The sequence below is a fragment of the Esox lucius genome, chromosome 17 (assembly GCF_011004845.1).
Source record: "Esox lucius isolate fEsoLuc1 chromosome 17, fEsoLuc1.pri, whole genome shotgun sequence".
Taxonomy (NCBI): domain Eukaryota; kingdom Metazoa; phylum Chordata; class Actinopteri; order Esociformes; family Esocidae; genus Esox; species Esox lucius.
In genome coordinates this window covers 42224732-42513089 of record NC_047585.1, presented here as the reverse complement: position 1 = coordinate 42513089, position 288358 = coordinate 42224732, and the positions used below count along the sequence as shown (strand labels likewise).

General features: G+C 43.4%; 10 protein-coding genes across 21 annotated transcripts; 4 read left to right on the top strand and 6 right to left on the bottom strand.

Annotated features, from left to right (window-relative positions):
- Positions 1-9992: 9992 nt before the first annotated feature.
- LOC105016680 (proto-oncogene tyrosine-protein kinase Src) lies at positions 9993-29351 on the bottom strand. 2 transcript variants are annotated; one of them, XM_029113957.2, is made up of 13 exons: positions 28596-29351; positions 22000-22278; positions 19529-19628; positions 18864-18881; positions 17801-17899; positions 17104-17207; positions 15947-16096; positions 15224-15379; positions 14748-14927; positions 14186-14262; positions 13889-14042; positions 13185-13316; positions 9993-11760 (listed from the first exon to the last, which is right to left on the bottom strand). In XM_029113957.2, exons 2-13 carry the CDS (start codon positions 22268-22270, stop codon positions 11552-11554), a joined length of 1650 nt encoding a protein of 549 aa, XP_028969790.2. In that variant the 5' UTR covers positions 22271-22278; positions 28596-29351; the 3' UTR covers positions 9993-11551. The 2 variants fall into 2 exon arrangements, with proteins under 2 accessions (XP_028969790.2, XP_028969791.2); XM_029113958.2 differs by lacking the exon at positions 18864-18881 and having other exon boundaries at positions 28596-29350.
- An 843-nt stretch (positions 29352-30194) lies between these two features.
- Positions 30195-32421, bottom strand: manbal (mannosidase beta like). 3 transcript variants are annotated; one of them, XM_010880687.3, is made up of 4 exons: positions 32250-32421; positions 31408-31464; positions 30962-31136; positions 30195-30622 (listed from the first exon to the last, which is right to left on the bottom strand). In XM_010880687.3, the coding sequence occupies exons 3-4, from the start codon at positions 31109-31111 to the stop codon at positions 30512-30514; spliced, it is 261 nt and encodes an 86-aa protein (XP_010878989.1). In that variant the 5' UTR covers positions 31112-31136; positions 31408-31464; positions 32250-32421; the 3' UTR covers positions 30195-30511. The 3 variants fall into 3 exon arrangements, with proteins under 3 accessions (XP_010878989.1, XP_010878988.1, XP_012993510.1); XM_010880686.4 differs by lacking the exon at positions 32250-32421 and adding an exon at positions 32126-32209; XM_013138056.3 differs by lacking the exon at positions 32250-32421 and having other exon boundaries at positions 30962-31131; positions 31408-32089.
- A 3775-nt stretch (positions 32422-36196) lies between these two features.
- On the bottom strand, positions 36197-53909 carry LOC105016678 (nuclear factor of activated T-cells, cytoplasmic 2). Its single transcript, XM_029114201.2, has 10 exons — positions 53588-53909; positions 49729-50641; positions 48775-48946; positions 45162-45364; positions 44789-44961; positions 44394-44534; positions 42597-42652; positions 40868-41000; positions 38663-39301; positions 36197-36919 (listed from the first exon to the last, which is right to left on the bottom strand). The coding sequence occupies exons 1-10, from the start codon at positions 53715-53717 to the stop codon at positions 36795-36797; spliced, it is 2685 nt and encodes an 894-aa protein (XP_028970034.2). The 5' UTR covers positions 53718-53909; the 3' UTR covers positions 36197-36794.
- A 16924-nt stretch (positions 53910-70833) lies between these two features.
- On the top strand, positions 70834-76880 carry LOC105016677 (1,25-dihydroxyvitamin D(3) 24-hydroxylase, mitochondrial). The gene is made up of 12 exons (XM_010880682.4): positions 70834-71209; positions 71357-71547; positions 71657-71750; positions 71844-71937; positions 72177-72268; positions 72753-72864; positions 73672-73823; positions 74634-74800; positions 75429-75507; positions 75621-75818; positions 76093-76204; positions 76390-76880. Exons 1-11 carry the CDS (start codon positions 70949-70951, stop codon positions 76201-76203), a joined length of 1551 nt encoding a protein of 516 aa, XP_010878984.1. The 5' UTR covers positions 70834-70948; the 3' UTR covers position 76204; positions 76390-76880.
- A 7423-nt stretch (positions 76881-84303) lies between these two features.
- On the top strand, positions 84304-87024 carry LOC105016700 (docking protein 5). Its single transcript, XM_010880715.1, has 4 exons — positions 84304-84384; positions 84694-84801; positions 85107-85221; positions 86831-87024. The coding sequence occupies exons 1-4, from the start codon at positions 84304-84306 to the stop codon at positions 87022-87024; spliced, it is 498 nt and encodes a 165-aa protein (XP_010879017.1).
- Positions 87025-89368: 2344 nt separating this feature from the next.
- nat8l2 (N-acetyltransferase 8-like 2) lies at positions 89369-91347 on the bottom strand. The gene is made up of 2 exons (XM_010880681.3): positions 90956-91347; positions 89369-90440 (listed from the first exon to the last, which is right to left on the bottom strand). Coding segments are annotated over exons 1-2 (690 nt in total). The 5' UTR covers positions 90957-91347; the 3' UTR covers positions 89369-89751.
- A 3403-nt stretch (positions 91348-94750) lies between these two features.
- On the top strand, positions 94751-237365 carry slc12a5a (solute carrier family 12 member 5a). 3 transcript variants are annotated; one of them, XM_029114087.2, is made up of 26 exons: positions 94751-95171; positions 189275-189372; positions 190547-190687; positions 199250-199396; positions 208730-208784; positions 209272-209402; positions 215341-215588; positions 215999-216210; positions 216404-216571; positions 217044-217142; positions 219098-219155; positions 219413-219587; positions 221892-222010; positions 223025-223123; positions 223257-223376; positions 223867-223971; positions 224583-224751; positions 225411-225606; positions 225989-226158; positions 226808-226939; positions 227633-227740; positions 228010-228141; positions 229045-229274; positions 229652-229666; positions 230394-230527; positions 232489-237365. In XM_029114087.2, the coding sequence occupies exons 1-26, from the start codon at positions 95009-95011 to the stop codon at positions 232578-232580; spliced, it is 3516 nt and encodes a 1171-aa protein (XP_028969920.2). In that variant the 5' UTR covers positions 94751-95008; the 3' UTR covers positions 232581-237365. The 3 variants fall into 3 exon arrangements, with proteins under 3 accessions (XP_028969920.2, XP_028969921.2, XP_028969922.2); XM_029114088.2 differs by having other exon boundaries at positions 94752-95171; positions 229072-229274; XM_029114089.2 differs by lacking the exon at positions 94751-95171 and adding an exon at positions 151504-151962.
- Positions 237366-244015: 6650 nt separating this feature from the next.
- Positions 244016-258644, bottom strand: ncoa5 (nuclear receptor coactivator 5). 6 transcript variants are annotated; one of them, XM_010880721.5, is made up of 11 exons: positions 258513-258642; positions 253453-253738; positions 251246-251353; positions 250063-250129; positions 248535-248780; positions 248301-248422; positions 247867-247996; positions 247387-247586; positions 245735-245939; positions 245495-245580; positions 244016-245397 (listed from the first exon to the last, which is right to left on the bottom strand). In XM_010880721.5, the coding sequence occupies exons 2-11, from the start codon at positions 253619-253621 to the stop codon at positions 244715-244717; spliced, it is 2016 nt and encodes a 671-aa protein (XP_010879023.3). In that variant the 5' UTR covers positions 253622-253738; positions 258513-258642; the 3' UTR covers positions 244016-244714. The 6 variants fall into 6 exon arrangements, with proteins under 6 accessions (XP_010879023.3, XP_010879022.3, XP_010879025.3 ...); XM_010880720.5 differs by having other exon boundaries at positions 247387-247589; positions 258513-258641; XM_010880723.5 differs by having other exon boundaries at positions 248307-248422; positions 258513-258640.
- A 2605-nt stretch (positions 258645-261249) lies between these two features.
- ctsa (cathepsin A) lies at positions 261250-267872 on the top strand. The gene is made up of 15 exons (XM_010880724.4): positions 261250-261386; positions 261543-261703; positions 262330-262441; positions 262834-262884; positions 263108-263194; positions 263345-263500; positions 264090-264181; positions 264302-264386; positions 264842-264933; positions 265277-265355; positions 265549-265697; positions 266221-266296; positions 266450-266539; positions 266794-266895; positions 267081-267872. Exons 1-15 carry the CDS (start codon positions 261384-261386, stop codon positions 267162-267164), a joined length of 1419 nt encoding a protein of 472 aa, XP_010879026.2. The 5' UTR covers positions 261250-261383; the 3' UTR covers positions 267165-267872.
- Positions 267873-267922: 50 nt separating this feature from the next.
- pltp (phospholipid transfer protein) lies at positions 267923-286988 on the bottom strand. 2 transcript variants are annotated; one of them, XM_010880725.4, is made up of 16 exons: positions 286864-286988; positions 282945-283074; positions 281304-281403; positions 280944-281072; positions 280370-280525; positions 279963-280026; positions 279222-279285; positions 279020-279111; positions 278139-278315; positions 277156-277215; positions 276874-277038; positions 276420-276487; positions 276280-276322; positions 275255-275318; positions 274752-274828; positions 267923-268631 (listed from the first exon to the last, which is right to left on the bottom strand). In XM_010880725.4, the coding sequence occupies exons 2-16, from the start codon at positions 283054-283056 to the stop codon at positions 268536-268538; spliced, it is 1467 nt and encodes a 488-aa protein (XP_010879027.1). In that variant the 5' UTR covers positions 283057-283074; positions 286864-286988; the 3' UTR covers positions 267923-268535. The 2 variants fall into 2 exon arrangements, with proteins under 2 accessions (XP_010879027.1, XP_010879028.1); XM_010880726.4 differs by lacking the exon at positions 286864-286988 and adding an exon at positions 286684-286778.
- Positions 286989-288358: the final 1370 nt, after the last annotated feature.

The window sequence follows — 288358 nt, the reverse complement described above, 5'->3', positions numbered from 1 at the left end:
TTACAGATTAATTAAATTAGACCCTGCTGGTTACTCTCGGTCACATCTGTTGTTCCCTGTTACATTCCAGATTGGGATGAGTCTGACTGCTTCCCTCCCTAACGCCCCTTTCCTCTCCCTCTCTCCCTCCCTAATGCCTCTCCCCCCTCCCACCCTAACGCCCCTCTCCTTTCCCTCCCTCCCTAACGCCCCCCCCCCTCCCTACATTGTGTTTAATGTTATAATTGTCTCTGTACATTGTGTTTAATGTTATAATTGTCTCTGTACATTGGGTTTAATGTTATAATTGTCTTTGTACATTGTGTTTAATGTTATAATTGTCTCCGTACATTGGGTTTAATGTTATAATTGTCTTTGTACATTGTGTTTAATGTCATAATTGTCTCCGTACATTGGGTTTAATGTTATAATTGTCTCCGTACATTGTGTTTAATGTTATAATTGTCTCCGTACATTGTGTTTAATGTTATAATTGTCTCCGTACATTGTGTTTAATGTTATAATTGTCTCCGTACATTGTGTTTAATGTTATAATTGTCTCCGTATATTGTGTTTAATGTTATAACTGTCTCCGTACATTGTGTTTAATGTTATAATTGTCTCCGTACATTGTGTTTAATGTTATAATTGTCTCCGTACATTGTGTTTAATGTTATAATTGTCTCCGTACATTGGGTTTAATGTTATAATTGTCTCTGTACATTGTGTTTAATGTTATAATTGTCTCTGTACATTGGGTTTGATGTTATAATTGTCTCTGTACATTGGGTTTGATGGTGTAACTGTCAGCAGAGCAGATCTGTAGGAGTCACTAGATAGGAATGGCTGGCTGTATGTCCACTTCACGCTCTTCATGGTAAATACACCTGTGCCTTCAGGCCTTCTCCAGAATGTTTCCCTCAGCACCTCACAAACTCAAGTGTGGCACCGGGGTCAAGCTCTTTAAGATCAAAGGTCACTCCCTCCGCCTTTCTCTTAGAAGTGAACTGAAAACTAAAGATAACTGAAGCAACTGTGTGAGTGTTGCTCAAGTGTGCAGATGTGTGTGTGTGTTGCTCAGGTGTGCAGGTGTGTGTGTGTTGCTCAGGTGTTCAGGTGTGTGTGTGTTGCTCAGGTGTGCAGGTGTATGTGTTGCTCAGACTTGCAGGTGTGTGTGTGTGTTATTCTGGTGTGCAGGTGTGTGTGTGTTGCTCAGGTGTTCAGGTGTGTGTGTGAGTTTTGCTCAGGTGTTCAGGTGTGTGTGAGTGTTTCTCAGGTGTTCAGGTGTGTGTGTTTGTTGCTCAGGTGTTCAGGTGTGTGTGGGTGAGTGTTGCTCAGGTGTGTGTGTGTTGCTCAGATGTTCAGGTGTGTGTGTTTGTTGCTCAGGTGTTCAGGTGTGTGTGTGTTGCTCAGGTGTTCAGGAGTGTGTGGGTGTTGCTCAGGTGTTCAGGAGTGTGTGTGTTGCTCAGGTGTTCAGGTGTGTGTGTTTTTTGCTCAGGTGTTCAGGTGTGTGTGTGTTGCTCAGGTGTTTAGGTGTTTGTGTGTGTGGCTAGGGGCCAGTGTCTTGTTTTGCACTGATTTCCCATGGCCAGTATCGATGGCAGTTACTTGCAGTGCAGGAGAGAGTTAGTGTGTTTACTGTTTTCACAGATGGAGCTCTGACACTGTCAGGGTAACTGAGATGAATGACCAGTGCTTAAGAAAAGCAGATGGGGAAAAACAACCAACCATACAGGCGGAATGGAGTGATCGCGCCGCACACACACACACACACACAGGAAAACATTTTAATAAAGTTTATGTGCTCTCACGACCCACAAAAGTGCACTCATGATCACACAACACTAAACGTTAAAAGCGTAATGGCACACTTTTAAACCCTCTCATTAAAATTCTGTCTAATAATGCACACTGGTTCAACCTTTCCTGTAACGTGTCTTAAGTTGTGTCTAGTGACGAACAAAGGCTTTTATACAAGGGAGGCGACTGGAAAGCAATGTGGATGTCAATGTGACTTTGTTACACTTTTTTATACAGAATATTTACTTATACTTATAGTATGCCACAATGGGCGGCGTCATATGAAAAACTAGTTTCATTTTGTTACCTATTTTCTGCTCCTAATTACAGTACAAAAGCACAACCACAGAACAACTCAGCTACTCGTTAGTGGAGTGACTTCAGCTCCAGACTGATTCAATATGGACATTGATCCAAGCGGAGAGACCATCTGTAGTCAATTAACAGTTCTATGAATATATGTGTTAGTCAGGGCTATGAACTATGCTGTGAAAGACATTAAATCAACAGCACATATCTGATTAAATGTGATTGTTCATGAGCAGGTCTGGAGGTTAGATGAAAGATTATTTCACAAAAATAACACAATTAATCAGTGATGTATGTTTTTTGCAGGTCTACAGCACAAATATTGTTTTTGCTGTTTTGTATTGTGCCATTGTTTGTAGACGATGTTTTAAAAACATGACAAACAGAGAAGATTTATGTCCACTTAGAGTGATCTTATTAGAGTATGATAATCTATGTAGGCTTTGGGAGTTGCTTTAGTTAGTGTACATGCCACAACAGGCTAATACTGCCCCCTTGTGGTGGACTGGTTGACTACAGAGTACATTGCCCTGAGTCCCCAACGGTACAAACAGTGTCTCCAACACAGTGCCCTGCTTCTTGAATCCCCATTACCTTCTTCCTAGGGTCAAAACAGAAATTAAAAGAAAATACATTGCACTACTCATAACACTGTCGACAGAGAGCAAACGCAAAATCAAAACCAATAAACGTACCTACAAACCTGTGATTTTCTCTGTTGAATCTGTTTCTAGTGCTGACATGAGTTACCTCAGGTGACACAGTTCCATGCAGTCAAGGCTCTCTGTAGCACTGGCCTCCGAAGGATCTCCCAGCCTCCGTTACAGATTATCTGGGGCGATTTCTGGTGGCATGCTTTGTGGACTGTTTGCAGTGATAGGCACCCTTAACCTATTACACAGATCAATAATGATACTGCTTATAGGGAATAAGGTGTCATTTATAGAGAATAAGTTGTAATTTATAGGGAATAAGGTGATGAAACAGCTTAAATCGTCATAGTAGGTCAACACATTGTATATTCAGTGTACACCCATCAGCCATAACATTATGACCACTGACAGGTGAAGTGAATAACACTGATACACCCATCAGCCATAACATTATGACCACTGACAGGTGAAGTGAATAACACTGATACACCCATCAGCCATAACATTATGACCACTGACAGGTGAAGTGAATAACACTGATACACCCATCAGCCATAACATTATAACCACTGACAGGTGAAGTGAATAACACTGATATACCAATCAGCCATAACATTATGACCACTGACAGGTGAAGTGAATAACACTGATACACCCATCAGCCACAACATGATGACCACTGACAGGTGAAGTGAATAACACTGATACACCCATCAGCCATAACATTATAACCACTGACAGGTGAAGTGAATAACACTGATACACCCATCAGCCATAACATTATAACCACTGACAGGTGAAGTGAATAACACTGATACACCCATCAGCCATAACATTATGACCACTGACAGGTGAAGTGAATAACACTGATACACCCATCAGCCATAACATTATGACCACTGACAGGTGAAATGAATAACACTGATACACCCATCAGCCATAACATTATGACCACTGACAGGTGAAGTGAATAACACTGATACACCCATCAGCCACAACATGATGACCACTGACAGGTGAAGTGAAAATCAGTTGTTGGATGAAGGAGAAATGTGCAGAAGTAAAGACCTGAGCGACTTCGGTAAAGAACTGAGGGCCAAATAGTTATGGCCAGATGACTGGGTCATCTGGCCATCCCTGAAACGACAAGGCTTGGGGGGTGCCCCCGGTCAGCAGTGGCCCTACTGGCAGTGGTCTGAGGAGGGACAAACCACAAACCGGCGACAGGGTGTTGGGTGTCTAAGGTTCATCCATGTGCGGAGGCGATCCCGTCTGGTCCGAACCAACAGAAGATCTACTGTGACACAAGTCACAGGAAATGTTAAGCATGGTTATGGAAGGACGGTCACAACACACTGCATCGCACGGGGTTGTGTCGCCACAGACCGGCTCCACAGCTCATGACGACTCCTGTCCACCTACAATGGGCACACGCAGGCGTCAGAAATGGACCTTGTCCAGGCGACCTTCTTCTTTCCCATCACGTGGACGGCCGTGTAAGTGTGCGCCGTTCGCCTGGGGAAGTGACGGGACCAGGATGCACCAGGGAGTGTGATGCTCTGGGCACCAACTGCGTATTCGGCAGGTCGTAAGGGTTTGTCTCATCAGTGTACATGCAGTCTTTAGAAAAGGTAAGTACATCCCTGGGAATAAAAACCAAAGACAGATAAATGTAACCTAATTGGACAAATGACACCGAAACATTATACTGTGTAATCATTTAATCACCACAGATCAATAATGCCGGAAAACATAATGACATACCTAGCTCCAACAGTTGGTTGATGCCCTCTTTGGCTGGAATAATTTTTTGTTTCTTGTAACTGTCCCTGACATTGACTGGGGTGTCTTTTGGCTTCAACTGCATCACGTTCAAGGGCTTCCTTGTATCCCAGCACCCGTCCATTTCAACAGGACTGATCTGGGATCTGACTCGGGCATTCTACACCCGTCCATTTCAACAGGACTGATCTGGGATCTGACTCGGGCATTCTACACCCGTCCATTTCAACAGGACTGATCTGGGATCTGACTCGGGCATTCTACACCCGTCCATTTCAACAGGACTGATCTGGGATCTGACTCGGGCATTCTACACCCGTCCATTTCAACAGGACTGATCTGGGATCTGACTCGGGCATTCTACACCCGTCCATTTCAACAGGACTGATCTGGGATCTGACTCGGGCATTCTACACCCGTCCATTTCAACAGGACTGATCTGGGATCTGACTCGGGCATTCTACACCCGTCCATTTCAACAGGACTGATCTGGGATCTGACTCGGGCATTCTACACCCGTCCATTTCAACAGGACTCATCAAAACGTCACTCAGATGAAACGCTTTCAGATGTTCTTTTGCCTTGGGTGACATATTGGCTGCAAGCCAATGGTTGTTAATCTGTTAGATCGTTGATCAGACGCCTCAGATCAGTATCAAACCGTCACTTGGGATCTGTGCTGCTCACCCTCCGAGCATCACAGTGAAATAACGTTACATCACAGGGACTAGTGGAATAGTGTCAACCGGCCGGTTTCAAGGAAACACCATTTAAAAAGGTCTATTCAAACAGGTCAAGGCCTCATGACAGGACTCGAAGTGGGGGGTCAAAAGGACACCAAACCTCCTTCACATCTTCTGGACAGATGGAAAAATACAGAAGATCACCTGCGTTTCTGTTCATTTTCACAAAACCAGTATGTGAGACCGCTCTTAAGGAGTTTCTGTCAGGTTGGCTCAGTTAGGTTAACCAACAGCGGGTTACAGTAGGTGACCCCATGATATTATTACAGTAACAAATCAAACAATCAGGATAAAATGCATTTTAAATAATAGGACGTGCACACGCCAAGATTGACCCGTTTGGCTAGTGTGTTCGTGTGGGTACTAGTACGTGCACACACACACAGACACACAGACACACAGACACACACACACACACACACACACACACACACACACAGTATAAGAAAACACACTTGAAATATCATTTATTGCACATTTAAAAGATGACAGAGTGGCACAATACCCATTATCAATCCAATCCCGATACACACAAGAAAACTAAATAAATAGTGTTTACAAATGTCTTAATATCTGGACAGTGTCCATTATAAACTATGAAAAAGTTTCAGGAATGGTAGACCAGAAACTGCATAGGTTTATAGAACATACACACGGCTGGACGAGGGACAGGGATTCAAATCAGGAAGCAAGTCCACGGTTTGAAATAAAGAAGTACTAATACACCTCTATTTAAAACAGAACACAACAATTCTCAAAGAATTATTGTTCTCTTTATTAAGATCAATTAAAGCGACTTCCTGGTAAATGTGTATTTGAATCCCTTCCAGTAAGTCTGCGGGACAATAGCCTCAACGGTCTTTCAATGCAAGACAGGTTCAGGAGTCTACTTTAAGATAAAACATACGCAGAATTTCCCTTGTTTTGTCATTCAAATGACCAAATATACAGACAGATCTAAATTTTCAACCACCCAAAATTTGTCAAATGCAGGGGGGGAAAATAATTATATTTATTTCATTTACAGAATTTCCATCAAGTTGGGTAACAGAAAGACAGATTTAGGGAAAATAAACAAACACAATGACAGTAATTGATTTAGATATACACACCTGCTTCCTTGCCAGTTATTTAAGTTATTTACTGAGCACACATTTTTCAGCATAGAATTGTCATATCAATTACGATTGTTGAACACAGTTTTGTTTCAGTTAGAGGAGGTTCTTGATTACAAAGCCAAAAATGGACAGCACTGCTTTCTTATTGCTATGGCTCAAGTATTAGTCATTTTCTTACTGTACGGTCTTCAGGAACTTTTGTTGAAAAACAACTAATGTGTATCCCACTTCCTAGTGGATGAAGGTCATCACTGGTTAATGTACGTTTTGTGATCAAATAAAATCTACCCACATAGGCAGAGCAGAGCTGAGATAAGAAACTAAAGCAATATGACAAAGATTCAAGGCAGCCAATGAGAGGACAAGGAGATGCAATTGACACATTGCTTCAACATATCAGATTACAGATCTGCCAGAGCCTTCAGAGGAGGGAGGGGCCAGGGGCCCGGCGCAACATCTTCACAGAATCATCCTTCCTCATTTCCTGAAGTTACGCATAGATTAGATGGTTGTCAAGATTACTACTTTGAAAAGGGCATTTACTTGACAACTGTGCTGAAAGTCCTTCGAACATTGTCCAGTCAATACAAAACATGGCTATCTGCTGATGGCACAAACATTTGAGATCACTCCCCCTACGACAGTCAGTCAGTCCTAAAGTAAACATCCTTGAGTCCTAATCTAAAGGTAAAAATACAGTGCAGCCAATTGTCAACGTAATACTTACTTTACAAAATAAAGGCATGCTAACAGCCATAGAATTTGCTCAAAGTGATTAATATTGCCACAGGTTTGTCAGCGCGCTCGCATACTGTGTCAGGAAGGAAGTAAGCTGATGAGCCGTAAACTGAACAATTGAGGGCAATACAGCGTTCATATAGTCTACTAGATTATATTGGACTGAACTGTTGCCCAGGCAACTATCATAACACTACACTACATACACAGCACAAGCACAGCAGTCCCAATTCAAACATGGCTGACACTGGCAAAAAACGTTTTTTCAGACCAAGCGCAATTAACTGGACAATGCAATCAGTAGACATTTCACGAGACCAAATACCAACTAGGTCTGTGTCTGCTTTTGAGGTCTTCTGGTTGTGTTTTTCAGCAGTAGAGGTTAAGGCTTGTAAAATAATTCGCCAAAATGTACAGGTTTTCCCCAAATCCCCAAATTTGTAATTCTTCAAATGGTGGCAATAATTCAGTGATTTAGAAAAGCTAGATTTAAGTTTACTTTGCCACTTTATTTAGAAGTATCACTCCTTTGAGCTGCCTAAGTAACTCTCTGCAGTGTCAAACATTACTGTGTGTGTCAGTCACAGGTGATGCTCCAGTCCAGTTAAACCAGGGTTGAGATACATGCATAATGTAATACTCACATATTTCAGATTATGAACAGAAGAGATGTAATCCAAGCAGAGTCAGAGCAGAACGGTCAGTACACATTAAAAATGTAATACTATGATAAATTTGGCTTGGTTGTGTGGCACACATTAAGCATTTGTAGGACTACAAAAAAAATAGCTATCATGATGGAGTTCTCCACTAAACTTGCTTTTTTTCTCCTGGTATAAACTTAATCTGAGTATGCAAAATCAGCCTTAAACGTTGAATAGAAGATGCAATCCAGGACTTGGGAAGGTTCAAAACTGAATTTTGAACCTCCCCTTTAGGGCTGGATGTGTATAATCTATCAGTAGAATCCATATCATCCCTTAGTTAGCCATGACATTTAATGATTAAAAGTGAGTGGGTTTAATGAAATGCGGCATGTATTGGCACATACGACAGTGTTAGCTACTATATTCACCTTAACGACAGAACACCCACCCCTCTTCCACGACAGTTCTGGCCTGGTTTCGTATCCGTTGTAGCGGTCCATTTCATGGTGATGAAGCTCTGCTCAGGGTGACGTACCTACATTCACCAGCCATCTTCCTAACTTTGGAGGACTGGGATAACTGAAGGACTGTCAACGCAGGACTGTGGTTTGCTGAAGTTTTCCTGGTGCAGTTCTAATGACTTATCAGTGGTGTTAATTCATCAGCAGTAAATAGGAACTAGTGATTCATCGGGGAGGTTTTGATCATCGTCTCATGAGATGACCAATTCAATTCAGACCGGGAACAGCTAAACAGCCACAGCTTCTGGTGCCAGATTTGATAAGCAAAGAGGTCTGGGTTTAGACTGACCCACACAAAACCTTTGCGTTAAAGTACCCAGCTTTACTTAATACACACGACCTGCCACTCTGCAATCACCTGATGCCCAGCATTGCCGTCAGCCATTGAGGGATCGACTCTGCCGAAATCAAAGAATGCTGCTACAGCCCCCCGTGATGAGTCACGTCGAATGGAAGCATTCAGGCTCACGTGTAATTCGTCATTGCTAATGCGCGCACATCTGGTCCATCTCTTAAAGTGAAAGACATTTTGGTTGGTTTTCGGTCAGCTGGCGAGAAGAAGGCCACGTTGACACAGTGCTGGGGGCATCAGAAGGTGAAGCCTCATCAGGGGGATTCAAACCAAACCAGACAGGATGGATCATCAGGGGGATTCAAACCAAACCAGACAGGATGGATCATCAGGGGGATTCAAACCAGACAGGATGGATCATCAGGGGGATTCAAACCAAACAGGATGGATCATCAGGGGGATTCAAACCAGACACGATGGATCATCAGGGGGATTCAAACCAAACAGGATGGATAATCAGGGGGATTCAAACCAAACAGGATGGATCATCAGGCACCAGGCAGAGGAAACATTTGAATAAAAGACTAAAACAGGCAGGGACAATGTGGGCTTGTTCAACAACAAAAAAAAACTCATTTTCAGATGGAGAACATTTGGAAGTTCTATGCCGTATTGGACATGACTCAACGCGTGATAATGTGTCTACAGAGTCCGTGTTAAAGCTTGGTATGTTGCTTCTGTGGGCAACCAATGGCCTTCCCGCTGATACACATCATCCCAAAATGGCCGGGAGCTTTACAAGTAACAGTTTTATTGACATGGACAGAGGAAAAAAGAAAAGCAGCATCCTTGCCGTAAAAATAAATAAAAAGTGACAGTTTGAGAGTTGTTTAGAGAGTCCTGGAAGAAGCAGCACTTGAGAATAATAAATAGACAAAGGTGGGGAATTTGAAAAAGAGTCATGGATAGAAACGGAGGCACAGACACATTATTCTCTGCACAGTGTACTACCAGTGACCAGACAAACCATCTTGCCATGTAACTTTATTATCCAGATTGTTTCCCAGAGCCAGATAGCATTATGGACCTCTAAAACCGCTGTAGATCGACGAGTGACCCAGAGAACACATCAGCAGCCCTTTATCCACAGATCTACGCGGAACAGAATCAAGAGGCTTAGGCACTGACTGACCTTTGAACCGCCGGAAACCTCAGAACGACATTTGATAACACAAACGATGCCGAACAAGTTGAAACAAACCAGAATAAAAGACAACCATCCAGATTAGAGCACTCAAAAAGGCTACACGGAACAATGTTTCAATCAAACTGGAATCCATGAATGATCAGATAAGCATGACCTTGCAGATGCTCTCACCCAGAGCAACTTGCCATAGTGAGACATTACGATCAACACCCAGAATGCAATGTGAAGTTTAAGATAATGTAAAGTTATGGTCTAACATGTTCTTTTAAAACATTAATGTGTAACACGTGTGCAAGGGGGTGCCCAACCCGTGATATAGAGCATACTGCGAAACGCCAGCTCCATAACATGTCAGCCCAATCGCCAATATACAGCTGTAGCTGGTTCCGTCCACGATCCGATCAGTCGTCAGTACTGCGGAACAGTTCTAACGTCGACATGAGATGTGAACAAAGAAAGCCGATCCGGCGCTACATTAAAACCAATGTGAGGTTTAACACTGTGCTTCTCAAACCCCCAGCGGGCCATTCATTAGATATATTCCAGAGCTAGCACACCTGAAACAAATGTTCAACTAATCATCAAGCCCTTGACTGCACATAGAAACTTTCATATGTGCTAGTTTAGGCTGAAAAACTACCTGGCGTCTTGTACAAACAGAGGAACGCTGAGAAAGGAGTGTCTGGTCAAAGGTGTACTGTGTAGGTAACGGACGCCCATTAGGCCACAGCAGAGAAATGGAGAAGACGGACATTCCCTTGGCACCTGTGAAAAGGGGTTGGAGAGGTCAGATGCTCCAGTACTTTGACCAGATTCACCAAGTATGTGCTAGAAATCTCCCTTGTGAGTTTAACGACCAGGGGGAGTTCCTCTAACCAATGCTTACAGTTGACCCTTACTTGAAAGGCAGTGCACCCTTTTGTTTAAGGAATCTGGACACAGCCGTTGAGGAGGAGGGGACTAGAACAGAGTAGGAGGGGCAACAAAGTTGAGGAGGAGGGGACTAGAAAAGAGTAGGAGGGGCAACAGAGTTGAGGAGGAGGAGACTAGAACAGAGTAGGGGGGGGGCAATAGAGTTGGATAGAGAGATCAGCCTTTTACATGTCCGATATGGCACCTTTGAGCACATGGGCAGAACTACTGAGGACATTTTCATTTGAAAGGAGTCCATTGTCTTGCTCACAAGGATATTTGGTCGGCCGATCCTCCCTGGCGACCCGGTGGGAATCATGAGATCTTCTCCGAACCCACTGGAAGTCAACCCCAACTGGCTCATTCAGAAACGGCCAAAGCCCTCAACGGCAGTGTCTGTGCTGGAACACGTTCCAGGAGCCCTCTATCCATCTCTACGGGAGTCTCCAAACAGCGGCTACATAATGTCTCACCATCCTCTTTAAGCATTGAGGAAGCTCAGGATTGTGGTTTCCCTCAGCAACAGATCCAGGATCCGCTTCTCTAATGTAACCATTCTAATCTAACCCAGGATCAGTGTCCAGGGCATCGTGCCCCCCCCCCCCCAGTCTTTCTCCAGACACCAGCGATCAGTCGTCAACCCTTTTGACCATTCCTACAACCCGCCTGTCGTCTGGATCGGTCCTGAACGATGGTACCCCATGCCAACCCCACCCCGCGGAACCATTCCCATTAAGCGCCGTCCATTACATTTTGGGGAACCAATTCCAAACTGACCTTTGACCAGAGTCTAAAGACAGTGCACGTCCGCCCTGCACGGTCCAGTAGGGGGTTTTGAGGGCCCTGAGATCTACAGGTTCTCCCCGGGCTGATACTGGGGCTCCGTGGAGGTGAAGTAGTCCTCCAGGAAGCCCTGGAGGTACTCGAAGGTGGGGCGCTCCTCTGCGTCCCTCCTCCAGCAGGAGAGCATGAGCTCGTGCATGGAGCTGGGGCACTCGGCGGGGCAGGGCATCCGGTAGCCCCGTTCCACCTGGTCCAGCACCTCGCGGTTCACCATGCCTGAAAACAACGCAAGGGTTCGTTCTAAATGTGATTCCAGTGAATCAGACTTTTCCGTCCAGGTGCAATGCAGTAAACACTAATGACTATCTCTGGATGATTTTTGTGAAAGCATGGAAAGCATGGAAAGGGTCAAAATGTTGGCGATTCATACCGGAGACCTTATTAGGGAGCACAGAGAGTGTACAACTACATTAATTCACTTTTACAGAGGAAATTATAAAGCAGGTGCTTCGAAAACCTGAATGGATAGCCATGGTATATGAGACTGAACACCCTGGGAACTACGCCTCTAATACACTGTAGCCATGGTATATGAGACTGTACACCCTGGAAACTATGGCTGTAATACACTGTAGCCATGGTATATGAGACTGAACACCCTGGGAACTACGGCTGTAATACACTGTAGCCATGGTATATGAGACTGAACACCCTGGAAACTATGGCTGTAATACACTGTAGCCATGGTATATGAGACTGAACACCCTGGGAACTACGGCTGTAATACACTGTAGCCATGGTATATGAGACTGAACACCCTGGAAACTACGGCTGTAATACACTGTAGCCATGGTATATGAGACTGAACACCCTGGGAACTATGGCTGTAATACACTGTAGCCATGGTATATGAGACTGAACACCCTGGGAACTATGGCTGTAATACACTGTAGCCATGGTATATGAGACTGAACACCCTGGAAACTACGGCTGTAATACACTGTAGCCATGGTATATGAGACTGAACACCCTGGGAACCAAGGCTCTAATACACTGTAGCCATGGTATATGAGACTGAACACCCTGGGAACTATGGCTGTAATACACTGTAGCCATGGTATATGAGACTGAACACCCTGGAAACTACGGCTGTAATACACTGTAGCCATGGTATATGAGACTGAACACCCTGGGAACTATGGCTGTAATACACTGTAGCCATGGTATATGAGACTGAACACCCTGGGAACTATGGCTGTAATACACTGTAGCCATGGTATATGAGACTGAACACCCTGGGAACCAAGGCTCTAATACACTGTAGCCATGGTATATGAGACTGAACACCCTGGAAACTATGGCTGTAATACACTGTAGCCATGGTATATGAGACTGAACACCCTGGGAACCAAGGCTCTAATACACTGTAGCCATGGTATATGAGACTGAACACCCTGGAAACTATGGCTGTAATACACTGTAGCCATGGTATATGAGACTGAACACCCTGGGAACCAAGGCTCTAATACACTGTAGCCATGGTATATGAGACTGAACACCCTGGGAACCAAGGCTCTAATACACTGTAGCCATGGTATATGAGACTGTACACGTCACATCCCTGAGAAGCTTATTGCTTTCATGAACCGGTTCCCAAGTTGTGACACACTGGCCACATAGCGCACACAGCTATCTGGTACCTGGATACGGCACTCTGCCTTTGGTGGCCAGTTCAGTGAGCAGGACCCCGAACGACCAGACGTCCGACTTGATGGTGAAGCGGCCGTAGAGGGCAGCCTCCGGAGCGGTCCACTTGATGGGGAACTTGGCTCCTGGGAAACAAGAATCAGACCGGCCCGGTTGACGGATGACAGGCAAGACGGCCGTGTTTGGGTCAGGAGTACAGCGGAGAGAGCGTTCGCCACCAGGCCGAAAAGAAAAGGCGTCCGGCGCGTAAGGGAAACAATTCATAAAAAACTAGCAAAAATACTTGCACTCGTGACAAGGACTAGGAAACAAATCCAAGGAGCCTGAGATATAGCAAATTAGAATTTAATCCATACGGAAAACTAAACAAAAAGGTATAAAGTGTGCAAAAATAAAATTTTTTAAAAAAAACATTATATAAAGCATACGTTTTCAGAAGTAGTTCCCAGACCAAACATTAGACACACCTACTCAGTTAAGGGTATTTCTTTATTTTTACTATTTTCCTCATTCTACAATAATAGTGAAGACAACAAAACTATGAAATAACACATGAAATCATGTAGAAACCAAAAAAAAGGGTAAAACTCAAAATACATGCATTTCTAAACACATTCACACCCTCCACACCGAGACTGAACAGGGATTCTCAGAGATTTAGGACACATTATATGTAAGCGACACACCGGAGGCTTACCTTGCCTGGCGGTGTACTCGTTGTCCTCGATGAGGCGGGCCAGGCCAAAGTCAGCCACTTTACACACCAGGCTGTCTCCCACCAGGATGTTGGCAGCCCGCAGGTCTCTGTGGACATAGTTCATCCTCTCTACGTAAGCCATTCCAGCGGCAATCTATACAGAGGAGAGACAGAGAGAGAACAAGATGGTGAGGTGGGGTTTAGGAAATGGAACAAAGGTGGGTCTTGAAGTTAATTTAAATGGACTTGAACAAAGACAGCTATACCAAAAGGGCACCATTGTGCATTGTGTCCCACCTGAGATGCCATATCCACCAGCTGAGGTAGCCGTAGCAACTTGCCCGCATCGCCTTTGAGGAAGTCCAGCAAGCTACCTGTGGGGGCAACAGTGTGATCAGCCTACTGAGAGAGACGCCGACATTTACAGCCTACTGAGAGAGACGCCGACATTTACAGCCTACTGAGAGAGACGCCGACATTTACAGCCTACTGAGAGAGACGCCGACATTTACAGCCTACTGAGAGAGACGCCGACATTTACAGCCTACTGAGAGAGACGCCGACATTTACAGCCTACTGAGAGAGACGCCGACATTTACAGCCTACTGAGAGAGACGCCGACATTTACAGCCTACTGAGAGAGACGCCGACATTTACAGCCTACTGAGAGAGACGCCGACATTTACAGCCTACTGAGAGAGACGCCGACATTTACAGCCTACTGAGAGAGACGCCGACATTTACAGCCTACTGAGAGAGACGCCGACATTAACAGCCTGCTGAGAGTTAAACAAGGTGTATATATTTGTGATGATGGTGTGGGTCCTACTGATGATGATGCTGTGTGCTCTTCAGTTACCTTGGCTCATGTACTCAGTGACAATGTAGATGGGCTCCTCAGACACCACAGCGTACAGCTGCACAAGCTTCTCATGTCTCAGCTTCTTCATGACCTGGGCTTCCTGGAGGAAGGCCTCGGGGGACATGGTGCCAGTCTTCAGGGTCTTGATGGCCACACGAGTCGTCCCGTTCCACGTCCCTGAGGAAACACAGCAGCCGGGGGTCAAAGGTCATGGCCAAGTGGAGGGGGGTTATTCAATGCTTTCATGGCTAAAGGAGTACATTATGTTGTTTGGTTACCCAGGGCAACCAGAATGGTTTAATCCCAATCTGCTACAGATTTCACACATCGTATATCGTGGTTGAAACACAAGGATATGGAACGAGTGTCTGAAAATTTTATTCTTCATGCATTATATGTCATTCAAAGTAGAAAGTATGTGTGTGTATGTGTGTGTGTGTGTGTGTGTGGGGTGGGGGTTGTCTGTCTCTTACCCATCCAAACCTCTCCGAAGCAACCCTGGCCCAGTTTGAGGTCGAGGCGGAGTGATTCCCGGGGGATCTCCCAGGCGTCGCGGGCCAAGCCCTGAGTCTGAGGCTTCAGTACGGGACACACGGCGGTCAGGGAGTGGCACAGCCCGTCTGCATGCTCTGGAGTCAGACAGAGGAGGGGGCACGGTCAACGCCAGGGCTTTCAAACTGACTCCATGGAGGGCTGTGTGTCTGCAGTTATTAATTCCTTCTCTACCGGATTGTGCAACTATTCAGGTGGGCGGGGGGGGTGGGGGGGTCTAACCAGTCGGTGACCTTATTAATAAATCAACAATGTAAATGAAGGAAGAGAAATCATTGAGCCCCCGGGGGCCTGAGATCAACCTAAAGAGGCAGGCCTCTCCACTTAGATCGGGGGTGTCCTCATTCCAAACAAAATGTTTCAGTTGCAATAACGTTTCACTAAACAGAGTTTTTACTGGATCAATTCAGTTAAAGCTGAACGGGGGAGGGCCTTGCAATTGAAGCGTTTTGCTTTTCGGAATGAATAAACCCCAGATGTTCAGGTTTTCTGAGTGACTGAACAGATACTATTGTCAGATGTGTCAATATTATTAAGAAGCTGCCGAGTAATGTCTGTGTCACCTCTATCCTGCTTGCTTGAAACAGACACTACATATCATGATATGTAAATAGGGTTATACATGCTTATAACCCTTTACTCACTGCGATAGTGGAAGACCAGCTGCTGTAGGCTGGTGAACTGGGTGCGTGAGGTGATGTAGAAACCGCCGCTGTCCAGCTTGCGTATCTTGTAGTGTTTAACGTTGAGGCCTTTGGTGTTGTCGTAGTCCAAAACAGACAGGCAGTAGGCTCCTGGGCATTAAGAACAGCTCACATACATTAATGCTGAATCTATATAATCCTGTTTGTGTGGACCGGGTCAAACCTTGAATAAATCTAACAGTTCGCTGTCTAGTGTTCCACCATCATACACCCTGCCATCAGAATGAACTACACACACCATCATACACCCTGCCATCAGAATGAACTACACACACCATCATACACCCTGCCATCAGAATGAACTACACACACCATCATGCACCCTGCCATCAGAATGAACTACACACACCATCATGCACCCTGCCATCAGAATGAACTACACACACCATCATACACCCTACCTCCAGAATGAACTACACAGCATCAAGCACCCTGCCTCAGCAGACATCCAGCACCATTAACTCTCTGCCCAAGAAGAGCAGTATGAACTCTAAAACACCCTGCCGCAAACCCCTTTCCCTAAACACTCCTACTCTCTCCCTGTGTGCAGCGTTGTTTAGCCAGAGGTCATCTCCCTGAGTGTATCGTTGTTTAGCCAGAGGTCATCTCCCTGTGTGCAGCGTTGTTTAGCCAGAGGTCATCTCCCTGTGTGCAGCGTTGTTTAGCCAGAGGTCATCTCCCTGAGTGTATCGTTGTTTAGCCAGAGGTCATCTCCCTGTGTGCAGCGTTGTTTAGCCAGAGGTCATCTCCCTGTGTGCAGCGTTGTTTAGCCAGAGGTCATCTCCCTGAGTGTATCGTTGTTTAGCCAGAGGTCATCTCCCTGTGTGTAGCGTTGTTTAGCCAGAGGCAATGTAGCACCCTTGCACGGTGACCTAGTTCTGCCAGTGTGATTCACCCACCCCCACCATCTTCTCCCCTCCTCAGTGGTTCATTCACAAGTGTTCCACTCCTCACTTGTTCCAAATCCCCCCCCCCCCCCCCACCAAGCCAGAGGCCTCCGGGAGATAGATTGACAGCGTGAGTTTTGTTCCGTTCCCTCAGACCATCAAACAAACATGACCCTCCATCTACATCCAAATGCCTCTCGCTCCTCTTACCCTTGGTGGTCTCGCTCTCTCTGACCAGGAAGGTCCCTCGGCGGTTCTGCAAACTCAGAAGGAGCCTTTCCGAGTCACGCCGAGATATTTTCCCAAAATACCACCTGTGAAAGTGGGCCAGAGTGGGTTAGGATGAGCCCTGAGGAGCAGCCGGTAAATGGCTGAAGGCACACTGCACGGTACAAAGCTAAGCTTGTCACATTCGCACTGATTCAGATCTGCGTCACGTCAATGCGGCTCCATTTTCTGGGCCATTGATTGTGTCTTTCACGTCTTATGAGCTCAGGAAACCTGGACATTATAGGGTTTCTGGTTGTGGCAACTAGTGGAATTAAACACATAGCAGGGCTTATCAGCAAAATGTCCCTCCTGAGAAATGAAAGCAGCCTGAGGAACCGAGGTTTTGGATGGAATTTGTCCCTTCATTGTCCCTATGGGGCACTTACTTGGCTCACTGAAGCACAGAGCATGTGTGAATAGGCTATTTTACCATGGTTTGTCCCATTTGTACGTCTTAGAGAAAGGGAGAACAATGATATTTAAAATGGATGCTACGTTGCTTCAACTGAATTAGGGTCTGAAATTCAGGTAACTTTTTCCAGAAACCTGAGCGTGCAATATATATATATTTTTTTTAATCTACATTTCACAAACCAACAAAAGAAAGGACAGACAGGAAAGACAGAAGCTGACATACTCCTCTGCCTGGATGGAGTCAGACGGGGCCACGTAGTTGCTGGGGATGTAGCCACTTTCCCCCGTGGTCAGGGAGCGAGCGAGCCACCAGTCCCCTTCCCTGCAGCAAGACAGGAGGTGATTACTCCAACTCAGTGTCCCAGCTGGTCATTCGCGTCAAGCAGGTTACAGTGAACAATGGTTGAAGCCTAAACCGAACACGACCGTGACCAAATCAGCGGAGAACACCGGCGTTGTAGCATGTTGGCAGTGTGAAGACATTCTTATTAGATCAGAAGTAATTATGAACACCAGGTCATGTGGTGATATGAAATACTAGTGAATTGCAGGTATACACTCCCCTAGGACTTTTATATTTTATCAAAGTTCGAAAGAAATCTGTTGAATTGGTTTTTGTAGTTTTTAAATTGAAGAATTTCCACTGAAATAGATATATGAATATTATGATTAGCGAATGCATCTCTGAGACATTTAAAAACAATCCGGGTCAAAACTGTAACTTGGAAACATTCACTGCATTCTCCACTGTAACGTTGACCTGTGTTGTATGTTACTGTCCTGCTGGAAGATGAATTGCCCTCCCAGTGGCTGGGGTCAAGCAGACAGAAGCAGGTTTTCCTCTGGGACTCTGCCTGTACTTATCTGCATTCAGATTCTTCTTATGAGACAAACAAGTCAAGCATTCCAGTATCATAATAGAGCCAACATCATGCTTGAAAATAAGGATTACTGGATTTTGCTTTGAAGGGTAGTGGTAGTCATTTAAAAAAAAAGTTTTTTATTGACTGTCAAACAGAACAGTGAAATAGGATGGTCAAATAGAAGCCATTCATCAATATCTTAATCAAAGGAGGGTGAATGTTTGCAATGTATATCACATTTATAAACACCACGGTTTAGTTTGTTTTCACAACAACCAAATAGAGTGGTTGAAAGTGGTTAACCCCCCCATGCTGTAGGTTGACTATTAAACAACCCCCCAGTGCACACAGAAGAAGAAAGATGGACAGAGAAGTGGAAGATGGACAGAAGACAGGGAGCGCAGAAAGGACCAGTTCACTAACCTGAAGCTGAATTTTCTCCTAAGAGAAGCCACGAAGCGTGAGAGAGAGAGAGAGAGAGAGAGATAACAGACACAGCAGAGAACATCAAAAACTCACAGAGAAATGCAGGAAACAGCACGGCAGAGCGGACAAACCCAAAGCTCAAGCATATCAGACCAACGAACTGTAGCAGCAAACAGTGTGTAAACAAGCGGTCTCTGAGTAAAACAATACTGACTACTTATTTACAGTGGGCCTGAAATGGTTAAAAGGCTAGAAATTACGACACTCAACAGGATAAAAAAGTCAAATGGAGAAGCAAAAAATGTGCAGTTGTTTTGCAGGTCCTAAATATACCTGTTTAACATGTTCTCTTTCATTTGGATCCTAAAGAACATGACCTGACATGGCTGCCACTGATCTCAGAAAGCATTAGCACTGATGAGGCACCCGGGACAAGGCAAACGTGAGAAAGACAGACAGAAAGTTGTATCTGACTCAACATTTGTATCAACAACACACTATATTTGGGAGTGTGTGAGTGTGTGTTCGATCAGACAGCTTGTGTGTATTTCTACAGTGTGACCACAGTATCTGACTGTTTACAGAACAATGGGAGTGTCCATGTTAGGGCACACACAGAACATGTTGTATCTAAACAGAAAACCTGCAGAGCATCTTCTTACGTATTGTTGACAATTTGCAGCCGCTCGCCTTTCTTGAAGGTCAGGTCGGAGGCCGTCCGCGACTCATAGTCATAGAGTGCCACAAATGTAGTGACACCTCCTACGAGACAGAGAGAAACACACACGCACAGTGTTGCAGATATGAGTTTGGGGACTGAACAACAACAACAACTCAACAACAATTTGTGAGTCTTCTCCCGTTCAAGGACAATTTAAAATAAAACGTATTAAATTGGTTATAAAGTTATCAAAATTAATTATGAATGTTTCAAAAAATATATACTTAGGGAGGAGGGCAACAAGCCTAAATATTTGTCATTTCGATTAAACGATTATTCATTTTCATAAGAGAAAATAACAGGCAAAGTGCTGAATCGTATAAACAGTTGAGGATCTCCCACAAAGACATTTCGGCATTCATGTTAGAGCTGCCCCATTGTCCCTGAAGCTCTCCCGGCAGCCCTTCATAACCAGCACCTGATTAAGACTGGGAAAGCTCACGCTAGTCATTGATTGATTCATTAGTTGCAAAGGGGGGGGAAACATATGCCAGCAAAAAAATCCCTGATGTGAGTGGGCAACCAATCTCTCCACAGAGGACGCAACATAACAACCAGTCTCTCCACAGAGGACGCGTCATAACAACAACCAGTCTCTCCACAGAGGACACGACATAACAACCAGTCTCTCCACAGACGACGCGACATAACAACCAGTCTCTCCACAGACGACGCGTCATAACAACAACCAGTCTCTCCACAGAGGACACGTCATAACAACAACCAGTCTCTCCACAGAGGACGCGACATAACAACCAGTCTCTCCACATACGACGCGTCATAACAACAACAACAGTCTGGCAAATTCCGTGAACTTGTTCCTTCCTCTGCCAGCAAGGCCTGTATGTTTCCCAGTCTTCCCTCCTGTCTCTGGAAAAGCTGAGAACGGGGAAATGCAGTCACCCGAATAAGAATTTATTCTAACCCCCCCCCGCCCCGCCCCCCACCCACCCAATCTGCCCCCACCCAGCTGTTACGGTGCCAAGTGACAGTCTACACACCCACTGACATCCCACTGCGTCAGTTGGCATCCTGATGTCAGAGCATCGGGGAATCCAGGAAATGAGCGGGGCAATTCGGCACTGCTTATTTCGGGGGGAGGTATGTAGGATGAGTGTGAAAAAGGAGAATGGCCTGCAGGGGTGGGTCAAATCTCCCAGAATCCATTGGGGGTTGTTGATAATGGCCAAACAGCAAAATTGGTCATCATGATAGTGTGTGAAACTGGGCGAAAATTGATTTTTTTTTTTATAAATTACCAAAACCAAAATTCTACTTGCTTGTACATACATGGCTGAACAACTGTGCTGTACAACTATATCAAAACGCTAGCACCCTTGACATCAAATTCAAAATGGGCATTTCTTTTTCCAAAAACAATAACATCTTTCAGTTTCAACATTTGATATGTTGCCTTTATACAATTTTAAATGAAATACAGGGATACATTATTTGCACATCTTTGCATTCTGTTTTTATTCTCATTTTATGCAGCGTCCCAACTTTTTTGGAAACGGTGTTGTACGAAAACACTATTAAAACAATAGATTTGTCAAAATAATTATTTTGTTTAAATGAACACTGATTCCTTACTACCAACCAAATATCAGTGTCCACTCCACAGATGGATAACAGTTTGTTTCTTAGTATGTTTTTTATGAGCGGGGCTATAGAGCTCTGAACTATGTGTTTTTGATAAACAGGCATATTAGACCTTCCTCAAACTAAATTAATAAAACAACTCTTTGTGGAAGGATGTAATATTGTTGCAGACAAATCATTAAAAAAAGAAATGTGTGGCACTAACAGCTAATTTAACTAAGTTGAAGGGTTGTGCAGCTGCCCCAACTGGGTATATTCAGATGAACTACCTGATGGGCTCTGGATCATCTACTAAATTAATCTACTGTAAATGTAAAACAAATTGGTTGTTTACGTGACATACTTCCATGTGAATGTTTTGCACAGTTAAACGCAGCCCATCTGAGTGTTCTGCAACGTTTTGCTGAGCCGAACGCAGCCCATCTGAGTGTTCCGCAACGTTTTGCTGAGCCGAACGCAGCCCATCTGTGTGTTCCGCAACGTTTTGCTGAGCCGAACGCAGCCCATCTGAGTGTTCTGCAACGTTTTGCTGAGCCGAACGCAGCCCATCTGTGTGTTCCGCAACGTTTTGCTGAGCCGAACGCAGCCCATCTGTGTGTTCCGCAACGTTTTGCTGAGCCGAACGCAGCCCATCTGTGTGTTCCGCAACGTTTTGCTGAGCCGAACGCAGCCCATCTGAGTGTTCCGCAACGTTTTGCTGAGCCGAACGCAGCCCATCTGAGTGTTCCGCAACGTTTTGCTGAGCCGAACGCAGCCCATCTGTGTGTTTCCGCAACGTTTCGCTCAGCAGAACCTTCGAGCTCCACCTACCTGCCAGCGGGCCTCGGTGAGGGGAGGTGACGCTGCCTGTGTGATCCACCCCGCCAAACAGCGCTAGCTCGGGAGTGTTGGTGGGGGCATGCCCTGGGTGATGGCCGCGCCTTGCGCCCCCAGCTGCCGGGCTCCTGTTGGGCGTCTGGGTCTGCTGGGCCGGGTTCAGGTGGTGGTGGTGGTACCCGCCGTCTGAGCCTGTGCCAATGGTGCCGTCCAGACTGAGGGAGCGCTGGCCCGGCTCTTTGGGCTTGCTCTTACTCGCCCCCATCAGCAGGCCTTGGGGGGGAAACACATTGAAACACGATGATTCATTTCAATCTGCCTTAATGTATGCATGGACACACCCCCTCTTCCCGACCATTCTGGTTCTATAGTCACTCAGGGGGGGGTGGTGTTCATTGGAGACCAATTGGAAGAAAACAGGGTAAGAACAGGAAGGGGCTACCCCCCCCCCCCCCCACTGCAAAACAGTATTTTAAAAAAAACAAAAAAACATCTATAAATAATACAAGCTGCTACTAACTTTCCATTCACAGAGTCTCCGAAAATATTATTCTAAAGTTAAAGTGGCTAGACCCAGTCCCATGTCCAATATTTTTTTTAAAAAGACACCTTTAAAAATAAATTGAAAACGACAGGTGTTTGGCGGATCAAGTTTATTATCTGTTAATTCAATCTGGCCATAAACGGAAAAAAACATCCAGAATGTCTCCAAATACGACATTTTAGAACGGTGTTAAACTTTAGACAGCATCAGTAGTTTTACAGTATTTGCCGGGTCACCCTGCCAGTTCTGGTTGAATCCGGTTCTTGCAGACATTCAGTTACAACGTCTGACAGGAAGACCAGTTCCACTCTTCCCTGAGCAACAATGAGGATTACACAGACACACAGTGGACACGCACGAAACGTGCACACACACGCACGCACGCACGCACGCAGGGGGCCGGCGTGAGCAGCAGCCCTCTCATCCCACACAGTCAGTGAGCAGCTGTTCCTCTGTTCCTGGGAAGATCTGACACACACAGTTTACAACACACTACCGGTGCTTGTGTGTGTGTGCACACGTGTGTGTGTGTGTGTGTGTGTGTGTGTGTGTGTGTGTGTGTGTGTCTAAGAAGCAGATGAACAATGAATAGCTGAAAAGACAAAAGAGGGTGGATTGTATATTGCAGCATCTGTGGTTGTTTGTGTGCGTACACACCTGTTCCTTTACCTTAACTGTGTGAAAAGATTATTTTTTGAATATTCTACAGTATTACATTTTGATCAGCTTAAAACCTATTTGGTTACTTGCTACATAATTCCATGTGTGTTATTTCATAGATCTGAAGTCACTATTACTCTGTGTGAACCTTCAAAGGAAAAGCATGCAGTTGTGGGCATCAGTGAGGAACCGAAGGGTTAAAATTAAGAGACCACTGCAAATTGAACGCTTCTGTTCCTCACTCAAAGCTTTCCTTTTCAACTTTTTGGGAAAAGAAAAGAAAAAGCAGTGGTCTACATTTTTTCCGGAGCCGTGTGTGTGTGTGTGTGTGTGTGTGTGTGTGTGTGTGTGTGTGTGTGTGTGTGTGTGTGTGTGTGTGTGTGTGTGTGTCCATTATGCCGCCTCGGTGGGTGCTAACATCTCAGTCGTGCTTCAGTTACCACAGACAGCTGAGGGTGTTGATGTTACTAGGTGGTGGAGGATGCTAGCCCGAGGCCTGTCTTGGTTAGCCCACATAGTCCCCAGGGGTTTACTACAACCAGCCTCAATTCCTTGGCCAGTTAACTTGAAAATAGAACAAGAAACAACTTTCAAGTATCAAAAAAAATAAATTAAAAAAAAAATTCTAATATGGTGGATGTAAAAAGTCTACACACCCCTGTTAAAATAATAGGTTCTTGTGATGTAAAAGAATGACACAAAGATAAATCATGTGAGAAAATTTTCCACATTTAATGTGACCTATAATGTGAACAATTCAATTGAAAAACAAATCTTCGAGGGGGAAAAATAAAAACCTCACAATACCCTGGTTGTGTTCAGAATTAACCAATCACATTCAAACTCATGTTAAGTCATTACACACCTGCCATCATTTAAAGTGACTCTGATAAATCACAAATAAAGTTCAGTTGTTCTAGTAGGATTTTCCTGACATTTTCTTTGTTGCATCTCAGAGCAAAAGCCATGGGCCGCAGAGCATCAGAGGGATCTCACTGTTGAAAGATATCAGTCAGGAGAAGGGTACACAAGAATTTCCAAAGCATTAGATATACCATGGAACACAGTGAAGACAGTCATCATCAACTGGAGAAAATGTCACAACAGAGACATTACCAAGAACTGGACGTCCCTCCAAAATTGAGGAAAAGACGAGAGGAAAACTGGTAAGGGAGGCTTCCAATAGGCCTACAGCAACATTAAAGGAACATATGAATGGGCTATGAGGTAGGGTGGCAAGACGGAAGCCTTTTCTTACAAAGAAAAACATCCAAGCCCGGCTGAAGTTTGCAAAAACAAACATCAAGTCCCCCAAAAAGCCTGTGGGAAAATGTGTTATGGTCTGATGAAACCAAGGCTGAACTATTTGGCCATAATTCCAAAAGGTATGTTTGGCGCAAAAATAACTGCACATCACCCAAAGAACACCATATCCACAATGAAGCATGGTGGTGGCAGCATCATGCTTTGGGGCTGTTTTTCTTCAGCTGGAACCAGGGCCTTAGTCAGGGTGGAGGGATTTATGAACAGTTCCAAATACCAGGCAATTTTGCACAAAACCTTCATGCGTCCGTTAGAAAGCTGAAGATGAAGAGTAAGTTCACAGTTCAGCACGACAATGACCCAAAGCACACATCCAAATCCACAAAAGCATGGCTTCACCAGAAGAAGATTAACGTTTTGGAATGGCCCAGAATCCAATTGAACATATGTGGGGTGATCTGAAGAGGGCTGTGCACAGGAGATGTCCTCGCAATCTGACAGATTTGGAGCACTTTTGCAAAGAAGAGTGGGCAAATATTGCCACGTCAAGATCTGCCATTCTAATAGACTCCGACCCAAAATAATTGAGTGCTGTAATAAAATCAAAAGGTGCTTCAACAAAGTATTAGTTTAAGGGTGTGCACACTTATGCAATCAGGTTATTGTTAAGTTTTACATTTATCTCCATCAAAGATTTCTGTTTGTTTCTCAATTGAATTGTTCACATTAAAAGGTGGAAAGGTTCTAACATGATTTATCTTTGTCTCATTCTTTTACATCACAAGAACCTGGCATTTTAATAGGGGTGTGTAGACTTTATATCCACAGTATGTCCCCTTCAAGTAAACAGAGTCAAACAAGACGTTTGGGAGCCAAAAACATCTGGCCCATCAAAAAAATTGGCTGCAGATTAAAATGTCCTACAGAAGTAGGTAACGGGAAATAATTTTATACAGTAAATATACACCATTTAGCACATCATTTCGTACAAAAGCAACCTACAGTCATGTGTAGAGCGACAATAGGAATTATACCAAACATGCCTTTTGACAGGCAAAACCCCATAGGCATGGGTCAAATGTTTGCGCCAACGTTGGCCTATTTGGTCTACGTAAAGACTCACGGTGCTATTCTAATAAACTGACAAAACAAACTTCTGGAACTGAAACCATGTTGAGTTAAACAGGGTGAGATTCTTCCCGTACTTTGTTATCACCCGGAACACAACTTGGAAGTTTCCAGAAGCCTGCAGTACAGAAATAAATCAATAGCCTCTAACAACCCCCACAGCAACATCTTCCTTCCACAAACACACTGAGGTTGTGTCCTGACATCTTCCACAAACGTAACACACTGAGGTTGTTTTGCAATTCTCAACCATTCTGCCCGGACGTGCGTTGGTCAACTCCTTGTCATCGATTTAAAAAGGTTAGTTTGGTGCTAGCATTGGCTGGACAAATCCCACCCATGTTCATACATCAGTCCATTCCCTTTACGTTAATGAGGGGCAAATGTGAAAGTGCAACGGGTGGAAAATCGGGACACAATCAGGCTCGGTTTCAGTGCCATCACCTGAGCAAAGTTCAGAAAGAATAAATCGACTTAAGTAAAAAGTTCAAAGACCGAGCTGATGTGACTCCTTGGTCTACACTTCAGGGTGGATTTTCATCAACAGCCAGTAGCAATGAGTCTTTTGAGGTGAAGGGAAAAAAAAAAAAAAGAAAAAAAAACAGTTAAATGTAACTACACTTCCTCTGGTTTCCAGACTTCCCTCTGAGGGAACGAACGACTTTCACCTCAGATAAATGGGAAAAATAAAAAAAAACAGGTTTTGTTTTGAAGAGAAAAGCAAGCCAGTATGGTTACTTTCAAAATCAAAAGATAAGAAATATTCCTCGACCTGAATAAGACCTGCCCCGTTCCATGGAGACCATACAAATAAAGCTAAGTGGGTTGACATCAACAGTCCACGTGCACTTACAATTCCTCTTTTCCTTCCTGACTAGACGACCACATTGGTTTCAGAGGCATACAGGGAATAGGGTGCCATTTCAGGAGCAGCAAAATGGACCATGAATCAGCTTGATGTGATCTCATGGTCCCTGCTAAAAAAAAAAGCTTTGATAAAACCGCTCCACTAGAGATAGTAGTGTCTCCACAGTCCCTGAGTTCATGTCTGACCCGGGCTCTCCAGAAAATAGGGTCCTCTCCACCTGTCCCAGCTAATGTTCTCTCTTACATGGATATCCATAGAAGGTGGGGAGAGGGACAGCAAAAGAGAGAGAAGTGGAGAGAGATAGAAAGAAATGGGGGGGGGGCAAGAAAGGGGGGATGGAGCGAGGAAGGGGGGGGGGCGAGAAGCGAGAGACGGGGAGAGGGTTTGAGTGGGGAGAGACAGAAGATGAAGACAGGAAGGAAAAAGGGACTGAGGAAGAAAAGGAAAGAGATATAAGGGGACAGAGACAGACCGAACGAAGAGACCAAGCGAGATAAAGGGGGGGAAACAGAGAGACCGAAGGAAGAGACCAAGCGAGATAAGGGGGGGGGGGGGGGGAGTGAGACCGAAGGAAGAGACCAAGCGAGATAAAGGGGGGGGGGGGAGAGACTGAAGGAAGAGACCAAACGAGATAAAGGGGGGGGGGGTGAGACCGAAGGAAGAGACCAAGCGAGATAGGGGGGGTGGGGGGAGACCGAAGGAAGAGACCAAGCGAGATGGGGGGGGGGGGGGGGGAGAGACTGAAGGAAGAGACCAAGCGAGAGAAAGGGGGGAAACACAGAGAGAGAGATGGGGAGACAGGAGAAGGGAACATAGAATTAGGGTGACAGAGAGAGAAGGGGGCAGGGACAGACACAGAATGTGGCCAGGGTAGAACCCACATGATAAACACAACAGGATCCAGCGCCTCTGTCTGTCTCTTAGTGAAGTACTACCCTAATGGACAGTACTGTGAGGCCAGGTTCAGCACCACATAAAGGGGAAGTGGATGAACAGCTTCAACCCTCCGCAAGACAATGAGCCATAAAAACCAACAGAAATAGTAACTAGACCTCTGTTCCATTGAAATGAGGCACATTCTATATAGGCTGTTTTGACATCTTATCAGTTCGCAGGGGAATTTTTAGGGGAAGCAAACAACAAAACATGATTGACAAAGAAATACATAACCGCACATTCTTAGATTCATTACCATACAATACTGCCTGTATATCTGAAAACATGTCTACTGACATATTTGTTGGTGCAGAGGTTATTAAGCGGTATACGGCAACCTATCATATTTTAGCTTGTGTCGTTCTATAATAATTGCCATGGTTTGGATCAGCCAAAGTTGAACAATAGCCCCTTTCAGATGTCGACAGTGAAACAGCCCACGCCATAATTCCCAGGGATAAACACCTGTTTCATTCAAACCAGTAAGTAGGCAAAGAAAATTGCAATAGTGTGTGTGTGAAAGGTGGGATACCGCTGTTGGTTCTAGCAGACGACAGTGTCTCTTTCCAAATGATAACACTAATATTTTTTCTATGACCAAAACGGCCGGAAGAATTATGTCGCGCACGGTCACGGTTTTACGCACGCTGTCTGATGTGAAAGACTGGAACAAGAAATAAAAAAAAAATCGTGACTGTAAATATATATTAACTTGGTTATATGAAACGGCTAATTATAAATATTAACACTGTCATTTATCCGCTCTTTGTATGATATATAGGGCTTCATATATGATATAGATCAGGTGCTGAAGCAACTCCATTTTGAATTTCGATGGCCAGTGCGTGCATGTGTTGATTATTTTTGTACCATAATTTCAATCGAGAAGGCGTCGGGTATGCTTGAGTCCACAGTAGTGTCAGTAAACAATGTGAGAGGCATAATATCTAGCAACAGCACAGTCACAATGAATGATGCTGGGTATAAATGTGCTGTGGAAAATGATATGCAATAGCATAAGATTCTAGTCTACACACATCATGGGTGGGGAGCGAACGTGAAACCAACCAGAGAAACGCTGTTGTTACGAATAATTTGTGCAACATGAAGACAATTCATTCTACACCAGATTGACAATACAGCCTAATCTAAAAAAATAAATAAACAAGCTATAGGCTAACCAACACTCACCTTTGAAGAAAGCGTCGTGAGGTTCACACAAAGCTCCGACGCGTGAGTGAAAATCCGAATCAAACCCGTTCAGTCGTCTTCATTTGATGAAATTAATTCGAGAACAAATTATTTCTAACATCTGTGAAAAAATGTATTGGCAAAGAAAATCCAATTTATGGAATTTAGGAAGCGTAGAAAGGTCATGACGGGAATTGCCTTGAGGAGCTGAGGGCACAACTCTGATTGCTGTGGTGGCTGCGATTCTTCGCTAAAATAAACGCAAGTAGGCTAAATAGGCATCCGCGTTTAATAATATTACATTGAAATATACCAAATGAAATTGCCACTCGCAATGGTAAATTAGGCCTATATAATAAGTTACTGTACCATATAAGAGAGATATGATAAAAACATGCCTGGTAGGGAGAAAAAGGAAAAGACAAGACAGCACAAATAAGGGAGCATATATTACGTTTTTTGCGCAACTGGATGTAATCAGGAATACAGCGTAGCTAAGTGGAATAATGTAGTTCACGTAGACAATCCCAAGAAACGAACATCCATTGACGTGTGACCGTATCCCAGACAAGCTAAATTAAATAAAATGTGTTATAAATAAAACACATACTCATTGTTTTGATCTAACAACGTTTGACTACTGGTAATGATATTTTGACTAGCTATATCCATAGGTTCCCAATAGACATAAAGGTGTGGCAGGTAGTTTAGTTGTTAAAGAATCTGACCAGTAACCAAAAGTCGACAAGGTAAAAAAAAAACGGTTTGGCTGTCTCTGAAAAAAGCAGTTAAGACTAATTTACTTGCTGTGGGAACTCCCCATACTTGCCAATTGAGAGGGGTTGGGTAAAATGCAGAAGCCAAATCTCAGTTCAATCTAATGTGCAAATGGACAAACATCCCCTTTCTATTATCATAATCACGTCAATATCTCTCAGATTCATGTTTTAAAAAATTTTTAAACTTGCATTTAGACACATTTCACTGTCCTGAAAGCAGCAACCAGCTTCCTGTCCTGTTTTGGTGATTCACCACCATGTGCTGGAGCCCTGAACAGACTCTGGTGATTTTTTTCTTTTTTCTTCTAGCCACTATAGGTTGGAATAATTTAGCACAAAACTGACCAACTATTACCTTCCTTTACCAATAGCACACCTCACTCAGTTGACTACATTGTGTTAGTACTATGTGGCGCTTGCCATTGCAAAAACTGCCTTTTGTCCACTAAAGGCCTAAACTGTCCTTTGTGATACAACCTAAAACAGATCAAATTATAGGAATGTTTTTGAAACAGCTACCAAATGTTAGTGTTATTTCAACCTCAATGTGGAAATCACAATAACCCCCCCATCACTTTGTTATTTCTGATAATTACATTATTGCTCAAGTTAAAATACGTGAAATGTAGTCCAGCAGGTCACCATAAGGTGAAATATACAGCTACTGTCTGGTGACAAAGTAGAATTTATTCACAATGTGCCATGTAAGGAAAAGGTCTGCTGGCAGACGACTTTCCAGATTATTTCAACCAGTCATCTTATAGGTACACACATTTATGGTGAAAAAGCTACAATTGGGTTTATTAATTAATAGACGGCAGGGAATCGGGAGTCTTTTATTTTACAATAAACCTGTTAAGTGTAACAAAAAATTTGTATAAAATAGTTACATACAGTATTTCCATTTACGGTAGTGTTTAAGCCCACACAGATTTAACATTGACCATACATCGTCCATAACGGTTTGGTAAACATTGATTAAACCGTTCTTCCATAACATGGTAGTGACGTCCATTATAATTCAATGTTTTTTTGTGTAACATTTTTAAATGTAACTATCTTCAATGATCTGCACACAGCATTATACCCAATCCAAGGTGGACACATTCACACGCACACATCCACACGCACACATCCCTAACGCTTCTTCTTGCTCTCTTTCTTTAGTTTCTGACGAATCTGAGGCACAGGTCCTTTGGACTTTTTATTCTGGTCGGCAGTCTTCAAGTCACTGGGCTCTGACTCCTCCTGTCAATAAAACAGAGAGAGAGAGAGAGAGAGAGAGAGATTTACTTCAAAGATGTAACTGTGACTTAAATACTAATGTTTAGCTTTTGCTTGCTCAAGTTCCAACAGATTACAAAAGGTCACAATACGTAAAGCACACAGACAAAGCAGACCTACAGTAAACAAACAATGTACAATAGCGTAATGACATTGATTGCAATAAAAAATGATTAAATAAATATATTTATTATAAATACTATACCGCTATTGTAATAAATAATGTAATAGTAAGTATAACTTTGTTATCCTTTGTGTGTTTTTCCTGCGGATTTTTATTGTAATACACATCGGATCCGTTACCTGTTCCTGTCCTTTGGAGCTGGGTATAATGACAGCCAAGATGCAGATGAGTTGGAAAATAGCCCCCAAAAAGAGTCCATAGCGCAAGAGGCTCTCGAGCAGGGTGGGTTCAGGTACTTCCGGAGGCGACAGGTCCAGTTCTGCAGACATAGTTACCTACTTCAAGGTCGCTACACTTTTGATCACAAAGACAAAGGATTAGCGTGCAACTGACATATGAATGAGCATATTTTGTCTACAATTTTTTTTCATAAATCATCGTATGCAATATTGACAAATAGTACGTATGGTGGTTGCCAGAAATACTGTATACAATAGCTGCAATGCACAGCAAACCCTGTAGAAATGTTGCCACGCATTTGAACCCAAACGCAGTCGGCCATGGTAGAGAAATAATCACGTACTGTTCGCCTAATCTAATCATACCCAATTAAAGAGAAGCTTACCAGTATAAGTTATTGGTGTGATCTCCTTCCGTGCTTTATGCTTTACCAAGCAAGATTCTGAGTGTAAAATCGTGAGTTCAACGCATCAGAATAACATCACACAACACATTTTTTTATTAGCATCGGAAATGAAGTCATTGTGAACCCATCTGTTTCCTGTCTTCATGTGAATGCACGGGATAGGTCGCCCTCTACTGGAAGTAGTGATGGGAAGTTCAACAACTCTTAAATTGGAACTGAACCGATTTATGAAGTATGGCCCCTATTATTGTTGTTATACGATCACAAAATGTTTGCTGACAACTAAAGGAGAAAAATTGCGCATTTGTAAATACAATGTTTTAAACTTTACTACTTCAATATAGGGCCCGGCCATCTTGGAATCGTCACGTGAGTGACGTAACGAGCATGGTTTCAAGATTGACAACAGGTAGTTAAATGTCTTCAAACGAACCAGCTAAAAAGAGATGCAAAGGGGTATCGTGCCCTATGTAGTACAAATTAATTTTACAGTACAGAAGACTAGCCACTGTTCAGCTGGAAGAGAGCGTGAAGACGCGTTAGCCAGTTAGAGGAGGTATGTCTATAGCTGCTAAGCATAGTGTAGATATGTATATATTGTAACTACATACTAACAGCGATAACTACAGGTCATGCCTAACGAAGTAATACCCAGCTGATCTTCTAAACACGTGTCTAAATAGTTACATATACGTACCGGCGTTTTGACATTGCTTGCTCCCAAATTCACAGACACGATAGTAACGCCGCACAAAGTTAGCTAGGTACATCGTAGTTAGTAATTTTTAAACAAGCGAACAAGTTATCAACTGGACCATAACCTTGTAATGTTGTTCACAATGTGAAAGTAACAGCTACAACTCAGCAGTTATTTATAAGGCGCTCCAAACTTGCTGCCCGAAGATCCTTCAGAGAAGCATGGCCATCTCTGAAAGGTTTTTCTCTAAACAAGAGCATGGGGAAGAGCCTGTAATCAATGATGCATGACAATTCTCCTGAACCACCAATACCCAGGTCGTGCAGGTGTCCTTCTTTGCAGCAGATAGATTGTCTTTGTTTGCATTGCGGTGCGGTTACGAGAGGAGCACTATCGGTGTTGTTCAACCGGTTATCTATATGTATTCCGACACAACTACATTTTCTGAATCATATGAAACAACTACGGGAATACGTTTACGTATTGGTTCAAAAGCATATGCCAAGGAAGGGACAGGTATGGTGGGTCGGTCTTACTACTCCAGTTTGACCGAGTTGATATTAGAGCGCTACCATTCCAGTGACGTCAGTTGTATACGTCATTCCATCATGGCGGACCCCAATACTTTTTAAGTACACAATAGGAATTTCTATTATTTATACTATATGGGGTATTTTTTTATTTTATTAAATATATACCCAATTATGATATCAATGTTTGTAATCACGATTCAGTTCCACTTTAACTGGTTCGGATCTTATAGAATCTTTCAGTAAAAATAATGAATCTTTCGAGTCATTTCGTTTGAGTCAGTAATGCCCAGAGTCATAATTTGAGTCGTTCAGTTTTATCGTTTGGTCAGTTCAACTGAACTGGACGAGTAAGTCGTTCACGAGTACTTTTTACGTAAGCAAAGGCCCGGTGCTGTTTTCATCTGTGTTTATCATGACATCAGCAGTCAACTAACTATATTAATTATTGTAGCCTGTGTGCAATTATCAGTTATAAACATGCCTTTATAAAGTTCCTTGTTTGGTCTATTTTTCTCTGCGAATGTGCACAGAAGTCCGCTGCCAACCGTTCGAATGAATGATACAATATAAATAATTTAAAAAAAGGACTCGTTAGTCCCGAGTCACTAGATAGATTAGTTAAAGGCATTCATCCAAAATTCATATTTTTCTCAAAGTCCACTTACCAAGAGATATTCCTGAAGGCACATTGTTATTTTTTCAAACAATCCATTATTCAACTCTGTCCCAGTCTGTAATTAGCATTATTAGCATTGTCCAAATTAATGAATGGAAACGATTCATACTGCTATCGCAAAGCTGTATTGCAAGTGGGAAACCACTCAAAACTACATTCAGAAGTCTGTCACAGTATTATCGATTTTTTAAAAACTGTACACTTGCGGAATTGACTGAATTCAGACTGGCACTAGGAACTACACTGATCAAAATTATAAACACAACACTTTTGTTTTTGCCCCCATTTATCATGAGCTGAACTCAAAGATCTAAGACTTTCTCTATGTACTCAAAAGTTTTGAGGGAGCGTGCAATTGGCATGCTGACTGCAGGAATGTCCACCAGAGCTGTTGCCCATTAATTTAATGTTAATTTCTCTACCATAAGCCGTCTCCAAAGGCATTTCAGAAAATTTGGCAGTACGTCCAACCAGCCTAACAACCGCAGACCACCTGTAACCACACCAACCCAGGACCTCTACATCCAGCATCTTCACCTCCAAGATTGTCTGAGACCAGCCACCCGGACAGCTGCTGCAACAATCGGTTTGCATAACCAAAGAATTTCTGTATGAACTGTCAGAAACCGTCTCAGGGAAGCTCATCTGCATGCTTGTCATCCTCATCTGGGTCTTGACCTGACTGCAGTTAATGACTTGAGTGGACAAATGCTCACATTCGATGGCGTCTGGCACTTTAGAGAGGTGTTCTCTTCACGGAGGAATCCCGGTTTTCACTGTACAGGGCAGATGGCAGACAGCGTGTATGGCGTGGTGTGGGTGAGCGGTTTGCTAATGTCAATGTTGTGGATCGAGTTGCCCATGGTGGCAGTGGGGTTATGGTATGGGCAGGTGTGTGTTATGGACAACGAACACAGGTGCATTTTACTGATGGCATTTTGAATGCAGAGATACCATGACGAGATCCTGAGGCCCATTGTTGTGCCATTCATCCACGACCATCACCTCATGTTGCAGCATGATAATGCACAGCCTCATGTTTCAAGGATCTGTACACAATTCCTGGAAGCTGAAAACATCCCAGTTCTTGCGTGGCCAGCATACTCACCGTACATGTCACCCACTGACAGCGTGTTCCAGGTCCTGCCAATATCCAGCAACTTCGCACAGCCATTGAAGAGGAGGCAAATGGTGGTCACACCAGATACTGACTGGTTTTCGGACAACATTAAGGCAATATTTAAATCCCAGCAGTCCTTAAAATGAGATTCAGAACAAATTTTTTTAATTACTTGGCTGAGCAGGTGTGATGATATTGAGGAAATTTGTAGTGACTAAGACAAGTGGCAGCCAGAGGAGGCGTTGGAAAAAATAATGGTGACATTTTGTGGTTTTTGTGAGTTCCATGTAGCGGGGGGAGGGGGTGTCTTACCCCAGGGGGCGTGTTGTCCCATGTTACCTTACACATTGTCTCCGAATATTCTGGGCAAGGGTTGGGGATTAACAGGTTCACCATCGCCCCCCTTCAGCTGCAGGCAAGTTTCTATTCGATCAATTCATCATCTGTGTATTATGGTTAGAACAAGTAAGGCTCTATTCCCCGAAATCTTTTCTTCATGCTTGTATTCTGAGTCAGATGTAATATCCAGCTCCAGAAGAAATTTAGAGACCACTGCCCCTTTTTCCTTTCCAAAAAAGTCGAAATATAAAGGTTTTGAGTGAGGAACAGAAGGATTAAAATCAAGAGACCGGGATTGGGCTGTCGAGGAGCACAGCCGAGTTTTAAACCACAAAGCACAGCGGGGCTTTTGTATTAATCACCCTCCACCAAATATTTTGCCCATAAGGACTGGTCATGAAAGGTGCTGAAACAAGTGGCCTGACTCATCATCCAAACATGAGACGTGACACCCATCAGTACAGCAGTTGGGGGGACGTGACACCCATCAGAACATCTGGTGAGGACGTGACACCCATCAGTACAGCTGTTGGGGACGTGACACCCATCAGTACAGCTGTTGGGGACGTGACACCCATCAGTACAGCTGTTGGGGACGTGACACCCATCAGTACAGCTGTTGGGGACGTGACACCCATCAGTACAGCAGTTGGGGACATGACACCCATCTGTAAAGCTGGGGGAGACATGACACCCATCAGTACAACTCGGGGGGACGTGACACCCATCAGTACAACTCGGGGGGACGTGACACCCATCAGTACAACTCGGGGGGACGTGACACCCATCAGTACAGCTCGGGGGGACGTGACACCCATCAGTACAACTCGGGGGGACGTGACACCCATCAGTACAACTCGGGGGGACGTGACACCCATCAGTACAGGTCGGGGGGACGTGACACCCATCAGTACAGGTCGGGGGGACGTGACACCCACCAGTACAGCTCGGGGGGACGTGACACCCACCAGTACTGCTGGGGGGACGTGACACCCATCAGTACAGCTGGGGGGACGTGACACCCATCAGTACAGCTGGGGGGACGTGACACCCATCAGTAAAGATGACGGGACGTGACACCCATTAGTACAGCTGGGGGGACGTGACACCCATCAGTGCCGCTAAATGACCTAACCCGGGATGTAGTAGTCTAGCATGTCATTACTTTGGAAGTGGGGTTGGGGTATTTGTTTTCAGTTGGGGGGGTATTAAATATATTTTTTGACTAACAATATTTTATTCCAATCCATGATTCATACAGTCAGTCTATGGGTATTAGGACAGTGAACCTAATGATGTAGTTTGTTAAATCCAAAAATCACCCAAAGGGCCCATGGTTCAGCCCCCTTTCACTGTCATTCCTGCCTTGATGTTCATTCATGACTGAGCAAAGTGTGTGTCGTATAAAATGTTTCCTGTTTGTGTTTTTATTTAATTTTTCCTTTCTTTGTGTGCACAAAATCCTGATAAGCAGCATTATAATGACAGGCAGATAACATACAATCAAAGTATAAACCAAAATAGAAGCCTAAAATAAAAATACACTTTCCATCTATTCTAACAATCTTCTGATCTTCTAACCTTTCCTTCTGGAAATACAGAAATGTTCCTGAAGATGCTTACTTTTTCAAATTTAAAAGCATTTTGGACTACTGTTCTTTGAGGTCACATAGCCAGTAAACAAACACAGTCATACATGCTACAATAATTAAACCTTTAAAAAATAATAACATAACCCATGATCAAAACAGCATCAACACCAGACCTTTTATACCAAGATTCTTTTCCTAAGCTGTCATTTACATACATTTGGGACCTACTATAAAACTCGCTCCAGTGTGTTTTCTTAAAGCAGGGAGGAAAGGGGATGAATGACCCAGTAGGAAGCTGGGAGGACGACGAGGTGTCTGGGTGGGGAATAGAACCCGGGCTCTGGAGTTAACCTTGCCTACTCTGGTGATCTCTCAGTGACCGCAGAGGGCCACCCGTTAAACGTCTTCCTCACTGGTCGATGACATCATGGCCAAATGTTGAGCCTCGGTGGTTGTCGCCCGAGACATGAAATGTTTCCGGAACCTTCCTCTCCTTCCCGCGACCGGTCAGGTCACTCCTTATGATGTCATTCACTGGAAGACAACACAGGGGTGGGACAGTGGTCAGGACAGTGGACCTGTAGCACATACCTGATGTACTGCCAGTGGCCGTGACACTGGAGCTCCACAAGGGGTCATGCCAATGCCTGTCTCCAAGCAACCCCAGTGAGAGATCGTGTCTGCTTCAGGTAGTGTCTATATTTGGCCCTGCTTCCTGTTTGTGTATGACACGACTTCAAACGGAAACTTTTCTAGTGCATCCTTTTTAAAAGGGTGGTGTATTGAGAGTGTACAGCATGGGTTATCTACAAGCTGACACTGGATCCTAATGCTGTCATATTGCATTTACTTTTATTCTAATTTTATAGGACACAGTCTTACAATTTCAGGATCTTTGGAAGCTTGTTCCAAACAGAGAAGCTTTCTTCCCCTTTGTCAAGGCCTTAGACACAACCAACGAAACAGTAATGTGAAAGAAGCGATCGTTTTCCTTTGAACAATCTAGTTACCCAAGTTAAAAAAGAAGCTGTCCTAAGGTGGCCTCATAAATGAAAGAGCACCATTGATTTGAGCTCTCAAGGGTTATGATTAAGGGTGTTGGAAGTTTCTAACACTTGTCTGCACGCTGTGGTATAAAAAGGGTTACTCATCCGCCGAGAAACCACATTTTGTAGCAAAATAACACAATATAATGACGCTATGCTCATTCACACATCGTTTTTTGGGGGTTGCGGGGGTCTTTCAAATTTCACTTGTGAACAAATGATGGATGTGAGGTCACAGTGCAAATTTGTACAGTCACAGGAATATGGTTCACCGTGCGACACCTCACGCTTTGCCCGTGCGGTCAACGGGGACCAGGATTTGTTTCATCTTCAATCCAAAATGCTGGACCGCGGCAGACGCCGGCCTCCCTAAGAAGTTGACATCCGCAGCTCTATGTGATAATGGCCATGCTAGGGTATTTGTCTAGAGACAGACGACACAGTCTGGCTGCATTAACAGTGATTACAATAGACATATTGCCCTCTTTCTTTCATGGAACCACAAAGAGTATTTCTGGCGCTGATGTGTGGTGGTGATGGTGGTCAAGAGGAGGTACGAACAGACAGCCCGTAGTAACTCAGAACATGCTAGGGTCAGCTTGAGTCGGTCAACCGCTCACACGGCTCCAGATGGTTTTACATCTGTTCATGTTCATGGCCTGTATCTCTTTGTGATTAACCTGACGCAGGCTCAGGGAGGCAAACAAAGTAGTTTCCTCTTTTTTTACATGATTTCTTTTTAGTTTCTTTGAAGACACATGTAGATGTGTTATTTGTATCAGTACAGTCCAGTGTAGTCAACAAAATAACAGCAGGTATTCATATGCATTTCAGCTAACCTTCAGAATTTTAGTCATTTCTGTAATTCTAGATACTCAGTTTCATCATGCCGTTTAAAGTTTCACTCAGGTCATGTGATCACCCCACTGATCCTGTACCAATGTCCTCCAAAATCTCAGCTTCTCTGAAAGTGACCTCATCCTGTCTCAGACATATCACCGCCAATCACAGTCCCGATACAAATGTGGTCTGGGTGCACAGCAGGTTGTTAGGGGCGGGGCATGCACTGATAGGTCAGAATCAGACGTCTCAGCCGGAGAGAGATTCAGGACGGATCGCCACACTCTTGCAGAGCACCTTTAAATAGCCAGCGCGACTGTCACGGAGGCATTGCAAAGCAGACCTCCGCTGCGTCTTTGATATTAACAGTCAAGGGTTCTAATGTACTCACCGTCATCCAGGTAGGCTTGGCTGAGTTTTTCCTGCTTGACTGTCAGGGTCCCTGCAGGGACCAGCCCGCTCTGGGGGTGGATCTGGCTGTGCCGCACCAGCGGTGGTGGAGACCGCCCCGAGCCCATCATCGGCGCAAAGCCCTGGTTCCGGCCTTCAGAGAAATAGGACTCCGGCGTGGCGGCGACGACCTCCCATGATGGAGCGGCCCTGTGGCCACTGTCCTCTGTCGCGGCCGGTTGTTGGCTATGTGCCAGCGGGACGGACACGGCGGAGTAATGGTGTGTGTCGGTGTAGAACCTCTGAGACGGGGAACCTCCGTGGTCCACTGCTGGGAAATGGTGGTTCCGCTGGTGGCCTAGGTCTTCGTGCCGCACAGGACTGAAGCCCAGGCCTTTACCGGGATAGAACAGCAGAGGCTCCTGTCGACAGGCCGACGGTCGGACACGGAGGTCGTGGTGGCCGGCAGGCTGGCAGGGTGCCACCGGTGCCAGGCTTGTCATTACGTTGCCGTTGGGACTGAAGTGTCTGGAGTGGCCATGGTGCTCAGACTTTGCCGACGCCCCTAGGATCTGGGATACATCGTAGACCAGTTGGCCGCAGTGGAAGTCATCCACGGGTTCTGTTTTAATGTCCAGAGCTGGAAAGAACGGGAGATCGGAATTACGCGTTTTAAAGGTTGTGCACAAAATAACTTGAAGGGGTAGTTCAGCAAAATGGTGGCATTATGGGTAAAACGCCCACCTGGGAACTCATTTTCAGTCATCCATTTCCTGTGTTTTTAAAAAGTGCACAAGGCATCTTATTCTCTTTGGAGGGATTGCTTTCATTTTACTTGGCTCACACTTTTTTTCTCATTCACGTAATGGAAATGTTCATAATGAGCTGTCAAAGTCACCCTGGAAATGACTGAGATGGGCTGAATACATACAAAATAAATAATTTTGTTCTGTTAAAATGGTTCCAGATTAGATGCGCAAAATGAAAGCATCTTTGAAAAATCCACACTAATATAATAGTGACGTCATGTCTGATCGTGCAAACATTGTAACAGCTATAAACAGACTGTTAGAATCTCCAGCTGGCTGTTTGAGTTGGGATAATTATTTTGAACATAACAATAGCAGTTCTGGAGGGTTTCTACCCCGTTTCGCTCATTAATATTAATTTATTTTAGTATAGAGACAGACCCAGTGGGAATATACCAATGAGATGCATAATGTTCATGTGCAATAAAATTCAGTTGAAATCTGATGTATTTTGTGTAGCCCAAAAGTTTACAGAATTTTCATCCACTGTCCAGTTCCTGTGCATGTCTTTTTCAAAGGATGAGGGTTGCTAATTCTTAGATGAAGACAGGATAGAGAGCATGAACCAACTAACCCGATAGGGGATTGTAGGGGACTAGACTGACTCACCTGTTAGAGGGGTGTAAGGGACTAGACTGACTCACCTGTTAGAGGCGTGTAGGGGACTAGACTGACTCACCTGTTAGAGGGGTGTAGGGGACCACACTGACTCACCTGTTAGAGGGGTGTAGGGGACTACACTGACTCACCTGTTAGAGGGGTGTAAGGGACTAGACTGACTCACCTGTTAGAGGGGTGTAGGGGACTAGACTGACTCACCTGTTAGAGGGGTGTAGGGGACTAGACTGACTCACCTGTTAGAGGGGTGTAAGGGACTAGACTGACTCACCTGTTAGAGGGGTGTAGGGGACTAGACTGACTCACCTGTTAGAGGGGTGTATGAGACTGACTCACCTGTTAGAGGGGTGTAGGAGACTGACTCACCTGTTAGAGGGTGTATGGGACTAGACTGACTCACCTGTTAGAGGGGTGTATGAGACTGACTCACCTGTTAGAGGGTGTATGGGACTAGACTGACTCACCTGTTAGAGGGGTGTATGGGACTAGACTGACTCACCTGTTAGAGGGGTGTAGGGGACTAGACTGACTCACCTGTTAGAGGGGTGTAGGGGACTAGACTGACTCACCTGTTAGAGGGGTGTAAGGGACTAGACTGACTCACCTGTTAGAGGGGTGTAAGGGACTAGACTGACTCACCTGTTAGAGGGGTGTAGGGGACTAGACTGACTCACCTGTTAGAGGGGTGTAGGGGACTAGACTGACTCACCTGTTAGAGGGGTGTAAGGGACTAGACTGACTCACCTGTTAGAGGGGTGTATGGGACTAGACTGACTCACCTGTTAGAGGGGTGTAGGTAAAGTGCTGCATTTGACTGCGCTTCCTTCTTCCATTGATGACATAGAAGTTGACCTTAGCCGCATGAAAAATGGTGTGATCCCGATATGGAGGAACCTCCACAAACAGCATGCTCTACAAATGAGAGAATATTATGGTCATTGTGGCAATCAGTCATCTGTCAAAGAATCAGTGGGCGACCATGTTGACTCAAAGTTTATCTCCATCAGGCCTTGTCAAATCATAAAATTAATATATACATAAATACATTTTTTTAGGTGTTTATATGTTGTTTATGTCACGGCAAATCAAGTCTGAGAAGTTTAAGAAGAAACTGTTGAATACACTAGTACTAAGTTGTAACAAAACAAGATGATCAATTTAAGATACTTTGTCTGTATTGTTAGAAATCAGTCATTTTGTGCAGTGTTTGAAAAGAACCCTGCAGAGTTAATCCCAGGTCTGTATGAACCCAGCAGTGTTAATCCCAGGTCAGTGTGAACCCAGCAGTGTTAATCCCAGGTCAGTATGAACCCAGCAGTGTTAATCTCAGGTCAGTATGAACCCAGCAGTGTTAATCTCAGGTCAGTATGAACCCAGCAGTGTTAATCCCAGGTCAGTATGAACCCAGCAGTGTTAATCCCAGGTCAGTATGAACCCAGCCTTGTTAATCCCAGGTCAGTGTGAACCCAGCAGTGTTAATCCCAGGTCAGTATGAACCCAGCAGTGTTAATCCCAGGTCAGTATGAACCCAGCAGTGTTAATCCCAGGTCAGTATGAACCCAGCAGTGTTAATCCCAGGTCAGTGTGAACCCAGCAGTGTTAATCCCAGGTCAGTATGAACCCAGCCGTGTTAATCCCAGGTCAGTATGAACCCAGCAGTGTTAATCCCAGGTCTGTATGAACCCAGCAGTGTTAATCCCAGATCAGTGTGAACCCAGCAGTGTTAATCCCAGGTCAGTATGAACCCAGCAGTGTTAATCCCAGGTCAGTGTGAACCCAGCAGTGTTAATCCCAGGTCAGTGTGAACCCAGCAGTGTTAATCCCAGGTCAGTATGAACCCAGCAGTGTTAATCCCAGGTCAGTATGAACCCAGCAGTGTTAATCTCAGGTCAGTATGAACCCAGCAGTGTTAATCTCAGGTCAGTATGAACCCAGCAGTGTTAATCCCAGGTCAGTATGAACCCAGCAGTGTTAATCCCAGGTCAGTATGAACCCAGCCTTGTTAATCCCAGGTCAGTGTGAACCCAGCAGTGTTAATCCCAGGTCAGTATGAACCCAGCAGTGTTAATCCCAGGTCAGTATGAACCCAGCAGTGTTAATCCCAGGTCAGTGTGAACCCAGCAGTGTTAATCCCAGGTCAGTATGAACCCAGCAGTGTTAATCCCAGGTCAGTATGAACCCAGCCGTGTTAATCCCAGATCAGTGTGAACCCGGCAGTGTTAATCCCAGGTCAGTGTGAACCCAGCAGTGTTAATCCCAGGTCAGTGTGAACCCAGCAGTGTTAATCCCAGGTCAGTGTGAACCCAGCAGTGTTAATCCCAGGTCAGTATGAACCCAGCAGTGTTAATCTCAGGTCAGTGTGAACCCAGCAGTGTTAATCCCAGGTCAGTGTGAACCCAGCAGTGTTAATCCCAGGTCAGTGTGAACCCAGCAGTGTTAATCCCAGGCCAGTATGAACCCAGCAGTGTTAATCCCAGGTCTCAGAGGGGTGATCAGATGAACACTTACAGACTGGCTCTTTCCTCTGTCCACCATGGCCTCGGACTCCCAGATCTGCTGCCCATCTGAAAGAAACACAATGAACCTTCATCAAGAGGTTGATACACACAAACCCTAAAATACGCAGAGAAAGGAATGTATTGACGGAAAAGAACGATTTAGTGTTAACATAAGCGCCCCAAATATGTTATGTTAATATATGTGCCATAAAAGCGCTGGCTGGCGTATATACAGTGCAAATGGAACTAGTTTGGGGATCCTGCTAAAACTCTGAGGATGGTATGGCATGAAAAAAAACCCCAGTACAACATACTTCAAGAGAAGATGACGATGGCGGTGAGGTGAATGAAAACCCCCTCACCACCCCCATTGTGTTCTCCGAAATGGAAAAATACTGTAGGCAGTTTCAGTAAGAGTTCACCAAGATGTTCATCTCTGCCCCCTTAGATCACCAGCTCGACGTTTACCTTCTGCCAACTTTTACTGTATTCAGAAGCCCACGCTAAAGTAGTCTCTGCTGGGAGACGCTGTGTGTCTGTCTGACCACATCCTCTCACACCTAACCACATGTCAAACAACAGAGCCGTCTACAGGAGTCACCGCGGTGCCTGTGAGCAGGTTCTGCAGTCAGACCTCGTTGCCAAAAAGCCTCTGCGTTGACACACGTACGGGGGTGTCACAATCCTGCAGTGGAAATACAATTATGAAAATGAATCAGGCGCAGTGGGACCGTTTTTGTGTGACTTGGACATGGCTGGAATAACAACGTCTGCCTTGGCCATATGGGAATATGCAAACCAGAGGGGAATGCAAGTAAACAAATGCGTGTTTACAATCATATCTATGTTTGGGTATCAGTCACTCCGACTGAAGTGAAAACAGACAGCTTTGCATTATGTTGCCATGGCGAGGAACAGGACTGGCTTCGGGACCGGTGACATGCAGGAGGCGGGACACAAGACCTCTGATTAAAGAACATAAATCATGAACTAACAAAGACCAAAACCGAACAAAACAAAATTAAACCGAAAAAAGGTTGAACAAGGAAGCAAAATCGAAAAACAATGACAGAGATGCTGCAAGTGGGAAGAAGTCACTTAAATAGCAATAATAAGGACAATAAAGAGAAACAGGTGGCTGTTCTTTAAATGAGGGACAGAGCGGGTTGGCTCTCACGATACAAATATATGACGGTCAAAGACGACAACAAAAACCAAAGCAAACGTTCTGGCAATAATCTTCTTAGGACAAATGCTACCAAAAGTATGTATCAACTGTGGACTTTCCAACTTGCTTGCCTTGACATTTGATTGGAAGACTGGGAGTTTAATCCCTGGCAGAGCTACACCAAAGACTTATTATTGTGGGCCCGCGATCAGCAAATGCAACGGAAAACCTACTTCTCATTTACATCACAGCCCATATGGCATCGATGTGAATCAGAAACGTTTATTATAATGTCCAAATTGAGTGAAAGTTACATAAGCAAGATAATGTACCACTTAATGTAAGTCTTTATATATGACCATTCATGACGGTTGGTTTTAGATAAGAAATAAAATCTTAAATCAATTCATAAGAATTAATGTCTTAATATCATTGTGCATATACCCACTTTCATTAATCGTTGATGTTAGCATAACTTGGTTTATCGTCCTAATGCTACTATTTTCTAACCTAATTTTCTTCATTTACTTCTATCTGCCTTTTTGATAAAGCACCATAAGTATACTTCTACACGTGGCGTTTAACAAAGCACGTGTCATTTTATAAGATCTTGGTAGGTTCTGATTCTGAAGTCCTCACCTGCTGTCATTTCCGTGAACATCACCTTGGAATCGGAGGTGAAGTTCTGCCCAGTCAGGATCATCTGCTGCCCACCGAGGACCAAGCAGTGGTCTATGTCCTGGCGCTCCACAGTGGGAAGCTCGTGAGCCGACCTCTGGGCTGCGGAAACCACATTGGAATGCCATTAGGAGAACACTGGAACAGTGTCATGAGAACAATCAGAATGCAGTTAAGAGAAGGTTAAAATAACCATTGGAGAACATGGGTGCACATTCTGAGGGGACATATTGCACTTGAAAAGCAAAACAACTTCAATTTTGTTAAATGGCTCTGCATAGTACAATTATTACTATCAGTATTATAATGAACTATCTGTAGTTGTCGTACGGTCGCAGAAACAAAAGTTGACTTACAACACTCAATGGGAAGGGAGGCCACCTGAAGAGAGACAAACTGTCCATCGGCTTGGGGAATGTGAACCCGGAAAACCAGCCGGACACAGGTGTTCTTCCGTCCGATGTCCGTCTCGCCTGTCCTCAGCTCAATGTCTGCATTTCTTAGCTTTAGAATCCCGGCACAGTCGATCCTTTAGGGAAGGGATACAGAAGCTCTGAAAACATCTGGGTGTGTGTGTGTGTGTGCATGCATGTTAATTTGTTTGTGAATGTTTTTTTCTGTGTGTGTGTGTGATCATGTACATCTTTATGTGGCTGCATGGTAGTCTGTGTGTGTCTGTGTCCGATTGTCGTTATGTGTTTGCGTGTGTGTGTCTCTCTAATGGCTTACACTGCTCTCATGTTGTTCTTGGGTTCCAGCGGGATCTCCAGGACCTTGGTGCCGTTGACCATCCTCTCCTGGCTGGGGGTGGTGACTGTCTTCCCAGTGATGCGGTGCACCTGGTAGAAGGCATGGGGTTTGAGAAGCCTCTCGTCTGCCGTTCCGATGAACACCAGGAGAGCTAGAGGTGCTGTGCCTCGATACCCATGAAGCTGTCCAGGGAAACAAACAAACAAAAAAAGGTATACCGTTCATAGGAACACTATACTCTTAGTAGTGGTACATGTTGACAGGAGGAGTAGTGGTACATGTTGACAGGAGGAGTAGTGGTACATGTTGACAGGAGGAGTAGTGGTACATGTTGACAAGAGGAGTAGTGGTACATGTTGACAGGAGGAGTAGTGGTACATGTTGACAGGAGGAGTAGTGGTACATGTTGACAGGAGGAGTAGTGGTACATTTTGACAGGAGTATTAGTGGTACATGATGACAGGAGGAGTAGTGGTACATATTGACGGAGGAGTAGTGGTACATGTTGACAGGAGGAGTAGTGGTACATGTTGACAGGAGGAGTAGTGGTACATGTTGACAGGAGGAGTAGTGGTACATGATGACAGAAGGAGTAGTGGTACATGATGACAGGAGGAGTAGTGGTACATGTTGACAGGAGTATTAGTGGTACAGTACAGTATTTATTTTATTAATTTGAGGCAAACCTGAATCCAGACCGTAAATGGCATCAAATGTGGCATCTACAAACGTTTGACTCTCTATCATTGCTAAATGAATCCATAAAACTAAATTACATATATTATGTTATATGTTTCTGTACTGCAAAGAAAACTCTGGCATTCTCCAGCAGGAGTCTCTTCACATGCCAGAAAATAATCGTTGCTGACTCATTTTAATACCTTTCAATGGGTCTGTAATATGTAATCCACAGAGTATTCATTCTGCACACCTACTCGTCAAAGATGATCCGATTAAACAGTTTGGAGGGTGATAATCAATACATCAGCTCAGTAAATTTCCATAACAGGAGTCCTCTGCAATTTCTCAAGAAAACAGAGGGTAAACTACCTCCACAGACAGCACTGTTCTTCTCTGTTACATGATGTACATAATGAAGATAAATTACTTCTTAGGAAGGAAAATGGACACTTACTGGCTCTAATATATTCAGTGGTTTGAACTCTGGAAGGCGGCACGCCATGGTGTATCAAACCATATACCATCGCTATGACAACATTTGCATTTTCACTGTTCTAAGTGTGTTGGTGACCTGTTTACAAAAGCACCAAGTTACCCCTGCGGTTTGTAGTATATATGACAATATAACACAGCTAATCAGAATTACCATTAATCTCTAATACAGTATGTATTAGAGATTAATTAGAGATTAAAAAAGCGGTCAAATCTTTTATTAGAGATTAAAAAAGCGGTCAATTTATTTTCTACACAATGAAATACATTGAAAAGCCTTGTATATATCCTGTAAGGGCGAGCACAACCAAGGCTTTAATGAGGGCCTCCATCTTGGTTTCCAACTTTGGACACAAGTACAAAATAACTGCTGTATAAGCACTTTGTGAAAATGTCTAATGTAAAATGACAAAATTTAATTTAATTCACTGATTGATTGATGTGACTCTTCATTTCTTGCATAAGACTTGATTGGTTCCACTTCCACTGCAAAGACATTACTCATCTCTTCCTTCATCTTGTCCATGTGTCTGGAGTGGTTGTTTTACAAATAGTCTTTATAGGCTTTTAGTTAATCCTGTCATTCTTGAAGAGAGGATTATGTGCTATCAATAGTATTCTAACTGACACCAAATCATGAGTTCATACATTTTTGTCCTGCTGAGTAACCATTGAGCTGGAATAAACCATTAATATCTGATACTTCACCATTAGTTAATTATTTTGCGTCCCCATAAGTAAAGTAATGAATTACCCTACCTTAACAATCACTAGCTAATGACCCATTGGTAGCTCTAAACTATTTAGGACAGACAATTCACCATTAGTTAATATTATTATTATTTTTTTATATATATATCATTACCTAGCCTAACTTATTAATAATGTATTTAATATTTAGTTTACAGTTTATATTACTTAGCCTATTGTCCTTAGTCAACATGAACAAATTACAGTACACACTGTTAGTTCATGCATTTGTAGATCATTAATAAAACAAGGGTAATCATTGTGTTTGTCCATCATTTGTTCATGTTAACTACGGTGCTCGTCAATGGTATTTCATGTACCCTTATCAGAAAGTGTTTCCACTCTCCCTGATGATAACTGAGCTGCGTGTTTAAACAGTGTCTGACTGGGTGTACTGGGACCTGCGTCCCCACCCTGCTCACCAGGAGGCGCCGGTATTGTGGAGTCATGAGGGACCTGGAAGAACCACCCTCTCTGCGGATCCTACTATCCTACTACGAGAGCGAGCAGAGGCCCAAACCAAAAGACGTGAGGATGGACGCGTCTAGCTGGATAACTGTTGATGGGGATAGGTTTCTATCCTGCCGTTATCCACTAACATCCCGTTGCTATGACGTTGTCATCGACTCTGGGATGACGGTCCTACAGGGGTTTCGAATAATTCAGCTGAACTGCCCTCAGTGCTGTGGGTGGAGAGGTGTGCAGACACTTCCCGGAAGTTAACCAACGCCTACATGGATTAATCTGTATCGGTTGTATACCACACCACGTCGTGCCTTATTGCTGTAACAGCTGATGTTCAGTGGGTGTTCACGCCAGCTTGTTTTAGAAAATCGCCGCTTCATCAAAACAAACAGGGCTTAGTAAGTAAAGGTGTGTATAGAATTATTAGATTTTTCCAATCATTGTCCAAAAGATGCCCCCAAACCGTGGACTACGAGAACAGTATTCAATATGGATGGGAGTTAACCTCCATCAGGGGCTCCATTGCTTAATTTACAGCATGTGAGAGCACTTTCAAAATATCCCATGAGGCTCGGATCCCACAGTGTTTGGTACACTTATGCGGTCTGTAAAACATGGGCCAGCAAGCCTAAAACCAGTAGTAGCCGAGGCCAGAGTGTCAGGTACCGCAAGAGTCAAGTGAAACATATTTTTAAAATGTACATACATTTTTCAGTTCACCTGTCTTTTATTTAATCAGACTTTTATTCAGAAAGGCTGTAATCCAAAACATCGCATCAATCCTTCAAGCCAGAGACTTTCGCCTTCCTGCTGTCTACCTGCTTGGGGGGGGGGGGGGGGGGGGCGCAGCGGTGTAACAGTTCAGTTTTGCTTTCAGTTTCAGGGTTTTACGAGTACAATTATCTCAAAGACGCATTCATTTCAACCTCCCAGTTTGGGCTGGATATGTAATACACATATAACCAACTGGCATACCTCGGTTGACCAAAGTCTTGTGCTAAAGCGAGTGGTTTTGATAACATGGGGCACATATCTGCACACACATGCCGCAGTACGCCCCCTTAAAACAAGTGCTTTATAATCCTGGGCGATACTGAACTGGCTAATAGTGGCACCTCAGAAGCTCAGCAATCGTCACACAATTTACCATTTACAATTGGTGTCCAAAACCAGGAACACACACACACACACACCCAGCCAGTACCTGGACCACAGTGTGTCCCCCATTGGGAGCTTTCACGGCCCCTCTGCTGCCCTCGGTCTCATAGTGGGCCCGGTGGTGTTGCTTGGGTTGCTGCTCCAGACAGAGTGCATACTGGTCGTAGTGACTGGGTAGGTTGCCCTCCAGCGGGGGCAGAGATGGCACAGACATGCCACTGATGGGGGGGGTTGGGGGTGAGAGAGATAAAGATGAGTAAGTCAGAGAAAGTGGGGGGGGCAATGACATGGGGGGGCGACATGAGAGAGAGCAAAGGAAAAAAAGAATGTGAGAAAATTGAGAGGAAGGAAGAGAAAAAATAAGAGCAGATACAGGAATACAGGGAGTGGGGGAGAATTAGAGATAGGGAGGAATACAGGGAGTGGGGGAGAATTAGAGATAGGGAGGAATACAGGGAGTGGGGCAGAATTAGAGATAGGGGGGGATACAGGGAGTGGTGGAGAATTAGAGATAGGGAGGAATACAGGGAGTGGGGCAGAATTAGAGATAGGGAGGGATACAGGGAGTGGGGCAAAATTAGAGATAGGGAGGGATACAGGGAGTGGGGGAGAATTAGAGATAGGGAGGGATACAGGGAGTGGGGGAGAATTAGAGATAGGGAGGGATACAGGGAGTGGGGCAGAATTAGAGATAGGGAGGGGTACAGGGAGTGGGGGAGAATTAGAGATAGGGAGGGATACAGGGGTGGGGCAGAATTAGAGATAGGGAGGGATACAGGGGTGGGACAGAATTAGAGATAGGGAGGGATACAAGGAGAGGGGGAGAATTAGAGATAGGGAGGGATACAGGGAGTGGGGGAGAATTTGGGATTGGGGAGATACAGGGAGTGGGACAGGAAGTGAGGGGGAAATAGTTTTTACATGTTTTTTACGTCTGTAACACAAAAAAACGCCCATCACAACAGATTCACATGTCATTACTTGTTTTTGCATGTTATACCTAAAGGCTCCTGGAGCTGGTGGAGCCGGCCAGACGGCTGTAGGGAGGATGTAGAAGGCTCGGCCTCTCCTCCCCAGCTCCGGAGGGTACACCCAGCCACCCTCCTGGATCTCACCGTGGCCCTCCACACTGGGCCGGACCATCTTGGAGGGGGCGGCCCTGGGCAGGCTGGAGCTGAGGCTGTTCAGCACCTCTTCCAGGCTGGGCGCCTCCTGCGGGACGTTAATCTGGGCTTCCGCTTCCGATTGGTGGGGCAAAGGGCTTGCGCTCCGTGAGCGCTGCTGCTGCTGTCGGTGGACATTGCTTCCCAGGCCGGGGCCACTGCACTGGTCGTAGGTGCGTTTGCCCTGGGGAGAGGCGGACCGAGCGCGGGGGTGGGCATTGGGGGGACAGGAGCGCGGCCTCTGGGGCACGAGGAACGTCTCCTCCGTGATGCTGTTGCGAGGAGAGGTGCCGGGCGAGGAGTGGGTGGAGTACGGGTGGATGCCTTTGAGGCCCGAGAGGAGGTCCACCGCTGGGTCCAAGCCCGTCGCCCCCTCACCACCGCTGGGTGATACACACGGCGAAGCCCAGGGCTCGGACAGCCAGCCCGTGGAGGAGTTACTGCTAGCAGGGCTCAGGCACGATGGCTCTCGGTAGGCCGTGTTTTCATAGCCAGGCACAGTCAGGGCCATGGATCTGGGGCCGGCGTCCAGGGGCAGACTTTGGTGCAGGTCCCCGGATGGGGTGATCTCAATCCTGGGGCTGGGGAATGGAGTGTCACCCGGCCTGGGCCCAGGAAGGCAGTCGTCGATGGACCCGTGGTAGTAGGTCTGGCTGGAAGATGCCGGGTGGCCGTGGGAGCTGAGGTCGTAGGGGGGGGGCATCGTGGATAGAGGGTTGCGGTCTTCATGAGGGGAAACCCCGCTGTTGTCTGATTCAAATATCACAAAACAAATATACTCAATGGTAAAGCATTGTTATATGCCACACTGCATAATTGCAATGGTTAAAAGGTAATATAATATTTTTATTTGTTGTTACCAAAACAGGCATATAAAAAATAAGTACACCACCTGCAAAGTCTAGTTTTTTATATGTTTGGATGCAAGGATATTTGACCTAAATTCTAACCAGATAAACCATGTTAATAGAAGTCCCTAAGAACCCCAGGGTAACATCAAAGGATCTGCAGATCTGACTTGCCACAATCAATGCTGAAATGTTTGAGTATACTGTGGGGAGAACAAGTATTTGATACACTGCCGATTTTGCAGGTTTTCCTACTTACAAAGCATGTAGAGCTCTGTAATTTTTATCATAGGTACACTTCAACTGTGAGAGACAGAATCTAAAACAAAATCACATTGTATGATTTTTTTATAATTAATTTGCATTTTATTGCATGACATAAGTATTTGATCACCTACCAACCAGTAAGAATTCCGGCTCTCACAGTTTTTCTTTAAGAAGCCCTCCTGTTCTCCACTCATTACCTGTATTAACTGCACCTGTTTGAACTCGTTACCTGTATAAAAGACACCTGTCCACACACTCAATCAAACAGACTCCAACCTCTCCACAATGGCCAAGACCAGAGAGCTGTGTAAGGACATCAGGGATACAATTGTAGACCTACACAAGGCTGGGATGGGCTACAGGACAATAGGCAAGCAGCTTGGTGAGAAGGCAACAACTGTTGGCACAATTATTAGAAAATAGAAGAAGTTCAAGATGACGGTCAATCTCCCTCAGTCTGGGGCTCCATGCAAGATCTCACATCGTGGGGCATCAATGATCATGAGGAAGGAAAGGGATCAGCCCAGAACTACATGGCAGGACCTGGTCAATGACCTGAAGAAAGCTGGGACCACAGTCTCAAAGAAAACCATTAGTAATCATGGATTAAAATCCTGCAGCGCACGCAAGGACCCCCTGCTCAAGCCAGCGCATGTCCAGGCCCATCTGAAGTATGCCAATGACCATCTGGATGATCCAGAGGAGGAATGGGAGAAGGTCTGAAGAGACAAAAATATAGTTTTTTGGTCTAAACTCCACTCGCCGTGTTTGGAGGAAGAAGAAGGTTGAGCACAACCCCAAGAACACCATCCCAACCGTGAAGCATGGAGGTGGTAACATCATTCTTTGGGGATTCTTTTCTGCAAAGGGGACAGGACGACTGCACCGTATTGAGGGGAGGATGGATGGGACCATGTATCGCGAGATCTTGGCCAACAACCTCCTTCCCTCAGTAAGAACATTGAAGATGGGTCGTGGCTGGGTCTTCCAGCATGACAACGACCCGAAACACACAGCCAGGGCAACTAAGGAGTGGCTCAGTAAGAAGCATCTCAAGAGTGGCCTAGCCAGTCTCCAGACCTGAACCCAATAGAAAATCTTTGGAGGAGTGGGCCAAAATCCCTGCTGTAGTGTGTGCAAACTTGGTCAAGAACTACAGGAAACGTGTGATCTCTGTAATAGCAAACAAAGGTTTCTGTACCAAATATTAAGTTCTGCTTTTCTGATGTATCAAATACTTATGTCATGCAATAAAATGCAAATTAATAACTTACAAATCATACAATGTGATTTTCAGACTTCTACATGCTTTGTAAGTGGGAATACCTGCAAAATCGGCAGTGTAATCAAATACTTGTTCCCCCCATTGTACTATCAGAAAGAGATTGGCATACATGGGAGATCAGGAAAGAAGAAGACACTGACGTTTGCCTGTGGCTGAAGACCAAAACTATTGGAGCAATGTGCTCTGGACAGATGAGTCAACGTGGGGCTGTTTTCTAAAAACAAGGCACTGCCTTTGAACAGAAGAACCTCATACAAACTGTAAAGCATAGAGACTGTGGCATTATGGTCAGGGGCTACTTTGCTGTCTCAAGGCCTGGCCAGCTTGTAATCTTTGTGTCAACCATTAAATCAAAAAGAGAATTATTGAGTAGAAGGTGAAGTTATACATTAAAACGCTGAAGCTGAACCAAACCAATGATTTGGACAATGATCCAAATCACGCAAGCAAAATTACAAAATAATGTTGTAAAAAGGAAGTACTGCCAGAGTCCAGCCCAGATCTCAATACTATTGAAATTCAGTGAGTGTACTTGAAGCCAAAGTGGCCATTACCAGGTTTTGAAGTTTTTCTGGCACTATAAACATTATTTCTGTAGATTTTATTATGAATAAATAAGTATCTGTTCAATTATGTTACTTTTATCTGTCAAAAGTTTTGATGTGAAGATTACATTTGCATATGTCTCAATATGTAAGAAAAAATGTCCAGTGGATGTACTTACTTTTCACATGACTACATATGCGTAAACACATGAGGCAATTGTTAGCGTGGTCTACAATGTCATGTGCAGGCGGCTTAGATACACTCCACTGAATTTTACATTACAGGGAGTGGAATGTATAAACTATAAGGATTGGACACCAAGCAAAGCGATTAGAGTCCCATAATAGGCAATTAATAGCAATAAAAATAAAGGAATCCATAACATAACAACGTTTAACGCACAGTAGGAATGAAGGGTCGTACAACATGAGCATTTGAAAGCCGAATCGACTAAACCAAACTGTAGAGGATACTCAGTTCAAAGCAATGCGTATATGTCTATATCACTAACCAGCAAGAGCTATTCAATATTCTATATCACATTTTGTTTTTATGTCCGCCTTTTTTCGGCTCGTGTAACATAGCCTACAAAATATTATTTCCTGATGATACTTTTGTAAATCCTGACCAGAAAAACTAAGTTTCAACTTAAACATGAATGCTTTCAAGACGATAAAAACATTTGGCCAACATATTCATTTCCCTTGACAGTAATTCAGGAATCCAATAAAAGCACTTTGCGTTTTTCACCTTTATTCACGTGAAAGTCGTTGTATAGAAACAGGTAGGAAAAGTCCAACTCCTCTTGTCCGTTATCTTGAACGAGACCTTCCTCGAGCTCCAAAGAATGTGGGTCTTTCTCTTCGTAAATGGAAGTCATAGTTGTATTAAGCACATCAATTAAATTAAAGAAGAAAATAAAAAAGAACTGTTTAATTAAACGTATATTGCTTTCTGTCAACCCAATTTCAACAAGTGAATTCTACTAGCCCAAATGAAAAATGACAGCAACACTACGAAAACTGGTTTCCTGGATATCTGATACACAGTTGCACTGTTAATGCGCGTGGTTGTGAAGCGACAGCCTACGTGATGTTGGGTAATTTCATATAAAATCTTGATATCTTTGGATGTAATTAATTAAACTGATCACGGACAATTCAACGGGAACAGAAATTGCCACCGCATTTTGCAGTTCTGTTGCAACAAAGATTCACTTCACTGAGTTTAGGCCTGTTCCCAGGACAAAAAGCAGCAGGCTATACAAGTGTGTTTTTTTGGAGACAATTATGTTGTACTTTATTATACTAAGTACAATTAAAATAGTATTTTAGTAATATATAGTAATACGTGTTTTTAAGTGGATCCTTATTTCATACTCTAGCATATTTATAATATATGATTAGAATCAGCATTTTAGTACAGTTGAAATATACTCTGGATCTAAAATCAATCAATCAAATATATTTATAAAGCCCTTTTTACAACAGCAGTTGTCACAAAGTGCTTTACAGAGACACCCGGCCTTAAACCCCAAGGAGCAAACAACAGTAGTGTTGGATTTAATCTATTTTAAATAAATTACGAATATATCCTCAGTAAAAAAAGAAAATCTGCTCAATATGTAATAAGTACACAGTTAGTTTGTGATAATTACATTTCAATGAATTTAAAAGTTTAAAAAAATCAGTACAAACCATTGTTACTGATGTTATTTCTGAGGTGGGTCGTAAAGAATAAAAAATATATTGCCTAAATCGGGTGACAGGGCGGAAGTGTTAGGGAACCCATGTGAACCCGTATTGTTGGCTATATGATAAAAAATGTTTTACATGGTCCTATGTTAAGTGGTAAATAATTAGATACGGTGTAAATACAACATCGGTCAGTAAATATGCAGTCTCGGAGTTTTGCAAATGACAAAAAAATAACTAAAATTCTGTCCTGGATGTTTGATGTTTTGTTTATATGCTGATAATCTATAAATATAATCTCAATCCTGCGTCATACAATCAAAGTGTGATGTGGGGTGCCTGGCACAGGTTTTGTCTCGACAGCGCCACTTTAAGAACTTAATTTTAAATGTATGCTTTCTCGTAGACCTAATGCAACCTATTGTTATTTCGAGGACCTACATCCGATTTCTTCTGATTCCAGGGTAGAAAAAAACTACCCTGAAATTGTATTCAGAATAGCGTCCATTACCACTAGGTTAAATGCATTTCATTTGCCTTTTCAATAATTAATTTACTGGCAATTTTAATAGCATTTACATTTTTATTACATGAACAACGTAATAAATGTACATTCCTGAATGCACATTATTTTATAAAATACAGAGCATTTTTATCAGCATAAGATTTTTTAAAGTTCTCTTTTATATTCTCTCTTTCTGACAGTACAATCAAATACATCACATGTTTTATGTGTGGTGAATCATTCAGTTAAATTATTTGACTTAACTTTATTTCTAATATCAATTTCTTTTAAATGCAGTACACTAGTGATCCACTTGGTGGCGCCCACACACAGCATCCAGAAACGAGCTGAATCGGTTACATGTAGGAAGGGCTGATTTTCTTTTCAAATGCAGACGTAGTAAACTGAGACAGGAACCTATGAAGAATTTCCGTGTAGCTAATCTCTTGATATAGATTTATCTAAGAAGGTCTATTTGACCATCATTCTGATTAATGCCTTGCATGGGCTACAGAAAGCCCCACTGCCCTGTACACTGTATAGGGCACAATTACTGTAAATTCAGGACACTTGAAAAGGTACAATCACCTTTGACATTTTCATCTCAGTGATTCAAAACAGCCATTTGTCAGTATGTGGCCCAATACCCAATACTGCTGGGCTCCAGTTCTGCCCCATTGGTGTGTTGCCTTAAAGAGCAGTGGCCCCTCTTTAATTCTCTACCCAACCATTTGCTACATTGGCATCAGACATCAGATGTTGATTTTGGGGCCAGCAGAATGCACATTCCAGGTTGCCTTCCCAGTCAGAAAGTTTAGTGATCCTCACTATATGAACCACCTCATCATTTATTGATGTGTTGCGTTGGTGGGTGTTTGACGTTTTGTGGTGGGTGTTTGATGTGTTGCGTTGGTGGGTGTTTAATGTGTTTTGGTGGGGGTTTGATGTGTTGCGGTGTTGGGTGTTTGATGTGTTGCGTTGGTGGGTGTTTGATGTGTTGTGGTGGGTGTTTGATGTGTTGTGGTGGGTGTTTGATGTGTTGCGTTGGTGGGTGTTTGACGTGTTGTGGTGGGTGTTTTATGTGTTGTGGTGGGTGTTTGATGTGTTGTGGTGGGTGTTTGATGTGTTGTGGTGGGTGTTTGATGTGTTGCGGTGGTGGGTGTTTGATGTGTTGTGGTGGGTGTTTGATGTGTTGTGGTGGGTGTTTGATGTGTTGCGGTGGTGGGTGTTTGATGTGTTGTGGTGGGTGTTTGATGTGTTGTGGTGGGTGTTTGATGTGTTGTGGTGGGTGTTTGATGTGTTGTGGTGGGTGTTTGATGTGTTGCGGTGGTGGGTGTTTGATGTGTTGTGGTGGGTGTTTTATGTGTTGTGGTGGGTGTTTGATGTGTTGTGGTGGGTGTTTGATGTGTTGTGGTGGGTGTTTGATGTGTTGCGGTGGTGGGTGTTTGATGTGTTGTGGTGGGTGTTTGATGTTTTGCGGTGGGTGTTTGATGTGTTGTGGTGGGTGTTTGATGTGTTGCGGTGGTGGGTGTTTGATGTGTTGTGGTGGGTGTTTGATGTGTTGTGGTGGGTGTTTGATGTGTTGTTGTGGGTGTTTGATGTGTTGTGGTGGGTGTTTGATGTGTTGTGGTGGATGTTTGATGTGTTGTGGTGGATGTTTGACGTGTTGTGGTGGGTGTTTGATGTGTTGTGGAGGGTGTTTGATGTGTTGTGTTAGTGGATGTGTGATGTGTTGTGTTAGTGGATGTTTGACATGTTTTGTTGGTGAGTGTTTGATGTTTTGCGGTGAGTTTTTGCCTTTCACATTTCTCTTTCTCACAGTTCCATACAGTATTATGTAACATACTTATCTTTATTGTCGAGCATTTCTGTAGGTTACAGTGTAACCCACCAGCTTTTAAATACTCTGGTAGTATATTGAGAACATCCGTTGTGGGCCAGTAATTATATATTTTTTACAGTCTGTCAGTGATAAACTGACAGACTGTGGGACTTTCTTAACCAAACAAGTTAGAAAGGATTGTTTGGCACAGAAAATGACATATTTGCCATCAACCAAGCATAATTATCATTAACCTTACAGTAAGCTGATCTTATCAAGATGGCGAATCGAGATGTTAAAACTTAAATATGCCTCTCTGTGTTTGTTTTGCAGGTGTTTGTCGTTCCTGGTCGCAGTGGAATAACAAGTTTATGGATACAAAGTCTAAATATGCATGTCAGAGTCCATGCGTGGGGAGACCTTGAGGAACAGGTTCATGGAGAAATCGATAAGGTTGGAAAAATACAGTACGTGAAATAGGTTCAAAAGAGAGTGTTCTTGTTGTTGTGATTATGCAGCGTGCAATAAACCACATTGGTTACAACTCAAATGTGTTTGGAAAATGTTTTACATGTAGATGGTTAGTCACTCTGTCACAGATCAACTCCTGCATTGGAGTGTGGCCTGATGGTCATGGCATGGTCATGGGATGGTCATGGAATGGACATGGGATGGTCAAGGGATGGACATGGGATTATCAATGGATGGACATGGGATGGTCATGGGATGGACATGGGATTATCAATGGATGGACATGGGATGGTCATGGGATGGACAATGGATGGTCATGGGATGGATAATGTATGGTCATGGGGTGGTCATTGGATGGTCATGGGATGGTCAATGGATGGTCATGGGATGGACATGGGATGGTCAGTGGATGGTCATGGGATGGGCATGGGATGGGCATGGGATGGGCATGGGATGGACATGGAATGGTCATGGGATGGACATGGGATGGTCATTGGATGGACATGGAATGGTCATGGGATGGTCATGGGATGGTCAATGGATGGTAAATGGATAAAGTAAAGACCAACACTGATGTATTTATCGATCTGGTTTATTTCCCCATGATTTGAACTAGTCAGCTAAGCTTGCTAATGTTGTTAATAATAATTCAAATTTGCTTGCTAACATTGATAAGTTAAATACATTAGTTTAACAGCAGGTAGTGGTAGGGCAGTCCAAGACTGTGTCAGTTCATGAATAGAAGAGTTTTCCTCCCACCTGGATATCTGCCTTTCATCGTGGATGTACTGTACTCATGTTTCTTTTCTCTATTTCTCTATTTTATTTTTATTTGACTTTTTAATAAACTGAGATCATGATTTCTTATGCAAATCAGCCCTGTTTTACAGCAATTATATTAAAAACATGCAAATATAAAATACTAAATAAAATATAACATTTAAAATACACTTTAAAAGCTATTTTTGTACTGGACTCGCTTAAATGACTAGACAACATCAGGGAATGTTTTTAGTTAAAATGTATCAAACATTTTCCAAGTGTCTGAGATATTCCCCATTTAAACTTTGATATACTTCGTCTATCAGTTGGCATTGACTTGTAGTCTCTTTATACTTGCTTTAGACAGTTGCAGTACATCCCATCCACCATAACCCATTCCTTTTCCATGTGGACTAGCTAACACTTTTTCAGTCTCGTTTGGTAAGGGAAGGGAAAGTCATTGTTCAAAATGTTGTCTTTATTATTTTAGAGACACAGTGCCTTCAGGTTACTTTGCAAGACATTTCAGCATTATAGACAAAAGCAGTTCTCCCTAACTCTGGGTAAGCCTGCAATACGTTTAGGACTTGCCAGTCATCAGAATGTGTTTGATAACTTCAGTTTATTTTTGAGGTAAGAAAATCCAGAAGTTTCTACAGTGAAGCATAATATACAAACCATAACCAACCTTGTGTTAACTCTCTCGCAATATTAAGTGTAATTTGGTCTGTATTGTTAATTCACTTGCACATATTATTTATTTGTATTGACTCAATTTCAGTCGTATGCTGATCAACTTGGCAGCAGGCCTTGACAAACGGCATCTTCAGAGATATACACGATCCACAACAGTTTCAGGCATGTGGGGGAGAGATCATATTTTGGGCAGCAATTGAGGAGCTGCTGATGATCAAATTCTGATTATTGTGCACAGTGGAATTTAGTGTTTTTCATTTCAATAAATTACGTTACATTTCTAAAAACGTGTTTTTGCTTTGTCATTATGGGATCTTGTATGTAGATTGATTGCAATTTTTTAAAAATAAATTCTAGAATTATTCTATAACACAGCAAATTTTGGAGAATGGGATGGGGTCTGAATTCCCCATAACAATTACTTTATAGTTTATACTTTATAGACAATCACACTTATTTTTACTGTGTATTAGTTAATCTCAGACAATTGTTCCATATAAAAAATACTACAAACGCTCTTGATTAATTCAAAATGTCCTAAAATCCAGTGGCCTAACTGAATTTGTTCTATTCATTTTAGTAGTATATTTTGGAATGCGCCCATGTGAACATGACTTGTTCATGAAATGAGTGAAGGACTCGCTCATTTCCCAAGGCACACTGGGAATTGTAGTATACCACGGGCGACAGCAAGGCAGGGCCTTAAAATATTTGAGTCACCTTTGATGAGAACACAGCACTGGAGATGCACCTGGCACCCTCTCTTATCTGAACAGGGCACGGGGGGGGGTGAGGTGTTTTTACGGTGTGGGAGGAGGTCATGTGTCATCGTTACATCGACCCAAATGAGGACAGAGGCCTGTTCTGGGCGGTACCACAAAGGGACAGGGCACAAGATCACAGCTCTCCAGGCTGCTGCCGGTGAGGTCAAGCGGTGCATGTTTACGTGCTCACCCTCTCCCTCCCTCCCCCCTTCTCTTTCTCTCCCTCCCTCCCCCCTTCTCTTTCTCTCTCTCCCTCCCCTTTGCTGAAGGGTTGCTCGAGTTCAAAGCAAGGAACACAAGCGCCCTCGTGAACCCACCGCCCTCCGCACCACCTTGACAAAACACCGTACCACACCCCTCCCCGACCAAACTGTGCAAGTGGAGCGGAGGTGCCCTGAACCTGGCAAACCGACCGACCATAGGTCACGTTCGGGTCACGGAAATCCCAGTTTGATCTGAAAGAACGCGAATGCCGCCCTCTCGGCCACCGTTGCTGTACGGTCGCGGTCTTGGCTTCGGGCGACACTCTGGCACCAAAGCCAGACAGATGTTGTAACCAAAGTGTGCCGGGAATTTATGGAGCCGCAGGGGAGATAAACACACACAGAGGATTGCTGAAAACCTGGGGTTGGGGAAAAAGCCCCACGTGTGTGTGTGTCTGTGTGTGTGTGTGTGTGTGTGTGCGTGTTTATGCTTACTCATGTAAGCAAACTGACTGGCATGCCCAGGTCTGTGGGGCTGTAGGACAGTGGGGTGTGGGTGTTGTGGGTTCACTGCCTCTGCTCGTTTTAACTTTGTTTATTGTTCTTTCTGCGTTCCTTAGTGTGTCATGGGGGGGGGGGCTGGGGGGGGGGGCTGGGTGGTTACTACTGTGTTGCGCAGATTTTTATTCCTCTCCTACAATGAAACCTGAGAATGACACTGGACACGCCAATGTTTTTACTCAGAGAGAGAGAGACAGGATTGGTGCCCTGGCTGTATTTGGTCCGTTTGAGAAGTCCCTTTTGTGGCAGCTTTTTAATTTGACATCGTTATTAACCAAACACTGAGTAGGTTCTGGAAAGCGAGTCTCGAAAGAGCTTATTTCAGAATGTACCCCTGTCGTTCTAACAGTACACCGGTCGTCATAGCTCTGGGAGTGTTAGTGGGACTCTGAACTCTCTTCGGTTTGTTACAGATAAATGAGGTAAACAAACTTCCCAGCATGCAATAGGAAACTTCACTAACACCCAACGAGAGGATAGATCTCTGACATGGATGGTAACAGCGCGTCTGTCTGTCAGTCTGTGGTGGGTCTGCATTTGTGTCCTTGCCTTTGTGTGTTTTTCTGTGAGGCTGTAAGTATGTTTTCCCAGAAGTCTTCAATATTATAGTAATACATATCAAATTTTGCCATATCCTCGCTTTTAAAAATAGAAAAAAAATTACATTTAGATTTTCAGTTCCCAAGACAAAAAAAGCATTATGCCTACAGTGTATTATCTTTACGCCTATGTTGCACCTAAATACCACTAAAATAGTATTAACACTTTCAGTACACACAATATATACTGGAAATATATTCTATGTTTGAAACATATGATGAACTTCAATAGTTTAGGAGTATATTATTATATATTTAGGAAATGCAAAATACATGTTTCCAAACATTAACCAAAACCCTAACCTAATCCTAACACCAACCCAAACCTAATCCTAACCCTAACCTAATCCTAACACCAACCCAAACCTAATCCTAACCCTAACCTAATCCTAACACCAACCCAAACCTAATCCTAACCCTAACCTAATGGACAGCAATACCTGCATGGACCCCAGTCCATGTATTCAACCCCTTGTCCTAATTCACACAATCCCAAAACCTTTCCAAAGAATGGAAAACACATCTTCTCAATCTGTCCTTAACCTTGTAGAACAACTGAAGGTGTAAAACCGGGAGTGCTGCCCAAACATCCGAGAAAGCATCTCCCATCAACACATTTTGATGACCTGTTAGCCCCCGAGCATGTGATATCATTCTGATTACTTGTTAGCTCTATTAGGATGTGATGTCATTTTGGTTACCTGTTAGCCCCATTAGGATGTGATGTCATTTTGGTTACCTGTTAGCCCTATTAGGATGTGATATCATTCTGATTACCTGTTAGCTCCATTAGGATGTGATGTCATTTTGATTACCTGTTAGCCCCATTAGAATGTGATGTCATTTTGATTACCTGTTAGCCCCATTAGAATGTGATGTCATTTTGATTACCTGTTAGCTCCATTAGGATGTGATGTCATTTTGATTACCTGTTAGCCCCATTAGGATGTGATGTCATTTTGATTACCTGTTAGCCCCATTAGGATGTGATGTCATTTTGATTACCTGTTAGCTCTATGGAACGGGAGATTGACAGACGGATCGGTGCAGCTTTTTCAGTAATGTGGTCGATGTATCGGTCTGTCGTGGTGAAGAAAGAGCTGAGCCGCAAGGCGAAGCTCTCGATTTACCGGTCAATCTACGTTGCTGCTCTCACCTATGGTCATAAGCTTTGGGTCATGACCGAAAGGACAAGATCCCGGATACAGGTGGCCGAAATGAGCTTTCTCCGCAGGGTGGCTGGGCGATCCCTTAGAGATAGGGTGAGAAGCTCGGTCACCCGGGAGGAGCTCAGAGTAGAGCTGCTGCTCCTCCACATCGAGAGGGGTCAGCTGAGGTGGCTTGGGCATCTGTTTCGGATGCCTCCGGAACGCCTTCCTGGGAAGGTGTTCTGGTCCCGTCCCACCGGGAGGAGACCCCGGGAAAGACCTAGGACACGCTGGAGGGACTATGTCTCCCGGCTGGCCTGGGAACGCCTCGGTGTCCCCCCGGAAGAGCTGGAGGAAGTGTCTGGGGAGAGGGAAGTCTGGGCATCTCTGCTTAGACTGCTGCCCCCACGACCCGGCCCCGGGATGTATGTGTATGTATGTATGTATGTTAGCCCTATTAGGATGTGATGTCATTTTGGTTACCTGTTAGCCCCATTAGGATGTGATGTCATTTTGGTTACCTGTTAGCCCCATTAGGATGTGATGTCATTTTGGTTACCTGTTAGCCCCATTAGGATGTGATGTCATTTTGGTTACCTGTTAGCCCCATTAGGATGTGATGTCATTTTGGTTACCTGTTAGCCCCATTAGGATGTGATGTCATTTTGGTTACCTGTTAGCCCCATTAGGATGTGATATCATTTTGGTTACCTGTTAGCCCTATTAGGATGTGATGTCATTTTGACCTTGTAGCCAGTTCCACTCTGTTGTTCTATTGCAAATCTCTAATCTGGGATGTATGTAGATCTGGGACCTATGTAATCTGGGACATATGTAGACCTGGGACGTATGTAGATCTTGGATGTATGTAGATCTGGGACGTGTGTAATCTGGGACATATGTAGATCTGGGACACCAGGTGGGTGTGATTAATGATGAAATAACTAACAGGCTCTGGACCTCATATGGCAATGGATAAATACCCCTGGTGAAGGCATTTAAGGATAAATAACACATAACAAATGACCTACATTGGGAAAAGTACAAACACAAATGCTAAATAAAGTATGTATTGATCATCTATTCATCATCCATCCATCTGCCCATGCTTCATTCTATCTGTCTATCTATTTATCTATCTATTTATCTATCTATCTGTCTATTTATCTAGTTAGCTGTCTATCTATATCTATCCATATCTATCTGTCTATCTATCTATCTATCTGTCTATCTATTTAGCTGTCTATCTATATCTATCCATATCTATCTGTCTATCTATCTATCTGTCTATCTATTTAGCTGTCTATCTATATCTATCCATATCTATCTGTCTGTCTATCTATCTATCTGTCTATCTATTTAGCTGTCTATCTATATCTATCTGTGTGTCTATCTATCTATCTGTCTATCTATCTATCTATCTATCTATCTATCTATCTATCTATCTATCTATCTATCTATCCATATCTATCTATCTATGCATCTATCTATCATCTCCCAAAGGTAAATGTAGCCCTTCCTGATTAAGTCTTCAGCGGCCACCTCTGCCAAGGACTTAATGCAATCAGAGCAGGCGAGATGACCCGTGGGTACACAGTGACATACAGACGCACTATTTGTCAACTACTGTCAGGATTAGATAAGCGAGGGGCCCTGAGAGAGGCACGTCAACTCTATCTGGGGTCAACAGCTTCAACAAATTTACCACATGTAAAGTGTTTGTTGGGGCAAAGTGTATTATGGGTCCTTATCGTGCACTCAGCCCAATCCTGTGCCTGCCACGGACGACTTCACAGACTAAATCTGCGAGTGATGGAACCCAGAAGACCTGTCCTCCAAACTAAAGGAGACTGGAATAACTCAAAACAGAAATGATGATTCACTGGAAAGAACCCCTCCAGGCGAGGCCACGGGAAGATGTTTGGATCGGGTGGTGCTGACGCTGGCCGAGCGTGAGTTGTTAGTGTTGCCCCCGGTCCACTTGTAGTAGTGATGCGCACGTGAACTACCTGCGCGCGTCGGTAGCGATCACAGGTTGCTTAAACGTCTGCACAGGAAGTAGTAAAAAAATGACCTTTAAATAAAAGTGTTTGGCATTGCATTTGCAGGACTGAATACAGTTTTTTTTTTTTTTTTTTACAGAAAGCAGCGTTGCAGTAGCTGGAAGAGAAGAACAGCACCAATTGCTAACCAACTGTGAACAACATTAGCTGTCTAGCTACTCTTCATAGCTAACTGTGTGGGAAATATGTAACTGAATTTACAGCCAACACATCTCTACAGCCAGAACAGCCAAGAACATTTATATTTGCACTGTTTTGTATTTTCTCCACTTTTCAGTTCAGACAGGTTCCTGGATTGACTCGAACGCACCCTAAACCCGATGACCTCTGTTTACACTTGATTACACTGGTTAACCTTTTGACACATGCATGGCATGCGCAGGCCTTTCGGGTCAGAATGATTGTTTTTTGTCAGTGCTCATATGCGCACAGTCTTTTGACTCCTGACATGAGACCGGTCTGGGCTGGTGCATGTTTCTGTGTGGTGCGGCTAGCTGAGTGTTGAGTGGCTGCAACGCTCCTGCCACCAACCATATCCAACTGCCGACTGGGGGAGGAAGTCAGAAGCTGTTCACATAATTAAGAGAAAAAGGGGACAATTGGATAACATTGCTGGAATATCTCAGTAAATAATGAAATAGTATTTGACTAATTCATTTCTGTCCCCTCCTTCAGATCTGCTACATGACTCTCTTAAGGAAATGTGACTAATGTGCGTCTAAATTACGAAAATATGAAACAATTTCCATACATTACAATTTTCCCAGTTTACTTAGCATTTTTTTGATCTCCTCAAACCTCGGATGTCTTAAGATTAGGAGTACAGCGTATTTGACAGTCCCTCTTTAGTTGTGCTCTGAACATTATTCCAGAGGTCACAGTCTCAACTCACATTCACCTATCCCTCCACAATCTACAATTGCCTGCAGGAATGATTCTGACATAGATTACAAATACCTTTACAACAAATCTTGTCTGAAGCCTTTTAAAGAGGATATCCACATTTGACGTGAAACAGACACCCCGTTGTAGTTTTTAAAACATTGTTACCCACTTTCCCTTAAAGCTGTACTGGGTTTGTGTTCATTTAAGTTGTTTATCCAACACTACTATTGTTTGCTCCTTGGGGTTTAAGGCCGGGTGTCTCTGTAAAGCACTTTGTGACAACGGCTGTTGTAAAAAGGGCTTTATAAATACATTTGATTGATTGTTTTACTAACAAACTTATTTTCTGGGTTCTGATGGGGTATAACAGCTGAACTAAACTCATTAGTTATCTATAAAGTTAAATTCCACACTTGGAATTCATCTTAAAAATGGGGGGGGGGGGGGTAGATCCAGAAATAGATGTGGCAATTGCGGACCACCCCTTTAAAAAGTAGGTTATGAGGTAGAGTCAAGATTCTGTCCCATGCTGGGAATCCTGACCTAAATACTTCCCTACACAGTAAACCAGCGGGGTCAAAGGGTTCACCCAGATCTCCTTCAACTTTAAGCAATAACCCAATAATCCATATTTTATGTCTATCAGAGCCTTGGGTTTGGATCAAAGCTTTTCGCAGTACTTCAGTTACTGTATACTGAGGGCTATGTGAGTCAGAGGAATTTATCATTTATTATAAACTACATAAATGTATAATGTTTAATAGACAATGGACTTCCTCACTCAGATATGTGTGTTGACTTGCTAAAACGTGAGTAAATATGAGATGTCCTTAAAGATGAAGTCTGAGACTATTGCAATTAACAAAATTAGTAATTAAAACTCCCCTTTTAGCCTGGATGTGTGATGTGTTGTTTATATGAGCATAATCTATAAGTAGAATCACTTCCATACCACAGTTAGTCAAGACATTCCAGGTTTGAAAGCGAGTGGTTTTAATGACTTGAGGCACAAATCAGCACATACATGACAGATCACACTGTTTTCTGGGAGTCACCACAGCACCAGTTTGGGAACAAGTGGCCATTTTTAACCACATAATCGTAGCTGTCAGCCGATACACGTTGACACAAGGAATGTGAAGTAGCACCGTGATCACAATCTGGGGTCAATCACCCCTCGCTTTGATTTCGCTTTGCATGTTTGCCTGTCCCTGGGTGAATGTTTGTTAAAGTCAAATGCTGAAGTATGATTAAAGTATGAAAATGAAATGCCCTTTCTACTGTACATCGGTGTAGGAAAGGGACCACAAAAAATGTGTGGCTATCAATGTGCATGGACAGTATTCCAAGGTCAATACTATTATGTGTGAGTCGTTTTGCAACTGTCAATAATGCTTGCCATCTCTCTGTATATGAGAAGGCGCCCGGGTTGGTAGATTTGTTTGGTCTCTGGGTACATTCTCTCCAAACTCACTGACCGATCAATTTAAGAGAGAGAGCTATCTTGAGTCATCAGGTTCCTGCGCTCTGTGTGCTAAACACATCAGTCTCCCAGTTTAGGGAGGTCACTCTCCCACCTGTTCAGCCCAGGTCACCTTCTGCAAAATCAGTTTTGACAAGCCGACCACCTCGTTTGTTAAGTTTCCCTAACAAACGAGGACTTGCCTCATGCGCGGGGGAAGGAACACAGTAGTGCATTGTGTTAAAGGAATAGTATGCTTTGATTTTAAGGAATGTAATCATTTTCCATCTCAGAAGTTTTTTAATAGCATTTTCTCCTCGACCAACACAATAGTCACTCTAAGATACAGCTATTTTACCCAATCTACTGCCTCATATACTTAACACTCGCAACACACAGCATATTCTAAATGTGTCACAATTTTTTAGTAGTGGGTTAACGACCGAGTCGTCCAAAAGTTTTGGGCTTAAAGAGACTAACATCTAACAGCTTTTAAACCAGTCCAACAATGTTATTAAAACATAATCTTTCCCGTTCAGATGATGCTACTCCCACTCTCACAGCCATTGTTTTTACACACACACACACACACACACAAACACTATGGCAGGTGAAAAGGGACTTTATTAAGCTATTGAAACGACCTAATGTGCATACCACCGCGTATGCGACCGTGTATACGTCTATACGTGTATGCACCCATGTATACGCGTTCCTATACCCGTATACACGACGCGTCAGTATACGCGCTCAGACGACTGCTTCAGTCGACTGACAAAAACGACTGAACGCACGTGAAACACACTGGCACACAAGCAACCACTTCACAAACACTCTTGCTGTTTCCTACCTTCTGAATCAGAACCCTTTTAGCAGCATAGTGGCCTATCCTTTTTCAGTTATTCTGTGTCATTCAAACCCTTGCATGGCCTAGTATCCTGTGATGTTTTATTTGTCAAGTGCACTGAAAAACACAGCATCCTTCTGAAATATGAAACTCTTGTGACAATCAATGCACACACACCCGGGCATCCAAGTGATATAAAAGAAAACATGATTCATCCGACAAGGCCACCTTCTTCCATTGCTCCGTGGTTCAGTTCTGATGCTAACATTGTAGGCACTTTCAGCAGTGGACAGGGGTCACCCTTTCTGGTCTGTGGCTACGCAGCCCCATACACAACAAACTGCAATGCACTGTGTGTTCTGACACCTTTCTTTTAGTACCATCATTGACTTTTTCAGCAATTTGAGCTACAGTACCTTGTCTGTTGGATCGGACCACACGGGCCAGCCTTCGCTCCTCAAGTGAATCAATGAGCCTTGGCCGCCCATGACCCTGTCACCGGTTCACTCCTTTTCGTTCCTTGGACCACTTTTGATAGGTACTGACCACTGCAGACCGGGAACACCCCACAAGAGCTGTAGTTTCGGAGATACTCTGACCCAGTCATCTAACCATCACAATTTGGCCCTTGCCAGAGTTGCTCAGAAACATACGCTTGCCCATTTTTCCTGCTTCTAACATCAACTTTGAGGAGGACCCAGGCTCAGAGGGGTGACCAGTCCTCTTCTGGCTGTGCCAGGTGAACATATTAAGATTGCAATTTTAATAATTAATAAATGGGTGTGGGCTGAGTCTAGAGTCTATTTAAACTTAGTCCAGGTCGGAAGCATGACCAGATGGACAAGGAAAAGGGACAACACGGGGGAGGGGGAGGAGTCAGCAAAGTGGCAGCTGAAATCGTCAGGTATCATCTTGATCTGCAACACAACCAGGAGGACTCTGGACAGGGACAGCAATGGGTCCCCCAAGCCAGGTACTCCACAGATGTGGACCAGGACCTCATGCCCTCCTAAGTTCAAAACAAATACATTTCCATGGCACTGTATACTGTAGTTATATATTGTTGTACAACAGTGCTGTAAAATGTAGACAATACGAAGGCGGCATCGTTAGCAGGGATGCTAAGGGAGCTCTATTGATTACCTCTGGTGGCTCAGGGACCTGCAAAGCTACCAGAGGTTGCTAGGCGAGCAGGCCCGGCGCTAGAACACAGGTGTTGGACGGCCATTTGATTTCCATGGGTGGGCACATTTATCTTCCTTACCGATATTGATTAATAACCAAGCTAATATTTTTAGCATGCGTGGCTTACTAAAGCTATATAACTTTGAGAAGAAAGTTGTTTGTTTCCTGGACATTTTGAGTCGGTAATGGAACCAACAATTGCTGATGCTGAAGATATTGAACTAGTCTAAAAGCCATTTTCGTGGCATTTTAAATCAGCACAACAGTTTTCAGCATAGCTGAAATATTCGCAAAAAGGGTTTTCTAATGATGAATGAATTGTAATAAATTAATTAACTTTTAATTAATTTTAAAATGATAAGCTTGGATTAGCCATTGGAACATAGGACTAATGGATGCTGATAATGGGCCTCTGTTAATCAGCTACAATTGTCATTAACAACATTAATAATACTGTATGTTTGATCAATAATTCAAAGGATAAAGAATTTGCCCAAAACTTTTAAATGGTAGTTTATATATTTTAAGTGTATATATTTTAAGTGTATATATTTTCTCTATTGCACTCATGGCTATTCCTTCTGTTTATTTTTTTCAAAACAGAGGCGGCTGACTATTTTCTTGTTGTTTCAAATAAGGACTTTTGCTTTCATTTACCTATTTATATATTTAATGTTATTAGTCATCCAAACCAACCCAAACATCAAATTCAGAAAAATGAATTACTTGTTTAAACAAATTTCTACCTAACTGCAATCGCAAGTGAGGGCATGACTGATGTAGAACTTCCAAATACGTGCCCAGCATTGCTGACGTTATTGCCCTTAGGGCAGTAATGCAAAGTCCTCAAACATCTGTAATAACTGTAACTGAATAACTCAAATTTGTTTAGATGAAGAAATAATGAAAAAGGACTCACCTTTCTCCCAGGTTAAACAAACACACCCAACTCTCTGTTATGGTTTAAACCAGATACACATTACAAAATACATACGCAACACGCAACAATTTCTGCCACCTGTCAGGTGGATGGAATTTCTTTGCAAAAGATAAATGCTCACCAACTGGGATGTGTGTAAATTTGTACACACAATTAGAGATAAGCTTTTGTTGTGCATGGAACATTCCTACTATCTTATTATTTAAGCCTAAGAAACACGGGACAAACACTTTGCATGCTGTGGTTATATTTTTGGTCAGTAAATTTAAATCCATTATTAGAGGGCCATAAAATGTCTGTTGGTTTCTATCTGGTCGTCAAATACACTCACCTGGTTTCTCATGTGTGTGTAAGTTCCTCATCAGAAGGACAGGATGAAAACAAAAGGTTTTTCTGATCTCCAGGACTGGAGATAAAATAATGGGGAACATTGGGATTTTCAGCAATGACCTAGGAGCAATAAAGGATAACTGCCTTGATCGTGGACAGAATGGCATAATTTTAAAATGTGCTGGTTTGGGAATTCATCCATTTGTTTGCTGGTCAGATGCTCTAATCACTAAGTCACCCAGAATAACATTGTGATGCAATAGTTGGTTTATAGGGATCAATAGGTTTCCATTACATACTTAGTCACATTTTCATATTGCACAGCAGTCATAACAAGTTATTACTGAAAACGTTTAAAACCTGCTTTAGGGGATCAATTTACAAGCACGGGAAGAGTGGAAAATAATGCCAAATGCCAGATGGTATGGTCCCTTTTAGATTAGTGTGAGTTTTAAAGCGTTTTATAGTGATAGGACTATAGAACTACCACAGACGATTTCTGGCCCCTGTCAGCTCTGCTGATAGTGTGATAGTCCGCGTGATTATGAAAGGGTCATCAATAAGTGTCTGGAACAGGCTTCATGTAAAACCATGAATTGACAAATATTCCAAAAGATAAATTTTATTTCTATACTACTGATTTAATGTTGTGTAATCACAAAAAACGATCAAAAACATAATTTAACTAATATACGTAACTGGCACGACATCTACAATATGTCCCTTTCGTTGCTTGTGGAAAAACATCACATTGTTGCCAAATAGTACGAACTGAGCGTATTTAGCAAATATTTGCGCAAATGGCCGAAGTGTGGTAGGAGTATTGACTTTGCCAAAATTTCGTTTTTCCCAATCGTGGACTCCAGTATGGTTCAAGCGTCACCTTTAGTTAAGGCCGATATGTTTATTTATGAAGTGGGGGCAAGGGCACTTCCTTGGCGGATCCATACCTGAATGGTGTGGGCTCTCTGGACACACCATGCAGAACTGATCACTGATTGGTTATGGGTCCGTTCCAAATAAACACTCTCAGAGTATAAATTTTGTGGAAGGCGTGACAGTTCCAAGAATCTAGAAACCCGAAAACGTCTAGGTTACCAACGACTAACGCTTTTGTGTGGAGCGCCAAGTGCCTCGGTATTTATTTATTTTATCAGCCTATCACAGCCTGAGAATGAGGGCACAAATCCAAAAGGTACCACAGATAGTCGAATTACTAAAAAAGAAGACGGTTGGGTTACAGCACTTCAAACCAACTTCTTCAGTGTGCGTCCTGGATCCTAAGGATGCCGGCGTGGTGGCACCTTGTCCGCACAGCCTTCCATCGCAGACTCAAACACTTGATTCAATACCTGGACCCACCAACTGGCCCATATTTGGCAGTTTGATCGAAGTACTGCGCAAAGGAGGTCTGCGAAGACAACACGATGCATTGGTAAATAATAAAAAAGGCTAAATATAACAATAATAACTACCACTGAAAATGATATTTTCTAGAGAAATTCTAAAAAAAGGTCGTTATGACAAAAAGGAAAATTCTGTTGTTTCAACTAAAACTGTTGTGTCTGGAATATTGTTTTAGGTTGATTACCACAAAACATTTGGGAAGATTTTCCGAATGAAACTGGGATCCTTTGAATCGGTCCATATTGGCGCACCTTGCTTGCTGGAGTCGCTCTACAGAAAGGAAAGCGCTTACCCGCAGCGTCTTGAGATCAAACCCTGGAAGGCTTACAGGGACTTAAGAGACGAAGCATATGGACTTCTCCTTCTGTAAGTAGCTCTTCGAGTCCGATATGATGTCAGCTATCTGTTAGTATGAATATTCTCAGGATATATTTAAAAATAGTATTAGCCTAATATTTCACATGATGTTATTCAGAGAAGGAAAGGACTGGCAGAGGGTGAGAAGCGCATTTCAGCAGAAATTGATGAAACCCACCGAAGTCGCAAAACTTGATGGGAAAATAAATCAGGTTTGTAAGATAACTTCTTTAAAAAAAATACAAAAAATAATTCAAGATTGATTTGAACAACCAATTTATAATAATGCTTTTTTTTGTTTGCAGGTTTTGGCCGATTTCGTTCGTAGAATTGGAGAAGTATCTGACAATGGACGCATTGAGGACTTGTACTTCGAATTAAACAAATGGTCAATGGAGAGTAAGTAGTCCATTGATTAATTCGACTTAGCTCAAAATAACATATTTATAATAGCTGCAATTCAAAATTGTTAGTCGTGTGCAATTATGATGTATTTGGATTGTGTGATATAATGTGTATAATAATTAATACACGTAATAATTGATTTCATACGGAAGAAAGCTTAATTTATTGATTAATGTTGTTAATTGTTTACATTTATTTCAACTTCATTCCCATCCTCCCTGTTATTCTTTCAGCGATTTGCTTAGTTCTCTACGACAAACGATTCGGACTTCTGAAAGACAAGGTGAACGAGGAGGCTATGACCTTTATCACTTCTATAAAGACAGTAAGTGGCCATTGATTTTACACATCGAATTACTATACGCACAGTGACTACGGTATTTTGTAGACGCAGCACAAGACACTGGACCTGATAACCTCGTAGTGATCTTATTGTGACAAAGCTAGATTCCGCGCGCCCTCGTTCGCTCGCCCGGAGCCTGTTAAATGGCCTCAGTTCATTGAGTTTACTCGAGCGAGTGCTAAAATCACCAGTCACTGATGCAAGCAGCATTACTCAATCTCATACTCAACCGATGGCAGGCAGGAATTTACCGGGGCAAACCAATACCACGTGCATGAGACATGCGTGTATTTGTGAGGTCTTAAAAAACAGTTATGGTAACTATGGCCTTGTGATATCCTGTACTACATTTGCATGTACTAATTAATAGAGGACTAAGACATTTTAGTATATCTCTTCATTTGACTGTTATATTTAAATCCTCTTCCTCCTTTTTTCTCTTTCCCTCTCTTTGCGTGATGTGAAGATGATGAGTACATTTGGTGTGATGATGGTCACGCCAGTGAAACTCCACAAAAAATGGAACACCAAAACGTGGCAGGACCACACGACGGCTTGGGACCGTATATTCAACACAGGTAAACACTATCCTAACCACAGGTTTCCGGTCCCTACAAAACCTCAGTGTCTGCCACGTTCACATTAAACCGCTCCCTAGCAGCCCGAACCCCACTACCCGCAGCGCATGCAGTGCAGCTCTTTCTACAGATGACGTATGATCCACAAACCATTTTGAGCTAATTCCGGTCAGCCGATATGAGAGAGTGAGAGAGAGAGAGAGAGAGAGAGAAATGAACCGTGCGCCTCTGATCAATGCACTTGGCTCTCCCCTCTTGTACTACACAATCAGAGTTGTAGTAAACTTTATGACCTCAGAGAGAGAATGCTGCCAAATATTTGTAATAGCGGGAGGAGGGACAAAGAGCCGGGGGGGGGAATGCTTGGGGGGTGGGGGGGTTGGCTCAGGGCATTGCTACAGATTGTTTGTTGTGCTGCTTGCTTGCCTGTGGATTGCAAGCACCTGTCCCCACTCTCTTATGCACACACACACACACACACTTTCCCCTGTATAAACAGTGTATGTTGCTCTTGTGGCAAAGTTCAGGAGATAAACGGTGGTTGAGGGCTTTTAAAAGATAGGAAATGGAAGTGAGTGATGTCATTTTATGAGTTGTTTACCATAGATTACTTGTTTGTAGATCTTAGCAATTATCATTGTTTAGTACTTGATTAAAGCACTGCTGAACTGAAATCCATATTTTGTTCAATTATGCTTACCATTTGAGTGTTTTTCAAAATGGACGAGGGCACATGCAAAGTCACTTTCACCAAAAGTTTTTTTTTTATAGCAATCAGTTAATAAATCTGACTCCTGTTGTCCCCAGCCAAAATCTACATAGACAAGAAGATAAAGCGACATGCCGGGGCAACAGAGCCTAGCGAGGACTTCCTCTGTGACATTTACCGCCACAGCAACCTGTCCAAGAAGGAACTGTATGCAGCGATTACTGAGCTCCAGGTTGGCGGAGTGGAGACAGTAAGGATCACTTCACAAATGGAACAAATATCCGCTAATGATTTAGCAACACAGCTCAGAAGTAGGACTCCTGAGGCCTAAAGACTTGCTACATGCCCAGGATATACTGTAACAGGCTAACATAACTTTTAAACCTGTGGTCGAATCTTATTCAGTAAAATGGGGATGGGACAGATGTTTTTAATAGCAGCTGTGTTAATCAATCAAAGTAAATTTTTTATTGCGTATTTCATACACAGATACAACACAATACACATACAAAGTAAATAGTCAGATATAAAAAGTTTAATATAATTTAAAAGGCTATTGATTAGAATTTTAGAATTCTTTAGTTGTAGCAGTATTAGTAGTTGTAGCAGTTATGGTATTAGTAGTAGTTTTAGTAGTAGTAGTAATAGCAGTAGCAATTGTGTTAGCAGCAGTAGTAGTAGTATTATTAGCAGTACCAGTTATAGTAGTAGTATTAATAGTAGTAGAAATACCAGTAGTAGCAGTAGAAGTAGTAGTTAATGGTGTTAGCAGCAGTAGTAGTGGTAGTAGTAGCAGTTTTAGTAGTAGTAGCTGTAGTAGTAATAGCATTTGTAGTTGTAATGGTGTAGTTGTTGTGTAAATAGACTACTCATAACTGGGTGGCAGTGCATATGACACTGAAACAGCCCTTAAGGAAACTCAGGCATTCCTCAGCTTCACTTACTGTAAGACCCCTCAGTGGAATGAAGTTTATTGGATCTCTCTGAAAGACTCTGATAGTCCACAATGTCCCTCTCTCTCTCTCTCTCCCTCTTTCTCTCTCCGTTTTTTGTTTTGTAGACTTCTAACAGTATGCTGTGGGCTATTTTCAACCTATCCCGTAACCCCTGCGCTCAGGAGAAGCTGCTTCAGGAAATCAGAGAGGTCCTCCCTGCCAATCAGACTCCCAGCGCCGAGCACCTCCAGAGAATGCCCTACCTCAAAGCTTGTCTCAAGGAATCCATGAGGTACAGTGAAAAACAGTGACACATTCCACTGGAACATGACACAAAACCAAACAGCAGTGCTGTTCTCTGTGTCAATCAGACCAAGTCCAAAGCAGCTTATCTGGGCTAATGACCGTTGGTACCCCACGGGTTCTACTCTGTAACAGCCAAAAGAGTCACAGGTGTGGACAGGGCACACTTACTTTTTTGGCAACAGTGGTTGTGCAATGTTGAACCACCCAGTCCCTGGTTTATTCTGAAAACAACTGTAGGTTGTGCATAAATACTTTGAAACCCAAGTGGTTTACGCTGAGGTAACTAGCTAGGGACACAAGGAGGACCATTTGCTACGGCTTAGAACAATAACAGTGCCGGGTCATGCTACAACTCCCAATCCCGTGATGAGGTCACAATCATTTTGAAACAGTCACAAGTATTTTGAGAGGTTAACATCGAGTACCCGCGCAGCGAATGTTCACGACATTTGACGGCAGTGTGGGGCGTGGGGGGGGGGGATTAGCTTTATTTCCTTTCAACTTGCCCTTTGAAATGGTTTTAGTGTGTTCAACTGATCCTAAAGAGCTTATACTTGCATGTATCCTCCTCCTTTAAGACCATATTCCCAAGAGCTGTTTTGAAATTCCTTCAGGTTATCACCGTCAGTTCCTTTCACGAGTCGAACCTTGGACAAAGACACTGTGTTGGGGGGTTACTCCATTCCCAAGGGCGTAAGTGGATTACTACAAACGTTCCCTCATTTATGAGCTTGTGTTTGTGCGATTGCAGTCTTGGATTGTGTACATTTGACGGATGAGTAATGAAGATTATATTTTTTTTGCAGACTGTGTTGATGATCAATAGCCACGCTTTGGGTGCCAACGAGGAGTACTTTGAGGAGAGCAGCCGGTTCAAGCCAGAGCGCTGGCTAAAAGAGTGCAGCGACATCAACCCCTTTGCCCATGTTCCGTTCGGCATAGGCAAGAGGATGTGCATTGGGCGGCGTCTGGCCGAACTACAGCTGCGGTTGGCACTCTGCTGGGTAAGGACAAACCTGACATGCCCTTAAAGTGCCCGCCAAGTGGTCGACATTGTCGTGTTTCAGCGTACATAGTACTGTGGGCTTTCACAGTACATTGCTCCCGCATTCTGCATCGGGTGTAATTGAATGTAACACTATGTCTTTCATAGAAGCCTTTGTTTTATTATGTGCTTTTCAAACGTAAAAAAATTAAAAAATTACTACTAACTATTATTGTATATGTACCTGACCGTCATAATCTATTTATTGCCCATTTGTACTTTTATTTTATCAGGTGGTCAGAGATTATGAAATTGTGGCCACAGATAATAAACCTGTGGATGCTGTCCATTCCGGGACTTTAGTTCCCAATCGCGAACTCCCTGTGGCTTTTATCAGACGATAAGGTTAGAATACAATTCACTCTTCAGTACACCTAACGATCATTTATACATTGAACAAACATTAAATCAAAAGTTTTCTCAAATAAATAGAACATCAATGAAATGCCTTCGGGACACTATATAGAGGTATATTCTAATTCCAAGTGTAAAATGTAACATTTGATTTCATTTTCTTTTTTCCTAAACAGGCTCCATCATTCGGACCTCAGAACGGAAAGTGAATTATTCTGGACGTGAAAGTCCAGAGAGTGACCTACACTGCTGCTTTGTAAATAAGATACAAATATATCAGGTATATATATATATATATACATATATATATATATATATATATATATATATTTATGTAGTCTTGACCAATGTACCTTTAAACGAATATGAATGTTTTTATTTAAGCTATTAACTGTGAGAATTATCTGTTGACCAATATTCCACTTGGGATGTCGCAACAACAGGCAGCTACACTTTACTGCCAACTAATCTAAAACAAATGCTGTCAGGAAAAATACTACTGAAGTGATGGCTTTTATATATATATATATGAGATGTGCCCTTGTATAGAAAATTATATATGTTTCTTTCGTTGTGTTTAAATTGAAACTATACTGTCAACATGATATGTGTAATGTTGTTTTATTGAGAATGTATTCATACAAAAATAAACATATTTTATCCACAATCACTGTACTTATATGAAAAATGTCAATGTTAGTAAAGTAGATAAGCTTAAGATTAATATGAACTATATTTTATGGCCACAAACTAAGGATCTAATGATTTGCCTGTCAGCATATCATGGTCCCAGCACATCATAGTCATTGCTATTTGCATGAAATTGAAAATCATGGAACGCACATGATGGTAATTGCTCAGTTCAGCTCAGGGCTGCTGTTCAATCTGATGTGCGTTAATAGTAACTAATTTAACTATCTATGCAGCCTAGTAAAGCTTGTCTCACAACCCTACATACCACAAAGGTTTAACATCAGTGTACACATCAATTCAGTGATGTGCCACATTGATCTCCATCATTATCAGAAGTAAAAAGTTGATAGAGAGGTCAATTAAAAATGATCATATTATCCTGTAGATTTCAGAAAGATAACCCACTTTAAATGCTTGACCCAAAACCTGTTGAAAAGTTGTAAATATGCTAATTTCTGCTTCAGGAATTTAGCAGGGTGTGGAAAGTACAGAATAAATCCTCTGCAGTCGATGCCAGGTGGATGCAGGAGGGTCTCTGGTAGTTGGATTTAAGAGTGATCCCAACGTCCCAGGGCACTGAATTTTTTTTTTAAATATTATGGGAAACTGAGATGGCAAACTAGAAATAACAATTTAGGGCCATTGAGTTGACATTCACAATCCAGGTTTATTCTGTGATACATCTTTTAAATAAATAAATTCTGTTAAATTAGATTGTTGACTTGGAACCTCATGGTAATGCATCTTTTATAATGGCAAAAGTGCAAAAATGTAATATCTACGTGGAATGACAGTAGAGTTCATTTATTTCATTTATATTTTATTAAATATTGCCTATACATTTTTACAAGTAGCACTTTAGTATAGTATATTTTAGATTACTATATATCAGAATAGGGCAGGATGATATCAACAAAAATCAGTATTGCGATAAGTGGACCCAATTACCTTGATAGCAATATATATCGCTGTCAAGGTACTTCTTAATGTTAATTACACTAATTCAGTTAGCAGAATGTCTTAACTGCATTAGAATAAGGCACAACTGTACTCTGGCTTTTTTAACACAAAGTTATTGCAATATATATTGTTATAGATACTGTTATTGTTGAAATCGCCCAGACCCAAATCAGAATCAGATTTACTCAACTAGAACTTTCAAACCTATATTTTACTTGGTGTTGTGTTCCTAATGGTAGACAACAGGAAGTGACAGAATATACAATATCTATTGCGTCATATACTGCACAATATTCAATTACATCAACCTTCTTTCTTCTTTACAAATTGAGAATTACTAGAAAAAAAGACCACTGCACAAAGCTGCAAGTGTTGCATCAGTGTGCTTTCAATTGAAATGATTTAAAATGTAGAGCTGGGTATTAATATATAAAATGGAGTCAGTGTTTTCCTGCCATCTACTGTTCAAAACATGTCCCGAAGAGACAGTTAAGAGTATTTTGGGATTTGACATCTGTATTGAAGTACACCACTGCCAAATCGACAGCTATTTAAAATAAATATATTTAACCTTTATTGAAACAGAGTCAGATTAAGGTGAGAGGAAAGTACATTTAACAGCTGAGCCGTGTATGACAGCAATATAAAAAGATAGAGCAAGATAATATATGCAGTATATATACTGTACATGTAAATTGAAAAGGAAAAACACAGAAAACACTTAGACATGAAAAGCAATCAAAGTTAACAGTAAAAAGATGATGCATCAAACATTTCAACTGCTTTATACCAATCCTTTTAACTTAAAGTTCCTCTGCAAGGCATTCCATGAGTTTGGGACATGGTAGTTTAAAGCAGTTTTACCCAACCTAGAGTTAGCCCTCTGTATCTTTAGTATTAGTCTCGTGAGGGCGTCTGATAACAGCTTTTTATGAATTTTTGAGGTGAAGACAGCCTTACCTATAAACATTAACCAATGTCAGGAGCTTCTTGGAATTCACAGCCTACTGAGGTGTATAAGAGACAATGTGTGTGAACGTTTGCACCAGTAATAAAATGCAATGTAGAGGTCTCAGCACCAACACTTAAGCGTGTATATAAAGCACATGACCATAATGAAACACAGGTATTATTCTGAGAAGACAGATTAGATTTGTTTTTATGAAGGAAAACAATTTTAATATTCAACTTCTTAACCAACTCAGTAATGTGTGTTTAAAAGACCAGACTGCAAGGTATTTATAGGTGGAGACACATTTTATGACAGAAGGGTCCAAGTTAGTTATTTTAAAATCACCCATTTACATTTAGTACCAATTTAAGAGTAACAAGTAAACATTTTTATTATTGGAAATCAGAATGTGTGCATGTGAGAGAGCAGCCAAATACAGAGTCATCAGCATAAACATTTAAATGACTGATTCTGACAGAATTTCAGATATCATTAATATACACAGTGAACTGTTTAGGACCTACAACACAGCCCGGTTGAACTATTTTGTGGACATCAAAAAAAGTAGATTTGGCCTTGTCTACTAAAATAGCGAGAGATGCAAAATAATGTGTTTGGCAGTTCAATAAATATAGCAAGACAACTGAATTTATTCCTGAATTACATACTTGTATAATTTCTAATATCATACTGACATTATGAACATATTATTTATCTCTTTCTATTAGAAAAGAGTCCCAAGCACGCGCTGGAAACGCACTGGCACGCACTGGACACGCACTGGACACGCACTGGACACGCACTGGACACGCACTGGCACGCACTGGACACGCAGGTGTACAGTTTCTCCTTTCAGTGTGTACATCGAATCCTCCCTAATCCATCAGGATGAGGCAGTGGTATGCTGCATTACCTGAGCAGTGCAGTGTTTGATCTGCGTAAAAGCATTCATAAAAGTGACAGATACTGCAAGTTACACATTCCAAAAGTACCATATCTACAGAACAAGACAATCTTCCTGACGTTCGGGTCTGAGTTTCAGAGCTGATTCTACTTACAAATGAATATTGTGGCCTATGTCGTTTTTGTCCAAGCTTGTGTTGTTACATAAATGACAACATAGCATAAATCACTGGTTCTCAAACTGTGGTATGTGTCCCACATGGTCGTACACTGTGCTCCCTTTAATGGATATATATTCAGTGACATATTTTCTGTGGTACGTGGTGTAAAAGGTTTGAGAACCACTGGCATAAATAATAACAACAGTTGTAATTTGTTTTAAATTCTCTGCTTGAGACACGCAAAACCTCCTCTTGACACACAATTATGAGCCAGGCTCTCGTTCCGGGTGGCTTTAGCACCGTTAGTGATATTAAGGTGGCGAGCCACGCTGCTTATAGACCTGAGTGCCGTGGTTCATTTCTCTTAGAGACTATTTCATTTAATTTGTTCGTCTGCTATTCGTGATTAATTGTGCCTCAGGGCTTCATGAACAACTATGATGTGTCCACAGAAACATATATAATGCCAAAGGCAGAGTTAAGAAGAATTACATGGGTCTAATAGAAAATCTCCCGCCACTATCCAGCTAGCTCACGCTAGGTTAAGATAACTGTCCTCTGCTTTGCGGATCATCTGGAGCATTTTAATCTACACTGTAAAGCGAGCTTGCTGCACGTTGTTAATTCGTTTCAACAAGCTCACCCTGTGTTGGATTTAACCAACCAGGAAGACCAGCCGTGTTTGAAGCAGGAATTATTTTAACTTAGCGGCTTTTATCTACAGCAGGACAAAAACGCCACGGAATACATTAGTAAACCTATCATTATACCCTGGGTGGTTTGAGTCGTGCATGTTGATTGGCTGAAGAAATCTGCTATATCAATCCATATTGCATGGGAATACTGTTGTAATTCTACTGTTGTAATTCTACTGTTGTAATTCTACTGTTGTAATTCTACTGGAAACCAGTGTATAACAGCAGTAAGGTGTTTCAGATGGATCAGACCACCTTATTGAAGGGGAAAAAACAGTATAATCCCTTTTAAAGGGGTGTTGAGGTGTTTACCTGAGACAAGGCCTTTATAGTACGATGTTTAACCAGTGGAGACTGTCCGTCATCTGACTGACACAGATTCAATATTACCCTCATGTTCGGCTGTTTCACAAGTTCTGAACCCTAAGACACGAAGGACAACACACAACAACATTGCCAAGTGTTATATCACATGGGCTGGAGTTACTTTACCCTCGGTTTCTCAACTCGGTCTTTGATTTGGACCAAGGCCAAGTGTCATTCACCCCAAATGCGTGTGGAGCTGAACTCAAAACAAATGTGTTTGGTTGCTCTGCGAGGACAAGGTCACGTATAATAAGAACTAACAGCGTTGAAGGTGATGTAGTTGTTATGGAACTTGCCTGCGCAACAGTGAAACCAGCGGAACTGTCCCAAAAGTGTAAATCCTGCCCATAGGGTACTCTGGGACAGGCATGAGCAAACAATATGCAGTATTCAAATGATGTGACAAACTATTTCAACCCGAGCCCTATAACATTTACAGTCCTGTCAGAATCATGGGGCAGTGTGAAATGTAAATGTCCCAATCAACATTGAATTGTCATTTAGAGTCAGGTACAATAACGGATGTAGGCTATTACTTAGAAACCAGCCCATGCTTACACAAATGTTGCCTGAATATATTAATCATACTAGACTATATTACAAATTAGAAGATTCTGTATTTGTGGTAAACAATGAATGTCAACATACAATACTAGGGTTTTAACTTATTTCATCTAATCTATAATTGTGTAGTAGCCTGGACCCTGTAATTCATTCCCCTGGTTATCAGCTGTTGTTGAAGGCTGTCGCGGTCTGACTGGTTCCATGCAACTACATCACTTCCTCCACTCTCAGTACTGTCTGAACTCAGTCCTTATGATCCTTTTGATTTTGATTAAACTAATACAGACAACAGTTTTTACACTGTTCGTAGTATACAGTTGATTTGTTTGGAAGTTACATTTCTATTTTAAACTTGTAGGTATAAAAATATATATTGCTTAATTAACTTTCAAAGGCGCAAATTAGCAAAATTATATTTTGAATTTTTTTGTAATAGGGTATATTGTGTGGATTGATTGGATTTTTAAAATGTACTAATGTATTAATTAAATCCACAAAAAATGTGGGGAAAGTGAACGGGGCTGAATTCTGTACTTGCCCAAGGCACTGTATATTTTATGTTTAGTTTGGCTTATTTATGTATTTTAGTTAAATCTTGTAAAATAAAATAAAATGTATACTTATAAGATTATTCTTTGGAAAGAAAAGTGAGTGTGATTAAAAAGTCACGAAAAATAATAAAAAATGGCAAAACAATGTCATAACAACAACAGCCATAGATTTGTCATACATATGATTGTCATCACACTGTTATAACATTATGTCCTAACCCTGTTGCTATATTAATGAATGTAGGCTAATCCATGTCAGAAGTGTCCATAACATTGTCACTACTGTCCAGGATGAAAGTAGTAAGAAAAGGAGCCCCTCCATGTGAATACTGGATGACTGAAAGGTTACTTGGGGATTTTGGCAATAATGGCCTTCATCTACTTCTCAAGATTCAGATTAAGTTATTGGTACCATTTGTCCATATCTGTTTCCAGCAAAAAAAAAAAAACCTTTTGGTAGTTGCAAGTCAATTTTAACTAGCATTAGTCTATAGCTTGAAGTCCAAAAACACTTTAAAAACATCACTGTAGATGGCAATGTCCTTCAACCTGGACACTATACCACGAATAAAGTGTTCCAGTGTAAAGACTGAAAAGCAGGTATTTTAAGTGCACATGACACCGACTGTGCACTCCCCATCACCTGACCACGAGTGCCATTGGCGTGTGACGGGATGGTTCTCTCGGTTGGCTAATGTTAGCGGGACCGAGGACAAGAAGCCTCACGACCTGAATTAGTGTGAGCCATTGATGACCCCGCCTGCTAAATACGACTTTTATGAACATACCCTCAGGCACAGAGCCTGAGGCTGTTTTTAGAAGAACTGTAAGTAACACCTCACTTGGCAGTGTTTCTTCTACGCAAAAACATGTGTCAAGGAATTTGTGCGGTGTATTTTCTCATTTCATTGGAGCGGTCAAGTGACATGTGGTCTGAAAGAAATGGCATGGATGATGCTGTGTGTTAAAAACAACCAATAACCAATTACATCATAGTGTAATTCAAGTTTAGCTCAGCTTTGGTAAAGGCTGTAAAGATTAGAGTAAACCATACTATAGGTTGGAAATGGTGCATCTAAGACAACCCCTGACAGCTTAATGGGGGACATTTACATAAATTCATAATAGATTACCAATTTTGCCATCAGCCTACATGCAGTACCCAACAATGACCAAGCGAAAACACGTTCCTTGACATTTGTGCACATTTATTAGAATAAAAATGAAATGCCTCTTGCATGGATCACAGCTTGTCTTCTTGGGTATGCCTCTGCTAGTTTTTCACATCTGGATTTGGGCAGTTTCCCATCTTTCCTTGTAGGTCCTCTAAATGTGTGGATAGGGAACATCGTGAACAGTGATCTTCGGGTCTCCCCACAGATGTTCAACAGGGTTCAAGACCAGGCTTTGGCTGGGCCACTCAAGGACATTCACAGACTTGTCCAAAAGCCACTCCTGCGTTCTTGGCTTGTGTTAGCTTGTCCTAGCATTTCATTCTGGCTGGGTCTCCCATCTCTGAAGCTCTGTTAGAGCGGTCGTTGGGTTCATCACCTCCTTGACATAGATCCTTATTGCCCGGTTATTTAGTTAGTCCAAACAGCCAGCTCCAGGAAGAGTATTTGTCTTTCTAAATCATGTCCAATCAATGTCATTTTCCACAGGTGGACTCCAATCCAGTACCACAGCCATTTCAAGGACGTTCAAAGGACACAAGATGAATATTAACTCATATTGGAGGGTCAAGGCAAAAGGACTGAATAACTGTGTACAGATATTTCAGTTTTACATTTTTAATGAATTGGCATTGGCCAAAACTTTCTATTTTAATTTTTTATGGGGTATCATGAGTAGATTGATAGCAAAAATATATATTTAATCAATTAGAAATTTTACCTAAAATAATATTTAACCTATTTATGTCTCATGGTTGACAGGCTTTTCTACTCTTGTCCTGTGTGTTCTTTGGACTAAATCCCCCTCTAGAAAATACAGTATATTTCACACTTACTGTCTCCACACACCTCTCTCCTTCTCCTCCTCTCTCTCTTCTATTCCTCCTCTCTTTCTCTCTCGTCTGTCTAACACCCTTACGCCTCGCCCATAATATCTACATAACAGCATTAGATACTGTATGTAGCAAAATATTCCCTGGAATGTTAGGCTATAATGATACTCCAACAATACACTTCTTTACATTGACAAATCAGTCAGGGTGAGAAGACGCACTTTCTCTTGAGCAGGACTGATGAGGGTTCAAGAAATTGATTTGTGTTTTAACGACATTGTCAAACAGGGATATGTTTATTTTCACAGCAAGCATTTATGGGTAAGTGCTTGCTTTGAACCAACCTATGTCTTTGTCCAATTTCAAAGTTGTCTGCAACCCCTGAGGTCAGAGTGGAAGAACGTGTCAACAGAGTGGATGGATAAAGAAGCTGTCATGTATAAATGTGTGTAGTGTAAATATGTATTTTCTTCAAAGGACAATCATTTCAACAGGGGGCACTGAGTGTTCTCTAGCCTACCATTTAATAGGGACCCAATATTTACTTTTTTTCTAAGATCAAGAAGAGGAAATTCAGAGCGAAACATTATGAGGGGCATTCTTTTCTCAGTCATTCTTTGTGTTCTGCAGATCTATCGGAGGTTCTGGCTCATTCTCAGAACAGCCTCTACTAAAGGACCCAGGCGACTGGAACAGTTCTCAAAGGAACAAGCAGCTAACTGTCAATGTAAGCACAAAGTAAGCACTCCACTATTTTAGCGGTGCCAAAGCGGAATTTGTTATTTGCTGAAAACTATACAACATCTGTACACATTTATTTTATTTGTTCAGATAAATACATAGAAATTCACAATTTTATTGTGAATGTAATAATGTAATAAATATGTAATAATACCAGCAACCTGATAAAGAATGTGTAGGTTGAAGGTGCCGTTGTAGTTAAATAACAAAACCTTTATTACTGAAGATCGTGTTTGGAAGCAGCAAACAGTGACTGGACATTTACCTTCTTTCATTGGTTTACATGTCCTACATCTTTTCAGGAGAAAGGACTCACAGAATTAAGAACTGTTAGCAGACCCCTGCAGGAGAAGAAGAAAAACACGATCATTCTGACTTCCAAGGATGACTCACAAAAGGATTTTGCATGTGATTCAGGTGAGTCACTCAAACTCAAAGATTTGAATTTAACAGAACTGAGTCAACTAGAACTAACTTTAGCAATCTAACTAACTAGAAATAATTAACAATTAAAGCTGTGAGCAGCGTTTCAGGGGGCCAAGCGGGGCATAGGAAGCATCTCACTGCTTGCTCTCACTAGAGAAACGTGTTGCAATTTAAAAATGCTCAATTGCGCTAGTAGTCAGGATGTCCAATCGAAGGAGAGGAAATCAAAACAAAACAAAAGACCTTGAAACCAGAAAAGGAATCAGGCAATCCTAGTTCAGGCGATTAGGAGGGATGAATATTGTTGTGGCTGGCAGGTTTCAATCCCTGATTTTTTGCTATGTGGCAGACTGTCTTTAATCATTACACTATTTAAACAGCAGAATGCAACTTCTACCTCAGCCATTACATTTTTGTTGAAATAACATGGACAAAATAACATTTATTAACGGAACTAAAGAGTAGTCTTGCACAAAGACTATATAGCTAATAGCTATACATCCTACATATAACAAAATCACTGACTCCAATCACTCCATGGCTGGTTCATTTCTTTGGAAAACAATAACAGCATAAAAGTGTCACGTAATACAATTATTCTCGCAAATAAATGAAAATCATGGTATTTCACATATGTATTGTTGTGTGAAGGCTGAAAAGCACCTAGTGGAAAAGCATTTATGAGATACAGAATTTGGAACGTCTGAGAAGGGAATCGAACTAAGGCACGATATTGAAGGACCAGGATGTTCCCACTACACCACAGGGCCAGCTGACAGACTGAATAGTCTCATTGGGTTGTGATCTATAATAACCAAAATAGCACACACAGATGCATATTTTGAAGATCCACCAGAAACATTTACAATAATATAACTTTTAAAGACAATGGTCCAGTCGTCCTTTACACCAATTGTCATCCAAATCCATTCAGCTGTTTCGCAAGAAATGTTGTTTAAGTGTGTTTTTATTAACAGCAAAATCGTGAGAAACATCAGTGATGTTTATAGCGCCCCCAAGAGGTATTTCTGTATGAGACTTTCTGTCCATTCTTGAGAGACACATGTACTAGTATGTTTCGTTTCATAGCTGTTTGATATTCCATTTGGGATTAATGGACGTCCAAGGTCATAGACCCGCCCAGCTCAATTTGATTAGCTGATTTCGGCCGTACTATTTGAGATATCAACTTTCCTTACATAACTTTTAAAGATAATGGTTCAAAGGTCATTTACACCAAACGGCATGCAAATCCGTTCAGTGGTCTCGGAGGAGATGTCGTTAACGTGTTTTCACCAAATTCAAAATGGAGGAAAATCCAAGGGGCGAATTTGAAAGACCCCAGAGACTTTTTTGGTCAGCATGAGAAGGGGCATGTATGGAACTTGGCTGCATGACTCTAGACATATCGGTCATGAGATATGCATGCTCAAACCTTCAACATTTGACTAAGCGCTACAGCGCCACCATGGGGTGTATGGGCTCTAATATGGTGTATGGGCATATCAATATTTTGGATCTATAAAATATTTGGATCTATATATACAAAAATGCATTTCACTTCAATTAATCTCATTGCATTCACTTCTGTTTTTTCCAGAGCAGTTTCACGTATTTCTAAAGCCATCAACTTCTATGGAGTTCTACAGAGAATGTATCCTTCAGTTCTCATGTGATGCGCTCTGGCTGTGGGACTCCCGGAATCCTTGTCGGAAAATCACATCATGGCCCCTGAAGGCTTTGCGCCGTTACGGTCGGAGTCAAACCTGGTTCACCTTCGAAGCTGGCAGGTGAGGATCTCAATGGCATAATAGAGAATGTTTTGTATGTGGATTCAAAACCCAATATACTGTAGCTACATCTAAACCCAAGTTTATTTATATAGCATATTTATAAACCCTATAGAATGCGCTTTCAGCTGTCAAATAATGTACTATTTAATGAAGCGGCCAGCTGCTGCTATGTACAGTGTTGTGCATATTTTTGCTTTATCCTCTTGCTATATTTTTGATGTGTGTACATTTTTCTTCTTAAATTCTCACTACATAGCTGTAGTGTTCTGTTCCACCATTCATAAGCTTATTGCACTCATGTATCTATAATATTCAATAACTACCAATTGCTGCAAGTTTACACTGTTATGTATATTACTGCCATATCTAGTAATGTTTTACAGTACTGTTTTTTTTCAACTGCTACTTGTGTACAGTTTTATGTATATTGTTGCTTTATTTTATTATTATTTTCTGTCTAGCTATATTTTTGCTTATATTCTCTTCTTCTTAACTCTAACTATGTAGTTGTTGGGTGCCATGTCACAAGACTTTCATTGTGCAGGATGACTGCCTGTGCTACCTGAATTTGCTGCAGGTACTGCCTCATGCTACAAGCAATGACAAGGACACTAGCAAAACACAAAAGTAGAGAAGACTCAGTCAGGAAGGATAAGGAACGAGCAATTGTCTGTGGCCACCTCCTGCAAAACCATTCCCTTTGTGGGGGATGTCTTGCTGTTGCCTTTCCAGTGCACCTCTTGTCACTTTCATTTGCACCAAAACATTGATTCACAATCGTTAATGCTAGATTGATGTCCCTGAAGTTTAACTGACCTGGTGTTATGCTGTGATGATTACGTGTTCCTAAAAATGTTTGGAGCAGTGTATGAAAGAGATCCAGAAACGCTGCCACCTTCTCTGGGCCCAAGATCATTTAAGTTGGACTAAGGTGAATTGGAAAACTGTCCTGTGGTCTAACAAATCAAAATTAGAAATTATTTTGGGGAATCATGGATGCCGTGTCCTCTGGATTAAAGAGGAGAGGGACCATATAAGCACACAGTTCAAAAGCCAGCATCCGTGATGGTATGGGGATGGATTAGTGCACATGGCATGGGTGACTTGCACATCTGTGAAGGCACCAATAATGCTGAACAATATATACAGGTTTTGGAGCAACATGATGCCATCCAGATTACGTATTATATACTTATTTAAGCAAGACAATGCCAAACTACATTCTGCATGTATTAAAACAGCATGGCTCCGTAATAAAAGAGTCAGAGTGCTAAACTGGCCTGCCTGCAGTCCAGACCTGTCCCCCGGTAAAAACTGTCCCCCATTATGAAACAAAGAAATATGAAAAAAGAGGACCCCAAACTGTTGAGCTTTATTACTCTGAAAATTATAATTTTCAGAGTAATAATGATGCAACACAGTGGTGATGCAACGCAGTGGTAAACATGCCCCTGTCCAAACCTTTTTTAAATGTGTTGCTGGCAATAACTTATCTCCGTTTCAAATCGTCAGTTGTGGTGGCAATTGCTGATTTAATTTTCCACTTGATACACGAGTGGTGGAAAAGTGTTTGGATGAGTGGTGGAAAAGAGTTTGGATGAGTGGTGGAAAAGTGTTTGGATGAGTGGTGGAAAAGTGTTTGGATGAGTGGTGGAAAAGAGTTTGGATGAGTGGTGGATAAGAGTTTGGATGAGTGGTGGAAAAGTGTTTGGATGAGTGGTGGAAAAGTGTTTGGATGAGTGGTGGAAAAGTGTTTGGATGAGTGGTGGATAAGAGTTTGGATGAGTGGTGCAAAAGTGTTTGGATGAGTGGTGGAAAAGTGTTTGGATGAGTGGTGGAAATGTGTTTGGATGAGTGGTGGATAAGAGTTTGGATGAGTGGTGGAAAAGTGTTTGGAATTTCAATCTCCACCCCGCTCATTTGTGTTTTCATGAATCCACCAGCTCTGTGTGATTCATGCAAAAAAAGATGAAAGGAGAGAATGTGTTATCCAAGAGGTTAGGGGTCGACTGTGACTTGTTAAGGGAATGTGTATCCCAAATGACACATTCTCCACTGGGATTCCAGTGACATTTTGCATGGATGCAATGATTCCGTCCAATTCGTCACGAGAATTAACTACCGGGGGGTGGGGTGTTTGTTGGCATATCACTTGACTGAAACGTATTACGCGGTCGTTTGTTTAAATTGCTAACCTATTTGTCTATGCAAACACCCTAAATCTGTCTCTGTGTACATTAACACAACAATCACCAAATAATATTTACTCCTCTAACTAAATTGTGAATGGTCAAGTGATGTGCTTCTGAAGGGCCCCAGCCTGTCGGCCATTCATCACCAGTGACCACAGAGTAGTATACTTTTATTACATATTCCTGGCAGGTCACCTGATCATACTAGTCTTTCAAATGCTAACTGTTGTTGTGATTAAGTTGACGCTATCGATTATAAAATATACAGTACAGTGCATCCAAATCGATTACTTTAAGCTTTACAAGAAATCCAAGGATCCTGTGTGTAGTTGTGTGGCCTCAACTACAGTTAATGAATTACAGTAAATGGATTACGGTAAATGGATTACAGTAAATGCTGGAACATTTGACAGTATTCTAACTCAGGTCTGCACAGTCATGTATAATTTCCTCCCATTAATGCCTGATTTTAGCAAATGTATTTAAACACTGGAATGAGCCTCTAGGAGAATAGCAACATGGCAGCATCCCAAGGCCTAAATGACTTTTTCCATCTTCAAAATGGTAACTCGGGAGAGGAGAGTCATCCATTCAGGCGAGTACGTCTTGGTGTGTGAGAGGACGGGTATGAAGCCCATCTTCTTATACAGGGCCACAGCAGACACCTGGGTGGAACTGGTTTCCAGGACGACCTTAGAGAACCCTCGCTCCTTACAAAAGTCAACAATTGTTTGTGTGATCCTGGAACCGAGCCCCATCCGACGGCACCTCGGCGATACGATCATCCTGAACAGTTCGCCGCACATCTCCCCCTCTCGTCCGCCTTCGACCTTCTTGGCCACAATGGCCCCCATACCCAGAATCTCCACTCGGCCGTTGACTTCGGCCTCAGCCACCCAGAAGCAGTTATTCGGGGAGGTCAGGTAGCACCCCGGGATGTCCTGCATGTCGGTGCGCAGCCTCTCCCTGACGAAGGCGGCGTACAGCTCCCAGCAACAGTAGTAGATCAGACCTACCCAGGCTCCTGGCAGCAGCAGGGCCCAGGGGGCGGTCAAGCCTCCCAGCAGACAACCAGCCAGTGAAAGGAGCAGGCTGATCCCCACATGGAGAGGGTCGCTCACGGCTCTGTAGAACGAGGGATTGATGTGCTCCAAGATGCCTTCCCTGAACAGTGCCAGGACAGATTCCTTGTCGGAAGGTCTGTATCGACGGACCACCAGATGCACTGTGTGGGGAAAGAGTACATGGGTTTGGTTACTGAACAGAAATATAAACGTTAAGTTCAACCATTTCAAATATCTAACAGAGTTACTGTTCATGATTTAAATTCATTATGCCCTGCACTAAGGATTTGATGTGAGCTCATTAACATGCAACCAAAACTTATTTTGTTCAGTGCATATCCCCAAAGGGCAAGCTAAAGCCTGTGGATAATTCCAGTATTATACCATATTATGCATTAAATTAACTAAATAATAATATATGAAAAGAAAGAAATTAACTAATTAAAAGTTCTAGGGAGATTTAGATTTTCTAAACAATATAGTACAATACCAATTAGTTCAGAAAAGCCATTATAGTGTTTCATATTTACAGTTATAACACAGAAAGAACAAGCCACAACGAGTAGTTTTGATAACTACGTAATATTGTAATATCCCACTAATACTTCACAAGACAAATAGTACATGATTGGCATAATTTACTTATCTTATGTATGCCTGTTTTAGGCTAACTTACTTTTTGAGATGTTGTCTGTGCACTTATCCTCTATTCCAGTGTCAGCGTTGTGACAAGTGCGCTACTAACGGGTAAAAAGCGGTTTCACAATTACGAAAACTGAAGACTAATCGCTGAGTTTAAACATAACCGGTGTTTAATTATAAACTCGAACACTTCGTTTATGCGTGCGAAGTCCACACCATCAACTGACCCAATCAAACTGCTCTAATTTCTAAATCCATAAACAAAACTGCAAAATAAACCAGAGGAGGCTATCTACACGTTACATTAATGTAACAACGTTACAATAGAGATTTTCAGATTAATCAAAAACATCACGCATGTATTGTAGCCCACTTAGCTCAATACCAATTTTATTACACGCAAAATTCCTGTACGCTTCCAGATAACATCCGGCGTCATCACGTGATTTCCTTATGGCATGGCCAGGGGTGTGTTCATTCAGCTTGAAGGTTTGCTAAATCCCGGTATTTTTTGTACTGAACGAACTGTTTCCACAAAACTTAATACACCTGAGTTAAGGGACGTTTGCTACCGTTTGGGTGAACGTGTATTCGCGAAGCATTCACATCCAGAATTGTTCTGTGTAATATGTTATTTCTTTGTTTCATCTCATTACATTTCTTATGTTATTTTTTTAACATAATTTGGTGCATGCATCAACTAGTCAGGGCAGCAATAGCACGAATGCACACACATTACTTCCTCACCAAACAAGTAGAAACTTAATTTCAATCAACTAAACCTAGGCCTACAATCTAGCTTGGTCCCACAATTAGAAATATAGCTAAATATTAGCTAAATAGCTGTGGAAACTATTGCATGACAGAAAGGTTAATTACAATGCACATTAGGGCTTTTCAACAAGACGTTTCTCATCTACAAAGGTAGGTAGGTGTATATTGTTCAATACAGTACATAGCAGTGTATAATGTTATAGGAATGTTATAATGTTATATGTCATAATAGGTGAATAATGTTTTGGGGGAGTTTGGTAAGGTCAGTTTACTTTGTGGAACTGTACTAGTTGTAATGGTTTACTTTTTAAATAAATTTGCTGCTAGCAAGGAACACATTTTAACTCCTGGATGGTAAATAGAGACCTTTGGCATTCTAGTTGTCAATTTGTTGAGGTAATCTGAAGAGATTTCACCCCATGCTTTCTGTAGCACCTCCCACAAGTAGGATTGGCTTGATGGGTACTTCTCACGTACCATACGGTCAAGCTGCTCCCACAACAGCTCAATAGGGTTGAGTTCTGGTGACCGTGCTGGCCACTCCATTATAGACAGACCGCCAGCTGACTGCTTCTTCCCTAAATAGTTATTGCATAGTTTGGAGCTGTGCTTTGGGTCATTGTCCTGTTGTCGGAGGACATTTGCACCAATCAAGCAGTGTCCACAGGCGTTGAAGAATGGAGTGAGAGTCTTCCTTCGTCAAAATCCCTTTTACCATGTACAAATCTCCCACTTTACCATCAGCAAAGCACCCCAGACCATCCCATTGCCTCCACCATGCTTGACAGATGGTGCCAAGCACCCCTTCTGCATCTTTTTACATGGTCTGCATCTGACAAATGCTCTTTGTGATCCGAACACCAATCACGTGTCTGTCCATGATCACATTTTTCCAATCTTCACCCTGTCCAGTGTCTATGCTCTTTTGCCCATCTTAATCTTTTCATTTTATTGGCCAGTCTGAGATATGGCTTTTTCTTGGTAACTCTGTCTAGAGATCCAGCATCTGAGAGTCACTTCTTTACTGTTGACATTGACACTGGTGTTTTGCTGGTACTATTTAATGAATCTGCAATATGAGAACCTGTGAGGCGTCTGTTTTTCAAAACTGACGCTCTAATGTATTTGTCCTCTTGATCAGTTGTGCACTGCAGCCTCCCTTTCCTCTTTCTATTCTGGTTAGAGATAGTCTGTGCTGTTCTGTGAATGTTCTGTGAATAGACTGACAAGTTTCAGTAGAAAGTTCTTTGAGGATTCCTCTAAACGAAACCCACAATTGCTGATGCTCCAGATATATAGTCTAAATAAGGCCATTTGTATTGCTTCTTTATTCAGCACAACAGTTTTCAGCTGTGCTAACATAATTGCAAAAGGGTTTTGTAATGATCAATTAGCCTTTTGAAATAATAAACTTGGATTAGGAAACACAATGTGCCATTGAAACAAAGGAGTGATGGTTGCTGATAATGGGCCTCTGTGGTAGTGTACATTTCACTTTATTAATATAATAATTATTACTTGGCCTATTGAATGTGCTTTACAGTGAAAATACAAAAGCGCTCCAGCGCTTGGATAAACCCGTCAGTCCTTTTGTGAGAAAATACCCTACATCGATGTCTAAACAGCAGCATAAGAACCGATACACAGATTGTTACATTTACACAGAGGTTATTCCTCAGATAGCACCAGAACTTGCATTATGATTGGTGAAAGATAGCAAAATATAAATGTAATAACAAAATAAATCAAAAAGAGAAATATAAAATACATAATAATAATAAAACATAGAATAATAAAATAGAAATAGAATAAAACAAAATAAAACGTCATAAAAACATAGAATGCTATGAGGCTAAACAGTGTGGTTAAGTTTAAGAGCTCAGTCATAGACACATGAAAAGAGAAAATAATGCGTTTTTAACCTGGATTAAGAAATGTACGCGTTTGGTGCATGTCTAAGATCTTCTGGTATATATATATATAAACACATTAAACCCTATGTAATGCGCTTTCAGCTGTCAAATAAAGTACTATTTAATGAAGCGGCCGGCTTCTCAAACTAGACAGTCTAATGTATTTGCCCTCCTCTTCAGCTGAGCACCGGGGCCTCCTACAACACTTTCTATTCTGCTTAGACAGTTTGCTCTGTCCTGTGAAGGGGTACTACACATTGCTGTACGAGATCTTGGTCATTTCTCACATGGAATAGCCTTCATTTCTCTGAACAAGTATAGACTGATGAGTTTCAGAAGAAAGTTATTTGTTTCTGGCCATTTTGAGCCCAAACCCATGAACGCTGATGCTGAAGATACTGAACCAGTCCAAAGAAGGCCGGTTTTGTTGCTTCTTTAATCAGCACAACCGTTTTCTGCTGTGCTAAAATAATCATGAAAGGGTTTTCTAATGATCAATTAGCCTTTTAAAATGATAAAATTGGATTAGCAAACACAATGTGCCATTGAAACAAAGGAGTGATGGTTGCTGATAATGGGCCTCTGTACACTTTAGATATTCCACTGAAAATCAGCCATTTCCAGTTATAATAGTAATTTCCAACATTAACAATGTCTACACTGTATTTCGGATCAATTTGATGTAAATGTAATGATAAAAAAATGCCTTTCTTTCAAAAACAAGGGCATTTCCAGGTGACCCCAAACGTTTGAATGGTACTGTACATTTCACTTTATTATTATAATAATTATTACTTGGCCTATTACTCATTTATATTTTATGCTATGCATTGAAGGTTTGTGGACGTGAATATCTGACATATTTGGCCCTACATATTAAATGACTCTCAAGTTACTCGGCTTTCAAATATGCAGAAAAGTGCACTTGTCTTATGTTATGCTAAAATGGACATGTATATATGTATGTATATATTCTGTGTAGCATTATATTGTTCTAGCACTTCAGTGATAGTGGAAAGCAGATATTACACGTTGATATTCATGAGAATTGTTGTAGTGTAGCTCAGTCTCCTGATCTTAACGACGGTATCTCGCTCTAGGACCCAGACGCGTCGCTGTTTCCAGACACCGGTTGATGTGATATCTTTCTCATCATTCAATATCTTATACGAACGAACGAAACCACGCAGTTTTAAAAGACAACATATTGGGAAACTTATTGCAGATAGAGAGCTGGTCGATGATACCTTGGACATTTACCCCGGTCGGTATATCTCAGTAGATGACAGGAGAGTCTGCCTGTCTACGTCTGTATACTCCGTGAATTCCTCCACCCGGTCTCAGCCAAGGCTGGAGACCCGCCGCCTCTCTTCTATTTGTGAGGTACCGACGGCGACACGATGAGCCAGCGGTTCACCGTGACCGCCTTCTCCAGGAGCGACGGCGACCGGAACGTGTCAGACATCCAGGGCGAGGTGAACCAACTGTTCGAGGGAGATGAACCCACCCCGAGCTCTTCAAACAAAGAGGTGTCTTTCAACACCGAGGTGGTGGTGATGGAAGGTAGGATGCACGCGTCGGTTGTATTGTGCGCTATGCTACGTTGCTAAAGCCTGGATGCTTGGAGGTCAGCCCGGTGCCACCATAGTGCCTGTGAACAGATGTGTGTGACCTGAATTGTAAATGACTGCAGGGGTACCTGGTCAGTAAGGTTCTATTTATCTGGCAACCATTGTGTCAATAGGCTATCCAGCCACAGGTGCAGTGCGCTAAATGTCAACCCCATTACATTTTCTACATGCTTCTCGACATCTTTCAGTTTTCTAAGTTATTGACTAATTAAAATGACTAACATGAAAAAAATACCAAAATAAATTAAATAATAAAACGACTTTATTACAATAGCAAATAACCAAAATATTAACAGCTGCCTGATTGAAATGCCATCATTGAAACATTGCTTTTTGAACGTTTAACGATTTGTTTAAATTTTGTGCTTCTGTTCGGGGATATGGTGTCTCTGAATGTTGAGTCACTCACAGCAGCACACTCTGCAAGAGTAGCGTGGTACGCTACCGGTTCCAGTCCGTGAGTGTGCATTAATCTCACTGAGGCTGTCTGGCGGCAGCAAAAACAGGTGGATGGAAACACAAATCATTGCAATACAACACCCGTCATCACCAGCAACCCCCTTTCGAGAAGCTTGAAGTGAGTGTGAACCCTGTTTCAGAGTATCTGCTGGTTATCCATTTTTTCCCACAGTGTTTTCTAGTCATTCTACCAGTTTATAGATTGCTGTGGTTTTCTTTGAGAAATAAGGTTCCGCCCAGTTCAGTTCATATGAACCTTTCAGAGCAGATCAGTTGCCATAGTACACTGTTCACTTCATCATAAGCGTCGGTTCAGTCAAGGGCTTCGTCAATGCAAACACTTTAGGAAACAAATTTCACCTCAAATTCTATTGTCACTGCTCATTTATCAAATCTGCAATGCAGTCAGTCAGTGTTTGTGTGTGCGTGCGCGTGTGTGTTTGCGTGAGTGAGACACAACATACCCTTTCCCTCTACTAAACTAATTTCAGTATGTTTTTTGTGTCAGATAAGCAAATATTCTTGGTAATCTACAAGTGGTAGGTAGAACCCCCAGAAAACTGTTTTGTAAGTAGAAAAACAACAGGTGAACTGGTTTCATGGAGTCACGCTCCCGTTAAGTTGCTTTCAAATTCATTCTGCACAGTGGCACAGCAACTTCAGTACGAAAACGGCTTAGGCAAGTCCTCCGGTCTTGTAACATATTCAGACGATTGAGAATGTCTGTATACCTTGATGGAAATTAAGGAAAATTACGGGAAAATACGGAATCCAAATAACTGTCATTGTTGTTAATCTTTACCAACGGTGCATAACCCTGTGAATTAGCTATTTTTAGTATGCTATAAAGACGAGACATTGGTCTGGATTGTTAGCTTGGAACTCGTGTTACACAGCGTTAAACATAACCCAGTGACTAATTTCCCCCAATCACGCTAGTTTACTTTCTGAATATTTTTTATTTTATATTGTGTTTCAAACGAAAATGCTTGTTTTAAAGCTGCAGTGTAATAGCAAGACTGTCTGATTATATCCACCTCCATATGTTCCAATCTCCGATTGATACCTCCTGTACAACACATTGGCACCTGACCTTCTCCAGGCTGTCAGGCAAGATAGGTATTGGAGGAGTACAACTGTTTCATATGGGACAGCTAATTCTATCCGATTGCCACAATTAACCGTCCCAACTCCCAACACAGGGCATGTGAGTAATAAATGAAGTCCTTGACGTCCCTGTTAAGTTGTGTCACCGGTGCCACCAAGGGCCACTATTTCTACACCCGTTTGAAGTAGACCCAAAATCCCTCAGTCTCAGTAGCTACTTCTCAGCTTTCCCTTATACGGTTAAATAGATTATGCTGCGTGTTGTAGTCACGCTGACCAAGCAATACAAGTAGGAACAAATGTTGGTAATCTTTTTACATGGATCAGAGGAGGCTTTTCACGGAGGCACTACCTTAGTCGCGAGGAGACGCGGGGGCATGCAAGCCCATGCGAGCCTTGTGGAGGAGGCTCTTGTCTCAGGATCGGCGATAACACAGTTACCATGGCTACAGCACCTTTCATTCTCCATATTACGTTACTAACGGTTTTGCAGCGGGGATGGAAAAAAACCCATTTTGAGACTAATCAAATTATATATGCTATGCTGCATGAAAGAAAAGCTTTTGTTGACATTATTTTTTTTAAATCCATTACTGTGCTGGTAATCATTTTAATGACTTACAGTGTTTTCGCCCTCCCTACGAAAGCTCCTAGGGCTGTTGCGCCTATACCTCCAGATGCCGGTCCAGTCTCAGATGAATGGAGATGTCAGTACGTAACTACACACACATAAGTGAGAAACAATGAAGTTCTGTGCATTACCTTGAAAATAATGTAGCCTTGCCCCTTAGCGGAGTTCATTGCTCCAAGATAATGTACAGAACGTAGGTGTTGATCCATCTTATAGGCTAGCTTACCACAGTTGCCAACAAACAACAACATAAGCAAACACTTACTTGTGGAAATTAGGTATTTTTGTTTAGAGTTATATATTATAGTGATATATATTTCATTATTAGTGAATGTCTGGTTTAGTTTCTACAGCGTCTGTAGTATAGAAACAATCCAGTCATTGATTCGATATAGTTCAATATTGATGGAGGGACGCTACCCAGTCGTTAATTCGATCACTATGCATGCGTTTCCATCAATACAGAATGAATCGACTGAACTACTGGGTCACGTCTGTAGCAACCAAAACGCGAGAAAGCATACATTCACGAATAAATCATGTCAATAAAAACGAAAAGTGAATTGCTTACTTATATTATTGTTCGTAAAAAAAAACTGCGAAATAAACTCCATAAACATTAGCGTAAATCTTTGGCGTTTTATTAAGCGTTGTGTTTTTATGGCCTTTTAAGTCAGGAATTGATGTGCCATATATCTGTCCCCGAGGACATCTAACTGTCACATATGTCAGAAATACTATTTATTGTACAACTCACTTTTAGCCAATAAGATACCAATACTCAACAATACTGTGATAAAATCTTTTTTTAACATGCATTATGGAATACAGGTGAATGTGGTGATGGTGCACTGTTTTAACTTCTGTCACATAAAGTGTTTCATGTTTGCCAGTCTTTTTAAATGTTATACATATTTATTTAACTGTTTTGCCATATTTTCACCTTTCTGTTAAACTGTATGTGTTATATGCAACACAGATAGAGTTCAATATAACATGCTCTTCTCTCCTTAGTTTTCAAAAATAAAATAAATAAGCTGATATTTGACAACTGCACCTACAGAATCCCCTGTGTCTGTCTGTACATGTGTCCCACTGCATTTATTACATTTTTTATTTGTTTATTTGTATTTATCTTACATTATTTATGTTGATCTGTGTACTGTCTCGTCTTACGTTTCAATACCTTTGGCCAGGTCATCCTTGAAAATGAGAATTGGTTGTCAACTAACCTGGTAAAATAACAGTTTAATTAAATTACATAAATACCTCATCATTCCAGTGCGATGAACAGATGTGAATAACAGCAAAGTCTGAATGTACAGTAGCCTTTGCATAAATTACTGTAAATTGGTTGATTCAAGGACTTAATTTGTAGACTTTTAAACCCTGGACCAATTCATCGTTGCAAAATGTTGTAGATATAAAATGGCCATAAGTACAAGACCAAGCATATGTTGCGCTAGTATGAATGCGTGTGTGCGCGTGTGTGTGCATGCATGTTAGTGCATGGATCCATTTCCCACCCTGCAGTTGTGGATGCCAAATGTCCCATTGTGTGATTCTGTGAATGTGTTAGCTTGATGCTGGAGCAACATCCTGGCACAGTGAACACCTTGAGCTTCACCACTTAAACTGCCCAGTCTATATATATTATCCTGTTTCTATTGATCCCAAGTGTGTACGTGTGTGCGTGTGTCTGTATGTGTGTGTGTGTGTGTGTGTGTGTGTGAGATTCGATGCTCTGCAGGTAGAGCCGTTGTCCTTGACATTGCGGAGTTGTGTATTTTTCAATTGGATTGTGTAGACGTGTGTATCGCCTTGCAGTTAACCTTGGCTTTCCCCTTTTGCCCTCCGAGGGACATTTGTGGACAACTTATGGAGCTGTTAGTCATGATGCCGCAGTTTTTTTGACGTAGCCCTGGAACACAATCAGCTGCTTATGCTTTGTCCTAGGACACTCCATTCTGCAGCCAAGAGACATGAGTCTAGTGTTCTCTGCATTCATGTGCTATAGTATGTGAAGTCCTTATTCAATTCCTCACTTTCCAGCAGCGTAAGATGCACAGAATACAATCTCACGGATTGTATGGTGACCTTGTGTAGCAGGCTAGTGTACCACACTGGTGTAGCAGGCACGTTTTGTTAACGATGAGACACTCAAGTTTGTATCACGCAACAGTACTACTACCAGAAAGCAAGCAAAACATCTGTCATACCACCAGGGGAGATATACAGTGGATATAAAAAGTCTACACACCCCTGTTAAAATGCCAGGTTCTTGTGATGTAAAAGAATGAGACAAAGATAAATCATGTCAGAACTTTTTCCACCTTTAATGTGACCTATAACGTGAACAATACAATTGAAAAACAAACTGAAATCTTTGAGGGGGGAAAATAAAAAACAAATAACTCACAATAACCTGGTTGCATAAGTGTGCACACTCTTAAACTAATACTTTGTTGAAGCACTTTTTGATTTTATTGATTTTGGGTAGGAGTCTATTAGCACGGCACATCTTGATGTGGCAATATTTGCCCACTCTTCTTGGCAAAAGCGCTCCAAATCTGTCAGATTGCGAGGACATCTCCTGTGCACAGCCCTCTTCAGATCACCCCACAGATGGGCTCTGAATAATTTTTTTACTGGTTCCTACATGGACACCAGTGTGTGTATGTGTGTAAGTGTGCCCTGGTAGTACTTTAGCCAGAAGACGTGAGACTAGCATGGGAGTTGGCAGGATAATAAGAAGTTATGGATGCTGACCAGTGAAAACAACCTTGTGTTCCATGGCGTTAGGATCAAGTCTTTGTTCTAGAACAATGCCGTGACCACAGGGAGTTTCCAGCATGGAAATTCTTGGACCATACAGTGACGAAAACAAACAAACAAACAAAAAACGACACAAAATGTTTTGCATGGAGAAACGCAATTGCTGTCCACCTACACAAATGAAACCTGAAAGATTGTTTAAAGGTTATGAATGGGCTAATTTGGGATTTTGGCATCCTAGCCGTCTTTCTAGATGAGGGGCAGAATGGGGGCCAGTTATGGGGCGGCCCTTGGGACAGAACCAACCCACAGTTGTTCTATTTTGTCTGCTTGAAGTTTTCAGTAAAAAAAAAGAACAAATACATTGGGGTAAAATGCAGGGGAAAATGATGCTTTCAAGGGACTAAACCAATCTGGCATGCTGCCCTGGAAGACAGGCATCTCTCAGGGGTGTGTGTTAAGTCCCCTCTACCCAACTGGAACACAGGCATCCCTCAGGGGCATGCGTTAAGTCCCCTCCTCTACCCAACTGGAACACAGGCATCCCTCAGGGGCGTGTGTTAAGTCCCCACTCTTGTCATTCATTGTCCTTCTTTGTTATTCATTGGCTACATGCATTTATGTTCTTTCCACCCTTCTTTTTACACTTCTAAAGGTGATACGTGTGCAATGTGTTCTCAATGAGGAAAAGGAGTGAATTGCAAATATAACCTGCCACTCTCCTAATCCACGTCCATGCTGACTTTTAACATTCACTTTCATCCACTCTGTTGTTAGATGAATATTTTTGCTTCATGTGATGAGAAAACATAGAGAAGTGTGTTTCTACTTGAGAGCAGTACAACATATTTCATCCATGCTGTAGCAAGGCACGTGCCCCGAAGGCAGTTGGGTTGGTCTAAAATAGCCTGGGAACCTTTACTTTCAAATCACCACCCAAAACATATTTAGGGAATCTATTCCCAAGTGTTCCTATAAATAAAAATAAAAAAAGCATTTCGTGACCGTTTCTAAACAAATGATTTGTCATTGTCAAATGCAGTCTCTTTATGGGGTCAGCTGTATTTAATATGCATTGTATGAGTGACTTGTCTTCCAACCCCGCGACCATTGGTCCACGTCTGAATCGAGTTGCTCGCCCCCCAGCGGGAGCCTCAAGGCTTTGTGCAAAGCGTGTTAGTAGTTTCTGGCAAAACCCTGTGTCCCTCCCACGGAGACACACAGTATCCATCATCTCACCTGGCAGTGTTGAAGTAGACTCTGTAAACAGTAAAGATCTACTGGTTTTAAGGATCTTGGCAGAGTTAATGTGTGTGAATGATGTGTGAGAACTCTTTGAGACGCTTTCTGTCTGGTGTCTGGTACGAACATCATTCTAACAGCTGTGCCCAGCTTTTTCTGTCACCTGAAGAAGGCAGAGGTCTGAGGCTCTCTCTCTCTCCCTTTTAATGCCACCGTGAAGACGTTAATGGGTTGATAACTAAGTCAGTGTTGGGGACGTACGGCTTTGAGGTGTACCAGGCCTTAAGGATAGTTGATGGAGTTTAATGCATTTATTTTCAGTCAGAACGTTGCCTGAATTAGAATTGTATGCTAATCAGACTTAGTGCTCTAAATAATAAATGTGGCTTTAAAGAACATTTATCCAGTCAATGCTGAGGAAGGCTTAGCAGTGTGTCGGGTCGAAATTACTTGTTTGTGGATTCAATAGCATCTTTATGTTATAATATTTTCTTCCAGAACATTGCCTTGATAGGAATTGAATCCCATTTCTCCATCTAAACATTACTATCTGCAGGATCTAGTCATTTTGTGAATATGTGGCTTTCCAGGGATTTAATCTCAACACCTTTGCAATGATGTGACATGGTGAGAATGTTGAGAGGTCACCCTCATTATGGACAATGGAGTATTAGGTTCATTCAAATTTGATGCCATTTATTGGAAATATACACTATTCTACATTCTTCATTTCCATGTCAGCCCCTTCTCTGTGTTTGTTATCGTTGTCACAATGCTTCTGCCGACAGCCTTTAGTAAGACCCACCCTGCAGATTCCTATCAAGTTTCTTTGGCTAAGCAGATTCAGAACCTATTTTATTGAATTTGATTTAGTCAGCAATAGACAATATACAAAAATAATACTGAATGCATAATACGGTATTGGAATGTACAAACTCTGTAGCATAGAATGATTCATCACTCCTGTTGACATGTTCACTGTACCTTAGAGAGGAACAAATAAGGAAGCGGACGCCTGCCGGGTCCCTAGTGGCCTGGGGCTCGCTAGCAGTCCAGGGCCCCCTAGCGGTCAGGGGCCCTAAGCAACCGCTTATGTCGCTTATGCCTAGGGCCGGCCCTGCTCCCTTTAAACATTTTGTGGTGTCTTTTGGGAACAAATTAGTTGCCAATGCATTTGTTATATACCCCAGTACTCATATTGACGCAAATCCAAAAAAAAACAAAAAACTAACCGAATCATCTTGGGAGGCTCACTCAAAAATGAATGCTTTGGTCCTGGAAAGAGGCCAGCGCGGACCCTGACTGACAAACAGCACGGCTGCTCCGACACTTGTTGCTGTGCATGTGGGACGGGTGGGACCAAGGACCAAGATGACAAATGCCAACAGACAGGAAGCGTTTTAAGCTGACAAACACTTTTCTCTCCATATACCATCGCCCTCCACTACAAATGCCCTGTCAGCTGTGGAGGAATGAATGATACGTTTCTATTTTTCATTTGATTGTTTTCGTGACAGGACGCTAGGATGCAGAGGCTGGAGAGAGGTTTGCAGAGAAAGATAAGAATTTTCCATATCAAACCTTTTCAGTGTGGATCTGATCAAATGAAACAATTCTTTAAAAATAAATACAAATATATGTGAATTGGTATGCCAGTGTTAACAGCACATTAGGCTGGAGAGATTGGCACGTCCATACTGCAGTGTATACTGTGCTTTTATTAGCTTACTGAAGCAACGATGATTGTCGGTGCACATCATGAGAAAATGGAAGGTAATTGCACGAAATTGTAACCGTCAATTATGGACAATTACTGAAAAAAAGAAACTAAATAAAATCTGCAAGCAGTGTTTTTCCACTTCTATGCTGCATTAGAGTGGCTGTTGGTATTCTTTTAGTTCAGGCTAAGCACTGCAATGATGTTTTTCTTTTTCAGAGACAGGTCTCTCGAAAGGTGTGAATGTAAGTGCTTTTCTGAATTATTGGCACTCTTGATAAAAATAATTCAAATAGTATGTGACTATTTTCTTGTTGTTTATCAGCTTAATCACTTCCATGACGACAAGTGTCACCAAACCAAGAACGTAAGCACCTGAAGTTTACTGAATGTTATTGGGACTTTGATTGGAACCAGATTCTATGGACTGAAATTGGGGTTTTATTTTTGTAACAAGACTTTCTTCCCATTTGAATCTAAAAATAAGCTTGTTTAAGATGTTTTCTCTGAGAATGATTATGGTAGCTTGCTGTATTTGCATACAACCTCTTCAGTGTTAATAGTTTCTGTTTATGATACTTCCCTACACTTTATTACAAATTAAACCACTCATCCACCATTGACTTTATAACAAATAGTGGATTGGACCTCCCTTCATGTACATACAGATATATCAATTTATTTACAAAGCCCTCGAAGGTACACTCTATTGGTACCTCTGTGGCCTGCTCTCCTTCACCACCATCAGTTACCAGAAACAGTCTACTAGTTGATAGATACACCTTCACCACCAGCATCAACTAGGTGGTAGATACTTTGTCTTGTTTGCTTGAGTACTTATGACCAAGCAGAACGCACACTTTTAAAACAGCTAAAATGCAGACCAAATCTGAAACAGGGTTGCTCAAAATGACAAATTTCATAAGCACAATGCAAAACAGATTTTAAATAGCTGATATAAAATCAAGTACTCTATTTTGACATCCAAACATGCAACTGTAATCTTATGAAAAGTTAATTGAATCTGTCATTGCACAAAGGCCCAACTACATTCCCTGTTTCCTTGGTGTTCTGTGTCTGTGTGCAGCCCAGTGTGCCATTTAGGTCTCCAAACGGCCAACGTCAAGAATACAAGGTCATAAATCACTACTTTGTGACATCACGGTGTAGCCGTCACTTTTCCCCTGTTAATTTGATTTTTTTCCTTCTTGGTTTCGCATGTCCATCTAACGGATTGCGCCATTAAATGTAGCATTGCTTCATTTCAGTGGAGCACAAGAGCTGAGAGGCGAGGGCAAATGTCTGAGAGAAATCAAACCAGGAATTTATGGAAACTAGCTCTCATAGACTCTGGCTTTGGGTAGATTGAATTAGCGCTGCTGCACCTGGTACCCATTCACTGCACTGCAGACCCTCTATATTGAATTCCTCATAAACGCCCGTATGCCTCCGTACTGCTGTCTGATAATATCATTCAGTGAACTCTCTATTATTCTAGCTGCAGAGACATTGATTGGTAATCTACAATGCTATTACGAAACCATTTGTCTTGTGTGTTTCTCCCCTTGTGACCAAGGTGAGCCATCCATTTCAAACTACATCAATATGGCATCTACGTTTGCCTTGATGCCCCGACCGAATGTGTGTTTCATGACAGCTGGTTAAATGAGTGATTGTTCCTCTATGTTGTGTGGTAAGTGAAGTGATTATGACAATATTATTGATATGCTTCTACCTCGGTTTTAAAACCTTCGAATACAGTTTATAATAGTGCATTACGCTTTATTACAGGTGATTGTTTCAGCGTGCATCATTGTATGACAATATGTATGATACTTCGCTGTATTAGAAGGTTAGCTGGCCCCCTTTAAAGTCACGTAGATGCATTTAATTATTTTTGTTTTTAAAGCACTTCGGCATACATTACCACCACTATACATGACTTCTCTGCTGATATACAGCAGTAAAAACTATCTAACACAGTCTCAAGGATGGTCCCCACAGAGTCAGGCAGACAAGGTTTTAGTTTTTCTGCACCTCACATTTGGAATAAATTTCAAAATCTCTTTAAACTTAATGAATTGGTGCGAAATTCAGAAGAATGATAGAGGAATATTTCCATGAACAATGTTTTTGTATGTTATGAATTATGGGCTCATGTTTTTATTTTTGGGGAGTGCTCCTCATACTTTCTATTGTTTAATTATTATATTGATGCAGGGCTCATCTGCAAAAGAGACCCTGGGTTTCAGCTTGAGCTTGTTAAAATAAAGATTAAATAAAATAAACATTTAGGTTGTTTTACCCTGAAATGACACCAGAGGGCACATTCAAGTTTACATGTTTTATTTTAACAACATTCTGCCTTTCTGATTGCTTACAGTTGGCATCTGTGATTAATGCATTGTCATGTGTGTTGCTGAGTGTGTTGGATCCCCCCCACACAACAACCCAAGGGGGTAACATTTTTCTCAGTTTTGGCAAACACTAAAAGTGGCACTGTTGTGCTGAAACAGAACATTTTGTCCCAGCGTCATGTAGCAATTTCTGCCCCATCTCATCAAAACATCTCACTTGACAGTGGGACTATATGTCTATTAGTCACCTAAAATACATGTTACACATCCAGCCCATAAAGGGAGGTTTAAAAATAGTTTGTTATAAGCAAAGTTTCTAACCTTGTTGCGTTCTGTCGATTGCTCTGCATCTGTAAACTCAATGGTGGAGGTTAGCTGAACCTAAAAGCCTCGGTGGGAAGGTGACAGGAAGCTGAGTGGCCTGGCGGGATGTACATGGCAGGTCACATCTCCCGATCTTCCACTGTCAGGTAAATCTCCCGATCTTCCACTGTCAGGTCACATCTCCCGATCTTCCACTGTCAGGTCAAATCTCCCGATCTTCCACTGTCAGGTCACATCTCCCGATCTTCCACTGTCAGGTCAAATCTCCCGATCTTCCACTGTCAGGTCACATCTCCCGATCTTCCACTGTCAGGACACATCTCCCGATCTTCCACTGTCAGGTCACATCTCCCGATCTTCCACTGTCAGGACACATCTCCCGATCTTCCACTGTCAGGTCACATCTCCCGATCTTCCACTGTCAGGACACATCTCCTGATCTTCCACTGTCAGGTCACATCTCCCGATCTTCCACTGTCAGGTCAAATCTCCCGATCTTCCACTGTCAGGTCACATCTCCCGATCTTCCACTGTCAGGACACATCTCCCGATCTTCCACTGTCAGGTCACATCTCCCGATCTTCCACTGTCAGGTCACATCTCCCGATCTTCCACTGTCAGGACACATCTCCCGATCTTCCACTGTCAGGTCACATCTCCCGATCTTCCACTGTCAGGACACATCTCCTGATCTTCCACTGTCAGGACACATCTCCTGATCTTCCACTGTCAGGTCACATCTCCTGATCTTCCACTGTCAGGACACATCTCCTGATCTTCTAATGTCAGGACACATCTCCCGATCTTCCACTGTCAGGACACATCTCCCGATCTTCCACTGTCAGGACACATCTCCCGATCTTCCACTGTCAGGTCACATCTCCCGATCTTCCACTGTCAGGAAACTTCTCCAGATCTTCCACTGTCAGGACACATCTCCAGATCTTCCACTGTCAGGACACATCTTCTGGCCTTTCACTGTCAGGACACATCTTCTGGCCTTTCACTGTCAGGACACATCTCCTGATCTTCCACTGTCAGGACACATCTCTTGATCTTCCGCTGTCAGGACACATCTCCCGATCTTCCGCTGTCAGGACACATCTTCCGGCCTTCCACTGTCAGGTCACATCTCCCGATCTTCCATTGTCAGGTCACATCTCCCGATCTTCCACTGTCAGGTCACATCTCCCGATCTTCCACTGTCAGGGCACATCTTCCGGCCTTCCACTGTCAGGTCACATCTCCCGATCTTCCACTGTCAGGTCACATCTCCCGATCTCCCACTGTCAGGACACATCTCCCGTTCTTCCACTGTCAGGACACATCTTCCGGCCTTCCACTGTCAGGACACATCTCCCGATCTTCCACTGTCAGGACACATCTCCCGATCTTCCACTGTCAGGTCACATCTCCCGATCTTCCACTGTCAGGACACATCTCCTGATCTTCCACTGTCAGGACACATCTCCTGATCTTCCACTGTCAGGTCACATCTCCTGATCTTCCACTGTCAGGACACATCTCCTGAAATTCTAATGTCAGGACACATCTCCCGATCTTCCACTGTCAGGACACATCTCCCGATCTTCCACTGTCAGGACACATCTCCCGATCTTCCACTGTCAGGACACATCTCCCGATCTTCCACTGTCAGGACACATCTCCCGATCTTCCACTGTCAGGTCACATCTCCAGATCTTCCACTGTCAGGACACATCTCCAGATCTTCCACTGTCAGGACACATCTCCAGATCTTCCACTGTCAGGACACATCTTCCGGCCTTCCACTGTCAGGTCACATCTCCCGATCTTCCACTGTCAGGTCACATCTCCAGATCTTCCACTGTCAGGACACATCTCCAGATCTTCCACTGTCAGGACACATCTTCTGGCCTTTCACTGTCAGGACACATCTCCTGATCTTCCACTGTCAGGACACATCTCCTGATCTTCCGCTGTCAGGACACATCTCCCGATCTTCCGCTGTCAGGACACATCTTCCGGCCTTCCACTGTCAGGTCACATCTCCCGATCTTCCACTGTCAGGTCACATCTCCCGATCTTCCACTGTCAGGACACATCTCCTGATCTTCCACTGTCAGGTCACATCTCCCGATCTTCCACTGTCAGGTCACATCTCCCGATCTTCCACTGTCAGGTCACATCTCCCGATCTTCCACTGTCAGGTCACATCTCCCGATCTTCCACTGTCAGGAGGCCCCCTGGAAGTTAGTTGCTAATTCAAGGCAAAGACAGTCAAATGTATTTCTGACAAACAGGGATGGGAGACAGGCCACCATTAGGTTTTTGGAAGGTTTCCATTGGCAACAGAAGAGAATTCTCTTTGTTTCTTCACTGAACAAAAATCACAGCTGTTAAAAACATTCTGTCATAATACAGTATGAATTTCAGTATAATGTGACTTCTGGGTCAGAAGAGATGCTGAGATGATTTATAGACCTTGGCTCTGTGTGGAAACAGTAGGGGGCAGTTGTGCTCTTTATCATTTGCTGTTCAGTGCTGCTACTTCAAATCTAGGGAATCACGAAGTGTGTGTATGTGTGTGTGTGTGTGTTAGACATGTGCGTATACTGTGTATGCATGACGTTAGAGGGAATGTTTGATGTGCTTACAGCGTAGTCTCTGTTAATTAACGTCAACATGGGATGTGTTTCGTGTGTGTTTGTGTATGTGCGTGTGGGTGTGTGTGCGCGTGAATGTGTGTGTGTTTGTGTGTGTGTGTGTGTTAGGTGGCAGCGGTGGATAATCTCAGCAGGAAGGAGACAGAGCGCGGCGCTGCCAGCCCGTTATGTAACAGTGTCTGTTCAGATAAAGGGTGGGGTGGGGGATTGATCAGAACACAAAGTGACCAAACCTCCGTTCATTTGTTGACAGTGAGGAAGACCTTTTTATCATTTGGACTCTGATACGCCACACACAGCGAGCGAACGGTGTGAGACTTTAATGAACATGCATTTAAAAATGTCACTGTTTAGGTTGCTGATTGATTGATTATAAAGCTTAAATAACATTACTTATATACATTAACTGAACCCTACATTTAGTAACCTCTATGTAACCTCTGTGTTGCCTTGTACTGTGTATGTAACTTCTATGTTGTCTTATACCATGTGTGTAACCTCTATGTAGGCTTGCAGCATGTATGAACTTCTATGTTGCCTTGTACCATGTGTGTAACCTCTATGTAGGCTTGCACCTTGTATGAACTTCTATGTTGCCTTGAACCATGTGTGTAACCTCTATGTAGGCTTGCAGCATGTATGAACCTCTAGGTTGCCTTGTACCATGTGTGTAACCTCTATGTAGGCTTGCACCATGTATGAACTTCTATGTTGCCTTGTACCATGTGTGTAACCTCTATGTAGGCTTGCACCATGTATGAACTTCTATGTTGCCTTGTACCATGTGTGTAACCTCTATGTTGTCTTGCAGCATGTATGTAAACTCTATGTTGCCTTGTACCATGTGTATAACCTCTATGTAGACTTGTACAATCTATGTAATGTCTCTGTAGCCTTGTAACGTCTATGTAGCCTTGTACCATGTATGTATCCTATATGTAGCCTCATACACAGACAAAGCTTTAGTGAGGTTAACTGAGATTCCATGAGGAGATTCAGCGAGGTGGACTGAGATTCTGTGAGGCGATTCAGTGAGGTGAACTGAGATTCCGTGAGGCGATTCAGTGAGGTGAACTGAGATTCCGTGAGGCGATTCAGTGAGGTGAACTGAGATTCCATGAGGCGATTCAGTGAGGTGAACTGAGATTCCGTGAGGCGATTCAGTGAGGTGGACTGAGCTTGAATCCGTCATTTAGTCAATAGAATCACTGCAGAAGACGGCTGTTGCTTCTCTCCCCCTCTGTTCTTCTCCGGGGTGAAATGCTGCATCGGTGCTGGACCTCCTTCTCGTCATGTTGGAGGTTGATCTGACTTTCCTCAGCTGCCTCCTCAGCGTGTCATGGCGTTGCACTTTGTTTCATCATACAGTATCTGATCTATTGGGAGGGGACTCGAGTACACACCAACATCCCACACACACACACACACACACACCTGCACACACAGTAATGACCGTTCTGGAGATGAAACTAAAGACACGGATGAAACCCCGCTTCTCTAAGGTGGGCTGTACGGCCTCGCTTGACACCAACACAAGGACATTACTGCACACGGACCGGAGTGAGGCGCTGAACTCGCAACCTTCTGGTATGGTGGATGCCTGTCCTCCACTGCCAGAAGGGCGTCGTCTTGGAGCAGGCGCAGCTGTGCTCGTCAGGGGCCATTCTGATGAAATGAGATCAATCTATAGCCTGCTGTGATTGATTGAGGGTGTTTCAATTCCGTCTGGTTGAGAAAGCAACCTGAACTCTATTTCAGATGTGAAACATTTTGTCAGTAAAAAAAAAATAGCAATGAAGACCATTTTCATTTACATTTTGGTGTGCTTCCCGAATTGACTGGAATTGAAATGAACTGACGATCTCTGCTTGGAGTAGTGTCATTCATAAAGGACTCCTGATGTGGCCACTGTGAACTCCGTAATTCATGGGGCCCCCTCCATCCGTCCACACAGCAGCACACAGAGACAGAGCTGCGTTACACCAGCCAGCCTTCCGTTCTCTCTGGGCCACAGCTATCTCCTGCCTCTTCGTTGGAGCCACGGGGGAAAGCAAGATTGGAAGCAGGTGAGAGGAGGAACGTGTTGCTATTTTTCTCCCCCTGCTACGTAATTTTCATTAGTGCCCATGTCTGTGTCCCAGGGCACCTCCTCCCTCCTCTCCTGTGTAGGGCTGTGGCAAGGAGGAAGCGCGCTACGCAGGGGAAAAGGGGCCTTTTTTGGACCTAGCGTATGACTACCGCATGGTGGCCTGACCTACCTGCCGCTGTTGTGGCACATGGGCTTGGTGGGTTGGATGAAATCTTATCCGACAACAGAATGGAGTCAGAACAGTTCTCAGAACCAGAGGGGCTCAGGGGTGTGTGTGTGTGACGCATCTGTTCCGATGGGAAGAGACTTTTGAAGGTGAAACGTTGGTTGTTAGTTTGCAACGGTTCCCTCCCGTTCATACACACATACACACACACACACATACACACATATACACACACACACATACACACACATACACACACACACACATACACACATATACACACACGCACATACACACTCTCACATACACACATACACACACACACATACACACATATACACACACGCACATACACACTCTCACACACACACATACATAATCTGCACTGCATTTGATTAATTTCCCGTCCATATTGCAGGGTATTTGTCTGTTGTTTATAGAGGGGGTTGTACTAATTGATTTGGCATGGCTTTTCTGTGAGCATTGCAAATAGTACAACTGTTTACGATTCAATGCTTTCAGATGCTTTGTTTAGTTCAGCTCCCCTTTTACATTGAAGCTCTTTCATCACCTCTCTGTTATAGGAAGTAAATTGAAGAAATCAGTTCATCTAACTCAATCAATATTGACCGAGCAGGGGTTGGCTGACAGGTGATCAACCAGCACTGCCAAGTCTGAGTAGGAATAATCTGGAACACCTGCAGTTTCTGCAGGTAGAGTTCCTGTACCATTTTAGTCCAGGGAAGGCGCCAGGATTTTGAGAAATGACCTCTGCCTCCCTGTAGGGCTGCGGTTTCCACTGCACCTCCTTCTCCTCCTCCCAGACCGGCGCAGAAGGCACAGGACCGGCTCAAACAATGTCCGTCGTCATCAGCGCCTGTGCAGCCACACTCGCAAAATACCAAAAGGGGATTACAGGTGTTGTCTTCTTGGTTCTGGGTCTGTTCATCCATTCCGCTTCGGACCACGAAGGGGCCTCTCCAATATGCGCTTCTGGCTTTGCCTCATAGCAGCAGCTTCTGGCTGGCTTGCGAGTCGGACATTAATATATGTCCCCTGAAGCGCGTTTCACCAACCTGTTCTGCTTTCTATTACACCGCTCGCTTACCACCGGGAAGTATTCACCAGGACCTACGCGACTGGAGAAGAACACATTCACCCACATTTAATCACAATTGTGTTTGCAGATGGGAGAACATTGCCTCATAAATATGGCCTCACATTTCTACACGTAATTATGTCTGAGATAGCGAAGACGGTATGAATTCACCGTTATGTCAAGTGGCGTCTGCGTTATGTCTGAGATAGCGAAGACGGTAGGAATTCACCGTTATCCCTTTTCAACATCTTATCGCCTCGCCTGCAGTGCATGATGGCAGATAAAGACCTGGCTGCCGGCCCTCCTTCACCGTATCCCTCAGTGTCTTCCTGCAGTGCATGATGGGACACAGGCTGGGTGTCGTCACACCCATGTGTCTGAAGACACTGAAGGCACAAGTCCCCCCAGGTCCCAATGAATATTGGTCGGGGCACATTCAGCATCACACACCGTAGCAAAGCATTGTGAATAGGTTCTGTTGTATACGTCACCCCACAGGCAGAATTTCTTATTTTTTTCAGCTAGTGAACATGACATAGCACATAATGTCTTCCAAACCCTCCAAAAAACGCTACTTCCCAAACTTGACCCCTGACAAGAACTCTTCATCAAGTCTTTCCCAGAGAATGTACAGACTCGTTGCTTTCTTTATATGGCTCTTGACACCGTCATTTATATTCTTCGCTTACCATTTGTTTCTGGCAGATAGCTGAGTGTGTGTATGCATGTGATCTATCTTAATACTCTCCTAACACACCGCAAACGCTGTTCTCCGTCATGGTTTTCTCCCCAAACAGCTTTTCCCATCGCTAAATCCCAATTATTTTCCGACACAGCACAACAGTTTGTCTTGCAGCGTGTAGACCCTTTCTCATTGCTCAAACCGAACGGATGGGTGAGAAGACACTGTCTAGTCAATCTGTTGAATGAGGACTGATGGGTAAAAATGATGAGCAAGGTATCGTGTGTTACTGGTAGGGGCAGGATGTTATTGTGAATGAAGGTGAGAATGAAATTGAAATATAGAAATGCTGGGCTGCAGTCACGAACTCTGTACCCTCGCTAGTGTAGTGAGCTTAAGCCAGATCTTCTCCTTTCTCTTTTATACACTCTGTAACACACTCTGTAACACACTCTGTAACACTCTCCTCACGCTTTTCTCACCCCGTTCTTCCTTTCACTAATTTTCTTGTCTGTTTCTCTCTCTTTCATCCACCCTCCTCCCTCATCTCCCTCCTGTGCTCTCCCCCATCCTCCTCTTTTTCTCCCTCTCCCCCACCCTCCTCATGTACTCCCCCTCCTCCATCCTCCTCGAGGACTCCCTCTCCTCCACCCTCCTCCTGTTCTCTCTTCTCCACCGTCCTCCTGTTCTCTCTTCTCCATCCTCCTCGAGGACTCCCTCTCCTCCACTTTCCTCCTGTTCTCTCTTCTCCACCGTCCTCCTGTTCTCTCTTCTCCATCCTCCTCCTGTACTCCCCCTCCTCCATCCTCCTCGAGGACTCTCTCTTCTCCACCCTTCTCCTGTCCTCTCTGTCCTCCATCCTCCTCATTTACTCTCTCTCCTCCATCCTCCTCTTGTACACTCTCCTCCATCCTTCTCCTGTCCTTTCTCTCCTCCATCCCCCTCCTGTTCTCTCTCCTCCATCATCCTCCTAATGTACACTATCCTCCATCCTCCTCATCTACTCTCTCTCCTCCATCCTCCTCATCTACACTCTCTCCTCCATCCTTCTCCTGTACTCTCTCCTCCATCCTCCTCATCTACTCCCTCTCCTCAATCCTCCTCTTCTACTCCCTCCTCCATCCTCCTCATGTACTCTCTCCTCCATCCTCCTCATGTACTCTCTCCTCCATCCTCCTCATGTACTCTCTCCTCCATCCTCCTCATGTACTCCCTCCTCCATCCTCCTCATGTACTCTCTCCCCTTGGTTTTGGTGCAATGCAGTGGCTTCAATACATAGGAGACAGAACAGCCTTGGCATTCCGGGTCTCTCTCTCTCTCTTGTCTCTCTCTCTTCATCCCTCCCCCTCTCTCTTTATTCCTCTCTCTGTTAATCCAAAGAGGAGAGCTCATTGAAAACCAGAAACAAAGCGATGACAATGAGCCGAGCTGTAACCTCATGATTTACATATCAAAAAGCACACACACGATTGGAAAGGGAGGAAAAAATGGAATGCTTTGCCCTCATTCTGTTAGAAAGAGCTACTTATTTCCATTTGCATCACACAAGTCTTATAACTTCCAGAGGCCCTCCGGTTCACAAGGCAACCACCTCGCCCAAATGACTTTGATATCTGCCGAATATAGACAGTGTTCTGAAAGATATCTCCATTCTATATGGGACATCTTTGCATCATCCATTTCACCTCGACAGAGTGTCGGGAAGGAGGTGATTGACATTGTCTCATGCCATCAATCCTCTAGACACCAGAGGCGACTGTTCCTGTCAGCTGTTGATGCATAGCCTAGATTTGGAATCACCTTTGTCTAAGCGTGTGTATACTACTGAATATTCTACCAGTGAATAAACATTGATAATAGTTGGGCAGCTATGAAATGAAGTATCTTGCTTGTTTTTGTGTGCAGATGGAGCACAGGCTGTGTTGCATGTCTGGTCTTGTGAATGGTATTGGTCAGATTGGGAGCAATCAAAATGCTCCATCTATTAAGTCCATTCAAGGCTTTAAGACACCAAACTAGAGGAACCACTCAGATGGTTCGATTACGCCAAATAGTTCAATCAAACCAAAGATCATTGCTTTTTTGATCACAGCAAGTGTCTTTTCCAACCTGAACCGAGCTAGTAATAACTGGAGACAAATCTCATTTGTCCAGACTGCCTAAGAGTCAGTTGATGCATAGCCTGGATGTGTTCTTGGGGAGTCCTGGGTCAGTTCTTGGGGAGTCCTGGGTCAGTTCTTGGGGAGTCCTGGGTGAGTTCTTGGGGAGTCCGGGGTGAGTTCTTGGGGAGTCCTGGGTCAGTTCTTGGGGAGTCCTGTGTGTGTTCTTGGGGAGTCCTGGGTGTGTTCTTGGGGAGTCCGGGGTGAGTTCTTGGGGAGTCCGGGGTGAGTTCTTGGGGAGTCCTGTGTGTGTTCTTGGGGAGTCGTGGGTCAGTTCTTGGGCAGTCCTGGGTCAGTTCTTGGGGAGTCCTGTGTGTGTTCTTGGGGAGTCCTGGGTGTGTTCTTGGGCAGTCCTGGGTCAGTTCTTGGGCAGTCCTGGGTCAGTTCATGGGGAGTCCTGTGTGTGTTCTTTGGGAGTCCTGGGTCAGTTCTTGGGCAGTCCTGCCACTGTGGCTTCGAAGGCCCGTTTTTGACTCCTATTCCATGTTGTCATTGGATACAGCGCACCCAGCATGAATCCCCACCCCATAATAATCCCATCTATTTTCAGCCAACACTCCCACTCATCAAAGTCCTACAGGCACAGCCTCCGATTTAATATTCCATGCATGGTGTTACGTAATGCCTTTGTCTCTCACGCTTGATCACTCTTCCAGGCAGAAGCCTAGTTTATTAATGAACGGGATTGCGAGGAGAGACCGGGGGGGTTGAATCCTCTCGCAAATGCAGTGCTGCTAGGGAGAGTGGAGACACAGTGACCAACCTCTTCTGAGGTCAGAGTTCAGCCTCCCTGTGGGCCAGGTGATAAGCTGTGATGGTTGCGCGCTGACGCGGACGTGGTGAAAGCCTCGCGTGTGTTTAGACACGTAGACGCCTAAGCTACTGGAGGAAATGGGATAGCACAGCTGAGATATTAGCGGTTTACATTACATTAATACTACACCACATTGTCCATTGTAGAAGTTGCATTAATGGATATGAAGTTGGTTGTCTCCTTGGGTTTATTTATAATGCAGGGTTATCAAGCCAGGTTAATGGCTTTGCTGTTTGCTTCCGCTCAAACATATTTGTGTTTGCATTTTTCATACTAGTTACCACAACAGCCAGGTTTTTTTCTTCTCTCACCCATCTCAAAGTTCTGGGTGGAATTTGGAAAAAGTTATATGTTTTTGTAAAGGAGCTCAACTTGAGTTGCGATGTTCATTGGAGGTTGGGAACCTGTCCAGGGTTTTAATTGAAATTGATTTTGTCTCAGCCAAAGGATGCAGCTGTAATTGATAGATGTGGCCTGGCGTGTCATGCCTGCAATGTGCAAACACACTTCGTTAATATGTTTTGGAAATAATGTCTGTAGTTAAAGTGGAAATACAGGCCTCCATGGCCTGTTGAGACTGGTCTTGAAAAGCTAATTTGCCAAAGTTACAGAAAAAGTCAGTAATTTTGGTTATGTTTCTTTTGTAAATTTTACTTGAATAACTTCTTTAAAAAACTATGAATGCATTATATAGCTATGTTTTTTGAGATTCTAATAAACTCTGTACATTAGTCAATGGTAAATTGCCTTGGCCGGGTACAAATCTAACCAGTTTGATGCCGGAACAAAAACTTATTGACACAGGTGATTGAGCTCAGCACATTTGAGCCTGGAACACTTAGCATTAAAAGTTGGATTTGTGGGAGGGGCCGTATCATTCTATATGTGTATAATGTATTAGTTGTCTTTTTAATTTGGCCATTCAAAATACTATGAGGTGCGGCATCAATCAATCAATCAATCAATCAAATGTATTTATAAAGCCCTTTTTACAACAGCAGTTGTCACAAAGTGCTTTACAGAGACACCCGGCCTTAAATCCCAAGGAGCAAACAACAGTAGTGTTGAATTTCAGTGGCTAGGAAAAACTCCCTAAGAAGGTCGAATTTTAGGAAGAAACCTAGAGAGGACCCAGGCTCAGAGGGGTGACCAGTCCTCTTCTGGCTGTGCCGGGTGAGATATTAAGAGTCCAATTGGAATAATAAATTCTTTTTTCTGGGCTAAATCCAGAGTCTATTTGATTTTAGACTAGGTCAGAAGTATGACCAGGTGGACAAGGACAGGGACAGCAACGGGCCCCCCAAACCAGGTAATCCGCAGGTGTGGACCAGGACCTCATCTCCTTCTAAAATGTTAAACTGGAGGAAACTGAGAAAAGTTAGAAGTACATCCCTCATATCCCCCAGCACAATAATATAGCAGCGTAACACCTTGGAACTGAGACGGGGGGGGTCCGGTGACGCTGTGGCCCTACCCGGGGGAGGCCCCGGACAGGGCCCAACAGGCATCAAATGGATAGGCATTCCTGACGTTTGATCATGCAAACGAACTCTTGCAATACATCCAATCTAGCCTTAGCCTAGCTAATATGTACTATCAGCTAATAGCCTACACTTACTTTTATGTTTCATTGAAGCAAGAAATGCCTTGTTTTCTACAGCTAAGCCGTCAATGTTAGCAAGATGGCTTAGCTGTGAAGCCAGATCACACAGCAACATTACAATGTAACGATTGAAGTTTGGGTGCTGGTTGGTGTTGGTAAGCTGATTAAACTAATGCCTATCGCTGTAGGAATTAATCACGCCTTTCTAAAAGACCGTACACAGTTTTGGTTCTGTTAATAAAAGTACACACAATCTGTGATAGATTTCATAAAGTCGGTGGTAGATTATGCAAAACCTAGGGTGCTGATAGTGTATGAGTAAACAGTGAGTTTCCTGTAATATAAAGTACGTTCCCTTTGACACCCTAGTTGAGGCAGATGTTTCCATGCACACGAGTATATGCCATCCCACACCGACCCACCCACACACACACACACACACACACACACACGCAACACAAATAAAAAGGAGCCCCCATTGTCTTTTCATTGAGTCTTCAAGTAAGAGACCGTCACCCTGTGGCTTGAGTCTGAATGGATCTGCAACATTCCTGTTGCATTTCTGTAACAAAACAGACTAGATAGATGTTCTTGTTAGGTGAAAGTTTCTCAGTGCTTTAATAGACCAGATAGATGTTCCTGTAATGTGAGTCATTCCATGCTCCAGTGGACATGATTCTCCTGTAACCTGAAAGTCCCTCAGTGCTTCAGCAAACTAGATGGACGTTCCTGCGCCGTGAAATTTACTGAGACTAGATGGATGGTCTTATGGTTCTCTTCACTCCCCCTTCATTTATTTACTGCCTTCATTTCCTTCACCAGACTGTAAATTGATTCTCTGATTTAACTGTGCCTCTATTTTTTTCTCTCTTCCTCTCACCTCTGTTTCTTTTTCTCTGTGTCTCATTCTCTTTCACTTTCTCTCTTTCCATTCCCACTCTTGTGCTGTCTCTCGCCCACTCTCGGGCGGGGGGGGGTTGCTTGTCCGTCGGTATCAGCCAAGATTGAGTGTAATCGGCAGGCTCTGTTCCGTTTGCACCTCTGATTGAATCGCGGCCAAACCAATTGACCGCCGGAGTCGCTTCCATTGAGTGTGTAGGTGGAGGTGTGTGTCCTGTGTGGAGACAACACCACCTTTTAAAGGACAGCGGTGCAGCCGCAGGGATAGCCTGGTCCTTGAAAGGGGGCGTGGCACTAGTCTCAGTTACGCAGAAGAACAATTGTCTTTCGGAATCCAGTCGTGTCCTCATTTTCTTCTGTGGGTAAAAAAAACAACCTCTCTTGAAAATCTCTCGGCCGGCGCTTTCGCTCGACATGTTATATTGCTGTTTTCCATCCGTGTAACTCACACGAAGTAGACAAATCGGAGCAGTAAGCATGGTAGAAGATTTTACTGTAGAGTAAATAGTCTGTCTTTAATGTGGTTACAAGGGGCATGAGAACTGTGCACACAAGCTTGAAATCCACATCCCAACACCTTCCTTTCTATCCAAATATTTAACTAGGAGAACCCAATACAAAAATATACGGCTGCCTGTAATCACATAATTCCACATGAGCCTTGACAGATTCTTGCCATTTACACTTTACAGTCCAAGACAGATTAGCCATGAGGTTCAGGTCAGGGCCTTCATCGCCACGCATTAACTGAGACACAGCCAGCCTCCAGCCTGCTTCGGCAGAGTGACTGATTCTGGCTAATGGCGTGATACACTGAACTCCAAACATATTGGAAAGGGACAGATTTTTAGTTTGCCTTTAAAAAAAAAAAAATTCCAGCACAGGATTGGATTTGAAATGATAATACCAGGGTATTTTCACTGATAGTGGAAAATGTTCATTGTTTTTAAGAAGGCCCCATTTTTTGCGAAAGTAGTCATGTTTGGGCAGAGTAATGGTATGCAGAGTAAAGTAGTCATGTTTGGGCAGAGTAACGGTATGCAGAGTAAAGTAGTCATATTTGGGCAGAGTAACGGTATGCACAGTGAAGTAGTCATGTTTGGGCAGAGTAACGGTATGCAGAGTAAAGTAGTCATGTTTGGGCAGAGTAACGATATGCAGAGTAAAGTAGTCATGTTTGGGCAGAGTAACGGTATGCACAGTAAAGTAGTCATGTTTGGGCAGAGTAACGGTAATCACAGTAAAGTAGTCATGTTTGGGCAGAGTAACGGTATGCACAGGAAAGTAGTCATGTTTGGGCAGAGTAACGGTATGCACAGTAAAGTAGTCATGTTTGGGCAGAGTAACGGTATGCACAGTAAAGTAGTCATGTTTGGGCAGAGTAACGGTATGCACAGTAAAGTAATCATGTTTGGGCAGTGTAACGGTATGCACAGTAAAGTAGTCATGTTTGGTATGTACAGTAGTTGCGTACCCTTTGCATGCATCAATTCCCTGCAGACTGCCAACATGGACATCACCAGAAACTGGGCATCTTCCCTGGTGAGGCCAATAGTTCTTCAGATCCTGTTTGTTTTAGTCTGGTCGTCAGTATTCGGAGCTGGATTCAGTTCCGCTGAATGACTTGGCCAGTCATTTTCCACTTTTTGGCCCTGAGAAGCTTCCTCGGTGGCTCCGGCACTGCGTTTGGGTCATTGTCCTGATGCAGTATGATTGCTCTGTCCAATAAATTTAGGCATTTGAGGCATTCGGTTGTATCTGAGCAGACATTATGTGTCTTTGCACTTCAGAATTCATTCCGCTGCTGCCGTCAGCAGTCAGATCATCAGTGAAGACAAAGGGGCCACTGGGGCCAGCACGAATGCACTGCTCTCATTACCGCAAGTTGCTCTCGATAAGAGCATCTGCTAAATGACTTAAAGGGAAAACATGTTTTATGTATTTTCACACAGTAAGTGGTAGTTACACTCTTTTTTGCCGCTTGTTTTAGTGTTTTTCAGTGAGAAAGAGGGAAAACATTTCAAGATGTTAATTCATGTGTTTGGAAAATATTGCAGTACTATCACTGGGGAGAGCTGTAATCATTAAGGCATGCCAAAACAGTTTGGAACAGTGCGAAAAGATTTTCTAGTGCCAAGCTCTCCACGAAACATCTGTGGCTTGATTGTAGCTACTGTGTGTTGTGCATAAAGGTATGTGGAGGTTCAGTAGTTGTCTCATGGAGACAGTCCCTATATATCTAGCACTAGCAACACATATACACCAAATAAAAAGCTTGGTGTGCATGAATGTTTGTAACGAATAAAGGCGATTGTGATTCCAAATTTCCCCAGGGCCTTTGGGAGTTCCTGCCACAAGACAGGGTCGTAGGTATCATTGGATTTCACATTAACTGGGGAGAAGAAAATGGGGAGTCTTTGGAAATATATATTTTAAAAAGGGTTTGTTGGAAAATTAGCATTTTGTATGGACAGGTTTCACGTTTTACTTTCTGAGTGACTCAGGAGGTCAAGAAATGAGCTAGTAGAAGCCCTTTAAGAGGGCTGTTACTCTCTATCTATCACTCTGTGCTCAGCCTTTTACAATGGGAAGAGTAGGACAGATAAAAGAAGATTAAATATTCAAAGGAGAATGAGCCCTTTTAAGAAATGGCAGTTCTGTAGTGAAGGGTTTATCAGCGAGGCTTTCCGAAAGATGTCAGGGAAGAATGTGTATAGCTGAAATAGAGGTAACCAACAAAATATACAGAAACTCTCTGTATTGTCTTAATAGAGCTTTGATACGCCTTGGCAAACATTTGGGAACTGTCTGGAACTCTGTTGGAGGGAAATGACATCATTCTCCATTCACTATTCTTTGGAAATGTGTGGATGTTGGCGTAAAACACTCTGAGGCTCCAGAATTGAATATGTGTTGCATTGGGTAGATCTGGTGACTGAGGCAACCATTTTGTATTCAGAAAATTCGGCATGGTCAGCAGTCTTCATTATGAAAGACCCTGAAGATCTCTTTAAACCACGGACGTCAACCTAATGGGCCTGGGCAGCCTTCCATACCTGACCCTATATTATAGGATGTTCACAGTTTTTTGGGAGCCCCTGCTTTCAGTTCATTTTATTCCCCCTGTTTTCTTTATGTTTGCAATTACCTAGTATGAGTTTTAAAACAATGCAGAATAAGTCTAACTCAATTCTTACATAGTTGCCTTATTTTTCAGAGAACATTTAGCACTGTGTTGTTTTAAAATTTCTTAACATGGTCTGAAGTCAAATATTTACTGCTATACGAATGTATTTGTTTGCCTGAAGAATAGGGTCAACATCATCTGTAGTCCCTAGCAAGTAAACTTGCTAGCTACAGGTGTTGTCTTGACAACCATAAAAACAGACATGCTAGCTTAGCTAACCAAACATCACCTATTGTGCTAATATGAAAATGAAATTAACAATGCCAAATGTTTTCAATTCATTTAGTTCTAGTATTTCAAGTATTCTTCAATGTCATTGCATATAATTCTAACTCCAACCCGAGTACAGATTGCCTTGATGCTGTGCTTTGTCAGCATTGTTGGTTCATACAGGTCCAAGGGACTAAATTACTTGAGTGAAAAGTTAACATATGCAATTTTTTAAATAATTTTTAATGGATCATGTTGTACTTTGCTATGGTGTTGTAGGACCTATGGAGCTTAATATGACAATGATAGTGTATTTTGTGTTATTGTGCATAAAGCAGATTTGGCAAAATTTAAAGCAGATGCTAAGCAGCAAAACTAAACAAATCCTTATGTTCCAGAGACTCCTGATTCAGATGGAGTTACTTATGCAAAAATGCAGTCCAGTAAAAACTAGATGCATTAAACCCTCTTGGAAATGTAACTATTTTATCATGAAGGTAAAAAAAAAAAACTTCAATTTTAAAGCCTATTTGAATTGAGGTTTTACACAAAATAAGTATTGTCATTTCCTGGGTACAGAAAATATGTTGTATAACAGAATTATTTGAATATATACATTACTACATATATATATCTTAGGGTACTGAAAGTCTATAAGTCTTAGGCATCTGAAAGTTGAAATAAGGCCATTTATTTGGGTACTAAATGTTTTCATTAAAATAAATATACATATAATATTTATACATATGCATGTATATAACATTTATTATTATTTTCACAAATAAAAACAATCCAAATAAATGACTTTAGTTCGACTTTCAGGTGCCTTCTTCCAGTGTTTTTGAATGACACAATTAACATAAAGGTGTGCATTTATTTTGCAACAATAAATGCATCGAATTTGTTCGATCCAGTCAGAGTGCAATTGCATATGGTGACCATCACAGATTTATTTTGGACTCGTAAGCAGTGGGAAGAGCGAATGTCTCTGACTGACTGATTGAGTGAATGAGTGACTGACTGACTGGTGGCCCATTGTTAAAAAGTCTGTCTCACAGGAGACCAGGTCTTGAATCCTGCCAGGGACAAGACAAATTGGGATTAGTTGAGGTTAAAAAAAAGTTTCAGTAGCTATATGCAGTGAGCCAAAAGTGAAACAGTTTATGGTTATGTTGTGATGGACGCACCTCAACCGACATGTCTAGGATCATAAATCACTTGAAGTGTTGGACAGTGTGTCTTGAAACGCTGCTCTTTCACTCAGGAAGAGCAGGTAAGAGTGAGGGCAATGAAACATATTGCTCTCTCCTGAGAAATGCACTCGATAGAACTTTTTGAAGAAATACATTAGCTATGTGAAAAACTAATAACACATTTTTTTATGTTGACTGACAGACAAGTAGGAAACCTATACATATTTTGACAATTAGTCTTTTTGTTTCTGTTCCTCTTCTGTCTATTTTTAAGTTCAACTGTTTTAATAGAACAAGTGAATAAAGTTACCTGAAACCAAATCATTACAAACATTGAAAATAATTAGCCTAGTTGATTAACTAGCCTAGTTGATTAATTAGCGAAGTCATGCTTTTCACTGTAGGTACTGTACAGCTATTGGCTAGCTATCTACAGTAATCGGTGTCTAATTTAAAGCGTTTTGACATGCAAATAGCGTTCCATACGCTAGGTTTCGGATTTGCACAGGAACAGAGTATTGGCCACTATGCACAACAAAGTTGGCAATGGGCCATAAATAGCTGCTCTTCAAACCAACTCCCTTGTTCACCGCAATCACCTCTTCTCATGGGCCGGCACTAGACTTGCCTAGTTTTTCTTCCTTGTTTTCAAAAAAATTCAATGTTCAACTGTCTTTTATTTTGTAATGTCAGGCAACCTAAAATAGACCTAATTATTGAGTAACAAAAGCATAGCAAGAACATTTCCCCCATATGCAAACTTCCTGTCAACAACTGAAATTCAGGGCCATATTTATCTTGCCATCAAGCAAATATGGAAATGAATAAGCGAATGAATAATTTGTGAGGCTAATTAGCATAACGAAATTAGCATACAGGAAACTTGCTGAAGGTGCATCTGCCTGAACCGGATACGCGGCTTCAGATGATTTAGGCTGTTCTCCCCTGTGGAAAGTAATAAATAAGACGCTTAAGCATTCGCTAAACATTGATTTGGAATTCCCCAATGACGTGTACGAGCTATGACGGTCATGCTTGTAATCCCGTTGGAGAAACGTGTTTAGCATTGAATTCAGATTAAGACAGTTCTGCAAAGGACCTAGATAGCCCCATAATCTGAGTGTTTTTCAACAGCGTTCAACTTTCTCATTAGCATTCAGACTTGGGTGCTACTCAATCCCAACACACATTAGGTCGAAGTCCGATCAAAACAATGAGGCATTTGCATAATCCGTAAAAAATAATTGCAGAATATGTGAAATCCTCACCCATTACATTACCCCACTCACTGAAGCTATGGAAGGGGTTTCCATTAAATCGTGCATTGTTTTACTGAGTTTGAACAAAAGGGTTAAGCCACAACTTGCTGTATTGTTTTCTTGAAGTTTTGTTAAAGGCTCTGGAGGCGTTGCGTGGTGGGGTTCTCAGATTCTGACTCAGCTGTCTCTCGGAACAGGCCCGAGGCAGGACCAGGGACGGCTGATTGATGTTTACGCTGACGGTATCACGCCACGGTGAACAATGCAGACAAGAGCTGCATTCTCCCAGCAACCCCCTCTTCATGATTACACTTTGGAGGCACAGACGATGCCTTAGGAAGAGGAAAAACACCCCGATTTCTTTGTCGGAGAAGTTGATGTGATGGGCAAGTGGATGAGGCGGAGGCTGTGCGTCTAGAGACGTAACCAGTTCAAACAGGCTTTAGTGACAGGAAGTGACTTTGGGCTTAATAGGGGGGAAACAAGAGGATCAGGTTTAAATGCCTGATGCTCTAAAGAGGTCATTAACACCTTCGGTAAGGACATGAACACAATGTACCAAAATGTAGAAAAATTTGAATGTTTGAACCCCCTTTCACTACAAGTACTTCAAAGTCAGTGAACACGACTGTGGTTGTGTGTTGGCTGGAAAGATGTTTCATACTGTCAGCCTGTCGTATGCTCTACTACAGTACGATTGAGGCCGACACAGCATTGGGGTATCTGTTGCTGTGGAATACTAATACGTTTAATGACCCACCCAACCCTTTTGCTCCATAATGCAATGGTATCGAATTACATGTCTCGTTGCAGTGTGCTTCCTCAGAGACTTCTCTCAATGAGCTACTTGTCTTCTACTCAGCAAGTAATCCAATCTTGGAAGATCACCAATTAGACTTGTGTCAAATAAAACTGGACACCTACTTCACAAAACGCTTTCACAAGAAGAAATGTTGGAAACAGCTTCTTCACAACCCCTGTAACAGAAAGAGGGAAAAAGGACAGGTTTTTGAGTTAAAATAAAGTTTGGAGACTGACATCAAAGGAGCTATGTGGGCAGGTAGGGGACCGAGAAAGCACTGCTAGACGGTGTCGTTTTATTGTCTCAGCTGTCTCTGACCAAACTAAGACCCGGCTGGCAAAACAGTGATTGTTTCATTGAATTTAAATGAATAAATGCAGCTATTGTATTAAACAGAACACATAACATAATGCATAAAAATATAAAATACAACACCTCTGCCTGAATGCCGTTCGGTTTCCACCTTACAGGAAGAGCTATCTCAGGAGTCGGCGCTGTGCAGTTCACACATATTGAGTAATGGAAAGACACTTTTCTGTGTTTCCATCCTGTCGGTTCAAATCCTTCAAGCCTCAGGCCTTGATAGGCATGACTGTCACTGGGAGATGAAATCCTGTGTCTATCAGGCCCTTAAGCAAAACCCCCTACCCCGGTTCCCGCTTACCTGGTCAGAAGCAGCGGGGGGGGGGGGGGGGGGGGGGGGGGGCTGGAAAGCAGTGTGATGTATGATGGAACAAAAAAACTAAGAAAGTGGCAGAAAGAGAGAGAGATGGAAAAATGGAGTGAGAGAGAGAGAGAGTAGAGAGGATGGCAGACTCGCTACTTACTGGGAGAGGAGTGCCGTTGCCAGGGCAACATGCAGCCCCTGCTTGGTATTTGGAGCAAGTTGAACAGCTCAGTATCCACAATGTACTGTGCAGGGGGCAGTGGACATCTGCCGCTGGGCACAGTACCATATTCGGTCCGGTCCTGCATCCAGAGCAGCAAAAAGAGGTTGCCAGATCCATCCATATTCTGACCGATATGCATAGCTAAAAGCGGGCATAGTGAGTATGCTAGCTGGAGGTTAGCTGGAAGTTAGCTGGAAGTTGGCTGGAGGTTTGCTGTAGGTTAGCTGGAGGCTAGCTGGTGTTTAGCTGGAGGTTAGCTGGAGGTTAGCTGGAAGTTTGCTGGAGGTTTGCTGTAGGTTAGCTGGAAGCTAGCTGGTGTTTAGCTGGAGGTTAGCTGGAAGTTTGCTGGAGGTTTGCTGGAGGTTTGCAGGTGGTTAGCTGGAGGTTAGCTGGAGGTGAGCTGGAGGTTAGCTGGAGGTTAACTGGAAGTTTGCTGGAGGTTAGCTAGAGGTGAGCTGGAGGTTAGCTGGAAGTTTGCTGGAGGTTAGCTAGAGGTGAGCTGGAGGTTATCTGGAAGTTTGCTGGAGGTTTGCTGGAGGTTAGCTGGTGGTGGGGCGTGTGTTCAGCCCTGCGACACCAGTGATTAAGAGTAGGGACGGTAATGCTGGAGACTTTGAATTCCTCTGTGAAGGAACAAGGACGTTCTGTGCTTATCGTGACTGAAGCGTTGGCATGTCGGTATATTCCTGTGCAGTCAGACGCCTGCCCACAGTAAAATGCTGTTTACAACCTCTGAGTTAATGGTCAAAGACCCCCTGACACCATGTTTTGAATAAATGCTAATGCTCAGTATGAATAATGGGAGAGTGCCAAGAAATGACCTTGTCTGGGTGTCTTCACCACCTTCCCCATGGTCCTTGTGAGTGTGCGCTCTGTTGATGTTTACGTGTGCATGAGGGTGTGACGTTTTTCTGTGTGTAGCTGGGTGTTTCTGTATTTGTGTGTGTCTGAGTGTGTGTGGGATAGGCATTGGGGCATGTCGTGATGCCAGACTCCAGCCCCTGGGACCTGAGTGCCAGTCACATATGGGGGTCTTAACAACACATGGTCACGGAGAGCAATGGTGGCATAAGATTTACTTTCTACTAATTATAATTGGATCTTGTTTCCCAACAAATACATTCCCATAAACAATGAATTTTCAATGTTAGGCAAGACCCTCCATTCTTCACCGACAGGTCTCCCTTTGATTCTGTCCATTAAATCATTGAATCAATAAAAAAGTTAGACAAAAATATGTAAGCACCAAATGTTTGAATTCTTCTCATTATTTGTTGCGGTGGGGATCTTTTGCTCTGTCTGAGCAAAAGATCGGGGGTGGTGGTTTCCTGTTCCTTTCAATCAATCAATCAAATGTATTTATAAAGCCCTTTTTAGGTCAGGAGTTATCACAAAGTGCTTTTACAAAACGACCAGCCTGAAACCCCAAGGAGCAAACAACAACAGGGTTGATGTACAGTGGCTTGGAAAAATTCCCTAAAACTGGCCAACTTTTTGGAAGAAACCTAGAGAGGAACCAGGCTCGCAGGAGTAACCAGTCCTCTTCTGGCTGTGCCGGGTGAACATTTTAAGAGTACAAATGTTAGAAGGTCAGAAGCATGACCAGATGGACAAGGACAGGGACAATCCGGGGGGGGGGGGGGGGGGTTGTCAGTGGAGTGACAGTTGGAATCATCAGGTATCATCTTGATCTGCAACACAACCAGGAGGACAGTAATATGCATTTCGAGCCTGGTACTCCAAAGGTGTGGGCCAAGACCTTATGTCTTCCTAAGTTTCTACTTAGCAGGAGACAGGGAACATTTTGAGAGCAAATTCCTTTGTAGAGCTGACTCTACTCCTGCAGCACGGTAATAGAGCACCATAAAATCTTTGGGCTGAGACATGGGTTCCAGTGACACTGTGGCCCTATCTGGGGAAGGCTCCGGACAGGGCCCAACAGGCAGGAAGTCAATTCACCTTTCCAGATATTAAAATGCTCTATATATAACCATGATAGATTTGTTGCCTATACAAATTTGACCCTGGCTGTAGAATGGCAGGGTACAGCTTTTGAGTCTTACCTTGTACTTCTGAGGCTGTAGATTAAATTAGATTCAACTTTATTGTCGTTGAACAAGTACAAGTATAGTACAACAAAATGCAGTTGGCATCTAACCAGAAGTGCAAATAGAAGAGGGCAGAAAATGTACAATTATTATGTATATGTAAATTACAAGTGGAATGTATAGATGTGCAATGAAGGCAATATAGATATAGATATAGGGTGATATAGATTGTGATCGGTCACAGAGTTCAGCAGGGTTACAGATGGGAAGAAACTGTTACTGAGCCTGCAGGTGCGGGAACGAAGAGACCTGTACCGTCTGCCTGATGGGAGGAGGGCAAACAGTTTGTGGCCTGGATGTGAAGGGTCTCTGATGATGCTGCGTGCCCTGTGCAGAAACCTCTTGCGCTGGAGGTCTACTATGGCCAGAAGCTGGGCACCAGTGATGTGCTGGGCGGTTTTCACCGCCTGTTGGAGGGCCTTTCACCACCCGTTGTCTCGGCTACAGAGCAACCGCTAAACCACACTGTGGTGCAGTTAGTCAGAATGCTCTGAGGCTGTAGAATGGCAGGGTGCATCTTTACAGTCTTTCTCAATACCACTGTAACTCACTGTGCACTGATATGGTGTAAGTTCCTTACACGGTGCCCAATGGTAGACAACTAGATTCAGCCGTGGCACAATGTTTGCTGGAGCCAATTGTAGGGGACGGAGACGTCAATTGTATAGAACTGTCCACAACTCAGACCCACAAATAGGTTATATCATACCTTGATTGCATTAACATTCAATCCCATTGAAAGGTCAGGGGAGGTCGATAGTGAAGAAAGGTCAGGTTGGCTTCCAGTTTGAGATGGATCATCAATACATTCTAAATCAGACATGACAGAAAGGAGCTGAAAATATATCTATTATGGTTCGATCATTTTGTCAAATCTAGGCTCTAGACGATTCTAGATTTGACAAAAAGGCCAAGAAGGGCAAATGTCTCTTACTGACTGACTAGCCCTTGTTAAATCGCGTAGTGGTTAGCGATGTGGTTTGCCATGTGGGGGACTGGTGTTCAATCCCCGTCACAGACAGAACAAAGTATATTTTAAGATTTGTTCAGAATAGACAAAAACTTCAGTACCCATGTTAAATTAAGCCTAAAATAAAACTGTTTATGGTTATATTGCGACCGTTTCTGGTGGATTTTTCGAAGTACGCATCCGTGCATGCTTTTTGGGGTAATATAGACCACAACCCTTGCGCAGCAAAAGAGGAGGGGTTTCCACGATTTTCTCGTCTTTTCACTTGACGAAAAAGTCAGTTTTCTTCACCTATATTGATAGTTATTATATCAATGTCATTCATGAATGAAAGAAAGACGAACATTGTTGTGCCATGAAATGTAATAACTTTGGCAGTGTATAGTTCATCTTCAGTCTTGCTAGTAATTGCTAAATTCCTATGACTATTCCAAGTAGTAAGTTAGTAGATACTAGTAAGCTTATTATTGGCTAATAAAAGCCATACAGTTCACAGATGCTATCTGTGGTGGAAGTAAACTTAATAAGAAACGTTAGTCAGATTGGGACATCCCCAATCAATATTTTGCCTCCGGTTCAATTCCCCTCTCAGACATTCCAATTTTTGTCTCTCAGAAATGTTTATCCACTCTGTACTTTTCAGCTGGCACACAACAATATGTATCCACTCTGTAATACCATGAATCTCATATATTTAAGAGAATAACTGTATTACGTGACCCTTTTATACTGTTATTGTTTTCTAAAGAAACGAACCAGCCATGTTGTGACTGGAGTCATTGTTTTCATTATAGTTACTGTATAGCTATTAGCTAGCCATCTACAGTAATCTTTGTACAAGAATACACTTTAGTTCAGTCTGCCACAGAAAACTGCAGATCGAAACAAGGGAGAACAACATGCATCCCTTTTAATCACGGTGCAGCTGAACTATGTTAGCCTGGTTCCTCTTCTGGTTTTTCCCTTGAATTAGTCAGAATTTCCTTTGTAACAGTGTTAAAGGAATCACGCAACCAATTACAACATGAGTTTCAGTGGACGAACAGCCAAATTTTTACTGAAATTACAGATTATCAAAGTTTACTCTGTGTTGTTGACACAAGAACACAAATGGTTATTATCTTATTCTATAATTATTATTCTACGTTTAAGCAGCAGCTTGTATTGGATGATAAGGGCACTGTGAAGTGTCCTGCATGCTTTCCTCAGACAGGGTTTGAGTGATCCTGCATTGATGGGAGCACGGCCTTAGTGTCGCACGCTGGTTCAGCGAGCAGTTCCCATATCAGGCTGTAATGCAGCTGGTCAGGATCTTCTCAATAGCGAAACGATGGTGGTTGAAGTTGACCTGCGGTGCCATACCAAATGTATTCAGTGGCTTTAGGGAGTGGAGATGCTGTTGTGCCTGTTTGACAACATCAGTGCCGTTGATGATCCATGACAAGTCCAGGGCTTAGAACCTAGAACCGCTGACTCATTCTGCTGCACCCCTGTTGATGCCGATTAGTTGTGTGTTCCCTCCTCTGGTTCCTATAGTCAACTATCATCTGCGTTGTCTTGGTGATGTTGAGGGAGAGGTTGTTGTCCTGGCGCCACGGAGACAGTTTGCTTACCTCCTCTCTGCAGGCTGACTCATTGCTGTGGATTATCAGGCTTAAGACCTCGACACTAACTCCAAACGAAAGATGGAGTTGATGTTGTTCAGAGCCACACAGTCATGTGTGAACAAGGAGTTCAGAAGCAGAAGGCTCGGGACACACCCCTGGAGTGCCCCAGTATTAAGAGTCAGGGAGTAAAGCAGAAGGCTGAGAATACACCCCTGGTGGGCCCAAGTGTTTAGAGTCATTGAGTTACACAGGGTGGTGTCCAGACCCAGTTACACAGGGTGGTGTCCAGACCCAGTTACACAGGGTGGTGTCCAAACCCAGTTACTCAGGGTGGTGTCCAGACCCAGTTACACAGGGTGGTGTCCAGACCCAGTTACACAGGGTGGTGTCCAGACCCAGTTACACAGGGTGGTGTCCAAACCCAGTTACACAGGGTGGTGTCCAGACCCGGTCACACAGGGTGGTGTCCAGACCCGGTTACACAGGGTGGTGTCCAGACCCAGTTTCACAGGGTGGTGTCCAAACCCGGTTACACAGGGTGGTGTCCAGACCCGGTTACACAGGGTGGTGTCCAGACCCAGTTACACAGGGTGGTGTCCAAACCCAGTTACACAGGATGGTGTCCAGACCCAGTTACACAGGGTGGTGTCCAAACCCAGTTACACAGGGTGGTGTCCAAACACAGTTACACAGGATGGTGTCCAGACCCAGTTACACAGGGTGGTGTCCAGACCCAGTTACACAGGGTGGTGTCCAAACCCAGTTACACAGGATGGTGTCCAGACCCAGTTACACAGGGTGGTGTCCAAACCCAGTTACACAGGGTGGTGTCCATACCCAGTTACACAGGGTGGTGTCCAGACCCAGTTACACAGGGTGGTGTCCAAACCCAGTTACACAGGGTGGTGTCCAGACCCAGTTACACAGGGTGGTGTCCAGACCCAGTTACACAGGGTGGTGTCCATACCCAGTTACACAGGGTGGTATCCAGACCCAGTTACACAGGGTGGTGTCCAAACCCAGTTACACAGGGTGGTGTCCAGACCCAGTTACACAGGGTGGTGTCCAGACCCAGTTACACAGGGTGGTGTCCAGACCCAGTTACACAGGGTGGTGTCCAGACCCAGTTACACAGGGTGGTGTCCAGACCCAGTTACACCAAGAACGATGATGTTGCATGCTGGGACATAGTGTCTTATAATGTGTTTGTGGGAGTACTAGGGAACATGTTCTACGCATGAATATTTTTACCCAAGCTCTGGGACATGCCTGAAAACTTTCTATAGATAAGATCATCGAGATCTCCCAAAGGCCCCCCTATTGTCAGTGGTCATGCTGAAAATAACAGCCTTTTTTAGGGAACAGGGTGCCATTTAGAACGCCCCCACATTCCTGTCCGCCACGGAGGGGGGACTGCACTTCTGAAGTAGCTCCCTTCGTTCCTCTGGCAGAGTCCGTGCTACACCACCAGGTCTTATCGACAAGGTCGCATTTGAAGGGAGATTTCTTTCCAAGCGGTTTAACACCTCCTCCACTTATCGACTAGATCAGATTTAGAGGGAGATAAATTCCATAGCTGCGGTCATAACATTGTTGAATAATGTTTATTGGATTGCGCCGGGTGTAGCGTTCTTCTGTAATGTTTGGCATTTTAACCGTAAGCAAAACAATATATTATAAATCTAATCAGTCAATTGTTCAAGTCTTTAAGAACAAGACACTGGATTAACCACACTGGGAGCGCCAGGAGAACAAAAGCAAACTACTGACATTTTTAAGCCTGTGAGGATACACTTCTCAAGCCACTATATATAATCCATGTAGTGTGCCAAAGTTGGACACGTGGTAAATCTTTTAAGGAGTTTGGCAATCCAGCTCCTTTGATTTGATCCTTACTTTTATTGAAGTGACAGGGAGTGGGAGTGACAGGGACTGGATTCAAACCTGCACCAACTCTGACAGACGTGTGCTGTGACCCGTAATGTACAGCCCCCCCCCCCCCCACCCCCCCCCCCCCCCCCCCCCCCCGAGGCCCCACTGACAATCCTTCAGTGGAAAACTATTTTGGAGTCAATGGCGAGACTGTCTCGTCTTGGTGGCATCCTGCCGAAGTGTCTTTGCACTGCTGAAGTGTTCACGTCCTGCCGTCTAAATATTTCACTGATGAAAGTGTTTCCATCAGCCAGGCTTCTGTGGGAGGTACTGGAGGTCTTTCTATTTATGTCACTTACCTCAGACTCCACAAGCCCGTGGCAACCCCAGTTGGACAGCGATGCCCCAGTTGATCTGGCATGATTCAGTACTGTGGTGTCAGTCAGTCAGCACCCCCCTCCCCCTCCCTCCCCCCTGTATTATTCATTGAACAGGACTCCTGCTTTGCTTTCCCCAGCTATTTTTAACCAGCCGCCGTTGCTCATTTACTGCATGCCCGAGTCCTTTGCTGCTCGACAAGCCTCTTCCCATCTCCATCACGTTTCTCCTGGTTGTCTGGTTGTTGTCCTCGACCCCCTGTTATCTGCTCCTCTTCTACCTCACTCACCCTGTCAGTCTTCCTCCTCGATCTCCAGTCTTTCATCTCTTACGCTCCTCCCTTGCTCCTTCGCCGTTTACTTTTCACCCCTCCTTCTGGGACGCTGTGTGTCTCGCTCATTTTTTTGGGGGGGGGGGGTTTAAAACACTGTGGACAACACTTCTCTTAATATATTCGTATTTTTAAGGCTTTTATTCGGGTTAGAAAGGAGACAGTGTTCACATGTTGGAGGTGCAAAGCAGACAGTGTTGGGGGTAGAGACGGGTTTTGAAGTCTGTTTTTGGCACGTGGGTCCCCCATGTGAGTGGGACAGGGAGTGTTTCCATTGGACGAGAGTTAATAGGGCAAATTACGTTTTCAAAGCTTCAGGTTACGACACGTTTTCTACACTGATCCCCCATTTTAGAATATTGTCAATCACACCATATTTGTTGTCGTATCCTACAGTCATACCTGAGATATACAGGCCCCTTTAAAATATTTTACAGAAAACCAACTCAGGGTTCCAGCCACTTGGTTTTCGAACATTTAATGTGAGCAGAAGACCATTTCTCCTCTCCTCTTCTACCTAGTTTTTCGGTGTTCAATATTTATCTTAGTCGTCACATTTTTACATTTCAATTTAGTTATTTAACAGATGCTCTTATCCAGAGCAACTCACTGTTAGTGCAAGTTAAGTATACCTTCCTCAATGAAGTCAGTGTGAGGGAATAGGGGGAAAAAGATTTCCCGTCTGCCCGTCTTTTCTCACTCTCCAAAGTGCATTTATAGTCTCGTGTCCACAAAATACATTGAACACGAATAGTCTACTTATTTATTAATTCTCTGTTGTCTTTAAAAGGTTTGCATTTGGACTCTTCGCATTCGCTTTCCTTACTCTTTTACAGGGTGACAGCAGCGGAAATGCATTTTCAGATACCCAAGTCGTTTCAGTGAAGCCCTGTTTATGGCCCCGGGGGGCCCTTAATGGGAAAATGAATAAATAAAGATTACACCAAGAAAATAGAAGAGAGGCTGTGTATGATGGGAATGTTATCAGGGGCCTGAATCTTATATTCCATTGGGTCAATCCTCAAAGGTTTCCAGAAACGCAATAAAGCCCCAGTTAAGCTTTTCATGTCTTTGGATTCTAATCTTAGTCAACAACGAAGACAATGGCATGTTTATGAGTCCCCCACTACACACATAAACACTGACTGCGGCGGGTACACTTGTAAGGGGAAGAACAGTAGATGTGAGGGAACGAAACAATGGCCGTGTCCTGATTTCTCCACACTTTTCCCTAAGTGTGCACTTGGGAATTGAGACTTCCTCCAGCCGACACTAACGTCAAGTTAATGCTTCAATATCTTAAAAAACAAAACAAATGGTTGGAGGATTTAGATACTGGCCCGTTATTGGACGCCAGTCGGTCTGGTTGGTACCATAGGGCCGGGAGCATTGTGGATCAAATCCCAGGCCCCACAACGTGAAAGATCTGTCCCTCTGCCTTTGAGCAAGGCAGTTCACCCCCAAGGCTTCCAAGGTGGTGGGCCCATCTCACGTCGTTATGGGTTGGGTTAAAAGTTTAAGTCAAATTTCTGTTGGAACTTGTGTACAATTGACGACAAATAAAGTAATCCATTAATAGGTCAAATAAGGTCTAGAATCCATGACCAGTGGGTCAGTTTTCCTCCCAGGTGGATGTGCAGGTGTATCACGAAAAACACCCTGCCTTTCTGTACTTGGGACTGTCACTCCATTCCAGAATCAAAGAAAAGTCCAACCCAATCTATTTTAGGTACTTATACTGCAAAGATGAGTGTCTCAACGGAATGACCACCATCCATCCGTTCACACCAGAACTTTCTCTCCATTTTAAAATGTGTATGTTTTACTTCCCTATGAAAGCGGCTGTACGTTTCAACGACGCAGCGTAGCGGACATAGAAGCTTTGTGATGAGTTTAAAGCTACAGTCGACTTTGGCTTGGATGTGTGCGTGAGACGGCCTTGGCCTGTCGAAATGGCACAGTTAAAAAGTTACTGAAATGCTGTCGTGCCAAATTGGCTCTGCGTAGGAGAGCTGATCTGAGAAAATCTTACCTCTCCATGTCATCTTATTCCTTGTAGTCTAATACACTTTACTGATCCTAGACCAGCACTTGGAGATACATCAGGCTCTGGTTCCCACCGCGTTTAGGATGGCATGCCCTCACACGCTCTGATCCGAATTCCATCCCAGCCATTCCATCCCAGCCACTATAATCACTATAGCATTTCCAACCCCATCACTCATAAACACAGTGTTCCTCTGAGAAAACAGTCATCACTAATTATTGATGGGTGTGCTTCACATTCAGGCATGGGAAATTAGTAAAACTTTCCAGAAATTCCTCCGGGCGACAAATTAAACTTTTTTCTCTCTCTCATGAACGTTAATATTTCAGGCAAAGCCCCCTTTGGTGACAGCAGCCCTCAATACAGCTTGTCAATAACTGAAAACAACATTTTAGTAAAGTCTTCTGGAATTTCTTCAAAATAATCGTATAGTTGTCATATTCTACCTAGCACTTAAATGTAATGAAGGGCTGTGACGTGTTTAGATTACATACAAAATAAAATTGGTCCAGAGAAAGTAATTGTTGTTGTTTGGTTGAAATGTCTCTAAGAAACTATGGTTCGTCAACTGACAGTTGGCTGTTCAGCACATCATGTCTCAGTAAAGGGATGTCACTCTAGTCCTGGGTGGTCCACTGGGGTAAGGAACGCATCTCTCCACCCATTTGTCTCCCCCTGTGTGAGTTTTCTCCCACTCTCTCTCTGTCTCTTTCTTATCTGCTTCTGTTAATATCTTTGTCCTTCCGCCTTCCTCTCTGTCTCTTCCTCCCTCCTCTTCTCACCTTCTCGCTCTCTTTTGCTCTCTCTGTTTCACTCCCGCTTGCTTTATCTCTCAGTGTCTTTCTCATAAATCCTGACTCTCTCCCTCTTTCGCTCTAGCTCTCTGGCACCCACTCAGTGTCTGGAATGGGGAGGGACAAAGGCCTTTTTTCCTTGATTCTGGTCACTCTGCAGGGGGCGTGGCTAGCTGATCACCATTTCTACTCCAGCTCACTGAACAGTAGTTTGGATACATCCTCCACCACTGTCCCTGTCAAGTTCGCATGAGAGGAAAACTATTGGGGGGGGGGGGGGGGGGGGGGTCGCTAATGAGGCGTAGAGTACTAGCTGTTTTGTTTTTGTTTACACTGACATAAGAGGAACCCCAGTCGTCTGCCTGTGTGGTTGGTGGCCAGTGGAAATAATTAGCATGTAGGGGAAAACAAAAACAGGAAGCAGAGTCTGATATGTGTTTTTCTGGATATGCTGGCTAAGGACCTGCTAGGAGAGGGCTGTATGAAGTACGTATGATGTGACACTGTAGCTAGTTGCAAGATAAAATGGAGTTGTTTGAAGCCAGTGAGAGAGGCAGAGTTGCCGTGGATGGATTTCTAGGGTGTCTGTGGCCAGTGCTGCATGCGTAATTTGATTAAATCTGGAATTCATTCAATTGGATGTGTCAATAATTGATGGTTTCTCATGCCATTATCCCTTCGTGAAATGATACGCGAGTTTAGTCTGATATATTGTTTCAGTATACTGCCTGCTCAAGCTCTTGGCATTCCTACTGCTTCTGGTCTTATAAACGTGATTTAAAGCCACACTTCATTACCACACCCACATGCAGGTTCCTAACAGAATACGCATACATTAGATTAATGCACTGTAGTAAGTCATCAAAGTGAGTTCTACCCCTTGATCATTTGTCAGCTGTAACAGAGTGCATATTCATTTGTTTGTGGTCCATTTCTAAACATAGACCTATACTGAGACTAAAATAGATTCCCAGCAGTCTAGTTTCACAATCTGTTGATCTGTTGATGGGAGTTGGTGGGAGGCTGCAAATTATCTTAAACCCAGTCTTTCTTCTTCTCTTCCCTTCTTCAGTCTCACCATCTTTCCCCTCCTCCCTTTCTCTCTCCTGTGAGTGAAGGCCATGTGATTTCTTAAATCCAGTCTCTCTGTGTCTCTCTGTCTTTCTCCAGTCAGTGGCAGCATATGGGGTTTTTCAAAAAGCCCTTGTATATCCACATAATACTGTTGTCATAAGTCATACTCAGCATAAAGAATGGGTTCAAATAAAGTGCAGTGTTTCCCCTAGGTATTTTTTTTTGTTGCCGCGACCGCAAAATAATTGAGGTGGGGGAGCGGGTGGCGATGGATCACTAAATAGTCAAAATAGTGAAACACAGGCTTCCCACTGAAGCCTCCCTCCTCCCATGTTTCGGCAGGGTTCCATTAACATCTTTACTTCATCCTTGGTTGGTTATAATATAGGTTCCTCTTTTTCTATGTAAGATTCAAGACTTTGTACACGCATTCTGATTATTTAGGGCACCACACCCGCCGATCCATCGCCACCCGCCACCCGCTCCCCACCTCAGTTATTTTGCCCAAAAGGACTGAAAAGGAAGAGAAGAAGACAGACTGGACATTTGCAGCCTCCCATCAACTCACAGACAGATTGTGAAACTAGACTGCTGGGAATCTATTTTAGTCTCTGTATAGGTCTATGTTTAGAAATGGACCACAAACAAATGAATAATTCCTCATGATAACATCCTGAACAATTATTGAAAATAACAAAGGTCCGTGTCTTCTTTCATAAGAGTGTAAAGCCTGCACATTTAGATTGTGTATCAGTGCTGATGTTTTAATTAAGTAATTTCAATATTTGAGCCGTCTGGGGCTTGGGAAACCCAGTGGACATAGAAAACTCAAACTTTTGTTGTTTTATCTTTGTTTGTTTTATTTTCCTAATCTTAATGTACACCGATCAGCCATAACATTATGACCACTGACAGGTGAAGTGAATAACACTGATACACCCATCAGCCATAACATTATGACCACTGACAGGTGAAGTGAATAACACTGATACACCCATCAGCCATAACATTATGACCACTGACAGGTGAAGTGAATAACACTGATCCACCCATCAGCCATAACATTATGACCACTGACAGGTGAAGTGAATAACACTGATACACCCATCAGCCATAACATTATGACCACTGACAGGTGAAGTGAATAACACTGATACACCCATCAGCCATAACATTATGACCACTCACAGGTGAAGTGAATAACACTGATACACCCCTCAGCCATAACATTATGACCACTGACAGGTGAAGTGAATAACACTGATCCACCCATCAGCCATAACATTATGACCACTGACAGGTGAAGTGAATAACACTGATACACCCATCAGCCATAACATTATGACCACTGACAGGTGAAGTGAATAACACTGATACACCCATCAGCCATAACATTATGACCACTGACAGGTGAAGTGAATAACACTGATACACCCCTCAGCCATAACATTATGACCACTGACAGGTGAAGTGAATAACACTGATACACCCATCAGCCATAACATTATGACCACTGACAGGTGAAGTGAATAACACTGATCCACCCATCAGCCATAACATTATGACCACTCACAGGTGAAGTGAATAACACTGATACACCCCTCAGCCATAACATTATGACCACTGACAGGTGAAGTGAATAACACTGATCCACCCATCAGCCATAACATTATGACCACTGACAGGTGAAGTGAATAACACTGATGCCAATGCCAGTGATGCCAATGCCAGTGAACTTCCTGCCGTTCTGCTTCCTGCTCCAGCGGGCAGATTACAGAATTTAGATTCAGCACACTGCCTCACACACACTAACATCCCGACATACACCCACATTCACACACACACAGACACACACACACACACACACACATTAACACAGGAAGAGGAAGGATGTTTACCATGATTTTGTACCTGCTGTACCTTGCATTATGGGCCTGTTTCATTCCCGAGATGAACAGGGTATACTCCGTGTGTTACTTGGAGACAACGGGGATTGATTCCCGCTGCCATCGAGCGACTGAGGGATGTTGCGATGTCACGTACGGCACCCAGGCAGGGCAGACGGCATTTTAATCCTGGCCCCTTATGCTCAATGCATCCTACATGGGATTAGTCAGTGCAGAGGAGGAAACGCAATTTGACCATCAAGCAAACAGTCAGTATACGTCGTTGGCGGTTGGTTGGAATGCCTGTCCTACATACAGTACAACCCCGTGCTTGTCGGCTCAGGCTAGCCTGACTAATTTGCGAATGAATAAAACATCTGGACTAAACAGCTTGACAGGTGTTTGTGGATCCAGTATCTGTCCAATGGAAATGAACAAGAATGTGCACCCCCCCCGTACGCTTGTTTGGGTTCCACAGGCAGAAGTGGAATGAGTGAGGAATGACAAAAAGACACGCGTAACCAGCCTTCCGTTGTGCTAACGTAAAATTATCCACCTCTGTGTTATTTTGTCCTAATTCAATGAGGGCCTTGTGAGACGCTAATCTCATTATCTGCGGTTAACATGCCGCTGGAGCTGAATGATGATGATCTCAGTGGGACAGATTACCTCTGAATTATCCAGTCCGAACGGGACATTACCACCTGTCAGGAGACTGAGGGGAAAGTGGTGACACGTCTCTCTCACACCTCCAGACAATTAGAGCCTAGAAAGGAAAACGGTGGCTTGGGTTTTTCTATGGTCTAATGTTTCTCATAAACTGGGTGGTTTGAATCCTGAATGCCGATTGGCTGATAGCCGTGTCGATAATTCTGACACCAATCTTTTTAGACTTTTCCTTTCCATCTGTATCAAGGCCACCAATAATTTGGGAGGTGCCTGTACATACAAAGCTTTTATAGGAGTAAAGACGTGTATCAGTAAAAAACTAAATGTTGCCGTTGACAAGAAAAGGCCTGCAGAGAAGAGGTACAGTGACACCAAACCCAAAGATAGCATGTCCCCTCTCACACTGCTTGTTTAGAGACTCAAGTGGAGATATTCTGAATAAGTCCTTCAACATGACATCTTTGCTAGAACGTATTCAACAAGATTTTTGTTGATGAATCACCCCTGAGTTCACCCATCAAGTTAGCTTCCTAACTTGAACTATTTACACTGTTTAAGTTAACAAATATGAGACTTGTCAGGTATTCAACCCGTGACTTGGAGAATCTGTATTTATTGAACGTGTCTGTTATCTAATAGCTAACAAGCTAGAATACCTACGGCACCATACTGTAAAGTAGGCTATGCTATCGCTCAACTGTAGCTTGAAACAGCATCTTTAATAAGGAACTTTGAATACCAGTATGAAGGCCTTGGACTTTAACGCTTGTGCATTTGGAGCCAACTGGATGTTCAGTGACTCGTTTACATCACTGTGGGTTGGTTCCTGTTTGAGCAGGCGGTGTGACAGGAAGCAAAACATCTCCTGAGTCCACCAGGGAATCCGCCTGGAAGAGGCAAGGCCAAAATCACCCGTTGGATGCCACTCAAATTTGGCGGGAGGGACAAAAAAGGCATGAATCCAGGAAATAACATGGAGGCTTCTTGTAATCCCCTGTCCTTGTTCAGTGAGGCACAGCCGGTAACAGCAGACTCCGTCCTCCAATTGAGTGTGGCAGCCCTCGGCGATGAGTCACAGGCCAGCAAACACACCGGAGATGCATCATCACTTTCTAATGAGAGAGTGTTTCTAATGCAGACCTGGCCACGGTCCGGATCGCCCACATATCACAGTCCCGCTCAAAGGACTCAGAGTCACTTAAAAGCTTTCTGCCTCTGGGAAATTAACGCCACCTTTTGATATATATTACTCGTTTGTATTACGGAATTGATTTTAATGTCTTTTATTAATTTCGCCATGTTTCACCATTTTTTATGTTCTCTGCTTTTAAGCCTAAGGGGAAGTAATCTCTTCATTTAAGGAAATGATCTCTTAATTTAAGGAAATTATCTTTCAAAAAACATGAATTTTTTAGCCAGGGGATGTGATCTCTTTTTCAACAGCTGAGGGATGTGATCCCTCAGAAGAAAGTGGTCTCTTCCTTTACGACCAATGGAAGTGATTGCTTCTTTTGTGGCAGAAGGAAGTGATCTCATCTTTACGGCAGAAGGAAGTGATCTCATCTTTACGGCAGAAGGAAGTGATCTCATCTTTACGGCAGAAGGAAGTGATCTCATCTTTACGGCAGAAGGAAGTGATCTTTTCTTATCAGCTGAACGATGTGTGTTAAGTTCAGAGGGGAGATTTGCTCTCACTTACACTGCTCTGTACACCAGGTCTTACCATCCATCAGAACCTGCCATTGTTCAGAGAAGCAATTTCAAAACCTTAAAATTATTATTTGTCAAAAATGTCAGTGTGTCCCAGTGTTGCCCTGTGAACTACTACCATGTTTGACTGTGTATTCTGTAGATTTCCAATCCAAGCCTCATTCCTGTCTGTTTTCCCAGAAACATGTTTTCTGAGAAAATTACAGTTTTACACGGTACATTGATGTGGCACAGCAGACTAAAATATCTCAAAAGGTCATTGTTGCATAAAATTGGCTTTAATGTGTGAAGGGTAATGAATTAACCTTTATCAGTCTCACACATTGTCCGCACAGCGATTTTGTTGCTAAAACTGTCAAAAGACATTTTATGCCATTAGCAGACATTTTGTCCAAACATTTTTCCAAATCTATGGCCCCAGCCTGTATCAATCAATCACATATATTTTCTAAAGCCTTTTTTACATCATCAGTTGTCACAAAGGCTTTAAACAGATACCCACCTGTCTAAAATAAGTCCCTAGTAGTGTCGGAACCTTGTACAAAACCTAGAGAGGAACCAGATTCTGAGGAGTGGCCAGTCCTCATCAGGCTGTGCCAGGTAAATATTATAAGACTACATTACCTTTTTGGACCAAATCAATGTTTTTGCATGTTCAGATGACCACCAGGTCAATAAAAGCCAGTGGGCTGTGTCAGAGCCTTTAGGCAGAATCCAGATCAACTGCACAACCAAATAGACAAGGACAGGGATGACCAGGTGGGCTGTGGGCAGAGACAGCTGGAGTCATCAGCCAGACATTAGATCTGCAACTCAACCAGGAGGACTTTGGACAGGGACAGCTATGAGTCATCAGGCCAGGTAGTCCTGATGTGTGGTCCAAGGGCTTATATCCTCCTATGATTCAACAGGACACTTGGAAAGTTAGAGAGAGCAATCCTTCCTCCAAAACGACACCTCAGCAAATGCAACCCCGTTTCGAAAACAGCTGGGACGCTGCATAAAATGCAAATAATGCAATAATGCAGAATGCAATGATGTGCAAATCTAAATATCAGATGTTGAAACAGAGTAATGTTATTGTTATTGGAAAAATACATGCCCATTTTGAAGTTGATGCCAGCAACATGTTTCAAATAAGTTGGGACAGGATTTCAGGTGCTCTACAGTTCGGGGTCTCCTTTGTTGTATTTTTCATTTCATAATGTGCCAAATGTTTTTGATTGGTGACAGGTCTGGACTGCAGGCAGGCCAGTTTAGCACCTGGACTCTGTTATGATGGAACCATGCAGTTTTAATACGTGCAGAATGTAGTTTGGCATTGTCTTGCTGAAGGAATGTTTTGCCCACACAGTCTTTCAGAGTGGTGAACCCCTCCCCATCCTCACTTCTGACAGACCCATCCTCTCTGGAATGATCTTTCAATACCCAATCATGTTACTCACCTGTTGCCAATTGATCAAATCTGTTGTGAGTTGTTGCACCAGGTATAGTTTTTTAGCATTACACAACCTTTCCAGTCTTTTTTTGCCTCTGTCCCAACATTTTTTAAACATGTTGGTGGCATCAAATTCAAAGTGGGTATATATTTATCAAGAAACAATAAAATGTCCCAGTTTCCACATTTGTTGTTGTCTTTGTACTCTTTCCTATTGAACAAACGGTTTAAATGATTTTCACATCATTGCATTCTGTTTATATTTACATTTTGGGGTTATAAATCCAACTGACCCACGCCCCTCTGTCACATAAACCAATGGACCGTGAACAACCATGACTGAGACCGGGCAGACTGACCAGTCACCAGCGCAAAGTACTGCAGCTGGGGACCGAGGAAGATCCAAAGATCGACAGGGCTAACCAGGTAGATTATAGCTCCACCCACTTGGCTGAGCACCAGACCAAAGCCACACTAACCACCCTGAGAGAGGGTGGAGCACAGCAAGCAGAGTTCTCTCCTGCCGCATGGGAGGCATATTCTCCATGTTGAATGTCTGCTGATGCTCATGGAAGTGTCGTTCAGTCATCGCGGAACTACAAGTCACAACATGTTCTGTAAACAGCTGCCAGAATGTGCCAGAATTAGGTTCGGCTTTTATTTATTTCTATTACACTACCTTTATTCTGTCAGAGATACTTAGACCAATGTCTCTTTTTTAGCCGTTGCCTGTGTTACAACATAAACACAAATGGAAATACAGACAAGAATATCACAATTAACAATATAAGGTTAAAAGGGCAGTGTCTTTTAATCTTACCAAATCCTAAGGTGTTTATAGGCTGGTACATGTTCTATAGTAGAACCATTTATGGTAGAAATTATAGGATCAAATAAGATTTTGTGACATACAGAATATCATATGCTTCTTTTTTTGCATTTAGCACCAACCTAATGCCAGACTTTATTATGTCTTTCGGAAGATTCTTTACACTGAAATAATGTATTTCTTTCACTTCTTTAAATCTTCAGTATTCATCCACATACATCAATTAGCAAAAACTACTAACAAAGTGTAATTTCTTCTAAGTATCCATATCCCAAGTGCTGTGCTGTGTTTGAGGTCTCGGGAGACATGTTCAGTTGTGTGTTTTCTTCTTCGAGCTCATTACTGCAGCCAATTTCCACTAAACAAATAATATGGCTGCCAATTCTCTGACACAGATAATCCCTCTGTTGTGCTTTTTATGTTATACAGTCCCACTGATGGGTCTTTAGTGCACAAATTGAGTTGGTCAGCTCGCATGTTATTCCCTTTTCCAACAAAGGCACTTTTGTGAGGCTGTTTGTAGAAAACCGAGAGTCACTGAATTTGCTCTGGAATTGCAGTAGGAGTGGCAACCTTCTTTCGAGACGGACCTCAACACGTCAATCCCCAGTCTGTTCCTGCTAGTGGTGACTTGTTACTAGGTACCTGATTCCTGTCTACTGACATCGCCCATCTGGATCTTCATCGACGCTCTCCATTCTTCACGGATAGAACGTTCTTCTCAGCCACGTTTGTGTGCGCTGTCCTAGTGACGTCATCACAGGAAGACTTGAAGGGAATTTTCAATCATCTACATTTGATTCAATGTTCTACCCTTCAGTCTGAGCCTTAGTTTGCTTGTAACAGTCACACATAAACATTGTTATTTTTTTCACTTTTTATTCAAAGATGAGGAAACAAATCATATGTAACCTTGATCCACAAAAAGGGGTTTAAATCATGTATCCACACCTTTTTGCTAATTAGTCTGCATCCCCATGTTTCTTCCTTTACCCGCTGCCCACAGGCCCACCAACATCTTCAGGGGTGCAGCTGGAGAACATTGATGACCTCTGTTTTTGGCCATGGCGTACTGTTGACAGATTAGCCCGAATAAAAGGACAACGCCTGAGGTTCACACCGACAGGATCTCTGTCAGATGAAAGCAAACACGGAGTTAGGTGTGCTGTGTCTGGATATTTGTGTGACCACTGTAATGTGCAAGTTTGTCCGTGACCACGGCTGCAGAGACTGTACTCTTCTTGCACATCGCCTCTATATCAACGTTTTAGTATCGCTCAGAGTCACCTTGATTCACATTTACTCACAACCCAGAATTCTGTCCTGTATCAATGCCGCTAATGGTTAGCTCCGAATCTGTGAACAGCTTGGTTACGTACTAGGCCGTGTTATTCAATCCCATCGGCCCGTCATCACAATCATCAGCGTTGCCAACTCTCTCAGTCCACGCCTCACCTGGAGTGGCTGGTAGACCTGGGATCAGGACCATATTTACAGAGGTGATGAGGGGTCAATAACAAATGGAGTCCCTTTCGAACAAGCTCCTCGCTGCCTAGCTGAAACTGAATACTGCCTACGTTTTACGTGGGAAGTGGTGATGGCAACGGAACAGGACTTTCTATTTCATGGGCACAACTTGCTAATTGAAGGTCACGACAAACTCTGATTCCATTTTGAGTGTGAAGAACATATTTTAACGGGTCAATTCAATTAGGACAATTTGCACGGCAGATATGATCTTGTTTTTTTTATTTGTCAGCAAAAGGTAAACCGGCAGATTGCCTGCTGTGGAACCCAGCCAAAGATATCAAATTAAAATACAGATTAAATATCCTTTGTTTAGTTGAAGGAAACAAGGTTAGGCTACAAGGTTCTCGGTCCACCCTGATTTACACAACCAGATTTAAGGTGTTTGTAGCTGACTGTAAGTGTGGATTGTGTGTGTAACCCTAGCAAACCTAGCAAGCCCCGAAGGAAGGTATTAGACATTCTTTCTTCAAAAGCCTTATCAGATCTACAGTAGGGAGGGAGATTGTGCCAGGGGAAATCTAATTGCAGAGAGCTAATTATGAGAAGTACAGATTTCATTGTAGGATGCTAAAGTGACTTTGCCAATACACTGCAATATAGCACTTAACTTGTACATAATCACTATTTTAGTTGAATTAATTGGGTTTTGGGATTGAGTCTGTGAACATTTGATTTGAAATGCTAATGTGGTTTTAAATCTAAGTGTTTTGTTGTTTTGCAGTCACAATAAGGTTGTGTTTGTTTAATGCAAGTAACAATTCAAGATGTAATACTCCCTGTTATGTAATATATTTACTTTGAGGTTACAGGCAAACACACATGACTGCCAATAAGATTTTCAACCCACAGAGACTACATCCTAATGGACCAGTGTCATTATGGGCTTTCACATCTTTACGTAAAGGTGTGGTCAGTCATACAGCGATGACCCGGGTCCTCTGAGGGTGTGGTCAGTCATACAGCGATGACCCAGGTCCTCTGAGGGTGTGGTCAGTCATACAGCGATGACCCGGGTCCTCTGAGGGTGTGGTCAGTCATACAGCAATGACCCGGGTCCTCTGAGGGTGTGGTCAGTCATACAGCGATGACCCGGATCCTCTGAGGGTGTGGTCAGTCATACAGCAATGACCCGGGTCCTCTGAGGGTGTGGTCAGTCATACAGCGATGACCCAGGTCCTCTGAGGGTGTGGTCAGTCATACAGCAATGACCCGGGTCCTCTGAGGGTGTGGTCAGTCATACAGCAATGACCCAGGTCCTCTGAGGGTGTGGTCAGTCATACAGCGATGACCCGGGTCCTCTGAGGGTGTGGTCAGTCATACAGCGTTGACCCGGGTCCTCTGGAGGAGTGGTCAGTCACACCGCGATGACCTGGGTCCTCTGGGGGTGTGGTCAGTCACGCCACGATGACCCGGGTCCTTTGACCTTTCCAGGAAACAGACACACTGTTCCAATCACTCCGACTGGTTGCCACAGTGAGTGAACAGTGACACCCCCGGGCCACTTGACCCAATGCAGGTTAACCAGAGGTTGTCGGGCTCCACTTAGATTCCTAATTGAATTGGTTTAGTGCGTGCTGGTATTCATTTATTCGTGGTATGCAGTGGCGGAATAGGACGGGGTCAATATCAGGGACCAATTTACAAAAACAGAATTCAACAAATGCTTCTCATTCGCGGTCCATTTGGAGCCAGGCTATACGCTCATGACATTTAAATAAGAGCCAAATCCGATGTGGAATTTGGAATGGTGTGTTTGCCTGGTAAGACCCTCTGGGTGTTACTGAGATCAGTGCTTATTGAGTTCCACCAATGACAGTGACAGGGGACCACACATCTTAACTGGCTGGTGCAACTATTGGAATTAACTTAATAAAACACTGGGCAGTGTTGATGATGGACATAAATATCATGGCTAGGTTGTAATTGCAAATAATACTTTGTCGTTCATTTAACAGTAATCTGGTGAAATTAATAAAAAATAAAACATAAACATGATCATGTGCTTATATGCACACAAACACACAATCTCATGCTCAAATATATCTGGATACACATAAACTCTGGTCCAGCCTAAACCCCACTGCTCTGGTCCAGCCTAAACCCCACTGCTCTGGTCCATCTTAAAACCCACTGCTCTGGTCCAGCCTAAAACCCATTGCTCTGGTCCAGCCTAAAACCCACTGCTCTGGTCCAGCCTAAAACCCACTGCTCTGGTCCAGCCTAAAACCCACTGCTTTGGTCCAGCCTAAAATCCACTGCTCTTGTCAAGCTTAAACCCACTGCTCTGGTCCAGCCTAAAACCCACTGCTCTGGTCCAGCCTAAAACCCACTGCTTTGGTCCAGCCTAAAATCCACTGCTCTTGTCAAGCTTAAACCCACTGCTCTGGTCCAGCCTAAAACCCACTGCTCTGGTCCAGCCTAAAACCCACTGCTCTGGTCCAACCTAAAACCCACTGCTCTGGTCCAGCCTAAAACCCACTGCTCTGGTCCAACCTAAAACCCACTGCTCTGGTCCAACCTAAAACCCACTGCTCTGGTCCAACCTAAAACCCACTGCTCTGGTCCAACCTAAAACCCACTGCTCTGGTCCAACCTAAAACCCACTGCTCTGGTCCAGCCTAAAACCCACTGCTCTGGTCCAACCTAAAACCCACTGCTCTGGTCCAGCCTAAACCCCACTGCTCTGGTCCAACCTAAAACCCACTGCTCTGGTCCAACCTAAAACCCACTGCTCTGGTCCAGCCTAAAACCCACTGCTCTGGTCCAGCCTAAAACCCACTGCTCTGGTCCAACCTAAAACCCACTGCTCTGGTCCAACCTAAAACCCACTGCTCTGGTCCAGCCTCTCCTGTCCTGCTGATGAATCCCTAATACATGCATTCATTACCTCCTGTCTTGACTACTGCAACTCCCTACTCACCAGCATCAAATCTACATCCCTCCATGAGCTCCAAATTGTACACAACTCTGCATCCAGACTACTCACTCACACCAAGTCCCGGCAGCATATCAGCCCTATCCTCTGTGAGTTACACTGGCTTCTTATCTCCCAACACATTGACTACAAGATCCTCCTACTGACATATAAAGCCCTAAACAATACCGCCCCTGCCTACCTGTCTGACCATCTTCTTCCATATCAACCAACACACTCTGTTCCAGTACTGCAGGCCACCTTCCAGAAACGCCTCAAGTCTCATCTGTTCAAAATCGCCTACCCCCAGCCATGCCCAATCCCACATTCTCAGTCTTCGTTGTTTCTCATAGTATTTCTTTTGTTTCTGTTTGTTTTTTATTCTATATCACTTTTTTTAAATCGTCTTTGGGTCCCTGAAAAGCGCTATATAAATATAATGTATTATTATTACTATTATTTAACCCTGTTGTTGATGCCACCCAATCCCACAGCTTCTTGCATTCAGTAGCTTTGTCTGTCGGCTGGAAGGCGTCTATGCCTCTGGGCACATTACCCAATACCTGCCGATCTGCATAGTTTCAGATGCACGTCTCTTCCTCAAGGTGGTTGTGTTCATGTTTCCCATTGACAGCAGCTCCATTCTAACATGTCCCTGAATGTCCCCGTGGACGCTAGACTAGTGAATCTGACACTGATTATGGAATCATGACATCAGTTCGGTGATGATGGTAAACCAGGGACACCCAACAGATGGAGGCTCTACTATTTATACCTTTCCAGACCTCTCACATTGAGGAACAGCTTTATATTATCTCATTGACAATTCAGGTTTGAAAAAATAAATCTATGTACAATTTGAAAGCCAATCAATTAAACCAGATATTAACTTCTCTCAGCTCCTTCAGTCCTAAACTGACCCATCAAGACCAGGGCGTCACATTTTAAAGAGGCCTGTAGATTTTGTTTAGGGTATCCATGTCTAAATATATTACCTGTGGAACCTCTAGAGCCATCCAATCCTTCCAACTACTTTTACAGTTGCTATACTTCCAAATTAAGTTATTTGCAATGGGAGCCTCTGAAAAATTGCCTGGCTTATAAAATTTATGTCAGCCAATGTTGGCCTACCAAACAGAAATATTCAATTGGCAATCATATTTGCGATAATTTAATCCAGTAATAGACCTAAATATTGGAAGACAGTGACTGCTTAACACAATCAAGTAATGTGAGGAACTCCACACTGTAGCCACTTTATTAGGTACACCTGAACGTTACTGCTGGACACCATGTGTGTCTGTGTGGAATCATATGAATGTGTGTTTCATTGGAAGTTAAATGTGCCCAGGATAATGAGAACCACAGAAACGGCTGTGTTTAGATTCTCTCTTAGTAGGTCACACACTGCCAACCTCAGGAATGTGAAATGTTTGCATTGACCATTTGACATTTCTTGTGGAGATGTGATCTGTCCTAGGTAGACACACTCTTCCATGTGCATGCTAGCAACCATTTTTACACTGAGATTGATTGGACAGGTAACACCAGATAACTCTGCTGCGGTGCTTTTTATTAAGCTTCTCTTTCTCCATAGATTTTCGACCTAGTATATTCTTACTAAAGTAACCATTATACGAATTATATGTTCCAACAGCTGCAACTCTATATACTGTACAAAGCATTCACCCATGGTATATAAAGCTTGCAGACAAGAGGTTGTTTGGAGACCCAGATGATGTTTCATCAGTTTTTAGCAAGAGAACTCCAAGTCAGGTCAGAGGTCAGAGGGATAGGCTTTGATTTGTGTTTGTGTTTGATCTTGGTCCTACAGGATTTCTGTTTCCTAGTTACGTTTGTGTTTGTGTTGGATGTTGGTCTTACAGGATCTGTTTCCCAGTTACATTTGTGTTGGATGTTGGTCTTACAGGATCTCTGTTTCCCAGTTACATTTGTGTTTGATCTTGGTCTTACAGGATCTTGGTTTCCCAGTTACATTTTTGTTTGTATTTGATCTTGGTCTTACAGGATCCCTGTTCCCAGTTACATTTGTGTTGGATCTTGGTTTTACAGGATCTCTGTTAACCAAGGACATTAGTGTTTGTGTTGGATCTTGGTCTGCTTAAAGTGAGCTTGCGTTTTGTTCCAAATCCTTGGAACAGCTTTTGATGAGCACCCTTCTGGTTCCATTTCCAGAAGGCGTGATGTATTTCATCTGTTTTGGAGAGATTGCCCTCTCTGCAGGCTCACTGGAAACCGGCAAAATCGACGCAGTTCCCTGCTAAGTTTTTCCCAGCTGGGTTGCACTTCACTGAATTCCTTTAGCTGAGTAACAGGAACCGTAACATAACATAACCAGGTCCCCAGGATCGTTGGAAACACAACAGCCCACAGTATCACATATCCACAACCATACTTTTTATTGGGTTATTTTCTGCATGACCTTCCCTCATTTTACGTCAAACACACCTCTAATGTTTGTGGCCAAAAAGCTCAACTTCTGGCTCATGTGACCATTTGACTCCATGCACTGACAGTTGAGGAGATCAGAGGCTTTCTTTGGACAGGACCAACAAATAGCTTTTTAGCATGAGATGGTATCTAACTGTAGGTTCAGATACTTGGCGAACACACGATTAAACACATTTGCCATTTTCCAACTGTGATCCTTGGAAATTCCAGCAAAGGTCCATCACAGTTTCTGTTAATATTAACTTCTAAATTATTGCCCTAAAAGTGGACATGTGCATTTTAAGTAGTTTAGCTATCTTATATAACCATTGCCTAATTTCTGTAAACCGTAATTAAATAATATAAAATCATTCTCCAGTCAATGGTTAAACCAAGACGTGGCGCTCTTCTGTCTGAACTGGCATTATTAGGATTAAGTGCTTTGCTGTGGCTGGAGTGGTGTCACTACCTGTGACAGACACACACACACACACACACACACAACACACACACGCATGAACAGGAACACATACTCATGGACAGAGACAAACACAGGAGTAGGAATATGTTTGTGTCTTTCTCTTGTCTGTATGACCCCTTCCTGAAAGGACCCCTTCCTGAAAGGACAATACATACGGTCAGTCTTAACAGCCACACACAAAACAACCTTCAGTTAAACACGCTTCATATGCACACACACACACACACGCACACACACACACGCATACATACAACATTCATCGCTATTTGACTCGTACATGTGGAGTTTGTGGTTTAGATTCCCTCCTAGGTGGGCAGACAGGATGTAAAGAGGAGGATTAAGAGTTGTGTGTGTGTGTGTTCATTCTGTCCTGAGCGTGTTCCACCTGAGTGCGTGTCCTCATTTAGCGACGCCAAACACAGATTACGTTGTATGTCATGGTTGTATTGTCACGCTGTGCTTGATCAAGTAGCCCTGTCCCATGATGGAATCACAACGTGCGTTTTCCAATGTGACATTAAAGCAACCGGTGCTGGCGAGCTAGTTTATTACGGTGACATGAAGAAACGCAGATACAGAATGCAGGAACATCAGAGGGGAGGACAGAGAGAAAGAGAGGGAGAGACAAGGAAAAGAAATAGGGAGGAGAGAGATACTGATGGACAGAGACAGGAAGGGTATAAAACCCCTTCGATACGTGATCAAGTTGGCAAGCAGAATTACACCGATCGTGTTTGGGGGGGACTTTGGTTGTTCTGGACGAGTGAGAGAGTGTGTACATTTGCGTACTAGTCAGTGCTTGTGTAAGTGGGAGATTGAGTGAGTGAGAGAGAGAGAGAGGGAGAGAGGGAGAAAGGGAGAGAGAGAGAGAGAGGGAGGAAGAGGGAGGAAGAGCGAGTGCGTTGCATCCTAGCGTTCCATCATCCTCTAAACTCCTCCAGCCTACCTCTGTTTCCCTCCTCCTGGAGAGAGAGAGAGTCACGTTTACAAGACAGAGAGGAGACAGGACAAGAATCTGCAAAGGGAGAGAGAGAGAAAAAAGAGTGTTCTCTGGTTTTCTCCCGCCTCCGTTCACTCCTCGGCTCAGCATCACATAGCGGAGGCAGGACCAGAGCGGAGCATCTCTGCCTCGCTTATTTTTCTACTACGTTTGTTCTGCGTTGTTTTTTTGGGGCCATCCAACGACTGTTGGAGAACACCTGGTGACGGAGAAGCCGGGAGGAAGCCGTGAGGGGCTGGTACTGTTGTAGTATCTGTTCTAGAGAAGGATGCTCAACAATCTGACGGACACAGAGGATGGGGAGGGAGGACCCAACAGCCAGGGTGAGTGATGGAATCTCCCTCGCACACACACACACACACACACACACAAGCTCATCAAACACACAGGCTCACATACATGAATGCAAAATATATACACACACACATTATGTGCAGCACATAGACACACACACACACACATAGTCATAAGGGGGCTGTATCTGTTGTGTGCCTGTGGATTGATGGTGTCTCTTTTACTGCAAGGCGGCTATGACCGAAATAGTAATGGGTTTCTGCTCTGTATACAACGGACTGGTGAGTGTAAGAGCATTACATCACAAAGGCACACACACATAGACACACACAAAAACACACACACAGACACAAGGATGCTCCAGTGCTGTGGTGCCCAAACCCTCCACCCCCCCCACCATCACGGTAAACACCACAATTGCATATGGAGCCTGGTGCAAACGTGGGCACACACACGCACGCACGCACACACACACACACACAGGCGGCCGCCCGCTAACGCAGATGCCAACCGGCCATCGCTGCTAATCTGTCGGTCCCAGCTGTCAAAACGAGTCCTGGTTCCAATCCCCTCCTGTGCCCCGCAGCTGTGACTCCCGGCTGCAGGGGAGAAGAAGGCTTTGGATGAACACCTAAATAACCTGTTGTGTTGAGAAGTCTTCATTATTATTATTGTTGTTATGTATTTATAGATCTTTCAACGTGACTCATCCCTAGTCGCGTTCGCCCCTTTCGTTCTTCTACCTCCGTGGTTTCTGCCGTGGACGGAGCGGAGCAGCAGGTTGGAGGAAAAAAAACGCTCGCGGTTCCACAGCTCTGAGCGCGTGCACCGGCGAGGGCTTCGTTATGAAATAGACTGTGGCTGCTGGGAACAAGGGGTATCTCACATTATGACGGAGCATGATGAGAAGCTCTAGACAGGTGCAGGGGGGGGGGCACAACCTGTTTAAAAATGCCCCAAGCTTTGTTCCTCAGCAAGGGTTGGTCGTCGAGGGCTTGATAACCTGCCTAACAACACAAGCAAGCACTGTGTTTTGTTAGTGCGTGTAGGTGTGCGCACTCGCATCTGTCTTAACTGGTGTGTGTGTGTGTGTGTAGACTGAAGGGGGGATTTTTTTTTTGTTGCTTGCGTTACGTGTGACCATTTACAGAATTCAGATTGTCTATGGGCTGTCCCCTACCCAGAGTAACACATAGCTGGTTGTGCACTTAGTCTTGCTGAGATTCACTCGAGGAGACAATACCCCCCCCCCCCCCACTGCCCCCAAAAGGAGATCCGAAATGGTACGGGGATTTTTAAATAGGAACACACATTCCCATTCAGCCAGAGGCTGTAGGCATCATGTGAATTCAGCTGTCAGTGCGCTGCTAACCTGAATAACCCAGGGCTGTTTTGTTGTTGCTACAGCGGAGTGGCTGATGTAGTGACAGATGTCGTCTCTGCATTGGCTGGGCTGTGGTGGTCGCTGTCCGTTGTGCTGAAGTCTAGCTATAATGCGATGCTGTCCGCGGTGCTGAAGTGTTGCTGTTGCGCGGTGCTGTCCGTGGTGCTGAAGTCTAGCTATAACACGGTGCTGTCCATGGTGATGAGACCACGCTCCGCTTGTTGTCCAAGGCACTGGTTGACTCAGTACATGACCACGTTACACTAATTTGCATATTCATGATCTGCAGTTACTCATTTGCATATTCATAACCTGCAGTTTTTCCTCCACTATTGTGTTGTTTTTTTTGGAAATATTTAGATTTTTTGGGGGCTCAATTACCAGAATAAACCATCTTAATGGTTCTTCTGTATTTTTTTCTTCAGTGGGTTTTGGCTGTAAGGCCTTGGTTTTTGATGTGATAGGGAACGCTGAGGGGGGTGGATGATGTTGCTGCATCAAATGTTGCTGTTCTGTCTCATCAAGGACAGTGTGAAAGCTGCTGGGAAGATGCCTACTATCGTTTTAGTTATTTGTAGAGGACTTTGTTTTCCTGACTTTGATGCCTTTCTGAAATGCTCACCTCCAAAAAAAAAATGTTTACATCTTTTTTCTTTTGCACCTTCCAGGGAACTAGGGGCATGTGTGCATTTGTAGGTCCACGGAAATTCAGGGTTGGTGATTGTTGTGCATTGTGCCTGTTAAATAAATTTGATGATTGCATGAACACATTTTCATTGTGTAATAATATCGATAAATGCCATCTGACGCTCAATAGAGAACAGTTATTCTCCCCAGTTTGCGTATTGATTGTGAATTCCATAAGCCAGGATAAGACATGATAGGCATAAATCGTGCTCTGAGACTTATCTGGTTTGCATGGTAATGTTTCCAGCACCTACAGGCTGAGTCTCAAATTGCAAACTATTCCCTATGAAGTGCACTACTTCTGCCAGGTCTGTATGGTCAAATAGTGCATTTGTGCTCAATGGAAGCGTCCGCAAAGAGTAGAGTCATTTATTCATGGATTTAGTTGTTTATTCATATGAAGTCCTTGATTTATGTATTTTTGTTGTTTATTTGTAAAATCTATCTTGGCGCCAAGACGTAAATTCAGTCGGATGGTTATTTAAATGTTTAATACAGAAGACAGGGTTACCTAGTGCAGCTTCCAGTTGAACGTCTATTCCCATGTGTTTCAGAGACCATGTAGCAAAGCATTGCCGCTCCAGTATCGTGCACGAATGGTACTTTTCCGATATTCCCCACCCACCCATGGCCCTGAGACACGCTTGTACTGGGTTCAGAGTGACGTGGCAGAATGTTGATTACTGTTGGATCGCGGGGGGGGGGGGGGGGGGGTGTCATGTGAGTGTTAGAAAGGAGGGAATCCAATCAGTTTAAAAGCCTCCTGACTGAGGGGGGTCCACAAGCTCCCCGCTTTCCAAAATGGCTTCCCATCCTCAGTATTGTGCTCCACTTATAACCAACCAGGGAACAGTGGGTCCTTGGGCCTCTCAACGGCACTGCAGACCGGTCCTGGCTGACTGTTTGAGACTCTGAGCGCTGCCCGGTGGCCCACCGGAGAACAGAAGCAAGAAGTGCACGGTCAGAGGTGGAGATCGCTGGCTGTGACATGACCACAGACGCTTGGTGTGGATGCAGATGTACAGCCGACGTATCTCGTCCATACTCTCTCTCACACGCACGCACACACACACACACACACCAATCACCTGAATGGCCCTCAACACAGTGACTGGTTCAGCACTCTGCCTGTTGTTGTCTTGACTCAATGTCGCCTCGGTCCTCGCTATTGTCACGCAGCCAGAGTCATTACAGCACCCCTAATAACTCAGGAGTCATTAGTATTTTATCAAAGTCCCGACTGCGGGAATACAAATGGCTCATAAGTCATGTGAGAGCACAAAGAGCATAATTACATATTGCGTAATTAATTTGAACAAAGGTAATAATGAAATATGGCCACAGTCGCAGATGATGGGGCAGATGAATGCTAATTTTGGCTAATTATGCTAACCCACCCTGGCTGGAATCTAGATAGAAATGGGTGCTATTCATAGATGGGTTTCCCAATTAATACTCTAAATGTAGGAGTGTGTCATTAGAGACGATAGGCTGGCTCTCTGAAAAGCCTGTTGACTCATGCAGCAATAATGAAAATAACCAGTCCATCTACCACATACACACACACACACGTGTGACAGAGACAGAGACACATACTCACACACACACACACACACACACACTGTCTCTCAGAAACACACATGGCACCACAAACATGCACTAAGACACATACAACCACGAATTGTTAACCATGAAAAACTTTTTTTTTTGTTAAGTCAGTTGGAGAAGGACAACATGTATTTATTAATGTTAAGTCAGTTGGAGAAGGAAAACATGTGTTTATTAATGTTAAGTCAGTTGGTGAAGGAAAACATGTATTTATTAATGTTAAGTCAGTTGGAGAAGGACAACATGTATTTATTAATGTTAAGTCAGTTGGAGAAGGAAAACATGTATTTATTTATGTGAAGTCAGTTGGAGAAGGACAACATGTATTTATTAATGTTAAGTCAGTTGGAGAAGGACAACATGCATTTTTTTTTATGTTAAGTCAGTTGGAGAAGGAAAACATGTATTTATTAATGTTAAGTCAGTTGGAGAAGGACAACATGTATTTTTTAATGTTAAGTCAGTTGGAGAAGGACAACATGCATTTTTTAATGTTGAGTCAGTTGGAGAAGGAAAACATGTATTTATTAATGTTAAGTCAGTTGGTGAAGGAAAACATGTATTTATTAATGTTAAGTCAGTTGGAGAAGGAAAACATGTATTTATTAATGTTAAGTCAGTTGGAGAAGGAAAACATGTATTTATTAATGTTAATTAAGTAGGTGAAGGAAAACATTTGTTTTGTCAATATTAAGTCAATAGACAGAAACAGAACAAAAGATAGTTAGAGAGAAAGTTGGAGTAAGAGAGACACAGAGACAGAGAGAGGAGACAGATACATAGAGAGAGACAGAGAGAGGAGACATACATAGAGAGAGACAGAGAGATGAGATAGATATACATAGAGAGAGACAGAGAGATGAGACAGATATACATAGAGAAAGACAGAGATAGGAGACAGATATACATAGAGAGAGACAGAGAGATGAGACAGATATACATAGAGAGAGAGATGAGACAGATATACATAGAGAAAGACAGAGAGATGAGACAGATATACATAGAGAGAGACAGAGAGATGAGACAGATATACATAGAGAGAGACAGAGAGATGAGACAGATATACATAGAGAGAGACAGGGTTAGAGAGACAGAGAGAGACAGACAGACAGACATGTCATACTATGGAGAACAACTGTATATTTATCTAAATAACAAATATTAAAAAAATGGTAACCAAAATTCATGCTTGCCTACCCAAAATCCTTGGTCTAGGCCAAAAGCTATGCCATGCCCACCACATGTTTTTTGTTTTTTTTCTCTCTTCTGAGTGTAGATCTAGTCAATTACCAATGTCAACTCAATTTCAGATAAGACTGAACTGCCTGATTGGTGTTAGAGTCCAGTGTGTTAAGCCTGATCACGGGGGGTGGTTAAAAATGAAGCAATTTTGCCTGCTTTTCTTTTTTAACACCCCTCAGTAGGACCTCACCATGACAGTGTCCGTAATAAAAAGTACAAGATTTGAGTTTTAATCATCAGGCAAATGGAGGCTGGTCAAGCTATCCTCCTAACCTCTTGATATGACATGCATTCTGAATCATGGTGCTAGATAGGTTACAGTGCTTCTCCTGATAGACACAGCAGAGCGTGATGGCCAGTTATATAACACGCACGTGTCCTCAAAAGCTTTTGAATGTCTTGAGAGAAGCCGCAGCTCCACTGACTAGGCAGCCTGTGTTCTTCATCATCCCACATTGCTGTGTGCTAGTTCTCCAGATACATCGATACAGAACAACCTGCCCCTTTAAATTGGTTAAATCAATAGAGAACAACCTGTCCCATAAAACTGGTTACATCGATACAGAACACCCTCCCCCATTAAACTGGTTACATCAATAGAGAACACCCTCCCCCATTAAACTGGTTAAATCAATAGAGAACAACCTCCCCCATTAAACTGGTTACATCAATAGAGAACACCCTCCCCCATTAAACTGGTTTAATCAATAGAGAACACCCTCCCCCATTAAACTGGTTACATCAATAGAGAACAACCTGCCCTTTAAACTGGTTACATCAATAGAGAACAACCTGCCCTTTAAACTGGTTACATCAATAGAGAAAAACCTGCACTTTAAACTGGTTACATCAATAGAGAAAAACCTGCCCTTTAAACTGATTACATCAATAGAGAAAAACCTGCCCTTTAAACTGGTTACATCAATAGAGAACAACCTGCCCCTTTAAACTGGTTACATCAATAGAGAACAACCTGCCCCTTTAAACTGGTTACATCAATAGAGAAAAACCTGCCATTTTATACTGGTTACATCAGTACAAAACAACCTGTCCCTTTAAACTGGTTACATCATGCCATATGACATAAACAACATCAGATATCAGGTATCATATGACATAAACAACATTTGACATTAGACAGCATATGATATTAACAACATCAGATATCAGGTATCATATGACATAAACAACATTTGACGTTAGACACCATATGATATTAACAACATCAGATATCAGGTATCATATGACATAAACAACATTTGACGTTAGACACCATATGATATTAACATCAGATATCAGGTATCATATGACATAAACAACATTAGACGTTAGACACCATATGATATTAACAACATCAGATATCAGGTGCCCTATGATATAAACAACATTTGACGTTAGACACCATATGATATTAACAACATCAGATATCAGGCATCATATGACATAAACAACATTAGACGTTAGATACCACATGATATTAACAACATCAGATATCAGGTGCCCTATGACATAAACAACTTTAGACGTTAGACACTATAAGATATCGACAACATTGGACTATAGATACTGAAAAAATACTATGCGCTTCTAAGTAGATATCAATATTGTTTAAATAAACGTTCTCTACAAGGCCCAGTCCAGTCAGCGTAGTGGGTTATTCTGGCGGTTGTCTGCGGCTTCATGCAGAGCAAACATCAGACCCACAATGGGCATTTGTTCAGTGCCAGACTGATCTCCCACTGTTATTCATGTGAGCCTGAGTGCCTGTTTCAGTCATTTCAGCCCGTCTCCCAAACGCACGCTCTGAAAAGCCACACAGACATCCACACTCCACTACTGACAGAGGAACAGGCCTGTGCTGTGTGTAGTGGGACGACCCTGTTGTTCAACTTAAATAGTTTTACTGAAACGACACTTCGATTCGTTCCACCTATGGTTTTTTCCAAAATCAAATAATGAATAGTTTGGGTAATCTTACATTTTTTTTTGCAGATTGAAAGCTTCTGTGTAGCGTTCAGCGCCTTCTGCAAATTCATATTGAACGGCACTGTGAGCAGTGTAGCGTGGAAGCCTATCAGAAGAGTTGTAGGTTGGGCTTATTAGGGGCGTGGCTTTCTGTAGATTCAGTTTTACCAAAGGGGAAAGATAGTTCATTGTTCTTCAATAGTTTTTAACCAAACTACTATTTTGGATAGAAGTTAATTAAGTTGGATGCTGAGAATTTAAGTAGTTCAGTTAAGCTTCACCAATCCCAACTGTTAAATATTGAAACATTGTTATAAAGTTGTAAGTTTGTAGTATTTTACCTTTCAGTAAAGAAAAAGCAATAAATGAAAATGTAGGTTGAGTTTCAGTGAAACATTGCTAATGTGAAATATTGATTTGATTGTAATCAGGCTATATAAGTAAGAACGACTTAATAATTCTATACATTTAATCAAGGGTTTTTAAGTAATGGATATCCAACAAATCCCTTTTTGCAGCCTCCCACTGTCTCGTCCTCCTAAAGCCATTTTCTCTTTTTCCAGAGAGGACAGAAACAGACTAGCAGGTAATGTGTATTACCATGGTTACAGTCCGTGCTGTGGGAAGCGTTTCATAGGATTTAAATACCTAGGCTTTCATGAGTGGGCTTGACCTTGAGAAACACAGCCCTTTTTATACTTCCTTTTAAACTTCCTCCTGTAACGCCCAATTACCACCGCTCTCCTATGGACCTGCTGGCTCCCACTCCGTCTCCAATCACACACTGACTTGAGTGGGAACGTGCACAAAGTCAGTCAGCGTGATTAATGACGGAGGAACTTCCCTTTTGGATTTCTTCTGTTTGCCTTTCACCGAGTGCAGAGTGTTAGTCACGTTTTCCTCTTTTCAAGCTCACGCTGCCATGTCAAAGCACAGTTCTTCCTCTCCTTGTCTCTCTCTCTGCTCTCTCTCTGCTCTCTCTCTCTCCTCTAGCTCCTCTCAAATGGGATAGATAAGAAAGGAGGCTTTTTTCAACGGATGATTCGTTCCCTGCTGCATTTAATTGCTTGGTAACTCACTGCTTCTCCTTTCATTCAGTGAATTAACTGGATTTGGCATGCTTATGTAAAGGCAGCCATTTTTATTTAGAAGACCCAAAATGAATATGAGTCATATAAGATTCTTCACTGGAAACGCTGTATTGATGTAAGTAATACAGGAACTTGTTATATGGATATTTTGGGGATGTTGGGGGATCAGAAAGGAGATTTTTCAACAAAACCAAGTGTATCACACAGCCTGTGTGGGCAGAACCCCTATGTTGTGTATCTTGGGATTCTGGGATTGCCACATCTCTAAACATAAGAAGAAAGCGTTCCAATTGGTGGGGATAAGTAGGCAGTAGAATGAAAGGCGGGACTGTAGAGGATTTTTGAATGCCCCAAAAATTTGGGCTCAACCCTGCTAGGTGGCCCATCCACTCCCACCCAGACTACAGACAGCAGGCCCATTCCTTAGTGAAGGAATTAGGCTAAGGCTACCTCTACAGAATCTATACTCCCGTGTGACAAAAAGGGGAAAAGATGGAAGGATGGATTGATGTATGAATGAGAGGAAGATTAATATACCTGTTCATAGCTGCACAAAATCAATGTGGACCGGCATTCAAAAAAGGCCCAGTTTTATACATACTGCAGATTAATGCGCACACACTATACTGATGGCAGAGTGCTTAATTCACAAGGGGTCTGCAACCTCAGTCGCTATGGAATATTAATGGCTGCACCTCGGTCAGTCGGTCGCGTCTTTTCCATGGTCAATGTGATGATAGCGCGGACGCAGTGTAACCTTAACTAGCTACATAATATTCGGGTGAATCCGCAGATTTCTAGCCAGCTAAAGTTAGTATTCTTGACGAAATTTGCATGCTAATGACAACATTGCCGTCTGTCGTCTATCAAGTACATGTGATAAAATGATGATGCCATTGTTGTTTTCTACTTAATATTAGCCGACCTTAGCCAAGTCGTTGTATTTCCAAGCCCTTGTAGTCTAATATAAATTAAAGGGTAATTAGCCCTGTTCAACTTCTGGTCATCAGTGTGGCAGTGGCACCTATACTATGGAATGTCAGTAACGATGGCAACAACGCAAAAGAGTTTGCAACATATGAATAGCAGTTCGACCATTTATTATTATTATTTTTTTTTTCTTAGCTAAAATATTCAGCTACACTTTCTGCAAATGCTACAACTATTGCAATATCTTTAGAATTGTGGCAGATTCTGAAACTGCATGAATCATTAGGTTTGTATAAACATTTGCTTCAACGTTTGAATGACTGAAAGTCTTTACTGGTCAAGTTGACATTGGTAGTGGACACTCCCAGCACTAGTTTCTTTTAGAAAAATGCGTGTTCCAGAGATTTTATAAAAGCTTGACTTTGTACATAAATCTGCCTATTAGTGTGATTGCCAACAATAACGCTTAATCAGGCGTGTCTAATTTTGGTTAACCCACTAGGATGGCTGCAGCCCATCAGGGCTCCATTGATTTCCACCTGTCAAGACAGTTACAGAGTAATTATTATGGGATGTATGCTTCTAGCATTTACATAACATGGCCCTTTCCTAAATATACACTGAGAAAAGTTTTTATGATTCTCAATGTGCGAGGAGTTGGCCACTTACAGTTGTGCTCAAAAGTTTGCATACCCTGGCAGAAATTGTGAAATATTGGCATTGATTTAGAAAATATGACTGATCATGCTTTTATTGAAGGATAGTGATCATATGAAGCCATTTATTATCACATAGTTGTTTGGCTCCTTTTTAAATCATAATGACAGAAATCACCCAAATGGCCCTGATCAAAAGTTTACATATTCTTGAATGTGTGGCCTTGTTACAGACACACATGGTGACACACAGGTGAAAATGGCAATAAAAGTGACAACCTGTGGCTTTTTAAATTGCCATTAGTGTCTGTGTATAAATAGTCAATGACTTTGTTAACTCTCATGTGGATGCACTGAGCAGGCTAGATACTGAGCCATGGGGAGCAGAAAAGAACTGTCAAAAGTGAGGAGAATACCATCCCCACTGTGAAGCATGGTGGTGGCTCACTGATGTTTTGGGGGTGTGTGAGCTCTAAAGGCACAGAGAATCTTGTGAAAATTGTTGGCATGATGAATGCAGCATGCTATCAGAAAATACTGGCAGACAATTTGCATTCTTCTGCATGAAAGCTGCATATGGTACGCTCTTGGACTTTCCAGCACGACAATGACCCTAAGCACAAGGCCAAGTTCACCCTCCAGTGGTTACAGCAGAAAAAGGTGAAGGTTCTTGAGTGGCCATCACAGTTTCCTGACCTTAATATCACCGAGCCAATCTGGGTAGCGTTCCATTAACCAGTTTATTGCCTCTACTTGGCTTTGCTGAGTGTAGTTACGTATGGACTGACTGTTTCCTTTGTAACCTTCAATTTACCAAGAGTCATGGAAACAAGCATTAGCGTTCTAAAATAGAATGGCTAATGTTCTGATTCCATTCATCTTAATGCGAAGAGGGAAGCGTTGAAATGGTCCTGGTCATTACTAAATTAGTGCAATTGTGGTGGTGACACAAGGAGCCAGGCTATATTGTACCCATTTCAATGACAGGGCAGTCTGTGTGTTGTTAAGCGTTGATTTGACAACAGTGACATATGGCCTAGTATTTACATCATTGGGCCAGTCACTGAATTGTCACTGGTTTGAATTCCAGAGCTGACCAGGTGAAAAATATTTGTCAGTGCTCTTAAGCAAGGCACTTAATCAGTCATACAGGTTGCTCTGGATGAGTTCTGGATGAGTGATAGGAAAGATGGGTGATAGGAAAGATGGGTGATAGGGAGAATGAGTGGTAGGAGGGATAAGTGATAGGAGGGATGAGTGATAGGAAGGATGGGTGATAGGAGGGATGAGTGATAGGAAGGATGGGTGATAGGAGGGATGAGTGATAGGAAGGATGGGTGATAGGAGGGATGAGTGATAGGAAGGATGGGTGATAGGAGGGATGAGTGATAGGAAGGGGGGATGACTGTGGTGTACGTCACCAGGGTGGAAGGGCACATGTTAAATGGAAAGGGCACTAGATATCAAAGGGCATGTGCTCTGCACAGGTTGAGCCTTACCTGTACATGTCTGATGCCTGTGATTACTACTTGGCCTTATCAAAGAAACACTAACAAACTATCCAACAAACACTCCGTTATATATCATGTACAATAATTGCGCTGGGTCTTTCGGCGCTTGGTCGCCAACCTCCCTTTGCAGAGGACAGGAAAATGGTGTATCTCACTAAAGTCTAACCAAAAGGACAGAGTTATTTATTTTGTCCAAGAATGAGTATGAGTCAATGGGGTCTGTTGCTCCGTATTGTCAACAGACACTGCCAACAGAGACCGCGATCAGACACCATGAACAAACACCACCAACAGACACGCCAACAGACACCGCTAACGGACACCACCAACAGACACCGTCAACAGACACTGCCAACAGACACCCCTTACAGACACCGCCAACAGACACTGCCAACAGACACCACTTACAGACACCGCCAACAGACACCGGCAACAGACAACGACAACAGACACCGCTAACAGACACCGCCAACAGACACTGCCAACAGACTCCGCCAACAGACACCACTAACAGACACCGCCAACAGACACCGCCAACAGATTCCGGCAACAGACACCGCCAACAGACACCGCCAACAGACACCGCTAACAGACACTGCCAACAGACACCACCAACAGACGCCGACCCTCCACTGCAACATGGTCGGAGTTGAGGAAACTTGTCCTCTGTCTCTGCCCTCAGGAATAACCTGATACGAATATCAGCCTACTTTCAGCCACCAAGTTTCTCTGTTTGATATCCAAGTGTGAACAGTGTTTCCCATTGTGTCACAGACGGCCTATCAGCATTCAAGCCGTTTGGAAATAAACCATCTGTCAGAATGCCCTGCTCCAGAATTGAAAGAGCTGTGGCACATTCTCAGTGTCATTCTTGGTACCTCACAAGAAAGTGGGAGGTTTTTCTTCATACTACTACGTAAAGACATCAGTCGTCAATTAATACTTTTTGTTTACAGTGAAGTGGGGTGACAGTTGGTGGCTGTGTGTGCTGGTTTGACCCATATAAACGGGGCTGGATTAAGGAATCAGATACCCACTATTGTCTTTTGTTCCAGCAGGTTCATTTTCTACTCAAACATTTCCACCACTGATTATTTAACAGCTACGATTGCTAAATCCAGGATCGCAGATTATTTAGCATTTTGCAGTTCAGGTGAAGCAGTGTCGTGTTGTTGTTAGCATTGGTAATACATTTATTATTCAAACCTATACATAACCATGTGCATGAATGCCCGCAAACCTGTTCATAGGAAGCATCGACATGACCACTTCTGTCTCAAAGGGCTATGGTTGTAGGATTGACTGTATCCAAGTCAGGCTCGTGTTGCGACTGTCACTTTCACAGCGGACGGTAACTTCTGGTACTTCTACCTTTGTCTTAAGGGTGAACTTTGATACGTCTCCAAACCAAATGAAGCGACCCCCTCTGAACCGCCGTTCAGTAATCCCTCAACCTTTGCTGATCCGTCTCTTACCACACATCTTCTGGACCGGAGATTACAAAACACATTCTAAACCCCTCAAACTCATTTTCCACAGTACTTCTTGATAGTTTGTCAAACCGCTACCATTTGAGCTTAACACAGCATAAGACATTAGCCCTTGGTGAGACTGGAAAGGCTTTCAAAACCCTAACTGGTGCAGCCTGATATTTAATCCTATGGTTTTCTCTCTATTTCCCTCTTTTTCTAACCATAGAGATGGTCTAGGGTATTGGGCCTTGACTTTACCACCCTAAAATTGGTCATGCTTCACATTGATGGCCACAGGAAAGAAAAATACTTTTCACAGACATTTCCAAGGTATTCCCAAGATTTTTCTATTCTCTAATTTTCTTCCCTCCCATCGTTCCAGCGTGCCCTAATTTCTGTGCTGCTTCGTTTTTCTCATCTCCTCAGCCCTGGAAGGTCCTTGGATGCCATCCCTGCTGCCTGCAATAACATTTTTTACTGGGATTTCATTATCAATGCTGTGCAGAGGGAGGGTGAAAACCCTTTGATATGTGTGGGAAGGAGAATAGAGGCTCATGGGATGGTGGACAACATCACAACAGGAACATCAAAGGCCTCCTGAGCAGATGTTCTCAAACCAGATCTATGCCAGGTCAGCTTAGTCAATTATCGCCAAGATAATGACAGATTGATATATGTGTGGGTTCGCTCTGAACTAACTCTGCACAGCAGCTTGTCGAGGGCCCTGTGTGTTTCTTCTGAACCCTTTTCACTAATTGGTTGATCCAATCTCTGAATGTCGGTTATAACCCAGTAATAGTGTTTTTTATTTACATTTGGTCACCACCAGAGTAGTGACTTTCTACCCCAGATAAGTTAACGAAGCATCTTTGATGTTGCACAAACGGAGGTTTTGAAGAAATGTGCCAATGGCAGGGCTGTGTGGGTTTGCGACGGCTGTCAGGTCCAGTGTTTACGAGGGGCAAAATAAACAACACCAAACGATCTGTTTTCCTCGGCCTGGTGCCTGAAGGGCTGACAAGGCGAATAGGGCACGGGGTGGCCTAAACAATGCCTGACTGAATGAGGGCAGGGAATGGTTTTCATCTTTAAAGAGCTCATAAACTTGTCTTAATAATCAACATACATGCTAAATGCTTAAATAAATGCTAACATACTTCTGTGACCTGTTTTTCCTGTAGACTTACTGAAAACACTGGGCTAAATCCCTGGTTGATACTGTTGTCTTGCCGTGAATCTGCATCCGGCTTGTAAATATGGACACAGATGGCATCCGAGCAAAAGTTACATAAACAACTGAGTGGCCTTTGGGGTTACTAAATCTAATTGTTTGACTTCTGCGATGTCCCAAAATCCCGAAGGCTGATGTAGAGGAAACCAAGCGCACTGACAGGGCAGGTGAACTCACCAACACAAGTTTGGGTTATTTGAAGTTTGAGGAATCTCCAACAGCAGGGGATCCATATCTATGTCCATACATGCATCCACGTTAGCATTCAGCCATACCGTAAAGTTAACTGTGAACAGAATATGTTGCAGAGAGACTGCAGGGAAGATACGAACATGCATGACTGAAACAGCCCCTGTTGAATGGGGAATGATTATGTCGGGCTGGAAATATGTTTGATCTGTGATGTATCCCCTGTGACCTCCTCTCTCCTCCCCTGGCACGGGTGGAGTCAAAGCCTTCCTGTGACTCCCAGTTATGTCTTCTGCTGCACAGCTAGTTGCTATAGCAACGTGACTTTGCATTCCTTTCCACCTGCCGTTTCTGATCAGTTTTAACTCCCCCTCCTTGGTCACTAGGCTCTCGTCCGCTGCTGCACTGTAGCTGCACACCACTGTTCTTCTCCTCGTCCACTGTAGAACCACAGATCTGATCTCATGTCCTGCAGGACTACTGTAGAACCATGGATCTACGCTGCTGTTCTCCTCCACTACTGTAGAACCATGGATCTAAACTGATGTTCTGCAGGACTACTGTAGAACCATGGGTCTACGCTGCTGTTCTCCTCCACTACTGTAGAACCACGGCTCTGAACTCATGTCCTGCAGGACTACTGTAGAACCATGGGTCTATGCAGCTGTTCTCCTCCACTACTGTAGAACCACGGCTCTGAACGCATGTCCTGCAGGACTACTGTAGAACCATGGGTCTATGCAGCTGTTCTCCTCCACTACTGTAGAACCACAGCTCTGAACTCATGTCCTGCAGGACTACTGTAGAACCATGGGTCTACGCTGCTGTTGCAGGATGGGCTTCAATCACACCAACCACACCTCTGCCCAAAACTTTGTCTCATATCTTTCCCCACTGTCTCGGTCATATGAAGGATGAAACAAGAGAACTGGCCTGGCGCTGTGGAGCCAGTGGAGGAGTTCAAAAACAACAAAAGCCCACCCGTTTGGCGTTCCTGGCGGGTTCAATCAAACGGCTGATGCGTTTGATCAAATTAAAAGCATGCCGAGTGGCCTGAGGCCCTTCCACACGGGGAACACAGCTGTGGTTTTTACTGTCGCCTAGCGAATGTTAAGACTTCTGTTTGAACTCTTTTTATCTGTCTACAAGTGACTCTATTAGCATGGTTAACAACGTAGCCTAATCCGTTCCCAGGAGAGGTTCTTGATTCCATGAACTTCCAGACTAATAGACTGAAGAGAACAATAAGGACCGCTCTGTCCCTGTGAAACCCTCCAGTGGTGTCAAACCCTTCAGCCATCCAAGAGCATGACCAGGGGTTTCTCATGACCAGGGGTTTCTCATGACCAGGGGTTTCTCATGACCAGGGGTTTCTCATTACCAGGGGTTTCACATGTCCATGGGTTTCACATGTCCATGGGTTTCTCATGACCAGGGGTTTCACATGTCCATGGGTTTCTCATGACCAGGGGTTTCTCATGACCAGAGGTTTCTCATTACCAGGGGTTTCACATGTCCATGGGTTTCTCATGACCAGGGGTTTCACATGTCCATGGGTTTCTCATGACTAGGGGTTTCTCATGACCAGAGGTTTCTCATTACCAGGGGTTTCACATGTCCATGGGTTTCTCATGACCAGGGGTTTCTCATGACCAGGGGTTTCTCATTACCAGGGGTTTCACATGTCCATGGGTTTCTCATGACCAGGAGTTTCTCATTACCAGGGGTTTCACATGACCAGGGGTTTCTCATGACCAGGGGTTTCTCATGACCAGGGGTTTCTCATGACCAGGGGTTTCACATGTCCATGGGTTTCTCATGACCAGGGGTTTCTCATGACCAGGGGTTTCTCATGACCAGGGGTTTCTCATGACCAGGGGTTTCACATGTCCATGGGTTTCTCATGACCAGGGGTTTCTCATGACCAGGCGTTTCACTTGACATGGGGTTTCACACTACTAGAGTTTCACTTGACTAGAGTTGTTTCCCTAATGGCACCATAACCCCTGTATTTGCTCACAGCCCTGGTCAAAAGTAAATCATGTTCATGTTTGGGACTCCTTCCCGTTGGTATCTAAGCTTCTAGAAATGTCAGTCGCTCTAAATGGCCTGTTTAATCAGGAAGAAGTTAACAGACCCAAGGTCCGGTTGAGGGGTCTTGGGTCCTGTAGAAATGGAAAGTGATGGTGGGATCTTGCATTTAGAGACAAGACAGATGAAGACAGAATGCACTGAGGCATGCCTGTCCATCTCACACACGCACGCACACGCATGCACAAGCATGCACAAGCATGCACACGCATACTCTTTAAGAGCGAACACGTATGTGCCCCCTTCAAACACATGGCACATGTTCACGTGAGTCTGTGGATGATTTTGGAACCTTACGGCCCACACGTGTTCACGTGCTCACATGTACACTGTCGCAGGCGGTTTCTTGATGCTCGGATGCACACCCGCGAACATGCGCGCGTTCACTCATCCGTGCACACATTCAAAGTCACAATGGTGCAGTGAGACATGAAACGCGCCCGTCCCCTCCCTTTACAACACGGCCCCTGGGAAACGCGCCCGTCCCCTCCCTTTACAACACGGTCCCTGGGAAACACGCCCGTCCCCTCCCTTTACAACACGGTCCCTGAGAAGCATGAAAGCATGAGACAGGTTCACATAGAAAACGCTGTGTCACATGGCCATGCATCACTGCCGAGTGACTCCAAATTGCCCTGGCGTGCCATGGACGAATTGTGGCTCCCAGCTAACGGCTCAGTGGTCGTCTGGCAGCTGAATGTGTAATACTTTTTACACCACACACTGACTTGACTCTAACTGACAGTTTATTGACTTTATTGACCATCTCTTTATAAGAATTCAGAGTTGTGTTTGTGTGGCAGACTTCAGGGCCCAAAACCTATTGAAGAGTTGAAGAGCCAGACAGTGTTTAATCCGCAAGCTCAATTCTCAACTGCGAAAGCCGAAGGAAATGACGAATCCAAGGAATCGTGTCTGCTTTTAAAACGTTCACATGGTGATCTCCATGTCTTCAGACATTGTTATGTAGGTGGGAGTAGTTCTTATGCTTTACTCTCAGATCGATTGCGGTTTTCTGTGCTGAAGTGTGTCAAGAGTAACAAGCTGTAGAACTATGTTGTAAAACATTGTATTCAACATTTCCCTTCGTCAGCAACTCAGTTTCCCTCTCCCAGAGATGGGCTTGTTGTGTCATCTGACGTGGCTTTTAGAACAACACCTGGGTCTGCAGGATTGATCTGGAGAATGTGTGCAAACACAGATCATGTGTGTGTGTGTGTGTGTGTGTTTCTTGACATTTTCAGAGCTTGAGAATGAAATGGGAATGAATCCTAAGTGTATTTATGGAGTGTTGCATTCGTAACTGTGATTATTTACATAATAGCGCTCTGAATAACGGCACTGAGCGGGCGGACAGAAGCTATAGGCAGGAGGTGGAACCCTGAGTGTCTGGTTGGTCTCCGTTGGCGCGGCGTCGATGGCGCGGCGCCCGGCTCACTGCGTCAACCCCCCGCCACGCCAGTCAGCAGCGCACCGCTAAGTAGGTCAGTCTGCAGCGCTACTACGGCAGAGGCAGAGAAACGAGAGGAGGAGAGGATGTCGGGGGGGGGGGCGAGGAGGAGGGGGAGGAGCCGTACGGGGCGTGAGTCTTACATCTCGCCTACATGCACCAAAACGGTAAACCAAACCCCCAACACCGACCGCCGGTCGGAAAACAGGACCGTTAGAGGCGTGTCCCCACCATTAGGGGATGGCTGTGTTGTTCCAATCAGACGCAGAGCATTGGTGGGCAGTCGGTTTAGCCGCATGGCAGGTGGCAGCTCTCAACAGGAGCAGAGAGACGGCTGCTCTTACGTCCCTACCAAGGTCTAAGTTAGTCTGGGCATAATCAGATCCTGTGTAGTTCTTTCAGGCCAATAAATGTGAACAATAAACAAATATATATTTGAATGTCCCCCCGCATACTGCATCAGCATTGAACCAACGCGCCCTCACTGCCCGCCGTGCTGCCCTCACTGCTCCCCCTCACTGCTCGCCCTCACTGCTCGCCCTCACTGTCCGCCCTCACTGCTCCCCCTCACTGCTCGCCCTCACTGCTCGCCCTCACTGCCCGCCGTGCTGCCCTCACTGTCCGCCCTCTCTGTCCGCCCTCACTGTCCGCCCTCACTGTCCGCCCTCACTGCATGCCCTCACTGCCCGCCCTCACTGTCCGCCCTCTCTGTCCGCCCTCACTGTCCGCCCTCACTGTCCGCCCTCACTGCATGCCCTCACTGCCCGCCCTCACTGTCCGCCCTCACTGCCCGCCCTCAATGTCCGCCCTCACTGTCTGCCCTCACTGCTCACCCTAATCTGCCCGCCATGCTGCCCACACTGCCTGCCCTCAGTGCCCTCACTGCCTGCCCTCAGTGCCCTCACTGCCTGCCCTCAGTGCCCTCACTGCCTTCCCTCAGTGCCCTCACTGCCTTCCCTCAGTGCCCTCACTGCCCGCTGTGAGGCCAAGGGAAAGACACCAGGTTGGAGAATCAGGACGGACAGGCCTCCGCAGACCATGCTTCCTGGTTTTGTTAATTTAATGCACTCCTGCCCTGTCCTATCCTGTTACCATATATAGGATTTTATAAACCCAGGGCTTTGAATCCTGAATGCTCACTGGCTGATAGCCATGGTATATGAGCCAATATATCACAGGTATGACATCACATCAGTTTACTGCTCTGATTGCACTGATAACCGGTTCATAGAAGAAATAAGGCACTAGAGGGTGTGGTGTACTAGAGGGTGTGGTGTATTAGAGGGTGTGGTGTATTAGAGGGTGTGGTGTACTAGAGGGTGTGGTGTACTAGAGGGTGTGGTGTATTAGAGGGTGTGGTGTATTAGAGGGTGTGGTGTATTAGAGGGTGTGGTGTACTAGAGGGTGTGGTGTATTAGAGGGTGTGGTGTACTAGAGGGTGTGGTGTATTAGAGGGTGTGGTGTACTAGAGGGTGTGGTGTATTAGAGGGTGTGGTGTACTGGAGGGTGTGGTGTATTAGAGGGTGTGGTGTACTAGAGGGTGTGGTGTATTAGAGGGTGTGGTGTACTAGAGGGTGTGGTGTATTAGAGGGTGTGGTGTATTAGAGGGTGTGGTGTACTAGAGGGTGTGGTGTATTAGAGGGTGTGGTGTACTAGAGGGTGTGGTGTATTAGAGGGTGTGGTGTACTAGAGGGTGTGGTGTACTAGAGGGTGTGGTGTATTAGAGGGTGTGGTGTATTAGAGGGTGTGGTGTATTAGAGGGTGTGGTGTATTAGAGGGTGTGGTGTACTAGAGGGTGTGGTGTATTAGAGGGTGTGGTGTACTAGAGGGTGTGGTGTATTAGAGGGTGTGGTGTACTAGAGGGTGTGGTGTATTAGAGGGTGTGGTGTACTAGAGGGTGTGGTGTATTAGAGGGTGTGGTGTACTAGAGGGTGTGGTGTATTAGAGGGTGTGGTGTACTAGAGGGTGTGGTGTATTAGAGGGTGTGGTGTATTAGAGGGTGTGGTGTACTAGAGGGTGTGGTGTATTAGAGGGTGTGGTGTACTAGAGGGTGTGGTGTATTAGAGGGTGTGGTGTACTAGAGGGTGTGGCTAATATAGTTATTGTTTAAAGAGTATGTTCTGTATGTATGAAGGATGGAGTGATGCTGGGAGACTCTGAAGTTTAATTATGTCAAAGCAGAGATAGACTGTACAAATACCAGAGCACTGAATTATTACATAACCAACACTATGAAAATGAAAAGATGAAGATATCTTTCAAAAAAGGTTATCTCACAATCTCTTGTTTAAAGAGTCTTAAGAATTTGCATCTTTGTAATGAGCTGTCAATGACATCATCATTGTTCTGTTAAGAGTTATTTAGCTAGAAGACTGGAACACGTTTGGTGTAGGCCAGTGTTTGTCTAATGGCCTCCAAACACTATGCATCTCTATAAAGACCCAGGTCTTCTACAGGTAAAGCTGCCAAATGCAATTGGAATCAACCAGGTGATTTTCCTCCACCAAGTCTCTTTCCCACGACAGACACAAACACTCACCGGCTGCACACACTGCCAGTTTCTTACCAAACACACATACACGCACACACACCCTCCTACGACTTAACGCAGGCCTGGGGAGGTCGTGATAACACCCCCTCACTGTGAACACCACCCCCCTGATGCCATGAAGGCCATTACTGCAAATGAAACCCCCGCCTTCCCTGCTCCTTCTCTCCCTAGGAACCCTCCTGGAGGAGCAGGGAGCTAGCAGAGCCTGACTGAGGGAGGGACATTTGAGCGGTCATCCTTACTTTATTAAGGCCTGTGGCCGTGTCAACTGCAGTTAAAGTCAACAGTGTTTAATTGAATTGCTTTTATGGGTCCAGTTTCTCTTTCTCACCCCCAGACCATCAAACTGTGCTGTGAATTTGAGCAGCCCTCCCACTCCAACGGGGGAGTCAGACTGCAGAGGGAGGGAGGGAGGGGGAGCCCACATTTCCATAATTCTGACTAACGGCGTTCTGGGATAAATATGGTGGGTGTTATGTGGGAACTCACCATGCCTTGGAAATGGATGTGTATGTGTTGCCTGGCAACCAAAATGCATTGTTTACACTTTGCAGTGTATATTTTTAGAAATGTGGATAGTCAGTGAACAAACATGTTATTTCACAGTCCTCTGAACATTTTGTTAGGAAATGTTCTCATAACACACAAACTGTACGGTCATTGTGACAATGATAAAATGTTTGCAAGAAACAAATTACCTGAAGATTGTTCCCAATGAACATTGCTCTCTTATTTTGCACTAGTGTCTAATCATGTTGAACAAAAATATAAATGCACCATGGAAAACAATGTACTGAAATACTGCCTGGCAAACACGAAACCTGATTCATCAGTGACGAATACGCTCCAGAGTGCCAGTGGCCATTGAAGGTGAGCATTTGCCCATTGAAGTCAGTAGTAGTATTTTGACTACTAATTGTTAGTTGTTATGTTATTCTAAGTTAGTAGTGGAAGCTGTCCCCAAATACCAGCATATGATTTACACAAATGTCTTTTATAAAACAGCTTGTTTCCATTGTGGTCCTCTTAGAAATACATGAAAACATAAGACATCCAATTTGTGTATCAAGCTTGTTGGTCTGAGAAGAAACCCCGTATTCTAACTTGGTTTTCACACAATACACCCATTGTCCTAATCAAGGACTTCCAATCAGGAACTGCTTCAGATCTGGGACAGAGGATGTGAGTATCGTTAACCAGCACAGTGCTTCTCAGACCTCTTCTGGGGTTGTGTCCCAGAGCTAGCGCAGCTGTATTAACTTGTCTACCAAATATCAGGCTCTTGATTACTGGATTCAGGTCAGCTGTTTCAGGGCTACGACTGAATACGTAGGCATCTGGAGGCCCCCCGGGAGAAGTTTGAGAACCACTGGAATAGCAGACTGAAGCAGAAATTGTGTGGTGTCTCTGCTGTGTTGTTCCATCCTCCCCTCCACTGTGCTAGCGGGAAGGTTTCATCCAGGAGCAAGGCAGAGCTGATGGATAACACAGCCAGAGACACTTAAAGCTGAGGACGCCCCATTGCTGCAATGGCTCACAATATTCTTCGTAGTCCCCCTTGTTTTGTGTCACCGCACCAAATCAAGTGAGCCGACGCCATGGTAATACAGCTCACTGTCGCGCCTGGTGGCTGGTGTTCAAGCCGACTCCGGACATCCTCGACACTTCTGTACACACATCGAATTTCTCCTGGCTAGCAACCTGACCTGGCTGTTTGATCCCTGAATACAACATGGGTTGCTAACATGTGGTAGGGCAGAAAGGTGCCAGGACAACGTTGAGGGATCAGGCGTTGGTAGTCCAGGCCAGATCAGGCCATTGCTTTTAGGTTCTGGCTAGATGATCCCTTTGAAGTTCCAACACTTCGATTTTCACATCTGTTGCCGCAATTAACATTTGACCGTTTTCAAAGCACAAACAGACCTCCTTTTTATCAAAGAGGGTGGATAACAGAGTGGTTTGATCAGAGGTCATCGTGTCGCTGTTCTTAGCCTGTTTGTCTGCTTCTTCCAGCCTAGGCCCAAATTGCATCCTTCTTCATCAGGATTCTAGTCAAGGTAGTTCACTATGTAGGCAATATGGAGTCATTTGGAACACAATCACGGTTCACTTATGTTTGTGTGGTCCAGACCATTGAAAGACCTCAAGGAGAATTTATCCTTTGAACAAAGCAACAACCCCATTGGTTGAAACATTGTTGTCCTGGGTCACATAACAGCCCTTAATCTAAAAACCTGTCTGACATCATTGATCCCTGGAGCTGCATGGAGGCTATAAATGTCTCTAAAACCACTGTTCCATAATGTACGGGGCTTTTGTACACTCACATTTGCATCGTGCAGCAGACACTCTCATCCAGAGTGTGACATGCAGTGAGTGCATACATTATTATTATTAAACGAGCTAGGCATGCAGGCACACGGGCATGCAGAGATGTGTGTTGTCACCTGGGTGTCGCAAGGAGACAACAAGCGGAGCGTTATGTAGACACCAGTGATATGACAGACCATGGGAGGATAAGCCAGAGCCAAGGGACTTGGTGTGTTGAGAGTAGAGGAGAGGGCCAAGGACCGAGCCTTGGGGAACACCAGTAGTTAGAGGCAGCGCGGCAGAAACCAATCCTCTCCACGTCACCTGGTAGGTGCGGCCTGCAAGGTAGGATGCAAAACAAATATAAGCCGAGCTTGAGATGCCCAGATCAGAGAGGGTGTAAAGTACGACGCTCTGATTCACAGTGTTGAAAGCAGCAGAAAGATCAAGAAGAATTAGAACTGAGGAGAGAGAGTTTGGTTGGGCAGTGTGAAGAGCTTCTGTTACACAGAGGAAAGCGGTCTTGGTGGAGTCAATCTTGACTCGTCAGGGTTGAGGAGATGGTTCTGAGAAAGGTAAGGAGAGAGTCGGGTCGAAACAGTGTCTTGGAAACGAAAGGCAGGAGGGACAGAAGGGTCAAATGTTGGTTTCTTTTAGTGGGGAGCTGCTCTGGTCATCTTGAAGTCCTCTGGGACAGAGTTAACGAGGGAGGTGATTAATGGGAGAAGGTCTCCTGAGACGGTCTGGAGAAGGGAGGTGGGGATGGGGTCGAGAGGGAATGATGTTGGGCGGCCGGTCATCACTAACTGCAGGGATATCATCTGGTAAGAGAGTGGAAAAAGCGGTGAATGAGAGACCAAGTTCTGCATGTGATCGACCGGGGGGCCTCTCAAGGCTGAGTGAATGAGCCCCGGATACCGTCAAACTTTATTTGAAAGGTGGATAACAAAGTAATCCATGGGGAGGAGGTAGTACAATAGATGAATTGTGTGGAATCTCAGCATTATTAATGAAGCATTCACACAGTATTATGAAGAAGTTATTGGAAGTTAATATGCATAAATAATGAGAACAACAGAGACAACTGTGTTTAGATTATCTCTCCGTATGTTGCACTCTGCCGACCCTCAGGTGGGATGTTTACATTGACCATCTGGCATGGGGGGTTAACTTCTAGAAACATGATCTGTGCTAGGTAGAAACGCCCTTAATGTACAGGCTAGCTGGCAACTATCTTCACAGTGAGAAGTCAATGGAACGTTCACCGAATGAGATCTGTGCTGCAGTTTTCCAATAAACTTGAGCAAACCTCTACCTCGATTTGACACGGGTTCTACATAATTTGACTGCTATACATAACCGCTGATTTCTTACAATAGCCAAGTTCCAATGCAGCAAGCTGCCAATTTACTGAAACGGATTTGTTTTTATATTTCATGTATGTATGACTTGAGATTTTTCAAATTTCATTTTTTGTCTTCAATAAATTGTCACCAAGTTAATACATAATAATATAATTTTATTAATTATAGATGAAGCCTTAAATTAAAGTGAAGGGGGCCTCTTTTCCATATGCATTGTGCATGCACCGGTCAGTATTGGTTGCAGATGCTGTCATTACAATGTCCAGTGTTCCAACCACAAACTGATTTCTGAAAAGGCCTGTGTTAAAGCAAATGCATCCGACCAAACAACAAGGACAACATGACATAATTCCCATTTCTAAGTGTGTAATAGCCACTATATTACTGCGAACACGCTGCTACTAACTACTACTTCCGCCCAAACCCTCTTCTAACTACTACTGGTCTTTTGATTAGCGCGCGACGTCTCTCAAAACACATCTTCTCGCCACCCCTTCTGTTCTCCCTGTAATCAAAGGGTCTATTGCTCCTCCAGTGCTCTCTAGTCAGACCCTATCAGGGTGAACGAGGCAATACACTACTTAACTCCATAGAGGCAGCCATAAAGTACTTAGCTTTCCACACATCTGGAGAGGCACACATAGTGCCAGTCTAATCAGGGAAATCTAGCCACTCTTTGGAGACGCTTTACAAGCAGCTGTTCAGGGAGAAACGGCAAACCTAATGCTCAACAACTGATCCACTGGGCGGCAGGGAGTGTTGAGACGTATCCTGATGGGCTATGATCGACCATATGTTTCAGCCTCCTGTCCATTGCTGTTAATGCGCCATTATGGCAGGTCCAGTCCAGCTTATTAACAAGGAGCGCTGACATTCAGTCAAACACGACGGAGCACTGTTTTACCCCGGAGCAACAGGGAATTTGATGCCGCAAAAGTCACAGTAAATAGGCTTGTTTCAGCATTTGTTGTCACTGTTATCAGTACATTAGTATTGCTTTGGGCTAAAAAACAGTTGTGTAACTGAAAACTCTTGTTCCAGTTCATGGTTAAATAAAGTTGATTTTATTTGACACAGTTAACAGAGATATACCGTTGGACACTGCATGATGTGGTCTTCTAGTCTCTGGCCTTTTACCTTGGTTGAGCTCATGGACAATTCACTAGAGCACACTGAGGAACTGAGGCACAGAGGCACAGAAACTAAGTTCTGTTACTAACCCCCTGAACCTGGGCGGGTGGTGGCTTGTTCATCGACAAGCAAGTCTAACAATAGGGGTCACTGAGCCTGGTACAGGTAGGGGTCACTGAGCCTGGTACAGGTAGGGGTCACTGAGCCTGGTACAGGTAGGGGTCACTGAGCCTGGTACAGGTAGGGGTCACTGGGCTGACAGGGACTATTGTGTAATTCAGGCTTTAGAGAGTCTTTATTTGGATACTTTTGTTAGTAAGACTGGGTCTTCGGTTGTTCAAAGGAACATTTAATCTTCAGTCTAGCCCACTAGAAACCATGGTCACTCTTGGAGGACACAAAACCACACACCCTTCTACTCATCCACACACACACGGACACACACACTTCTAAATACATACACACATTTGTAAACCCATGCCCATTTGCACACACACACACACATTAGAATACACACCCACACACACACACATTAGTGTACACACACATTGGTACACACACACACACACACATGCGTGTAGAGGCACACACATCAGCTGTCACATCGACCGCCGCAGGCATGTCTGCTGACAGCGTGTATGAAATCATGTTTAATTCAGCTCAGCTGTCTTCATCCTGTCTCTAGGGTGCAGACAGTGAAGCATGCAGAACACATCACTCCCAATCCAACACGATGGAACTTAGGATTCAAGACACAGCGCTGTTAGACACTCAACAACTTAGCATTTTGAATACATACAAATCAAACGTACATACAACGTTTCTTTTGTCCCCGAGAGTTAACAAGCTGAAAAAAGGAGCCCAGTGTTCATGTTCCTTGCAGGTTTGTCCACCACGCTCGCGGTGTGATCGGAACTGGAACACCAGGGAATACATTTATTTATTTTACTTATTGTACTGCAACTGTACTAAGTGTGTGCACATCCTGGTCCATCACACAGCCTTGGACCAGAAGCCAAAATGAACTGCACCAAGTCTGTATAGATTGAGTCATCCTGCCTTATCCATCTCGACGAGTTCGTTTGTTGAGTAGACATTCAACATTACAGAAATATTTCCAAAAGACGGCATCCAAAAACAATGCCCACCCCGGAGATACTGGTGGGAGAATAAGGAAGTGAAATACTTCTTGTTTGGAGTTGGTTTTGTGACAGAGCCCAGGCAGGTTCCTTTGTCATTGGCTGAGTGGATAAACAATGGTGAAGGCCATAGATTGGCAGTGGCTTGCCAGGGCTCATTTACCGAAATGACAAGGAAAAGAGTGTCGTCTTTGTCATGAAGTAGAGTGATCTGGTTCCGATCAGCAAGTCGCGAGCCTGGAGAGATAAGCAATTACATTACGAAGTAATAAATCACCATCGCAGCCCTGTTTACTCATGGAAGCACCCTGTAAAATGCTGTGCTCTATCGTTTTTTTCATTGTTTAGCTCAGGAAAAGCCCAGGCTTGCCGGGGGAAATGTGCTGATAAGACCTTTTCGTTATCGAGTTTAGAGATCACGTCTTTCTCCAAGGCTGTGTTAACTGCCAATGGGGAACCCTTTGCACTTGGTCTACTTTAGTTTTATGTAAAATGAAATCTCAGTACACAGTCACCGCTTAGGGATTTATATATATACAGCTCTGGAAACAATGTAGAGACCACTGCACCTTTTTCTTTCCTTTCCAAAAAATTTGAGTGAGGAACAGAAGAGTTAAATTTAAGAAACCACTGCAAATTAAAAGCTGTTTCGACCCACCATGGCTGTAATTGACTACCATAACTGGTCGGCTTGTACGCTGCAGATGAGACAATACGTTTATTTTTTCTGAGGAATGTGAAATTAGTCATCAACATTATTATTATCCAAGTGAATGCCAACAGAAAAGCTGAAACGTGTCTGAATTAGCACACTAGAATGGGCCCCAAACGTCAGCCCATCTGCATGGCAGCCATCTTTGACAGAACGGACGACCAGTCCTCTTGACAAGAATAATCACGGACAGATTATTCTGGTGGAGGAATTTAATTGTGTGCATTTCTTCATCAAAATAACATTTTAATTAAAACATAAAAGTCCACTGTTATTTGAATGTGTTGGTATGGCTTAATAAAAGCAGTGATGCACAAGAGTCAGTACTGTGGATTCACTCACGAGTAAATGGATTGACTGAATATTTATTGTAATATCTGTGGGCCCCCTCGCTCTCTGAGTGCTTTTCTTCAAAGTGGGCATAGAAGTTGTTTAACTTGTCTGGGTTTGAGGCTTCCTGTTTTTCTTCCTGTTATTTTATTTTTAAAGTCTCATCAAACAGCGACTGCTCTGTGTCCTTGTTATGGCATTTTTGCGTCTTTGATTATGATGCAAAGGTCTTAGCTGTCCGGCTTGCTCTCAGATGTCTCCTCTTGCCCTGTAGCTGTTGTGTGCTTTCAGTTTCACGCAGGATGGTATTCTCCTCAGAGGCCTCCCAAAACAATTCCCAATTTGTCAGTTGTAAACGGGCCAGCGGATTCCAGTTGCCCAGATCAATGCTGCACGCGCTTCACCTCTCGTTGAGGGGCTTGTAGCAGTTCTGAAATGCAGCAGGTTTTTTTCAATGCACCTACCTCACCTTCCTCAAATTTCTCTTGTTAGGCAGCCAGCACAACTCTGTGTTTGACCTAAGGTGAAGACAAAATGTCACGGGTATGAATGTGTGATCGGCCTGTGTGGTGTGGTGTGAGCGTGTGTGAAATGGAAATGATTTCTCTTGCATCTGCCAGCTTTTCCCTGAGACTTCCTGGGAGGTTGTGGTGACAGCCAGAGATCAGTCATTATTGATAGCGACGGAGCAGTAAAGGTTAAGTGCCTTCCTTGGGTTCACCGACTTCTCAGCGTGTTGGCTCAGGGACGCGAACGATAACCTTTAGGTTACTGAACCTACTGCCAGGCTACCTGGCACTCTTTTCTGCATTCAGTCGGAGATTTAAAGGCCAATCCAGCGTTGAACAAAACTCTTTCCCAGTGACAAGAGGAGGAGGCAACGACTATGATGTCATCATGCAGGGAGACTCTAGGAATCAGTCATGGAACTCAATTGAAGAGTGCTGCAGCCCTTAATGAACCATGTGAAGAGAGGACCTTCATGATACTGACCATCAGATGTATGAATAAAAACACCCTTAGACCCATCAGGTTTAACTGTCCTGCTCAGGGACTGAACAACATCGTTCCTTACCTTGTCGGGTCAGAACCAACCACCTGTTGTTTACCGGCCCAATGCTCTTGACCACTAGGATACTCTGCCGCCGCTTGTGTGCGTTGCACGTCTGTCTGCCAGAGAGACACATAGAGAGAGAAGGACAGACCAGAGAGACACATAGAGAGAGAAGGACAGACCAGAGAGACACATAGAGAGAGAAGGATTGACCAGAGAGACACATAGAGAGAGAAGGACAGACCAGAGAGACACATAGAGAGAGAAGGATAGACCAGAGAGACACATAGAGAGAGAAGGGCAGACCAGAGAGACACATAAAGAGAGAAGGACAGACCAGAGAGACACATAGAGAGAGAAGGGCAGACCAGAGAGACACATAGAGAGAGAAGGACAGACCAGAGAGACACATAGAGAGAGAAGGACAGACCAGAGAGACACATAGAGAGAGAAGGGCAGACCAGAGAGACACATAGAGAGAGAAGGGCAGACCAGAGAGACACATAGAGAGGCCAGACAAGGACAGAAATCAGCCACTGTGTGGGCTCAGCTATAGGTATCAGTCTGTGTGTGGGCTTAAGAAGCAGGAGTCGATCACTGTCAATGCACCAGCAGTTCTTGGCATGACTCCACGCTCAGAAGCACATGCAGACGGAACATCCATAATTCATACCAGCAATTTAAGGCAGACAAAGAATGATACTCAGGTTTCACAAGACACTAAGACACAGCTATGTGCTATCTCCTATATCCTATATCCCATCAACAGCCTTTTCTATAGCTCCTGTATCGTCACTATCTGCTATATTACCACTATCTCCTAAATCTATATTCTATATCTCATCTGCTATATTTCTATAGCTCTCTATCATCACTACCTCCTATATTACAACTATCTGCTATATCTCGATTATCTCCTATATCGCCTCTATCTCCACTCTCTCGTCTATGGATAAGGGTTAACTGAATATTTTGTGGTGTTTTGTGCTTAGTTTTCTTTTTCAAGGGGATGTAACTAATTTTAGAAGTCTTCCTAAACATTGTGCACTCTACGTGTTGGCATGTTCCGCTGAGCGGGACTATTCTGAGCAACAACAGGTTTATCAAATGCTGATTTCCTTTCCTGTAGGGCAGAGTCATCCCTGACACTCTGTCTGCCTCTTGCTTTACATCCAAATAGGTTCTCATCGCTGTCCAGGGACCTGGAAAGGAAATATCTCCAAGATCAGTCTGCTTTTTTATCACAAGCAGGTCCCGGCCTAGCGGTTAGCGTTGCTATCTGAAATGGCCTTGACACTGATCCAGGTGGCTCACCTGCGTTGAAGCACCTGATTAGCCTCTGACTGCTACCAGCTTATCTGGTCCTGCCAGATTGGTAGAACGGGACAGTGCAGGGCTTCTGTTACCAGCTGCCGGCAGTCTGCTTCCTGCCACGAAGGCAGACGCCTTTCAAGTCTCCCAGGCCTTCTGCAACGTCTAGGCTTGTAAAGTCACCTCATCATACACTTGAATACTTCATTAAACCCCTGGGGGGGAATCTTGTGTAACAGCAGCACAATAAAAAATTAACTGAACATAATAAGCTGGGGGCGGGCGTTATGAGTGGTGTTGGGGGGGGTGGGGGGCTCTGTACATGTATATACGGTGTCCAGCCAGGCCTGGTCATTGATTAGAAAGCACATACCATGTTACCATTCCAAGACATTGCAAGAGTCATCAGCACAGATTATATTTAGAACTTAAATTCAGTTAAGTTATTGTGGACATTAGACACACAGACACAAATATCAGAAATCTCCAGGCGTGACTGATGGTGCAGCTTGATCTGAATAGTCATGGAAACAGCTCAGGTGGTAACTATGGTGTTAAACAGAGAGAGAGAGAGATTGGCCTCAGGTTCATGGGACCCACTATGACCTGTTGAAGTGATGAGGCCTGTGTATTATGAAACGCCCAGGTTCATGGGACCCACTATGACCTGTTGAAGTGATGAGGCCTGTGTATTATGAAACGCCCAGGTTCATGGGACCCACTATGACCTGTTGAAGTGATGAGGTCTGTGTATTATGAAACGCCCAGGTTCATGGGACCCACTATGACCTGTTGAAGTGATGAGGCCTGTGTATTATGAAAGACCCAGGTTCATGGGACCCACTATGACCTGTTGAAGTGATGAGGCCTGTGTATTATGAAAGGCCCAGGTTCATGGGACCCACTATGTGTTGAAACCCAGAGAAGAACCACATCCTGTCATCCCTGGAACACGGCGATGACACAGTGTCTGGGCGAGTCTCGTGTAGGAAGTCCTCTCTCTCACCCGGCCTCTCTCTCCGTTTGTCTTTCTTTCTCTCCACCTCTGTGTCTATCTCTTTCCTTCTTTTTCTCTGACTCCTAATCCCCCTCTCTTTTTTTCTTTCCCATTCTTCTGGAAGTGATTGCACACCTTTGACTCCACACGGGGGACTATTTCCTCTGTCTCTGCCCCTCGGATGGCTTGTCTGTGTCTGCTGGGCCACACTCCGAGGTGTGGGATTGGTAACGGTTGACATTTTAGTGTGTCTTGTCACGCTGTCCTCTGGGTTTTGGGGCGTTTTTTTCCTTCTCAGAGGGTCTTGAGATGAGAGAGTGTCCAGCGTTTCTTAGAAGTATTCCCCCAAGGGGTTCATTTGGGACGACGATTCACACCTGCTCATATTTCATCAGAACTGAGACGCAGCTGGACGATCGGCGAGACATTGTCTTCGAGTGGCGAGTTGATGACCAGTTCCCACTGGGCCCCTTTTCCCATCAGGCCTTGGGGTATCTTTTACAGAGGGGAACTGAGGTCAGTTCATTCCTTCGCTGTCAGGAGCACCTTGTCCAAAATGTTTCCCAATATAATAAAAGTGTAATAGTGTTTGGCTCGGCATCCAGAAGTCGCATGCTGTTGGCACCAGTATGGAGATTGGCTTCAAAGATAAATTGATTTTCTGTGTGTGGGAAGGTGAAGGTGAATTTTAAATAGATTACCTTTTTGAAAATATGTCCCTGCTTGCCTCCCTTTTCATCACCTCGATCCCTCCCTGCCCCTATCCTCCACTTTCATCATCCCTTCGGCCTACTGGCCCTGTCAGGCTCCGCAGCCCACCGGTTAACGTGTCTGTAGCCCCTCCAGGCAACAGCGATGTTGTTCATCAGCCTGGGGTCCGCGCTGCCCCCGGTGTCTGTTCCTCTACGCACTGTGCCTGCAGGGTCGCACCGTGATTCTGGACGTCCGTGGCGGTGAGGCTCGGCTGGGAATCCGATGTGGCTGAAGCCTCTTGGCTAACCGGCACACCGGCACTCTGGAGCCCACGGAGGGGCTTGACCCGGAGTGCCAGTCGGAAGCTCCTCTCGGTTACAGACCGCTAGACTGGACTGGAGCAGATATGTCAGGGCTGTAGGATTTGGATGAGGCAGTGGTGTTAGTGCTGTGGACGTGGATGAGGACGAATATATTTGTACTGTAGGAGGGGATGAGGACAAAGATATTAGTACTGCAGAAGTGGATGAGGACAAATGTATTAGCACTGCAGAAGTAGATGAGGACCAAGGCATTAGTACAGTAGAAGTGGATGAAAACCGAGATATTAGCGCTATAGAGGTGGATGAAGACAGAGGTATTAGTGCTATAGAATTGGATGAGGACAGGGGTATTGGTGCTATAGATGTGGATGAGTACAGCGGTATTGGTGCTATAGAAGTGGATGAGGACAGGGGTATTGGTGCTATTGAAGTGGATGAGTACAGCGGTATTGGTGCTATAGAAGTGGATGAGTACAGCGGTATTGGTGCTATAGAATTGGATGAGGACAGGGGTATTGGTGCTATAGAAGTGGATGAGTACAGCGGTATTGGTGCTATAGAAGTGGATGAGGACAGGGGTATTGGTGCTATAGAAGTGGATGAGTACAGGGGTATTGGTGCTATAGAAGTGGATGAGTACAGCGATATTGGTGCTATAGAAGTGGATGAGGACAGGGGTATTGGTGCTGTAGAAGTGGATGAGGACAGGGGTATTGGTGCTATAGAAGTGAATGAGGACAGGGGTATTGGTGCTATAGAAGTGGATGAGGACAAGGGTATTGGTGCTATAGAAGTGGATGAGTACAGTGTTCGAGTTGTACGGGGCAGTCAGGAGTGCCAGAGAAAGCAGGACGTGTTAACCGTTTGATCTGGGTTTCGACCAAAAGGGGAAATTATTCAAATTATTATTACTTAGGCTTTAATAAGTGTTGATGGATGTTTTTTTTTATTTCAAGAGTTTACCAGGTGATGGTTAATTAAATTAATGGATTCAAAAGATTTCTGAAATCTACTGGCCCAAACTGATTTTTATTGGCCCGAACTGAATAAAAAAAACATGATACAATTGTATTGTACAGAATTATTATCAAATCATCAGATTATTATACCACAGTTTTGCATGTGATGTAAGACATGAGCTGATACAAGCAATTGCTGTTTGCATAAATATGATGCAACATACATAATTACTTTTTAATGCATACTTATTGAAAAGAAGCGATGCAGACACAGTTTAATGCGAGAACAAGTGAAAACTGAAGCAGGAAGAATGACAAAGATGACAAGCAAATGTTTTAATATGATACTTTGAATATAAATGGAAAATTGAGCCCTGACTGTCTTTGTGTACTGTCCCGATGTTAGGTCTTACTCTGTGTACTGGCCCGACGTTAGGTCTTACTCTGTGTACTGGCCCGACGTTAGGTCTTACTCTGTGTACTGGCCCGACGTTAGGTCTTACTCTGTGTACTGGCCCGACGTTAGGTCTTACTCTGTGTACTGGCCCGACGTTAGGTCTTACTCTGTGTACTGGCCCGACGTTAGGTCTTACTCTGTGTACTGGCCCGACGTTAGGTCTTACTCTGTGTACTGGCCCGACGTTAGGTCTTACTCTGTGTACTGGCCCGACGTTAGATCTTACTCTGTGTACTGGCCCGACGTTAGGTCTTACTCTGTGTACTGGCCCGACGTTAGATCTTACTCTGTGTACTGGCCCGACGTTAGGTCTTACTCTGTGTACTGGCCCGACGTTAGGTCTTACTCTGTGTACTGGCCCGACGTTAGGTCTTACTCTGTATCACTACAAATAGGATAGGAAAAGCAGAATAAACTTAAACAACGAGAGTGGTATTGAATTTCTTTGTGCCTGGTGATGAGTTAACATGAACTTTCTCAAAATCAGGTCATAAAAAGACAAGACGTCTGAGGCAGGAAGCTATGGGGGCACGCGGAATTGATAAAACAGATACTAATGAAGCTGATATGCCTGGCTAGCCATATGGCACCAGGCTGTGAGTAAAAATGACAAGGCCTGTCCATTCACTGCTGGAAGACGACTCAGTAGGTCAATGTCCTGAGAGCTTGGCTAGCTTTCGCCTACCTCGCCTGGCCCTATGCCAACCATCCTAGCCCTGTCCCGGAACGTGCCAACTTCCTGTTTGCCTGTCTCATCCTGGTTGAGGATGAGGCAGTGTCAAAGTGGTGGCGGAGCTGCAGCATCATGAATATTGGGTCTGAGTGCCACTGATAAGAATGGAGGGGTGGGAGCGGGGGTTACGTGCCTGCTTTCCACAAGTGTGAATTGATCTGTCAATAGTCGCTTTGAGGGCAGGACATTTTTCATTGTTCCAATTTGCAGCACTGAAAATCTGAACTCTCACAGAGCATAAATATCCAGCTCAGACAGCCACCCTAGACTAGTAATAATCCACATTGAACAACACTGCACACTTTCAGACTATATGGTAAAACTGATCAGACATTCACTTTGTGCCGGCTGGCGTTGTCTTGTCAGCAAACTGGGTCGTCATGGGGATTACGAACAGGTCAGTTTCGCTACAAGAATGTGCGGTAAGCACCACCGCTCTTCTTCGCCAGAGGGGAGCAATGGATGAGGTAGCTAAAGCGCATTTCCCTAAACCATTTGGTCATGAAGTATAAAAATATAAATTGGCCACTGCCGGTATTAACTTGTGATTGGGTCCAGTCCCTTTCTTAAATCCTGTTGGTTAAGTTGGACAAGGCATCACTCCATTTGAAGTAAGGTTTTAATTCCTGAATTGCAGTGGACTGAGATGGAACTGACCATCGTGTAAACTTGCTCTGCCCATTCAACTAAGGAGACCCCTTACACTTCTAGGCATAAGACACCATTAGGGGAAGGCCCCGACTGCTAGGGGGCCTCCGACTGATATGGGAGAGGGGCCCCCAAAAGGCTAGAGCCGACACTGTTCCCATTTCATAGGCTTTTTTCTCCTAGTACATATGAGACATACTGAATATATCCAGGCAGTCCGGAGGGTGTAAGACAGGCCAGGGTATATTGGCCATATATTCTACACCCTTCTGGCCTCATTGCTTAAATATAATGTATCAAAAGTGCTCCAATGTTCAGAAGGCCTCTCCACTTAAGGCCTCATCAGCTATTCATTGAAGTCAGCCGAAATGGAATTACATGCCAACTCACAGAGCCATTTAAATCAGACAGTGTAGTTAAAGGAGCAATGGGGATATTAACCGGCTTCCGGGTGGGGTGGGGCTTCATCCAGAGGCTTGCAGGGTGGGGTGGGGCTTCATCCAGAGGCTTGCAGGGTGGGGTGGGGCTTCATCCAGAGGCATGCAGGGTGGGGCTTCACCCAGAGGCATTGCAGGGTGGGGCTTCACCCAGAGGCATGCAGGGTGGGGCTTCATCCAGAGGCATGCAGGGTAGGGCTTCACCCAGAGGCATTGCAGGGTGGGGCTTCACCCAGAGGCATGCAGGGTGGGGCTTCATCCAGAGGCATGCAGGGTAGGGCTTCACCCAGAGGCATGCAGGGTAGGGCTTCACCCAGAGGCATGCAGGGTGGGGTGGGGCTTTACCCAGGGGCTTCCAGTGACAGAACCAGTGTGCAGGAACATGGCATACTCTTGAGTTGTGATGTGCCAGAGTCTAGGGGAGAACAAGTATTTGATACACTGCTGATTTTGCAGGTTTTCCCACTTACGTAAGTGGAAAAAACTAACAGGTCTGTGAGAGCCGGAATCCTTACTGGTTGGTAGGTGATCAAATACTTATTTCATGCATTGAAATGCAAATAAATTATAAAAAAAATCATACAATGTGTTTTTCTCACAGTTCTGTGATTTTTCTCACAGTTGAAGAGTACCTATGATAAAAATGACAGACCTCTACATGCTTTGTAAGTAGGAAAACCTGCAAAATCGGAAGTGTATCAAATACTCCCCACTGTAATCCCTATCTTGTAGTGTACATAGGGATATAATCCCTATCTTGTAGTGTATCTAGTACTGTGTCAAACACTCAGAAAAGTAAATGCATCCTCGGTGTTCTGAAACAATCTTTGGGACCGCTGGTGATGTTCCACTTTTGGGAAATTACATTTTCAGAGCTCTACTAAACACAAACTGCACCTCCAGCGGGGAGAATGATTGGTATATAAAGCACTAGCTGATTGCCTCTTTAATTTAAAGCCGAAATCTTGATGAGGCAAAACAGGGCCCCAGTTTGCCCCACTGCTTTTGTTATCGTTTTAGTTCTGTTGGCAAAACAGAGGAGCGGTTTATAAAACGCAGCGGTACCACATCTGCTGGGGCGTTATCACAAAGTCCAGTTATGTCAGAGGGTTTGTTGTTTGAAATAACTTTGTTAAGGTTGTACCCCAAGCAGACATGGCTGTTTGACAAAGTACGGATCTCAGCTTTAGGGAGTAGCTGCCGCATGGACAGATTAAGATTGATGAGCATTAGGTAGGGGATATTGTTAAAGGTGGGGAAGAAATACTAGGATAACTTTGAGGGCATATTTTCCTAATTCATCAGGGTTACTTTGATGTGGGAATTTAATTTAATTTATTATCAGGATAGGTGGACCATGGCGATAAAGCAGGTTGGAGGTTTGCGGGAACACTCATTTTAAGGATGTGTTTATCTTCCCAGCAAAACAGTGCTCAGATACTGTCCGTGTCTACTTGTCCCCTTGTCATGATTTCTGGTTGACTTTCAGGTAGACTTGTGTGTGTGTGTGTGCATGTGTGTCTGTGTGTATCTACTGTATGCATCCATTGACTCCAGCAGTGATATGAATGTATTGATTTGAGAGACAGTAGGCTGTGTTTTTTGTGGTTTTCTCCTGTCAATGTGTGATATTGTTGTGGGTGAAAATAAATGAAATGCCCTGAAAAACTCACAGCCTGTTGGGTAAATGAACAGGCCTATCTTTTAAACAGGGAATGTGTATTTGGCCTAGAGTGGGGTGACATGAGCTGGAACTGAAGCACTGCAGAAGCTTAATATTCTCCTTCTGTCATCAGGGAGCAGCTCTCTGCCTCTGACCATATCTCTGGCGCTCTTTCCTCTCGCTACTCACTCTCTTTATTCTTTCTCTCTCTCTATTTCTCTCTTTCCCCCATATACCCTCTGTAGATCTCTCTCTCATCCCCCACCCTCTGTAGATCTCTCTCTCACCCCCCCACCTTCTGTAGATCTCTCTCCCAGCCCCCACCCTCTGTAGATCTCTCTCTCACCCCCCACCCTCTGTAGATCTCTCTCTCACCCCCCACCCTCTGTAGATCTCTCTCATCCCCCACCCTCTTTTGTTCTCTCTTCATCTTTCATCCTTCCCTGTCTCTGTCGTTCCCCCTGTTCCCCCCCTCAGTTTCTTACCCCCCACAGAGGGAAGTGTACAGACAGTGCTCCCTCTGGCCCACTAAAAATAGCTTGACAGTCCAAGACATGACACCCGGCAAGAAGCCGTGCAATTTGCCATTCTCGAGTCGGGCCGGGGGTCACAACGAGGCAGATATATCTCGGATTCCACTTGGGTTGCCATATTGTTTTCAGCCGTTTCGAAATGCAGACAGCATTATGGCCCTGTTTTTTCTATGTGTTCAGAGCAAGGTCATCCTTGCAGGTTTCGACTGGCAGGCCAGTGAGTACTTAACTGGGGCCATCGGCCTCGCTCGAAGCCTCGCCGTCCCAGTGCATGACATCATATTAGTTGGCTGTTTAGTGTCACTTGTTTGGGGAATGAAGCCCTGAGAGGCGACAGCTTCTCTTTAGTCATAAAGAGATTCATGTGGAGCACAATTGGCGTTCTGCGTTTTTAGCTATTCAACAGGCTGCATGGGAAACATTCCAGCATATAAGAGAGGGTTGCACTACATGCCAGCCTGCTTCATGGTCACATTTTTTGTTTTCCAGGTGACGGGAACCCCAAGGAGAGCAGTCCGTTCATTAACAGCAGTGATGAGGTGCAGAAGAGCCAGCAGTATGACGGCAAAAACATGGCTCTCTTTGAGGTGCGCACACACACACACACACACAACCTTACTTATGCATGTGAAACCCAGGCTTACTGAATGACGACCACAGTATAGTCCTCTGTGTGAGACTGCAGTTTTTGGATCGACACACACACATACACACACATTAATGGGTTCAGTGAGTGATTGAATAAGGGCCCTGTTGGGTTCAATTCACCAAACTTCTATATAGTCTATTTTGTCTAATGAGAAAGAACCACACCAAGAGTCAGAAAGACGTTTTAGAAGTCACTTCTGCAGAAGGGAGAGAGCCGTTGATCTCCACTGAGCCAGGAACGAGCCTGACAGTAGGATTCAACTCAGCCACTCACACTTCTCCATGGGTGGACTCGTTTTTATTTAGAAGCACAGCGTTCAGTAGTCATAACACACATGTCCTTTTCCTCTTGGTTATCTCTAGTTGTTATTGCATACTGGAACATCTTGTTATTGCTCAAAGGTTGTACTGTCTCTGAGCGTTATAGGTAGGAAGCATGGTGTTTCATATCTGACAGTAATGAAAACCACATAACTGTTTCAATTGGAACATGTTATTCTGGGCTTATACTGAACGTAATTTAGATAGACTGGCGAAAGCTTTCACAATGATTGCGACAGATCCTATATGTAACATTAACTTCTTACAGGCCCTGACATGGATTAATGAGGGTAATTATTGTTTGAAGGGTAAGTGAACACCTCAGGTTAACACAAGCACATTTCCAAACCGCTGCAGGGAAGGGCTTAAAGGGAGAGGTTCCCCAAAAAATAGGTTTTCTGTGCACAGTGGAGACCAGTGGTTCCCAGCTTTGGCCCTGGGGTCCCCCCAAAAGCATTTCTGTTGTAGCCCTGGACAAGTCAAGGTGGGACTGATAATTAGTTGACAAGTTGAACGAGCTGTGCTTAGCAGAGGCTACAATAACAATGTGCCTTTTGGGGGTCCTGGAGGACCGGAGTTGGGAAGCACTGGTGTGGCCTGTGTTTGTATGTATTCACATAGCGAATTCTCTAAAAATAAAAATGTCTTTCATCCGTTTTATTGCCGACGGAGATATCTAAAGAATCGATGCTGTGTGAGTACATTGTATCCGTGTATTGCCTGCTTTTGTAATGTTTCATGATGAAGCTGACCGTCGGTTCTGTCGTCCTGGTGGGTCAATGCGTCGTGCAGGAGGAGATTGAAACCAGCCCCATGGTATCCACCATGATCAGCAGCCTGGCCAACTACTCCAACCTCCCCCAGGGTAGCAAGGAGCACGAGGAGGAGGCCGATAATGAGGAGGAGGACAAAAAGAAGAAGAAACCTGTCAAGGTAAGGTGCCATCAAAGCACTGGTCAGTCAGACCTGTAACAATGACTGGTCTGTCAGACCCATAATATACGGTTGGTCAGTCAGACCTAAATCATGAAAATCATTCTGCATACCAGGAGACTAATAACTCATATTTAAACTGTAGTGGAACTCTTATAGGTTCTTTAAACACTCCTTTTAATGGAACAATACGCTTTAAAATGAACCATCAAAGGTTCATTTTTTAAATGTATGATTTTAGAGTGCACTACATCACTGACCCTGATCCCCGCCCCAATTTACCCCCCTCCATTTGTAGAGAAATGGCTGACTGGATCAGAGAGCCTGGTCGTCTTCCCTGGCCCTTCTATGTATATAATTAGCCTGGTTGTCTTCCCTGGCCCTTCTATGTATATAATTAGCCTGGTCGTCTTCCCTGGTCCTTCTATGTATATAATTAGCCTGGTCGTCTTCCCTGGCCCTTCTATGTATATAATTAGCCTGGTCGTCTTCCCTGGCCCTTCTATGTATATAATTAGCCTGGTCGTCTTCCCTGGCCCTTCTATGTATATAATTAGCCTGGTCGTCTTCCCTGGCCCTTCTATGTATATAATTAGCCTGGTCGTCTTCCCTGGCCCTTCTATGTATATAATTAGCCTGGTCGTCTTCCCTGGCCCTTCTATGTATATAATTAGCCTGGTCGTCTTCCCTGGCCCTTCTATGTATATAATTAGCCTGGTCGTCTTCCCTGGCCCTTCTATGTATATAATTAGCCTGGTCGTCTTCCCAGGCCCTTCTATGTATATAATTAGCCTGGTCGTCTTCCCTGGCCCTTCTATGTATATAATTAGCCTGGTCGTCTTCCCTGGCCCTTCTATGTATATATAATTAGCCTGGTCGTCTTCCCTGGCCCTTCTATGTATATAATTCGCCTGGTTGTCTTCCCTGGCCCTTCTATGTATATAATTAGCCTGGTCGTCTTCCCTGGCCCTTCTATGTATATAATTAGCCTGGTCCCTGCACCAAGCAGCTGTTTCTCCAATCAGTCGCCCATTCTGGAGGCAGTTCCCCATCACCACGAGAGCTTTTTATTAAGGCGTTCGGTGGCGTTTCATAATTCCGACAGCGACCCCTCTCTCTCTCCTCTCCTCTCTCACTTCTCTGTCTGTCAGCAGGGCCTCAGGCGCTGTGTGTTGTTAGTGGGGAGATTAAAGGGTTTTCACACAGCGTGACGTCAGGAAACAGTCTGGAGGTCGCCAGGGTTAACATGGAAATGGTTCTGCCAGCGTTACCTGAGACTCTCCGCTCTGCCTTTCTGCAGGAAAGAATTATGATGGTCTTATACAATACTACACCCCCCCTCCCTCGAATGGTTTTCCTTCCAGGTCAAAGCGGTGACTGATTCCCCTTCTGTCTCTCATTAGCCCCCAGTCAGACATTAGCATTTGTGGCGGTACTCGGGCCACGCTTGTATTGTGATTTATGTTACTCTGTGTTGCACCACCTTTTTGTCTGCAGTTTCAAAGTGTTGATGTAGAGCTAAGTGGAGGTTTCACAACGTACTTGTCCTTACTCAGCAAACATAAAATGGGGTGAAAACCAAACAGTCTTGATGGATTTCTTGTATCAGTGCCAAAATATTAAGGTGAAGGTGAATATTAAGGACCAGGCGTTTGGTGAGTCGTCTGCACTGAGCAGGGTGAATGCATGCAAGGCTTCCGGGCCTGATGGCATCCCCCCAAGGCTGCATGCTGAGCCCCCTCCTGTTCTCCCTCTTCACCCACGACTGCGTTCCTGTACACAGTTCCAACACCTTCGTCAAGTTCACAGATGACACCACGGTGGTAGGCCTGATCAGTGACAATGACGAGTCAGCCTACAGGGAGGAGGGCAAGCACCTGGTGACATGGTGCGCTGACAACAACCTGGCCCTCAACGCAAAGACCAAGGAGCTCATTGTGGATTACAGGAAGTCTAAAGGCTACAGTCATGCCCCAGTTCTCATCGATGGCACTGATGTGGAGCGTTGGTCTAGCTTCAAATTCCTGGGGGACCTCTCCTGGACACAACACCTCAACCCTGGTCATTAAGATGCAGCAGCGCCTGCACTTTTCGAGGTGGCTGAATAAGGTCCGTCTGTCTTCCCAGTTCCTCATGAATGTCTACCGCTGCACAATTGAGAGCATTTTGATGAACTGTGCCACAGTGTGGTTTGGCGGATGCTCCGTGGCCGACCAGAAGGCCCTACAACGGGTGGTGAAAACCGCCCAGCACATCACTGGTGCCCATCTCCCAGCCATTGTAGACCTCCAGCACATCACTGGTGCCCATCTCCCAGCCATTGTAGACCTCCAGCACATCACTGGTGCCCATCTCCCAGCCATTGTAGACCTCCAGCACATCACTGGTGCCCATCTCCCAGCCATTGTAGACCTCCAGCACATCACTGGTGCCCATCTCCCAGCCATTGTAGACCTCCAGCACATCACTGGTGCCCATCTCCCAGCCATTGTAGACCTCCAGCACAAGTGGTGTCCTTGTTGCACCACATCCTTCTAGTACATGTCTACCTTGGGAACCTGGTTGCTTCTATCCCCGCATTTCAGTTGCACAGACTGCCTTAGTCCTCAAACATGCTCCATTCCACAGTCAGAATTGCCATTTGCACTTGCATTTGTCTCATTGCACAACTATTCATTCCCACTTGCACATACATACGCTTAATTCTGTAAATGTGTACATTTTCTGCCCTTCCCTATTTGCCTTCCTTGCTCATTTAGAATTGCCATTTTGCACTGAATATCTATACATTCCACTTGTAACATACACTTCATTAAAACTTGCAAATGTCCTTCAATCTTCTATTTGCACTTGCGATTAGATGCTAACTACATTTCGTTGTACTGTCCTCGTCCTGTTCAATGACAGTAAAGTTGAATCTAATCTAATCTTGGTCCCACGGGTAGATGTCCATGGGATGTTGTGATGTATGTCAGCAGCTCTGAAGAGGTGCATTAAGATGGAAACTTATGACCGAGGCCTCATTTGTTACGGATCCGTTAGGATTCATTGGTCTTTGCTGCTATTCGTTGATATCGACTCACTATCCATGATCCCAATTTCAGATTAACGACAATTTAATGACATTTGATTAAACCAAATGACTGAGCTTTGGCTACTCCATCTTCCAACGAACACTCACAGAGATGCAGTGCAGATAGCATCACCAAACCTTGCTCCCTCTACCTCCTCTCCTCTCTCCTTCCTCCCCTTTTCTCTTCCGTCTTTCCTTCCTCCTCTCTCCACCGTCATTCCCTCCCTCTTCTCCCTCCTCTCTCTCCACACACACACACACACACACACGCACCATTAAGCATTGTACCACAGGTTAATCCATACACATTGGCAGGCATTTGGAGGGAAATATTTGATGCCCCTCTCGCTTCTCCTGCCCCCCCCCCCCCCGCCATCCTTAATAATTCATCCAACCTGAGCTGTAATACATTACCCATGCCAGCTCCCGCCTGCCAGACCGGGTGTGAAGACAGCATTACAAGCTTCTCACCCCCCTCTCCTGGCGCACTTCTCCCCTGCCTTCACCTTGCACCTCCACTCTTTTATTTAATTAGACGTCGAGGTGCAGCAACTGTGCTTGGCTCACCTTGGATGTGGTATTAGCTCCTCTGTCCGACAGCACCGTGAACCCCTCAGCCACTGTTTTCCCCGGTTTTTGCCAGGTTTTTCTTCTCGCAGACAGTTGATGCGGTAGCGGGGGCCAAGTCCACTCTTCTGTTTTCCTCTCGCCAGTGTACCAGCCTCAGAGAGGGCGTGAAGGGTCCACATTAGCCTCCAGAGAGCCTGTGTCTGCTGGGTCCTGTGGGACCTGTGGGTCCTGTGGGACCTGTGGGTGGCGTCAGGTGGCCCTGTTGGTTGAAGGTCTTGGGAGGGGTCAAATAGGTGGCGCAGAGTTGGTTCCCTGGGCACCTGGGCACCTGAGCTATGTGGCGAGGTGGCAGAGGGCTGGTCCTGGAGCAGCTGTGTCGGGGAGGGCGGAGGGTGTTCAGGGGGTTGCTGTGGGACCTCTGTGAGACCCCTGTGGGACCTCTGCACCTGAGCCAGACAGAAGAAGGCTTACCGCATATCCCAGGGGGCTGTGGGGCAGCCGTCTCCTCATTGGGGGGGCGCCCAATCTGTGGTGAGAATCCAGCCGCTGTTTTCGCCGCTCTCCCTGCTCTTCCCAGCTCGCACGGCCTCGAGGGAAATCACACTGCTGGCTACTAGGCGAGTTTTGATTAGGCCTCCCCAGTTCTCCTGAGTCCAGGAGTCCAGCAGTGAAATGCCATTTCAAGTGAGAACGGAAGTGGTGTCTAAAAATAGTGTTCGCACTGTAGGGAGTATATCGATTTAATAGAAACAAACTCTCATCTCCTGTGGCTGTTGTCTCTGTGTAGAGTAATTAGACATCCTTTTTTGCAGTTTCTTTCTTCAGGATCTTTCTTGAGCATTTTTACCATTCTAAATGTGTGTATTCCCCTTGACTGTTATTGTGTCGGCCACAGTAGCCTTTCTCAAACCCCAGTCTTTGTGCCGGTGTTGGTCCGAGTAGGAAAGCCTGCCGGTCCTTGGGCAGATCCCAGTGATTGCATTGGTGCCAGTGATTGCATTGGTGCCAGTGATTGCATTGGTGCCAGTGATTGCATTGGAGCAAAAAAGAAAAGTTAAAATGCAGTTGCCAGAAAGAGAACATTTGTAAACACATGAAGTTTGTATGACCCAATTCGAACTCTATTCCCTACATTGTGCAATGCGTCAGACACAATATATGAACACCGAACGCAAAGATCAGAAAGGGCGGAAGTTACAAGTACATCTCAGAGACGAACCGGGCTGCTGTGCAAAAGAAAGACCGTCAGAAAAGCTTAAAGCTGGGTGTCTGCATGAGAGCTCTGTGGCGACTGCTGACGATGATATCAAATACAATTGAGGCATTGATTTCATAGATTACCACAGCCGGTTGAACCTGTCTCAGGCCCCTGGGCTACAGGTCCTTCGTAGGCCTCCCGCCTGCGGTCAATCCAGCGTGCAGTGGCCACGACCTTCCATTCATACACTCATCCACTGTTTGCACACGTTATATCGATTAGCATATAGTCCTGAATGCAACAAAATACCCCAAGCATACAGGTGCACCGCCAGTGACAAGGGCTCAAAAACCAAAAGGACAAATGAGAATGAAGACAATGGGCGACACAAACTGGATATTAGGTTTTGCGAAGATACAAGGTTGCAAACGCGAGAAATAGATAAAGAAAGTCAAGCACCAGTAAAGTTACCGGTACGCTGAAGCAAGAACAATATCAGTGCAACTACTGCTCTCCAGAATGATGCGGGTCTAGCACTAACTACAGAAGCTAAAAAATGAAGGGCATTGATAGAGACATAACATTTTTACACTGTTAATCATTCTTTATTAATTGCATGCGTCCCTCAGTTACCCTATGTTATATACATTACCCTGAAGATGTCTAGAGGCCCCTCAGGTACACTGTTATATACATTACTCTTAAGATGTCTAGAGGTCCCTCAGGTACACTGTTATATACATTACCCTTCAGATGTCTAGAGGTCCCTCAGGTACACTGTTATATACATTACCCTTCAGATGTCTAGAGGTCCCTCAGGTACACCGTTATATACATTACTCTTAAGATGTCTAGAGGCCCCTTGAGTAAACCGTTATATACATTACTCTTCAGATGTCTAGAGGTCCCTCAGGTACACTGTTATATACATTACCCTTCAGATGTCTAGAGGTCCCTCGGGTACACCGTTATATACATTACCCTTAAGATGTCTAGAGGCCCCTCAGGGACTCCGTTATATACATTACCCTTCAGATGTCAAGAGGTCCCTCAGTTACACTTTTTTAAATATTATCTTTCAGTTATGTGACATTTATTTATCTAGTAACTGTAGCTATTTCGGAAAATATCATATTGGAAAGAATTGAATGTAGCCTAAATTATGCAAATTATAGAAGGTACAGGTGCCAAAGTTGAAGTCAGTGTGACTGTGGTAATCACAAAACCCACATGGAATTCCATTACAGTTACTGTAAGTGAATTCCAGTCCAGACAGAAGTTGTGACAGAAATCTGACAGCATTTTCTAAATGAACGGTAGGCCGAGGGAACTTTGGAGTTTGAATTTTGAATATAGAGAAGGGGAAAAAATTGATGTTGTTGCTGTGCTGACATTGATGAACAGCCTCTTCCCACAGTGAAGGGCACAGCCACAGAAGCTCGCTCATTTGCATAATCCAGACAACAGCCACACTGTGAGTCATTTGCATATGGAGGGAGAAATGACAAAGATGGACGACGTGTATTCTTCGACGATCCCGCCGGCACCCAAAGTTTCTCATGGTCCTGATCTGAAGATTATAGGCAAATGAAATTCCCTGTGCAAAACATCGCTGTGGTGTAAAAGTTCAAAGAACATATGTTAAGTAAAATGGCAAAAAAAAACAAGACTCGAGCGAAATGAATAAAAACAGGACAGTGTCAGCTTCACTTCCTGTGGTCCCTGAGTGGCCTACGATATGTGGGCCCTTTAGGACCATGGTAGAGAGGAGGATCGATGCTTATGTAAGAGATTCAACCGAACCTATTTGGCATCCTACAGACCTACAGCTTCTTCATGTTTATTTTTCTGCTACATAGTGTACATTATATGTTGTATTATTTGTATTATTCATGTGATTTTATCAGATTTGGCTTGATTTAACAAAATTATGGGACGATTGTGGCCTACTTTGCTAGAGTCCTGTACTGTGTATATGTTTGATAATTCCTCTCAGGTTTGGTACACAGCAATGTTATTAACAGACAGGTCCAAACCCAGGTCTCCTGCTTGCTACAAGGTTGCTTTATCCCACCGAGCAGAATGGTTATTGTATGGTTGGGTCAGCAGGCAAGGTTGCTCTTATGGATGATTGATTTAAACGTGAGAAATATGCTTAGAGAATTGTTTAAATATGCTTAGAGAATTGTTTAAATATGCTTAGAGAATTTTTCTTGCATTGTCAACAAAGCAAGTGACATCAGAATTACTCTGAAGTGATGTGTTTTCTGATTTGAACTCTGCATGTGTTGTCGGTCTGCTGTTCCTTAAGCAAATGAGAATATAATTAGGTTTCTGTGATCTAACACTTTTCAAAATGCTCTTATAAATATTGGAAGCCCAGATATCAAATCCAGTGGCATCACATGAGAGCCAGAATTTGCATGTTGAATATTCATTTAAAAACAGGCATTCATCAGGATGTGTTTTTTTAGTAAGAGGATAATTTCAATAGAAAACCTGTAGCCACTTCAGGTCTCAGGAAAGCTCTCTCACATAAACCAGTAAACAATGAACTGATCTGCAAAACCACATCATAGCAGCGGTTGAAAGTAGCCTATGACAGTGAAGATTATGCTCAGAATGTGTCATAAAATCCTCAAAAATTACGAACCCGATGATACCGTCAATGTGAGAAACGTCTAAGATATTTGCTCAAATTATTTGGCTCTTCAACAGGCTCCAGTGTGATTACAGCTGGTCGGCTCTGAAACCCTCACACTGGCTTCTATGACCTGACCCAAATCAAAATGACACTGGGCCATCAGTTCTGACACTTCTGGAAACTCCTTCACTTCAGAAAGAAGTGTATTTATGCGCATGACCTTCAAAACACAGTGGCAACCAGATGTTGGTGTAATTCTGTCGATTGAAAAACCTTCCTTTTCTTAAGTGGAAAGTCATAATGTTTAAGATTTTGAAGTCGAAGTGTGACATTTACATTACTGCTAGCTTCGGAAATGAGTATTTCGGCAAGGAAGTTGTCCCACCCGTTATGAACAAATCTCCTCACAGATTTCCTGCAAAGTCTTAAGATGCAGCCTAAGTCTTTTGCAGCGAAGTTCTGTTCACTCAGGACAAGCGATCACATATGGTTATGAGGACAGTTAGATTTTGTCCCAGGAAATTACCTTGATTCCTTTATGCATGGGGGTCAACAGTTCACCTGTTCACCCGTAACACATTTATGAACGCATGTACACATTCACACACACACACAAGACCAATCCCGATGTTCTTTCAGGAGAAACTGCCCATTAATCATAGCAGTAAACATCGCGGACCCTCTCCGCGCATCCAGCATTAGTAGTTTTGTCCGTGGAGTGACCTTGAATACGCTGTCCATGGTTTGAATATGCCAGCCAGCTCTCTGGCCATTCATTCCCATGAGAACAAAGACAAGCTTGAAATACAGGAGGAGAACACAGCAATTGTTTTAAATAGGCTGCTGTATTTTACCCAGGGTCAGAATCAGTCAGACAATCATGGCAGTGCTCGGTTCCCAGCTGAGTGAGCTTGCAAACTTACCCCAGATTCTCTTTTTCGTTTTTTCCTGAAATCCCATGTTCGCTTTCATCCAGATTCACGGATCCACTTCCCACAGGCTTAAGAAAGCATGACATAATAACAGTCGTCAAGGAGCCAATGGGCCTAAAGCACTTCCTTTCTACCCTTCCCACAGGCTCCACAGCTGGGGACACTGATGGGCGTCTACCTCCCCTGTATCCAGAACATCTTCGGCGTGATCCTGTTTCTGCGGATGACCTGGATGGTGGGCATCGGAGGTGTCATCGGATCCTTCATCATCGTCTTCATGTGCTGCTCCACCGTGAGTTTCTAGGTGTCAGTGGACCCTGTCCTGTTAGAAGCCCGTCGGCCCAGGTCAGTGCTGAAGCTCGCTGTGGCGTTGACGCGGGTTTTGGTCAAGCGGAGATTTGGTTTGAAGTGGTGTAGGTTTGCCTGTCCGAGTATTACGTTGAGGAAAAACAAATATGGGTAAGTGTGTGCATGGGCGTGTGTTCACCTGTCTACTTCCTGTGTGTTGGCAGTTTGAATGCGTGTGTGTTAAGGAGGTTTGTGTGTTGGATGTGGATGGGAGTATGTGCGCGTATATCTGTGCCTGTTTGCTTAGCCTAGATTTTCCTCTGAAATAGGTATTTATAGATCATCCCCCTCAAATCCTTACTGGTGTGTAGCTAACTTGCTTTCACAGCCACATAACACACAAGCACACAAACATGCCCCTGGTCACACACATAAACATTTTGCAGTTGTGGAAATACAGTACATGCACGCACACACATACGGAGACACACACAGACACACACACACGGACACAAACACAGACACACGAACACACACACGGACACACAGACACATACATGAACACACAGACACACGCACAGACACACACACATTGAGACACACACAGAGACACACCCACACACAGAGATACACAGGCACACACACAGAGACCCACAAAGACACACACATGCACACAAACATAGACACACACATGGACACACACAGATACAAACTGACACACACACGAACACACACACAGGAACACACACTAACACACACACACGGACACACACACACATGGAGACAGACACAGAGACACACACACAGAGATACACAGACCCACAAAGACACAGACACACAAAGACACAGACACACAAAGACACACACACAGACACACACGGACACACACAGAGACACACACACACATACACACACACAGACACACACACACACATACACACACACAGACACACACACGGACACATACAGAGACTCACAAGGACACACACAGAGACACACACATGGACACACACAGAGACACACAAGGACACACACACAGACACACACAGAGACACAGACGGACACACAGAGACGGACACACACACAGAGACACATACGCGGAGACACACACATAGAGACACACACATGGAGACACACACATGGAGACACACACATGGAGACACATGGACACACATGTACAGGGAAATGCATGCACATGTTGACTCTGTCACCTGAGGCATAACTCTGACCCAAAAATCCATGCTTTCTATTCCCTAATCATACTCTTAACCCTAACCATACCCTAACCTTAGCCATACCTTACCCTAACCATACCCTAACCTTAATCATTGGCCTACTCTAACTATACCCCTACCCTAAAATTAAACGTAACCTACCCTAACCATACTCTAAACTTAACCATACCCCTTCAATAAACGTAACCATACCCCTAACCTAACCATACCCTAACCTTAGCCATACCTAACCCTAACCATACCCTAATCTTAGCCATACCTTACCCTAAAATTAACCATAACCTACCCTAACCATACCGCTACCCTTACCCTAACCATAACATACCCCTACCCTAACCATAACCATACCCTAATCCTGACTCTAACATTAGCCATACCCTACCCAAACCATATCCTACCCTAACCATACCGTACCCCTTACCATTCCCTACCCTAACCTTATCCATACCCTATTTTAACCTTACCCTATCCATACTCTAACCCTAACCTTAAGCATACGTACCCTAACCTTAACCATTCCCTTAACTTAACTGAACATAACCCTCACCTTAACCATGCCATACCCTAACCGTACCCTTAACTTAACCTTACCCTAACCTTTTACACTAACCTTAACCATACTCTAAACCATACCATAATCTTAACCTCAATAAACTAACTTTTATGCCTAACCTGGACATAACACCTAACCCTAAACCTTACTGGTAATGTATAGACCTGAATGTTTCTCCAGTTCTAACACTATGCCCCACTGTGTTTCCTTGACTCTGATCCTAATCCTATCCCCTGAGCTTAAACATAACCCCTGAGCCAGACATTGCATTTTCTGGGGACCGGACACATTTTTTTTTTCAGGTTTTGCTATCTTTGTGTGGAAATCAGGTCTCTACAAGCACACATAAATGCAGATCACAATACACACACACACACCCTATCAGTCACACAGCTCAGCGCTGAGCCCCGGGGCTGGAGTGTGATCACTCTTGGAGCTGCTTCACTCTCTCTCTCCCTCAACCCCTTACATAACCCAGCCAGCCTTTATTACAATACACATCATATAACACTAAACCTACCACATTACCCATCCAGCCTTTATTACAACACACATCATATTACACTAAACCTACCACATTACCCATCCAGCCTTTATTACAACACACATCATATAACACTAAACCTACCACATTACCCATCCAGCCTTTATTACAATACACATCATATAACACTAAACCTACCACATAACCCATCCAGCCTTTATTACAGCACACATCATATAACACTAAACCTACCACATAACCCATCCAGCCTTTATTACAACACACATCATATAACACTAAACCTACCACATAACCCATCCAGCCTTTATTACAACACACATCATATAACACTAAACCTACCACATAACCCATCCAGCCTTTATTACAACACACATCATATAACACTAAACCTACCACATTACCCATCCAGCCTTTATTACAGCACACATCATATAACACTAAACCTACCACATTACCCATCCAGCCTTTATTACAGCACACATCATATAACACTAAACCTACCACACTACCCAGTCAGCAGGGCTTTAATACAGCACACAACAAATAACACTAAACCTATCATATAACCCAGCCAGTCTTTATTACAGCACACACCATATAACACTTAACCTTCCACATTACCCATCCAGCCTTAAATACAGCACACATCATATAACACTTAACCTTCCACATTATCCATCCAGCCTTTATTACAGCACATAACCTACCACGCAACGTCAACCACTAAACCTACCACATAACCCAGAGTGCCCAGCACACCACTGTAGTATGTGCATGTGTGTATGTTTGTGTGTGTGTGTGTGTGTGTGTGTGTGTGCGTATCTGCGTATATGTATTGTAAGTAATCGTACCATTAGCTAGACATCATGTCCTTCTACTCCCCAAGCCAATAAACAAACACTTTTATCAACAAGGGAAGAGCTGTAAAACCTCTTTCTTCAAACCAAAATATATATGCAGAATTCTAGAAACCTACAGATTATTTAACAAAGACAGTATAAATCTACACAGAACACTGTAAACCTACAGATTATTTAACAAGCACAGTATAAATCTACAGAGAACACTGTAAACCTACAGATTATTCTACAAGGACAGTATAAATCTTCACAGAACACTGTCAACCTACAGATTATTCTACAAGGACAGTATAAATCTACACAGAACACTGTAAACCTACAGATTATTCTACAAGGACAGTATAAATCTACACAGAACACTGTAAACCTACAGATTATTCTACAAGGAGAGTATAAATCTACACAGAACACTGTAAACCTACAGATTATTCTACAAGGACAGTATAAATCTACACAGAACACTGTCAACCTACAGATTATTCTACAAGGACAGTATAAATCTACACAGAACACTGTAAACCTACAGATTATTCTACAAGGACAGTATAAATCTACACAGAACACTGTAAACCTACAGATTATTCTACAAGGACAGTAAAAATCTACACATTCTAAATTCTTTATTTATTTTATAGATCATTGAGGTAAGGCAGGTGCTCTAGACTAACAGTCAGGGGGATTCGAACCCATGCTAACACTGACATATTTGACAGGAAGGCAGCTGCTGAGGCGGCTAGATCACCCCCCGGGCCTCGCAGCGATGCGCCGTAGCGCGACGATTTACAGTAATGAGCAACGAGTGTGCCGTTCACAGCGTAGCTCTTATTTGCACCAACGGCCGAAAAGCATGCGTGCTGTTGACAGCGTGGTACTTAGGAGCCGTTCAGACGTCTGTGCAAGTGTTATACCCTACAGTCAAACGTCTGAAACATTTAGCCTGTGTATCAGCGGGTCATCTGACCATCATTTACCCAGGGAAGGGTTGTGTTATGTGCCCCTAGAGTCATGTTGTCGTGGTATTCTCCCAGAGGGGGGTGGTGCGCCTGTGTTCCACTCCCCCCAGTTGAAATTAGCTTTCCTGTAGCTGTGTGGACGGTGTCTTCGGTTGTTTGTTCACCCTCTATGTTACTTCCATGTCCTGCCTCCCGGATTATGCAGCCTTTTTTTTCTTCTGGTGCTCTCTTTCCACACTCATTGACATGCCAAGGGCGTATCTCTCCCCTAGCCTTTTCACTCTCTGTCTGTCTCTCTTTCTCTCTTCACTTTTCCCTAATAAATCTGTTAGACACCCTCTGTTTTGCCCTAATTCTCTCTGGTTCTGCTTCTTTCTAAAATCATCTTATTCCCACTTTTCCCTTTCCTGTCTTTCATTTTATTTCTGTCCGGTTTGTATATGCGTGACTCTCTTTCAAAGTCTGTTCAGAAGTCCCAATATGGCATCGTACTTTCCTAATGTGTTGACAGTCAACGGCCAAGATCGTGGCCTTGACAAAATGTCAGAATTCCCCAGAAGGGAATTCATTTTTGTTTCTCTCCTCTCTGTGCCAATGTTTGTCACTGCTGTATAGCTGTTCAGGCTGTAATATTCGATATAGTCTGAGAAATATAGGTGGATGCAATTTTAGTTACACTTCTTTCTAAGTGATGGATGAATACTTGTTAATTAATAAATGTATTTTTTACAACAAATAGCATTTGTATGATGAAACAACATGGTTGGTTTAAAATCTAAATGTTAGCTTGAACGCTGTTAACCAGGGACTGTTAAACATAATGTGGCCACATTTACAATTTATTTTACAGACACTGTTATCCAGAGAAACAACTCATACTAAAACGTCCCAGATGTATAAGATGTCCGTAAACAGGAGTTAAGCTAGAGGAGTTAACCTACAGGAGTTAACCTACATGAGTTATCCTAGAGGAGTTAACCTACATGAGTTATCCTAGAGGAGTTAACCTACAGGAGTTAACCTAAAGGGGTTTAACCTAGAGGAGTTAACCTACAGGAGTAAACCTACAGGAGTTAACCTAAAGGGGTTTAACCTAGAGGAGTTAACCTACAGGAGTTAACCTAAAGGGGTTTTACCTAGAGGAGTTAACCTACCTTCCTACGACCGCCTTCCGCAGTTGTTTCCTTGACGTCTCCTCTTTTAGGTTCTCTATTTTCCAGCCAATAGATCTGAGTGGATTGGATTTGGCAGTATGGAAAAACCCACCCAGCCAATCAGAAGACAAGATGAAGAAATTCCTAAAATGAGTAGATATCTACTGGGGTGCCGAAGATGAAGTGTTGGAGTTCAGCACATGTATTCACTAATCAGTCTATATGCAATTACTGTGAAATGCAGTCAGTAGTGTGTTTGTTCCAATAGACTGATGTACAGTAGTGAGTCTGTTCCTATAGACTGATGTACAGTAGTAAGTCTGTTCCTATAGACTGATGTACAGTGGTGAGTCTGTTCCTGTAGACTGATTTACTGTAGTGAGTCTGTTCCTATAGACTGACGTACAGTGGTGAGTCTTTTCCAGTAGACATATGTATAGTAGTGAGTCTGTTCCAATAGACAGATGTACAGTAGTGAGTCTGTTCCAATAGACAGATGTACAGTAGTGATTCGTTTCCTGTAGACTAATGCAGACTGTATAATAATAAGGTGCCCTTCTGTGGCATTGAGAAGTCTGGTGCATTTATGTAATGATGCCGATAGTTCACTCTCCCAGGGCAGGTTCAAACCACTTTCCGTCAAACCAATTTCAGCACGTTGCCTGCAAGGTCATTCAAAGGCTGACAGTTTTAGCTTAATTTGGACGATGCCACCAGAAGGTAGATCTGGTTAACCCTTCTGAGCAAAGAGAGCATATTCACAAAGATTTTTTCCTGAACTGGGTAAAACTGAGAAAACAGACGAATGTCCCTGGGTGTGGGAATAGAGAAACGATGACGGTATGCTCACATTAGGTACCAGGCCCCACTGCCTTTCTGAACGCCAATGTCCATGTAGTACTTCTATTGAATCAGATTGATAAGAGCTGCTTTGTGGCGATGTGTTCGTAGTAAGGCACCGCGTAGCCACCAGCTTACTTCAAAAAGGAAATTATACAGGAAAATTAGAAGGCTTGTGGACAGTAGCTTGGTGCGAGTCACATCGCGCTCTCATCAAGTCCACTTCACCAGGAACGCTGACTCCAGAACAGCCTTGGCAATGCTAATTCCAGCTCTCTGGGAAGGCTTTAATTCCTGAGTTAGCGTCAGGGTTCGGCAGTCTGTAGACCCGTAGCATAAACGTTGCTGCTCCAACCATTGTTTTGGTGATCAAGTCCTTGTGTCCTCCAGGGTTAGGGTTAGGGTCAGGGTTAGGGTCAGGGTTAGGGTCAGGGTTAGGGTCAAGGTCAAGGTCAAGGTCAGGGTCAGGGTTAGGGTTAGGGTTAGGGTTAGGGTTAGGGTTAGGGTCAGGGTTAGGGTCAGGGTTAGTCTTCCACTAGCGGGTGGGACTACCCAATCCATTTCAAAGATCCCAAGTTATAGCACTTATAGCAGCCAGACTTATACTATGGTTTTAGAAACAAAGCAATAATTCAGCTCTGTAGCCTGCATCTGGATCCCTGTTAGCCATGCCGATGGGAGGGGCGTGAACACTGCTGAGTCAGGACATGGTTGATGTCTCTCTGTGAGTGTCATCCAGGGGAGTCGTGTCATTGCTATTATATATTTAACATTTTGTCATTTAGCAGTCGCTGAGCAACTCACGGCAGCAATTAGAGTAACTGCTCAAAGGCACATTGGCAGATTCTGCACCTCGTGTGCAAATGTACAGTTTCTTGCCCACCTCTGTAAACTCTTTCTGATCCTACTTGTCTCTACTGGTATGTAGTGGTCTGTACTGGTCCCCACTGGTCTCCACTGGTCTGTACTGGTCTGCAGTGGTTATTACTGCTCTCTACTCAGAACAGACCAACCATGCGTAGCTAATGCACGGAAACCTAAAGGGAACCTTTTCTGTGGAAACCAAAGACGGAGGCTGGTGCACATGGTCACGTTGGCGTCACACCACAAGGGGTAAATACTGTCTTTGTTCATCTCAAACCCCAATAGGAAGCCATTGGGGAAAATAAGAATCTGGACACAGACAAAGAGGAAGGTCTATGTCCACAATACGTCCCAATCCAGCTTTAGACCAGACTCAGAATCAGACAGGAGATTAGATATCCCTTACATGGACAGACAGGATTAAAGCCTTCATCTTATACTAATCCTGTGTTCATGTTTGATTTCTATTAGTAACATTTTACTTCAACCCACAAAGACATTTTCTGAAATACTAAATATGACACTTCGTAAAAACCATTGCGACCAATAGCAAGGCAGCAGCAAGCATTTTGCAAATACAGGATCTCATCATTCACCTAAATTTGGTCAAAATCGTGTCAGTGGTCCCAAGATGTTACCTGGGCAAACAAGAGTCAGATTACCACGTTATCTGAGTTTCACCACTCGAAATAAAACCATGAGGTATGATGTAAACATTGGCCTGTTATACTGGCGTAGTGTCAGTAGGAGCGTCCTCACGTTTTGGTAAAGAACCCAATGGTACCTCACCCAAAAACCCGACCCTCTCTCAGAAGTGCCTCGTCCACCTCAGACGGCCGGAGGAACTAGGAGAGTTCCTGCGGGCCCTCGCAATTTCCAACAGTTGCACGTTTGGGAGGGTCTCCTGGTGTCCTAGCGACCGTTTACTGCATTTCCACGTCATAGTGTGCCTCTCCATACCGCGGTGAGTTCAGAGGTCACAGCCCAACAGCCCAGTCCTGCCCTCCACGAGAGCCGTCATGGACCTCAGCCACCCGGCCCTGGGACATTCGCCCTGCTTCTAGCAGACAGAGTCGGTTCAGAAGCGGCAAGGAGAGACTGAAAAATAGCTTGCCCCCCAACCTCCCTGGCCGTCAGACAAATTTAGTCCATTACATGTACTTGGTGTACAGCTGTCGATGAAAGCTAAATCTGCTAAACAACACAAAACATAACGATTATATAAAGTCTTACGAAACGACTGTGTGACAGTGGAGGGCTCCTATTGGACTGGTTCCTATTTGACTGGAGTTGTGAAATAAAGGTCCAATTAAAAGTGCATTTGGAAAAGGTTCTGGCACAGGTTTCCTCGGTGACGGACTCGGTAAGTGCTCTCCCCCTTGCTCCCCTAACGTCCCGGTACGGTCGTGTTGAGTGATTCACCTCGGCCTCAATCTGTTTCCTGCTCCAGCTGTCCGGCCTGTCTGCATACATCAGACAGAACACTTAAACAGTTACTGTGTTATGTGCTGTCATTACCGCCACGTTAGAGGGAAGTACGCCACGGTCTCACCTGGACAGACGTCTGGGTCCCTGGGTAACATTAACTGCCATCCAGCCACAACAGTACTGCCACAGGCAGAGGCAGAAGGCAGCTAGGCACTCTATTACCCAAAATTCCCTCTCGATGTCTGTCTGTCTCTGTCCACTTTTAAGGTAGATGCTAAGGAAGTGCACTCTTGCCCGTTCAATACCGATTTTTCACCCAGACCCTCGCAAACATTGTAGATAGTGATGATTGTATCTGCTGTAATGTTTCTATAGTAAAGTAGACACCGACGTGATGTCTTTATAGAACGTTTGGCTGCACAAAACCGTCGGCGTATTGTTCCTAGTAACAGATTCTTCAAGCGTACAGAAATCTGTCATGGGAATGCGACAGCGTTCTTTCACATGAAATTCTGTTATTTTGTTTTCGGTGGATGGTGTCGGAAAAGGTAGTCTCTCGCTCGACTGAACAGTAGGCGTTTTATCCATCCACACTCCGGGTGGTTATTGTGACTGCTGCAACAATCAGATCTAACAATGCATTGTTGGACTCCATAAACATCCAAGGTTCACAAGCAGGAAAAATACATTGTTTATTGGGCGTCCTTCAGTTTATTTACCCCCCGCCCCATCCCCCATCAGTATCTCACCTGATCTGTACGTGAAGCGTTGATCGGGCTGAATGTGACACAATACTAACATCCCGATCCCCCTCTCTCCCCCCTCTTCCCCCCTCCTCTCCCCTCTCTCCCCCCTCCTCCCCCCTCCTCTCCCCCCTCTTCCCCCCTCCTCTCCCCTCTCTCCCCCCTCCTCTACCCCCTCCTCTCCCCCTCCCCTGCTCTGTAGACCATGCTGACAGCCATTTCCATGAGTGCCATCGCTACCAATGGAGTAGTACCAGGTGGGTCAGAATCTATTGGAATGCAGCATGACTACTGACAGAACTTCTCCACCCAAAGAGCTTGTTTTGTCTAAAAGGAAGAAAAAAAACATCTGTGCCGTAGTCCTAGCAACAGATACGAGCCACACAAAGTGTCCTCAGCCTCCACTTGAACCATAAACATCTATATTTATTTGATCAGAGGTGGTATCTAGAAATCACGTCTCATTCTGGCTTAATCGCGGCCTGATTATCTCCCAGAGCACAGGTGACAGGAAGTGACAGGAAGGGATAAGAAGGGACAAGAAGGGACAGGCTTGAGCTGTGGAAGACTAATGGAGCCACCATTTTGGGGTTTAAATCGGGGTCACGTTCATTAGGCTGCAGAAAAATCTGAAAATTAACAGAAATTAAAAGCAATATAGTGATTTTTTTATTTTTTTACATAAAATGTAATTTGAAGGCATGTCATTGAAAGTGTGTGTGTGTGTGTATTGGTTGTGTGTAGCTGGAGGATCGTACTACATGATTTCTAGGTCCCTGGGGCCTGAGTTTGGCGGCGCTGTGGGCATTTGTTTCTACCTGGGGACAACATTTGCTGGGGCCATGTATATCCTGGGGTCCATCGAACTCTTACTGGTAAGACCCGGCTTTAAAACACCTCTCCTTCTTTCTGTCCATTTCTCTCTCTGTCTGTCTCTTTGTTTCTCTGTCTTTCTAGCTCTCTGTCCTTTTTGCTCTGTCAGTCTGTCTGCCTTTCTCTCACCTTCTATCTCTGTCAGTCTCTGTCTTCCTCCCTCTCTTTCTGTGTTTGTCAGTATTTGTTTCCCACTGATTTGGTGTATTTGATAGTCTGTTTGTCTGTCTCTCCTTCTGCCCCCACTCCCCCCGCGCTGCCTGCGTGCATGCCATCCCGTCCCTCGTAATCTGTCCGTCTGTCTTTTCAATCCTGCTTTCATGCTATTTCGTCCTATTATTCTCCAAGAAGATTTCTAATAAGTAGATCTTTCATCTTTTTTCCAACCCCTCCCCCACCCAACCTCTTTTTTTCCACTCGCTGAAGCTCCTCTCACTTGGATTGAGAGCTGGGTAATTATGTAAATTCTGCTTTAGGAAGAGATCAAGCCATTGGCTGGATAATGAGAACATTTGTTGAAACTGACGCAACTTTGGTCCATATTAACACACATAGGGTGCATCTCATTTATACCTTCTTGATTACTAGATCAGACAATCTACTCCCACACACTTTAGCAAGAAGATGAGGAGAAAGGATTGCAAGGATTCAAGGAAATACAATTGTGATTATCTCCATTTAGATTTTTCCCCCGATTGCATCACCGAAATCTGTACATTTGTATGGAGCCTAAAGATTCATTCTGTCTTCTGGGTTAAAACTGTCTTAGTTTCCACTGTGGAATAACAATCCCCTGGGAACGGTAAAATTAGGATCTGAGGAGTCTGCTTTGAATATGATTCATCCCTCCACAGAATCACAAAAAGCTTTTTTTAGAAACATGAACGGTTCTCATCAAAGCTTTAGTCTTAGTTGTACAGTGCTTCAGAGGAGAACTAATCCTCTGTAGTTTATTGGATGTCCTTGGGTTTGATTATTCAATCCGCTTGCTGTGTACATAACATACATGACTTGAAGTTACGTAAGATAAAAGCAAGCGCTAATCAGCATATAGTATATATATAAAGACACTTCCTTTTCTTCAGATTGCTATTAATACTGATAGTACTGTTGTCGCTTTATTAAAGAGGCAAAAGCACAGCCACATCCCTGTACTATATTACGTATTATTAACTGGTTGCTTTGAATCCTGAATGGTGATTGGCTGATAGCCGTGGTATATGCTACACCACAGCACTTTAACTACTCTAACTGTATTGGTAACCAGTTTAGATTGAGTCTGGTATATGGCCAACATAACACGGCTAAGAGCTGTTCTTAGGCACAACGCATTGTGAAGTCCTTATAAAACATGTCTATATCCGTTGAGAGATAATCATGGGCCAATGAGAGGTTTTATCATTTCATTAACAGAGAGGCTATTTTTCTGAAACGATATTGAAGTATATATCTTCAATAGTAAATGGGAGAGTCAGTCTCTTCTGAATTCTGTCTTTGAGTTTCTTTATTTGACCACATCACTCTTTTTTACTTCCTCTCATCTCTCTTATCTGTCTCTTCCTCGCAGTCTATATTTCCCTCTTTTTGGCAAGACTTGGGAAATATAAATTTTGCAAAAGACAGAAGGTCTAATTATGTTTTCATCTATTTATCTGTCTCTGTCATTTCCGCTCTGCTACAGGCTTGTGACTTTCTCCTCTCCTGTGACCTTGACAGTCCTGTGTCACTGTCTGGTCTCTCTCAACTGTTGTCCCTATACTGTGTTATTCTAAAAGGCTTATTTTAAGTTTTGACAATTATCTACTTTTCAGAGTCAAATAAACTTGTAGATACCCATTGACTACCTCATGAAGCTGGCTGAGAGAATGCCAACAGTGTGTAAAGCTGTCATCAAAGCACACAGTGGCTATTTTAATCTGAAATATAAATGTATTTTGTATTATTACTACATGATTCCATATTTGTTATTTCATAATTTTTATGTCTTTACTATTATTCTACAATGTGTAAAATAGTTAAAACTAAAGAATTGGTCTTTGACTTACCAATTGCATTGCATTGATTGTTGCCGTGCTGTACGCTGCCTGTTGTTACCTGGCTACCTGTCAAACTTTTTTAGAATTTACTCTATATAAACCAATTGGTCAAATTCTATTTTAAGAGTTTTATCAACGCAATATTTTTATCTGTTGACCTCTTACCCAACTTTTCTACACCGGGACTCTTTTTGGACATAATTAACGGAACTACTCACCCCTGAACACCCGAGGCTAAGTATCATTACAATGCCTTATAACTGTCATTTGTTGTAGCAACAACACGGAGGAGAACGTTCGTCTTCAGGTAAAGATAGCAGAGTTAGAGGCTCTGCTTCTGACGCAAATGTCAGGCAAGGAATAGTAAAAGAAAAAACTGCGTCAGTGCCACCAGGAAGAAAGAGTTTGTAGATAACTGGCTCTCTTTTTGGGACTCTCCTAGAAATAGGGCCAGGCCTGATCTGCTGAGGAGCGACGGACTCCATCCCAGCTGGAGTGGTGATCTACATTTATCTAGGAACTTTGACAGGAGTCTCACTCCTATAGCCTCACCATGAGATAGGGTGCAGGTCAGGCCGCAGGCTGTTAGCCAGACTGCTAGCATAGTGGAGTCTGTCGATAGCATAGCTAGAGTAGTTAGTACAGCTTTACCTATTGCCACTGTGACTCGTTACAGGCTGAGAAAAGTTAAACAAGGTAGTGCTAACAAAAACAACCCTATTAAGATAAAGCCTTCCTCCACCTCGGTCACAAGTAAAATGACTGTATCACCTCACATCTCAAAATGGGACTCCTAAATGTTAGATCTCTTGCTCCAAAGGCAGTTGCAATAAATGAATTAATCTCTGATCATAAACTAGAGGTTATTGGCTTGTGTGAAACGTGGCTAAAGCCTGATGAATTCATTGCCTTAAATGAGGCCTCTCCTCCTGGCTATACTAGTGATCATATCCCTCGTGCATCCCGAAAAGGAGGGGGTGTTGCTAATATTTATGACAGTAAATATAGATTTACTCTCAAACACATCACACAATTTCATTCTTTTGAAGCTTTACTTATGAAAGTTAACCAGGCCGATACATCGTTTTACATAGCTACTATTTACAGCCCCCCTGGGCCATACACAATGTTCCTCAATGAGTTTCCAGAATTCTTGTCTAACCTTGTTGTCATGGCAGATAGTATTCAAATTTTTGGCAATTTCAATATTCATATGGAAAAGTCCAATGATCCTCTTCAACAAGCCTTTGAAACCATAATTGACTCAATGGGTTTTATCCAACATGTCTCAGGTCCAACACATTGCCAAAATCATACCTTAGATTTAGTCCTGTCACGAGAAATAGATATTGTAGATCTAATAATTTCCTCCCAAAAATCCCGGATTATCGGATCACTGTCTTATTACATTTACCGTTAAAACAAGAAATCCACTTGCTCCGCAAACAATGAGTTTCAAAAGCCGTACTATAAATTCTCAGACTACAAATAAATTCCTTGATATTCTTAAGTTCGCTCATTAACGACAGAGTAAATAAATCTGTAAACGATCAAATCGCGGATCTAAACTCGACACTGCGAAATTCATTAGACACGGTTGCACCACTAAAAACAAAAGAAATATGCAACAAGAAACTTGCTCCCTGGTACACAGACAATACTAGAGCTCTTAAGCAAGCCTCCAGAAAATTGGAGCAAAAATGGCGCTCTACCAAGTTGGAAGTATTCAGACCAGCCTGGTTTTCCGTGATTTTGATTTTCGGTATTGTAGTGTACTGTCTATCCAGGCTAGTTAATCTATTAATAAGCGTATATATATATATATATATATATATATATATATATATATATATATATATACACTCACCTAAAGGATTATTAGGAACACCTTTTCAATTTCTCATTAATGCAATTATCTAATCAACCAATCACATGGCAGTTGCTTCAATGCATTTAGGGGTGTGGTCCTGGTCAAGACAATCTCCTGAACTCCAAACTGAATGTCAGAATGGGAAAGAAAGGTGATTTAAGCAATTTTGAGCATGGCATGGTTGTTGGTGCCAGACGGGCCGGTCTGAGTATTTCACAATCTACTTAGTCACTGGGATTTTCACGCACAACCATTTCTAGGGTTTACAAAGAATGGTGTGAAAAGAGAAAAACATCCAGTATGCGGCAGTCCTGTGGGGGTGAAAATGCCTTGTTGATGCTAGAGGTCAGAGGAGAATGGGCCGACTGATTCAAGCTGATAGAAGAGCAACTTTGACTGAAATAATGCAGTTCTGAAAGCGAAAGGGGGTCAAACACAGTATTAGTATGGTGTTCCTAATAATCCTTTAGGTGAGTGTATATGCTCATTAATAGATTTAATTTGCAATGGCTAAAAAACGGTTTTGCTGTCATTTTGACACTCATGACACTCCAAATTGACCTGCTTCCTGTGTCCTTTGATCCTCCTTGAAATAGCTCTAGAACTTGGAGTCCACCTGTGGCTAATTAAATTGATTTGACATGATTTAGAAAAGCACACAATTTTCTGTATAAGATCTCACACTTTACAGTGTGTGTCAGAGCAAACACCAAGCCATGAAGCTCAAGGAACTCGCTATAGACCGTTTTTGGGGGGTTATCAAATATTTTTAAAGCATTGAAAGATTGGAACCACCAAGACCCTGGCCTTCATGCCAAACTAAGTAACCAGGCAACAAGGGTCTTGGTCAGGGAAGTGACCAATCACCCAATGGCCAGAGCTTCAGAGTTTCTCTGCAGAGATGGGAGAACCTGCCAGAAGGACAACCATCTCTGCAGCACTCCATCATTCAGGGCTTCATGGTAAAGCGGCTGGACAGAATCCATTCCTGAGGAAAAGGTATATGAAAAGGCCCCAGAAGTACTCTTGAAGCATGAAGAAAAAGATTATCTGATCTGATGAGACAAAAATTGAACTATTTGGCTTGAATCCCAAGCAGTAGGTCTGGCAAAAACAAGGTACTGCTCATCACCTGGTTAATACACCTACCAAGCTGAAGCAAGGTAGAGGGAACATCTTGCTCAGGGGAGGCTTTTCAGCAGCAGAGACTGGGAGACTGGTCAGGACTGAAGGAAGAATGACAGATAAAAAGACATACAAAAAATGGATCCAGAGTGCACAGACATCAGACTGGGGCAAAGATAAACTTTTCAGCAAGACCCTCTATCATTACAACGCTGGAGTGCGAGATCTGAATATCACAGTTCACCAACTCTTCCCATCCAATATGATAGAGCTTGAAAGGTAGAAGGGGAGAAACTGCCCACATATAGCTGTGTAGAGCTGGTATGAGCCAAGAACCAAGAAGACACAAAGACGTGATTGCTGCTAAAGGGGCTGAATACATAAGATATTTCTGAATCAAAAAAAGTGTTTTTGCTTTGTCATTATGGGGTATAATGTGTAGATAAAAAGCTGGCAGTTAAAAAAATGTATTAACTGACTTAACTAAAGATAGTGATTGCTAAAACTAAATCTGTAACACAACAAGAACAGGAGAAAGTGAAGGTTCTGAATATTATCCAGTGGCACTGCATATAATTAAGGCCTTATTCATATAATTAAGGCCATTTAGCAAGGATAATATGTTACGAACAGAGCCATATTGCCAGCCGTCTTGATTTACGATTTCACCAACGCACGCCATGTCGACACCAGGAGCCCCGTAATTCCATCTGAAACAATTGTTTTGACATCCGATTATCAATCCAAGTCGTACAATTTGAAACTATAATCCGTATTTCCCTCCCCCTCCCTCCCTGCTCTTTCTCTATCTCTCCACCCATTATTTTCTCTCAACCCCCCCCCCCCCCCCCACTTCCCCCCCACCATCTCGTTGACCCTCTCCCTCCTCCTAACCCCACACGCCCCCAGATCTACATTGTGCCCCAGGCGGCCATCTTTAAGATGGAAGGCTTGGAGGGGGCCGAAGCCGAGGCGGCTCTGCTGAACAACATGCGCGTGTACGGCACCCTGGTCCTGACCTTCATGGCCACCGTGGTGTTTGTGGGGGTCAAGTATGTCAACAAGCTGGCTCTGGTCTTCCTGGCCTGCGTCATCTTGTCTATCCTGGCCGTGTACGCTGGAGTCATCAAGACCGCCATCGACCCGCCGGACTTCCCGTAAGGAACCCACCCTGCATTTCACATTTCTGACGCCAAAAGGCATTCCCAGTGAAAACAGGTAAAAGTAGAACGTGTCTGAGGTTTTGAAACACATTCACATTCAGTGTGCGCGCGGTTCCAAACTGATGTGTCATGGAAAACTCCGAAATAATTGCCAAAATCTGGGAATTCTGGAACTAATACCGCTCGTAGTGTCACGGCAGACGTTGGCTGACAACCGAGCCACGGTTCATGAGGGACCCAATTTCGTTCACGTTATGTTCGCAGCCGGTCCACGGGAGATTATGTTGCATGTAAATGATTTGTCCCTTCCCGTCTGGCCAATGTAGGTGTATGGGGCTTGAGACATGTTGCCTGGGTTCCCATCTCATTTGGTCACACTGACAGTGTCACCCCTCGCTGTGCAGAGTCTGCATGCTGGGGAACCGCCCGCTGATCTCCAAAGGGTTCGACGTGTGTGCCAAAACCCTGGAGAACGGCAACGGCACCGTCACCACCAAGCTGTGGAGGATCTTCTGCGACTCCCCCTTCCTCAACGCCACCTGCGACGAGTACTTTGTCAACAATAACGTGTCCTACATCCAGGGCATCCCCGGGGTGATGAGTGGCATCCTTAAAGGTGACTGGATAACTGTGGACAGAGTTAGCTACCGGCCCTCTGTGGCTCGTTGAGCAGTGGCGCTTTCACTCTCAGGGTTTGATGGCTTTTCCGCTGTCACCCAGACAAGGCGTTAAAGCGCGCATGACTAAGACGCTTGCAGGACATACCCGTGTGGCAAGGTCTTCACGCACATCTCCCTCTTAACACACAGATAATCTGTTCGGGACCTACCTGGAGAAAGGAGATCTGGTGGCCAAGAAGGGAGTTGCCACTGTCGAGGGCCCGGATGACCCCCTGACCAACTCAAACCGCTACGTCCTGGCCGACATCACCAGCTTCTTCACCCTGCTGGTCGGCATCTACTTCCCCTCGGTCACAGGTCAGCTGAGAAACAGGAAGGGGATCACTGGGTGGCTTAAGACGTATTTTCCCTAGATTTCTTGCGTCCACAAAGCGTTTTCAGCAGGATGGGAATGAAATTGTATCATGGGTAAATTGTGAATGACTCCTCTACCAACAATACTGAGTCGTCGTTAATAGTTTCTGGATCAGAAAGTCAGTCAGTTTCTAGGTCAGTCAGTCGGCAGGCGCTGTCAAACCACTGCATGAAAAAATTGATCTGCAGTCATGTTTCTTTTAAGACAGAAGCAGTTGATTATCCTACAGAAGATTCCTTTTGCTGTGATGTCAAGTCGTGGTAAAAGGGGAATAGCACTCACTCCCGATTTTGTATGACCTTTGTTTTGAAGGGCTTTGAAAACAACGCAGACACACCGACAATGGGTTAGGCTTAATAGGGATGTGTGTCCAAGAGCTTGTTCCATAATGACCTTTCTGTTTGTATGTCTCAGGGATCATGGCTGGATCCAACCGGTCTGGAGACCTGCGTGACGCCCAGAAGTCCATCCCCATCGGCACTATCGCAGCCATCACCACCACCTCACTAGTGTGTATCCTTCCACCGCCCCCTTCTGGACTCAGTGGGTGCTGCATGCTACTTTGAGCTTTCTCAAATGTTTATCATTTTATTTTTACAATTAGCAGTGGTGCCACAAGAAATGTTTCCTAGGGTTGGCCAGATGGGGCCACTGAAAATCTTGGAGTAGCGCACCAAAACCAAAAGCCATAACTGAATTTCAGGAATTCTATTATGCTGTGGTATTTAGGCTAGTTGAAAACCATGGCAGTATAAGAGTTAAGGAATCTCGTACTGATATACTTTGTTTTCTTATTTTACAGTTAACGTTACTAATTGTCTGATGTGCATTGACTAATTACCCCTACAATTAAAATGTTGTGAACACAACATGGTTCTATTTGAGGCAATCGGCACGCTGCAAGCCCCACTCACGTTGATTGACACCCCATTGAAAGATGAACAAAGAGGGAATATTTTAATATGTCTACCGTAGTCTCTCCAACACCTTTAAAAAAAAAAGCTGAGAATCTATAGCATAGTAATTATTGGTTTCCAATCCAAACATTTAAAGTGTCGAACCAAAATAATTCAATAAATCCTTACTGTTCCTGAGGGGAATTGGCAGAACAGTACATACATCAGCATCTGGGATGTATTTTAAGCTGATAGCCTCTATAAGGTGATAGCCTCTATAACTGCGCTACTTATTGACCCAGGGGCATTTCTATAGTTTTATTTATTTATCTCTAATTCATGTGACTGTTCAAGAGCATAGCAGTGAGTCATGAATTGCAATATGTGTTGTCAAATCTTTAAATTAATTAATTGCGATTAATTGCTTAAACGTCTGTAGTTTATCGCGATTAATCACAATTTTAGAATGTGTCCAAATGTTGTCCTAAATTTTAAAAAATCTGTTTAAAAAGCAGTGCATTATGTTAAAGACATATTGTGTTTTATTGTAAACTATGGACATTGGTTGATTTTAAATGAAATAAGAGCAGCAGCTGTCTTTTTCCTAGTTGGTCCACTAGAACAGGGTATGCCATGGCCCTTAAATGTCTAAAAATGGGGTTCGAATGGGGTTCAGGTAAAAATAGTAGCTTTTTTGATAGGTGTTTGGCCACAGTCAAATACACGTGTCTTTATTAAATAATTTCCAAATGCTGTAAAACAGATTACTTCAATAGGCAAAGGCATGAGGTCAGCAAGGTAGCCAGAGATGTTTATCCACAAACATTAATCAGGATCCGATATGTCATTTATTTATGCTCAACATAGAAGTTGTTAGTTATGCTTTTATTATGTTTTAGTGGAAATGTGACTGGTGTTGAAATTAATGTCTAGTTTCGGCTACAAACAACATAAAATAACTTACCATGCTAAAAGCAAGATTAACAGGTGGATTCGGATCAGAGGAGGGACAGAGGAGAGGCATGGCTGTTGGAACAGCGCAGACTGTGTCCTAACGTGTGAGTACTATGGTGCTGTGACAACACATTCACACATGAATGGCATGCCATCGTTGAATACATAAGTGCTCCTTTAAACGGCAGGATTCCCAGACAAGTGGCGAGTAAACATATTATATTGGAACAAGAAAAAAAAAGCTAATGCGAAGCTCTCTCGACCACTCCAGCACAAGTCAAGTGCCAAGTGAAGTTACCGTATACTGTTGCAAATGAATATGTGACAGCTCTCGCTCAAGTCAAGCACTAACTATGGTTCTGAGGCTCAAAAAAATAATTTGTTAACGACGACAAAAGAAATAACAGCATTATGCATTTTTCATTAATCGCAAGCGTTAACGCGTTAATTTTGTCAGCCCTAATTGTAATGCATCCAAACACACTCAACAACAACGGCATGTGGCACTTGCCCAAGCAAGACAATGCAGCACCGTGGACGTACATCGCTGAAATTGCGAAGATGCTGTATTGCTGCGTGTCGCTTTGTCCCTTGGTTTTCCTTAAAGTGACCTTACAGACATGTCCGCTGTGATCCTGTTCGGCGCCTGTATCGAAGGAGTAGTACTAAGGGACAAGTAAGTAACAAGTAGAAATTTCTGCAGTTGTTAAAATATTTCTTACATATTTTTCTGGTCAATTATAATTATTTTTTATTTGAAATATTTCTTCAACATGGATCACATTTAAGGGAAGGTGCATCAGGAAAAAAAATTGTGAATCAGAAAACAACTAATTTCTACTGCAGTAGCAGTCCACGAAGCCTAACAGTTATCCGTTTTCTGCTTGTGGACTGACGCTCCGTTTCTAATTGGCTGTGTGTCATGTCCATCAGGTTTGGGGAGGGCGTCAATGGCAACCTTGTCATTGGTACCTTGGCCTGGCCGTCCCCGTGGGTGATCGTGATTGGCTCCTTCTTCTCCACCTGTGGAGCGGGGCTTCAGAGCTTGACTGGCGCCCCCCGCCTCATGCAAGCCATCTCCCGGGACGGTGTTGTGCCCATCCTACGGGTCAGTCTCAGTCATCCTGTCAACATCTTAGACTATGTCATGTTGGTTTGTTAACATAGCAGGTATAAAACCTGGTCGAGTACAAATCTTGACAGCCAGAAAATGTAATCAATTCCAAGTCCAACAGACCTCCGAAAAACGCACCTCAATGAAGGCTCGTTTATAACCTATAATTTTTTTGCCCGCCCTGACCCAGTCCACATTCTGATTGGGCTATCGTTGGAAGCGGTACAAACCTCCTTATTCATCCACTGTGTCCTAATTGTGACCAGATACCCAGGCCCCAATTTGAATGCTGATGATTCCACATATATCTTTTCAGAATAACCGATAATAATTTTTTTAGACAAATATTGATGCCTTAGCTTATCAATCAGTGATTTTAGAAGCCAGTTTAATTTGAATGAATCCAGATACAACATGACCTGCAGGATAAGTTGGGAATATCACCAAGCAATCAGATCACGTCTTAAAATGTGGGACAGATTTTAATGTGGACAAGATCAAGATTCACATTTATAACGTCAGTGTTATAAAATGTCTTTGTTTCCTATTAATGTCATGGTGTCCTGTTATAACATGTTGGTTTGTTCTGTTATGACAAGTCAGTGTTCCCTGTTATAACATGTCTGTGTCCTGTTATATCATATTACTGTGTCCAGCAGGTGTTTGGTTCTTACAGATCAGTGTTCCTCAGGTGTTTGGTTCTAACATGTCAGTGTATCCTACAGGTGTTTGGTTCTAACATGCAGCACCGGCTGATTTTAAGGTTTTACTCTTAACCTATAAATCAATACATGGACTTGCTCCTACTTACCTTGCTGAAATGATCCAGCCATATATACCTACACGTAACCTTAGATCGCAAGACGCAGGCCTTTTAATTGTACCTAGAATTTCTAAACAAACAATTGGCGGCAGGGCCTTTTCTCATAGAGCTCCACTCCTGTGGAATGATCTGCCAATTAAGGTTAGAAATGCAAACTCAGTGCAAACTTTCAAGTGTCTACTAAAAACTCATCTCTACAGCACGGTTTATAATTAGGTGTAGCCTGGCCCGGGGGCGTGAAGGTGACCAGTAGGCTTGATACTGTCCACCCTTGCTGTCTTGCCAGGTGGGCTCTCGTCGCCACTGGGATGCCCTCCCTCCAATGCCCTTCGGGGGAAGAGTCACTGGCTTGTTGTTGACTCTCTATTGCGCACTTGTGCAGTTGGGCTGTACGCTACTAGCAATACTCGGCCCTCATTCAGGGGGGTTGCGGTTGGTGAGTGTCCCTTTGGTTGATGCCTGGCAATGTGGTTGGATTGATTTCCTGCCTGTTGGGCCCTGTCCGGGGCCTCCCCCGGGTAGGGCCACAGTGTCACCGGACCCCCCCGTCTCAGTTTCCAAGGTGTTACGCTGCTATATTATTGTGCTGGGGGACATGAGGGATGTACTACTAACTTTTCTCAGTTTCCTCCAATTTTAAATTTTAGAAGGAGATGAGGTCCTGGTCCACACCTGCGGATTACCTGGTTTGGGGGGACCGTTGCTGTTCCTGTCCGTGTCCACTTGGTCATACTTCTGACCTAGTCTAAAATCAAATATACTCTGGATTTAGCCAAGAGAAATTTATTTATTATTCCAATTGGACTCTTAATATCTCACCCGGCACAGCCAGAAGAGGACTGGTCACCCCTCTGAGCCTGGGTCCTCTCTAGGTTTCTTCCTAAAATTCGACCTTCTTAGGGAGTTTTTCCTAGCCACTGAAATTCAACACTACTGTTGTTTGCTCCTTGGGGTTTAAGGCCGGGTGTCTCTGTAAAGCACTTTGTGACAACTGCTGTTGTAAAAAGCGCTTTATAAATAAATTTTGATTGATTGATTGAACATGTCATTGAGTCCTGTTGGTGTTTGGTCCCTGTTCTATCATGTCAGTGTATCCAACAGGTGTTTCGTCCTAACATGTCAGTGTGTCCTGCTGGTGTTTGGTTCTAACATGTCAGTGTTTCCTGCTGGTGTTTGGTTCTAACATGTCAGTGTATCCTACAGGTGTTTTGTCCTAACATGTCAGTGTATCCTACAGGTGTTTCGTCCTAACATGTCAGTGTGTCCTGCTGGTGTTTGGTTCTAACATGTCAGTGTTTCCTGCTGGTGTTTGGTTCTAACATGTCAGTGTATCCTACAGGTGTTTCGTCCTAACATGTCAGTGTGTCCTGCTGGTGTTTGGTTCTAACATGTTAGGGTGTCCTACAGGTGTTTGGTTCTAACATGTCAGTGTGTCCTGGTGGTGTTTGGTTCTAACATGTCAGTGTATCCTGCAGGTGTTTGGCCATGGGAAGGCCAATGGAGAACCCACCTGGGCCCTGCTGTTGACTGCTTGTATCTGTGAGACGGGGATCCTCATAGCCTCCCTGGATGCTGTTGCCCCCATCCTCTCCATGTGAGTGACAGACCAGGAGTTATTCCCAAACACAGGCCAGGAGTTTTTCCCTATCACAGACCAGGAGTTTTTCCCTATCACAGACCAGGAGTTTTTCCCTATCACAGACCAGGGGGTTATATCAGGTTGGCCAGGAATATCTCTGGTTCCTGCAGTAATTATTGAGTTGGTCAGGAAAAAGCGTGGGTCATATGGCCTCTAGAGATTTGGCCAGGAAAACTCTAGTTCATACAACCTACAACTAAGGCTTATATTTATCCTAGTCAGATTACATTACTATTGGAAAGCCCATTTAGTGTGTCATTGGGGTTAACATATGTGTAATTGTCCCTCTGAACATTAATTTGATCACATATACAGTAGGAAGGCCAGTTTTCCTAATTTTGTTCCTAACAACCTACCTTCTCCCTGCCGATGACACACTAACATCAGTCATCGTTAATTTTGCTTGGAAATAAAATATAAAATAAAAATATTTTTATGTCTGAAGGCTTGGTTCCTGTTCTTCAGGTTCTTCCTGATGTGCTAGATGATATTGTGTCTGAGTCGGAAGGCTTGGTTCCTGTTCTTCAGGTTCTTCCTGATGTGCTAGATGATATTGTGTCTGAGTCTGAAGGCTTGGTTCCTGTTCTTCAGGTTCTTCCTGATGTGCTAGATGATATTGTGTCTGAGTCGGAAGGCTTGGTTCCTGTTCTTCAGGTTCTTCCTGATGTGCTAGATGATATTGTGTCTGAGTCTGAAGGCTTGGTTCCTGTTCTTCAGGTTCTTCCTGATGTGCTAGATGATATTGTGTCTGAGTCTGAAGGCTTGGTTCCTGTTCTTCAGGTTCTTCCTGATGTGCTAGATGATATTGTGTCTGAATCTGAAGGCTTGGTTCCTGTTCTTCAGGTTCTTCCTGATGTGCTAGATGATATTGTGTCTGAGTCTGAAGGCTTGGTTCCTGTTCTTCAGGTTCTTCCTGATGTGCTAGATGATATTGTGTCTGAGTCTGAAGGCTTGGTTCCTGTTCTTCAGGTTCTTCCTGATGTGCTACATGTTTGTCAACCTGGCCTGTGCCTTGCAGACCCTTCTGAGGACTCCTAACTGGAGGCCGCGCTTCAAGTTCTACCACTGGTGAGTCCCGAACACGTGTGTGTGTGTGTGCGCTCAGGCATGCATGTGTGTTTTTGTACACCGTTGCATGGATTGTCTGCGACTACGTGTGTATCTAATCTCCGCTCTGTTTCGGCGTATCTCCTACTTGCAGGGCCCTCTCCTTCCTGGGGATGAGTCTGTGTCTGTCACTCATGTTCATCTGTTCCTGGTTCTATGCCATCGTTGCCATGGTGATCGCCAGCAGTATCTACAAGTATATCGAGTTTCACGGGTGAGTGGAGCATGACCCCTGGAACTGATTGGATTTGCTGTGTGTGGTAGTGTGTGTGTGTGTGTCTGTATGTATGTATGCAATGTATGTATGCATGTGTGTGTCATATTACTGGGATAGATTATGAATCCTTTCAGCCGTCATTCAAGCGGGCCAGGAGAAATGTAGGGTTTAGGGCTTCCATTGTTACTGCACGTTTTGTGTAACGGTTTGTAGGCCTGAAGCGATGGTTTCCAGTGACAAGGCGAGCTGAGTATCTAAACAGGGTTTGTCTGACAGCGACTTAGCATTCAGTCCACGGGCGAAGAGGCGTGCGAGGGTGTTTAAAGGATCGCCGTTCCACTGATACAGACCGCACGGCAGAATCTGAAAGAAACAACCGCGTGCCGGCGTTGTCGTTTGGAATTTCACTGAGATGCACGGCGCCACTTACCGCATCTGTGCCAAAGCGTTGGTTTCGACGTGATGTTTGTGTCTGGTTGTGTGACAGGGCTGAGAAAGAGTGGGGTGACGGAATACGAGGCATTTCTCTGAGCGCTGCCCGCTACGCTCTGATGAGGCTGGAGGAGGGGCCACCGCACACTAAGAACTGGAGGTAACACACACACACACACTTACCCACTTACACACACAGTGTACCTAGGTAAACCCACGCAATCAAATTAGCCATACAGGCAATTTCGTGTAATGTAATTGCCGTGGAAATAAAGGCCTGTCGGCGAATGTGGAGTGCTTTTGTGTAATTAACTTCTGGCGGTGACCGCTGTCATCTGACAGACTGTGATTGTTTCGCTAGACTCCTGATAACCTCAGTTCCCTCTCGTGCTCTCTTTCTCTCTCTTCTGTTGTATATTTTACTGTTTCCCACTGCCTCTGCACTGTTCTACCTTGTGACATTTCTTCCCGTTTCCATCGCTTAGATTCCGGCGCAACACTCTGCACACTTGGTTCCAAACGCCTCCCTGGTGTGACCGAAGTACACCTTTATGTATTGCCATAGCAACACGTTGAAACCCTTTGTCCTATTCCCACTTTCTTTCCTTCCCACAATCTCTCATCCTTCCTTACCTCCTTGCTTCTCCTCTCTTCCTTTCCTCCTGCCACCTCCCCCCCCCCCCCCCCCCCCCGCCCCCCCCCCCCCCCCCCCCCCCCCCCCCCCCCCCCCCCCCCCCCCCCCCCCCCCCCCCCCCCCCCCCCCCCCTCCAGGCCTCAGCTGCTGGTCTTGGTCAGTACGGACGCGGAGCAGAACGTGGAGCAACCTCGCCTGCTCTCACTGACCAACCAGCTGAAAGCGGGCAAGGGGCTGACCATCGTTGGCACAGCACTGGAGGGCACCTACCTAGAGAACCATCCCCAGGCCCAGCGGGCAGAACAGGTTAGACGCCCCCCCCCCCCCCCCACTCCCCGACCTCACACTTGCCAGGCACTCACGTTGCAGTGGTCGTCACTGCCTGCGATGCACTCTTACTGCTGCGTCGGCGGGTTCGATTCCCGCCCACTGCTATTAAAAAAATAAATAATATTCATACATTTATCTCCCTCTTCCCCATCTCTCCTCCTCCATTCGTCCCTCCCACTTCCATTCTCCCTCCTCTACTCCTCCATTCGTCCCTCCCACTTCCATTCTTCCTCCTCTCCTCCTCCATTCGTTCCTCCCACTTCCATTCTCCCTCCTCTACTCCTCCATTCGTCCCTCCCACTACCATTCTCCCTCCTCTCCTCCTCCATTCGTCCCTCCCACTACCATTCTCCCTCCTCTACTCCTCCATTCGTCCCTCCCACTTCCATTCTCCCTCCTCTACTCCTCCATTTGTCCCTCCCACTACCATTCTCCCTCCTCTACTCCTCCATTCGTCCCTCCCACTTCCATTCCCCCTCCTCTCCTCCTCCATTCGTCCCTCCCACTTCCATTCTCCCTCCTCTCCTCCTCCATTCGTCCCTCCCACTACCATTCTCCCTCCTCTACTCCTCCATTCATCCCTCCCACTTCCATTCCCCCTCCTCTCCTCCTCCATTCGTCCCTCCCACCTCCAGTCTCTGAGGAAGCTGATGGAGACGGAGAAAGTCAAAGGCTTCTGCCAGGTCACCATCTCGTCCAACATGCGTGACGCCACGTCCCACCTGCTCCAGGCCAGCGGGCTGGGCGGCCTCATGCACAACACCGTGCTGGTCAGCTGGCCACGCAACTGGAAGCAGTCTGACGACCACCAGACCTGGAGAGACTTCATTGGTGGGTTACTGAGGGGGTCAGCGTTGAAAGGTTGACTAGGTTTTGTATGTAACTGCAGCGTAATCTTCTTTCCCTCATACCGTTGAGCTCCTTCAGATGCATTTGTTTGTAAGAAGTGTGCCTGGTTGATTGATGGAGGTAGAGGGAGGCCAATGTAGAGGGGACTTATTCATCACATTTTTTGCCATTTTCATTTAAATTCGAATTCTGGGTACTGTAAAATGACGAATGACAAGTCCCAGAAAACAGGATCATTGGGGGGAGGTTGTAGACATACCAATAGAAATAATCCTTGTATTCCTGCGTTTTTTGGTACACACGACTCTTGAGGTTCTCCATGAAGGATTTTTGAGCGATCTGATGCCCCCCCTTTGCCCTGTAGAGCTGGTAAGGGAGACGACAGCCGCCCATCTGGCCCTGCTGGTGCCTAAGAACATTGCTGCCTTCCCATCCAACGGGGAACGTTTCTCCGAGGGCCACATCGACGTGTGGTGGATCGTCCATGACGGAGGCATGCTGATGCTGCTGCCCTTCCTTCTGCGCCAGCACAAGGTCGGCCAAAGGAGTGCAAGGGAACGTAACCTTAGTGATGAATAAATATAAATGTATAATCTGTCTCCATATTGTAGTAACTAAATGCTATCGTAAATGATCGCATGTTGGAAGTCCTTAGTAAAGGTTTGCTGCATCTCTTGTCACGAGCCTGACATTTAAATGACGTGTTTCTGGATCCATCCAGACTGGTCAGAAACCCAGAACTCAGGGATGCCCACAATGGCCGTAGTCATCTATATTCCAAAGTAATACAATTTATTCCAATCAAGTAATAAAGTTACAATACAAAATATGGTTACACACCAACATGATTCAACGTCATCCCAACTGGTCAAAAAGTCTTCTAAGTATACCATAAGACACACTATTGCACAAAGGTGTGCTAGGAGCTTCTGTTAACAAAAGACTCCTAAATATGACTACAACGTGTTGGGAGGTCTATTTAACGATGACAAACTTTTAAATATGGCTACAACACAACGTGTTGGGAGGTCTCTTTAACGAGGATAAACTCCAAAAACTTTTTGGAGACATGGCTTTCTATCCTAAAATCAGATATATCTAAAACACTCCCCGAAATACACTTCCTGTCTTCCTCAACAGACATTACTCATTAAACTACAACCACGGTCTTCTTCACCCATAGGTGTGGAGGAAGTGCAAGATGCGCATCTTCACCGTAGCTCAGATGGACGACAACAGCATCCAGATGAAGAAAGACCTGACCACGTTCCTGTACCACCTGCGTATCGACGCTGAGGTTGAAGTCGTGGAAATGGTACGTCTCCAAGACCTTGACACAAAAACAGCATCTTCCAACATGTAGACTGATCTAAACCCCCTGAAACCCTGACCTAAACCCCCTGAAACCCTGACCTAAACACCCTGAAACCCCGACCTAAACCCCCTGAAACCCTGACCTAAACCCCCTGAAACCCTGACCTAAACCCCCTGAAACCCTGACCTAAATCCCCTGAAACCCTGACCTAAATCCCCTGAAACCCTGACCTAAACCCCCTGAAACCCTGACCTAAACCCCCTGAAACCCTGACCTAAACACCCTGAAACCCTGACCTAAACACCCTGAAACCCTGACCTAAACCCGCTGAAACCCTGACCTAAATCCCCTGAAACCCTGACCTAAACACCCTGAAACCCTGACCTAAACCCCCTGAAACCCTGACCTAAACACCCTGAAACCCTGACCTAAACACCCTGAAACCCTGACCTAAACCCGCTGAAACCCCGACCTAAACACCCTGAAACCCTGACCTAAACCCCCTGAAACCCTGACCTAAACACCCTGAAACCCTGACCTAAACCCGCTGAAACCCTGACCTAAACCCCCTGAAACCCTGACCTAAACCCCCTGAAACCCCGACCTAAACCCCCTGAAACCCCCGTAAACAAGCGTCCCTACTACCTGACCTCTATCCAATGCTGCACTAAGCCAGGCCATCTCCTCTCCTAGCACGACAGCGACATCTCAGCCTACACCTATGAGAAGACTCTGGTGATGGAGCAACGCTCGCAGATCCTCAAGCAGATCAACCTGACCAAGACCGAGCGCGAGCGAGAGGTAGGTGGCTACGTGCAGAGATAGAAGCGCTACCACAGCAGAACCTCAGAGGTGGTTCCCGTTTCAAACAACCTGTTGGTAAAAATCCCCCCTGACTGTTTTGTCTCGAGTGCTTTTCGCTTTGCCTTCTCAATACTCCAGCGGGGTTCCAGGAACCAGAATGGATGCATAACCAGTCGTAACCGGGCCAGACCGGTGCGGTTGGGCTTGGGTCGGTAATGGAAAACGGCCGCGTCCTTCAGCCCCCCCCCCATGTCTTCCTTCTGTAGATCCAGAGCATCACAGACTCATCCCGCGGATCAATCCGGCGTAAGAACCCGGCGGCGGTGACAACCCATCTGAGTGTTACCGAGGAACAGCCAGGAGCGAGCAGCAAGGCCGAGGAGAAACCGGAGGAAGAGGTCGGCACGGTTACCGTCCTGCTATTTCATTAATACTTAATTCTACAAGGCCACGAGGCTGTTGGTGGTCTGCGATGCTGTTTAAAGAAAACTGAACAAAGCGTGTAGTGTCTCTGCCCGCTGACTACTCTCAGGGAGAGCAGCTATTATTAATGCCGGAGTTCAGACCGGACTGAGCTGTCGACATGTGAGGGTTATGGTGTGAGGTGTTGAAACATTCGGAGGTCAGGCGTTTTGATCCCAGGGTAGTGGTTTTATGCTGTGGGAAAAACTGCGGACAAGCACTAAGTGCTTTGGCTAGAGGACTGAGGCTGTGAACCACAGGTGTCGACATTTAGAGGTCAACAGGATTGTTACACCTCCAGCCTCACTCGGCCAGTGTCCCTTTTGGGGGACCAGGCTGGAGGATGTGAACCAATGGTGTGGACCTAGGGGGTCACCCACTTTCAGGAAGGGCTTTTTATGTGGAGGCGGGCTAGTCTAGTGGTGAAGTGTATGGGACCAGTAAACCGAAGGTCGCTTGTTCTAATCCCTGAAAGGGCAAGCTGAAAAATATACCGTTTTTGAGGCAGTGAATTCAGATTGCTCCCTGTTCATTGTGGAAAATAGGAATGTGTTCTTAGCCATACCTACCTGTTAAAATAATGATGAAGTGTTTCATTTGATATTATAGGAATGGCAATGTGTTTTTGTATTATCTGAGTTTCCAGCCTCTCATTAAACATCATTGTACAGTGGGCACACCACATATTCAGTCAAAAGTTTATTTTCAGACAGACTCTACATTGAGCCACACTAGATGACCAACCGCTCTCTCTCTCCCTCCTCAAACCCTCATTCTCAAACTGTGGTTCCAAATTGCCTCGCCTCACCTTGTCTCTCCCCGCTGTGTCCGGGTCTCAGTGTCCCACCGTGTCCCCTCCCCCGCAGGTTCAGCTCATCCACGACAGCACCGGCCCGGCTAGTCCAATCACCCCGGCTGCTCCCCTGACCCCGGCCACCGAAGGGGGGGCCCAGACGCCAGGGTCTGCCCAGGTCCAGATGACCTGGACAGAAAAGCTGGATGGCGAACCGGCCAAGCCACCCGGCGCCTCCACACCTGAGGGCATCAAAGACATCTTTAATATGAAGCCGTGAGTTGCATTTCGGGCAATAACGATATAGGAGCTCTGAGGAAAACCACGGCGCTCCAGACATTGTCGACAGTGGGCATCCTCCCCTGTGATGGAATCTAATGTTTCCTTCAGAGTCCTAACAGCCCCAATTAGTTTTCTTATTATCTCAGGGGCTGATATTCAACACTTTAAAGGTGATGGTTCTCTCTAAAACAAGATTTCTGTGTTTTCTTTAATATGCCACTGTCAACACAATCTGAAAACAGTGTCTATGTTAGTGCTTAACCTTTCAAGATGGAGCCCTTCCAGTCAATAGACTAAATAGACTGAACTCATGCTGATGTGCTCTGCATTCTCTCCTTTAATCTTGTTTTCTTTTCCTTGGTATGCGGCAGTGAGTGGGAAAACCTGTAAGTATTTCAGTAAATCGAGCTTTGATGGAGCACAGATAATATATATATATATATATATATATATATATATATATATATATTTATATACAGCTCCGGAAAAAATTAAGAGACCACAGCACCTTTTTCTTTACTTTCCAAAAAAATCGAAAAGGAACGTTTTGAGTGAAGAACAGAAAGGTTAAAATGAAGAGACCACTGCAAATTGAACGCTTCTGTTCCTCGGTCAAAACTTTCCTTATCAACTTTTTTGGAAAGGAAAGAAAAAGGTGCAGTGGTCTCCTAATTTTTTCCGGAGCTGTATATATATAATATTTATATATAAATTCTGGAAATGTGTATATATATAGTGGCAGAACAGAGCAAGGACACAGAGATGGAGGATGTTTTATTATTCAACAAATAAACAGCTGAAACTGAGAAAATAAAGAAGCTTAAAAGAAGCGGCAGTTGAGGAATGGTGTGGTTAGCCCTGATGAGTCATAACAAGGGGCAGGTTTGGGGTGTGGTTTGCCCTGGTGAGTCATAACGAGGGGCAGGTTTCGGGTGTGGTTAGCCCTGATGGGTCATAACGAGGGGCAGGTTGGCTATGTTTTTTGTTTCTAAGTAAAGCCAGTGCTTAACTGACATAAAGCGGTTCACAGCACTCACAAGCACAAAACTGCGTCATGAACAAACCAACCTCTGGTTTGAGGCTTAATAGCACACGTCTTGTTTTCTTGAACAGAAACCAGTCCAATGTGAGGCGCATGCACACGGCACTGAGGCTGAACGGTGTCATCGTCAAGAAGTCCTCGGAGGCCAAGCTAGTGCTCCTCAACATGCCTGGGCCGCCCAAAAACCGGGCGGGCGACGAGAACTGTATCCTTTTCCCTCCATCGCTCTCTCTTTCCGGGAGCTTCCAGTGGGCATTTGGATAGACTGACACTTGTTTCCTCATGCAAGCTGTTCGTTGTTGAGAGAGGACTCAGGTTTAGAGGAGAGTTAGGGGATTGTCCAAGGGTTGGACATCGTCTGAAGTGGGAGTTTAGTGCGGAGTCAACTCTTCCCATACATAGCTAGCATCAGCGATGGTCCACTGTGTTGTCCGTGTGTTCACGGGTCCATGCATTTGTACACAGTCTATTTCATTTTTATTAGATTATTGTTTCTTCTTCTTACAGATAAAGGTTAGACATGTAGATGGAGAGGGGAAAGTTGGAGGTATGTTGGAATACAGTGAACTTCCTTTTCTGGGCACTGTATTCCATCACTTGGGATTTGAACCCCTAACATGCTGGGACTGTATTTACATGCTGTAATTTCTAAATGGTTAATCTATAATGGCAGTGCCAACAAAGAGTCAGGTCACTATGGTGTATTTAAATTGATCCTACCTCTCCTATGCCATCCAGTGGTTAGATTTTATACTGGCAGCCAAATCCCAAAAGGCTTTAGGGCTACGCGCATCTAGTTCCCAGACAAGTCCTCCAAAATCACACTGAAGAGTCCTTCGAACTTGGCCTTCATTAGCCAGTCAGAAAGTTGTGAGAATTGTTTTTGTGTGTACCCAAGTTAAGCAGAAGTCATCAAGCCGCAGCTAGTACTACAGCTTCCTCTGATAACAGCACTCCTGGCCGCAGTCTTAGCGCGAACCAGCGGTCCCATTGGACTCTTACAAAATAACCGATTTCTGTATTGTGAGGTTGTTGTGAGATGGCTGAGTGTACGGAACATACATTTACTGACTGGTATTGCACTGACACGGGGAAGAACAAGGCAGGGCTATCTCCATTAAAACCTGTTTACTGTGATAGACGTAGGTGACTGCGCTAGCTAGCTTATGTTAGGAGCCGTGCATTGTTGTACGCTGTTAGCCGGTTAGCTTCTCTTTTGTATAACAAAGTGGCTAAACTGGTTAAGATCACTGACACGATGTAACTGAGGTGGTTTATTTAGATTTTCTGAAATCTAAAACAGAAAAAAAAACGTGGTTAAAGTAGCTCCCTAAGGACCACCTTTTGATGGTGGTATTTGCAGGCTCTTTGTGTGATTTGTACAATAGTTGAGTTTAGGGCTGAACTAGATACTTTCAAAATGTAATATCGTCAATCTTACTTATAAACCAGGCGATTTAAAACCTTAAGATGTCGGGTTGTTGCCAATATAACACGGCTAAGGCTTGTATCCAGGCAATCTGCATATCAGAACTAGGTGATTTGAAGACTGAATGCCGATAGGCTGACATACGTGGTATATGAGACCGTAACACAAGTATGACATACCACTTTCTACTGCTCTAATAACATTAGTTATAACACGTTTATAATTGCAATTTCGCATTAGTCCCTGGACAGCCAGTGGCTTTGGCATGTTGGAAATATGCAACACCCCATTTGGTCTTATTACTTAATAAAAAAATGTGAGGCGACTTCCCCTAACACATTTCTTTATTGGCAGGACAGTTAGAGAGAGGCTACTGAATGGGAGATACAGAGAGGAAGGGGCCAGACAAGCTAGGTATATGAGCCAAATGCAAGTTTTCATACTACTACACCTAACTGGCACCAATCTCATGTATGTGATGTATTCACATAGGCGATGTATTCACGTAGGCGATGTATTCACGTAGGCAATGTATTCACGAAATTCAACACTACTGTTGTTTGCTCCTTGGGGTTTAAGGCCGGGTGTCTCTGTAAAGCACTTTGTGACAACTGCTGTTGTAAAAAGGGCTTTATTAATAAATGTGATTGATTTGATTGACGTGGGTCCTAGTGAAATGTTCTGGTGCAGTCGAAACATGCTCTGCTATTTGTTCTCCTTAACTTTCACTCTCTCAGACATGGAGTTCCTGGAGGTCCTGACGGAGGGTCTCAACAGAGTCCTCCTCGTTCGTGGTGGCGGTCGCGAAGTCATCACCATCTACTCTTGAGAGATCAGCCCTTCCCCCTCCACACCCAGATCCCTAATCCCCTCCCCCGAGGCACCACATCTCCTAAGCGCCCGCATAACCATCACCACCAAAGTCACCCTCCTCCATTTGTTTCTGTGCGAAATTCCCTTACACTCAATGAGCCCAGTTCACCTCACCTCTCCCGCCGTATGCACACACACACCCATATACACTCACACACAAACACACACACACCCATATACACTCACACACAAACACACACACACACCCATATACACTCACACACAAACACACACAATTCCGCCCCCCCAGAAAACACACCCAATTCCGCCCCCCCGTATTTTCAATATCTTGTGTTCCCCGGGTGTTGAACTCGGCCAGACACACTTACAGGCCTTTTCAGGTCCAGTAGCTGCTCAGAGCTAAAGCTGCTCAGAGCTTCTGTTGGCCTCAGATCCAGACCACATACCCTACTGGGCAGATGGCTCTGAGACTGGGCCTCTCCTCCACCGGCCAAATAACCTACAGCTCCAATTCACCCAGCGTAATTATCAGGATGTACTCTGATATAGAATGCTGTGAAATAGAGCTTTCTGCTGAATATTTTGCAGCTAGACTTCACTGCCCAATTCCGCCCCCTATGTGATATCAACTAACCATTAGTCAAGTCGCTCGGTTACAGAGTCGAAGGTTAGAGGGCTCGTTGAGCTGGGATTGGTTAAGTGTGATGTCTGTGCGTTTGTGTTTGTGTGTGTGTGTGTTTAAAAGTCTCATTCATCCAAATGTGGTTCGTTTTTCTGAGGAGCAGCCTACCACAGGACTTAACAGTGGTCAGTGGAGGACTGCGAAGGCTGACATTTTGTAGCTAGTTGTGAATATCACCCTGAAAAGACCCACTGCGAAGAATGGGTACCGCAAATGATCCTGCAGAAAACTGTTCAGCACAGACGACCATCGTCAAGATGAACCGCTGCCCGAGGTTATGATCACATATGGTCATTTGTCGAATCAGGGTAAGAAATTAAAGAACCACGGTCTGAGAAAGTGGGGAGGACAACAAATCAGGCCTCCGTGAACTCTGACCTTGTGTCACTGTGCTCTCGCACTGTCAGAATGTTTATACTTGTCCCATTTACCCATTTCTAAGTGGCTAAGTGGCTCTTCTAGCTCCAGCCACTGTTAGTGCCAAAAACAACAAGCTTGGTTTTAGATATCAATTTGTTCTTAAACTGTGAGGAGTGTTCTTAGCCAAATGGTCACCTGACAGGAGATCAGGGCCTCTTTCAGAATTGTCTTTCCCCAATTTCAGCCATTATGTTTCCTCACCTCTTTGGATAGAAGATAGACCAGGAATCGAGGAAAGGCAGAGATTGAGAGCCATGGAGAGGATATGAGCAGTGACACTTTCATTGTCAAAAACCTGACCACTTGACCCCAGTGTGGATCTCGACCCCAGTGTGGATCTTGACCCCAGTGTGGATCTTGACCCCAGTGTGGATCTCGACCCCAGTGTGGATCACTGTAAATAGTGTACAAGCTCTGACGCGTTGTTAAGTATGAGTGTAGTATTTTTGTGACTTACTAAAAAGCTTCTAGTGGGGAAAATGTTCCTTCTCTTAATGGGGCGGCTGAAAACTGCTTTTGGATGGCTTAGGCTCCTATCAGTCTGTTAACTGTCACTGTAATCTGCTCCTGCACTGTCCGCAACTGTGCAACAAGTGATTTAATGAATTCACCAGTTCATTAAATTAACATGTTATTTTTCCATCTAGAAAATGTTTTTGTTTGGTATGTTTATAGACAAAAATTACACATATTTATTTAATATAATGGAGATATAATTTAAATTATCGCTCAAAATATATTGTTTAGACAAATTTATATATGTTTACATGTGCCATAGGAAAAATATTTTTAAAACAAAAATTATATTGAATAAATTACAGAGTACAAATTGTTCATTATGTTAAAGGGTTAGCGTGCAATTGAACAGATACAAAGTAATGGAATGGACAAGGTCCTGAATCTCGCCCCATTCTTAACACTATGCAGTAGAATCCAAATATGTGATTTTGTATCCACAGGTTTTGGCAGATTTGAGCCAATACCTATGTCCCTGACAATGACTGGATTACCAAGTAATTAAAACAAAAGAAAATGGATAAAGTGCAGTTTGAAAGGAATGTGCAATAGTCCAAATTTGGTCTCACGTATTCATGTTTATTTTTTAAAACTTATATTTTGTATGTAGATTTCTTATGTCTATGGAATTCATTCATATCATCACACCCTGAAAACAAGGACAGCTAGCATCATGTTTTCATTTTGCTTTTTTGAAAGAAACTGTTTTTGGTCACCACTTGCACTTGTTGTAGAACTATGAATCATAATATATACACATGTAAAATACAGGGAGGTTAACAACAAATGAAACTAGTTTATAGAGCTATTGAACACAGTATTTATGTTTAAAGTGTTGTTTGGAAGTCAGAATCATATGTTGTGAATGCTGCTAGTATTTTCAGACTTCTTTGTACTGTAAATAAACATGTCTAAAGGAACATATATACAAAAGATATCAGCAAGAGGGTAGGCATATATTGAAAAACATATCAGTGTGGATGGTTTGTCTTCTCGGAGACAAACCAGCTTTTACCTTTTGGCCTGAAAGTCTTTCTGGACAGGAGTTATTGTCAGCTTCGAAAGGAAACTCTTGTGAATATGACAGTATCTTGAGGCAATACCTAAACCATTAGGGTGCAATTTGTAAAAAAAAAAAGAAAAAAAAAGAAAAAGAAAGAAGTTCCTCTCTTTTCTCAAATGGCACTCTTGATTATTCCATCCTCTTATATATACATTTATTCTAAAGAAACCCAACTACAAGTTTGACAATTTTATTGTGAATAATAGACAACAGCACTGCAAGAAAGGGTTTGTTTGGACTGAAAGCAAAGATAAAATGTTTGTTTTACAACTTGAGAGAAATGTTGAGTGTAATGTAACAGTCCTGTAGATCAGTAGCCCATACATTAACTACTGCTAGTTTTTACTAACAGACAACATTTTATTATAACCATACAATCTCCAATAATATGAGCTATAATTTTGTTATTATACAATTTGATAATTTTGCGAAAAGACACCCATGTCAACTTTTCTAAATGCGTAGAGTATGTGGCTGTTCCGATTGTCTTTCTTGAACATTTCCGGTCAAATAGACGCAAAAGGCACTCGGTTCATGAAACAACCCACTGGCATTGACTGAGCCTTCAATTCTTTTCATGAAAAAAAAAAAAGGGTCTCCGATATGGTTTAAAAAAAAAAAAGGAATTGTGGGAATGATTTTGTTTGAATGGTCAATGTGGTTTATAATTAACATTTGCATGGTCTTCTGTGGGAATATTTGTTACAGTGGTACATGGTATGGTTACCTAAATGTGTGTACAAGGCAAGTGGTTTGGAAGGTGAGAGTCCATCAACGCTAGGGCCTAGGTTCAACCCGAAGGCTGGTTCTGGGCCTTTCCTCTTTCTATAGCCTCTTTCTAATGTTTACCATTCCCAGTAAATGCTGTAGATGTCAATCGGAAAATGTCCTTCTAAATTCCTACAAACCACTTTTCAATGGAAGCTAAATCATGTCACTTCGGTCACAGACAAGAGAACCTGAGAACGCTCGCCTTGTGGTTACATAGTTAAAGTCAATGAAAACAAGTTTTTTTGCAAAAACAAACAAAAAAAGTATTTCACTTTATTTTCAAATCTTGCTAAATTAATGTTGTGTAATGTACTAGGAGGTCTTAGTAGAATGGATGGGCCTTAGAGATTTTCCTTTTGCTTTGTATACTACACTGCAGTAAAAAACACTGATGTGTTCCCTTGTCATAAACTGTTTTATCACTATGGACAAAGTCTTAGCTTTTTGTAAGATTATGTGCAATATTGTTTTTACCTGCAGTCATTTTTTTTGTTGGTTGTATTGCATTGTAGTTTTTCATTATTGCATTGACAACTAACAGTCAGTGGTCTGCTCATCAGAATGTTTAGATCAATTCTGTTGTGTTCATCTCATCTGTGATGGCTGAGATAGAAAAGCACTTTATCCTGAGCTAACAGTCATTGAAGGTTTGAGGACATAATCAGGGTTTAAACGAAACACACGTGCCCAATTTAAAGGGACAGTTTTGGATTTTGACCATAAGGCCCTTATACTCTAAGTCAGATTTACTTTTTGATACTATTTTTATGTCTCTGAAGTTTGAAGGAAGTTGCAATCTAGCGTGTATGCAATTGCTAACTACCATATACGCAATGAATGGAAGTCAATGGGAACAGCTGGTATGCTAGCTGTTCCTGTAGACGTATAGGGATGGTTTTACAGACCAATAAAGGCAGTCTGGGGGAAATGTCAACCTCAATGGAGTTGACTTAGATTTTTTTGGTCCTATACTAGACTTAATCTGTCTGCAAGACCATCCCATAGCATCTATACTATATTTTGTTTTAGTTTTTTTTGCAAAACTACCTCTAACTTCCTTCATACTGGATTCAGAATGATAGAAACTGTATTTACAAGTTCGCCTGAATACTGGGAATATAGTGAAGGGCTTCATTGTCAAAATCTTTTCCATCCCTTTAAGCACTGATTAATAGGTTCCTCTGTTGGTATTATTGTGTACCAGATCCAGTTGGATTAGATCTTTGAGAGGCAGAAAAACCAGATTTCGATATTATTCTGCGATTTTTCACTGCAACTACCTATTTTTATTTATTTTCGTCCAATCACTTAAAATATTTGCAAGGACACTTTTGGCATGCTTCGTTGTTTTCTCTTTTCTTCTCCAAACTCTATTTGAAGAATCACAGTTGATATTCGAGTTATTGTATTTGTCACTCAATCTGTGTGGTTGAACCGCCCCCAAAACTACCCCCCCCCCAAACTTCCTCTACCCCAGCTGTCAGTCACAAATCTCCTCTGTACTTATACCTATGTGATTGCATTATATTTCTGAATATTGAATCAAAGAATAGAAAACAAGCGCTTCCACTTCTGATGCCGGCTCTGCTTGGACGGTATGAGGGTTACTCGGGAGCACCAATGGATCAAGCTGTCTTTATCTAGGGCAGAACAGAAAACAGCCCTTAAGCCAACCATCCGCCTGCAGAATTGTAGCATGAGACGAATAGGCTGGCGATCATTGTGAATTATTTACTATCCTCAAATGGATATCAAGGGCTCTGAAACATATCTGCTCCAGTCCTCAAGTAATCTCTTTAGATACGTAAACAAAACGACAAAACAAACTGACCACAAATAGCCTGGTAGCTCACCGTAACTGTGGTTTCAGTCAACAAGACTGAACTGTGATCCCCACCGACCCCAGAGTCTTAACTATTCCACACTTTTTTTTCCAACCGACCGTATTCATGCAGTACATTTCCAATCGGTGATGACTGAGTATTCGATTCTGTCCGTGCTGTGCAAGCAGAGCCCTAATCCAGGTCTGTTGTGTAACTCAACGCATGCACGTTATCCAGAACAAGGTGTGGTGTTGAATATTATTGAATCGTTTGTGGTTTACAGTATTTCACGTTCATATAATTTAAAGGGCCCGACTCGATCTTGGTTATTGGAGCATTGCACATTGCGTGCTCAAAATGTAAAGGTGATTTTCATTGAGCTAACGCACGGCGTTAATGATCAACACACTTCTGCTAATGCATGAACATTGCCTTTAAGTTTTAATCATGCTATGTTGCTGAACTTCTGCGGGCCACATTGTTAAAAGATAGGGCTAGGCGATAAAATATCATTCATTATCAAATTGTATATTGATTCCGTAACCACGTTTTTCTTAAAAGTTGTCATAGGAAGAAAAACGCTGTTAGTAGTTTCATGTTTAGCGGCTCCATAACATTTGCTGGTAGCATGTGTAGCACTTCAAGTAAATGTTGAATTTTAGGACATGAACAAAATGCATCAGTATTTCGGAATCTCCTGAATCTGCGTTTTGAAGATGTAATGGGGGGGGGGGGGGGTCAGTCTTTGATGCAAGGTTATTTGGAGATCGGTCACTCATTTTGATTTTGTCACACCCCGCTTTTGCCCATAACTTTCAGCAGCCAATAGCAATTGTGCTTATGTAATAGGTTCTGTTAGATAAAAATGCTTTCCCCAAAATCATCTAAATTAAATGTTAACTACCAAGCAGCCTAAGAGTGATGCCATGACCAAAATTCAAGCAGTGATTTATTTACCGCACTCTGGAATCACAGGACCTATGAACACATACAATGATATATAGCCAACTGTTATTCTACAATGTGGAATATCTATCAAAATTACGAAATAACATATGGAATCATGTAGTAACCAAAAAAGTGATAAACCAGTCAAAATACATTTATATTTTAGATTATTCAAAGTAGCCACCCTTTGCCTTGAAGACAGCTTTGTACACTCTTGGCATTCTCTCAACCAGCTTCATTAGGTAGTCACCTGGAATGCTTTTCCAACTGTCTACAATGAATTGCCACATATGCTGAGCACTTGTTGGCTGGTTTTCCTTCATTTTGCTGCCCAACTCATCCCAAACCACCTCAATTGGGTTGAGGTCGGTGATTGATGAGGCAAGGTCATTTGATGCAGCACTCCATCATTCTCCTTTTTGGACATAGTCTGGAGGTGTGTTTGGGTCGTTGTCCTGTTGAAAACCAAATGATCGTCCCGCTAAGCAGAAAACTAAATTCTAGCGTCAGTAGGATCGATACCAGTTTCAGTTTTCCTCTTCTAAGTTGTACCCATTTCATCAAAGAGTAGAACTGCCACTGTGCAAACAATGTTCCGTTGTCGTGAACACATCTTAATTAAGTGCTTCTCTAGCTCCACTGCTGTTACTTGTGACCGTGCGCTCAAACAACAAACATACACATCACGCACGCAAAGCACACCACAGCACCCTGTCTACTGGTGCCGACCACCAATCCAACCCAATTGCATGCATGAATGCCATGGGCCATGACTGAACGAAAGAGGAGCATCATGTGAAATGTATGTCTATATTCAGACATATTCAGCCCATTGAAATCTTAAATATGGAATTTAAAATAATATACGTCAAACCTGTCATAGACTATAGACATTCCCCAAGAGCTCTGGATATTACAAGAAGCTCTCCCCTACATGAAAGTACTTAAGCCACTTTTATTAATAAGAATTATCGGGATTGGTATCAATATCGATATTGGTGATTCTGGCCCTGTATTACTTGGTATTGGATCGAACCCAAAATGTGTGGTATCATACACCTGGTAACTGAAAAGCATTCCAGTAGACTACCTCATTTGATGAAATGCTCCAAACCAACTTGTTTTATTAAATCTGGAAAATAAAATAATTAAAAATAAATGTAAATCATGCTATAAAATTCAGGGCCACATCGCCTAGCCCTATACAGACCTACAATTCTTTCACCATATATTTTACCATATTGTTTTTACACTGAATGTATAACGATTGTGTTTGGTATACTTTATTTAAACTGGTCAGTTATTGTTAATCCAAGATGAATTAATATATCAGTTACAGGATTATATTTGTATTCACTTTGTCAGAGGTCACTCAACATATTGTACCAATTGTTTCATATATATATATATATAATATATCTATAATAACCTATATATCTGCAGATAAAGGGATTACCAAAGTATATTTCAGTTACCTAGAAAATGTTTATTGTGAAATTACATTATATACCACTAATGAATTAACTGCAAACTCAGATTATTTATGACACATTTTTGTTGCCTTAATTCCCCACACAGAGGGCTCCAGGAGGTGTTTAAATTGGCAGCTACAGTATTCTCAAACGAAGAAGACATTATAAAAAATAAACTGTTGAGATGAACCTTTGTAAAACAAAGAGTAAACAGCGGTACGAAGACAAGTATTTGTCAAACAATGCCAGCATTCTCCACTATGTACTTTCAATTACCTTACTGTACACAGGTCTGAACCATAAGCTTCTGGCTAAAGGTGCCAGTGTGAGCATGCCTGTTGCAGTTTCATAGAATACAGCCACAAGAGCAGTATGCTTCAAACCAATTTTAAAACAAACAATTCTACTGATTCCTCTCTACATAAAAAAAATAATTATCTGAACATAAATATCTTGGGTTTGTTTTAAATTCATTGGTGCTGTGCAAGATTTTTTTTTATATAATGTTAGGAAACGGAATGGATAAAGGATATATACACCACTCTCTTAGTCACATAGTGAACATGTTTCTCCCCCCTTCAAACCTTCTGGTCCTCTTCCTTGTTACAGTTTAGGTATTCTAGTAGAGCAGTAGTGTTCCTCTGTGATGTCATTTCTCTGGGGGGATGGATGTTTGCACACTAACGTGCAATTGTAAACGTTGAGGGGTCGGGTGGGAGGGGCTTACCTGTACATAAATCAAATGCAGTTAATGTTGAGGTGTTTATTTTTTGTGTCGGTGTAAGTTCAATATTTTAAATTAATAAAATATGTATTATCAATTGTGTTTCATGGTACATTAAAAGAGAAAAAAGGTAGTTTTATCTTACATTTCAAATGCTTAATATCTCGATGGCTTCTGGCGATACCCGTTCCATTTTATAGATTTGTCAGCACAAAATGCAATAAATAAATACCGTTTTATTACAGCCCTGTTTGAGTCGTCGTCATTGAAAGAATAATATTAATGCCGGGATTCAATCCAATCGCGGGTTTAAAAGGAAAGGTTCTGTGTTTAAAGGCAATGTTTCCACATTTGTGAATATCCCAGTCTCACTGTATTGTTTTCTCAAATACATATGTTAGAATCTGCCGAGCCTATAACGACACATTCTCAAAATAATGACAAGATATGAATGTCTCCTCAATTTAATCCATTGCCCAGAGCAGACCTAAATTCTACACCCAATAAAACTGACATGACATACGTCACATTTCCAGATTCATAACCTTGGTCATTGTGGATGGTGCAATTCAAGAAAAATCTATAATGTTTCTTCTGTATTGAACTCCACCAGCTTGGATAACTTGCCCCAACATGCAAGTTAAGGAGCAGCTGGTATACAGTTTAATGAATATCTCACCTGGCGTTTCCATTAATTTTGAGAAGGCATATTTCTTAGCCTAGTGTTGCCAAAACACATCCTGTCCAAACGTATACAAGACATTATGAAGTTATGCCATTCATAACATATTAAAAGGTTACAATATTTTGAAGTGTCAGACCAATGAACATTCATAGATGAGTTATATACATTTATAACAGCTCCCAGAAACATTTAACAGTCCTGTACGTTCTTCGGTTAAAAATGGCATATACAACAAATACTGAGAGTGTTGTTTTTTTTAATGACAGTCACATGACCCAGGTTTTGCATAGCTGAAAGCTTACCTACTAACCCACTATACTAGTGTCAAGCGTTAGCCATCGCCATTGAAAGAATACCACAGTTGAGTTTTAGTCATTATACAATACAGGCATTAATCTACCACATTTCATGATGTTCTACAATATGTGGCACTATACTAAACTCTTGACACCTAGTCATAACAAACTGCTTCAGGTTAAGAAACAAATGTAACCTAATTTTACAAAACTACAGCATAACAAAGACAAAGGGGAAAGTATCATGCTTTACATAAAATGATGACAGTCTGCACTTTTTCCTCAGTGGTCTTGTAATAAAATGTTCATTTTCAAAATATATGAGCGCAATATATACTGTTCAAAAGAATTAAGGGAATCACTTAAATACAACAACATAAATCTCACATCAGGTCTAGATGAACTAAATATGTTAAAGATCTAAATCTTTACTGTACATTGTGTAATTCGTGGAGATCAAAATGACATAATGGTCACAACAGCGGACCAAAATCACCAACCAGCTGGATTCAAACTCCCACTGAAATTGTGAGTAAACAATTGAAATTACAGGCTGTTCCAACTTGAATTTCATCACGGCAACTCATGATGTGACTCAGTAGTGTGTATTGCCCCCACATGCCTGTATGCACTCCTGACAACGTCTGGGCATGCTCCTGATGAGACGGTGGATAGTGTCCTGGGGGATCTCCTCCCAGACATGGATCAGGGCATCAGTGAGCTCCGGGCCATTCTGTGGTGTAACTTAGCGGCAGATCCAATATATAACATCCCAAAGGTCCTCGATTGGATTCAGGTCTGGGGAACGTGAGGGCCAGTCAATGGCATCAATGCCTTCATCATCCAGGAACTGCCTACACACACTGGCCACATGAGGCCGGGCATTTTCCTGCACCAGGAGGAACCCATCTGACGATTTCATCCCTGTACGTAACAGCAGTCTGCAAAACTATTCCCTTTTTGGGGATCGTCTAGCTTTCGCCTCTCCAGTGCGCTTGTCACTTTCATTTGCACCAAAACAGGTGACATTGATAAACAATCGCTCATGCTTGCAAACTGGACAGATTAATATCCCTGAAGTTTAATTGACTTGGGGTTATACTTCGATGATTACCCTCAATTTTATGGGGCAGGGTATGAATGAAAAAGGCTGTGAAAAAGCAAATAAGTAATGAGAGCACATACCATACTCTTCACACTACATTTGCAAAGCAAATCACAATCAGCTACAGGAATTGGCTGTTCCCAGTCATTTGGGAGCATTGTGCAATACAGTGTAATTTCAGGATGTCCAACATTGTGAATTCTTAGGCATGTTCTAAATGGGATAACTTGGTCCCATGGCAGGTTCTTCTAACCAGGACTACCTCCCGGAGTCCTAGACCCAGTCCGAAGTCCAACTGATCGTGCTGAGAATCTAAATAACTCCTGCGGTCTCTAACTGCAGCCCACCCTGTCGCCCCAGTCCAAAACCTACCAGTTGATGTTGCTGATTTAGATTCTGCCTGAAGATTCCTGCTCTCTGACTGCAGTGTGATATTCTGACCAGCCAGGTCACCTGAAAGTTTCTAAAGCATAGTTATTTGTGGCAGTTAATAGGTCACATTCTTATCTCCCCTTGATACATTCAGAAGACCTCTGATCCCTCAAATTCCTGCCTTTATATGAAGTTTTTGCTACCCACATGGTTCAACATTTTCCTGCTTGTTCTTTGAGGTTTAAAAATGTTATCAGCAAAATGGGTTACGGCTTTGTATGTTATTTTGTTCAATTGACATCAACATCCTGTGTTCAGCAGAGTAAATCACAATTACTGTTTGCAGTAGTTCAATTAAGCCTCACATTAAATAGCATTTAATTTGTCCTAAACTGAGCCCCATACAAAAAAACTGCTTTTTTTTTTAGTTTACTGCTTAACGCGAACAAATTTAAGTTTTCCCTCCATCCACCTCACCTCTGTGATAACTTGCAATCGGATAACAGATCATTCTTGGCTTTGGTGAAACTGCAAGGACTATGCAACAGCCAAGTCACATTGAAACGTTTATTTTAGGAGCACTGCTAGTATTTACAATCACACAAAGTTGTAAAAAAGTTTTGCTGTGTAGAACTGTCACAGGCCAACATTTGAGGAGCATTTGTTCCGCCAATTACGTTGCAAAAAAACATTGTTTCCGTGACAGATTCCCTTAAAATCTCATTTCCTTCCACTGGAAGAGATTTTGCAACAGAACTTTTGGAATGAATAAACCCCATATCGTCCTAACAAGATCGTGGGTGAGAAACAAGTTAATCAGAATCCTTAATATCTTCAGACATGCAATTAAGTTTTTACAACAATATACTAACCAGAAAGAAAAAAAGAATGTTACAACTGAAAAAGTCTGACTTTCAAATAATCTTAATAACCGAGGAACAATACATAGATAAAAACTAATCTTTAAAAACATTTTCTAATGCAAAATTAAAATAATAAACCCAAAATACAGTCTACATCAGTGGTTTGTCATTCCAAGCCTTGGGACCCTGAGCACTGCTGTTTGTTTTATTATGGCAGTCAAATCCGAAACCGATTTAGACTCGGGAAAACCAGGCTCAATAAGGGAACTAGCGGCATTCCTGGTCCCCAGGCTGAGAGCTGAGAAGCACTGGTCTACATCATTTTAATTGTGGAACATCAGTTTAACAGAAGCCAAATCGGCGACTCAATCGCATCGTAGCGGGAATCATCAGTAATGACGGGGATACATTGACATGGGGGGAGGTTGCCCCATTCCCATGCCCTGGCCCATGCCCTGGCCCATGCCCTGACCCATGCCCTGACCCATGCCCTGACCCATGCCCTGACCCATGCCCTGACCCATGCCCTGGCTAGGCCGAGAGGAAGGGGCACTCCCGGCATTCACCAGGTGGTTGAGAGAGGGTCCACTCTGAATGAGCGTGTCCAGGGCTTTCTGGACGCTGGGGTTGTCAAAGTTAATGCCGGCCCCACCTGAACCGGGCAGCCTCTGCCCGCCCTGGGGAGCAGCCATGCGGCCCGGGGGTGAACCGTAACTCTGCGGGCCGAGGGGGGCCACCGGGCCGGGGCGCATGGGAGCCCGAGGGACTTGGGACACTGCGGTGGCCATGTTGGATGAGGCGGAGGACATCGGGAGGCCCCCGGCCTGGCCGCCCATGGAGGAGCCATAGGCCTGAGGCGCCATGGAGGAGCTGGAGGCGGAGGCAGACGCTCCGGCGCCACTGTTAAACAGGCTGAGGATCTTGGCCTGCAGCTCCTGCTGGTGGTTCGCGGCGGCATTGGGGTTCTGCGTTGGGGGCATGCCCATGTGGGCGCCGTGTGGAGGCGGCGCGTGGGCAGTAGAAGGCATCTGGGGGGGGGTCTCATGGACGCCAGCCGTCACGGTAGGATGCACTGTTTCAGAGGGAGGAAACGATCAGTTCACCTCAAGGCTGCAAAAGCGTCGTGTAGCGGCGAAGCAGAGTTCAGGGCAACGTCGACGACACCTTACCTGCAAGAGGGTCGGCTCGTACAATTCGTTCTTTCTTGACCCTCAAATACTCTATAAGACTGTCCATCTCCTCTGGAGTCAAGTACCTGAGATATGAAAGACAGAAATCTTATTTTGTTCAACACACACTTAGAGAATACCATAGTCATGTACAACAACCTCCAAGGAAAACAGGTTTGGAGAAAAGACAAAGGGGAAGGGCCGTTTAACAGTGAAATGGACATGAGAAGACAGACTGACCGGCACTCAGACAGCAGAGTAATGGCAGGCAGTAGGGTGACTGGGTGGCCCTCCCTCTCGTGTTCCCTCATCAACACATCGTCAGCCATCTTGGCAGCCTTCTGAGCGATTTCCTCACGCTCCTTCTCACGATGCTCCACCTTAAAGGAGTCGTAGTTGAGAGCCACGAGGACCATGGCGTCCTCCATGGGCATGTTGCGATGCTCTGAACGTTAAAGAGAAAATACATTAGCTGTAAGATATAGGGCCACGACTACTGCAGAAAGTGACAAGCACGGGTTTCTTCTTGTTGATGTATATCGAGTTCACAACTCTGTCCAAGAATTGGTTGGCAAGGACTCTTCGGCTCAATTGAATAATTAAAGTGACAAATTAGGGTACACAAAACAAGTATATTAGCTAGACACCCAGGCAAATTGCAGAGCATGCAATGTCTATAGCTAGACTTTTAACCAGCCTGAGAAGTCACTAAAAGCCCAATCACCTGGATCCAAAAAAGAAGGCATTCTGACAAAGGGAAAGACCAGTCTCTTTTGCAACTAATTACTACCTTAAAACATGACCCCAAGGTGCGGACAATTTTGAATGAGGGTCAAGAAAAGAAAATCACAAAGTTGGCGTACAGACCACATACTTCTACAGGGAAAATTCAGGACCCTGGGAATGAGGCTCTTAACCTTTTCACGCGTAAGTTTCAAATATTCCTTACCAACCCCCCAGCGTGAGTTTTTTTGCTAGTGACTTCAGTACTCTGCAGCATTTGAACTCACGCCAGCATTTGAACAGTCACCTTGCTAGGTAAGGAACACTACACAACACTTGCAAGCTTCTCTCGTTGACTCAAATTCTAAGATCTGCAAAAGTTGGTTGATTTATAACTGTAGCTAGCTAGAAAACGTCAGCTAACCGCTAGCAAACATCAGCAACCCGCTAGCTAACAAATCGTGACCAGTAATTTATTGCAGTGAAAACAAATAAACTATATAAAATGTATACAACGTGTAACGTAACTTCTAGAAAGTTTTTGCAATGGTTTTGATCGGTAGTAGTTGCTAATATTCGATTTTTGTGTATTAGTGTTGGCTGTCTGTTGGTACGTAAGTAACACTTCTTGTCCCGATTTGAATGCTTTCTACCTGGTTAATATCATTGTAATTGTTTCAAGACAATACTATCTGGAAATAAAGTTATAAACACTGTTTGAGCTAAATGTGAGTAAATAATAGCACGGTTTTACCACCCATTGTTACGTTACTTGTAGCTAGGCATGCTAATGGTGCGTTCTAAACATGACGTTCTAATCACACCAATGTGATGGTACGCTTCAGGGACCACTCTGGCCTGATCACACAGGTGTGACCGTACGCGTCCAATGGTTAATAGAGATTAGCACAAATGCACTTTCGGGTGCCATTCTTACATCCAGTCGGAAGGAACCGGCCAACTAGCGTCTGCTCTAAGACATCTGTGGAACCTCCCTGCATGCTAGTAGATGGGACCTTGAGTCATGGTGCAAGTTGGCAACATCCTTCAAACTGCACATAAAATGGATCCACGAGTTCATCTGACTTTGGGGAAGTATAAAAGAAAATACTGAAGTATCCATTCGACCAAAAAGCATGAGGGAAAACCTCCACCGGTACCAGTCCTACCTTGGGGCGTGCCGAAGAGGATGTTGACGGTGCAGGAGCGGTGGACCTGGTGCTGCTGAGTGATGATGATGGCGAAGGGTGTGCGCGCACGGCCCACGTCCTCCAGTGCCTGGGTCAGCGAGACCTCGGTGTTGAGGAAGATCAGGTCCACCACCATCCCCAGGTCGCGCACCTTCCGCCCCACCGTCTCAGCATACTCCCTACAGCAAGGGCAGAGCAGGTAAAGCAGACGCCACTGACAGGACACCACGACGGCAATCAAATCCCACAGGGCACCGCTCACGTTTACAGAAACATCCAGAAACCGGTTGGAATTCCCCCGTGCCAGAATTGAGCTGTGAGCGAAGGGAGCACAACCGGTTCTGAAGGAAGTCACCCTGGCAACATGTCGGACACCCCTGCTCTAGTGGAAGCACAGTCTTCCAATAAAACGCAAACACAGGTGAAGTTGCGCGCGAAGGGTTAATTGTAAATACTTACTTCTGCGCCTTGTTGACGACGATGACCGAGCAGTCGACAGGGCGCTCCCGGTCATACTGCCGCTGGACTTCCTCGTAGTATTGCCGGTACAGCTCGTTTCGGCGCCGCTCCTCTAACCGCACACGGTCCTCTGAAAGACACAAGACTTCAGCATCCAGCACGACTGAGGGTAATTGGCGCAGAGACGACAACTTGCAAACTAAGACCATTTATCTTCACCGGAGTAAGGGACTCGGGAATAAAAAAATACAATTAAACCCAGTGCAACCACAACAGAAAACAGCCAAACAACAAACACAGACATACACATTTCATGTACTAGCTCAGAGTACTTAAAAACTATTCCAGAAAAAGCAGAGCATGTTAGCAGTCAGGGATCAAGATAGAACAGAGCCAAAACTACGGGTATGTGTTTTAGAGTAGAATGTTACTACCTTTACCTTCTGGTTCTCGTCGGCCATTCCATGGATCCCTGTACGGGTCTCTGTATGGGTCTTCCTTCTTGCGGTGGTGCTCCTCGGCACCCCCACGGTAATACCGATCATAACCCTCCCCTCTGTAAGACAACCACAAACCACTGTCGGTCAAAAACTGCAATGCGGAAATCACGTCAACGGTGTAATCAGAAAAGGCTCCGCCGGGTGGCACTGTGCCCGTGCGGTGGTCACCTGAAGGCCGGCTCTCCACGAGGTTCACCCCTGGGATCCTTCTCCCTGCCCTCAGAGGAGCGGTAGCGGTCATAGCCGGGGTCTCGTGGATCGTGATGATCCCTAGGGTGACTTGGCCGAGGCTCACGACCGGACTCCCGCGAGTGCTCTCGGCTAGCCCGGTGGTCACGGGAGTCGCGCCCGTGCGCAGGCGAGCGAGAGCGAGGCCGGGGCTCCCTGCCGTCCCCGTAACCAATGTACGGCTCTCTGGAAGAACAAAAAGAAAAGCCTTAGCGGAAAATTGCAGGTAAAGATGTGGTTAGTTTAACATCTTTGTCATGTGAGAAGTAGTCAGCCAATAGAATTTATTCAATACTCCGTAATCGCAATGAATAAGGAGGAAAATTACCCTTTCAAGGGCTCCACAAATAATGACTTGCCTTGTCATTGGTTTCCATAGACACTGTTGGAAAACACCAACTGACATTTATCACAAGAGACCGATGGGCGGGGAGGTTTGAACGCAACGACTGCAAGTCGCAGAAGAGGCTTCTCTGCACTGGAAAGCTTTTCCATAAAATACAGGTCTTTTCCATAAAATACATCCAGAGAGCTCAAAATATTAAAACGTATCATAGCCCTTTCAGACATCAGGTTTGTAAATTTGAAGTGATCTGATATTTAAAAATAACATGTCCCACGTCAGAACCTGCCTTTGGCCTGTTTAAGAAATCGCGAGAAGTCTCCCCTAGCAATCAACAATAAATATCAGCGTGCATAACAACAGGAAACACGAGACAAAAAGAATTACCACACATTTAAATAATATTCTTTATTGTCTAATAAAATTTTGTTCAATGAAAATTTCAACCTATTTAACTTTCTCAGAAACAAGCAAACTAGACTGAAATTAAGCTGAGATACGAACGAAAACCAATTAAATTACGCGATGAGTAGCGCAAGCGTGATACAAAGCCAGAAAGAGATTGGCTATAACGATTTAGCATACAAGTCAAACGTTTTCCCAATGATAAACTTAGCAGACGCAGACCTGGCAACATCTATTAAGGGCTTATCCACACCAAAAGGCCCTGTAATTCCCATTGCATTCCCAAGTGCATTAACGGTTTATTACCATGCTTCTAACAACACAGCTGAGCGCGAGCTGATTGCGTCGTTGAGGCATGGCGTGGGTAGTGTTTGAGCCTGTTCATTGGTCCAATGAAACAAGGCAACGCAGGCACCAGTGATATTATGCTACTTTTTCTTCCGCCTTTGAAAAGAACGAGGCATTTTTCCTAATAGATTTTAATATATCAGCCATTAAGAAAACTGAAAATTATGAAACAGACACCTTGAGACAACTAAATTCAGAATATTTTTTTATTTCAACTTTTTAGATACTTTTCCACTGAGCAGAACGCTGAGAAACTTTAACCAAGCGGTTTTGTTTGCCAATTTGTTTTGAGGCAAATTACTTAAGAAAAATTATTTTACCAGAGAAGCTGAAACGTTGTCATTTCTTCACAGCCCCTTAGGGTTACTTTACCTTCTTGGAGGGCTCGGCCGGGATTGAGCTTTATTCTGTCGTTGTCGCTCCGCTGCCATATTTATAGCTGAAAATAAACCAATCAAAACGTTCAACATGACAATTACAGTTATTTACTCAATGAAGCGAAAGGGTTTTTTTGTGCCATGAAATGTAACCCCGCGATTACTTTCTCGATCCATCAAATTTTGATCAAGATTTCCAAGCATGAAAATCCAAACTGTACAAAAAAGCAAAATTGGACGAGAAGGCGATACGTTCCAAGTTCTTTACAAGGCCTCCCTTGTAAAATTGCATAAAACGCTGAATGGGGCTTTTGCAGAGGATCAATTCCTTTGGACGAAAGAATTACAGGACCCTGCAGTATGCACAGGCTCAGCTACTAAAATAATGTTGAGCTGCAAAGTTCAAATGATCGAACAGTCAGTGAGAACATTAATATTTCACTGACGGCAAACAAATCACTTGGGCTTCCATTCTTAAAAATTGTGAAGTCGGATCAAAACAGCAACAAATATCTGTTCAAAAAATATCCTTCGTTACACAGACATAACAGTTTCAAGTTTTAAGAATTTATTTTGTTTCACTTCAAATGTTGGGCTATAATGTTATGTAAACATCAATGGTAAAATGAAGGATTACACACTGATGTTACACTTGCATTGTAATGCAAGATAACTTAAAAATTCTAAATTGTGACTTGTTCATTACTAAACTCGGACAAGAATATGGCTGGCTAGTTAAAACAAATTCCTGAGTATTAAGAATATTGCTCCAACAAAGGAGCCAACATTTTAGTTGTCCAACATTTAATCCTGATGTGGCCTGCGCCACAGATTATTAGCGCAGCATGCGTTTCAATTGGCTAGCCTCACCATGTGTATTGATTGGCCAGTGCAGCGTGTTCTAGAGAATACTAACACAGCTGCTTCGCGGCACTCCACAAGCAATTACAAAACATGCCAAACTTTTCAACCAAGAAAACCAGCAGAGGTAAGAAATCTGCAGTTGAACTGGACATTCTTGTCCTTGCCAGTGGCCAAAAAGGATGTTACTCCACAAGTTATTCAAATGATCTGCAATGAGTTTCATATCATACCAGGTTCTCTGCATTGACTGAATGGTTTCTCTCGTCTTTAAGACTGTTAGCCGGACAGTCAGGTCTCGCACAGGGAACTCTTACCTATTTTATACCCTTTATAAAGGCGACCATTGTGTCCCGCCTTCGCAGCCTCTGCGTCCTCAACGCGTTCAAACTGCACAAATCCGTACCCATGGAACAAGGACAGGGCTGGAAAGAGGAACATGTTTGTTGTTTTTCATATTCGTTAAGAAATACTCAGGAGACGGTTTTTGCTTTACTTTTAATCATTTCTTGAAATATCAAAGCTGTAGTTTTTAAGAGGTAGTATACGGGAAGCTACAGTGGGTATGGGATGTCACCAAACCCTTCCATAAGGTACTTGTTTTGCTTCCTTACAGCTGGAATCCTCTCATTTACAAGCAGTGACCACAATACCCAAATGGAATAAAAACTAAAATACCCAATTTGGATAAGTGAACACCCCACCCCTCCCATTAGAACTGCAATTGTAAACTTGCTGAGATAAAACCAACCACCTTCCAGATGACAAAAATCAAGAGAATTGTCTTCAATCTGTGAGCAATTCTACTCTGATTAGTACACAATAAAAAAGCAGTTCACTGGACTCCACTGCCAAGTTGTGCAATTCAAAGCAAAGAACCCACTAGGGGTGGAAATGCACTTTCAAAAGATCATGTTGTGAAAGGGATGGATATAAAACAATTTCAAAGGCTTAATCTATCCCTTGGAGCACAGCTAAGACCATCATGACCAAGTGGAATGGCATATGGCACCACCCAGACCGGGCATAGATCAGGCCGTCTCTCCAAACTGGACAACCAGACAAGGATCAGACAAATCAGAAAGACTACAAAGAACCCAATAGCAGCTTGGAAGGAGGTGCAGGCTTTTATGGCAAATTTCCAACAATATCACAAGCGCTACACAAATCAGGCCTCAATGGAAGGATGGCAAGAAAAAGAAAAACAACACTAGTCAAAAAACAAATGGCAAGCCTCGTTCGAGCTTTACCAAAAAGCACAATGTAGATTCGGAGGCCAAGTCGCAAAATGTGCTGTGGTCAGATGGGACCCAACGGAAACGTTCTTGCCTGAACGCCAAACGCAGTCAGACCAAAACGAATTACATCGTTCCACCCAAAGACCACCATACTTACAGCAAAGCATGGCAGTGGAAGCATCCTGTTGTGTGGGGTGTTTCTCTTCAGCAGGGACTGGATGGACAGTGCAAATCGCAGTCAGATTCTTGAGAAGCTTTAGACCTCTGCCAGAAATTTGAAAGTGAGAAGACATGGACCCAAGGCAACCAAACAGTGGCGGTAGGACAAGATGAATATCCTTGAGTGGCCCAGTCGCCGCCCCGACCTAAATCCCATCAAGAATCAGTGCAATGACTTGAGTGCAGTCCATAAGCAATCACCACGCAATTTGACTGAGCTTGAACAATTCTGCAAGGAAGAATGGTTAAATATGGCAAAGTCTAGGGGCGCAAAGTTAGCAGACTTTCAGAGAGATTAAAGGCTGTAATTCAAGCAAAAGGTGGTTCCACCAAGCATTAACTCAGGGGAGTATTCATTCATCCAATTAGGATATTTTACAAGTTGAAATGTAATGAATTTCAAGAGGTTTTAGAATTTTATTTTCACTTGGATATTGTGGATTTCAGCGTGCAAATAAAGCTGGAAAAATACATTGTGATTTCATTTCAGGCTGTGAGGCAACAAAAGGTGAACATTTTGAAAGGGAGTGGTGAATTTCTATACCCACAACAAGCACTCAAATAGCAACAAAAAAAATATTCAGAATTATGTTCAAGGTTACAAAACAAAATGTTTTAACTCTGGGGTGTCAGGAGTAGGTCAAAACATTCCACAGGTAGTGTTAAATGTACTTTGTAACGAGTAAACCCAAATTGAGAGCGTAGACATCGATCTACACTTATTCAGGCGTTATCTAGCTTGCTAATATACACAAAAAATCATAGACATTCACAAACGATGGATACGGCACTTTCGCTAAGTAAATAAAATTAAGCGATGGACTGAATACAGCCCCCAGAACGAGAAGAGACTGACACCCCTGATTTATGGCCACAATCCGCAATTTAATTTGGCACTAATTTCCTTTGGGTCAGTTGATTTAGGCTACTGCATTGTAACCCAAAACATTACAAAGACAAAGTCTGCATACATTTCTTCATTTGACTTAAAATTCTAAAGACGAATGATGCTCAAAAATTGAGGATGAAAATGTGTATTCTTCCTAGTAGATAGCGTAAGTACTAACCATGAATCTTCCCATAGCCACTGAACAGATTCTCCATATCCTTCTTGTCCATGAGCGATGTAGGCAAATTCCCCACAAAAATCCTCCTCTCCAAATCGCGGGGATTTTGGCTGTTGGTGCACGAGCGAACAGAGCCAGACGGCGATCCGCTGCGGCTTCTGTGAGACATGGCGCTACTAGGCTAGATCCCAAGTGGTGTCCCTTTCGTTGATTAAAAAAATGTCAGGGGGGGGCAGGGGGTGTAATGTTCAATTTCACGTGTGCTCGGAAGTTGTTATCCAAGGTCCTAAACATATCAGCGTAGGAACAAAGGAAAAAGAGAAGAGAAATCCAATGGATGAAATGTTTCAGCAAAGCAGAGCTGCAAATAGGCTTAGGGTTCACCTATGGAAAACAGATTCCAACGAAATCCGGACACGAGTCATTCCTCACCCTATGACGCATCAGTTAATTTTCAGCAAGCTTTAATCCATAGCAGTTGACACGATTAAGGCTAGAATTTGTTAAATATTAGAAGGCTACATTTTCTATCCCCATGTCTGCACTGACATTGTTTAATTTGTAATTAATGTCGGGATAGATAACTCACAATAAATTATTACTTGGCTAGTGTGTTATATTTGGCAATGCACCTTTGTTATTGGAGCACAGAAAAGAAATATGCATTAATTTTAACTGTCATGAAATGGGTGGCACCAAGTTTAGTCACAAAAAAAAAAGCTCTCTTTTTTACATTTATGATGATTAAATTAAGGTTTGATTTAAACAAATATATAAAAAAAACTTTGCCCCAGAAACTAAATTTTAAAACTAGTAGGTAAGCTTCGTACTGGGGGGGGGGGGTGTATTACTGTCCATCATGCAGGCTAAACACGGTAGAACCAAAATGTAAAAATACTGTGGACATCATATGGATGGGCTAAAACAAAGAATACCTTTGAGTTCATTAATTGTTGAAATGAACGAAACATTTCAAATTTTACTTGAAAAATCTTTCACAGATTGACACTTCGAAAATAAATATAGCAAAGACGTTCTACATCACAGCTGAAAATTGTAAGTCATTTATACATGGCCAATGACTATAAATCCAAACAAATGCGCAGACCTATGAAATTTCATTCATCAAGGTTCTGCTCCTAGAACTAAATATCTATAGAGCATCTGACCTGGAGTAAGGCCAAAAATAAACTTATATACTTAATAAACACGTACTGTAAAACCATTGGCATTGAGTGCAGGTGTAAACATGGACTCCAGGGAGCTCCTACCATTTTCATGGATGGGAAATGGTAAAAACCTGGGATTTTACAGCATTTAAATGGAATGCAGGTACTTTTGGTTGGCCTCATCAAATTGCCCACATACTTTCTGTCCAAGAAACTCCGTCCAACTCGACTAAATTCCAAATTTTCTGGTCATCCACTAGCAGTTAGAGAAAACTGAGGAACAAATAATTACATACCAAAACAATCTGTCAACCCACAAAAGTAGAAGTTCACAAAAAGGACAGACACCCATTTTCAGATAACATCTGAAACCCTACCTTAAAAAACGTTAGGCTGTATAGTCTAAAATGATGAAAAACTGAACGTATTTTGTCATCAATACAACAGAATGTGAGTGGTTCTATAGTTATTAGCCTAAACTTCACCCAGAAGGACAAAAACAGTACATTTAAGGGATAAAAACCAACACTCTGTATATTACCAAGGAAATAATGGAAGACAACAGGAAGAGTACAGCAGAGTTCCTTCACAGGGTTCATTCCTTCAAGGTAATGAGCAGAACAGAGGTGCTTATCCAGCATATTCCACCATTATAAAACATTCAAACTTTGTTTAGATTTACATGTTTATTATGATTTCCTATATTTTGGTTACTACAGACGCAATCCAAATGATTGTTTGGTTAGATTTGTATATATATATATATATAGGACATATCGAACCAATGACTGGGCCACAAATGGTGCAAATAAAACAGGAGAAAGCATACACTAATAAAACATGTACATGGAAACAAAAACCTGTCATTACTACCAGTAAATGGACGCTTATGTTGATTGTGCAAGTCAAGCATTTGTCCAATGTGTGAATATATATGGTCAGTTCAGACAAGAGAAGGTCAGTACCAGTTTGTACAGTGATTGAATAGAGCCCCAAAACATAGAAATAATCAAACGAACGCCTGGGTGACGTATGCAGCAACCAAAACATGAAACCCACGACTACTTGCTTGATGAGAACTGAAATAAGCAGGATAAACTCCATAAATGTCTGTGTTTATCGCCATCAAAATGTAACGATTTGGTAGCCTGTTATTCTGGATTAGGGGCGTTGTATCGGTCACAAAGACATACAACTGTCCTGTATACCAGGATTGAATACGCATTCTAAAACTGACTAGAAAATCAGCAACATGTATTCAGCAATACTGTGACAATATTTTGCATGTAGATTTAGGATCTGACAAAGTTGCAGGACAGAGAAAATATATATTTTTCTATTTGAAGTTTCTCTCACACTAGAAATGGCTGGAGACCTCAGAGTTGGTTACCCTCCCTAATGGCCACTGCATTGGGCACACGCCAGGAAATCCTCTTATGAACAATACTTACCTTAGTCAGTAAACTGACTTGCTAGATTTACTCTTCTTAGCTACAAATGGAAACCAAGCCACTGGTCAAGGGAAGTTAACGTTTCTTACTAGTCTTTAAGATTATAGTAACTGACACCATATCAAAATGAGCATTGGTGAGAAGATCTTCAGTCATGGCCATGCCTTAGCGACAGCTACATCCTGTTTACACTTTACATTACATGCATTCCCAACTGGACGCGCACAAGCAATTTTTTCCCACCAATTTAAATATCAAAAACTCTGAACCAAGTGTTTTGTGGAGGGGCCAATGGGTTTTGCACCTTTTTCCCCCCATTGTGCAAGTAGAAACTGATTCCTACTCCAAAATCGGGATTACGAACACAGGTAAAACCTACGTAAATGCATGTTATACAGTATTAACTGTTACCAGTAGTAGGCTAATAATTGATGGCATTGAAATGAAAAGCTAGAGGACACCTATGCTCTTAGCTAAAAGCCAGCTATTAACAATACCTGTGTGAACATATGAGGCAGCCACTATCTAGGGTTGCCACCTGTCCCGGTTTTACCGGGATTGTCCTTGTTTTTAATAACATGTCCCAGGAAATGTATCCACTCTCCCGGGACACTGAATGTCCCGGTTTTCGAAAGGCTACGTGAATGTGTATGTTCAGTTCACTATTTTCACACTTGAAATAGCCTATGCATTGTGCACAGAGTGGTCGGTGTCTCGTGTGTATGTAGAATGCGTTATCATTGGCTCTGGGATGGGTGTGTCGTGTGACGTAGGCTACGTCATCTAGTGCGTCTGTCTTCTTGGCAGCTAGCCAGTTACTACAGGCGGCAAATTGAAGCAGTGAAGAATATTTTACGTTTTTTTTAGTGTTAACATGGGTGGCGAGACGGAGGACGAAGATGACAGCGTGTTCACAAAGACTGACAAGCCAGTAAAAAAGAAAATGAAACGATCGACCTACTTTAATAATGACTGGATGAAAAATGACAATTACTCTACATGGCTAAAGCCAACACCAGGCGATCCACTATATGCTACCTGCTCCGTGTGCTCAGTTAAAATTCTGGTTAAACATGAAGGCAAAACTGCTTTGGATGACCATGCTAAAACGAAGAAACATCAGAGTCTATTTCTTTAGCAAAGGGGAAGCAAAAGCAAGCACAAGCACCAGTATCTAAGCAATCAGGTAAGCTATAAGTTAATTAAGATAAGTGTGAGAATACTTGAGATGTTTAAAATATTAACGAGTCACGACTATGGACAATCTTACTGCACAAAGGCCAATTTTGTCTTGTGGGTCTTATGTCTAATGGACATTTTCACTTGTGAGCAAAGCGGTAGGTCAGGTCATCGCAATGTCCAGGTTTTTTTATCAGACATAAGTGGCAACCCTACTCTTATCCCATAGTAGGCTATAAATACTACTAACCAGTTGCTTTCATGTAATCTTTTTTTGCTGGATCCTTGTAGTATTTTGAGGCCGGATCATATATAATTGTATTTCGACAAATTCCAAAATTATTATTTCCTCGTCCATCTCCAGCACTCACGTTTGCGTTGATAACAAGAAACCGGAAATATGCTGGTTGTGAAAACCAATGAGGAGATTCGAAAGGCACGCCAAGTTGACGAGAGTACGTTAAGGCAAAATAAATGTAAGCGTTAATGGATCTTCAGCAGAATGTTGACTTGGAGGCATACAACAATGTATTTCTTTACTAGAATGACTAAAACCACAGATAAGGGAAACCAATATGGTTTCTAAATAACTTTGCCTAATTCTTATTCGTTTATATTTTAGTGTCCCCGGTTGGGGTCAACCAATGAGTGGGACTTGCAGTGCGTCCAGTGTCACAAATAGAACCAAGTTATATTTGAGCGCTGGACATCGCAGACTCTCCTTGACGCGCGCGAGCTACGTAGATAGAACCACTGAGTAACTTGGAAGTTTACAATTATTTTGCAGCGCTCGCGCACGCGACGCGCCCAGTGGGGAATTGCATGTTAGCCATCGTCCAACATACTACAATACAACACTGAATGCCAAACTAAAGAACATGATGTAGCAACACTACTTACTGGCTAGAATAAAAAAAGCGAAAAATCAGTTTCCTCCAACACTACTAAACTCACAGGTTTAGATAAATCGCCCGGTAAATACACATGGAAAACAGATGTTTTGTTTTACGCACACATAATTTGATACTTCACGGCAGCTGAATGAATTAAACATCGGTGTAGGCCTAGTAAATCGTGTCATAGCTAACTATGCACGATGCTAACGAATACCTAATGTTAACGCAACACAGGACGCCATGATGGGTAGCTACTGTAGCTAACTGAACTAGGGAACGTGAGATTAACGGTTGAAAGCCAACTGGTTTCAGTTAATCACGAACGAACACGAGGTAGTTCATTGTAATCAGCATTTTACTCCTACCTTCAACATGAGGGTTTCCAAAACTATCGTCGGTATTTTATTTTCGATTTGCTTGATGCCCTCCAGTAAGGTATTCAGGCCACCTGCCGTTAGAGCTTCGCCACACAATGGCCGATTTGGCTCGTTCTTCGGTGGTTTTTAGTAGTAGCTCGTGTCGTGTTTATTTGTTGTCAACACTGCCATCTGTTGACACGGAGGACTTGTTGGGGGGGGCAAACCACCTACTACTTCTACAACGACATCATATAATGGAAATAGATTCCTGCTCTCTATGTGCTTGCTGTGGTAGATTTCTAATCTAGTCTTAATTCTATGCTTGCATCGTTATGGTGCACGCATACCAGTAATTTAATTACTCATGGATAAGCCAGGTGTCCCTCTGGATGTTAATAGGCCGGGCAGTTAAAACCTGATCATTGTCTCTGTTCCGTAAAGTGGGATGTTACGTATAGATTCTACTCTTTTCACACTTCACCTTTGCCCTTTGCCAAAGTTGATTAAAAAATAGATTATTTAGGAGTGCATCGCGAATTGAGTAACTGAGTATTTTGGAGTAGGTGTTTCCTAACATAAGCCCACCTCCTTTGCTATGTTATGACTGCTCGGCTTCACTCGCCTCCCACTGAAAATGTGTCCAGGCTATCTTGGTGTAATTACACAAATATTTGGTGCACAAGTGAAGGGTTAACAAGAAAAAGAATCGGAGGGTAAACTTGATACTTACACTTTAAATGCAAGGTAAATACATTTAACCTCCGCTATGAATGATGATTCAAACATAACAGGAGAATAAGATGACAAAACAAATGTAACAAATGTATTAACTTCAGACAATGCATCAAAATTTGGGTTTTTTTTCTCCAGAAATCGTCCTTTGAGTTCATGACTAAATTGGTAGTCAGCCATTAAAATGCCTTCATGATTTTTATTTTGTGTCTATTTTTATTTTTTGTCATAACTCCCTTAAAGATAGAAGAGGTTGGTTCTATGACCTCAGAAGCAGATGTGCCTTCGTTCCACAGGCCATCACAGCTGCAAAACCTTCTTTAGAGAGTTGCTTGAACATTTGACTCCCCAGCTGCTATTTCTCCCTAGCCTCTTGATTGGAGTTAAAAACGTTTGTTAAATTCTGTGTCAGGTACTGTTCCTCCCTCCGAATGAATTCTCTCTTCGCTACCTCACTTGTGACCACTACTGCTGCAATCCTCACCTTTCTCCTTGATATGTCCCTCCTTGACAATGTCCTTTAATAGTTAATTATGTTGATCACAAAAATTGTTCCAGTATCCTGTAAAAAAAAACCCTGATGGATGTGTTTTCTCCAGGCCTTGGCTGGCACATCGATTGGGGTGTCATATTTTTTAATAAAAACAGGGTTCAGTCCGGGGCACATTGTGATATTGAATGGTCCAATCCAGCTGGTTCCTTTTTCTGGCTTCCACCCCTGCTAATGACAGGGTCACTTAGAAACAAAACGAATCTGTATTTCAAATCAAATAGCTGGCCTGGCTAAAAAGTTATCTATTGCAAAAGGATCATTAGATCAGTTAAGGTATTTAAAATCCATCTGCTGAAGACTTGTCCCAGGGCAGGCAGATAGCCAGTGGCTCCATCTGGGAGGTCACAGTGGTGCCACAATGGGGACACGCATGCGTAATGCACATCTATGGAAATTAATACAATCATGCCTAATAAGGCCCTACAGGTGTGTAGCAGCTGGGAGGACCACCTTCCAAGCTATAAAATACCCAGCTACACTGGTGTTCGCTGATTCAGCGCTCTACAGGTGTGTTTGATTTAGAACATGCTTCTGCAGTTCTGGGTCGTCTGTGTTTATATGATTTCTTTCGCCAACTGCGCCCGGGCCTGTCTCGTTGGTGGGTTGATCTTCTGCAATATTTGTAGTTTGTCATGCACATGCCTGGCCCCAGTTTGTGCTCCCGTTGCCCTGATAAATCTGCACGTGTTCCTACCCAGCAGTTGGCTACCCTGGTTTTGAGAGTTAAACTGAAGGGTCTCCCCCTGTGGCAGCGTTGTATTTCGGACAGAGGCCTGCTCCTTAACATTGTTGCGACGATGTGCGCCACTGCGGCAACCTGTGTGCAGTCCCTTTATGTGTCAGTTTTGTTAAGCCTTTGACACTTAGGAATCAATGAACACCGATGTAGCTGGGTTTTATGCATAGGTGGTGGTGCTCCAGTTGCTACACACCCGTAGGGCCTTATCAGGTGTTATTATTTGTTTGTTATTTGTTTCTAATCCCTGAACCGACAAGGTGAACACTTTGTTTTGCCTGTGTTGCGCAAGGCACTTAAACGTAAGGGGTAGATAATGTCTGATCTGGGACGTTTTGCTCACGTATACCAGAATGCTAGAGTTTGTCCATGATCTTACACACTTGATTACATACATTCTTTATATTGGAACAAAATTCTAAAGTTGGGCTAAAACGAAAGCATACAAACCAAGATGGAACCAACCTTTTGCGAACACACAGCGCTGTTTGACTACCGCAAATGCATTGTCATGTGACCTGCTCATCACGCGCTCCAGACGTAAAAGGGATCACATGATCATTGGGGTGCGTTCATTCACTAAGCAATACTTTTTATTATGGACATTTATAACACACAGACGCAAACAGGAAGGGATACACCAGAATTGTGTCCAATAGACTATCTGCTTGACGATACGACCCCGGCCTGTTTCGGTCTGTTTGCTTTTGTTAAAAAACGGTATAAAATGTTCAACGAAATTAACAACACCGCGTTTCGAAGTCTATATGTGCATAAGTATAGTGCGGTCTATTGCATAAATAGCCAGCTTCAGTTGTGGTTTTATTACTAATACGGCTTAGTTACGTCAACGAAAATGGTAAGTGTTGGTGGGAAAAGAACTGCTTAAATCCAAGTTTACAGTAGCTAGCATGTTTTAATCAATGTTTGTTAGTTTACTAGATTGTCTTAACTCTTTCAATGGCTTGTTGGTAGTAAGAACAAATTGACAATACATACCTCCTTATACCCCTAGATTATTCATGTGGTGTTTTCCCTGTTTCTGGGAATCTTGGGATCTCTCGGAGCACGTGAATCAGATGAAATAAAGTTCCTCCCTGGCGTTCCAAAGCAGCCTAACTTTAAACAGTACTCGGGATACTTCGATGTGGCAGAAAATAAACATCTTCACTACTGGTCAGTAGGTTGCCTTCTCTTTTTTTGTTGTTGTGATGGCTAGTTAACATGCTTATTATATATAATGGGATCGTTATATGTAGGTGTTGAGGATTCTATTTTGAAACAAAATTTTAAATAAAGTACCTTTATAAAAATGTAGTTTACTTAACAAAAGTAATTCACTACATCCAAACTACTGATTTGAGTTCGTATGATAACGAAGTGTGTAGTTATTATATTCAAAACCAAAACTGATTGATAAGGCAGGTCTGGTGCTAGAAATCACGCATACCCTTTTTCTAAATTGTCATTGGTGTGTTCAATACACCAATAAATGACAGACGTTAACTGTTGAAAACACTTCCTGAATTTTATTGAATTTTCTATATTAAATTACTAGTTTAAATACTCTGGGTTAATAACTTTCCCAGCACTGTAGGTCACATGCTGTTAGCCATAAAATGAGGAAGTGTTGTTGGTACGGTACGGTGCAGTGTCTTTTGTTTGCACTCTGCAATATTACTTTATTTAGCGTGCAGCCATAGAGTATTATCTGTTCTCCGTCAGCCATCATTTAGTAATTCCACTGTCATCTCCTCGTGTAGTAATTTATACTATGTCCTACACCTTAACCTGCGATACAGGTTTGTGGAGTCTCAGAAAGATCCGTCGGGTAGCCCGGTGGTCTTGTGGTTGAATGGCGGACCAGGCTGCAGCTCCCTGGACGGTCTGCTCACAGAACACGGTCCTTTCTTGGTAAGAGGAACTGCATCTGTTCATAATTCATACGGCTGAGATTTTTTGGAGAAGCCAGTGGTTAGGGTGCTAGGCCAGTAACAGGAGATTTCTGGTTTCAATCCCGAAGCTGACATTAAGCATATTGTGCTTTGAGCTATGGACTGGACTTGCTGCTTGCTCTTTTAAATAAAATAAAGTCTAGTAAATGACTAAAATGTACATTTACGTAAGTAACCTTTTTCATTTTTACTAAATCATTAACCAATAATCCAAAAGGGCATTATGTAGAATTTCTGCAGTGTAATTAAGTTGTGAAATTGTCATGTTCTGTCATGAGAATCCATTAACTGCAGTGTTGAAGAACTAATTGCCTGGCATAGTCTGAATGCAGCCTAATATTTTAATTTCAGATTCAAGATGATGGCGTGTCGCTGAAGTACAACCCCTATTCCTGGAACATGGTGTGTTTCATTCCTCTTGAAGATTTTCCCAGATCTGTTTTTTGCTTTTACTATTGCCAATACTGTTGCCATCATATAGAAGGCCAGTGTTTGGCATGGAAATTAGTCACAAAGAGCTGGCGCTCATGCGATATCTTATTGACTTTTTAAAACATTTCCAGTTTTTTCCTGTCCTCCATATGCAGTATATGTCTTACAGTAGCGTATCTTACAATGTTTTTAGATTGCCAATGTGCTGTACCTGGAGTCACCAGCAGGTGTCGGGTTTTCCTACTCTGACGATAAGAAGTACACCACCAACGACACAGAGGTGAGTGTGGTAATAAATGTACAATTAACCATGTTTTTACACTCCCAATCTCCCAATCCCTTCCCGATGGCTGTTTTCATGGGGACTAAGGTCAGTGTTGGGACTGTACATAAGCTCCTTGAGTTCCATGTTGCTTTTCTGCTTTTCAAGGTGTCCATGAATAATTACCTGGCCTTGAAGGAGTTCTTCAAAGCCTTCCCAGAATACAGCAAGAATGAGTTCTTCCTGACGGGCGAGAGCTACGGGGGCATCTATATCCCCACCCTGGCGGAGAGGGTGATGGAAGATTCCAGCATAAACCTGCAGGTGCAAACAAGATGGCCTCTGACCTGAACGGCACCACGTCCCACTAGATCCTGCTCGGCATTTGGCCTGAGCTCTCGACAGTAGAAAACGAAATGAAGAGTAGGGTGCTATTTGGCGTGCGTTCATTGGAGTTCCTCATTTTGTCCAGGAAGTTGCTTTCCCCGTCAAATCCGAAGGAGATTATGTTAGCCAGGGGAGTTCGGGGAGCAACTAGTTAGTTTGGTGTTCGTTGGAGCCTTCACAGCCCCTTCTGATGTAGGTTGTGTTCCCTGGGAACAGCCTGGGAACCGCTATGATGTGACTTCCACTTGGTTTAGCCTAATGGTCTTAACGGTATGGACATGTTTAGCCATGTTGTTGAGGGGGCTCTGAGTCTGTGCCTCCAGTGCACATGGCTGCTGCAGCAAGGGTTTGAATCCGTGGGGGGGGGACCATCATTCCCCAGTCTCCTCTCAGAGGACACAAATGTCTGGGTGGGAAAAAGTACATCCTGTGAAGTAAGAATGAATGCTATATATGTAAGCTACCTGGTGGAGTGAGTGTTCAGGAACCATTCATTTTAATATGCATGCGTCTCTTTCTCCCCCAGGGAATTGCAGTCGGCAATGGGATGTCCAGTTACGAAATGAACGACAACTCTCTCGTCTACTTCGCTTACTACCACGGACTTCTTGGGACAAGGTGCGGCTATGACATTGTCCCAGACCTGTTGGTTCTCCGGCCTGCTCATTGCCGCCCGTTTGGGCCATGACGCCAAGTCCAAGAGTGTTGAAGTGAATGATGACTGGTTGTGTCTTCTAGGCTGTGGACTGATCTACAGGCCTACTGCTGCAAAGATGGAATCTGTGACTTCCACAACAACCAGAACCCCAACTGTTCCATTAGTGTGAGTGCACTTCAATTTGCTTTCCAGAGGAAAAGGTCCTCGTAGGCTATCAAGCTCTTTCCCTACGAGGACCGGAGCCTGCTAGTTTTGTTCTGCATCATCATCATCATTACTTGCACCAACCTGGTGTCCAAGGTCTAAATAAGTCCCTGAAAAGAGGGTTGCAATGATCCAAGTCAGACTCTCCTCAAGGTCCAGAGTTGAGTTTGGGGGGTCTAGAGGTCTAAGCTGCTGTCTCTGGTGCACATGTACTGCTGGAGCATGAGTTGAATTCCTCCTTAATGCAACCCTTTGTCTCTTCTAATTATACCATTTTTATTATTTGAAATGCAGGTAATTTGCCTTGTTTATCTATGTTGGGGGTCGATATGTTTGTGGAAAACGCTGTGTCTCCAGGTCAAATACTTTCTGTACATGTGAATATACTCTGATTTCCTACCACTTGTAACACCTAGATTGATGAGGTGCAGAATATCGTCTACAACTCTGGACTGAACATGTACAACCTGTATGCCCCCTGTCCTGGAGGAGTTACCCAGAGAGTCAGGTAAGACCAGACACTTGCCATTTGCCCCTGGTCGGACATTACTGATGTCCTCACTCAGAAAATCTTGAATACTGTAGATTGACATGCCAATGGGTGGACCTCACAGTTGGGGTGAGTTTGATTTTTGGTTCCTTACGACCAATTTTGAAGACTGGAATGTCAGTGTATGTAGGGGCACTTAGAAATACTTGAGCAAATTAACACTGGGGTACTAAAGATGTCTGGGCGAAGACATTGGAATTCCAGGTGGCACAGTAAAGTGTCATGGTGCACAGGCAAGTACATTGGGTTTACTGTCGATCCCTGATGTCCCTCACGTCCTTCTGCTCTGCATTGTCTCTAGTGTCGACAATGGTGAACTGGTCATTCGAGATCTGGGGAACAGTTTCATCAACTATGAAAGAACTCGGCTGTGGAGCCAGGTAAACACGAGCGTGACTAGTTTTCGGTCTACTCTCAGAACTGCCCCACAGTTGGATCAGCCCTGAGACGGTTATCCCTCTGCTTGACAGCGAAGAGAGTCCCAGGGAAGGTTGACATCATCAACAGAGCTGGCGGCGGTTGTCGTCTGAGGGAATCCACGTCTCTGTTACCTTCCTGCGTTTTGTCTTGTAGAAGCTGAAGGGCGTGGCGTCTCTGTACAGGCGTGTGAGGCTGGACCCTCCATGCACCAACTCTACACCTTCCAACTTGTACCTGAACAACCAGTACGTCAAAGACGCCCTCCACATCTCCCCTTTGGCTCTGGCCTGGCAGATATGCAGGTGAGTGTCGTCAGGAATGCGGAGAAAGTTAACGTTCAGTAGGCTGACCACATGCAGTCGGCCCAACTGGGTCTTTTCTCATACAGGATGAGACGCGTTTAGTCTAAATTATCCGCAAGGATGTGAGTTTTTTTTCTTAGTTTTTTGTTTAATAAATTATTTTTCACTACCCATTTCTGTAACACCTGAGGTGTAAAGCATGTGTTTGGGACCAGTTTCAGTTCTATAGAGGGAGAATGGTAGTGCTGATCTCTGGGTTGAGTGAGGGGTGTTGCGTTTGGAAAGCAAAAGTATTGTCGGGTTACATTGTTTATTTTTTATTTTGAGACATTTAATACATTTGCATGTGTAATTGATACCACTTTGTCTTTTCCTTTTGCAAGCAGCTAATGGAAATCCCACTAAGACAGGATTTATTTACCTCCTCACGGCAGTCAGAGTAAATAACTGTCTGGTGTGAACTGTCAGGTTATGTTGAACTCTCCTGACCATAGTGCTAATCTGTTGATCCCTGCTGTTACAGCGCTGAGGTGAATTTTAACTACAAGCGTCTGTATATGGATGTCAGGAAGCAATACCTGAAGCTGTTGGGAGCTCTGGTGAGTTTTGTTGTTTTATTTCTACCAGATAATCTTGCTGAGCTGGCAGGAAGGAACCAGTGAAATTACCTCTTAAGTGAAAACCCTGCAGAAACATTTTGCACTCCAGATAGTCAAACGGCCGGTTGTGCTACAATTCTGTTTCTCCTGTAGAAGTACAGAGTGTTGGTGTACAATGGAGATGTTGACATGGCCTGCAACTTCCTCGGGGACGAGTGGTTTGTTGAGTCACTGCAGCAGCAGGTACACAAACTGATAATTTTTTGAAAGGAGAATGAAAACCAGTGAGGGGTGGGTGCAGAGAAATATCCTTTAAACTAATGAAGGACAATGGGCTTGTCACGTCTACGCTCTCTGGGGCAGTTTTCCTAGGGTACAGATCTAGAATCGGATTCTGCATAATCCTAACAATAACAATTTAGTAAGGAAAATGCAAACATTCAAACAACTTTGCCCCTTTGACCTGACCCTTGACCCCTGGATCTGTCCGTCTCCAGGTTGAGGTGAAGAGGAGGCCCTGGACCTACTACACTGGCGAGAGCCAGCAGGTGGGAGGGTTTGTCAAGGAATTCTCCAACCTGGCTTTCCTCACCATCAAGGTAACAATGCAGAGAGGAGGAATGTGTCTGCCACTCGGGGTTGTGAAACTCTGCCAGCCTGGTTTCCTGCCAGTAATACTGTATAATCCGGTGTGGTACTGAAAATATAGGGGAAAATCTATTTTTTTTTTCTTCATTTTCCTAATGAACTTGACCACCAGCATCATCCTATTTTCTGTGAACAGGGCTCTGGTCACATGGTCCCGACAGACAAGCCAGTGGCAGCCTTCACCATGTTCAGTCGCTTCATCAACAAACTTCCATACTGATCTGGGGTCTGGGATCAAAGCCTACAGGCACAACCTACTGTCCGTCTCTCTGTCTTCACTGTTTCTCATTTGATTTGCACTAGCTCATGATCCAACAACACTCACGTGCCCTCCAAGCTTTTTGTTAGCCTGTTCCCATATCTGTCCTATCGTTTTTAATCAGCCATAGCAATTGGCTGGGTCTGGCACACAAACAGATCTGGGACCAGGACTACAGCTATGTGTTGTCTCCTTCTAGTGTTTGTCATTATACGGTACTGTGAGACATGCTGCTGAAACCTGGTTTCTCGAAAGGGAGAGAAAGTATAATCCGGATGTTTCCATTTAGCGTTGCATTGATTTCCGCTGTTTGCACAGGTGGATGATATGTTTTTAACCCCTCAGTGGCACATAAGGAGATACTGTGGTTCATCCACTCTGGGAGGAATCCAAACTTGCACTGATGTCAGTGAGAGATTGTTTTACACCATCATGCCTGATTAGAATTCCCCCCTACTGTAATGGGCTTAAACTGCAGCCTATAGGAGTCTGTTCAATCGGGTATTACTGTCTTTTGGAAGAAGACTTAAATGTTTCGTACATGTACAGTTATTCATTGATGGTGCCTCATTGCAGAAATGATGTAATCACTTAGAATAAAAGGGAATGTGTTTGCTTTGGCTGTATAAACAATGATTTCATTTTTTTTTATTAAATCCTTTAACAATGTGTACATTGTAGTTGTGATTTGTTATAAATGGAAAATGTAATTTATCGTATCAGTTTTGACGGACATTTTAATGCTCAATCTTGTTTGGTTAGGCCGTAGTTACACATGTGGACTTGATCATGGCATACTCTGTTTTCATGTGTGAAGCAATATTTACAAAAGTATGGTTTTAGAACATTGTCAGGTAACATTTCATTAATCATACAGTACATTACACTAAAGATCACAACTCATTCCTATACCATTACAATGTGCGTTGACATGACCTTTGACTATTCATATGACTTAGATCAGGTCTTTGTCTGAGGCCCAACTGTGCCATTCTGAGGTAAACATTTACATTTGAACAGATTCAAGTCAACCTGGCTGATTTACCTTTGCACTAACAAAAACGAACAAAACAAAGGCAATAAATCTTAAAAGCACTTTTGAAAATGTCAAGCTAGGGATGAAAATACAGTTTAATCAAGTTGTAATATGAGTGTTATGCTTGATTTAAAAAGGAAATGGTTGTCTTTGATCCGTAAAAGATGTGGGACCGGCGTGTTCTGGCAAAATCGTTCCAGTAGACTCCTGCAGAGTAAACATGAAGTACCTTGAAGGACTTTAGAAACACAAGACTGAATGGAGTGTTGATCTACATCTAAACTGTGATTTCTTCTTTAGATGGCATTGTCGTCCTCAGTCTGGAGCTTTCCCTCAATCATCTCCCTCAGGCTCTTGGTGAAGTGTAGGTTGGCCCCGATTATGAGGTATCCCTGAAGGGCGAAAGGCCAATTTAAGGAGTGATGAATGTTGGGAGGGGGTTGGCTGCTTTAGATCAAGGGTCACATTTAAAGTTTCATTATCATGTGCTCTAATACATTGAAATGCCCTACATGTGAGCAGTTTCCCAACAATTCAATATTTCATGTCAGATCGTTCTGGCCCACCTTTTAGTCCTGCCTGCCCCCAACACGATCCCTACCAGTTTGCCTACCGGTCGACCATCTCCACAGCTATACACTCTGCCCTGACCTACCTGGACAAAACCAACACCTACAGTGGGGAGAACAAGTATTTGATAGACTGCTGACTTTCAGGTTTTCCCACTTAAAAAGCATTTAGTCAAATTTTTATCATAGGAACTCTTCAACTGTGAGTGACAGAATCTAAAACGATCCATAAAATCACATTATGATTTAAGTAATTAGTTTGCATGACATAAGTATTTGATACATCAGAAAAGCAGAACTTAATATTTGGTACAGAAAACTTTGTTTGCAATTACAGAGATCATACGTTTCCTGTAGTTCTTGACCAGGTTTGCACACACTGCAGCAGGGATTTTGGCCCACTCCTCCATACAGACCTTCTCCAGATTATTCAGGTTTCTGGGCTGTCGCTGGGCAATACAGACTTTCAGCTCCCTCCAAAGATTTTCTATTGGTTTCAGGTCTGGAGACTGGCTAGGCCACTCCAGGACCTTAAGATGCTTCTTACGAAGCCCCTCCTTAGTTGCCCTGGCTGTGTGTTTCGGGTCGTTGTCATGCTGGAAGACCCAGCCACGACACATCTTCAGTGCTCTCACTGAGGGAAGGAGGTTGTTGGCCAACATCTCGCAAAACATGGCCCCATCCATCCTCCCTTCAATACGATGCAGTCGCCCTGACCAGGTCTTGCTGTGTAGTTTTGGGCTGATCCCTCACCTTCCTCATAATCATTGATGCCCCACGAGGTGAGATCTTGCATGGTGTCCCAGGCTGAGGGAGATTGACCGTCATCTTGAACTTCTTCCATTTTCTAATAATTGCGCCAACAGTTGTTACCTTCTCACCTGTCCTGTAGCCCTGATTTCCTGATTTCCTTACACAGCTCTCTGGTCTTGGCCATTGTGGAGAGGTTGGAGTCTGTTTGATTGTGTGGACAGGTGTATTTTATACAGGTAACAAGTTCAAACAGGTGCAGTTAATACAGGTAATGAGTGGAGAACAGGAGGGCTTCTTAAAGAAAAACGAACAGGTCTGTGAGAGCTGGAATTCTTACTGGTTGGTAGGTGATCAAATTCTTATGTCATGCAATAAAATGCAAATTAATTATTTAAATCATACAATGTGATTTTCTGGATTTTTGTTTTAGATTCCGTCTCTCACAGTTGAAGTCTACCTATGTAAAAAATTACAGACCTCTACATGCTTTGTAGGAAAACTGGCAAAATCGGCAATGTATGCTATTCATAGACTTTAGCGATCGATGGTACTGAGATTGAGCGTGTGTCCAGCTTCAAATTCCTGGGTGTCCACATTTCTGAGGACCTCTCCTGGACCCTCAACACCTCAACCCTGGTCATTAAGACGCAGCAGTGCCTGCACTTTCTAAGGAGGCTGAAGAAAGCCAGACTGTCCACCAAAATCTTTGTGAACTTCTACGCTGCACAATTGAGAGCATTCTGACTAACTGCACCATAGTGTGGTTTAGCAGCTGCTCCATGGCTGACCGAAAGGCCCTGCAACGGGTGGTGAAAACCACCCAGCACATCACTGGTGCCCAGCTTCCAACCACCATAGACCTCCAGCAGAAGCGATGGCTACGCAGGGCACGATCACCAGGGACCCCTTCACATCCATGCCACCGTTTTACAGGTCTCTTCGTTCCCACACCAGCAGGCTTAGGAACAGTTCTTTCCATCCACTGTAACCCTGCTGAACTCTGTGACCCAGACCCATCACTTACCATACCCCCCGCCCCCCACCCCCCGCCCTACCTTTCTGGGACCTTGCACTACTCTTTTTCCTTGTACAACTCTCACACTGCCTTGCTAGAGTTGTGTTTTTAAGTTTGCATACCCTGGCAGAAATTGTGACATTTTGGCATTGATTTAGAAAATATGACTGATCCTGCAAAAAACTGTCTTTTATTTAAGGATAGTGATCATATGAAGCTGTTTATTATCACATAGATGTTTGGCTCCTTTCTAAATCATAATGATATCAGAAATAACCAAAAAAAAGTTTACATACCCTTGAATGTTTGGCCTTGTTACAGACACACACAGGTGAAAATGGCAAAGGTGAATTTCCCATGCCTGCAGCTGTTGAAATTGCAATTAGTGTCTGGGTATAAATAGTCAATGAGTTTGTTAGCTCTGACGTGGATGCACTGAGCAGGCTAGATACTGATCCATGGGGAGCAGAGAATAACTGTCAAAAGACCTGCGTAACAAGGTAATGGAAATGTATCCAAAGCCTTGCAAATGCCAGTCAGTACTGTTCATTCACTTATTAAGAAATGTAAAATTCGGCGATCTCTTGCTACCAAGCTGAGGTCAGGTTGATCAAGAAAGATTTCAGCCAAACTGCTGTTTGGGATATAAAGAAAACCCCACAGGTAACCTCAGGGGAAATACAGGCTGTTCTGAAAAAAGACGGTGTGGTTGTTTCAAGAAGCACAATATGACGATACTTGAACAAACATGACCAGAAAGAAGCCTTTAATGCGCCAATGCCACAAAAAAGCCTGGTTACATTATGCCCGACAACTTGTGAATCTTGTGAAAATGTATGGCAAGATGAATGCAGAAAATTGATGGTGCAGCATTTTATCAGAAAATGCTGGCAGACAATTTGCATTCTTCTGTACGAAAGCTGCGCATGTGACACTCTTGGCCATTCCAGCACGACAATGACCCTAAGCACAAGGCCAAGTTGACCCTCCAGTGGTTACAGCAGAAAAAGGTGAAGGTTCTGGAGTGGCCATCACAGTCTCCTGACCTTAATATCATCGAGCCACTCTGGGGAGATCTCAGACGTGCGGTTCATGCAAGACAACTAACGACTTTGCATGACCTGGAGGCATTTTGCCAAGACGAATGGGCAGCTACACCACCTGCAAGATGTTAGGGCCTCATAGAAAACTATTACAAAAGACTGCAAGCTATCATTGATGCTTAAGGGGGCAATACACAGTATTGAGAACTAAGGGTATGCAGACTTGATCAGGGGTCAGTTCAGTTTTTTTCTGTTTCAATTTTTTGTTTTTTAATTGTGCCAGTCTGTTATGATCTGCTCACTCATGTTTTCTTTACAAATGGTATATATATTACCAATTATCTAAGGGTATGCAAGCTTTTGAGCACAAAAGCTTTTATGCCTGATAATGGAAATACCTCAGGAACCACACTGCTGCTATCCCTGCATTTCAGTTGCACATGCACCAGGTGCATTCAATTTGCCTCCATGCACATTTAGAAATGTCACTGCACCTGCATTTTTACAAATGCCTGTCTACCTCGGGACCTCATTGCTGTCATCTCTGCATCCCGGGTGCACATGCTACCTTAATACAGCACTCCTAAATGTGCCTCGTTTGCACATCTTGAATGCCATTTTGAATTTGACATTTGTACCCAAACAACTATTATTCGCGTTGTAACATACACTATACCTAATACTTGTAAAATGTCTGCCCTCCTCTATTTGCCTTATTGCACATAAGTATTGCTCATCTACACATTCCACTGGTAATATACATATACTTAATACTTGTAAATACTTGTAAAATGTCTGCCCTCCTCTATTTGCCTTATTGCACATAAGTATTGCTCATCTACACATTCCACTGGTAATATACATATACTTAATACTTGTAAATACTTGTAAAATGTCTGCCCTCCTCTATTTACCTTATTGCACATAAGTATTGCTCATCTACACATTCCACTGGTAATATACATATACTTAATACTTGTAAAATGTCTGCCCTCCTCTATTTGCCTTATTGCACATAAGTATTGCTCATCTACACATTCCATTGGTAATATACGTATACTTAATACTTGTAAATACTTAATAAAATGTTCTGCCCTCCTCTATTTGCACTTCTGGTTAGACACTAACTGCATTTCGTTGTACTATATTTTTACTGTTTAATGACAAATTTGAATCTAATCTAAAAATGTAATCTATAAAGGAAGCAAAGGTTGCGAAACATTATAGATACAAATATTGTGAATAGATCTGTCTTCTGATTCCATATTCTATACTTAATATAGTCATGTTTGTTCTAGGATTGTAACATAAAACTTATTTCTGTCTGCCTCAGTACATGTTCTGCTTATTGCTTCTCTTTATAATAATAATTTAAATATCCACTTTCAGATCATACCTAAATAGCACACAATCAGATTTTTAAGGGTATTTGTGAATATATTGGTTTCAACTCTCATTCAATCGCACTTTGGGGAAGTAGATAAATGACCTCTTTGGGAAAATCGCTAAGTATCCTTTTAATACAGTGGGGAGAACAAGTATTTGATACACTGCAGGTTTTCCCACTTACAAAGCATGTAGAGGTCTGTAATTTTTATAATAGGTACTCTTCAACTGTGAGTGACATATTCTAAAATATGTATGATTTTTAAGTAATTAATTTGCATTTTATTGCATGAAATAGGTATTTGATACATCAGAAAAGCAGAACTTAATATTAGGTACAGAAACCTTTGTTTGCAATTACAGAAATCATACGTTTCCTGTAGTTCTTGACCACTTCTCCATACAGACTTTCTCCAGATCCTTCAGGTTTCGGGGCTGTCGCTGGGCAATAAGGACTTTCAGCTCTCTCCAAAGACTTTCTATTGGGTTCAGGTCTGGAGACTGGCTAGGCCACTCCAGGACCTTGAGATGCTTCTTACGGAGACACTCCTTAGTTGCCCTGGCTGTGTGTTTCGGGTCATTGTCATGCTGGAAGACCCAGCCACGACCCATCTTCAATGCTCTTACTGAGGGAAGGAGGTTGTTGGCCAAGATCTTGCGATACCTGGCCCCAACCATCCTCCCCTCAATACGGTGCAGTCGTCCTGTACCCTTTGCAGAAAAGCATCCACAAAGAATTTTTTCCACCTCCATTTCTCACGGTTGGGATGGTGTTCTTGGGGTTGTACTCATCCTTCTTCTTCCTCCAAACACGGCAAGTGGAGTTTAGACCAAAAAGCACATTTTTTGTCTCATCAGACCACATGACCTTCTCACATTCCTCCTCTGGATCATCCAGATGGTCATTGGCAAACTTCAGACGGTGGTCCCAGCTCTCTTCAGGTCATTGACCAGGTCCTGCCGTGTAGTTCTGGGCTGATCTCTCACCTTCCTCATGATCATTGATGCCCCACAAGGTGAGATCTTGCATGGATCAATTTTATCCCTGATGTCCTTACACAGCTCTCTGGTCTTGGCCATTGTGGAGAGGTTGGAGTCTGTTTGACTGAGTGTGTGGACAGGTGTCTTTTATACAGGTAACTAGTTCAAACAGGTGCAGTTAATACAGGTAATGAGTGGAGAACAGGAGGGCTTCTAAAAGAAAAACTAACAGGTCTGTGAGAGCCAGAATTCTTACTGGTTGGTAGGTGATCAAATACTTTTGTCATGCAATAAAATGCAAAATAATTATAAAAAAAATCATCCAATGTGATTTTCTGGATTTTTTTTAGATTCCGTCTCTCGCAGTTGAAGTGTACCTATGATAACAATTACAGACCTCTACATGCTTTGTAAGTAGGAAAACCTGCAAAATCGGCAGTGTATCAAATACTTGTTCTCCCCACTGTAGGTTTTTTTTAGGTGTCACTTGTTGCATTGCCTTGAGTAAGGAATTATTTATTTAATCTTTTCTCTCTCTCTCTCTCTGCACTTGTATTTCAGCTGTTAGTGTGGTCTATCTATGTTGTCTGTTTATGCATTTGTCACTTCAGAATTGGACGTGTGTGGGCATGGGATGAATAATTGTAAAAAAGTTTAAAGAAAAGAATATGTCGCAGTGGTATGTTTTTCCTATGTCCAATACCAGCCTCAGATTGTCTGGTAACATGTAAAAATAATATTAGTAATTGAAGCATTGAGACTTACATTATGATACTCCACCACCTCCTCTGTGAAATCCAAACCATCTGCGAGGGGGATGGAGACACCCCTCTTTGTCCAGTCTAACAAGAAATCACAGATGACGTGTTACAAAAAAAGAATCCATTGAAAAAGACTGACAAAAGGATATGGTTGCATACACATTTTGTTTATACAGTTCGTTGTGTATTGAGGGGTTAAAACATGGAGATAGCTAGAGGACATGATTGGGAGAGAACACGTTGTAGCACGCAGACTTGGGGGGCGTCACCAGACTTGCGAAAGATTGGGGACTCCGGCAGATCGTGGCGCGCGTTTCTTCATACCACCGCAGATGGTATGAAGAAACAGTTAAAGAAAGCCGAGGTCTGGTAACGCTGCTGGTAGGACGGACATCGCCGCTGAAGGCAGCCGTTATATAAATGTAGTCAAATGTAAACGTAGTCACAGACGATACCCCAATCCCTTTCTATGGGTTAAATTCATAGAGGGTTATAACAGGTACTAACTGTTGATGATGGGAACCACGGAGATCTGCAGCATGGTCTTCAGTGGGCCTTGAAGGGGAATCAACTGGAGACACAGAACAAATGGTTTGGATACAATATTTCAAACGATACTTATTATGGAGTGAGGGAGAAGAGATCTTTACAGTCAGACTCTGCCCCTGAAAAAGTCCATGACTCAGTAAGGGATTGGAAGGACTTAAGGGAGAGCCCGTTGTGGATGATGACTCCAGCTCAGTGGAACAACCTCATCCTACCAGACAGGGATTCTACTTGTCAGGATCCACTTCTGATGTGTTGCCCAATGACAGAAGCAAGGGAGGACAACAGTAAAGGCTGATAAGTATACTCCCCCATGGTCCTGGAGGAGAGAACCCTTTTACAGACCACAAAACACGTTCCCTTGGATCACTAACGGACTAAGTTGCCACTATGTCACGTGCAATGTCATGTATCAAGCTAGAGAGGCAGACAGATTAGAATTTCTGGAAGACATTTCTCCTGTCAAAGATGTCTAAAGGGCCTTTTGTTGGGCTATTCCTACTCAATAATTTTTTCAACCATCCAAATGATAACATAACTACTGTGACATAGAGATAATGTCTGTAAAAAGATATGCTGTCCTTTTCACAAGGTTAAATATATATTTTGCATAACCCCGCTGTGTAATCTAAATGCCTTAATACATTCCCAAAAAAATAAATATCTTGAAATGCGTAAAGATCCAACATCACATTTTCCCAGGTTTTGTGGTGATTATCACACAGTGACTATTTCAGTCTATCACTTTAAGTTGTTATTAGCAGTAGCTAAAGTTACCAGAAGGTGGGTTTTAGAGAAAACCGATAAAACGACCGTTTCTCTTGGCCAAAAGAGTTCTCTCAGCATAAGGAACCATTCAAAAACCATCTAACAGAAAAATACATCTACTTTAAGGCCACAGGTTGGTTATAGTGTGAATTAATTTAAAGGGGAATACTGTAGGGTCTGAATTGGGAGAGATACCATCATAGTGCACAGAATCTTACCGCCAGTGATTCCAAAGCAGACTGGTTGGAGAAGATTTTAAACCTGTTGATGAACATGAAATAAAAAAACTAAATGAACTTGCCTGAGATGCTATAATTACATGGTATGTGGGAGCATGTCTGAGTGAATGCATATCTACCTCCTCAAGTCTGTAAGGACGGCCAGTCTCTTGCCCTTCATGGACACCTTGGCAAGGAATTTAGCCTCCTGAAAGGAACAGAAGGAAGCCGTGTCATAGCACTGCCCTACACCCATGCCTGTTGCTTTCCTTAGGGAGAAATCTGATCTCTAACGTGTAAGACCAGTGAGGGGAATGACTTGAAGCCACATTCACACACTATGTCCACCCACAGAGCAGGAGTGTACAAATATTATTTTTGTTAAACACAGAAATCGGGCAGTCTTCCACAAAAACAAAATAAACAGATCGGTGAATTCCTTCATGAGAGGAAAGAAGGATGGACCTGAAACAACACGCATCCTTCTGTTCTCTCTTCCTCTGACGTTTATCCTAAGCCCTTTTCCTCCCTGACTTCATTAATAAATATCAGTAGTCCAAAAAACACGAGATGACAGGGTGCGTTTTCCCTCACCATGGTCATCTTGCTGAGCTGGACGGGCGGGGCGCCGGGTGGACAGACCAACACCGTGACGGTGGCGGTGACGGCAACCGTGGCCCCCGACGTCTTGATGGTAGTTTTGGGGGCAGAGGTCAACTCCAGTTTAAGGGATATGGGGTACTCCACCAGGGCCGGGTTCTGAGACGCACAAACAAACACATGGAGGGAAGGGGTTGCAAACGTGCAATTTGACATCTTCCCCCTGTTTTCTGAGAGACATCAGGTCACCGTGCCAGCACCCAGGCGGACACTCACCATCATGAAAATGGCGCCAAAGTAGGTGGTCCTGAGAATCATCTCCAGATCCTTCGGCATCTGAGAACACAGCGTCCAAACAGACATTGAACTGCACATTCAGAATGACTGTGTTCATGTTTCATGTCAAATTACCCACAGTACCGTGCTGGTCTGCTGCGAGGATGGAAAATTCGACATAACGACCACAGCGCGCAGCAGCACGCGTGGAGATAAATTATTTGCAAGACGGTCACACGCAATAAAGTACAGACTGCTCTTTTACTTTACTGTGTATTGTTACCGACTAATAACTGGGTCCATGACATATCCTCTCATTACCTAAAGAGGGGCAGCACCAAGAATGACTCAACTGCCTATTAAAATCTGTGGCGACATGTCTGGCAACACCTCTGATGTAGACACCAGTTCTTCAAGGGCTTACAGCCAAGATTTGTCAAGAGGGCAAAAATAAAGGGTTGTGCTTAGGCTATACTTGATTGTAAAAAATAACTAATAATAACAACAACTATTGTGATAAAAAGCACTGATTTTGCCCGAGAGATAGATATGTAGTTTTGTAGACACCCCAGATTTGGCCACTGGGTTTCACCTGCCACTCCAACAGCAAAATAATACTTTACAAGTTTCTCTTTCACAGGTTCTGATTCTCACCAAGTGTTCAAACCCATGCCCAGCATTGTTCCAAAGTTAGAATCTGATGTAAACAGTGCCCATATCTATCACTCCTATCAGCCATCGTAAGTCAAACAGCTATTTCAGTTTATTTAGAGGGCTATACTCAGCCTTGTTCCAAGGTACTTAGTGAGCTATCGATGTCTGTTTGGTGGGACTATGCTATGCAATGACTCTCTCCTCTATACTTCCCCAGTTTCGCTGTCTGAAGCTTAAAATGCCTGAGAGAAATGTATGTCTTGAAATTAAGAAGCAGGGAAGAAAGTAGATTTGCAAGACACAATGACGGACTAATGATGGGTACGTACATTCTCGTTGGCAATGTTCATTTGGAATATCCCAGCTTTGAAATAGGAATACAACCCGCTGTCGAAGAAGTACTCGGACAGGGCCAAGTACACCATTCGGTTGTGCTCTTTCACTATTGGGTTGACGGCGTAGTTCACCAAGGTTTCGTTCTCATTCGCCAGCTCAAAGAACATGCCCTGTGCAGTACACAAACAGACGGAGATAAAGAGAGAGAGAGATTGAGAAATGGGGAGAGCGAGAGAGAGAGATGGAGGAGATAAAGACGTTTGAGAAGTGCAGAGATAAGGAACACTTTATTCGGGGTACAAATGTCTCCATAGAAACATATTTGTAATCTGTACACAACGTAGCTCATGTATGGCAACAATGGCAATGCTGCGAAGTTCCAAAATGGTGAAACAAAATACACACAGACGGAACTTAAAATCCAAACGCAAACTATATAGAAAAATAATAAAAAGCAACACACTGCCATCTACAAAAAAAGGTATTCAATCAAGTACATAACATGGCGCTGACAGAAAATAGTGCAAAGTAAAAAAAAAAAGAATCACAGTTGTTCATTATTCTGATAACGAGTGTATTGTTCTTTGAGTGTAATGAGTGTCTTTGAATAACAAACTCTCAGAACAAACAGTACACATCAGTCAATGGAACATACGCCCATACAATGAGCTGAACCTTAACATGATCTGACATTAAAATCAATCCATGTGAGAACTCAAAAAATGGGCCACACTTACACAGGAAATAGTTTGGCAGTCCAGTCCACCCATACTGGGCTCAAATTGACTTAATTTGGGGGGATTGAGTTAACTTGGCTAAATGTAAGCACGACAATAATGATGGGCTAACCAAACTAGCCAGCCATGTCTCTCACCCTGAAATCCATGTCAAGACTCCTTGAAGTCACCACTGGGTCGCTGAGGAGAGAGTAGTCGATCCCAACATAGTTATCCACTTCGGTTCGCACTGGATAGGTGTGAATAAAAACACAATGATCTTTCTGTGCGCAAACGTCATTTGCTAACACTTGCTAGTCATTGCAAAATTTAATGGCTAGTCGGCCATCGTTATCTTACCTGGAATTGTGTCCAACAAAGAGTTGACTGAAACTAAAGCAGCGTGGTTCATGACAGGGCAGATCTATGACAAGAACAGGAAGATCACAAAGAACAGTGATTCAAATTTCAATAAAAAAAAAATGAATTTGCTATAACTCTGTAACGATAGTCATAATTTCTCTTAGCCATTAGTTTTTTTGGTTGTGTCTTGTCCTTGACACATAAACTTTAAGTATGGCCTAGTTTTCAATCGTTTTTATCTGGTAGTTGATTAATCAAACCATTTATTTTATATTTAATACAGACTCAGATAAATTCTTATTTTAATTATTAAACCAATACTATTATTATTGCATGTAGAGACATCAGTCCATTTTGGATTTTGATATGACTTGGTTTGGAGAGTTTTGAAGCCTTTTATAATTTACTGAGACACGTTTTAGTAAAGCATTCAGTAAAATCAAAGTACTAACTCCGCAAAAGGCGACAAACAACTGTATCAGTAACAATACAAAATATAAAAAACGTATTTAAAAATAATAATAATACACACCATCAGTGAAACAGATTGTATTCTAAAAATTGGAATTGTACATGTTCAAAGGCAGCTTTCCTGAGTAGCTCCACTTGCAGAGTACACTGAAGAGGCCTGCGACCAGTAAACCTGGTGATTCACCAGCTCCCATTTGGGATTAGTTGTATTGTGTTGACATGTCGAAACCATGATTTCTTTAATGAGGTCAACTGATCTTTCATCACCTGCTTGTTCAGAACGTAGCGCATGCCTGTGGTCAAGAATGTCCCAAGGAAGTCATATACCCTTCTGCAAAGGATCAAAACAGAGTTTTCAAGCATTTAAGTACACCCACAAAAAAAATCACACACTGACATTACTGCAGTCACTCTCTCTTTCTGTCTCTGGTCGTGACAGGTTTATGATCTTTCATGACATATGGGATTCTGAAGTGTTATTAAAAATGTGTGTTAACTTCGTCTGGAGAGACCAGACTCAGGATATTCTTTCCCTTTTAGATCAGGATGAATATGATTATTATAGACAAGAAAGACCAGAGCCTTCTTCAGCGCCTCTTTAGTACTTTGTGACGAAGCATCCCCGGAGCCCTGGTGGAGGAAATGTAGTTGTATTTACATACTCCAGGATTTACCCCAAGGTGCCGGTGAACTTCATTTTCATCTTGGCGATGGAGGCATCACAGGTGATGTTGGAAATCTTGAGGCGCCCGGCCTCATCTTTGTTCATGTGAAGGACAGTTTGGATGTTCACGCCTTCTGCAGAGGCATTGGTGTATCCCGTGTCGTAGCTAGGCGGACGCAGAGAATACGCTCATTAGGTTGTATCAAGAGGTTGCAACATGAAACAGGTTTTTTGACGATGAAGGTTACTCATCCACCTAGTGTACCTTTGCCCGGCTGAATCCACCAAGGCTCAAGACATCTTTATTTGGCATACAAACCTAGCATTTTTCTTGATAAATGCTCTATACCAGGGATTCCTGAACTTCTCTTTGGGGACACCCCCAGCAGCCGCTCCTCCTAACCCCAAAGCTCTTACATTTATTTGAAAAGATTCTGAGCTAGCACACAACTTGCCCACTGTCACACACACCATGACCCTTTGCTTCAGCTGTGCTCGTTCAGGGTCAGGATAGATGTCTGGTGGTCCCAGATGAGAGGTTTAAGATCGGCTGCACTAAGCTAAAGAGGGAGTAGGGGACTCACAACAGCCAGTAAAGGATGCGCCTCTGGAAGCTCAGGGAGATGGAGGAGTTCTGGATCTCAAAGAGCAGCCCCAGACCTGGCTGGAAGGCCAGGTCAGCATGCGTCAGGTTCAGTTCATGTATCTTCACCCTGAACCGCAAGAAGAAGAACACAAATGAGTGCTTGAGCAGATAGTGGAAGGTCACTAGACAGTTCCCATGAGGTAGTTTCATGTGGTGAGTGGAGCCATCAGCTAGGACTATCAATTTTCTGTGAGTATGTTCTGTGTAGTTACAGAAATGTATTGGAAAATCTTTCTGCCTGGAAAATCAATCCAGGGCGGCTGTGTTTGTATGGATGAAGATGTATGATGGGGCTTACTCTCTGATAGTGTACTGGAAGCGACCCTCGTTGCCCTTCATCTCCGGCATCGTGATGTTGCTCAGCTCCTCCGCCACAAACTTCTGCGTCTCATACTTCACTGGAAGACAGGTTTAAGTCCATATGAGTCTATCATTACGCGGCCTCGACTGACTTTGGTCATGTCATTGTGTGTCGCCTGATTCCCTCTGTGTTTGTGCTAGCTGTGCAATTTTTCTTTCACTGTGTTCAGCGGAATCTTGCGAAACAGGCGATGTAAGCCATCGCGGTAAATGGATTACTAGAATTCGTCATTGGCGGTTTTTTTCCATAGGTGGGGTGCCCAAACGAGACCGACGTCACTAAGACATCTGTAAATTTCGATCCATTACTTTCAACAGAAAGCAATCCGCACCGCTCTGGCTAATCTACCGCACTCGGACAGATTTGGATGCAGTACGGCAGGTGTCACATGAGTTGACGATATTTTCCAACTGCGGTGCTTTTCCATACATATCAGAAACGGAAGTTGATGTACTACGGGAGAAGAGTTAATATGTAGGTTTCAACTTTGTGTTTATGGAATCGCAAATGGGTGACTTTGGTACACTGTTAGATGCCATAGTAACACCAGCTGTTCTCTGCGAGGCACGGCCACATTCAGGTTGAGTGGCTGTGCCTCCTGTGAAGGCAGCCTGTCTGGAGTTTGGGCTGTCATGTGCCATCTACTGAGGAGGGGCTTTCATCTAGCCACTGCCTTAAAAGGCCCTCACGTTTGCCGGGTGGCCTTCTCTAGGAAGAGTTGGTGTTTCCAAACATCCTACATTTAAGTTATGTTATGGTGCCTTTCTCTTCTACACAGTCCTATCTATAGACCTGTACGCACAATTCCTGCAACCTCATGGCTTGGTTTTTGCCCCGCCATAACACAGTCAACTGTGGGAGCTTATATTGACCGGTGTATGCCATAACACAGTCAACCGTGGGAGCTTATATTGACCGGTGTATGCCATAACACAGTCAACCGTGGGAGCTTATATTAACCGGTGTATGCCATAACACAGTCAACCGTGGGAGCTTATATTAACCAGTGTATGCCATAACACAGTCAACCGTGGGAGCTTATATTTACCGGTGTATGCCATAACACAGTCAACCGTGGGAGCTTATATTTACCGGTGTATGCCATAACAATCATATCAAATCAGTTGTATTTACCATTTCTAAAAAAACTGTTTTGTCATGGGAGAGAAGTGACATTGTTTTAATGGACATGACAAATAATGTAGTTTTGTAATAATTTTAGATAAGACGACAGCGAGGATTACATTTTTCATGTAAGGGGGACCTGACATATTTTCATGGAGGCAAAATGGTGGAGAACAAACAGTCTAAACCCACCCATGTTCCTATTCATGGATCAATTATCATAATCAGATCTTATTTTTGACATAACAAAGTAAAACACAAGTTAAATCCCACCTGAGCCGAAAACGACTTTTACACAAAAACGGCGTAAACATAATATTCAGAATTTCTGAGTATTATCAACTCTTCTCGTTTAGAGGTATTATCAAACATCCATACAATTCCACTTTTTGACAGCACTGGGCATTTAAGAGCATTTATTTATGGATTTATTTTCTGGTGGGAATTTCTTACACATCGCGAGCCCTCTGTTGGTGAACCGGATCCTGCAACCTGGCGGTTCCGCCGCTGACATGATGGCAATGAGAGGGAACAGGATAAGGAAATACACCATGCTGGAAGCCATCGCAACTTATTGATCCTTCTGGAAGTCAAAACAAAAATAAAGGAAAAGAGTGTTAAAGACATGGAGCCATCTCAAAGTTCTGAGGTACTCGAGTCCAAAACTCAGACTCAAGTCCGACTTAAGTCTGGGGTTTTTATGAGGTTGCTCCACCTTGATTGTTATGGAAATGAGTCATCCTTACTGCATGACAACGAATTACACAATACAACAAAGTTGTTGTTTTTTTACAAAGTTACACACAAAGTCATTCAGGCAATTTGGGTAATTCAAAACAATGTTTGAATTAAAGTTTAGGAGCACTGTCTGTCTCAATGTTTTTTTCATTATCCTTGCATTGCTACAGTGAGCATGCAACGTGTAAACACTGAGATAGATGTGTGTTATTGTTACTTGCTTTCAAACGTGCATTTTGTTCAGCAGCAAAGTCAGTGGAGCTATTTACTGATCTCACTCAAGCCCTTCCATCTTTCTTCCCAAGATGTCTTTCTCTCCCCCTCCATCACATCGAGGGATTCAAAGACACCCTTCCGTGACAAAATACTGCACCAAAAGATTTTACCTCAAGAATGGAGGAATCCGTCGAAAGCCAAACAGAAGAGAATGATTAAGAAAAGACTGTTCGAATGTTTGTTTTTGTCCACAATGCCGTTCAGATGCTGCAGTCAGATTCCCTGTCTCACTTTAGGATGTTGAGTAGGTGAGGCAGAGTGAGTGAGTCAGAGTGATTGTGTCTGTGTATGTGTGTTTCGGGTACTGCACATGTAGGTCTTTGTCCCATTTAACAGTAGGGGCAGCAGTGATTGTTCTAGAAACCCCCACAGAGAAGAATTAAAATGCTTGAAGGAGAGCAGGATGTTCCTTGACCCATAAGATTTTAGCAGGAGAGTGCTGGACAACCCACCCCCGCTGCCAACTCCATTTTATTTACCTTCTCCACAGTCTAAAACTCCCCCCCCCCCCATGGAATTAAAACCACACTCAACTGTGACTCACGAATGTCTCCCCACACTGTTCTCACACTGGACATTTAAGTTGGTGACATATCTATATCTGCTCTTTGACAAAAGTCTTTCAATACACCATGTGTCCATAGTGTGGGAATAATTTTGTGTGCAACAAAAGTTAGAACAAAGAATTCTGCAAGTGGGGGTAAAGGAGGTCAATGACCCAATGTGTGTGTGTTTTTTTTTTGGGGGGGGGGGGGGTGGGGGGGTTCCGTTGAATAGACTTTTTGCAATTTCCTCAGCCCTTTCAGGGTAATCTGGGTTCAAGGATTGATGGTTTCTAGAAGGAGCTGCTTCTATTTGGGAAACACAAGGATACTTTCACTTAGACATAAAACCACCCAAGAAATATGATTAATTTGGATGGACACTTTATTTGGATGGACAAGATTACCAGCTGTAGATGCTCAGCAGATATTTATACAATCAACAAACTATCCCAAAAAAAGAAGTAAATGCTTGTTGAGGTTCTCATTAGGTTTAGGGCGTTGGGGGAAAGGTTAAGGAGAGGGATGATGGTTTAATATTAGTAGAGAGTTAACAGAAATGTTACTGTCCATAGATCAGGGCTGCTCAGTCCTGATCCTGGTGATGTAACATCTGGTAGGTTTTCTCTCCAATCCCAGTTCTGACTAACCTGACTTGGCTTTTCATCCAGCTCGTTATTAGAAACAGGTGTGCTACATTAGAGTCATGGAGAGAAAATGTACAGGATAGTAGCTCTCTAGGAACAGGATTGAGCAGCCCTGCTACAGATATGTAAAGCTTTAAAAGATTTGACTATCTAAATAAAATGTGATCTAAATTACTGAATCATTGATAATAATGAATGCATGTGGCCATTGTAAGTTTACGAGTGACTGTGGTAATGGTGAGGAGTTCCAGATTCAGTTTGGCATCGCTTGTTTTCACAAAATCTGATTCCTGTTATTGTATTGAAACCATGTTCATCTGGCACAAGAGGTTAACTCCTAAGACCCTGTGTATCTCCCTGAATCCCCCAGTGATGTGAATCTGTCTCCAGGCAACTATTCTGACTGAGAAGGAACAAGTGTTTTGCAACGAAGGAGGACGGGGTACTCCAGTTCAAACACAAATGTGCAGTCGTATCCAGGCCAATGGCCAATAGAGAACCCAGGGTGAAGAAATATGTTAAATGTGTGTGTGTGTGTGTTTGTGTGAAAGACAACAATGGTACTTCCTGAGAGGTACTGTGTTCTATTCTTTTGTGTTTAGTAAAAGGTACCCATGGGCTCATATAGCCATACAATACAGGTATTTAGTTAAAGGAACATTTTCTAGTTTATGTAATAAAATTCGGAAGCAGAAATGTATATAGGTGTTCCCCCATCAACCTCTGCAAATCAATTTTTCTATCCACGTTTGGTTGAGCTGTCAAACCTAACGTTCCATTGTGAATTAAAACATGTTTCTTAACTAGATTTAGGGCTGGTTTCACAGACACAGATTAAGCCTGGCCTAGGATAAAAAAAAGTATAATCAATTGAGTTTTTTTTGTTTGTCCTAGACTAACTTAATCGGAGTCTGCGAAACCGGACCTTAGGGTTAAATTTGAAATCCAATCAGATTTCCGCAGTGATTCTACATCAGAGCTTCCCAAACTCATTCCTGGAGATCTACTGTCCTGTGTGTTATCTCTCCAAACCCAGTTGGCGGTAACCTGATTTAGCATGATCTCCAGCTAACTAATTATCACAATGTGTTAAATTTGTATTGGAAAGAAAATCTGCAGGACACTAGATCTCCAGAAACAGGGCTGGGCAGCCCAGAATCTACATCATCACAATTCTTTTGTTGAAATGACCTGGACACAATATTGATTCAAGTAATTTTGCCAGTGGGTTTATGTTGAAGTTTTGCATAAGGTTCTCACTTGATTTAAGAAATACGATATTCTGAACAAATTCAGCATCTGCTATGTCAATCTAATAATGTAATAAACAATTTTGAGTCATTGCCTCAAGGTCCATTTCAAAGTAATTCTATATGAGCTATGCTTTTTTTGGACCAGTACTTTGCAGGTGAAATTATTACTTTGTTTAGTAAAGATGAGCTACAATAATGTCTTATTTGGTGTCTAATTTAATGTCTTAATACAATTTCCTTCTTTTTCAGGGGAACAGTCTTTTTTCGTACTTTCAACTCTTCCAAAAACCATCACAAATGTTACTATTACGCAAGCACAGAAAATGTATTTCTATAAGTGTATTGTGGTTTCATCAAACGTCATTTCAGTGTTGGAATTAATCCAATAAGTTATTTATGAAACATAACTAGAGGTCCACTGTAGTTCAGCAGTATAGGAAGAAAGACGGACCGCTTAACAAATTCACATATAGCATTTTTCCAAATCCACTTAACACCCTTTAAACTGACTACGGTAACAGTTTGTAACAGGTTTTTGTATTGCTTTGCTAGTTGTCTTATCCTAACTTTTTTTTAACTTTGTCCTAGAAAAGGTGTAGCATTGAGTTCTGGTGCGTCTCATTAGCTAACTGAATATCAGCAAGGCACACTGTACGTTTGTTACTCCAGTTAAATCATCTATACCTCTTTGTTAGTAATTCATTAATTCAATAGCACTTGAAGGTCGGACACTTACCTTTGCCTGTGCCATTGTGAAGATGGCACAGAGAGAGCCTTTGTCCTCTCAACTCATATCATCCAATCCTGCGTATATTGACCTCTAAGCTTGGATGGCTTGTCTACAACCTTTGTGCAGACTTGACATCCCCCTTCCATTCCATACAAAGTGGCTTGCACAATAAAATGTTCTACTTACAGTGCTGTATTGGCAAAATCTTTCAGAGTGGACTCAGCTGACAGTTTTCACCAGTTCAGATCCTCGCTAGTGTTCAGCTCCAGTGACTGGAGTGAGGATGAAGTGACTCTCTCCCTCTAATCCACAAAAACTCTCTCTTTCTTGCTTCCTCCTTTGTCCTTATTTATATAGGCTTGTTGGAGAAGTGGGAGTGACTTGCTTTCCGTAGGTTGCATGGCTCTTGTGGTTTTGGACATTTCTTTAAATAACATTATTAGCAGCCTTTTCCGACACAAGGCAACTTTTTTAGAATACAAAGCCAGTTATTTTAATCATAGTAAAATGCATACATAATTCAATGTCAAGTTTATGTAGTCATTTAAGCACTACACAACTCAAAGTATAACAATTGTGTGTGAGTAATGAATCCTTATCAGATAAACAAATTGTAGAATACACATAAGAGAAACTCCCCAACGATTACTTATTTTCACAACTTAAAACACATTCGAGGCACATTTTGAAGATTACTTTTCTTTAATTTATGAAATAAACAGATTTGTAAATGGATTCTATTCAGAGAATTCCCTTTTTGCTTTTTCAAGCTATGACGATTCAAAGAAAATTTGGCATGCCTCGTACCACAAGCTTCATTAAATAATAGGTTGGCCTTGACTTCTGAAAAAAAACATCTTCTGATTGAAGTCAATATGCTAAAAATTGCTTGTCTTGAAAAGACTAGGATAAACTGCTACACTATAATTGTAAGCCTACTCATTAAAAGGTTTGGAGTTACTCCAAAAAGTTTCTAGACTAGGCCTCTATCATATCTCCTCTTTTCAAACAGTTTTTTCAAACTTGTGTAATGTTAGATACAACATCACATTAATTGCACAAACAACTGAACAGGAATGCGCTTGACAAGCTGGTAGCAGCTGGGACAGGGCTGGCTGGTGGTTTAGTTCCTGGACCACAGATGTCCTGGCGGTTCCCGGCTTTGTGCCACAACGACAGCTCAGCCCACTACTTTGAAGTAGCTTATATCTTAAAGAGACATTCTTTAAAAAAAGGTTTATCGCAAGAAGCTTGTGCAACAATTGTAGGCTACCTACCACATCAAATTGAATAGGTGAATAGCAATGTGCTCAAGTCATGCAAGAAGAATGTTTTCAAACTATATAGTACATTTAAAGTTCTTAGTAGGATAAAACATTCATAAATACAACTATACCAGCTGGTGTCAATGCTTACATTATTCATAGTGAGGAAGTTACACATTTTTAGCCCTGACCTTTCTGAGGTTCATTATATCAGTTATTTTACCCTTTTGGAATTTATGACAACCAGCCATTCACACAAGAGATATTTTTATTGTATTTTCTTGTTATCATGGGACATATGTTTTTGTTAGAGAAGTCAGAAATCACCCTAGCCTTTCAGCAGGACTTGGAACATACATTTTACCAATAAACTAATGATGTTTTGATTAATAATAAGTACTTACATAATGAAACAA

Excerpts from the sequence above, each read along its gene's own strand:
- LOC105016680 (XM_029113957.2), bottom strand. The coding sequence starts at position 22,270 with ATGGGGGCGAGTAAGAGCAAGCCCAAAGAGCCGGGCCAGCGCTCCCTC. Across the intron at positions 16,097-17,103 it reads AGAGAGCGAGACCACCAAGG|GAGCCTACTGCCTGTCTGTT; the intron begins GTAAGAGGAGCG and ends CTTAATGCCCAG. Across the intron at positions 14,263-14,747 it reads CACTGAGTACATGAGCCAAG|GTAGCTTGCTGGACTTCCTC; the intron begins GTAACTGAAGAG and ends TTGCCCCCACAG.
- manbal (XM_010880687.3), bottom strand. The coding sequence starts at position 31,111 with ATGTCTGCAGAACTGGACCTGTCGCCTCCGGAAGTACCTGAACCCACC. Across the intron at positions 30,623-30,961 it reads GCTCCAAAGGACAGGAACAG|GAGGAGTCAGAGCCCAGTGA; the intron begins GTAACGGATCCG and ends TTTTATTGACAG.
- LOC105016678 (XM_029114201.2), bottom strand. The coding sequence starts at position 53,717 with ATGACTTCCATTTACGAAGAGAAAGACCCACATTCTTTGGAGCTCGAG. Across the intron at positions 44,962-45,161 it reads AAGAACAACATGAGAGCAGT|GATCGACTGTGCCGGGATTC; the intron begins GTAAGCCATTAG and ends CCTTCCCTAAAG. Across the intron at positions 44,535-44,788 it reads CTCCCTTCCCATTGAGTGTT|CCCAGAGGTCGGCTCACGAG; the intron begins GTAAGTCAACTT and ends TGGTTTCCGCAG.
- LOC105016677 (XM_010880682.4), top strand. The coding sequence starts at position 70,949 with ATGAGGGCACAAATCCAAAAGGTACCACAGATAGTCGAATTACTAAAA. Across the intron at positions 71,548-71,656 it reads GCATATGGACTTCTCCTTCT|AGAAGGAAAGGACTGGCAGA; the intron begins GTAAGTAGCTCT and ends GATGTTATTCAG. Across the intron at positions 73,824-74,633 it reads AGGTTGGCGGAGTGGAGACA|ACTTCTAACAGTATGCTGTG; the intron begins GTAAGGATCACT and ends TTTGTTTTGTAG.
- LOC105016700 (XM_010880715.1), top strand. The coding sequence starts at position 84,304 with ATGAGGGTTCAAGAAATTGATTTGTGTTTTAACGACATTGTCAAACAG. Across the intron at positions 84,385-84,693 it reads TTCACAGCAAGCATTTATGG|ATCTATCGGAGGTTCTGGCT; the intron begins GTAAGTGCTTGC and ends TGTGTTCTGCAG. Across the intron at positions 84,802-85,106 it reads ACTGTCAATGTAAGCACAAA|GAGAAAGGACTCACAGAATT; the intron begins GTAAGCACTCCA and ends ACATCTTTTCAG.
- slc12a5a (XM_029114087.2), top strand. The coding sequence starts at position 95,009 with ATGAGCCAGCGGTTCACCGTGACCGCCTTCTCCAGGAGCGACGGCGAC. Across the intron at positions 216,572-217,043 it reads CTACTTCCCCTCGGTCACAG|GGATCATGGCTGGATCCAAC; the intron begins GTCAGCTGAGAA and ends TGTATGTCTCAG. Across the intron at positions 228,142-229,044 it reads AGGAGAAACCGGAGGAAGAG|TGTCCCACCGTGTCCCCTCC; the intron begins GTCGGCACGGTT and ends TCCGGGTCTCAG.
- ncoa5 (XM_010880720.5), bottom strand. The coding sequence starts at position 253,621 with ATGTCTCACAGAAGCCGCAGCGGATCGCCGTCTGGCTCTGTTCGCTCG. Across the intron at positions 251,354-253,452 it reads TGGCTATGGGAAGATTCATG|CCCTGTCCTTGTTCCATGGG; the intron begins GTTAGTACTTAC and ends TCCTCTTTCCAG. Across the intron at positions 248,781-250,062 it reads CGGCCGAGCCCTCCAAGAAG|AGAGCCGTACATTGGTTACG; the intron begins GTAAAGTAACCC and ends TTGTTCTTCCAG.
- ctsa (XM_010880724.4), top strand. Across the intron at positions 262,885-263,107 it reads ACCCCTATTCCTGGAACATG|ATTGCCAATGTGCTGTACCT; the intron begins GTGTGTTTCATT and ends CAATGTTTTTAG. Across the intron at positions 264,182-264,301 it reads CACGGACTTCTTGGGACAAG|GCTGTGGACTGATCTACAGG; the intron begins GTGCGGCTATGA and ends TGTGTCTTCTAG.
- pltp (XM_010880725.4), bottom strand. The coding sequence starts at position 283,056 with ATGGCTTCCAGCATGGTGTATTTCCTTATCCTGTTCCCTCTCATTGCC. Across the intron at positions 281,073-281,303 it reads TTCCAGTACACTATCAGAGA|GGTGAAGATACATGAACTGA; the intron begins GTAAGCCCCATC and ends CTTGCGGTTCAG. Across the intron at positions 278,316-279,019 it reads GTCTTGACATGGATTTCAGG|GGCATGTTCTTTGAGCTGGC; the intron begins GTGAGAGACATG and ends TGTACTGCACAG.